Source organism: Camarhynchus parvulus, chromosome 12 (genome assembly GCF_901933205.1).
Source record: "Camarhynchus parvulus chromosome 12, STF_HiC, whole genome shotgun sequence".
Lineage (NCBI taxonomy): Eukaryota > Metazoa > Chordata > Aves > Passeriformes > Thraupidae > Camarhynchus > Camarhynchus parvulus.
In genome coordinates this window covers 9,459,292-9,747,649 of record NC_044582.1, presented here as the reverse complement: position 1 = coordinate 9,747,649, position 288,358 = coordinate 9,459,292, and the positions used below count along the sequence as shown (strand labels likewise).

The 288,358-nt window shown below is 49.9% G+C and overlaps 1 protein-coding gene and 1 non-coding gene across 2 annotated transcripts; both read right to left on the bottom strand.

Annotated features, from left to right (window-relative positions):
* Nucleotides 1-87,760: 87,760 nt before the first annotated feature.
* Nucleotides 87,761-87,843, bottom strand: TRNAL-UAA. Its single transcript has one exon. It is a non-coding gene; the product is annotated as a tRNA-Leu (tRNA).
* Nucleotides 87,844-151,228: 63,385 nt separating this feature from the next.
* On the bottom strand, nucleotides 151,229-265,388 carry PLXNA1 (plexin A1). Its single transcript, XM_030957063.1, is given in 33 exon segments — nucleotides 151,229-155,466; nucleotides 158,876-159,026; nucleotides 162,002-162,214; nucleotides 163,881-163,974; nucleotides 163,977-164,049; nucleotides 164,725-164,915; nucleotides 165,523-165,619; nucleotides 166,053-166,156; nucleotides 166,686-166,845; nucleotides 167,645-167,791; nucleotides 172,365-172,431; nucleotides 176,221-176,477; nucleotides 178,955-179,097; nucleotides 180,458-180,692; nucleotides 181,368-181,511; nucleotides 181,669-181,908; nucleotides 182,395-182,488; nucleotides 183,358-183,525; nucleotides 184,056-184,192; nucleotides 184,531-184,651; nucleotides 184,940-185,091; nucleotides 188,827-189,017; nucleotides 189,315-189,411; nucleotides 197,436-197,636; nucleotides 202,128-202,242; nucleotides 210,976-211,075; nucleotides 211,764-211,917; nucleotides 214,001-214,124; nucleotides 215,017-215,117; nucleotides 217,119-217,259; nucleotides 246,102-246,284; nucleotides 252,407-253,753; nucleotides 264,769-265,388. Coding segments are annotated over 32 exon segments (5,694 nt in total). The 5' UTR covers nucleotides 253,610-253,753; nucleotides 264,769-265,388; the 3' UTR covers nucleotides 151,229-155,370.
* Between the last annotated feature and the right edge of the window lie 22,970 nt (nucleotides 265,389-288,358).

The following is a 288,358-nucleotide window of genomic DNA, read 5'->3' as shown; positions in this document are numbered from 1 at the left end:
TTTGGCTGCCTTCAAGGCCACGGGGAAAGAAAGGGGGGTGGTGCTGGGGCTGGGGCTGGAGCAAAGCCTGGTCCTTGGCGGTAGCAGGAGCTTTATCACCTGTGACCTCCAGAGCACTTAGTGCTGATGAGGAACACTCAGACAATCACATTAGGGTTGCTGTGGGGAACATTCAGACGGTAAGATTAGGGTTGTTGTGGGAGCTGGAAGGGCATGTATGTGCTGGAGTAAGGGTACAGCAATGTGGGGCGGGGCACAGCTGCCTGGCATGAGAAAGGGATCACAAAGGTGAAGGTGCAGTGCTTGGTACTCCCTTCACAGCATCTGTGACTCCCCCTGAGCACCCACAGGAAAATTGTCCTTTGGGCTTTTTGGGGATATGCCCATAGTGGGCACTGATCTGTCAACAAATTTTAGAGAAAAGAGGTGTTTGGGTAAGAAAGACTGACACAGAAGGCCCAGGCATCCTCCTGTGTCTCCTGTAGGTGTGTTACTTCTGACATAATGATGGACTGCTTCTTTTTTTACTCCCCCGTCTCTTGAAAATGCAAACATCGCTGGGAGGTGGGAGAAGTGGCTTCCCCTTCCCGTTTGCTAGAGGAGCAGATGGCCCCACAGATGATTTCTCCTTGCTTCCCTCTGTCAGTAAAAGATACATAGCCTAGCTCTGAGAATACCGTTTCTTGGCAAAGATGTCCCTGGAAAATAGCAGGGAAATTCCCAGATCTGTACTTTTAAGCTTCTCTAGCCTCTTTTTTTTAAATTTCTTTAATTCTGCTGATAATGGCAAGGTGCACAGCTGCAGCTGTGTTTAGTTACTCAGAAGACACCTGCAGTGCTCAGTTGATGCTGCCAGGAGCCTGACCTCAGGGAAAACCCGGGAGCTCTGCCCTCCCCGGGGGGACAGCATCCACCTCCCTTGGGGCTGGCCAAGCAAACCTTTCAGGTCAGATCGGCTCGCTGTGGGGCTGCTGTGTGTGCACAGAGGTGTGGTGGGGAGAGCAAAAAGCCTTGGCTGCCTTTCTGTCCCTGTGGCTCTGCCTCCCCTGCTCGCAGCTGCCCCCGCTCCTCCCCAGCAGACCAGCAGGGAGGAGGCCCATTAGCAGCAGCTCTGCTGCAATGTCTCTTTAAAGGAAGTGTCAGGAATAAAGATTTACCTGCAGGTTTAGGAAGACAATTATTATATGTTAATTAAATATGAAATGACACTTAAGAGCATATCCATTGCCTTAACAGCGACTGTCTGTAATAATAATAATACTTAGCACTTACATAGCTCTCTCCATCTATACAGAGCTTCACAAACATTAACTAATGAATCCTCACAACCTCCCTGTGAAGCTAAAGAGGCTGCTGGCATGATGGGGAGTGGGAAGAGGAGATGTATCAGGGGAATAATCTCCTCTTGGCCTGCTGCTAATGCTGCTGCTTTTCAGGCTGCTCTGGTCTTCACCCTCCCTCCTGTCTCTCAGCATTTCCCTGGTTGTGCTTCCCTCCAGCACCATGCAACAGGCAGGCCAGCAGTGCCTGTGGTCACCACTGGAGCTTCCCTGGCTCCCAGCACTGAGCCCAGAGTCCCTGGTTCATAGCAGCAAGTCCATATAGAACCCAAAACTGCCTCCTGTCCCATCTCATTTTCCACAGGGCTCAGCAAGAGAGTCACAGTGGAGGTTTGCCTGAAGCTGGAGTGTTTTGAATGTGGCTGTAAGAAACAAGGGTCTGGCTTGGACATAAACATCTGTAAAATGCAGAAGTCCACTGAAATAATCTGGATTTTTGCAAATCAGTTCTGGTGAAGCCATTCCTTTCCTCAAAGTCTTACTGGAGAAGCCAAGAAACTTCTCCTGAGTCTATTTCACTTCCCCAGAATGGGATTTTTGAGCTGAAAGCCCAGGTCTCCTAGACAGCTCTGTAGGAGTGACTTGTCTCCTGGCAGATGTGCTCGCTCATCCTCTTTGAGTTCACTACATGCTGACCCACCCTTTGAGACCATTGCTTCACCCAGAGGGGATCACAGTCTGTAGTCTGTTCTGTCTGTATTTCCTGACATATTTGCTTTTTCCTCACTGCAGGCACCAGTGATTGGAAAAGTCAGGAGAGTGATGAAAAAGATTCATTGTCTCTACAAGAAGAAATGGACCTAACTCTCCAGAAATCCCAGCACCACTCTCTGCCCTCTGTTGACAACCCTCTCCTTCCTCCATCTCCCATGGCAGCCCAGGCTCTGCCTCTGCTCTGGCTTTTAGGCTTTAGGCAGCAAAGTCCAGTTTTACCTGTTTTTCCAGGTTTGAGAAGGCACTAATTTCATGTCCATCCCCTCCTCCACAGCTGGGCTGCTTGACCCCAGCCAGGAGCCCATGGTGAGGGGGAGAGATGGGAGCAGCAGATCAGGTCTGTTGGGAAGGAAGAAAGTGATTATTCATCCCTTTTCAAGGAAAGGTTTTCTGCACAGACTTTTTTTTTTCCCAGCTCATTCCTCTTAAAAAGGTAATAAATATTCAAAAGATACTTGCTTAAATTACCAGCCATACCCTAACAGCTTCAACACCTACAAAGCTGATGCCTGTGTGTATCCACTAAGTAGTTGTCAAACTGTGTTGCTTGTAACATTTAGGGTTGGTTCGGAGGGAGGTCTCAAGGCTACAATCTACAAAAGAGTCTGTATTGGCCAAGAGGGGAAAAAAAAAGACAATGTGACCTAGAAAATCTTGTCATCTTCAAAGCTCACTGATTCTGCTGTTCTTTATTTAGCACTGTAAGCCCACCAGATCCATTTCTGAGCAATCAGAGAGTGTTTTTGTCTTCCAGAAAGGTCTCAAGCAAATCTCTGAGTTTGCACATGCTGATATTTTCATAGTCCTGTCAACACCAGTGATTTCAGCTTTATTCCCAGCTAACTCACTGGTGGGCTTCTTGGGGTTGCATATGGATGTGAAAATGCCACACAGAGATGGTACAATATCAAAGGTTGCCTCCAACATTCAGCAGAATCTGTGTCTTTCTGCACAGATCAGTCATCCTGGTTTTATCCATCGAAGAGCCCTCGATAAGGCAATGGAAAAAAAAATTGGTGTGTGAGAGCTCACCTGTCCAGCCCAAAATGTACAGTTTGATGGAAGCCAACCTCAAGTGTTCTATTTAAATATCAAGTAATTTATTCATGTCTTAACCTTGCCTGTCTCAAAAATTGTCTTTCCCCTGCTTTTGTTTTGCAAATGCAGCTCCTTACCCTGGGACTTTGGGGGCTCCAGGTGATGCCAGCAATTCTGGCAGCCTCCCTCAGCCACAGGCAGGTGACAGGTGAGCTGTGCTTGAGCTCAGAGCTCCAGCAGCAGGACCATCCAGTTGTTTCCACATGAGTGGCTTCCATGCATGGAATGGCCCCATGGGACTCCTGCCCTGAGCATGGAGGAGAGCTGCATGGTGCAGAGCTGCTTATTTGCACCTGCACAGCACAGGGAGCAAAGTGCACCAGACCCAATTCACCCAGGACTCATCTTCAGTCCCCAGGAGATTCCCCCAGGTGGAGCAGCAATTCTCCCACCCATGTGGTCTGTGACTTGGATCTTTCTCCTCCTTCACAAGTTAACAAATTGGCCATTCCCTGAGAGCAGATAATTTCTTCTTAATGGTGCCCATCTCTCAGCAGTACTTTGGCTGCCAGCTTTCCAAGGTAATTGCATTGTTATTTAGGAAAGTCAAAGGTGCATTCTTCCAGAGTGGCTCTGGCTGCAAGCAGGCGTGGGGAGGGCTGACCAGAGATGGCTTTGCTTGCTCCTGCTGGAGCCAGGTGTCACTGCAGGCAGCCAGGAGACAGGGATGGATGGATGGATATCCCCCACCCCAGTCCCCACTCTTTCTCTCCCCACAGACAATCTGTAAGAAGTCATTTGCTGAAAAATAAAGATGGACTGAAAATACAAAACACAAAATGTTCCTTTTTCTGATGAGAAAGTGATGTCACAAATGACCTTATTAAAAAAAGGTAAAATGCTTGTTTACCTAAAGCACTTGTTCAAAGAGAGCAAGTGAAATTGTAGCTTTTGGGTATTTTTCTTTCTCCTTTCTTTTTCCTCCTAAATGAGATTGAAATACAGTTTCACATTTGCAAGGCCCAGTGCCCTTTCTGCCAAGAAATCCATTGACAGTCCAATCAACAGACATGTTCTGGTTACAGGAATCAGGCATCAGTCAAACGCTTGAAAGCCAGATCCAGCAAATGCAGCAGATAATAGTATTGAAAACAGCCAGTGGGGGAGATGGGAAAGTAATTGGAGTGCAGGTAAGAGCTGGGGTAAGCAGGATGGATCAGCACACTGCTGACACGTGCAAGGGGGAGGCGCAGGGGGAGAGCTAATGAGAGGGGTAATTCTAATGATAGGAGTAGTTCAATGTGTCAGGCTTTTGTTTTTTGAAGGCTGAGAGAAGGATTTATCTGTGCAGAGGCAACTCAGCCCGTGGGATTTATAGACCACTTCCAACACGAGTCCTCGCCGGCTTCTAGAGCTGGCTCAGCCCTGGGATTCTGCAGACAGATCCGCAGAAAAAAGCTACGTGGCATCAGTGGGGAGCACTGTGGGGCTGAAGTGCTGGAGCAGGTGAAGTGAGGGTTTGCAGGGGGATCAAGGCAAAGGCCTTTGTGTCAGCCCAGGGCAGCTACGAGCACCCTGGGGGGCTCATTACCATGAGCACAGCAACACTGGTCTCTGCGTGAGCAGGGTCTGCATCACTAAACACAGTCATTTCAATCTCCACAAGCCCTAAAATCTGCTGATTTCATCCCAAATGTAAAAATCTAGAGAAGACAGGAGTGAAAATGAACAGAATAGAATTTGATTGTATGGACTATATATCCTAATTTATTCCTGAGCCCTTGCTAGTAAAATACCCAGGCTCTGATTAGAGTGGTGAGCGAAGAGAATTACTCACTTCCTATGGGTAACATGACGAGCAAATTACCTGAATTTCTTGTAAATCTGTGATCCACTTTTGGGACACAGCACTCTGGAAATGGCAGAGAGGGGCTGTTGATCTCATACACTGTGGTATGTACTCCCTCATACTCAGGGTGAGTTCACCCTACATATACATATACCCTACCCTGTCTGGGTTATCTCTGCATCTTTTTAGATTACTTTCTCCATCCCACTGGCCCAAGCACTTGGCTCTGTTTCATTTCCTGGCCCAGGAAGGGCTGTTTTCAGGAGCTGCTCCATTGTGTGTTGTGCAGTGTTGGAGGTGGTGTGGAGAAAGGGGCAGTGGGGTTGGCAGGAGAAGAATTGAACACTCTGTAGAGACAGCACAAAATATTCCAAAGTATTTGGATCCGACTTGAGCAAGTGATAAATGAGAGCAGCATGGCAGTGACAGGTCAATCAAATATTTATAGAACTCCATCCATTAGCATTGCAGCAGCAGAAAGGAAGCAATGAAGTCTGGGTGCTCCCAGACCTGCCAGGGGTGCACATGCTGATTGGCTTCCCCAAAATCTTGAGGTGTGTGTGGATCTTCTGGCTTGTCCTGGAGGGGCCAGGATAGCTGAGGTGGTAGTTGAGCTAAAAAGATGTTGGGATTCTGCAGCACTGTGTATTAGAATAAATTTCTGTGGTGTCCTTGGGTGCATTAATGTGTGTACATACTGGTGAGGAGATTCTTGTGCCAAAGTGATGGGAAAGCTGAGTGGTGTGTGAGGGATGAACATTGGTGTGTACACACTGGGAAAGGGCACGAGATTTTGCAATACTCTGGAAAAGCAGTTGCTACAATCAGTGAAATGCCAGAAAAGGTTAAACCACAACAGACAAGAAACCTTAAGGAGAGAACAGAGTGGAATTGGAAAGCCTATTTTTAGGATCACATGACATGATTTGATTAATATTTTAGGAGGCAGTTATCATATGCTAAGAAACAGAAGGACTGTTACCAGCATCCCAACATGCCTGCTTTCAGGGTTTTTACAAGGGAATCCTACACAAATTTCTCCCTCCTCACCTATGACCAATTCCACAAGCCAGGGACATTGAGGAAGGACACATGGATGCACTGGAAGGTGCAAGGGGCTGTGGAGAAGCTACTCACTTGATTTCAGCACTTACCTGGAAGTGCCAGAGTGCAGCCCGTGCTGAGGCAGGAGCCCTCTGCAGACACAGGCAGACAGAGAAGGGCTGAGCTGGGACCATCTCCACAGCGCTCCCAGACACTCCAAAGCCATCCAACAGCAGGCTGGGGAGGAGAAGGACTAGCCTGGTCTCCCAAGGGGTTAAATAAATGGTTGACTTCCAGCACAGGAAGGATTGCTCTGAAGTCCCCCTTTGACCTGCTGATGAGATCTGTGTGACCAGGAACTGTGCCATCCTGGCCACATAAATGTGCATCCTGCACCCCTGCTCAGGGTTCACAGGGCCATTCTCATTTCTCTTGTCAGTTTGGGCTTCATTACCTGTGGTCTCCACCTAAGTGCTTCACCAGGTGCTGGGTCTGGGACTTCTGTGATCACCCACCTGATGCTTTTCACGAAGACCTGAATTCCTGTGAATATAGGAGGAATGTGGCAAGAGAAACAAGTTCTTTCTTCTTCATTCACTGTTCTCCTGACAAAGTTTCATTCATCTGGCCTGGGAGCAGGAGGGACACCATGTGTCGGAAGCAACCAGTCAGCCAAGGGGGATGAGGCAGGGCCTGGCAGTTGCCAAGAGCCCATTTGCTGAAAATTGATGATCCAAAGTTGCATGGGGAATTTGTATGAATGGAAGAAAAGACAGCCAGTAATTGGGATCGGTGGGTGAAGTGTCAGCAAACAGAAGAAAGGGATACTTTGGTGACAGTGATAAATGCTAGCAGCTTTGGGTCTCATCTGGAGGAGAGAATTGGAGCGGAGACTTTGTAAGAGAAGGAAGGAATAAAAAGACAGTGGTCTGATGGATGCTACCGAGGAACTGGGCTCAGAAAACAAAAATTCAGCAGTGTGTTTTTAGGGGGATGGTCAGAGGCAAGTCACAAGGGTCATTAGCCAAGGCTGAGGGGTCATAATGTTTTACAGTCCCGGGAATAAACCAGCACCGGGCTTGGTGTGCATGGAGTCACCTGTCCCTGGAGAATGGGGCACCCACGTGCTGGGCACCATGTGTGGTGCTGCAAAGCCCTCAGGAGCAGCCATGGGGTTCTCCTGGGTGAGCAGCACAGGTGTGAAGGGTCTGTGCCTCTGGGGGGCTGCAGAAGCTCTGGAGTCACCTCTGGGTATCAGGGCTGGAGTTCCATGGCAGTCCTGCAAGCAGGGACTCCAGCAGGAACAGGCACACTCTGGGCTGCTTTATTCCCAGCCAGCACAGCAGGTTTGTCTCAGAGGAATTTACCTACAATCCAAGGATGTGCAATAACAAGTGGCCATTTCTAAAGTAATTTCTCTGACCCTCGCCAGCATTTCAAAACACATCTCAAATGCAATTGGCACCTCTACACTGCCAATTTTAGAACATTATGCTTTGGAGGAAGGTCTGGAGCACAGAGGTGATTATCCCACCCCTCCTGGCAGCTTCAGGGGTTGTGCAACTTGCAGGGAGTGTCAGAGATGTACAGCATGTAAAAGATCTCCAGCAAACACTCTTTCCCAGAGCATTGGGACATGCCTCTGTCTTCCTTTAGACTGGGGAGCATCTTTGCCTCTCACAAGAGAAAAATATCCTGGCTGAGGTAGCTCAGACATCCATCTAACATGCCCTGAGACAGTAACACCAGCCACAGAGAGAGGGACTGATCCGGCAGTGAGGACAGGGAGCCAGTGGAGTCAGTGGGAGTCGATGTTTACTTCTGTTGGGCTGCCTCACATGGACACTGATAAATGTTATGAATTTTAAAAATTGAGATTCGCATTCGTTTCCTTTAACTCATTTTAGATTGTATGCTGAGCTTTATTAAGTGGCTTTTAAAAGCAGTTTGGCCTCTACAGCTCTTGCTGCAACAGCTCTTACCTCAACAGCCCTGCCTCCCAGCCTGGCTCGAACCAGGAATAAAATGAATCTGTGGATGCTCAAAGAAGAGCAGGAGGGCACCAGGGGTGAGGCAGAGAGTCCATTGTGTGGGAGAGCCTTGGCAGAGCAGGGAGATGAGAAACAATGGTGCAAGGAGGTGCCAGCTGTGCCTCGAGGCCAGTTTGGACACAGGTGGCAGATCCTTCAGAGGATTGTGTCCTGGGGCATCATGCAAAGCTGAAGATCCAGAGACATTTCTGGTCCCTTGAAATACAGGTAGAGGAATATCAATGCAGGGTTGAGATTGGTAGGTCTAGGCATTTTTAGGCAGCAGATCTGAGCTGATCTTCTGCATATTAGTGCAAATCAGAATTGGCTCCAGTGGGTTGAACTCAGCATTCTCCTGATTTTTAAGGCCTGATCCAGCTTTCCCTGAAGTCAGTAAGAAGATGCCAGCTAACTGTTCTTGGATCAGTCTCTAAATGCCTTGTTTTAATATCCACAGGCTGCAGTAAAACAATCCACATCTCCCCTGTTCCATCCTAAACTCTGCCTGCCACCTGCCATTTAATTTTTCATGACATTATTACCATTTTTAATAATGCCACTGCATTTTCTTGACCAAAGAGCCTCTGGAGACCCTGTCTGAAACAAAAGCTTCCCCATCTCCTCTTCTCCATGCCTTCAGGTGTATCTGTATCATAGCAAGCCTTTCCTAGACATCTCTTCAAAGCCATCCATAGCTTTATCTCCTCTAATGTTAAATGCATATTTGACATATCTAAATATGCAGCTATACAGTAAACTGGTGTTGAAGATATGCAAGTGGCAAATGCCTGTTCTGGTGGCTGAAAATCAGCAATCCTGCCTCAGCTCTCACTGATTGGCTGGAAACTGAGGCAGGGGGAAAGCAGGCCTGGTATGGACAGAAGAGTAATACTGATTTATGGGAGGCAAACCTCTGAGATAGAGATTTAGTCCCTTGGGGTTTTTTTTTCTGAGAGATGACACCACACATCCGCAGGACTGGAAGCAGGAGAGATAACAGTCTGAGTTACTATAAGCAACCAAAGGGGACTGAGTGCTCTGGAGTGGGATGTGCCTCCAGGGACAGAACTCTCCTCCCCTGCTGGCAATTCACTTTTTTACTATCGATTATAACAGGAAGGGAGAGATGGAAAACTCATGTAATTCCCTGTCCTTGGGGTTGTGGCCTGGGGGGAAGCTGATGCTGTCTAATCTAATAAGAATGTGATACAGCCTGGATCATCTGGGCTCTCCTCTCATCCTCTGGGAGTTGTGTGCAAATGAACACCACAGAAAGGAATTAAAAGTCCCCTGAAATTAAAAAAATAAAACAAACAAAAACCCAGCTGATATTTCTGCTTTCTTTTCAATGTGACTGACTTTCCATCAATGCTCTCATGCTGCTTTGGAGGGAGATTGCCCAGCAGAAATGTGGGAGGATGAAGCTCTGCCTTTCCATCAGGGCAAGCTGTGCTCTGAGAAAGGGTACAGCAGGAAAGGGTGAGCAGGTACATGAATTTTAAAATTTGGGCAGACCAAATTTTAAAATTTGGAGCCCAAAATTTTAAAATTTTGAGATGTATCCCACAGGTACATCTGTGGGGATGAGCAGGGCAGCCTGAGAGCAGGTTTGCAGCAGGCAGATACCTCTCCATGCTGGAGCCATGTGATGGCCAGCAAAGCACATTAGAACATTAAAACCTTCCCAACCCATTGTGCACACATGCTGCTCCTGCTGCAATGTCACACAGAAATGAGGCAGTGCTGTGGCATTCACTTGCTTCAAGCTAAACCAGGCCTGACATACACTCGTCACTAATTCAGCAAGGAGCAAAATTAGCCAGGGCTGGAGGGTGTGCCAGGAGCTGGGCTGGGTGCAGCTGTGCCCAGCCCTCTCCCTGCTCTCCACCTTGCCCTGCGCAGCAGCATTCCTCAGAGCCCTTGTCTCTCGGGGTAGGAGAAGTGTGTTGACTGCAAGTGTGGGCTGACCTGGAGGCAGGTAGGACATGGATATATTGCATCCCAAGATGATACATCTTCCCATTCAAATCAGCTCAGCAGCACAGATAGCCTTATGTCTGCAGAGAGCACTATTTAGATGGAAGATTTTATTCAGATGGCATCTGAAAGTTATTTTTTAATTGAATTTAATTTTAATTAATCACGTTGCCAAGGGTGGACTGAAGTAGCCTCTGTTTTTAATTTTTTCTACCCCAGAGTGGATGTCCTTAAACTCTTTCCATAATGATATGGTTGTAGCTTGCAAAAAGGCAGTCTGGATTTGTTATTCTGCCTCTTGCCTTGTTCCTTCTGATCCTAGAGAGAACATTGCAGTGGCTGTTGGTTAGAAAATTAGTTAAGTGAACTGTATGCTGTGTTCTCTTTCTGTAGCACTTCTTATTAGGGAAAAAAGACAATATAGTTCTCTCTCTCCCCTCCACTCACCCTGCATTCCACCCAGAGCTCATGTAAGGGGCATTGCAATGAACTGCTGCAGCCTGCTTGCAAAAGGACTCATCCCATCTAAAAGCCCTCACATAACTCTGAATTTCTGATGCAAACTGCAGCAAGGGGTGTCGCAAGTGAGGATGAGGAAGGTGCTGAGATGCCAGTGCAGAGGTGCTGAAGCAAGGAGCCTGTCGGGGTCACCTCTGCACTGCACAGGCAGCAGCGCTCACCTGCCTCACGTTTGAGCTCTGCCTCTGCAGCACTCAGGATTTCAGATACTGGAAACACAGCACTGCCCTTTCCCTCTGGGTCCAAATGACCAAACTTCTCCAGCTCCACATGCTCAGTTTGGTGGCTCCCAAAGCAGAGTGGTGCTGCAGCAGTGAGCTCACCCCTATAGATAGCTCACATAGTAAAAAAAAAGGCAAGAAAAAACCACAAAGAAAATATACTTTCCACCAGCTGCAGCCTGGCAACAGGAGGCTGCCCACTCCAGGTGGTCTGTGCATGGTATTTGGAGATCAGAAACATGGGAGGATTGTAAATGGGGGCACGTACAAGGTACCTGACCTCTTTAGCAAAGGATGAACAAGACATCTTGCAGCCTGCTTAAAAATATTGTCAAAATTAAGCTGAATTTGTAGCAGGTAAAAAGCCAGGAATATCCTTGTAAAACTTTATTGCTATACAGTTAATAGTGGATTTTACTTGTCCATATGGACTAGCCAAAAGAAGGAATTTTCCCAAATTCCATCAATTTATTGCATTGGGGCCATTTTGAAAAAATATCTGACAAAGGAATAGATGAGCCTGTTGTGAGAATAAACTCCCAGACAACTGAAAGGACAGCCCCAAGGAAGGCCAACCTGATGAGAATGGAGAGCTATTAAGTGAAGCTACTCTTTGTACTCCAAATCCAAATATATCTCATGCAAGAGCAGAGCTTTCTAAAACAAATCCCTATGATAGATGAAGGATTTAGGCACAGCCAGGTTGTCTGTTTAATGAATTCCCTGCATTTACCCCACCGAGGGAGGAAAACCCAAACACTGCTGTTCAGAACCTTTTTCATGTGGATTAGAGCAGCCACAAATGACAGAAGACTAATTTTGCCTTGTTTCCCTCCTTCACAGCTCATCTGTCCTACTTTTTACTTTTAAAGGAATGAGTAATTTGGAAAAAAAAAAAACCCTTCCAATATTTATGGATGCTCTGGTTCTTTTACACTCACTGACTGTATGTGAGCCAAGAGCCTAATTACATATTTTAGGCGAATATGTAATTCTTTGAATGTGTCAGGAAAGCCTTGTCTCGGAGGGAAGAAAGATGGCTCAAAATGAAGTTATATGCCTTTTCCTGGCCTGGGCCATGTCCTGTTCTGAAGGGACATTTTTGTTAGGAGTTCTACCCCTTTTCTGGTTGACTCCTGCATTAAACCAGGCCTGTTGACAGGAGCTTTAGGAACTGCTGGGAAAAGAAGGCTCAGTGGATTATCTGATACAGCACAGAAAAGAATAAAGGTAGAGAGCATCCAAGAGGATGCCATTTTGACTGCATGGGGTGTCAGCCACCTTTCAGAGGGTAATAAGCTGAAATCCCAATTTTCAGTCATTCTTTCTTTGATTTTATTATGAAAGTGGATATTGAAGATCTGCACATGAAGAATTTCACAGCTGGCCTCTCCTCACGAGAAATACACAGCCTGATGGCTAACCCCAAGCAGTTTGTAAGGAACAAGAGCCATAGGCAATTTTGGGGGTTTTATTTAATGAACTGATCCACCTGGCAGTTGAAAGAGAAGCCCTTTCATCTTGAAGTGAAATTGAAGCCCTCTGTGGCTGTGTCTCTAGAAGCAGCCACAAGATGATGCTGGGTGCCTGTACCCAGCCCTGCTCCCTGAGCTGCCTGCCTGCCCAGGCTGTGCAAAAGACACTCCAAAGAGACTGGTGTGGCCTGAGAACTACAGCAAATGCTGAAGAATTCCCAAATGGAAAAGTGTCCATGAATAATCAGTATTGTGCAGCCCAGACTTCCACAGCATTTTCTGTTACAAACAAATGCCCTCCAGCTCATCACCCTGCAGCTGAGGGAGGCAGGACAGACATCCCACTAAGACATCCCATCCCAAGAGCTCCAGGAAGGAATGATGGCCCTACTGCTTGCTGACTATCAGATTCCTGCCCTCCAGGGACCACACTTCATGCAGTGACCTCTTGGAAGGAGATAAACTCTCCAGGAAGGTAAGGTTTCCCTTAGCTTCTCTGTTTTGAAAGCTGTCTCTGGATCCCTGTGAGAGATCCCTTTGTCTTAACTGGGTTTAAATGCCTACTTTTGGCATCTGAGTCTCACCCCAAGAATCAACCATGAAAAAATGAATAAATGAATCTCCCCGTAGGATTCACAGAGGCAAAATGCATTGGGGAACTTACTGGGCTAAGTCTAAATCCAGCTCAGATTTGCCTTAGGAGTAAATCTAAGCTGTCTGTCTTCATCCTTGACCTTGTTCCCTTTCCCTTGACACTTAAAAATCCTTTTTTCCAGACTAAATAGTGCAAGAGGTGCTGGGAATAGGTGTTAGCAACCATCCAAGTGAAGAGTTACTTTAAATCCAGGCTGAGTTTTTGACTTCTCCTCCTGTTCTCCTGAGCCACCAGCTATGGAGGTTTTTCATCTCTGATAAAGCAGATTAGCTGCTGGAAATGTCAGAGAGAGGCTGCAGCTGGCTGCACAGTGGGGAAATATTTCCCTGCTACCCCTGGAAGCCACTGAAACTGGACCCCAGGAGAGATGCTCCACAGTCTGTTGCAAAAAGTGGCTTGGCCTGTGATGCTGTTAATGCACCAACACCCCAATGTGCTCTGCTCACCAAGAGCAGCCAGTCAAACCCACAGACAGCTCAGTGCAGGGGAGGCGGGGCAGGATCTTTCCTTTCCCTACTTCCATTTCTTCTTTCTTTAATTTTGGTAATGGATCAGAGTCAAGTGAACAGCATCTGGCAATTAGCACATCCCTTGCCTGGCTCCGATCTGCCACCAAGTTCTGAGTGTTTGCCTTTATTTTTAAATGGGTGGCTGTCAGAGAGAATTAAATGGTGCCTAAAGAAGCACGCAGACATTATAATTAAAGGCACGCCAACCTTGACAGGTAGCTGTGAGTGGAAATTTCAACTTTTCATGGAAAAGGGGCTGTTGGCATGCGCATGTGCTCTTAAACTCCATGTGTTTCCCCCAGCTGATCTATCCCCAGGTGCTTTCTATACACCCATACTTGCAATTAATTGTCTCTTTGTCTGCTCCATTTCAACAGCCATCCAGCCTGGCATTGCGAGAAGAAATGTTCTTTAAATCCAGGAGTAAAACTGGAATCCATTAGCTGTGATTGCATGTGCTGCTGTGGGACTTTGCTGTTAACAAGGATAGAAATGATATAATGGAAAACAGAACAGGGAGCATAAACCTGCTGCTGCACAGAGCATCCTGAAACCATGTAATCCACATGCCTTCTAGCTGGGAATGAATGCCTGGTGCCCTGGGCACTTTCCTGCCAGGCCATGTTATTATAATCATGGTCTTCCCTCAGCTCCTTCTGCTCCTTCTAATTAAAACAGGGTCAAATCTTCCTCCTTACAGTATTGACCCACCTGAATCACAAGACCAGCTGACTCTTCTAGGGAATAATGGGAGCGTGGAAAATGGGTTCATCTGCTACCTGCCCAGCTTTGACCCCAGTGCTGCATGGAGGACAAACATCATGTCCTGCAAGGATTTCAGGCCTCTGAGGCTGCCTGTCCAGCATTTTTCCTGTCATTGGTGTAGGGCTGTAATTGAAGGTCACATGTGGTATCAGGCTGTGATCCACTCTCAGTCTTAGGGCTGGTGCTGGTCCTGCAGAGGTGGGCAGAGCTGCAGTGCTGATAGGAAGGGTTGTCCTGACATGAGGTCTCTGTGCTGTCACACAACTGCAAGTTTGGATATCACACCAGGCAGCCCAGGTTGGAGAATGCAGCCTCCCCACACCTTACCTTTTAAATCTGCATCTGTCACAACTTTAGGTCTCTTGGTGATTTTACCTGCTGTCTGCAGGTACATTAATAACATTAATATGTTAATAAATAATATTTATTATAATTAATAACATTAATTATGCATTAATAACAGCCACCAGATTTAACAGCCGCACCATGCTACCTGGAGTGGTTTCAATAAGGTGATGCAGGCAATCTGGTTCTTAAGTTAGTTTTCAAGCAAAATTTTAAACAAACTCCCTCCAATGATCCTTGCACTGCCTTCACAGGACTTGCTTGGCTTGCTCCACTCCCTATAACCTTATTAAACATCTATCCCATAGTGTTTAACAACTACCTCGTGAATGTGCTTCCAGCTGCCCATCCACCCTGGAAAACTAAGGTGAATTTTGTGCAGTTAACATCCAAGGAAAGGAAGCCAAGAAAAGGATTTAGGAGAGAAGGAAGGAGCAATAAAGGCACGGTAAAGCCAGGCTAATCAGTGGGGCTGTGTTATGGAATAAACTCTCTTCCCATCTTCTTACTCCAAAAGTGCTGCAGCTGGAAAATGACTGAAGGAAATGAAATTCAAGGTGAGAAACACCAGAGGGATGTAACTTCTCTCTCTCTGTCCTGCACCTTGTAGCTTATTCCTACCCTATTCCCTGCATCTCTCACTCAACCTACGATATCCATCTCCTTCTTTTCACCCCTCCTTCCTCTGCTCTCATCCCCAATCCCTCTCCCTGCCTCTGATGGATGGAACCATTAGTGGAATCACTGTAAATAATGTGTAAAGTTGGAAGTTACAACAAGGTATCTCATTAAAGCCGCTTCACTCATCTTACTTCCCAATTAATGTTTAAGGCTTCGCTGGAATGCGGTGACAATATGTCACAGCATATCATTGTGGCAGGCGACAGGAAGTTAATAACCCACTGGCCCTTAAAGAAGCCTTTAATGTCAGCTGCAGAGGAGTAAATAACATTGGTTTCTTTCCCCCCAGATATCCCCCCTTCTTTTTCCTCTTTTAATTTGCTGCAGGAATGAAAGAGTTTGGGCTGAAATAACATCATTATCTCATAAAGCCGTCTTCCCGCAGAGGCAGAGCACAAAAGGTGTTGCCCAAGGGACTCTGGGATTTTCAGCAGCTTGACAAAGTTGCTCCAACTTCCCACCCTGAAAATTCAGGAACTTGTGGAGTGTTTGCCTTCACCATCCTTTCTGCCTCCATTCAGGGCCTCTTTCCTTCTTTAATAATAGAAATTCCCTCACCCACCTTTTCTCAGTATTAATTTACATCCCCTTCCCACACTTTGAGCCCCTAAACACAACTTCACAGCAACAGTGTAGTCAAAAGTTTCTTTTCATGTGTAACAGCTTTATCTACTATTATTGAAACTTCCTTTGACATGGCTGCTTTCGGGGGATGAATCATCTTTGCCTTTCATTCCTCCAAGTGCCTGTTCACCTTGAGTGCAATCGCTGCTCTTCACCCTCCTGTTGCTGCATGGTGGGACTAAAGCCCTCCTGGACATCACCATCACAGGCTCCAGACCAGGACTGGTCCCAAGAGACCCCACTGGAGACAAGGAAACTGCTCTAGTTCATCCCACAGCTGCCAAAGCTGGAACTGAGCTCCTGACTCCAGAAGAGATGCTGTGGCAGCAGTGTCACTGGCCTGTTCCCCTCTGGGGATGTAAAGATCCATTAATCACAATGTGATAGAATATAAATGTTCCATTATTGGAAACCCATTTTGTAGATATATTTTTCCCAGTAGAAAAAAGAACAAAACCCATATACATGTAGCATTTATTTTTAAAAAACTACAGGAAAAGTGTCTAGGGCTTGGGGAATGAATCCCACAAACTCTCTGCTCAGCTCAGCCACAGACCCAATATATCACAGTACACAAATCATGCATGGATTTCTCATGGCCTCTATTTCCTCTAGTACAGTGTGTCTAAAAATGTTTGCTCTCCACATCTGGGTTATTGCCTTAATGTTTGGAAAGGTCTTTCAAATTTCAGGCTAAACAGTCAAGTGTTGTGACTATATAAATACTTATTTTACTTATTGTACCAGAGATATTTTAAATATGGCCCAAGTCTTCTGTTTCAATAATAGGAAAATGCAGGATGAATATCAAGAGCAGACTCTTAGCAAAGAGATTAACTGTTACTGCAAAAAGGTCCCAAATGAAAAGTGTATGTTGGCTCTTCCAGAGCATTTAAAACTTCACTAATTCCAAATTTTTGGGAGGCATTGTTCTTTTCCAAGAGAACAGGGATGGCCAACCAAGCTGTATGGATCTTCATGTCAGCCTGAATGGGCTATAGGACATGCTCTGCAGCTCAGACAATGGAGAGAGCTCTGGAGATTGCCACCAGTAAAAGAGCACCAGGATCCCCAAGGCAGTGCAGGCAGTAGCAGAGTAATTGTGGAGCTGAGTCTTCAAGCAGCCAAAGTTTGGTCTGTGCAGCCCCAGAGACAGACTTCAGCACTTCTGGGAAACCACAAACTGGAAGCAGATGGAATTCAGCATCCCAATGGGAGACCCCAGTAAGGGGTGAACTGAGGTCCCTGTCCTGTGGGAGGGGCAGGGAGGTCTGCCCCAGCCCAAGGGTCCAGCCCAGCATCTCAAGCCCTGCCCAGATCTAGACCTTTGTCCCTCCACCTCGTGTGTGACCCCTTCAACCACCTGGCTCTGCACCTGGTTCTGCTGGAAGTTTAACCAACTGAAAGTTCCACAGTGCTTTGAGATCCCCAGCAAAAGGCACTGCAGAAATGCAAATGTGCTCAGTTCCTAGCTCAAATACATTATTGATTTGCTCATTTGCCAGGGGCCACTTGTCAAAAGTATAACAGCATTAGTAGCACTTGACGTAATAGGGGAATGGAGAGGTCTGTGATTAAGTTTAGACAGCCTTGTTTGACTTAGTTAATTGGTTAAATATATTCAGTTACATGTGATGCTTCAAAATTTCAGCTCCAATAAAGTATTATATTAATTTTAATTAAAGCTCAACAGAGTTGGCCAAATATTTCTATTTTCTGAATGTTTTTCTTAATCATATAATTCATATTCTGATAAAACAGGGATTCTGGTAGCAACTAAGGCCTGGAGCACTTCATCTGACCATGAGAACTTGAAAGAAGAATAGATAGGCTAACACTGAGGAGAAGTAAATTTATTAAAATCTTTCTAACCTGAAAAAAAACGAGGTGGAACAAGGAAAAATTCCCCTCTGCCTCAAGACAGGATTAACTTATGTCTATTCTGACAGATGTATTTCTTAAAAATGACTGTCATGAAAACCATAACTGCAAGAAGTTGCACCTCCTCCTAAGTTTGCCCAGAAGCCTTCATGTTGGCAATCCCTGATCACCATTTGCTGTTCCCTTGCTTAAGACCTGCATCCATCACAGCAGGAAGGGCAAATAGCATCCCATCTTAACCTTGGCTAAGAGTCCCAAAAAGTGAAGACTCTCACCAGTGGAACCTGGGTGATTCCAGAGACAGAATTCCTTTAGTTTCCTGGTTAAGGACACTCCTGTAGGACTCATTCTTTATTTCAGTGTTTTTCCAAGGAGGGAACATCCATACCAGGCATGTGTTCACATCAAATTTGCAAAGAGATGCTCCACTTGAGCCAAGAAACTTTCCTTAGCTCTTGCCTGGAGAGGCTCAGTCTGGCTTGCTGAGCTGCTGCCATCCTTGGGCCATAAAGATCTCCACCCAAGCACAGCTGTAGTTAGGTGCAAGCCCCAGTAGCACTGTCAGACTGGCATGACTGGAACAGTCTCACCTGACCACCACAGCACAGCAAGACATCCAGCAGGTGCTGGGAAGGAGGCCTTGGCTGCCTCCAGTGAACCCCACAGGCACAGTAATTACCAGAGTGGGTATTGCTTTCCTAATGACAGCAATTGAAAGTGCAAATACAGCCGCAGCACATTAAAAATAGCCCACTGCTCTCATGGAGCAGCAGCTGCATCTGAGGACTTTTCCCAATGCAGAGCTCTCAGGACCGCCCCCCCAGCTTTCCTGCCAGCTCCCCACCCCTCTGCTTTGCATTTCAATTATTTTTCCTTCTCTCTCCTTGAATGCAGACTCAAAGATTTGAAAGAAGAAAGATAGAAGACAATTTCTGCACTGCCTACTGACCATAGTCTTCTTTTCTTTATATTACCTACACAGGCAGTCAATTTAAAAAATGGGAAATTTTTCTTTTGCAGTGTTGGGATCCAACTCTGCAGGCCTTTAATTATCTATCAGTGGAGCCAGGACTGGGAGAGGGTGGAAAGAGCACCTATTCTTTCAGCTGATCTGTCCCTGAGAGCATTTAGCTCAGGTGTTTTGAGCCTAGTGATAAAAAATAACCCCCTTTTGCATGTTTTTTCTTGTGCTTTCTGCTGGAAGATCATTAAGGCTCTGATCTCCTGAATTACACAGGGTCTAAATGGCCAGGCACATCCACAAGGACTTCATTGATCAAGGGCCCCAGCTTGGCCCAATGGTCACACCTTACATAAAAGATGGATTCATAAATCTTCTTTAGAGCATCTGTATGTGGTAAATGATGCTCTTGACAGGGCTGATAAACCTCAGCACCAACTTCTGCTGGTTCTACTCTGTGTTTAATGACGCACCCCACTCACACTTTTTGTCACCTGTTGTTTGTACACCCCCCCTTAGAACCAGCGCAGCAGGGAGGGCCTGGAACAGAAGGTGGGCTGTCCTGCTCCTTCCCAGAGCTCTGGTGGGAATGCTCCAACTCTGAATAAAATGGGTCATTAGCAGCTTTGGGGTGAGCTGCTCTCCCTGCTCACATCCTCCTCTAGCCCATACCAGACCCCACAAAGGTGGATGAAGGGGCACAAGGATGAGACACAAGGACAAACCCCTGTGCACGGTGTTAAGGATTCACAGCACTGATGCCTGGGCAGTGTGAGGCTTTGCTGAGTCGTGCTGTCAGTAGCATTTAGCAAATATGGCAGTGGGAAAACGCTGGTGTTTAACAAGTGCAGCAGTGGCATAATGCATAAAAGGCCACAAGCAGGTTGGGACCCAGTGTGCAGCAGCCTAACAGAAGAAGCCTGATATCTCACTCTTGTGTTAGAGAAACCAGAGTTATGTTCTCAGGGGAGCCAGTCATGGGGCTGGGATGGACTGAGATATAATTATGGAATAATGCATGTTCTTTTCCCACCACTCCCCCCTTTCTAAATTAGCTGTCATGTCACTAGAAACGTTTCTGTGTTCCACAATCAGTCCACTTAACTGTAACAAAGCAGTGCAGATCTATCAAACTCACAATGAGCTCCGCTAATGACCGCTGAAATTACCAAATCAGTCCTGTTTCCCCCACCCTGCCCTTCCCTCCGTGCCCCTCGTCAATCAGAGCTCTGCTTGCAGCCCTGCTCGAGGGGAAACGATGGTGTCAGGCTCCACACCCATGTCTCTGCCATGCAGAGGTGCTCTTCTGGGTGCAGGGTGTTGATGTTGTTGGGATTGTGCCTTTTTTCAGGGTGAGGGGGCTGCTGCATGCCAGGGTGGCTCCAGGCAGGCACTGGAGAGAGGCAGCAGAGGTACAGCCAGCAGTAAAATACCAGCAGAGTGCATTGTTCCTGGTCCCTGATTATGCATTTAACTGCATTGCTAAGCACTAAGCACATCCTTTTTTTTTTTTTTTTTTTTTTTTGTAAGCTCTCCTCGGAAGTGCAATCTCGCTACTATTCAGATACAATGTGGCTTCTATTCTCTCTCCCAGTTTTAATTATGTGTCCGCCACTGCTCCTTCTCCAAGCTGGCGGTCTCTGAGATTCATAATTTCAGCCTGACACCATAGTAACCACTTAGTTTGATTCAAGACTCTAATGTCATCACTGGCTGGTCTTGAATAGAGCAGGGAGAGAGGGTGTAATTTGAAGGCAGCATCACATAGAAACTGCAATTATTTCTCCCTTTCTGAGGGAAATGTAAACAAAAGGTCATCACTGGTCAGTGCTCTTCATTTCCATCCTCACACACTGACAAGCTGACTTTTTTGTATATTATTTCTTTCTTCACCCACTGACATGCCTCCACACCGACACCAGGAGCAGCAGCCAGTGCTGGTTATCACTCCTGTGTGGGGACATGACCACTCCATTGGGAGGACTCTTCTGGTGCTTGAAAATGGCCACAGACAGCTCTGGAAAGCAGTCTGGTTCTCAGGAAGTGTCTGGAAGGGACTGTCCCTGATGGGCACACAGCTGCTGCAGCCCTCCTGCCACAGGCAGTACACAGCAGTGACAGACATCCCTGGCTCCTGCTGTCCTCCTGTGGAAAGGACTTCATTCAGATCCTCTTATTCTTCCTGCCTTCTCCCATTTAGTTCCCACATAGAATTTCTTCCAGTGTTCCTCTTGAATTAAATATGTGAGTCTCTCCTCTGGGGATCAGGCTCCATGAGTCCAGGAATGACCTGAGAGCCCCTGAGAGCCCTCCTGTCCCCTCCTGTCCCCTCCTGTCCCCTCCTGTCCCCTCCTGTCCTCTGCCAGCTCAGGGGGATGTCACACAGGCTCACACTGAAAGAGCTGCTGGGCAGCAGTGCCACAGCACAAGAGACTTGCCCAAGGTCCATGGTTTGCCCCTTCTCTGGCCACAACCTTTCTCTGATCCTCCTGGGAATGGCAGAGACACATAAGATGAATATCAGAAAGACAGATGAATGTGCACACACAGAAAAATGCAATTCACTCGGCAGCATTCGCTGCAAATCCTGCTGCACTAAATGAAGCTTTCCTGCCTTCCCCCAATGGCTCAGTGATAGAAAGGAGTTAAGTGGAAATAAATGCTCATATCAAATCACAGGTATTGATTTTCTGAGCTAGTAAATGAAGGCACTTTATCTCCGATGGGAGATTGAATGTCTGTGTGCCATGCTTTGCTCCATTTTCATAAAAAGGAAGGCATGGTGGAATTATTTTACCTGGCTTCTCATAAAGTGTAGAGGGAGCAGATTCTCATGCCCATGACATGGGGTATCAATCAGGAGCAACGTCACCCCAGTGATGGAGCCACTGAGGATTGACAATGGAATAGCAAGCCTGGAAGGCTGGTCCTGGGCATTGGCTCGTCCTTCAGCAGGTGTGGCAGTGCCTTTCATGGGTCCCTGCAGTCCCCTTCCCTCTCCAGGTGATGGGGATGGGCAGTTCTCTGCAGGTTTTGCTTTGGTTTGCTAGAAGGTAATCTTACATCTAAATCATTTAATTCTACTGGCTGGTTTAAGATGAGAACAAGAGTTTCGCTGCTACTTATGCCCTTTTTGAGCTCTAATGAGTTCTGAGCAGGATGTGATATTAAAATTATAGGTACATTACATTTAATAATCTGCAGAAAGCCTTAAAGGGAGTTGTCCATGGCCTTGAGGAGCCATTTAGAAGATCAAAGCTGACTGTTGAAAAGTAATTCATGTAGACAGGGGGAGTCACACTCACAAGGGTCCTTGGAAACACAACCTTTTTTTGACCAGGTTCACCTACACAGGCATGACTAAAAGTGAAAGAGCTAAAATTCTGCATCTGAGATCTGCAGATCTATGTTCAAACCTTCTGTCTTATCTGGCAGTTACCCATTTTATCAGGCAGATCTCTGGCACCAGCAATCCATCTCTGCAGCCCTCCACCCATTTCACTATGCAGCCAGCCCTGATGTATTTTGCTGCTGATATTTTTCAAAGTGAAAGAGATCAAATATATAAAAATAGATACAAAGAAATAAGCCATTAAAAAGCAGACCCCATGCTTTTGCAGAACATGGATTCTTCTGTTATAAAACTGTGCTGCTAAAAAAAAACCTGCATTTTCACTCCCTGCCTTCTATGACCCTGCACACCAAGATAAATCAGAGAGGGTCCAGTTTAATCCACTGTCAGGGAGAAATGAAAGGGCAGGTGGATTTCAGCCAGGAGTGACTTTTGCATGGGTGAGGGATGATTAGAAGAGACACTCATGTTCCTTCTTGGAGCCTGGCTCCAAGTATTCAGTGGAGAGCCAACCTGGGATCGCTGCCTCCAGGGACAAAACCACTGACCTTAAACTCTGAGGCCTCGCTGTGTCTCAGCTTGAAGAGACCTGGAGTTTAAGGGAGGGTTGGCACAGCCCAAGGCTATTGCTCTGTCCAAGCTTAGCCTTGCAACTTCTGCCAAAGTCTGAGGGAACAGGACCAAAACCAAGTCCATCACTTTGGTGGAGAAAAGCTCATTTTCCCCATTGAGGATTCCCATAGGACAACAGGAGAGAAAATTTTCTCTTGATAACCAGTGGTTGAATCTGAAAGGTGAGAAGTGGCAGTATGTGTCTAAAGAAGCAACAATTTTCACTTTGCTTGGAAGGAAACCTAGAGAATAAGGGAAGCTGCTCAGACACTGTCCCTGCCAGCCCTTCTGCCAGCCATTGAGCATGGCCCTGTAGGGCAATGCTGTCTTCATGTCAGGCTCCCACAGTGCTGTTTGCTGAGCAGATGCAAAGCAGCACTGTGAAAATAAAATAAATAGTTTTGTGACAGTGTCCTTTGAAATTTACTTTATTATTTCGGAGTTATTGTACCTCCTCAAGGTGGTATATGAAATCTTCCAGGAGCTCAGATCTGCCCAGGGAGGTGGGCAGGACTCTTTTATAGATCTCAGTTGAAGCACTCGAGTCACTTTTGTCAGAGTCACAGGGCAAGTAGGTGAGAATTCATTTTTATTCCCAGTGGGAGAGTTGAACACAAAGCTTTATCAGTCTATTTTGGTAGGATTTCCATTTTCATGATGACAATCATACACCACTAATATTTTTTAGCCTCTCTTTGCAACCAATGGTGCGTTTGGGGTTTTTTGAAGGGGAGAAGGGGGATTCTTTGGGGGAGGGAGGATGTTGTTGGTTTATTTTTAGTGGAAGAAGAGGACATGCTACTTTTTATAAATATCCCTCCCACCCACTTGTCTGAGGCATCTTTTTCAATAGTCTTCTTACTGCAAAAAGCAGAAACACCACCCCATACAACCTTTCCACTGAGTGCAAACATCAATCCCGTCTTATTAAGCTGAAGCTAAAATGCTCATGGACAAACTGTTAACAAGAAGAAAGCATCCACGCTGTGGTAGGAAAGGTAAAATGCAGTAATTGTCCAAACCTTCAAGAAAGAATGTCTCTGTAGGGAGGGGGGGACCTTTTTCCTTCCTGTGGCAAATGGCCAGAAGACTCCAGGAAACCTCACTTCACCAATATATATTTATTTTTTATATTTAGGCACAAAATCACTTTTTTTCCCCTTGATTCCTGTGAATTTGTTCAAAGGACAGACAAGAGAAGCTAATATCTTTCTCTGCCCAGTTTCCTGCACATGCTAGCTCTATCCCACATTGCTGCTCTTTTTTGAGTGCTTTCTGAATCTGATTTATTTGTGTCCCACAAAGAAAAAGAAAAGGCTCTTGCTTTCATGTCTACACAGCAACAAGAGGGAGAACTGGAGCATGTGCAGACATATAGGGTGAATTAATCTGATTAAATTCAGGCTTCTAAGTTTAAGCTAGTCATCCAAAGCTCCTTTCAGTACAGTAGGCAGACATCTCATCAATATACAGTCAATGGAGCCAGAGGTGTAATTCATCTCATTCCGAAGTAGATGCCTAAAGTAGGTCACATGAATCACACCCTTGAGAGTTTTTCTTCTCCCCATTGACTGTAGAAGAATCCCACCGTGACTAAATCGCTTGTAGATACTGAAACCAGCTTTGACTGAGTGGCTTCCCTCCATTGCACAGTGCCACTCCGTGCATCCACGTGCTTGTGTGAGCCACTCTTCTCCCCTGACATCTCTGATGCTGAGGATTTGCTGTTGTCCATATTTACTCCAAGAAGGTAAGGCAGGTCCAGCTCTGGAGGCACAGGAATAAAGGCCCAGGTCTCACTGACCAGGCAGCCCAGAAGGGCACTGACAGCAGGGTGGAGCAACATGGAAAAGATTGATATTGTTATCCTGATCTTGGACACACCAGAGAGCCCTGTGCAGGGCAGCACAGCTGTACCGAGCAGTCCTCGGAAAGCATCTTTTGGCAATCCATGGAAGTCCTCACTTATCATCATCATCATCATCATCATCATCATCATCATCGTCATCATCACCATACTTGGAGTAACCAAGAGAGAGAAAGCAGATGACAACACAATAGAACCACCAGAATACTGGAGCTCAGTCCTTTTCCTCTGCTATGGAATGCAATTCACTGTCCCTGTGACTCCATTTCCCTCCTGTGGCACTAAAATAAATGTCTCTTCTGTCCCTCTCCTTGGATTTATTTTTTGGATTTTGAATTTCCTATCATCTTACTAGGTGACAGGGGATGAAGGTGTAAAACCATGGCCCAGTGAGCTGCTGATCTCTGGATTGATACACAACTTTAGGCCAAATAGCAATAGCATTACTATCTGAAGATGGAGGAAGAAACTGAAAGCTTAGTTGGGAATGTGAGATGGATTCACTTGGTCATTTTGTTGGAGAAAAGGCATTTTTCCTTTCTCTGCCAGGAGATTCTTTAACTGACCTTTAGATTTAAAAAAAAAAACCTCAGACAAACAAACAAAACCCCAGACAGAGAGAGGAAAAAAAAGAGAAGAGAAGAGAAGAGAAGAGAAGAGAAGAGAAGAGAAGAGAAGAGAAGAGAAGAGAAGAGAAGAGAAGAGAAGAGAAGAGAAGGGAAGGGAAGGGAAGGAAGGGAAGGAAGGGAAGGGAAGGAAGGAAGGGAAGGGAAAGGAAGGAAGGGAAGGAAGGGAAGGGAAGGAAGGGAAGGAAGGGAAGGGAAGGAAGGAAGGGAAGGAAGGGAAGGGAAGGGAAGGGAAGGAAAGGAAGGAAGGGAAGGGAAGGGAAGGGAAGGGAAGGAAGGAAGGGAAGGGAAGGAAGGAAGGGAAGGAAGGAAGGAAGGGAAGGGAAGGGAAGGGAAGGGAAGGAAGGAAGGGAAGGAGGAAGGGAAGGGAAGGGAAGGGAAGGGAAGGGAAGGGAAGGAAGGAAGGAAGGGAAGGGAAGGAAGGGAAGGGAAGGGAAGGGAAGGGAAGGGAAGGGAAGGGAAGGAAGGGAAGGAGGAGAGGGAAGGGAAGGGAAGGGAAGGGAGGAGGAGAGGAAGGAGAGAGGAGAGGAGAGGGAAGGGAAGGAGAGGAGAGGAGAGGAGGGAGAGGAAGGAAGGAAGGGAAGGGAAGGGAAGAGGAAGGAGAGGAGAGGAAAGGAGAGGAAAGGAAAGGAAAGGAAAGGAAAGGAAAGGAAAGGAAAGGAAAGGAAAGGAAAGGAAAGGAAAGGAAAGGAAAGGAAAGGAAAGGAAAGGAAAGGAAAGGACCCGAACTTAAGCTCAACAGCATGAAAATAGAGCTGTGAAATGCACACCAGTGTGCTCAAGTCTAACTAGAAGCCCTAGAAAGAAGAATCCAAAAGTTATTCGTGAGATTTTGATGCCTAGTGAAGAGAACTTTTTAAAGCAAAGAAACCTGTTGCAAGCTGAACAAGTCAGTGCTTCACACAGCTTTTTTCATGAATCCAGAAAGACAGTCCATACATTATTTAAACCATCCAATTTATTGAACAGCTCAAACAGGTTCTCTCTACACCAGTCAGAGCTGACAAGGGCTCACAGAAAACTTTGCAAAATGTTCTGCTTTCAGCTAGTTCTGCTCCAGCCATGGCAAGTTTTGCTCCCTTGCCTGGAACATTTACATGTATAAAGGCCTTGCTCCTGTCACCTCTTTCCTGCCTGAGAGCAGAACCTCTGGTGTTAGCAAGAGTCACCTGTGCTTCTTCAGAGAGAGGTTTTGTAGAGCTTCATGGCCCCAGGGCAGCACCTTCACATGCAGTGATGACTCTGCTGGCAACATCACAGCACAGATATAACAGCACAGGAAAAGATGAGCCTTTAATAACACCTATTCTCAGGTCTGTTGGATCTGGAATAGCAGACATTAGCTGCAAGGCAAGTGCTCCCATCCATGGATTTCAACAGAAAATTGTGTTTAAAATCCTTCCCAACACTCACACAGAGAACTGACGACCCTTGGGTATCAAAAAGATGCATAAGCCATAAAAGAAGTTAGAAGTCCACATGTTTCCAGATAAAACCCACACAGGTGGGTCTCTTACAAGCTGTGGAACTGGGAAGAAAACCAAACTTTTCCACTCTTCAAATAATCTCTGTTTTTCAGCCTGTGCTTGAATGAAAGTTTACATCTTTAGTTGAGGTATCCTAACAAGCTCTTTTTCTTTTCCTTAGTAACAATCCTTTGCCTCTCCAAGATTTTCTCACATCTGAGTCACAAAGTTTTGTGTTTATGTTGGAAATGTGTGTGAGCAGATCTTCCCTAACTAGCAGGGCATTGGCAAGGAGCAGCTGAACAAGAACATGCTCATACATGCACAGACACACTCAATGGACCCTGCACAGCTAGTTATAAATCTAATAAACTGGCAAGCACAGCGAGCCTTATGCTGCCCATAAATAATTCACTGCCAGGATGCTTGTAGGAACAGCACCTTCTGCATAGTCCACAGGAAATTCTAACAGGTACCAAGCCCTGCTGACTCCAGTTGTTAATCCTGTTTATTGCTGCAGTGCCAAAGGGCCAACTCAGAATGAGCTGCCTTTGGGCTAAGTGGTGTATAAACACAGACTCTTGAGTTTAAAAGGACTTTGGGAGGAGAAATCTCTGCTATAACTACATTAGCTCAGCCCCAGGACTGTCAAGACACAAAATTTCTTTCCTCTCCAAGAAACAGCAATAGCTTTTAGGCAAAATTCTCTGCTTTGTGTTAGAAATAGACCCAAGCTGCTGAGTCTGGAGTCTGATAAGGATGTGAATGTCTCAAGCTTTAAAAAATTTGTATGAGTTTGGCTTACTAGACTGCTCTCTGCAGCATGTTTCACCCCATGGGGAGGAAGTGCCTGAGCAGGGAGGAAGAATACGCACCCTCAGAGGGACCTGAGGGGTGATGAAGGTCATGGGAGGGGTCCTGAGTGGGCCAGCACTGAGGCAATGTGCAGAGTGGGGAAGAGGCTGTGGTGGTAAGACAGTATTCTCCATCATGGTTCACAACCAAAGTGAGACAAAAAACAAGAAGAGGGGAATCTTCATTGCTGAGAGCTTCCACATCCAGAAAAGGCAAACTCAGCCTAAGAAATTTCCTTTTCTTTGTCCCCTTTTCTGCATGAGGACTTGTGGTTGGCAGGAAGAAGAGCTGTGGTGGCAAAAAAAATGATCAGGTAGGATCAGGTTTGGAGTGCAGGGTGCTGATGTTTCATGAGCTGCTTAGGAGAGATTTCTAACCTGGAATATGTCTGCACCGCCTTCAGCAAGGACCTGCTTCCCTTTGGACCACAACAGGATCCCCTGCTGGATGGTGCCCAGGTTTGTGGAATCTGTGCATTTAAGCAAAATGAAACCAAGCTTGGTTTGGGGCAACAAGGTTCCTCCAGGACTGAGGGAGCATTGGAGGTAAATAGAATTCCTCTCACTGTGCTCAGCCACCCATCCCTGGGGCTCACCAGGTTTGTGCTGTCCTCTCTCCAGCCACAAACACAAAAAGCCTTTGGGATGCTGCCAGAACAATCCACAGGAGCCCTGCCTTAGCCTGCTCCTGTTACTTACAGAAGTTTCTGCCTCAGAATTACCTTCCCAAAACCTCCTGTCTGCCCATCAGACATTCACCTCAGATGATCTCAACCCAGGGCAAAGTGAGAAGCTCAGACTGGAAAGCAGCAGGTACAGTAGAGGATGCAGGTAGAAGGCAGAATCAATGACTTCAAGAGAAAAACTACAATTGCACCCCATGCTGTCACAAAAAAAAACAAGCCATATCCCAGCTAACAGAGGAGAGAATCACTCTTTTTTTCCACCAGCCAATGACTTAAATCGATCTAATGTAGGAAGTCATCCTGACTAATCCTAATTTTATAGAGTCTAATGGCCATCACTTAGCTGTGATCACACTTCACCCAGTGTGTGAAAGGGACAATGGTCGAGTTAGGGTTGGATGGGAAGGCAAGTGAGAGATTATCTGCTCTACAGCTGTTGAAAATGAGGCAGGAAAGGAGGGTGGAGGGGAATAAACCCACCCTGATGGAGCAAGGCAGTTCCTTAGCACATCACAAACTGCATGAACGGATCCTGAGCAACTGCGGAGAACTCCACTCTGTATTGGTTTTTAAAGATTTCTTTCCCTGTAATCTGCCTTTTAGGATCTAAATGGGCCATGACAAAAGACCTCTGATTAAGCACTTCTTTTGCTTTGTTACACTTCTGGGTGAAATTGGTGTTCCTGAAAATAAAATAACCTAGTAAAAATGAAAAGAGAGAGGACTGATTGCTTGCTCTCAGTGCTGGAGGCTCTTCACTGTCTGGTCCAAAGTTGTTGGAATTTTAGCCATAACTCATTCTGGGTCAAATCCAACATTTTACTCAATCAGAAATAAATAATTTAATTTTAGGTTTTGGGAAACTTATTGTGGCTCTATGAAACATCATATACAAAATACTTAAGTTACTTTTTTTCTACTTTGAGGAAAACTTTTTGAGCATTTTAAAACAGAACCTGTTCACCAAAAAAAGACAAAGCTGCAAAATTATTTGGCTAAGCCATGACTGCAATTCAATAAAATGATTATGAGCTAGCCCATCCAGCTTTACTATCAAAGGAAAGCAAGCTTCTCATTTAAGTTTCTTTTTCCAGTGGGATTTTACAGAGCTTAGAAGAGACATTTTTTCTAATTTTCTTTAAAAATTATCCAAGAATTATCTTCATAAGGACCATGGTGGCTGCAGGGGGAACAAGCAAATTAAACTAACTAAAACCAAAACCAACAAACACAGCAACATCTCCCCAATGCTTTCCCTGTGCTTGGGGAAAGGAAAGATAAAATTGAGCACCACAGAGCAGAGGGAGCCCACCTCCTGTCCCTTCAGGAATCCAAGAGCTCATTGTTCAGCAGGGAGGACATGCTTCAGCCATCACAGCCTGTGCCAATCCACAGCCATTTAGCAATCCAGGGCACACACACCCCTTCAGCTCAAAGCTCTGGGTTTTTGCTTTCCCCTAGGACAAGTGAAACGCTGCATTGCACAAATGTGGTACAAGCAAGTGGCATCTCCACTCAACAGGGCTGATGATGCTTGCAGGACACATGCATGGCTGGAAGGTTAAGTCCTGAAGTGATGAAGTGACAAAGTGAGGGAGGATGGGGAGAGGAGCTCCTCTTTCCCCTGTGATGGGCACTGCGCTCTGGTAGGGAGGAGAGGCATGTTATTACTCATGGAATCTAAACTGCATACAAAAGAGGGTGCTAAAGGGTGGAAGATAACACATGTGAACATCTCTCAGAATCCTGCTCTTAGGGGGGATTGCTGGCAGTGGAGGGGAAGCAGCAGAGGGAGTTCAGTCCCAGAAATTATTGTGTCTGCAGTGCCAGGCACGAGCACCTGAGCCAGTGAGGGGTAAATGTCCCCATGGCTTGCCAAAGTAAAACCCTCAGCTTGCTAAGCAAGGCACTGCCTGTCACTTCCAGCAGAATGAGTTAGTCTTTCCAGCTCTTTCCCTCTGAGAAAGAGATTCCATAACTCCCAGGTCACCAAGCAGAGGGAACCTGGATTGCAGAGCTTTGCTGGTACAACTGAGGTAAATCTTCTTTAGAGGTCTTTCACTGCCTGGGAGAGTTGGTTCTCCTTCATCTCAGAGGGAATTTTTCACAAAAGTTGGATCTCTTAGCAGTCCAAACACACATCTGGTTTTTATGGGTCCACCTAGTTCTCATCCAGGAAACTGAACAAAAATTTTGGTTAATGAAGATTTCAAAGTCTGCATTAGCTGTTTGTTCCAGCTGCTTCCTGAATTAAGCAGCCAGACTGGGGAGTCAGAAGCATCTCTGAGCCACTGGCCAAGCCCCTGTAAATCTGATGGGCTGAATTCTGCTCTTCTTTGCCCTCCAGCACACATACCTGAAAAGGTCAGGGCAATCACTTCATCCTGACAGCTCTGGAGTAGGAGGCAAAAGGAGAGGAATATCTGAACGACCCCTGTGTTTTTCAAGTTTACACACTGCTGTTCCAAGGGAGAAAAGAAGTGAATTTCCTCTCAGCCCCAGAGACCTGAAGATTCAACAATGTCCATACAGATGTCAGAACAACTCTCTCCTTCATCTCTCCTTGAGATCTCAAACACCTGCTTCAAACATTCCTTTAAGCAAAAGGGCAGTTGGTGTTCCAGATGTTTTACTTTGCAACCAAATGATTTTTTTCGTCCCTTCAGCATCCATCCCCATGCTTGTTTTTGCAATTCTGTTGCCTAATTTGCAACAGCAAATTGCATGAGAGCACAATCTTTTGCCTTTCACCTCTGCCCCATTACTCATTAAGTGTACAGCTTTCACAGTAAATGTTCCAGGGACAGAAGTAGGAGGTGGCTGAAGATTTTGCTTTTGGGGGCAGGCTCTGCAGATAATTCTTGAATGGGGGAGATTAACAAATCAGTAGGAAACCTGGAGTTTTAGTGCTCAGCTCCTTTCCTATCAGCCCTTGAAAAAACAGCGAAAGAGAGCCATGATTTGCCCAGAGAAGGTAATCAGATAAAGCAAGATGCATGTGTGTTTGATAAACTCTTCCCTCAAACTCTCAGTGGTTGTTCCAAAATGTGCACAGAAGCTTGGTGTTCCCACTAAAAAGAAGCATTTCCAAGGCTCCCTATTGGAACAGGGGGGAAGGAAGGTGGGAGGCAAGAACAAGGAGTTGAGTTGTCCAAATTGAGCCTGCAGAGCCACATGCCATGTGCTGCCCCCTCCAAGGTGCCCAAGCCCTGCTTGCCCTGGACCATGAGCCTCTGGATGTGGCTGTCACCAGGGCCCTGAGCTGCAGCATCACAGCCCCTGGTCCCAGCTCCACTGCAGCAAACCTTTGGCAAGGGCTGGCTCCTCACTCCTTCCAGTGCTCAAATATCCTCGACCTCACCTCTGGGGAGAGAGGAAATTGTCAGCCGAGCAAATTGCTTTTTGGATTGCTTTTTGCCCCCTTGTGAGAGCTTAACTTTAGGAGCTATCATGGGAAGGGGTGACATGATCAGGTGAAAACCCCACATCCCAGAGGTGGCTGCAGGGGCACAATATATATTAATAAATTAATTCCTTGCAGCTGAGGCAGAAGCACAGAGCAGTCACTGCTGTTTCAGAAGACTATAGATTTTTGATGAAGCAGTGTGGAGAAAAATACCTATTTTATACCTAAAAAATAAAAATAATAAAGGGAGACAAATAAATAAATAAGTAAATTCTGCTTGATAAATGCATTATTAGCTGTAGTAGGAGCAATTACAAGAAGAATGGGAAGTGACAGCTGCAGGTCCCAGATAGCCAAAGCACAAAAGGGGAATTTTAGACAAATGTCCTTCAGATAATGGATTTGTTTCTCATCTAGTTTGGGGAGGGAGGTGGGAAGTATGGGAAGCATTAACAGGCTGTGCCTCACATAGGGAGCAGAGATGCTGCAGGAATAATTTAGCTTTTTTTTCTTCCCTGGTGCACCTGAATTCATATTTGTGCAAAGCAATGTAGGTTTCTCTGTCCTCACCCTCCTTGCTCAGAGCTATTCCCATAAAGAGAAAGAAAAGAGGGTCCTGGGATTGCCTTCTCTATAAGCATGTCTGTTGCAGGACTGGAAGCTCAGATTAATAAGGGAGTGAGGTGACCTCTGGGAATGGGATCCTCAGCTCTGGGAGTGTCCATGCTGGGAGGGCAATGGAAACCTGATGGCAGCAGCCCAACAGAAACCATCCAGAGACTGCTCTTGGGAGGCCACTTCCTCCACATACCTCAGGGACTTGCACAAGTAAGGTCTGCCATGGGTATCTCATTCACCAGGCTCTTTGCTTTGCCTGATCAGCCTCCCCAGTACATGAAATCCTCTCTCACATCCACTGCCCAGAGCAATGCATTTCCACACAGCAGCCCTGCAGCCCTGCTGGGCCAAACCAGCATCTCTTCCCCTGTGACACCTCCTACACTTGTGAGCCCTGTGTTGTCCCACCTCAAGTCTGTGTATCCCCTCTGCTGAGTGATGCCTGGCTGGGACGTGGAGGAGAAGCAGCTTGGTGGAGCCATAGGGGATCATTCTGCTCCAGACCTTGTGCCAAATATCCCAGAGTTGCTGGGATCTTGCTGTAAATTCTTGCCTCAATGCTTTTCCCAACAAGGATCATCAGTGAAAAAAGTGAAGCAAATTCTTCCTTTTATTTTTTTCTACTGGCCAGTTCTGTCCATGCCCCTAAGACTGGTATTTGGAGCCACACCTGTTGCCCTTTTCATGAGGAGCACACACCTTTTACTGCTTTAACCCACAGCACTTTTTGAGCCACACAGTAATAAAAGCTTTCAGCCTTTTCAGGAGCATGGCAAGGCATAGGTGATGGAAGGTGGAGGGAGGGTGACTCCCCTGGATAGCAGTGCTTTCCATAATAACAGTGTGAGAACCAGTTGCAATTTTCTGGGGATGATGACACTGAGGTCAGACAAGCTGTGTTGTAATTTACATCCAGGAAAATGTAACCAGACATGACCAGACAATGAAGGATCACTCTTCCAGTTATTATGAACAAAGAACATGTAGCAGGAAATCATAGAGGCCTCTCTACAAGACCCCTTTGCCTTCAGCTTAGCTCCATCCCAGCATAATTGCACTCCCAGGTTTGCATTAGTATTTTCTCCTGCCTCTGCCATGTCCTCTTCTCCCTGTGTGTCATTCAGAGCCATTAGCAAAGATTGCACAACCCTACTAGGGATCCCCTGAAGGCATGTATAAACGTCCCTCACAAAATATGATCAGTCCAGCCTCAGGCAACACCCAGGAGGGAAGATTTCAGCCTGAGTGGTTACAGCTGGGGAAAGGTGCAACAGAAAGTGGCATATAATAATAGGAAATGTGAGGCAGCCCTAATAGAAAGCACATTACAGGCCTGTGCTCTGCATATAATGTCTTGTCTCCAAGTTAATTGCTCAGCAGTTCAGCACACAAACAGACTGATGCTGTGACTGTGCAAGTGGCAGGTCTCATTCTACCATGAGTTTCTTGCTGCTAAAAAAGGCTCTCCCTGTGTGCTGTCCCCTGCCTGCCCAGGATGGAAAAGTGTCTGGGAGAACAGCTCCCTGCAAAACCAAGTGGCCCTCCTGGACCTAAGGAGCTGAGGGTCTGCCACCCTGCAATGGCTGCACTCCCTCCTGTCAATGGATGTGTTGAGCTGGAGCAGGGCTCCTGCAGCCTCTGCTCATCCCCAGGGCAATCCATTCTCCAGCCCCAACAAGGCTCACAGGCACATATTTGGTAATTGCAGCTCATGGCTGGTGTTTTGAAACTGTGCCAGTTCTGCTTTTGTAAAAACAGGCACCTACAGGCACTGGGACAGCAGCTCTGGCTCTGCTGGTGCGGAGTTGTTAGAGCAAAGTCTGGGGAGCAGGGAGCATCCTGCAGTGAGGGTATGCCCAGAGGACTGCAGGCAAACCCAGCATGACTCTGCTGAGGTGCAAGAATATGCACAGGTCTGAAGGAATCTGAGGGAAGAGAATTTATCAAGTGGGATGGGTAAGGATTGGAGGATAATAAAACAGGATTGTGAGGGGGTTACAGAAATGACAGGTTAACCACACATAGACTGGGTTATTCTTTTCTTACAGGGATCCAGATCCATCCCACATGAAGACAGGTAGGACAAGATCATTCTACTCAATCACCTGGAAATACATTGGCACAGACAGCTGAAAACTCAGATCACATTTATTAAAGAGTAGAGGAATCCTGTACATCACCTCATGATTTGTTTTGCTGGGTTTTGCTTCTCCATCCCTTTTGCCATTCCTGTGTGCACAGGACTCTGCTTATTGCTCCTGAAATGTTACCACAGGTCCCGCTCTGGTTCCTCACTGCCATCATTCCCCTCTGAGCCTAGAAAGGGAAGGGGAGAGAAGGGGAAGCAGTATTATTGTTTGGTGAGATGGACAGTGGCTCTGTGGTCCTTCTCATCCAGGAGAGGTCAGTCCAGACCACCAAGTGAAGAATCCCTTCTTAAACATCCCTTACTCTCTCAGGTGTGGTTCTTCCTATGGTAGCAGGTGAAACTCCTGCATGGCTGTGACACAGATGGAAAAGAGATCACTTCTCTCCCAGGCAGTGCAAAGTTTAGCCTATTTCCACTCCTGTGCACAAACAACAGGTGAGGGCAACTCAGTCCCAGGGCTCAGTGCACACTTGCAGGGATAGGGGTATGAAGAATGGAGTGTTGCAGGGAGATGCCCAGTGACCAGAATTAATCCCTACACCACCCACAAAGCTATCAGTCTCTGGATCTGGATCCAGAGATCCAAACCATGGATCCATGGGTACCCTTGGGTATCCTGGCATCTCACAGGGGACTATTTCAAGAACTATTTTCTCCTTTACCCACAAAGACATACTTTTCCTGTGCTGAGTGTAAGGACAACAACCCAGGAGCCCAGAAAGGCTGGCTCCATCACATGGAAGATGGCACAGCCATCCTAGGCAGGACAAACATCCCTTCTGCAACAGTTTCTGCTTTGTCCCTGGGGCTGCCCAGAGTATCTCTGCTGGTCAGAAGGGTGTACTCACACATCTAAATAGGCGTGCATGGACTGAGGTGGGCACGAGCAGGAACTCACTACTCAGAAAGGTCAGCACCTCACAACTAATCTGACGGGTCTGCACCAAGCCTGTGGCTACCACATGGCACTGAAGACTGAATCTGCAGGACTTGCTAAGAATTGCATTAGCATCCCTATCTGTCCCTGCTGGGACACAGCTCCTTGGCACTTGGCTTGGCAAGACTTTCTAAGCAGACTTAAGGGCTATCTATGAGAAAAGCCAAAAATCTGGTGTTCCTGATTGCATGAACAACTGGTCTCACCTGGAATAATACAGCAGGGGGTGTAATGAAGTGTTGGTGTTTGGCAGCAAATAGGCCTAGACAGATTACCAAGCTGTTTCTAAATGGCAGAGAATGAATGGCCAGAGGTGAAAATTGTCTCTTCTCAGGAGTGCACTGTTTGCAGTAGTCTCACTGCCCAGGAGGATACTGTAAAGTTATCCCATGGCAAAAGATATTTTAATTTGTCTTCAGCTCAGCCTACAAGGCTGTAATCAGTCCTGCTAATCTTTAATAAAAGGGGTTCACAGGAGCCTTTGTTTTTAATGACATGGTGGGTGATAGCTCTTTCTTGTTATAATCCCCTCTCAGAAAGCATCTGATGGGGAAAATGTCTCCCTTGACAGTTTGCTTAAATTTTCATTTGCCAAAACACTGAATAAACTTCTTGTTTGTCTAATGGAACTAGAAGGAATTGTGACACATTTATTGTTTGTTTACTTCCTCACTGGGGCACCAGCTAAATTGAAGATGTCATCACACAGCAATGAGAATCAAGCTTCTTAATTTAAAAGACTGGTTTGCAAACAATGGTCTCCAAAGCACTGCTGAACCACACAGACTTTACAGTGACCACAGACTGAAACACATCAGTGAACTACAAACAGGAGAAGCAATGCAATGGGCACATAATTCCAGAAAAGCTGCTTCTTTTACAAGGTATCTCACAGAGGCACTGGTCAGATGGTATCTGTAAAACCAGCCACAGGAAGACAAAGAGAGCAAATTTTCCTACAAATCCTACATAATTAGCAGCTGCTGCTAGATTAATGCTAGCTCTAATTCTGAGTGGGTAGAGGGGGGTCTGCATTTCTTGCCTGAATTCCCTCTATTATTCCCTCATTTTATGCCCTTAAAACCAGGAGTAGAATTACTCTCATTCTACACCACACTAAGCAAGGAGAGCAGGCAGCAGTCGAGATGCAGACGGAGGAGCAGTCCCCCACGGATCGGTGAGATTTTCAGACAGATCAAATGTTGAGCTTCAGGTAATTGGCAGAGATCCTTTAATGTCTGAGTTTAACACTCACCTACTAGAAGAGAACGCAATTAAGCAATGAGATTTGGAAGAGTCTGAAGTGCCAGGTATAATAATTCAGCTGTAGTGAGCTGTTCAGAGGAAAGCTGAAGGCTGAGAGCTGTCAATTATACCAGAGGTGAATTAATACAACCAAATTCATGCACTGAAGCATCTTATTATTGCTATGATCACACTTTATTATGAAGCAGTTTGGGTGAGGTTATATTTTTAATTTATTTATCTATGTTAATTTTGTACAGAGGCAAATAAGTTATGAGCTGGGAATTGTATTAATTTCACTGCTTGGAAATATTTTAATAGCCGATTAGGTTGTTTGTTACTTGATGCTTTTTTCCTCTCTTCTTTCTGCTCATTAGAAAATTAGTCTTTTTTGCAAGAAACACCACAGGCTAGCAAACCATAACCCCTCCTTGTTTTCATCCCCCACAAAATTTACTGCCCCCTAAACTCAGCTGCCTTATCATACACTTCCTTGCCTTCCCTGTGTTCATTTTGAGGGTTTACCTCTCCAGTGCAAACAGAAGCAGATTTTACTGTCTGGAGGGAAGTCTCCCCAAGGAAAAATACTGCATTTCACTCGTACAGCAAGCACAAGGGGGCTCAGCAATCAGAATCCACAATCAAGGGAAATCATCATAGACTCACAGAATGGTTAGAGTTGGAAGGGACTTCAAACATGATTTAGCTTCAGCTCCCCCTTCATAGTCAGGATCACCTTCCACTAGACCAGGTGGCTCAGGGCCCCACCAGCCTGGCCTTGAGCACTCCTAGGGATGGGGAATCATAATTCAGCCACATCCAGCAAATAATGTCACATTTTGAGGGCAAGATTGCATTGCACCTTCCCATCAGCAGCACTGCTCCTTGCAGACCAGGCAGGCTGGAGGGGAACCACACAGTTCAGGGGAGATGCTGCAGTGCCTTCTGGTTCTAGCTCATGATATATCACCCTGGCAAAAGTCACTGGTGCACATTTGGGTTTGGTGTAAGCTCTCCTCACAGGACATGGCACATGGACCATGTACACAGATTGGACACAGCACAGGAGACTGCAGGCAGGAGGCTGATGCTGCATTCTTGAAGTGCACAGTGCTCCTGGGATCTCCAGCCAGCGCCCTGTAACTGCACAGAGCTGATCTGGGAAGAAGAAAGGAAAGAGCAGAGTTGGGGAAAGAATAAATAAATTCTGTGATCTCTCTTGTTTCCTTACAAAACTACGGGAGATAGAAACAACAATGTTTGAAAGCCCTGAGATGATACTGGGAGTTTTGCCCATCCCATTCAAAGAAACAGAGACGTCTGAGTACTTGCCGCTTTTACTCTCTAGACATCTCAAGCAGTTTAGAGAAGTTAATTCGTTTTTCACCTTGAGAGGACAGTGCTCCAGGATTTTCCACAGTTTTCACCTTGAGAGGACAGTGCTCCAGGATTTTCCACAATGCTCCAATATTTTCCACAGTGCTCCTGGACTTTCCTCCTCCACACAGGTGGCACAGGTGATGTGAGGTTTGTGGTTTGCTAGGCATTTGTCTGTGGTGGAGCAGGAGTGTCTGCCGGCACCAACCACAGCCCCTGGCAGGTCACTGTCCCTGGGCTGTCTCTGCCTTTCCATGACCTGCTCTGAATGGGAAGAGCCTTTAAGTGCCTCAAAGTGAGGGAAATGGCCACTCCATTGCCTTGGCTGCAGATATATCAGCACAACCTCAACAACTCTAGCTGCTGGAAGCTCAGAAAGTTAGAGGAATCCTACAGTAACATTTTTCTTTGCCTTAATTACCGAAATAGACAAATGGGAAATTGGCCCATCATGAAGATAAATAGCAATAAAAAAACGCAGTTGAGAAAAGTGTTACTGCTAAATTATAATTAACCACCCACCAGCAGGTACCTGACAGAGGTGAGAGGGGAGGCTGTGAGCAGCCCCTCTCATTGGCCATCAGCACTCCTGCAATGCTCCTCGTTACTGCACCTCTGGGGCACCTAATGCACCATTCTGCTTTCAGAGCAATTATAAAAGGCCACTTACATTTGCCACCCCCCCCTTTGTCTCCCCACCCCAAGATCTCTAATAGTCTAAATTATCAGCAAATTGCCTGTTTGATAAGGGCAAGCCATTTTGCATTGAGAGCTGAACTATTTCCCACTTCTGGGGGATAATATTAGGCAAATAACAAGCATCATTCTTTTGACATGTACAATTATTTGGCAAGTGTATGTTTGAATAGCCTGCTCCTTTGTGTGACAGGGTCCGTTCCCCATTAGCATACTTGACAGATGAATATGCTTGGTCCTTGTGGAAAAACCTGGCAGTAACCATGGTGATTGGGAGACAATGTTTTGAGTGAGGGATGTATTATCAATTTCAACTGGAAGTGGGAAAAAAAAAGAAGTGCACCACTAACGAGCTGATTTGCAATACAGGAGATATACATTGTTCCCAGGTAATTAAACCAATCTTGGTACTACTTTTAAACTCACATAAATTAGAGTCAGAGGTGTCTACCTGTTTTGCTGTTTTTCCTTGTTCCCAATTGAGGTTTTTCTCCTTGAGTTTTAATTAACTTTCCATTTGAAGGAACTGAAATATGGTTTTCTACATCCTCCAAAGTTTTGGGGGCCCCAGGGCAAAGTGTGTCACAAGGACACACCCTGTCCCTGGGTGTGCTGGGGAGGAGGCGAGTACCCAGCCTTAGCAGCCCCCACCACCCTTGGGTTGCTCTGGCTGCATTTGGAGCTGTCCCTTTAGAGTCGTGGAAAGAGACGTGGAGGGAGATGCCGCCCTCATGTCACCCGTCAGAGCAAGCAGCTCAGCAGGGGCTGTAGGGATCTTTCCTGGCCTTGCTGAACCAAAGCCAAAATGCAGAGACTGGTTCCCACCTCGTGGTTCTGATTTCATGTCAGGGTAGCTCTGATATTTGAACTGGGTCCCAGCTCCTCCTGTACACATAGGAAGTTTCTAGGGATGCAGGCAGACACTTGGGGTTACCTGGAGCATCTGAAGGGACAGCTCTGCATACAGCGCCAGACCCTCACAGGTAGGAGCGGTATCCTTATTTGAGCACATTTAACCCTACATTCTATCAGAGTGGCTATTCTTGTGCCTTTCCTCCTTGGGAAAGAGACCAAATAACCCACGAGTAGCAATGCTTTGCATCGAATCCTGTGCATTTAAATCTTTACAGAACACATAAAAAGCATCTCCATTTTGTCCTGGTAATTACCTTGCATCAGCTTTGCTGGGAATAGAGTGACAAAACATCCAGGCAAGGAGGATCAGGACCAGCTTTTCCTGCATGTTTTGTTAGTAATAAAACCAGCAAACTGAAAGCATTGCCTAGTTCCTGTCCAAAGTCCGTAAATCTCTGCCACACATAACCCCACTTTATGGAAAAAAAAGGTAGATTATAGAAAAAAGGTTATTATTAGCCATTTGATTAGAAACATATTCTCTACAGTCCCTCATTAGAAGGAATGTCCCTGCCTTTTTAGATATTAATTTGCCACCATTTCCAACACACCTGGTGCTCTCTCCCTTTTATTACTGTAAAATATCGACTTGGAAAATGCTGAGTCAGGTGTCTGAGGTCAGAGAAGGCAATTTTTACTGGAGTAATGAAGTCCTCTGCCTTTTAGGAATTCTTTTTTTTTTTCCCTTGCCTTTTCCTTGTTACTGAGTCTATTTTACACAAATATTTGATTGTTTTTTTTTCTTTCCCCTCCCCCACATCTTCTGTCCCCATTACTCTCCCTGTTGTGGACTTGGTTTCTTTTTTTTTTTTCATGGAAAAGAAGGGAAAGTAAGGTGGGAAACAGACTGAATACACCTTATTCACCTGAATACTCCTTATTCAGGAGCACAGAGTGCCTTAAATGCAAGGTCTAGGCCAGCAAGGGGACTGAGGTGTTTCCCTTTTGTCAGAGGGTCTTTTGGAGGGGGTTTGGCTCCCTGGAAGACCAGAGAGCCTGAGTACCACTGGTAGACAGCCACACAAACAGGCTCTCAGAGCATGAAGCGCCTCACTCTCCTGAATCAGGCAGATTTCTGCCCATTTTGTTGCAGCAGGGACCCTCTCCTTCCCACCCCAAAGATAACTAACAACATGATAAGAACCATGGTTTTATTGCTTGATCAGTAGTCTCAGCTGTGCCAGTGACAAAAACACGGCAAAAAAATAAAAATCCATTGCTGCAATCATGAATGCATTACACCCATGCCTAAAGAGCAGAGCTTTGTCCCAGATGGTGCAGATTATTGTTTTTAGTGGAGAAGGCTGTTTAAGTCACTTATTTTCTGCAGAAATAGTTCTGTAAAAAAGCAGCCTGAGCATCTTTTGCACCCAGCTGCTTTTCAGGAAACCTAGAGCCAAGCTGACCAGGCTGGGATTTCCTCGGGGTCTCTCGTGACATTAGCAGAAACGCTTCTAAAGATGTCACATTCATAAAAGAGCAAGGATGTGACCTGACTGAGGCAGGCATTTCCCAGGCTGTTTATCACCCTCCAATGAATGAATGAGAGCATTTGATGCTCACAGACTCTAACTAGACCAGAAGGGCACTCCCTGGGACTGTGCCAGCTGCCCTGCTCTTCTCAGAGACCATAAAACTGCATGTCCCAGGCACTAACACACAGGCCACTGAGCAGCTCTTCATCCTGAAGGAAGCTGGGGAGTTTTACATATCCCATAGTGTGGCCTGCCTCTGAAATGTCCACTGCTGCATTTCCAGCATGCTGCTGTTTAATAGTATGTGGCAACACCATGCAGCAATTCAACACAGGGGGGGAGGAAGGCTGCCACAAAAACCTCAAACTGCCTGAAGGAATTAGCCCAACACTAACCTTTCCACAGGATACAGCCTCCCAGCCCTCACCAGTCTGAATGTCATGGCTGGTTTAGGACCTAAGGCTCTAATACTCTCCTAAAAACCAGCATGGAAGATTTTGTCTGCCTGTGTTAAAGATTGCCATCCTGGCCCAAACTAAATCTATATGAGAAGGGATGGGAGAGGTTTCCCAGCTAAGCACTTAATTCCCAGTACTGTTATCTACACTAACATGTTCAGTCCTCATAAGGTGCCCACAAAAAGTAACAGAATGGAAAAGAAGATGGAAAACATAAAATTTCCCAGAACATGTACAAGTTTTATCAATAGATGCTCAGATTTCCAAAAGAGAAGAGCACGAAACTAGAATAGTTTAAGTATGTAATGGAAGTGTTAAGTGAGAGAACAAGAATGAAAATAACTTAACTTCCATTACCTTGTGACAGCCCAAAGCCCAGTCACACAGAACGGGGTGGCAGCAAAAGGGCAAGGCACCCGAGGTGATGGGGCAGAAGGTTTTTCTGGGATCAGACCATGCTCCCTCTCATACAGATAGAATGCTGAAAGCATGGACATCTTCCTGTGAGTCTTTCACACTGCCTAATTTAGGTTTTACACAATGCTATGCACAGGGCTGCAGAGAGCAATTGAAAACATCTTAATGAGGAGCTTGGTCTCCTCACATATCCCATGAAGAGAGCTGGTGACTGACAAACAGCTGAGGAAGCCTGGGAGGGATCAGAGCTGCTCTGCTCTGTAGAAAACACAAAGCACAGCACAGTATGAACTTTCTCCCTTCAGGCAGGAAATAATTGCCTGCCTTCCCAAACCAGGGCGCTTCTGTGCCTGCGTGTCACTGGATAAAGTTTTCAGCTGAGTAAGGCACAAAATAGGAACCAGCCACCTTCAGGGTTTATCAGTGTGGGATGGAGGGCTTCTGGGTTGCAATTTGGGATGCAAACACAAATACCCCCTCACACTTTGCTGAACCAGCTTCAACACACAAGGCTCGGAGGAACTGCTTGTTAGAGAGAAAATCCGAATCTGGTGGTAAACTCAAGGTTTGGCAGCCAGAGATGGTTGGGACCTTACCATGGCATGCAGACCTGTGCTCTGATGTGGACAAAGTGGGTGGTAAGGGTAAGAAATTAACAACCTAATGTTCTTCTGTGAGACCCACAGCTGGCTGGTGTGGCCTGGACTGTATCCAGAAGTGGAGGCACGTTTTGGGATTCCTGAAATTCCCCACAGCAGGGGCCAATGGTGTGGTGCCCAGCTAGAGCCATACCCCACATGCAGCCTTTTCTGGGCTGCAACAGCCTGCTAATACCAGGGAGATCCAGAATGAGCATTACTGTTAGACATAGGCCTAAAGACACATTAAAACATAATGAAGTGTCTTAATCACCCTTTACAAGCTAAATTTATCACAGGGAACCCTGTAAAATGAAAGTGAAAGAGTAATTCCACAATGACGCTTACCCAAGACGGATTGAGAGATATTATTTGTTGTTAATGAATGGCAAATTCATTGCTGTCTCATCTGCAGGAATGAAATTTGTGGGCACATGGAGCAAGGGCCCTGGGCTGCTTTGAGAACATTCTGTAATCAGCTCACGGCACCTGCTAAAATTGCCTGGGAGCTTGGTTACACTGATGCTCTGAGGCCCAGGCATGTCTGCCTCAAAATCCTCTCCTAACCTGAGGCTCAACAGCTCTGTGGCCCCTCCAGATTCAATTGACTCCATCAGCAGGATTTTCCTTCACAGAGCCCAGGGGGAGAGCACAATGATTTCTGCAGCTTCTTTAATGAAGCCAAGACATCTCTGCCTAAGTGGTATGTTTCCCTGCATAATTAAATATTTGGCAGAGGATAAATATTCCAGGCAAATACCCCAGGTCCCCAGTGTCTGCTGGGCACCTGCAAAGCTGCTGTCCCTATGCACGTGCATCCCCACCAGGTGATGGAGAGCACAGGGAAGTTCTGGTCTTTCCTTTCCCTGTCTCCCTGAGGGCCTCTCAGAGCTCCCAGCCCCCCAGGCATGCACAGCTCCCTGCAGCCAAAGGGCAGTGCAGGCAGACATCCCTCAGGATCTCTCTTTCCCACAGGCTGCCACTTGGGCAAAGCCCCAGCCAGCCTTCAGTGCTGCCCTGGAGAGCAAGGGTTTGATGAACATGCTGGGAGGCCAGATGGACCACATCCCACTGGGCTTCATTACAGACCTTTGCTCTGTTCAGCTCAAGTGGTCAACAATCTCTGTCCTCTAGATGTGCCCTGATGTGCTGTTTTCCTGTAGCCTTAATGACAGCCACGCTGTGTGTTGTGAATGCAGAAAAACACACAGACACGCCAGAAAGGCTCTTTGCTCACGGCTGCTTGAAGCCTCCAAGGACCTTGGGACGAGGAGAGCACCCAGCTGACCCTCCAGCTGAGCAGAAGCCCTTGCCTCTGACTGTCACCAAGGGCATATCCATTAGGCAAGCCAATGCAAACTCCTCTAAACACTGCAGGAGTGAATTTGAATAATTTCCATCACAGATCCACCAGACATCCCCTGCTCCCCTGTGCCCATTTCATGAATGCCCTTTCTGTGTGTCTTTTCTACCTTTTCAACCTTGAGTTTACATCTATGTGCTTTAAGACACCAGAACTCTGCTGTTTTCCTCCTCTAGCCCAGGCCACAGCAAAGCTGAACTTTTTTTCACAGGGCTAATTTCTGCACAAAGCAGCAGGGGCAAGATGCACTCTTGAAGGATAAATGCTTTAGGACTGTTCCAATGGACATTATAGGAAGCCTCAAAGCACAGCTGGAGAGGTCCAGCTCACTGCTTTACCACCAATTCACTGCATGAATGTGGATAAATAAATCATTTCACCTCTTTCTGCCCCCATATAAAAAGAACTGATGGTGCCTTTCCTTTGTCAAGCACTGAGAGATCTCGGGATAAAACACACTCAGAGTTTTATTAATTCTTCTTTTGGGCTCTTGTTATTAAAGTGATCTGTGTGGTCATGCACCTTTGAAGTAAATATCAGCAGGAAATAGAAAAAGAGAACTCCCAGCATCCAGGGATCAGACAGTCCCATCGATTGCAAACACACAGCCTCATTTAAACGAGTGGGTGCTGCACACACGCAGCAGCCAGGACTGTCTGCTCCCAGCCAGTTCCAGCTGGATGTCCTGAGCAACCTCCTGGATGCACATCCAATCAAACTGATGGTGCAGGGAAAAAATCCTTCTTTCTACATTTGCAGCTCTGCCATCATCAGAAGCCGGTGGCGTCGCGTGACCTTCCTGCCAGCAGCCGATGGCTGGGCTGTGTATTTTCCTTGAGGGTCTCATATATCGTCCTCCTGAAATGTGGCTGAGGCAGGTAACTGTTTGTTAGGCTGTGTGCTGGAGGATTGTACAAATACAGCTTCTTCTTGTCCTTGAAGAGCCTATAAATAAATGGGCTCTTACCTTGACTGCAGGCTGCAGCATTAGTCAACACTCAAGCAGTTCATTTGGAAATTTGTACACAATGGAATCCAAGACACTTGAAAAAGCAGCAGAATGTACCTTTTCTGTGTGGAACTGGATTTAGAGCTTGAGCAAACTGCTGGACTAATAGGCAGAGAGACCAAAGGTTTGTATCTGTCCACGGCAACGTGGCTCAGCCAGCCATGGTGCCTATGCTCCCTGCTGCGCCACCCCAGCAATGGCTCCAGAGCCTTCCAGGGGGAATGAAGAATCCCAACCAACACTCTGCCTTCAAAGGTGGTTATATTGCATAGTGACTCTCTGTCCTTGGGTCATGGTTTTTTATTTGGCCTTGCAACCTGAGAAATAACAGGACCAATTCTCTTCCCACCATCTATCCCCTTTGCACTAACCTGATCTGAGTTTAAATGAATATTACTGTCTGTATTGTCCAGGTCTGGATACACAGCATACCTGAAAAGCAGGTGCAAAACAGTGCACAGGAGCTGGATGTCAAAACAAAATATTTCTCTGCTGGTCATTTTTAAAAATACATAATGATTATAGTAATTTTTCCTAGCTCTTATTAGCCTTATAGTTGGATGATTTAAATTATTACTCATTACCACGCTACCACTTCCATAATTTATATTGTTTATGGTCTTGCCACTTTAATTATATAATTTTGCAAAGTATTTTGGAGGCTTGTTTGTCCAGTGCAACACATTGTGTCAGCCTGCCACATCTTGTACTGCTGTGATTTCTGGCAGTCCCAGCGCACAGGAAAGCAAAGGGCAAAACAAAAAGAGTCCTCAGCCTTGTCACCTGCACGAAACGAGCCCAGACTGATGGGTCTTGTTCCATGAGTTATCATCTCTCACCTCAGTAGCATTGGTGGGATCCTGTGTTATAACTGAGGACCAAGAGCAGGCTCTACACAAATGGCTCTGAAGGGGGAATTAAAAACCACCACACGCTTAGTGAGGCTAAATGAGTATTCAAATTGGCTGATAAAAAAGTAATGAGGAATGCCTGCAGCCCTGAGCCACCCAAAGAAAATCAACAAGTGCCAGCTACAATGCAAACACTTTCCATGGTCAGAAGTGGGGATTTCAAAAAAGGCACAGAGGGCTTGTGGGGATGACAGGGGAGAACAACACAGGAATTGCATCTGCTGGAGGATGTGCAAGGGAGAATTTCTCACTGAAGACAAAGACAGAGCCAATCCACAGAGCTCCCATCTGAAGCAGGGCACATAGGCAGACTCCTGCTCCACCCTCCCAAGGAGGAAAACCTCCCCTGGATATTGTGTGGTCTCCTTCAGAGCTGAGCAGTGGACTGACAGGCTGCCTTCTTCAGCTTTGAAGCTCAAGGAGTATCTCTCAAGGACATCTTCAGGTTTGGGTTCAGGTTCTTCCCAGCCATGCCCAGGTTGCTGGAGGGATGTTCTGCCACCACACATGGTTTCATAAAGCACAAGGCCATGCTCCCACTGCATCAGAGTGGTTCCATAGCATGGTCCAGCTTGGGATGCTTGTCCCTGGGCTCGCCCCCCATAAACACATGGGAATTTAGCCCACTTGAGGCTCCCCACCTTCAGATGAGCATAATTGACCTCTGGTGCTTTCTACCTCCGTCCATCAATGGTGGGATCCTAAATTCCATGCCTTAAGCTGGGACAAAGTTGGTGAGATGAGTGCTGTTCCAGGGCAAACACCACAGTGCACAGAACTGGAATGGGCTACCAACCACCACGTCCTTCAGTCATCCTGGGGGGATGAAGGAGAGGAGGAGGTGATGGTGGAGATGTGTCTCTCAGAAGCAAGTGAAGAGAACTATATTAGAGATTGTGAAACACTCACGTACCCTGGAGACCATATAAGTATCTATGACAAGACAGTGAGAATAATTAGCTCAACAGCTGTGGGTACTGATCAGGGGCATTTTTAACAATATCCTGTCATGTTTGGGTCTATTGCTACAGTCCAGTGAGGTGTGATGCCATTTTTCCTGGTGATGACTTTCTTTCCAGGAAGCATTGAGGTGAGCTTACATTTCAGTAGGTATCTTGAGGGTCCTTGGCATACTTTGTCCCTCATTTAAAACTCAAAGCACCTTTTAAAAATGACAAGCCAAAGAACTCGAGTCTAACAGACCTGTGGGAATAAAGGCTGGGTCTGCAGGCCCACGGTGTTAGAGTGTAAATGAGCTCAGAAGCAGGCCAAGCAAGATTTAGAAGGAATACTTAAATGGGTAACAGGATTTCCTGGCCTTCCAGGCACAAAATATTTCCCTCAGCAGGAGGGTTGTTATTATATCTCTTGTGTTATTTATCTCTTCTGCTCAAAAATAGTGGCTTAGCAGAGCAGTCAAATTTCAAAATGTGAATGAACAAGGATGGAGAAGTTGCACAAAGTGTCATCCTCAGAGTACCCTGAGTCCAAGCTGGGGTGACAGCCTGTCGTGTCCTCACAGGGGGTGTCTCTCACACCCTCCAGAATGACACCTTCACATGAAGGCCAGCAGAGGATGGACAAGGGACATTGACTTCCATACCACAGCTAGGAATGACAGGAGTGTGAAATAAGAAAATCCTGGAAGAGAGCCAGGGAATGTGTTTTCCAGAAGCATATAATCTGCAATTGGGCTAATTCTGATGTATTTGTGTCTCCAATTCTTTGTTTCCCTGTTGCTTGTATAACTCTTGATTGGAACATTTGACGTCGCTTTTGTGAGTTCCTAAATCCAATCCTCTCTGATGATGTACATGAATGTGCATCTGATGGATGTTTTCCAGCACCTTTTTGTTGCCTCAATTAAGGGATAATGAACAAGAATTGTTCCTATTTGTAAAACATCTCCTGCTATTTCCTGCTTCCCAATTGGTTGGACAATATATCTTAATTAAACACAAAGCCTTGCAACTTCTTTCAGGGGAGAGGGACCGGAACTGGGGAGAGAGGAAGAAAAGAAGGAGGAAGGGAGAGGTGGGAGCCATTTGTGCTTCCAGTGACTTGCTTGCAGAGGCATTTTTGATTTGTTGCACTAATGGTCGCACCTTGCAGTTTTCTCTGAGTCTGCTGCTGGGGGAATGGGTAAGGACATCAGCGCAATCTCCACTCAAATCCATAACTTTACAGAATACCAAAAATCAATTCCTCATGGAATAAGAAATGAGATGTAGAGACTTTCATTTTTAGTTATCAGACGAAATCCAGTTTGTCTCCCAAGGTGCAAAGAGAAATAGCCATCACCTGCTAGGTCCTATGTAATATAAGCTTATAGATTAAAATAAAATAAAATAAAATAAAATAAAATAAAATAAAATAAAATAAAATAAAATAAAACAGAAGACATTGCACTATATCTGCATCCACAGAGATCACAGGAAAGATGAGGTCATGAATTTTTAGCAAGCTCATCAGTGTGGGCTGATATCCAGGATGGAGGGTGAAGTTCCCTTTGCACTGCCTCTGCTGCTGTGTGAATGGAGAGCAGGCATGTCATGCCATCTTCCACCAACACATCGTGCATTTGATTATATGATTCTAAACCACATCCCTCCAGATGAGAGCACAAGCATGTAACATGCAATTTCTTGTTGTAGTCCAATTAAAGGTATTACAGAGTGTCGTCTATTCTGCCCATGAAAAAGCATCTTTAGCCTGATCTTTGGCCTCTAAGACTCCTGATTAAACACGTGTTTTGTCGCCTTTGGATGAAGCCCAGGATGGCTGATGGTGTCAGCTCTAGGTCTGTTGGATCAGCTGCTCCTCTGCCTCCGCTCCCCCTTCCAGCGCGCTCGGGGTGTGCCATTCACGGGGAGGATCACATTACAAGCCCCGATGCCGTGGCTGACTAATGGAATTCCATCCGCCCTTCCCACTCCAGCTCTGCCAAACCTCCCCATCTGCAGAGGACGAGGAGTGACCGCAGCAAACGCCGGCCCCACGCGGGGAGCCTGGCCCCTGGCTTAAGTGGAGCCATATGTTTAATGCATAACACACGACGCTGGCAGAGGAGGGAGGCGATAGGCGTCTTTGGAGCCTGTGTTACACATACAAATACCGCCTGTGAAAGGCAAGTCTGTCTCCTTTGACACTGCTTGTAATCCTGATGTCATCCTCTTCGCTCCCTCTCGCGCACACAGTGTTTATTTTGTCACGGCGCATCTGAGCACAAGACTAAAACCCTGTGGGGCAGCAGAATTTTGCACATTTTCCGAAGCCAAGTCTTCATCCCCACAGAATATGTATGTTTAAATATAGAAGAGGAGAGGCATGACAGAGGGATGAGGGAATTGCATCTGGTGTTTGTCATTGTAACGTAACTCTGCAGTGGCATCTGTGAGCCTAGAGCAGCTCCAGCTGAAATAACTGGACAACCTTTTCTCTCTGCTGGGATATCCTAAGCAAACCCATGCCCTGAGCTCTGCTTTTTCTTTATATTTGGTCCAAGAAATCTGGAGGCAAATATTGGATCTGTGCAGCAAAAATACTCCATTTGCTCTAGTGTATCTAACCCATCTGTAACTGAAAATGAGGGGACATTGATAGATGTTACACTCCATGGATTTGTGTGGACAAAAAAAGGGACTTTAACCTATCTGAATCCTGGCATCATCTCCTGGTTCACCAAATCAAGAGCAGCAGCATAAGCATCTCCCATTGCTCTGCCTCAAAGTCCCAATCTGAAAGCACCTTGCCAGATAAGCAAGGAGAGCTGAATCTCCACGGACCCCTCGAACCCCAGCTTCTCTGAAGCTGGCAGTGAAAGGACGAGCTACTTTGTTCTCTGTGTTGATACCATGTAAAATGTGCTTCAGCACTCCAGAGATGGCGGCTCCTGTAACAAAGAGATAAGCTGGAGGTGGTGGCGGCTCTGGTGATAGGGACAGGGATGCTGGAGAGCTGGACACAATGCTGAGGCTCTCAGGAAGACATCAAATGGTCTGATAAGAATATTCCCCATCCAGGCAGAGCAGAGACCCGGTGGCCAAACCTTTATCTTTCCCCCCACATGGGCTCCCTCCTCTCCTTTGTGATAAAAGCCTCGTGCTTAGAGCAAGGGAAATGAAAAGTGCCCAACATCCCTGGGCCTCTTCTCCCTCAGGAGGGGACTGTGCCAGCTTGGCACTCTTTTCTCTTATTCCCTCCTTTCCTTCTCAACCTCTCCTCTTTTCCTGGTTCCTCCAGACCCATCCCTGTCCCTCCTGCCTGTGCCTTGCCCCAAGAGCTGGCAAAGCCATGGACATCCCAGGGGGACAATTGCAGCTCTGTGCACAGGAGATACCATAAGGCTTAATCTTTTTTGCACTACAACTTAAAAAAAATAATTCTGCTAGCCACTCAATAATTAATGCTTATGAGCACTGATTCAGCATGTCAGGAAGATAATTTTGCACTCTTATTGTAGACTTTTGTAATTGAATCTTATGCTGTTATATTAGTGTGGCCCCAGGTGAGTATGCAATAGCTGAGGGGGAAAAAAGGTAAGATAAAGGAATTACAATAGAGCCAAGCTAATGTGAGAACAAGGCAATGTCTTCTGTGCCTCAAGGTGTTAAGTTAATCTCTGATAAGTTATTAACTTATTAATGGGCTGAGAAGGGATGAACTACTTTTCATCCAAAGTCCCAAGTGCTCCTTGTTTTCTTTCACATGCTTCTCCTTGTCAACTAATTCTCCTTTGGCGCTGCTCCCCCATTGTCCTGCCTCCCTTCCTCCACATATCCTGTTTCAGCCTAAATGAAATCCACTCAGAGAACTGCTCTGTGCAGTGATCACGTCGTGCTCAACACCAGGGATGTGGGGACTTCAGGAGACATTCGGGGACAGAAATCTGAAAGGATGAAAGATAAAGAAGTCATTACAGAAGTTTCTAATTAATCTCTCCTCATGGTGTTGACTAATCGCTGATGTGGAAAAACAAAAAAGAGGGAAAAGGGGTCTTCAGATTAAAAAAAGGACTTGGAGTTATGCACCTCCATCCCAGCTCTGAGTTCAGCACTGGTTTCACAAGTGAGGCATTCTCCACTCAGGACCCAGTGTATGATGCATCACCTGAAGTCAGCCTTTGATTCCAGTTCCTCCAAAACCAGAGCGGAAATTTCAAACTGATGAAATGGGGTGAAATTCTGAAAACCTTTTGTTGAGGGAAGAGGGTCAGGTCCAGTCTCATTCCTGTGGGATGTGATTTCTCCTCAGAGCTGGATTCCCTTTGCCACTGAACTGTCTCAGTAATCCTTCGTTTTGAAGCCACTTCTGTGCTCAAGAGAGGCTTTCCCTCACTGTTCCCATTGCAAGTCTGAGAGCACAGATTGGAAACCAAAGCTTGTACCCTCCTCCAGGTCTCTCCTGCCACGGAGGGGCATCTCCCAATGGTGCAGTGAGGATGCATTAAGCTGGTGATCACAAAGTTCAAAGCTCTCCTTTAAGTGTGGTTCAACAAGGGATGGGTCCAGAGTTTCTGCCCAGACCTGCTCCTTTCATCTGGCCAAAAATGAAAAGGAAAATGGTTTAAGCATGCTGGGTTGAGTGGCCATTCCCTTGGCCCAGAGAAGCAGAGTTAGAGAGGGTCAGCACATCAACACAACAGATTTCTGACTTCTGCCCCAAACCAGAGACCTCCCTGCAACACCCCACCAGAGCATGACACTGTTTCTCCAGTGGTAAAAACAAACTGTGCTTTCAAGCGTCCCTTCCAAGCTCAGACACCAGTGCTGAGATTGCAGGAAGCAGAAAAAGGATACTGTTCATTATAATCTGCAGAAGATGATGAACCTGATAATTCTTCCACATGAAAAATCAATGACCTTTTAGCTGGAGAAAGGCACAGGCCATCACATGCCTTAGCACAAAGCAGGGGGGGGGGATAAAAAATTCCCAGCAGCCAACTTTGGAAAAGCACACAAGGGTTCTTCTTAGAATTACCTGAGGCTTCAGCCCAAGTCTTTCTGTTTGCTCAGAGACAGGTTGGCATCTCTGTCTGTGCTGCTGCTGCTGCTCCTGCACAGAGTAAGAGAGCTCATCAGAGCATGAAAGAGATTGTGATAGAGATACACTGACTGCCAGCCTCCTTCCATTGGAAGCAGGCTCAACTTCATACCCGAGTGACATCTCAAACACCAGCACCAGACAGGGGGAGGGAGGGAGCTGCTCTTTCTTTGCCCTTTCTGGTCTTGATAATATGATTATTATTTGCAATTATTCATTGCTAGGGCAGCTTCTCAGGTATATAAATAGAGGCAAAAGAAGTCCCCTTTCCCCTCCCTGCTTCAGTGCACGCTGCTCTTTCATGCTGCACACAAGCTGATTGAATTGTTTGATAGATAAAAGCCTGAGTTGAAGATTCCCCTGCATCCCCACTTTGTGAGCTATTCCCATGCCAGTTCTGCTTTCCAGCAATATCAGCTGTGCATATAAATTTTCAGACTCATCTGGATGAATTCTCTTCTGCCAGCCAGCTGTTTGAAAGCAGTCCCTGACACCACAAGCCATTTGCTCTGTGGAGGTTGGCTGGCGCTGGGATGTTGCTGTTCTGCCAGGATGTGATGCACTTCTCACCATTACAGGGAAGGGGAAAAAACTCCTTCCATCTCTAGGGCTTGCCCACAGTGAGTGGGTTAGTGCCTATGAAGGTTTTTCTAAGCTTTGCCAGCTGAGAGCAGCTTAAAAATGGTCTTCTGTCAGCTGAAGTTCATAATTCATGCCAGGTCCATGGGAGGATACCACAGGCACCATCACCAAAACACTTTCTTGTGTCATAGAACCAGTTATGCTCAGGAAAGTAAGATGCCTTGCAGACATCCAGCCAGAAAAACACAATGACCTAGAGGTAACCAGGTTAAATCTACACTGTCCCAAGTGCCTCAGGAAACCATTGGTGTGTTGTTCTCCCTCTGAAGAAAGGGGGAAATAATAGCATTGTACCTCACAAAGGCACTGTCAGGATGAATACCCCAGTGACTAAGATTCTCACATCCTCCAGCATCAAAGGGCACTGAACACTTAAGAGAAACAGTTCTGCTTCAGCAAAGCAGTATAAAAATAGCTGGGGATGAAGGAAAAGGTTTTCATGTCTCAAAGAGTAACTTTGGGGAAGGACAAGAGATGCACTGCACATCCTTACCAACCCAAATAATCCAACTTGTCATTCCCAATTATGTTTATGAAGTGTCAAGATCTGTAAGCATTTTCACTAAGACCTAACACTTGGTCAAATATTGATGAATCAAAAAGAAATTGTGAAGAACCTCATGGTTATGACCATAGTGTAAATACAGGGAAGCAATCCCAGACCACAGCCAATACCTCATTGTCAGGAGATAATCATCCAAGCAGACTCTCAAGTGGTGAATTCGAGTGACAAATGGGAAGCAGACCTTCTCACAGACATGGGAATGCAGGCATTCTCTGTGTTTTTCTGCATGAAACCATAAATCATCCACAGCATTAAAATGGCTGGAGAATAGATAAAGGGTTTCTGTGTAGCTGAGCAGGAATCTGAGGCCTCCTTTAAATGCAGGAGTTGGCATCAAGAAGTTCATGCTCAGCTGATGCACATGATCACACTGACTCCTTGTGTGAAGAGTTATTATTTGAAGAACACCAACCACGGCACTGGTTTGCCATCCTCCTCAGCCCTAAGGGTGTTCACAGTCCCCAGCCAAAGAAAGCAATGGGACCCAAAGGACACCAAAAATGGATCCAGCAAAAACTTACCTGTACAAGCAAACCTGATCCACAGCTCTCAGTCTGAAGTTTGATCATGTCTGGCTGGCTCCTCTGAGCAGATCAGCTCCCAGAGGTTCTAAGCTGGTGCAATGAATGGAGCCCAGCACATGGGAGCAGTTCAAATACAGGTTTGATTTCCCTTGGTTATCAATAGCTGTTGCTAGGCAGGGGAAATATCACTTACCTCCTGCATGCCCCACCTGCCTCTGGCCATGTACAAAACAGAGAGGATGACTAATATGTAACTCCCCCAAGGGAGAAGTGAAGGTCACTGTACTTGCACTGTTTTCCATGTCCCTTAACCTGCACTTGCAACACCTTTTGTGTCCCCAGAATTATTGCCCTCTGATGCAGCATTATCCCATGTTGACTTGTTGTCATATTCATGGCAGCGGCTACATTCCCTGGGGAAAAAGGGCTCCTGGCAGTCCTGCTTTGAGAGACCCTTTATTATATTGATGCCAACAGAGATTGCCTCTTTGATAAATGAGCGTGTACCTATGAATAAATACAGGAGTACATTTTATATGTATTGTATATCTGCAGTGACAAGGGTAGAGGTTTGTGCAGGCGTGTGCTTTAAATATGCACGGAGGACACAAGGCAGCAAGAACTGGCAACTATGGGCTGCTGCCTGTGTATTCCAGTGCCAAACAGAGGATCCCTGCCTGTCATCTAGACGAGATGTTTCCATTGCATCCCTCACTTGAAGCAGTTGGAAGATACTCCGCACGCCGAGTGGGTAGGATACTCTCTGGGTGCAACAGGACCTCTCTGTGAACTGGCAAACTCAGCAATGCTGGCCTGCCTTTGATCTCTCCTGAGGCAAGGAAGTGAAGGGAGATGGAGCTACACATGTATTTCCCAGACTGACACAACACAGCAATCACACATGAAAATTATTGTCCTCCTGGGAGGTCTTCCTGGAGGTGCTGAGTGGGTGTGGGATTGACTGCAATGATTTGGTGCACAGCAACAACTGGGAGGAAACTGATCCAAAATGGTTCAAGGAGCAGTGCCAGACTTCAAAGGCCATTTTGGTTTCCCAAGTTTCCCAATGAATGGCACCACTTCTCCCACAATGCCCACCCCAGGAGAACTGTCTGTGTGCTGTCCTGGGTGCAGAGCAGCGTGGGGAGCGACCACCACACAGAAATGATCCCCAGCAAGAAGCCACTGCAGGGGTAGAGAACATTATTTCACTCAAAGGGTAAAGCTTCCCCAGAGTTCTCAAGTGAAAGGTGCCAGGGAGCTGACCCAAAGCTGATTTCATCCTCCCAGCCAGGTCTGTAAGAGGGGAATTGACAGGGAGGACAGAAATCACCTTAGCTGTTCTCATCACTCCCCAAAACCAGTTCACAGTCGCTGGAGGAGGGAATAGCAGCCCTCCCCTTACCAGTCACCTCCGTGCCTGACTCCTTGCCTCTTTCCAGGGAGCAAAGGAAACACATTTCCCAGTTCCCGCTGACCCTGCCTGAGCAGCTCCTTGTTATAATCTCTGGAAAGTTAAGAAGTTGCCTTTGAATACCACAACGTCAAGGTGATGGTTACCAAGGGAACTGAAAGGAACTGGCCAGGAGAAGGTCAGACTTTTCTGGGTGTTTTTTTGTGCTTTGTCTTGGCTGAATGCTTTTCCAGACAAATCAGATGGGTGTCTTTCTATCCTGGAGAAATAAAGCCATCATATACTTGAAAAAGGACTGATAAAAGCCAAAAGGGGTAGCTAAGATTTCCCACAACTGCACACTGTGTTCTGGGGGAGTTACCCTCAAAATCACCTATGATGGGAAAGCCCTGTAGCACCATGAGCAATTGTGATTTCAATCAAGGGATGTAACTAGGAGAGCCCTGCAGTGAGGAGTTTAAAACTGGATTTGCTTGGAGGCCACAGTAGAGATAGAGAGTAAAAATATCTCCAGAGCATAAAATAGAAAACTGAACCAGCAACTTGCCTCAAGTAAATCAGCACAGCCCTTGGAGCATTTGCATTTCCATGGAGCTATGGCACTTTCACCAAGAGGAAATTCAGCTCTCCAGGAAAAAACAGTGAAGCTGAGGTCTAAACATAAGATCCCACACACCAGATCATCATCCGACCACACAGTGACAGAGATGTGGAATGATTTCTGCTATAATAAGAATCCGCAGCTGTGAAATTAAAATTAGTTAGCTAAACAAAAACAGAGCCTGATGCTGGCCTTCATATGCCAGTTGCTCAGCATGGATCCCCTGGCCACAGAGGACTGGGCTTCTGATCCTTCAGGAGGTTGGTTTTCCAATGAGCAGGTTCATTTTTCATGCTGGACATGGCAACTATTGTGCTACAGCTGCCAGTCACACCTTTGATTTGCAGTGCTGCTGGTACCCCCAACAGCTGCCTGAATTAAATGAGATACAGGAACCAAGGAATGGCCATTTTAAGCTCTTGGTGTGTGTTGAATACCAGCTGCTGCCAGTTTTTCTCCTCTAAGAGCCCTGCCAAGCATCCTTACCTTCTGTACTTCAGTTTGGATTTCTACCAAAGTCCTTCACTAAGAAAAACTCTTGCTAATGAAAACCCATAACTTTGCTGGCTCCACTTGTGAGTACTGCTAATGGCAGGGGGGTCTCAGGAGACCCCATTTTTGTGCAGCAGAGACACTTGACATTAGTCAATATTAGTTGCCCTTCCAATCCCTGATAGGGTCAGACAAACAAGCTCTCTCTACTGTAAACAAAGAGCTGGCTCTACTAAACAACTAAATGTCAAGGCAGGTCAGCCAAGGTGTAATCAGCTCTCATGGCATAGCTGTGAGCTGCAAGGCTTTGTACAGGTGGCCAAGCAGACTCCTGCTGGGAAGGAAACTCTTCCCCAGCTCAAAAGGAAATCAAAACTCTTACCTCCAGCTTGGCCTCCACAACAGAAAGCCCAGCAAATCAGGCTGATCAGTCAATGACACATGCTTTTGAAAGGTTTTGATTTTGCAGACAAATACGTGTTCCCAGCACCAAGGTGCTTGTGGTTTGTGCTGAAACAGGTGTTTTAGTGCTGAATTTCCTGGACTGAGGGCTTTTCTCTACTCTTTCTCAAAGAAAATATCAGTGCAAATAGCCTTCACAATGCGTTCATGGGCAGCCTTCATGCTCTGTGTGTGTGTGGCAGGGGGACTGAGCAGTGGGAGCTGCCAGTGCAGGTGGCCCTGAGCACAGCCCTCACCAGCACACATTCATCAGGCCTGGCACGGGCACACTTCCAGCTGATTTATTGATATTTACTATTCAAATGCCAGCAGACCATTTAGTCCTGGTGAGTCGATGTTCAATAACAGCAGAGAGGGGCCATCTCCTGCCAGCCCACCCCGGCTCCTCCATCATTCAACGCCAAGCATGGAGCCCTCTCCTTGCTCCCTGGGCTTGCTGTGGGAGCTGTGTCACACACAGCTCAGCTCCCCCAGGCCTTGCTGCCCTCCCCACCCATGCACCATGCTTTGCTGATGTCAGAGGCCTCTTAGGATTCACAGCATCAGGACCCAGCAAGGAGATTTACTCAAGGTATCTCCTAAATGCAACAGACAAAGCTCTGTTCCCCTCCCATCACCCTGTGGGCATAACAATCTCTGGCACTGCTGGTGTCCATATCTGTTTTTTCAGTGTCAGCTTTTGCACAGCTCTTTAGCCTTGTCCATCTGACTTAAAACTGCCCTTTCTTAGCAAGCAAAGACCCTGCCCAGCACATAACAAAGTGCATCAGTGACCTTGCAATAATAATTTGCTGTCCTGACACAGGCAGCTGGAGCACAGGGGACCTTGTCCACTTAACAACCACCACCACGCTTCTGGGGCTCTGCATCCAGCAGTACCTGAGATGACTGAAACAGGAAGGGTTTTTGAAAACCAATTTGCTCTCCACTCAACCTCTTTGTTTGCATTTTCCATTTCTCTCAGCGTGGGGGATGAGGCTCAGTACTAGGCTCATGTTTATCAGTGCTTGGCTCTTCAATTGTCACTTTGCAGCCCTGTCTGCAGGCCCTGCAGGTGGCACGCACTTTCCCCTAAAGAAATAGCACCCCCACAATTTTTCTTCCAACTTCTGTCCAAAAAATAAGTAGTACAAGAATGTTTCTGATGGTGTCAGGCTTTATAATAGTTCATTCATTTCAACCCTAAATTTGGGACTGAATTTGAACTGGCAGTAGCTCTTTAATATACAGGACCTGTCTTATTACATCTCTGTCTAATGCATATTTGGGAGCTTTCCCTGAAAGCTCTTGTATAAAGGAGTATTATGACATCAGGAAGTCTAAAAGTACCTGAACTGCAGATGTGATAAATTCAGCAGGATGATACGTGCCTGGAATGTGTAGTTACCTTTTTCCATTGGCAAATGGCCGCCTGGGCTCCATCCCCTGGGATAGCTGTAGAGAACAGCCAGTTTGATGAGCCTAACCAGCCATTGGATGTCACTTTGGCTCCACACTAATTCAAGGGAAACAGCATTTATCTGGCAGCCAGGCAGCCAGCTCTTCGGCAGCTGAGAGTTTAATTATCAAAGGTTCAGGCGAATCTTGCTCTTGCTATCTCCAACCAGCTGCCGCAGAAAAAGAGACCTTCTGGCCCCATCCAGAAGTTTGTGAATCTCTTGCAAGTTCCCTTTTGCTGCTAAAATGAGTCCCAGCCCATTTGCCCTTTCCTGTGAAAGCTCTGGGCTTGATGCCACCAGAAAAGGGAGAGAGTGAAAATAATGCAGTGGGGAAGGGCTCTGGGTGGATGGGGCTGAGCAAGCAGCAGTCAGGAACGGGAGCATGGGTAGGCTCCAGCTGGTGCTTTGATCCAGCCCTGGGGTTGCACTGAGAGATGGATGTGGGCACAGCTTCCTCAAGCTGCAGGATGTTGTTCTTTCACAGCTTCTCTCTGCAGGGGTGGAGCAGAGCTGCTGTCCGGCCCCTGTTCAGGCCAGGCAAGCTGTGTTCCTGCTGGTGCACCTCAGCCTGAGCAGCCTCAGAGCAAAACACAAGGGCTACACCTGCCCCATCCCACTCTCCTGCAATCCAGGGGGAAGGGTGGGGATTGGAGGGGAAAGCAAGCAAGCTGAAGGCAAAACAAGAAGAGAATAGTGTCTGCAAAGGCAGGTACTGTTTGCTCAGTATTTCTGCAGCTGTAAAGGCCAGAACATGCACCAGGAAAATTAGTGGGGGAAAAGGTGACACCAAATGAAGCCACTTTTCCTTTCAAGAAAACAAAAGGCCTGTGAGTGAGGAATGTGGAGGAGGTGTTTGGCTCATAGGAGATGTCCTGCTGCACTGTCCACTCACTCTGCCCCAGTCCCTCAGACACTTGACATGATTCCCCCACATCTGCCTCCAGGGGTCCTCTCTCAGCCTTGCTATCAACCACAGCCAGTCTAAAACCAAAGGCTGTTGGTACTCTCCCAGGTTCTGCTCAATATCCAGCTCTAAGTGGGACACTCAAAACCTGACTGAGGTGCCATTTCCTATAGATCCCTTGCACTTCTGTGTCAGGGGTGTCCCTGCCCTTCCAGCCCTGCAGTGGCTGGTTAATAATGTGGCCACTTAAGTGCTTATCAGGGAAGTTGGTGACTAATGTGCAAGTGATGCACCTGCTTTTCCTTATTCTCAGGCTCTCTGCAGACACAATCAGACACAATTGGCCATTCTCAAGGCACATTTATCTTTTCAATATGAAGGCAAGAGACTCAATTATCTTGTTCAAAAGCTAAGATTCTGGTGAGCAAATTAGTTATCCTCCCCATTCTTCTTCAAAATGCCATCAGGAGCCATCATAAGCAAATACTATCAATCACCATCTGTTTTGCCCAGTCTGCTGAGCTATCAGTAGAGATCCACATAGGGAAATACATTGTCTCCACTCCTCTCCCAAGAAAAGTCTCTCCAAAGCTTGGGCATGACTTTTGTAGTTGAGACTCCAATAGAATACCTAGACACAATAGAACAAAAGAGCTCAGGTCGTGTGTGAACCTGAAGGGTTGGATGGAAGGAGCAGAAACCCATAAATACATATTTTACTCTTTGGAAACACAGCACCCTCCCTGCCTCTTTCCCACCAACTCAAATAAACTTGGAAGCCACCCAGCCAACTGCTTCAGATGAAAGAGAAACCTGCTCTGGTAGCAAGTTCCTGCTAGAAATTTAATCTTGGGCTCCTGCTTGCAGTCCAGGAGCACTGTCACTAAGGGTGGGTTGCCTTGGGTGTCTCATTTTTTCTATCCTGCATGAAAAAAAGTGTTTATTTAACACCACTTCTCCAGGGTTCCCTCAGCTCCCTGGTCTCCAGACCTGTCAGTTTACTTACAGCACTGCTAACTGCAAACTGATTAGTCCGGTCCCCCTACCCTTCTCCCCCATGGTTATCACTTTTATTAACAGCAAGGGAGTGATAATGGGGAAAGATGATCAAAGCTGCTGGTATTAACGCAGAGGATTAGCAGTATTTATATTCCTGATCAGTGCAGTCTCAGTGTGAACAGGGAGCAGCCACAAATCAGCCTTTTCTGACTGAGAGTTGCTACAATGGCACTGCCTAAACAGCTGCTGGCTGATGGGTCCTTTGCAGCTGGCTGGGGGAAGAGCCCTCTCACTTGGCTACTGCCCTTGTGGTATATCATGCGCCCAGGCTGGCACCCAGGGTGGGGTGAGGGTCCCTGACCTCAGCTTTCAAAGTGTTCCTCTTTCTTGGGGAAAAGGTGCCCCACAGTTGGGATCAAGCCAACAAAAGCTGAGCTAACAACTGAACTGCTGTGGCCAGTTCATGGTGGGATTGCCTCTTTATCGCAGGAAGGGAAAACACAACTTCCAGCCCAGTCTGGGAGCTGTGTGAAGTTCAGCGAGCACCATGCTGGGGGAGGGAGAGGAGCCAAAAAAAATCTGCGCCAGGTTCTACAGAGAGGGCAGGAGGCTGAAATCCTCTGCGACCATCCAAGGAAAAGAGATGTGGTGTTGCATATTGATTCCAGTGAGATTCCAGCAGCCACTCAGGGGCAGGCAGGGATGCAGGGACAGGCAGGGTGCCAGCCACCACCAGCACACCAAGGTGGAGAGGCTTCACCTGGCAAGGGCTGGAGACCAATGCAAGGAGCAAAGAGCAAACACAGGATCCTGAGATCAGGGACATGCAGAATTTCACTTCATATGGAAGAATGAGGACCCAAGGAAAATTTCCACTTCTCTTCTGCATCCCCTGAGGACACTTCCAGGGACTGCCTGACCCTCATCCTCAGAAAGCCCACAGAAAAGCCCTGTTGCAGCACCCCCTTCCAACCACAGAGCAATACATAAATGTTCAAAGATAAACTGAAGAACAAAGAGAACTCCTTTCCAAACCACTTGGTCTGTGTAAGGTGATCAAACTTCAATATTAAGCCAAAGACACTCATCCAAAGCCAGGACATTCTTATAAATAAATCTTCACAAAAGGCAGGAGAACAGATGTCTCATCCACGACCTTCAGGCAGATTTTGCTGTTAGCCCATCAAGATGTCCAAGTTTGTACACTGCTATTTGGGCCATAAAGTGCTTCCTCAGGAGAACTAACTGGAGACTGAATAGGAGCTCTTCTTAATTATTGCTAGTAAGAAAAAAGGATCTTGAAAATACCATTTGTTTGCATATAATTTAGGCTCATTAGTACCTTCATGACCAGCTACAGTTATCTTTGACTGTCTACACAACTATTTCTTGTCCCCCAGCCCCAGTGGTGAACCTGTTGTTCACCACTTTCCATCTCTCCTCTATGCAGTGCAATAATATCGTGGAGGGTTTATTTATATCATCATAATTGGTTGCTGTGGAGACAATCATTATGTCACAAGTGACATGGAGGTGAGCCCTGTGGTTTTAGTGCACACTCCCACCCTCCCACTAACACCATGGACCATCTGCATCCACACACCAGCCCAGCTCCACTTGCAGATGTTGGTCCCACATGTGGCCATGTGCAAACACAAGCTGACTCGCTCTGGCAACATCTCAAAGCAGATTTTATCCACAGGCAGTGACAGCTGAGGGGATGGGAGACACAGTGGTGAACTATAGGAGAAGGGTGGAGTAAGGGCAAGACAGAGGCCAAGAGTGAGGCTCCTAAGCCTCTTCCACTCCCACCCCACCCATTCTTGAGCCACTCTCCACACACATGCTCAGTAAAAATGACTCTGAAGGTGTTTCAAAGCCAAGTGTGACCCATGGGGACTAATGAACATTTCACACAACCCCATTATTGCCTCTCACTCATCAAAGCTGTTGTGGATTACCCCAGTGCCTCAGCCTCACAGCACAGTTCAACCAAGATAGAATTTTCTGGGCAAAACCTTTTTTCCCCACAGGCTGCTTCCGAGGTCGTGACACCAAGTCCAGTGTAACAGCAGACAGTCACATAGGATGATGTGAACTTCTCATATTCTCCATCACCAGGATGTGTTTGTCAGCAGGTCATGCTCTGCTTGGGTCATATGAATAATCAGGAGCAAGAGATGGAGGCAAGTGTTTTCTCCATAGCTGCATCCATCCAAGATCAGCAAAACCACTCACAGATTGCCCTCCTCGTCGGATCCAATTGAAGATGAATGTAGAAAAGCTGATTGGCAGTATTGGGCTCTGGATAAATGGAGCTGTTCACCTTGGGATCGTGAGTTCAGAGGAAGGTCAGCTCACTGTTGACCACCATTCATTAGCCTCTGGCAGCAACTCGGCCTCAGTGAAATAAGGAACCAGTCTTGGCCTGGGTCCCAGTGGAAAGTCTGTGTCACTGCAGTTGCTGTGCTCACTGGGCTCTTGGCTGGCCCCACGGGGAAATAACAGAGCAGTTCAGGGAGCCCATCCTCGTGGCTTAGCACCTACCTGGGGGATCAGCCTGGTAGCACAACAGAGTTTCTGTGGTGTCTCAGTGTTTGTAGGTGCAGAACATTTATATCAGCAAATAACACCACTGCTGAACTCCAGCTCTGGTTCATAGCTGAAGACCAGGTGCTGCCACCAAAGAATTACAGCAAGGAAAAGCTCAGACTCACATGGAGGAGGTAGGAGAAAAGTTGAAATTCCCTGTGGAAGTCAAGAGAAAGGCAAATAAAATGACTGCAGAGCAGCTCATGTGAGGACAGGAGGCAGAAGGTGAGGTTGGAGCCTCACCCTGCTCTCCCTCATCACTGTTGCACAGCTTTGGGGTTGGGGGAAAGGAGAAAAGCCTTTCCCCACCCTCCTATCCCCCTTTGCCCTATGCCCAAAGCAGATGTGGGTTCTACAGCCCTACAGCCCACTCCTGTGGGCTTCCCCATTGCAGGGCCACAGGAGACCCTGGGAGGGAGGGAAACACCAGCCAAATGAACTATCCAGGTGGCCTGCAAGCCTTAAATTGAGCATTCTGGTACATACTAAAATAAATGCAATAAACCAGGTCAGTATCACTTGTGTGAAATTCACTTATTGTTTTAAATCATCATTATCACCATCGTAATTAAAATCAAGCAGCAGCTTAAAGAAACTAATGAATATTTTTATACGTGAACTTATCACGGGAAGGGGAGAAAAAAAACATAAAGTGAAAATGTGCCTGTATTGCTAATAAATATTATTGGAGGGACTCCCAGCTTTTCACATTACCACAGTGTGATATGACAGCCTATAATGGATTACTCAACTGCCCGAAGCCATTGTAGGAATAAATCCCTTTTAATATTCATGTGCGGTCTTTGAGAAAATAGATGTAAGCAGTTAATACTTTTCTATAGACAAAACAATGCAGTTTATCAAAACAAAATGTGTGCTTGAAAACAAAAATCACAAAGCTCCTGGACGCATTCTATTTTTTTTTTTTTGCTAATCAGAAAAAATAGGACCCAAAGAAAAAGACAATTTGGGGAGCAAGAGTGAATAGAAAGCAAGGTGGGGAGAGACAGGATATTAGCAGATGGGGAGGGACAGGGTCAGTAGAAAGGAGGAAAAGGCATGAGAAAAATGAGTATTTTGTGAATCTGTGGTTGTAAAGAGAGCACCAAAGGATCTGTGTGAGGAAGGTGTTATTTGGCAGTGGGGCTGGTAGCTGCCCTATAAAGCTCTCAGTGGGACAGGAGGTAGTTTATGGGTGGCAGAGGAAGATCAGGTGCTTCCCAGGAAGGAGGCACAGAGCTCTGTGAGGTGTAAGGCTGCTGCTAGGTGATGCTAGGGCTTAGCCATGTTTCTAGGACAGCAAAGGATGTAGTAAAAGATGTGAAAAGCAAAGCCTATGTAGTGCCAGCTGAGGGCTGCTTGCTCCCAGCCCCTCTGCTCTATCTTTCTGCTTTTCCTTTTGTAGCTGATCTATAAACCCTACCTGGTTTTTAATCTCTGGTTTGTTTGGGTTGGGTTTTTTTTCTCCCTTTAGACTGCAGATCAAGAGCAGCAGCAGCAGCATAGAGGAGGATTTGTAACTTTTTGTGTGGTCAGGAGTGAGGGAATTGGAGGTTAACCCTTCCTGCCCCAACTGTTTGTGGGCAGTCAATCGTTGGAGGGAAAACCAGATAACAAAACTGCTTCAGGGACTGGAGGGAATGCCTGCAGCCTCTCAGAGGTGAGGGGGCAAAAATGAGAGATTTGATCTTACAGCACTGGATGCTGCTGTGATGTGAACCCAAGTTCTATTTGGCTGCTATGGTCTGTGGCTAAAAATGGCTGTAGATGTGTCTGAAACTGTGAGGGAGAGAGAGGCAGAAGCTCTTCAGTTCCTCTTCTGCTGTGAGATCTAGGCTTCAAATACAAGCTTAAAGTGAAGCATCAGGAATAAATAAGGCTCCCCTGGGACTCATGTGGCTTTGATATCTGAGGCTGCCTGATGGGTGGAAGAATTAAGTCACAGATTCCTTCTGCTTGCCCATGTTCTGAGACAGCCTCTGATGACACCCTTTGTTCCTGGCACAACCACAGCAAAGGCAGCTCAGAGTCTGCCTTGGGTTGGGGTAGGTGCCATCCAGGCTGAAGGAGACACCATGTTCTTGAACCAAATTCAGCTCAAAAAGTAGCCCAAGAGACTGACAGTGCTCTGAATGCTGCAGCCTTGGTGAAATTGTGATTCTGCAAAGACCCACATGGTGCTTAACTGGACCTTCTTCCAAGTGCCACTGGCTCCCAGGGACCTGCTTGGAGGAGTTCAGGATAACACATGCTGAGCTAACTGCAGCACCCTGAGATCCTCCCATGCTTCAAAATGCTTGGGGGAAGGACACTATTCTTTAAGATATCCAGTTTTATAGTAGTAATTCTGACCATTGGGACAGGAAAATATCCATGAATTACTGTATCAGTGTGTCAGACCAATCCACTCAACTTTCTCAGATTTTATTCATATGTAATTTCCATGGAACAGTGCAGTTCCCTGTCTGGACAAAGCTTCAGCTGTGTAACCATTTATGCAGCCAGCAGTGTTGGAAAGATTCTAAAATTAGAAATATTCCAGAAATGCTTGTAGAGGCAACATTTTTCCTACATATATTTATTAATATATTGTAACAGTAATCTTGTCACTGTAAACACCATGAGAGTCCCTTTGAATGCCAGATAGTTTTATAGACTGTATTGGGTGATATGGAAACGGGCCAGTTTATAGGTCATATATTTCTTTGAAATGGAATAGGTCCAGGAGACAACTGGGAACCAGAATGGGGAGAATTCCTCCCACCCACCTCCTTCCAGCGGAGCAGAGGTGTTTCTTGTCACGAAAGGGAAAGAAAAAGTTTCACCTTCTAATTGTTGTATTGAGTAGCTCATTGACTGCACTTTCTGTTCAATACCTTTTTTACCACTCAGATTGTCTAATCAAAGGCTTTTTCCTTCCTTGGTTTAGCTTTGCAGCCTCTAGCATTGATCCAAAATCAGAAACGAAAGAGAGAAACAGGCTCTGGGAAAAGAGAACACAATTAACACCCAAGCAGCTTCATTTTTTGGGGTGCCTTTAAACATCTTGCACTTCTCGGTCTATTCTCCCATTCTTTTATTTTCCCTTTTGTGTTCCGGAGGTTTCTTTAAGGAAAGCCTTTATCAGCTGCTCAGGGAGAAGATTAAAGCACCAGTCACCGAGAAACAGGTTACTTTTTGTGTCCAAGTTCTTAATTCACTTTATTAAAATGTTCCAAATCTTCCTTCAAGAGGAGAGATCAGAAGGACATTTCCCTGTCACCCCTGGCATGCCTTCCTTCCGGATACTTGTGCTTCATTAGAGGCTAAAAAAAACCAAAGGCGAGGCAAGGAAAAGAAGAGAGAACAAGACTGCAGTGCCTGGTTAATATGGGATGTGGAGCCTTCTACTTCATGGTCACTGGCACTGCTCTGGCCCCGGGCTGGAAGCAATTGAAAGCTTTTCCCATCTCAAAGACACTTGTGTGAATGGAGTCAGAGATCTCTGGCTATTTTTACCTTTGAGGTTCAAAGAAGAGAGCTTTGCAGTGAACAAAGCCAAGCATCCCTCCAGCCTGCTGCCCTGCTGCTGAAAGAAGCAAGGAAAGGGCACAGAAAGGGTGAGGATATTGAGTCTGCTTTTCTGGGTATGCTACCTGCTCCCCCAGACCTCAGGTCAGGTGTTGCCCACCTGAAATAATGGCTCTCTGTGGTTAATAAACTTTGATGGATTTTCTTCCATAGCATCATCTGATCTTTTTTTCTGCATATCCACAGTCTTTCTCTGCACTATCACAGCCCTGCCAGAGCAAGGCTGAAGGACACCAACACAAGCTGCTGCCTAGGCACTTCTGACCTCTAGGAGTGCCTAAAAAGCCACTTTTTGTGATATTTAGTTTGATGTTTTCCATATTAAGGCCCTTGGGAAAAGAAACAAAGCATGCGATTCTTCTGGGCAGCACTGGGAGATGTCTTGGGGGAAAAAAAGCCTAGATCAGGTCTAAATCCCACTTTGGACCTGGCACCAATTCCTCACACAAAGATGTTTCACCCCATCTCTCCTGTCCCTTCCCTTCCCCTTAGGATTCTCACATTGGATTTTCACAGTCTGTCTGCCCTGACCCAGGTTTATGGCCACAACACAGTGCAGGCAAGCACTGAGGCACACCACATCCCATAGTGGAAAACTAAAATAAGGATAAGACAGAAACTGCTCCAAGTAGCCATGATAGAGGTCTAATGAGGCATCTGCCATGACAGCTTTTCTATGTACCCTGTCTTGGTTTTAAAAGGCCACTTGCTTTGCATAAGTAGCTGCTGTTTTGTAAAGCAAGTGTATATGATGCAGACACTCCTCGTGCTTCCTCAGGGTACAATTACTTTCTTATCTGTCTTGTACTGCTGTTTCTCTGCAGCTGAAGTAAGTTCTACAGTGTGAGGCTGTAGGGTTAATCTTTTGAGTAGGGAAAGTTAAAAGGGCTGGAGAAAAGCATGGCAGCCTAAGAGAGCAAAGAGCAAGGAGGTGACATCTTGGCAGGCAGAGATGAGGAGTAAGGTGTTCCTGAAAGACAGCCTTCACATTTCCCATCAGTGCTGACTCATAAAATGTCAGGTACATTAAAGGTGAAATACACACAAACTAGAACCTGAGCAGTTTCATACTTGGCAAAGCATCCATGCAATTGGCTCTTCCCCTGCATCTTCACACTTCCAAGTCTTCTGAGTCAAGAGTATCAAAGTAATTTGATATTAAAATGTGTCATCCATTTAATAAAGGCGTAGTTGAAGGCTACATTATATTTATTATTCAAATTACTCAGTAGCAGTTTGAGGCCTTGGCTGCTTAGAACTCAAGAGGCAAGTCCCTTCTGCTCCTACCCCAGTGAGAGCCACCTCATGGGGGGGTTTCAGAGGGCACAGAGTTCTAGGTGTGGGATCTGTTGATTCCTCCCTGCCTTCCTGACTACCTTTGACATGCCTTTGCAGAGCCTCGTCTCAAAGACCAATGCAAACACTGCAAGAGAGGGAGCCCAGAGCTCAGATCGCTTGCAACAGTCTCCAGCCACTCAGTGTCACTGCTGTTCCTTAATCACAAATCATCCCTTTCCTGCTTTTATAGCAGGCACACTGCCGTGCTCCCTGCCCACCAACACTCCTGTTCCAGGTGTGGCACAGTACAGCACTCTGCCTGCGGCTATCCTGCTGTCTCCTGATGGCTTCCACAACATATTTGCTCTATTTTCAAAGCCCTTTTTTAAGCCGCTTTGAATTCCCTTTGTGTTTAAAGATCTGCTTTGCTCTTGGAGCTCCGTGCACCCTCAGCAGCCAGGTTTTAAAAGCAAGGCCGTCACTGGAAGTTGTCATTGATACGTGATGCAGAACAAAATCCAGCTCGCTCCAGTGCAGCTAGATTGGCTCAGCAGGGCTGACAATGGATGAACTGGCTCTTATCAGCGGCGGGAGCAGATAGAACACGGGAGCAGCGTGCAGGGAGCAGATAGCAGCTCTGCCAGAGCAGACAGACAGGCTGCTGATAGTGCAGGGTGGGGGCAAGGTATCACTCTTCTTTGCTGGCTGGGTTTGAGGCCGTTGTTTCAGAGCTGGCACCTTTCTGACCACAGCCACTGCATTAATGGGGACAAGAAGCACAAGTGACGGACAACCCAATGGAGCAGTGCTGTGATGAAAGGTCTCTGCGGGGCACGTTTGTCCAAATGAGCCGCTGCCTCCCCACACGATTTATTCCTTGCTCCAAATGCATTTGTTGGATTTAACGACAAGTTGGTGGCATTTCTGCAATTAATCCTATCAAAGGAAGGTAATTTTACACAGGGCTGGTCCCATATTTCCTAGGCTGTGGTTTTGTTTATGAGGAGAGGGGCTGCCAGCTCTCTCCCAAGTCTGGGCACTAGAGTTCATGGAAAGGAACTGTGGGTTATTAACCAAGAGTCTTCTCCTGACATCTGAAAGCAGCACAGCTAAAAAATACAACCTTAGATTGTCCTAACAAGCAATCTCCAAACTGTAAATATGCAACAGTGAGAGAAAGTATTTCTTTACCAGTGAAACACTTTAATGAGTGGATGGCTCAGCAAATCTTTTATGCAGCTGCTTTCCCTGCTGCAGATACTGAGATTTATGGTAGGAAGGGAGAGGAGTTAACAACCAACCAGGGAACTACAGTTCCTGTATACTGAGGTTCCACCTCATGTTCCAGTTTGACTGGTCTGATCCTTCTGCAGCTCTCCTTGGATGAACCATTAATGGTCCAATTTGCTGGGGTCTTTGGGACAGGAATGGAAGCAGCTCCCAGTGCCAGAAATAATGACTTGGCCAAGCAAGAAGGAACAATCCATCCTTCTGATAAGGGTACTGATGACACATACCCAAAGACTTCAGATATGGAGCGCTCTTTGAATAGTAATGAGCTCATTTGGAGAAAGAGAGAATCGATGGAGATTATGTCTTTTTGCAATTCTGAGCTTTTCCATATTCTCCTCCAATGGAGAGGTTCCTAAGCTCTTTATCCTTCTGTCCAATTAATGACATTTCTAATGAATCCTTAGAACCAAAACCAAAATCACAATAGCTGGTGGAATGAGATCCAAAAGAAACAATCTTCTTTCACGACAGTGGTGGACTAGGAGAGAAAAGAATAAACATTTTCAGAGAGTCCTTCCTAAAGATCACAGCCTCCAACAACAAAGCCTGTTTGCAGAGCAGGATCCTCAGACATGCAATTAAACAGCAATACAAGCAAACAAACAAACTACAAAAAACCCAACAAAATAAAAAAATAAACTTTACAAACCAGCACATTCTCAACTGATTCACAAACCCTCTGAGCAGGTCCTTGAGGCACTTTTGCTGTCATGATGAAATTTTCACTTCCCTTGGACCCGAGTTTCCAGCTGGAGGAGAAAGCTCATACCCTGACTTGGCCTTTGGCAGCAATGCATTCATCTGGAAAATCTGCTGTATCAGAGACAGTGTAGAGCAATTTTTGTTATGACACCACATTATATTTTGAGCAATTTAATAGTCATAAACCAAGCAACAGTTATCTTCTGATTTGAAAATAAAATGTCTCTAGAAACTGTGGCTGTTACCATACCTTGGTGTTGCAGACTGAGCCATTCAGTCTGTTAGTTGTTGGGAAAAGACTTATCTAAGATCATCTCCAAAAGCATTTTCTGATTGATACTTGTTTCCAAAGGCTCTGAAGACAGACCAGCCAGACACAGAGACTTGATGAAAGCTCCTGGAGGAATGTGAAGGTCTTGCTGCTGAGGACACACAGATGAACACATCAGCAGAATACATAACATGCTTTGCACTTTTCTTATTTATCCAAAAAGCTATTTTTGTTTATTAAAACCTAGTTACTAGCTGCATCTTGCCAATAACCTGGAGTGCTTGCTTGGTTAATTTAAGCAAGCAGAGCTTTGACAAAGTAATTTTACCATCCTCAGGGATCTGCCAGCTTATGCCGGTCTTCACTATTTCAGATGAAATTGAGTTAATTTTCACTGAAATTGCTTCTTAGCATACAAACACATTCCCCATCATTGCGAGCTTATGCCTCTGCAGCTCTATTATTCTTTAATTTACACAACCCAGCAGCGAGGGATTAATGCCTGAGACATACAAAAGGCTACAGTGTGGAGAGGAGAAGGCAAGGAGAGAGAGGGAGAGAGTGGAGCTCTGCAGGGAATAGGTAATGGGGTTTCACTTTTAGAGTCAAAACATTTAAAGTCCGGCATTAATACGGAGTCAACACTTGTTGTCCTTTGGCTCTGGAAACACGTCGTCCAAAGTCTCAAGGCAGAAAAGCTCTCAGATGCTCAGTCAAGCCAGAGGTGATGGCAGGTCCCTGCAGGATTGCCAGGCTGAGAGGGCACTCACTGGGCTGCTACAAATGGCTCCACATCAGGAGCTGACTGCAGGCAGACGAGGCAATGTGGAGCAGAACTGCAGGGTTTGCCTTTGCATCTTCCACAGCACTCTTCCCTCAAAGAGTTCTCCCTTCCACCCTCCCCACGCCCTGCCATGAAAATGCTGCTGCCAAGGCTCTGGGGATGCCTTCAAATACTCAGAAATTAAAATCACAGATTCTCATAAGCATCCAGACAAAAAATATAACTGGTGCCAAAGCACCTGCAAATGCGTGGAAAAGCGGGATTCCGCTATCTGGCTTTTCCAGAGAGAACTGGAAGGAGTGCCAAGTTCAGCAGTCCTTGTAAAGTCTCTGGTGAGATTTTAAAGTAGCTGCATTTTAAGCTAGTCCCAGCTGATGATTGATCAGAATAGCAATTATATTCCTTTTTTATGTTATCACTTCAATTTTGCTTCCTTAATTAAATAGCTAACCATTTCCTCTTTTAATACATACACCTCTGAGATATATGCAGGTTATTGGATACAGCATGGCACTCCTGTGTCATGTGTTGGTGTGCATGTAGCAATGTCATAATGGGACGTTTAAATTCCTTCTCTTCCTTTGAAGGGCTGCCTTTCTTTTCCCTTCCCCAACTACTACCAGTGCCCCACCAGCACTCAGTGCATTCCAAGGTCCCACTCCACTGCCCACACGTTGTACACCCATGACACACCAGTCTGCCTTTCAGTGCTCCTCAGGGAGCACTTTACCCTTCTGTCAATGCCACAGATGTTTGGCTCTGAGTCCAGTGGAAGAAATATTGTTCTTTTTCCCCAGTTTGCAGCCAGCACTGCACAGCACTGGCCAACACTTCCTACCACCAGCATGATGACACTTGACTCTGCCTAACACTAACTCCTTAAGCTTCCTTTATCTGATAACATTCCCTCCTGAAAATTGTCCTGGTTAACTGTGGATAGGATAGCAGTGGGGAAGGAAGTCCTCAATGTAACTCATGTTGAAGAAAATAAAAGGAAGTCTGGTTCCCTCCAGAAATAACCTCACCATTTTGCAGTGTTAGCACCAGCCCTGCTGCACTGCTGGGAAATCCCAGCCTCTGGAGCAAGTCCTGGTTGAATCCAGGTATAGGTCATGGTAAGAAAGGTTTTGCACTAAAGACAGACTCATGAGAAACTCCTGTGCATTAGAGCAAGATCAAATTTGAGAACAAGATAAGTGCCCTTCCCATTTGTAGAAAAGGGAAGAGAGGAAAAAGCAGAAAAACATTAGTGGACAAACAGTCCCATGGAGGTGAGTAGCAAATACTGGAAACTGGCACTTTCAGCCACATGCAGGTGGGGTGCAGAAATTATCAGCTGGTGGAAATTCCCTCTGTTGGATCTGCATGACTTTTTCTTGAAAAATAGCCCAAAAAGTTTTATTACACCAGTGGTCTAAGGCAGGGTAGCACCAGCAACACACCACCAGTAAGGATGACTGGGACCAGTGGCTCAGGCAGGTGTACTTTTTCCTCCCTCTGCCATCCAAGAGCAACTACTGCCATTTTCCCAGCAAAGTTATTTCAGAAATCAACTCCTTTCAGCTCAGCTGAGTTTTAGCTTCATGCATTTTTATACACTCTCTGCAAGAATGAGAAGGATATTTACATTTTTTAATAAGCCTGACAGTTTGAAAGTAATTGGGGATTTATAATGGGTTTGTTTAGGTCTTTTTTCCACTTGAATTCCAACTGCTAGTCTTGGGCCTAACAAGCAATATTATCTCTATGGTGATGAGGGAACCTCAACAGGAGGCCCTGAAGCCAAACAGGAAAGCACTGGCGTGTTTTGTTTTGTCATGGTTTTTTTTTTCCTTTGAACCTGCATTTTAAAGCAAAAAGAGCATAACAAAATCTGAAGCAAGATCAAAATTCCTCCAGCAATCCAGAGCTCATCACTCTGGCTTCTTCCCTGGGTTCTCCAAGGAGCACACAAGCCAGTGTCTGATCTCCATTATGGTGGGGTTTTTTATTCTTGCCAAAGATTTGCATTTATTTGTTCTATTATGGTTATAAATTATCTCAATCTGATTTTTTTTGGGGGGGGAGTCAGGTGTTTGGTGGTAAGGATGGAATTAACCTGCAAAGTTCAAGGTCTAGAATCAGATTCCTGCAGGTAAATCTCAAGGACTCAGTTCTGCATGTTCCTAAAATGAAAAGACAGCTGTTCCCAGTGGAAGAGATAGAGGAGTGGAAGCCAGGAAGGGGTCTGGTCCAGCTGTGATAATGGAGTTTGCTGTGGGTCTCTCTGGCCTCCCTGACATTGCTGAGACTGCAGTGCTGATGTGTCCAAGACCCCTCTAGACAAGGGCTGCTGACATTTCACAGGTGATAAGCCCTGAGACTAAATTTTAAATCAGGTCCTTGCTTCTCTGTGCCTCAGTTCCACTGCTTAATAGAAGAAAGAACACTCTCCGTCTTCTGCAAAAGTAAGGATATAAATGCAACAGGGAACAGCAGGGCTTAGTGTTTAAGTAAGAATTGCCCAACAAAACCCACAAGAAACAGTCATAATGAGGAAAAACCCAAGCAAGAGCAGCACTGTTGCCCTGCTCAGCACATGCCTTCATTTCAGGGAAAGTGAGCACCAAGGAATGGTGCCACGGGACATTCCTGACTTTGTTAAGGACCAGCCTCTGGATTCAAATCTCTGTGCCTCAGAGGCACACCAGATAATCCCTTCCTGCACCCCACTGTGCTGTTCTTCCCTCAGAGCAGCTAAAACTGTGCAAAGAATTACCTTCATGAGCAAAGCAGAGCAGAGATCTTGCCACTGCTCTTTCTTGCTCCTCCCTGAGTGCTTTGGGCTGACACCCAGGCAGGGCACAGAGCCAAGGGGCAGCTTTCCCCAGTGGGTCTCTGGCATGGGACTGTGCACTCTTATTTCCTTCAGAGACAAAAAGGACAATGCCTATTCCTAGTGCTTCCTAACTCCCACAACCCCAGGAGGAGCCTCTCCAGCAGCAGAGAGAGCTGTTGTGCCTCTCCTTGCCCTGGCATCTGTGGCAGCGCTGCCCAGTCCCTGCTGTACCTTCCCAGCACATCCATCCTGCATCTGCAGTGATGCTCAGGTCTCTTCTCCATCTGGGAGGGCAGCAGGCAGCAAGGGAGCTGCAGGCAGGCTGGTGGGACACATGGAGGGAGGAGTGGGCGAAGAGTCAAAGTCAGGGAGAGGAGATATAGAGAGGTGGGATGGGAATGGGAGAAAGGCAGCAGGGATGAGAGGGGAAAGTGGGAAATGAATTGAAATGAGTTAGAAAATTCCAGGCAGATGAGCTTGAGCATTCAGCAGCTGAGATGTGGGGCCTCATTAGTACAGACCGACTGAAGATAGAGACATTAAGGAAGGAAATGTGTGACTCACGGGGGAAAATGGGAAAAACAGCACACACCATAGCAGCTGCTCCGTTTACTTCAATTAAAGAACAGCTCAAAGGGTATGTTCAGGGGAAAGCTGAGGGGGAAGCAAACAAAGGCACAAACAGCAGAAAAAAAAGCCAACCAGATGAAGCAACTGTTACCCCCAAGCATCTAAATGAACTGAGTCAGGTATTTGAACAAGGAGCCAGCATTCTCCACCCTGTCCCTCCAAATTGGTCAAGCTGCCCAGGGAAGCTGGAGCCAGGGACAAGGCAGTGAGCAGCCACAAAAATAGTGTCCCAGCTATCAGATGGGGAAGGGGAAGGCAGTTTGCCTTAGCATAGCTCCATGGCACCTGGGGAATGGGCAGGCAGGGCCCTGGCTGTACCACCAGCCACAGCATCTGAGTGAGGGAGGGAGGACAGCAGCAGTGGATGCTCTAATCACAGCTACAACCCACAGCAGAGCTGTGGTGCCTTAAGGGAAGCAAATTGCTCTTGGCTCCAGAGTAGTGGGGAACACTGTGGCAGCCTCTCCATCATCTGGGGCCACCCCACAGCCATCCCAGCTCACCTGTCCCAGGCTTGCTGGCAGCACCAGCCAGAGCCAGGCAGCCTCTCACGAGTCACCATACCTGGCTGGGATGAAAACACTTCTCTGACCTCCTTCTGTGGTCTATGGGGATGCAAAGAGCTCACTGAGACTGGTTGTGCTGCTTTTTCAGGGGAAAAAAAAAAGATTGACGTAAATTCCAGCTGGAGACTGCAGTTATGTTATCCCAGCCACATTGGTGTGAACATCCTGGCACTGGGAAAAGAGAAGAATAAGCAAGGTGACACCCATCTCTTCCTTCCTCCAATAAATGTCAACCCTAATTTCTGAGACCTCTTGAGCACTGAGAAATGTTATACTAAAAAGGTTCTGGATTGCAGAGAATCCTGTTTTCAGCTTCCAGGTGGTAAATACTGAAACTGAAGGAAAAAGTGGACCCAGGATAAAAAGCAAGACTCAGGAGCAGGAAGGGACAGAAGAAACTTTCATGCCTCTAGATGTTTTCTCCTTGCACTTTCTGCCAGGAGAAAATGTGTTAATGATTTCTAGGGGAAGAAATTTTTCTCTTTGGAGCCCCCTGACTGCCATAGATCTCTGCTTTTTTTCCCAGTGCCCTCACGTAGGAGGTTTATCACTCTGCTCCAGCTGTGACACCAGCCTGCAAGGGTTAGTTGCTTTGCTTGGTTGACTGAAGCCTCAAATCTGGAGGCTACTGGGTCAATCCTAACTTATGGCCTTCCCAGATGATCAAGACAGACAACTCCACAATGTCAGAAAACATCTACTTTCATCTTTGGTTGGGGAAAATCTTTGCTCAGACTCTATCCTTCTCTCCTTATCTTCGTGGATGCTTCCCAATTCCCAGATACACCAAATCCATGACCCTTGGCTGACTCATTCCCTATATGAGCATGGCAGTGGATTTCATGACAAAGTCTCATGGTCTCAGGATAATTACCTGCCCAAAGTCTCAGATGGAGAGCCTAGATACAAGCAAACTCCCAAACTCCTGACATTTATCACTCTAAAAAGCAGCCAGTGGAAAAGCAGCCCCCATCAGATAAGAAATGCCAGTCAGGATTTCAATGTAGCTTGTAAAGGACACATCAGAGTATATCTACAGGACAAAGTGTGGTGAATGTTAAATCTCCACAGCGTGGGAAGCAGCACAATGGATCACATCTCCATACGTGATAATGGGAAACTCACAATTCTCTCACACAAACTTTCATGCCAAAAAGTTGCCACAGGAACCACCGAGGACACAAGGGCTTCTTCTTCAAAGCATCTGAGATTGGCAGCATTAAAGGCATTTGCTTTGAGCTGGCTCTGTGTTAAGCTTCCTCTCTGTCCCTTCATCTCTCCCCAATCAAGCTGTGCCTCAGTCAGCACCCAGTTGTTAAATTCTGGATGGATTAAAGAGCCTGAGAAAGTGCTTTTTTAGGAAAGTGATGTTTATCCATCACTCATCTACGTGAGTGTTAAATTTCAGATCTTCAGCTCCTCTAATGATTGTTACATGGTGGTGCGTTCAGAGCCTTTGCTTTGCACAGTAGTGGAGATGTTTGATCTAAAGGCTTCTCTTTGCCCAAGATTAAATCTGAATTTGAATCATCCTTTGGGGTCTAATTGCATAGGATTTTGGTGACAGTGCAGCAGGCCACAGAGTATATTGGCAGGAAGAAGAGGACAGGAATTCATCAAATGATGGAGCCCAGGAGATTTCAATAACATTTTGGGCGGAGAAGAAAATGAAATGAAAGACAGAAAAAAACAGATTTTCTTGTGCAGGAAAAAGGAAAAGGATAATCTCTTTAATTAAATTCCTAGAATTCCTGCAGGCTTCCAACTATTGCCAACTTAGAAGAAGTATTGACCATTTTCAGACCCTCTCTGATGGAACTGTGGGTGGACAGGGTTCAGACCGACAGTAAGTTCTTCAAAACTGCAAAGTTTTGACACTGCATTAGGCATAATTATACCTGTCAAAGATAACATACTCCTGGAGATTTTCTGTTGCAGAGCTAATGGCAGAGGGACTCTTGCAAAACCTTCCACAATAATTTCTGGATGCCTCAGGCCTTCAGGAACTATCTTGACAGGATGATGACATCTTGCTGTGCAACTGGAGGCTCTGCTTCAACTGCAGGTGGTGTGGGACTAAGCAATTTGAAGCTTCTTTGCTTTTCTTCGCCTGGAAAAGTCCACCCTTTGCACTTCAGCATTGCCACCACGTACAGAGGCACAAGAAATATGAAGTCATAAAATGGTCACTTGCCAGTCAGCTCCTCTGGTCTGTCACCTCCACTAAAGGGTAAACACCTCAAAAGAGCAAGGAAACACATGATAATAGTGAGCTTTGTGGTAAGACAAGCCCCTTCCTCTCCTCTTCTCAATCCTAAAAATTACTTTATAAAAAGAAAAGGGAGATGTTCCCCCCCACACCCCCCAAAAAAAAGCACTTACAGGGCCAAGCACAGCACTGATGGTAGCCAAGAAATGCATGCAATAACTGCAATATCCCTCTCTTGTTCAATTTATTGCAAAGCCAGCAGTGCAAGGATTGATGTGAAGTTTCCCCCAGAACAGCAGCTTTCCTCCCCACAAAGGAAAGCTCAACCAGAGGGAAAGGTCTGTGTTAGAGCAGGACTTGCTACAGCTTTTCCTCAGCTCCTACCCTATTCTATCCCAGTGCCTGCCTTGCCCAGGTGGATCTGGAAAATTGCCCTAGAGATCCCAGACAAAGACAGGCTATGCTGTGTACACCTGGGCATGAGCCAAGGACCACACAAAGGTGTGTCAGCACTGCCTCAGAGCCTGCTAAGCACACTCTCATGAGGCTTTTTCTTCCTTCCAGGGGCACTTCTTCCACTGCCACACCACCACACCCTTCCAGCTCCGAATTTGCATGCCCGGGGGAGCAGGAAAGTCGGGACTCAGTGCCAAAGGATGAAATGTTGAAATCCTCTTGCAGTTGAGATTGAATTAAGGGAGAAGGGATGGAGCATGCCAAAGGCAGTGAGGCTTAGATAAAGGCTCATTGTCTTCACCGGGAGCTGGGTTTGAATAAGAAGTTCAGGATTTGGCAGACCCTGTGTAAAGCATTGCAGAATGACTGCTATGTGCATGCAGCTAGTTTCATGCATAATATATATAGGAGCATACCATATGTTTAAAGCATCAGACAATCAGGCCAATCTCTGATGATATTATAAAGCTTTCCTTCAGTGTTGCATTTGTTCTAAACAGATGCATTTTTCCTTTTCTCCCTCCTCCCCCTAAGCTTCCCAGCCTGCCAACATTGATTTATAAGAAAACCAGGTGTCCGTCTTTAAAAAGCGAAATAAATCAGTGTACAAAGGAATCTGTCCAGGAAGAAAGCAAGTGCCCATCTCTTCTATTTTTGTTTCAAACAGGAAATATGTTGATCAACAAACTAACAAATGGACAAACAAGAATCAAAACAAGGAAAAGGAAGACATGAAAGATCACAGGAATTAGGTTCTGAATTCTACAAAGCCAAATGCTAATCATGCCAGCCCCCAAATGTACAGAACAGATGAATTCAAGAACAGAAAGTGCACCAGTGATAGCAGATATGCTCTGGATGAAACATGTCCTGCATCAGTTATGAGAAGGGCTGGATGCTCTTGTCTTTAAAGTGTATGGTTTGATTTTCTATTAATTTGTCATCAGCATCACCGGTCTCAGGGGCTCGTCTCTGCTCATTAAAGGTGCTTTGCATACGTGGTTGGAAAGGAAGCACCATCAGATTTGCCTCGTTGCTGCTCTCTGCTGTTGCTGTTACCCTGCTAGGGAGCTGCTGGCAGCCTGCACCAGGGGCTCTGCTGGGCTGGCTCAGCCCCAGCGGGTGTGGGAGTCCCGGCAGCAGAGCAGCTCTGACCCTGGGAGACAGCCCAGCATCCCCCCAGCACGCTGGGTGCTGGCAGCACAGGCAAGGGACATGAGAAAATCCAAGGCCAACCCACCTTGTGTGAATCATTGTTGGAGTAAGAGCAGCTCTGTCCTCCTGCAGCGCTTCGACAAACGTTGCCTCCATCAGTCCTCGGTGGAACAGCAAAACCACCTTGGAGGAAAAGCCACTGGGCTGAGCAGCAGAGCAGCTGGGAATCCCCTGCAGCTGGTTCCCTGTCCTTCACATGGAGTTCCCTCCACTCGTCCCAGCTCTTAAGGCCGTGTTTTATATCCTAATTAAACTGAAACAAAAGGAATTGGATAACAGTCTAAAAGATTTGCAAGCTACATCTATTTCACAAAATTACTCCTGTTCCCACTAGTGTAGCTCATCAGGTCCAGCACATGCTCTAATGTGTGGGACTAATAGATTTGTAACAGTGATAGTTAATATGAGTCTGTTCCGGTTACATACTTATCATGGGTCCTTGCAGGCTTTCCATCAAAGCTGCTGAATGAAAGCACTTTTTATTAAAGGAAGAGGAAAAAAAAAACCCCTCTTTGCCCATAAATCTCTCAGCACATTAGCCCTCGAAACAATTCACTGAGGCAAGGTCGTATTTCCCTTGCATTAATTTAGATCCTTGGAAAGTTCAGTGAGATGAGAAGACAAGACAAAACACAAAAGGCTTCGTCTTCAGCTGCCATGAATCAGTGTGGCTTCCCATCAGCTGAGAATCCAATCATACATCTAAAGAGAGCCATAGGAAATATGTAATTATTTCTTTAACATCTTGGGATCTGGTAGTGATAATCCATATGTTGTATTATTATTTCAAAAGGAAAGTAGATACTAAAAGGAGAGATTGTATTTGATAGGTGAGAGCAGCTTTAACAGCCCAATAGAGAAAGGGTTTTTTTTATTTCAGCAGGATGGGGTTTGTCCTGTGGTGTTGGGAGTCACCAGGTTTAAGAGGTGGGGAAAATATTCTGTTGCTTTGTTTTGTGTCCAGGCAGTATTTCTGTGGGATGAGCCCTGATGCCAGACACAGGGCTGGAGTAGAGCATGATAAATCAAGCCACAGAGGGGCAGGCTGAAGGGAAGTATGTGATGATGCTCTGCCTCTCAGTAATGTTCCATCCACTGCTCTGAACAGCAAGGAAAGCTGCCAGCTCTGAGTCCTGTACTCGGCGCTGTCCCTTTGATACCACAGCTCTCTCAGTCATGTTTACACCCTTCAGATATTTTTAGGCCTTTTTTTCCCACATGCAGAACTACACGTTGTCATCTCCTAGCCTAGTTTAGTGGTTTGAGCCTTCCCACATAAATCATTTTTCCCAGACATCTGATCATTTAGTGATCAGAAGGCAGAGGGTGGTCTGGCTGCTCTTCTTTTATCTTCCTCCCAGGTCTGTTATCGGGTCACGCCATGGTGGCCAGGTCCAAGAATGTGATTTGTTTCAAGGACAAATCAGAAACAAATAAGGAAGAGCTTTTTCTTTCCCATGGCCCAGCTTGCCTCTGTGGAAGTAGACTGTTTTATTTGCAATAATAAACTAGTTCAAATTGATCTCCAGTTTGTCATCCACTGGCACTTCAAGGACCCCCAAGCCTTACCTGGAACTGCTGGACAATAACTTGTCAAAACTGTTAATTGCTGATATAGTTGGGGGGGAAAGGGGCCCCTTGAAAGCAGCTTATGGTTTAGGATGAATTATTTCTAGCAGAAGAAACTTGACTTAAAAAATTATTTTAACAATAAATCCATTTTTGTCCTCAAGAGAATATGATTTTATTCTTCTTCACTTTGAAACCTTCCAAATCTTGTCTTTTTGTGAGTTGCTTCAACTCTTTTGGGTAGCGTTCTTGCACATAAACATATTTGGCTGGTTTACCAGAAAGCAAATATCACATTACAGTAACGGATTTGTGGGCATGATCTGGTCCAACTAGGCAGACAGCTAAACACTGTAAAGAGTTCTGTCGAATAATTACTCTCATCAAATTTCATTCTCCATCATGGTCATGTTATCCAGATCAAATCCTTGCTTCTTCTGTAAAAATATCTTAGAATATGCTACACAAGCACCATTAAAGCAAACTATGCCAGATCATGAAACAGAAATGCTTTCAACCCATTATTCTGTGAAGAAAAAGCTTTTACAGGCCAAATCCAATTACATGCCATGCTTGTAAATTCATTCCAGAAAACCTTTGTGGCCAAAAAGGTCCATGTTACCCATTATGGGGTGTTTCTTAGCAAAAAATCTCCTACTGCTGCAATCACTCCTCCCCATCCCACCCTTGCCAGCTAGTGCCAGACCCCAGCTGGTTCAGAAACAGTGGTATTCAGTAACCTCCAGTAACCTGCAGGAGCAGGTTCCCAGATCACCATCATAAAAATATCAGCTTCTGTTCTGTCAAACAGAAGTTGAATGACTGTGTTGCTCAGATTTGCCATACCAAGGAGGTTTCCATTTTAACACTGAGCTTCCTGGCTGTCTCTCAAGACATTCCCATGAATCTCAGTATTCTGTGGGGACTGTGGAAGGTACAACTGTAAGAGCCATGGTTTTAGGAGGAGAGAAAAAGCAGATGCTCTTCCTCCACCTTCATTATTCACCTGCACTGGGAACAGTCTCCACTTGGACCTGAGATTTCAGCCCAGCACTAATGCTTCTCTTACCATATCCCCACCTTCAGCTGTGGAAAACAGTGATGCAAGTGCAGCACAGTCTTAAACTGACACTGGTTTCTGTCTGTGAATTCTCCTACACACAGGACATGATAATAAATCATAGACAGAGCTTGCTGATCGATTCTGCCCAAGCAGTATGTTGGTCTCCAGGGCCAACAAACCAGCACTTAAATTAAGTTTCCTTGCTCAGTGTGCCATGCTGCAGCAAAAAAAAAAGTTGTTGTGCATCCCAGGCAGGTCATTTAGCTTCTTGTGCAAGGAGAATGGCAAAAAGATACACATGTAGGCATTAGAAAATGCTCCCACCTGATGTTCCTCAAGTGAGCTCTCCAACAGCTACACGTTTCCCCTGTAGTCTTCCTAACAATTAATGGAAAAATAGAGTCCTCTGGGAAAATTGTCACTGGGTAATTAATAAAAAATGAAAGTGAGAGAACAAGAACTACAGGGATGTTGCAGAAAGCCTGCAAATTGAAAGAGGCTGACTTAGAGTTGTGATGCCTTCCCAGTCTCAAAGGGAATTTAACACGTGCTCCATGTTCCTCAATGGCTCACCCCCGACTCTCCACCTCTTCCATTCACTCTTCTGAAACAGGAGACATGATGGAAATGTTCAGGCCCTGCCACACTTCTCAATGGCCCAGCATGAACAGACCTGCTCAAGCAGATGGGGAATGGCTGTCAAGGATGAATCTCCAGAGTCATTCAGTGATCTATTACCAGGTGATCACTTGCAAATAAAGGTCACTGTTTGTTTTCTACCTGGGGGTTTCAACCTGTTTATCATTTTGATGTGGAGGGTTCATTAAAACCCAGCAAAGAGATCCTTTCTCTATCAAAGCAGTGATGCAATGTCCTTTTTCTTTAGAATCTCTGAAATGGTTCCCCAAAGAGCAAACACTCAAGCACATTTGTCTCACAGTTCCTGAACCAAACAAGAGTTTTAAAAAACCCTAAGTTTTCAAGGTCAAAATTGATGCTCTGTTGGGATATGGGGTTGAGAAAGCATTGCTGGAAATGTCCATCTCACAGCTCTGTCTCCACCTGCAGTTTGCCAACACGAGTGCCTAAGCTGTCACAGATGCTGGGGAATCCTGAGGGGAAAGAGGATGAAGATGGATGGTCTTATGATTAAACCAGAGGACAGGGATTCAAGGGACCTGGTGTCACTCATAGACCTTCTGTGCTGACTTTGGGCAAGTCAATTAACCTCTCTGTGCTTCTGTTTGCCATGTGTAACATGGAGATAAGAGACCTCCCTACAGCACAGGAGACTTGTGTGGCTGACAGATGCTCTCATCCAATGCCAACAGGAGTCATGAGATTTCGTTGACAGGAGAGTGATGGAGTGGAGAAGACCCACTGCCATTTGGGGTTATGTGGCTTTGTGAAAACTCAATAGGTGTCTGTTCTGCTTCCCTTGCCACCTGCTTCACACCTGTCTGTCTTACAAGGCACAAACACTCTCCTGACCGAGCACTGGCTCCAACACCAGCTGTGGGACCCCTCGTGCCTCACAGGATGATCCCACGAGAGGAAACGCACAAGTGGGGATTTTTTGGCATTAAAAAAATTATGTGAGTCTCAGAAATAGCTATGGAGAGGCCAGCCCTGCCTTACTCCCATGAGTGTGGAAGTGCTTGAGATGAAATGTTCTGCTTCCCTGGCCTGCTGCCCTTGTGCCCGTGGGGCACTCAGGTAATTCCCAGTGTGGGGAGGGCTGTCCTGCCCATCACAGCAATGCAAGAGGCATCACAGCTGGCCCAACCTGTCCTTCTCTCCCACCAGGCTAGAGAAGCTCACTAGTATCTCCTTTTTAAGACTTTTACAGCTTTGTAAACAAGGGAACATAATTTGCGATTATGCTTTTTGATTTCTGGTTGGGTTTTTTTGTTGTTGTTGTTGTTGGGTTTCTTTTAAGACACCAGAAAAGAAAATCATTCCTGTGCTTTCACAGGAAACACTCTATTTCCCCTTTCAATTTCGGAAGACAAGTTAAAGCATCTAATCCTGACCCTGGCAAAGCCTGCCTGATCCTTTCCTGCAAGGCTCAGGGGAAGGATTTCTTTCCCTCTCCTGTTGGGTTTGTGGGTGGTTTCTTTTGGTTTTTTTCTTCTATTAAAAACCCATAGTATTATTAAAAAGGAATTGTTCAATTCCTTTAATTGGCTCAGAAGATAAATTCTTCCCTCAGCCCAGGGGGTCATGGCCATCAGCAGCTATTTATTAGCAGCATTGATTGAGAAGAACAGCCTTTAAATGGAAATAAATTCAATTCTATGGCAAAGAGTATTCCATACAGGCTATTAATATAAGACAAGCAGCTTAACAGTTTTATTTCATATTTCTTTGTTCCCTTCCTCAGCTCATAGCTATCTTCACTAGTCCCAGTTAGTTCCCATGTTTTCCTCCAACCATCCCCTCCCCATCAGGGGAATTTCCTTACCTGCATGGGTGAGAGCAGGCACAAGGGTGATAATGATGATAGAGACTTGAATGAGCTCAGGGAGGCTCCAAATCAGGTCCCTGGGAACCAGAGGAGGAAGGAGGGGTGATGGGGAGCAAGATGAGACTTCCACATGCATGCACAATAGAAATGAGAGGGGGACAAGAGCTCTCCTATGCTCTCTGAGGAATTTTTTGTTATATTTTTGCCTTCTCTACTGCTCAAAAACTGTCTTTGCCACCCTCTTGTCGACTCCAAAATACATTCATAGTGCACACCTTAATTCCAGTGTTTAATTGCTTGAGATTGTTACTTGTAGGCTGCTAATTTATTAAAACCATATCTCTTATGTTACTCTGGAGCCCACAAGAATCATTGCCTTCTATTAAAGGCAGTGGTGCATGCCTGCTTGTCTCTTTTCTCTGGCCACCTCTGTAATTGCAGCCCATTGCTAAGATGTGAAACTCTGCCCTACCAGCTCAGCATCCTCCACTGGGAGTGTTTGGATGAGGAACAAATGCAGGAGACAAATTCATTCAGGATATAATCAGAAATAACTGTTCTGATGTTCACAGAGATTGCACCAGGGGACACACAAAGCCTCTAAGCTGCTCAGGTCACACTTCAGAGATGGGCCAAAAAGTGAAGCCAGAGGCTCCTGACACAGATGGTCACTGGAAGCATCATGCAGACCAGACCTTGACAAAATATGATGATGGATCCCTACAGCATCCCATGGAGCCAGCACTGTCCTTGCCCAGAAAGCATAGAAAGATCTTCCCTGGTCATATGGGCCATCTTTTGAGTCACACACAGCCCTCAAAGCAGACACATGCTCCATACACTGGTGCCACAAGCACAGATGGGACGCCCATACCAGGCGATAGAGAGAGAGGGATACACGCAGCACACGTATCTCCATACACCAAGTGGCTGATACAGGCCAGAAGCTCCATGCTTCTCCTCAGCCATCACCTCTCCAACAGGTCTCTCCATCTCCAAAAGGCTGCCCAGCTGCCTTCATCATCTCCTGACTCTGCTCTGCCTTTGAAGATCTTCCTGGCAGCCCCATGCCCACACCTGATCCTACAGAGCTGCTCCGTAGCATCTAACGTGGAGAAGTAGCATCCCTTACAGCAGCGCCTGAGCCTGGTTTTCAAACTCCTAAAAAAAGAAATCAACAGACAATTCAGTGATGGAAAACCACTCTGTGCTTGAGATACTGCTGAGCAGCAGTGGGGAAGTTGTCCATTCCTCTCAGAATGTTTTCTGAGATCCTGTAATCACAAGAGGCAGACACCTCTCAACATATAAGAAAAGCATCACGTCCCTCTTGCGTCATGGCACAGCTCACATTTTAGACACACAGTGTTTCCCTCAAATTTGGGTTCCTATGATTCACCTCCTCATCTGGATTTGGCACTTGGCTCCACTGATGTACAGGTGCAAGTTCACACATAAGATTAAACCACCCGCTCATGTTGGGATGGGACACTGGATCCAGACCAGCTGGGAGATGCCTTGTGGAGTTTCCAGCCAGCTGTCAGATGGACTCAGGAATCTAAATCCTCCCATGGTCCAAAGGCCACCAATACTCCACAATGCACCCAGAGAGCCCATGACACTTTCCACAGTCAGTGAGCATCTGGGACAGAGCTAACAGCACCTGCAGGCAGGTGCAGGCAGAGGAGGCAGAGGCTCAGGAAGAGGCACAGGTACCAGCCCTCAATACTCAGCAGCCAGCAATTAGAACAGCAGCAATGCCAGACTAAAACAATAACATTTTGTTTATCCCCCAAACAGTTAGCTCATTTTAGCACTCTGCCTCCAAGTGCTAGGTAACAACAGGATGCAAGGCAGGTGGCAGCTTTCAGTATCCAAAACTGTGGGTGCATCTGTGCTTGTAAAGTGGAGGAGTGCTGCTCCAGACCCCCAGCCCTGGAAATGCTGGGGTTGCACGTGGTGGTATGAGCTCTAGGTTAGTCTGAATATGGGGATTTCTCAGGGATATGGAGTGGAGGTAAGCTAGACTAGCTGCTCTGGTTTCTGTGGACTGGCTTTGACCTACATCCTTTGAAGACCTGGCTCCCTGATGCTGAAACAGCCTGCCTTATTCTGACTGTTTTGCTTTTACCCAAGTATTTTATTTATTTGATGTCCAAATGTCCCCAGCTGTATCTGAGACCTGCAAGAAGGACCACACAGCAAAAGACAGACTCACAAAGATACAAAAAACCCATTTCATTTAGATTAAACAAGGCTATTATTGTGGTTTAATATAGGAATTGATTATTATAAGTATGCATATTGAGCTTAACAGCTTAGATTTGTATCTGTTTCATCACTGTTAATCTTTGATAAATATGTTTTTAATAATCTCTGGGTATTTATTGAACATAAAACTGTCATATGAAATTGAAAATAAGATTGCTAAAGATACTTATTATACACTACTTCAACACAAATTCATTATTAAAAACCTTTCACTGAGGCTTACTTTTAACCACAACATAACTGATGCAGATACTGCATAGTTAATCTATAATAAATATATTTGCAATAAACTATTGATATTTAACCTGCAGTAACTGTCCTAATAAATATTATACATGGAAATGGCTTTTGAACAAGCTGCTCTTTTTTTAGCTCTGTCAGACCCTTGGAGGATGTGGGGTGAGAAGGGGAAAGCTGTGGCCTCGTGTAAGGCAGTTCACTTATCAGTCCCCATAGCCTTCCCCTACCCTGGTCACTGGACTCATTGCTGTTCCAATCCCCAGATCTCCAGCCCCAGACTCTTACAGGGGTCTGTCATTTGCTCTCAGTCCTGACTCATATTAACATCTGGCCCCAGCCATCCCAACAACTCTGGTGGGCTGTGCCATACGAAGGCTCTTAGCTCCTGGTGCTCCCAGAAGATGCTCTGTCTGCCCAACAGTTTTGTAAAGTGGATAAGCACCCTCAAGAGATCCGAAACACACAGAACCCACACCCCTTGGGCAGTAAAAACACAAGCTTTGTGGGAATGTGGACCAACAGAGAAGCATAAATGAGGAGATTTCAGTTTTGAACTCAGCAGAGGCCACCAAATGCCCTTGACTCATGAACTAGACAGGAGTCTGACTCCAAGCCATCAGAGGCAAAGGACTTGACCCACACTGCTGCTGAGACCCCCTGGGATATCTCAGAGATGTGTTTGTCATTCTTTGCATCACTTAATGACTGAGGTTAGTTGCAACAAGTCAACTATAGCAGATATGCACAAAATTTCCCTCCAGCACTAATCAAATGGGAGAGGAGCAGAATAATTCCTCCCCTGTCCTCTCCTCTGGGTCTTGCCCCATTTGTTATATGGCTACTCATAAGGCCCTTTAAGACTTCCTGGAGGCCTCCCTCTGATTCTCACATAACAGAGAGAGCCAAAGATCTCAACGTGCAACTTTTAATTGAGCTGTATCATCTGCCACAAACATGAAATTAATGGTCCTACATCATAATCATAAATTCATACATAACCCCATGCACCAGCAAATAACTCTTTGCAGTGATACTACAATGGTAAGCTGATTTGCAAGAAGTGCACGCTTCCCAGGAATCCTAATTAACCAAATTAACACCATCACTTCAAATCATGTCCCAGCAGTAGGACATTTCCGATTGGCCTCGGGCTGGAGCAAAGCAGCCAAATGAAAACCTGACAGCCTCTCTGTGAGTCCAGCAGCCTCACCCTCTGCTGGGGGAAATATCTGCTGCCCATCCATGCACACGAGGAAGGGAGCAAAAGCCTCGTGAGCATTTGGAGGCGCTGACCCAAAACAGAGCATGGCACAGTGACCCCGTGGAACAGAGGAGCAGCTCTCAGCTCCTCATGCATTTCCCAAATCTAACCAGCAGCATGAGGAACACCATGCTGGCTTCTTCCAGGGGGTTGTGACACTGCCAAATCCTCTCAGAGAGTGCCAAATGTTGCTTTGGGTGAGTCTGCAATGGGTCTAGGGTCATGGGGCAGGGCTGATAAAAGGAACAGACTCCACAAACCCCAAACCTGTTTCCCTGAACCCACTTGTTCACACTGGTTTCCCCTTGTGACTTGCCCAAAATATTTAGTGCTCAACACCTTTTTTTCCCCCCGTTCTGGGTAGTCAGGTTTTTCTATTTCTGCCACAGGAAAAACAAGTCACTATTTTGGGAGCATGTGGGATTCAAGCCTATGACTGTCTCAGCACTCCCTGCATGGAAGAGGAGATCCACAGCCTGTGTGCCAGAGGGACTGCCTTGTGCCTCTGTGCATATTGAGCCTGGATGGCAGGGAGGAAAGCCCAGTCCCACCAGGGTCCTCATGCTGGAGCATGGAATGGCCTCATCTCCCCAGGCACAGGGACAGAGATCCCATCCCTGCTCTGAAGTGATGCTCCAAAAGGATCCATCCCTGCTCTGAAGTGATGCTCCAAAAGCTGGGCTGGGAACTTTGGACCCGGAGGAAAAGGAGGCTCCTACCAGAAGTGGGGTTCGAACCCACGCGGGCATGCACCCATTGGATCTTAAGTCCAACGCCTTCACCACTCGGCCATCCTGGTGGGCTCTGGCCTCTTCCCTGGCCCACCAGCTCCTCCCTGAGAGCTCACACCTCACCAAGCCCTCGGGGTCCCAACCCAGGACAGTTCCCAAGCCCAGTGACACCATTCCCTCCTCACTGCTTTCTTTAACATCTGCAGCAACTGCTGGAATATCTCATTAGGAGAGAGCAGGTCTCATGGGCCATGAAGAATGGCACAGCCCCTGTGTGCACCCTAGATCCTCATGAAACAACCACAGTCACTGCTGGTGATGCCAACAGGGACCCTGGAGCAGGAGGGACATCTCTGGGAGGTCCCTCCTGACCCCACTGGCTCCTCAGGGGAAGGGAGCAGCTCTGGCAGCTCTCAGCCAGACGCAGCACACAGGTAATGCACGGACTCTGCACCCCAGGTGCCACTCCTTACCCCCTGCTGTCTGCATAAGGTACCCTGCTAGTGCATTTAGCTGGGACAGACAGTGGTACAGGAAGGTCTTCATTTTTCCTTTGGGATGAGGTGCAGCTTTGTTCCTATAGTCTAGAGAGAAGAAAAAACTCAAACACCACTACTGAACCTCATGGGATTCAAACCCACAACCTCTAGGTGCCCATATGCAGGAAGTCTTTAGCCCTTAAGCCACAGAAGCCTGATAATTTCTGATTCTGAATTCAGCCATCCTCAACCTTCTCAGGCCAGCATCCTCTCACAGGGATGTTATCCCAGAGAAACCCTGCCAGGCCCTTCCACCAGAGCATTCTGTCTGCTGGAGATTCTCTCAGCCAGGCTGTCCTGGTCCTGTCCTGCTTCAGGGTGAGAGCAGTTTCCTCCTTTCTTCCACAGGGACAGCTCATTGCTGTTCCCTGGGGTTGCTGAGCCACTTGGAGGGCTGATGAAAAGGTGAGAGGCACCAAAAAGGGTTATTTCCTGGCCTCAAAAGAGGGTGACACAGAGCTCCTCAGTTCGGGGGGGTGGGTCACCCTGGCCTCCAGAGATAATTCACAGGTACTAGGAAAAAGGCAGCAGTATTCCAGACATCTCATGAGGGAGTGCCGCATGTCCTCAGCTCAGCGGAGGACTGGGTCAACCTATTCATATGCTGACAGCAGGAGGAAAACTCACAAGAGGGGACAGAAACTTTCCCTTTTTACCCTGTTCATTACAGCCACAGCAATCTGCCGTGCTGCTCTGTGTGTGCAGAATCACAGCACGGCATCCCTGGCTGCCTCCAGCTGCAGCACCCACATTAATATCAAATGAAGTCATGCTCACAAAGGGTGTTGTGCTCTCCAGCTCCTGAGGAATCTGCTCCTAATGAGCGACTTCAAAGCATTAATGAGCTTGCAAAGCTCTCCTCTTCGTTTACAGAGCTGGATCTCACACGCTTGGCATTAAGACAGGGGTCACCCGTCAGCAGAGGAGAATGCGTGTGCATGTCAGCGAATATAATATATTTGTCATCCTCCAAGAAGCAAAGATTAATCATGCCCTCCCAAAAAGGAAGTTTTTATGCCACATCTGCTCTTCACAGCATGGAGAGAAGGGACCTGCCTGCGAGGATGTCCATAACCCACACTGCTCAGATCCCCAAAGAACCCAGCTTTGAAGTTAACTACCCACCTTAACCCCTTGGGTCCAGGCTGGGAAATGCTACTTGAATTGGCAGCCCGAGGGATGAATAAAGTGGTGGAATTCTGCTCCAGTGAAGGTTTAATGCATGCATGGAGGGAGGGATTGGTATGGATGTGTGAGAGAGCAGGCTTGACTGATGCTTCCCGCTCCATGGCATCCATCCAGCACAGGCAGGGAAGGGAGATGCTGGCCCAGAACAGCAGGGCTGCACAATGTATCTGCTGCTCTCTCCAGGGGCCAGACACAACCCCCTCCAAGCCTCCCTGAGCTCACCATAAATCCTTGTGTTGGAACACCTCCAGTGCCTGGCCAACAGCCCATTTGCACCCATTTGAGGAGCGGAGCCCATCCATCGCTCTGAACTGGGAGACAGCCACACAGTCAAACTGTGGGAAGGGACCAGACTGACACAGACCTGCTGCTGGGCACTGATTGCCCTTCCTCCAAAGCCTTTGAGCCTTTTCAGCCTTTCCAGAGCCCTTTTTTTGGCTGGTGTTTCTGCTGGTGCAGGGAGGGTTGGACAAGGCACGGGACAATGAGATATGAGCCTGTTCTTGCCCAGCCTTCAGACAATCTCCACACACAGCCTACAGAGGAACTGGAATGGGGACAGCTCAGCTTCCCTGGCCTGGTTCAAACTTACCATGACACATATCCAAGGGGGTCACAGACACAACCTGTCTGTATTTAAAAATTCAGCTCCTTCCCAGGGTCTGCCCTGGCTGTGCATCATCCACAAGGTTGGTTGGCTTCACCTGCAAACCTGCACAGAGCGCTGGCTGGGTCTGGAGTCAGCCTTGCCTCTGGCAGGGTTGTAATATCAGCTGAATTACATGCACTGTGTTGGATGTCTCCTGTGCAATCCCAAGCCAGGCTGGCTGTACCTTGCTTGCAGTATCCCCACGAAATGTCAGCTGGAAGATGACACAGCAGCTATAGGCTTTCAGAACACATGTTCTGCCAGAGAGAGACAATAATGTCCTGAAGTCAGAAAGGTGTCATCCTTTGGTTCAGAAACACATTGGCAATGTTAACTGGAAAGCTGTTTCTCCCCTTTTCTCCCTCCAAAGGAGATCTTCTGGCACTTGGTGTCTATTCAGTAGGTCTGTGTTTAATTTAAATAGCCTCTGGAGGCAACTCTGTCCCACATGCTAATACTGCAGCTGAAGAGTGGTTGATTTGTAATTAATAAAAAAATCCAAAGCCTTAAAGTTAAGAGCAAAGTTAAGAGTAAAAAATGACACTTTGAGGGATTTCAGGCTGAAACTGCTCAATTTTATTAATGTGGAGGCAAAAATATTCTCAATATCATTGCTTTAGAAATTAGTTGGAAAAGGGGGAAAGTGGGACAGTGTTCCTCTTGTGCCCTTCCCCTGCTATGAAAGCAGCTCAGCACTGTGCTCCCTTTGGAGCTCTGTGATCTGAAGTTTTGGCAGCCCTTCCAGGGTCATCTTAGGTTAAGCATGAGATGACAGCTTGGCTCCACCTTGTGCCATAGGCTTGAGGGGAAACTTCATGCTGCTTATAGCTGTGTCCATGTAGAAATTAATGGGGAAGCTCTTAGGACTCTGTCAGATTTAAAACACACTACTGATGTCCCTCATGTCTGGAAACTACCACATTTTGAGAGTAGCTGAAGTTCATTGACAAAAAGAGGAGTTGAACAGCATTACTACCTAACTGGGCCTCAGTAGGTTTAAGAACAAACAGGCGAGCTAGCACAGAAGATCACTCTTGCTCCCTGTCTTTCCTCCCTCTTGAGAGGCAATTCAGGAAACCTAGCCAGCCTTTCTTTGTATTCACAGGGGTTTTTTATAAGATGGCTAGAAAATTCATGTTGTACTGCTATGGGTAAAGGCTTTTACTCTGCAGAATTTGACATGATGCCCTGATGCTGGTTGGCACAAATCAGCCCCTGTGGAACTACAAACCTTATGGTGCTGCGTGCCTCCAGAGGAAAGGTTTTCCATGTAGCTTGCAAACAGTGGTGTTTGGCCAGAAAACCAAAGACCACTTACTACAGGCACACAGACTTGATTAAAACCAGTGGAGTTGTGCAATTATGGGAGGTTATTTATCCCAGAGGGAAAATATATCTTCTTTTTTGAGTAAATTCTTTCAAAAACCAAAAAAAACCCCATCAAACCAAAAACAATGCAGCTACCAGAGCTAAAGTAGTAAGTCACAGACAATAACAGATTTGCCTACTTTCTCCTTCTCAGGAGTGGTGTCCCAGATGTTTACAATTTTCCACAAGGTATCTCTAGTCTAAATTATTCTCCCAGTTCTTTTCTGCAAATAGTTCTTGGACAACAGACAGTTTCTCAAAAAATTAATCTTGAAGGTTCAAAGTAGCCTGGCTTTGCATCCTTGTTTCTGCTTTGATTCTGAGCGGGCTCACAAGGAGGTGCCAGGAATGAATGGTGATGGTTCAGCCTTTCAAAGTCATCAACCACCCATATTCAATTATTCCTAAAGATATTCTGGACAGAATGCACAAGTAGTTCATGAAGAATTTATCTTTTTTCAGTCTGAATTAGATTTTGTAAAAGATACCATCATGGGCACATCTCTTCCTTCCATGTGTCTTCCAAACAGAGAAAATGAGTCACAGCTTTGCAGAAGGGAAAGCTCAAGAACACATCAAGAATCACAGTGCTGTGGTACTGATGCCTCAGATGCTGAGTGCCCAAACCATGAAGTCATAAAAGGACCTGATGTAAATAAGACATTTGCTGCATGCTCATCTGTTCTTGCCCAACGCAGTTGGTCAGTTTTTCTAGAGTAACTGCAGAGAGAGAAACTCAACCAGTTCTGACTTGAGGCACATGATCCCTCCCAGCCCCACTCTCCATGCAGGCATTTCAGCATATATTGATCATCAGATGTGTGTAAACCAGGCTCTGTAAGGGCATTCCAAAATCTCACGGTAAAAACCAATGTGTAACTTACTTTTGGCTGCCTTTTCACATGACAGAGGAGTTAGCTCTGGTAAACAACAGCTCAGTGGAGAACTCCATCCCTTCTGGGACCATAACTTAGGAAACACTGCAGTAGCTCTCCTCTGAATCAACCCAGAAGGGAAAATGATGTGACTGAGTTACTCGTGGACAAACACCAGTAGAAGAGGCTCACATTTGTCAAAAAAGTCTCCTGCAATTATTCACATACCTTGGACAAAAGTGCTGGAATGAATGAGAAGAACCTTTTGCTCTCCACCTGCAGCATCAGCAGTGCCCACTCCTTGTTAGCTCAGCAGGGAAGCGTGCAGGCGACAGATCACATCCCAGATGTCAAGGTGCATCTGCATGAATTCCTAAAATGACATGTGTTCTTTAGCCCAGAGCTTGGCTCCAGGCTAAGAGCTAAATTTGATGTTCTCTGCGGCTAAAACTTCTTCAAAAACCATTCTGGGTTAATTAGGGAAGGGAAATTTTGGCTGCAGTCTGTTCAAGAAGATTGACTTGGGAAATGGTATGAAAGTCATGGTTTTTGCAAGAGCAAAGAGAAATAACAGACTCATTTCTAAAGCTCTGCACCTAAGAACTTCAGAAAAGTGCAGAACTTCACTGAAATACAATAAAAGGGATTGCCTAAAAGCAGAACATCTCCTTTGGCTCCACGTACCATCTCCCAGAGGCACCACATCATTCCTGCTGCTCACAAAACAGCTTCTGCCTCCTTTTAATCGTTTTATTTTTAGGCTTCTCATATTTAATTCTCCCTTTTTCCTTATGTAAGGCACTTGGAAAGGCTGCAGTGTCAAACAATAATTACATCAGAGAAAATTTAGAATCCATAGTGTTAAAATGAGCCTGCTCCTGACAAGTGGATGAATGTGGGAAGTGAGGGATACCGTTTTGTGGCAGAGAGCACCCAGCTGGCAGTGTAGCAGCATCTCTGGTGGGCTGGGGCACCCGCCCTCAGCTGTGGGCAGGCTCAGCCTGGAGCACATCAGTTCATGCCTGCACTGGCGTGGGATGAGATGCAGGCACTCGTTCAGGCAGTGCTGGCAGTGCCTCTCCCCAGGAACAACCTTGAACTTGGCTTAAAATGCAGTTTTGCCATCCTTGCCACCCCTGGGTGGGCTAAAGTGTATGTGCCTATCTATAGCTGCAGCTTCACTTCAGCTCAGCTAAGTGTCATGCATTCCTGGGGCCAGGATTCACCCCCATGACCACCACTTATACTGGCACTGGAAGAAGGAAAAGATGTGTCTGCTTCACCCAGTCTGTGTTCCGGAGGATATGGGTACCTACCCCAGGCAGCATCCCAATACCTTTATAATTTATTCCCCACCATCTGTGCTGAAGTAACTGGACATAGATCTGCTCTGCTAAATTAAATTGTTTTAAAGTTAGAACTCAAACTGACACAACACTGAATCTTGGACTATGCCCAAGTATTGCCACTGCCAGGGTGTTAGAGGAACTCACTGGTGATAATCTCCAAGCACCTGCATTGTGTTTTCCAGCAAATAATCAGATTAGAGTGAATTTGATCTGCCACCCATGAAAGCAATGTGGAAATCACTGATGACTGAGACTGAGACTCCTGTGGGTAATCAAAAACTGATGGGAAGACCAGGAAAATATTTTCCTCTCTAAAAGAGAGCATCACTTGCCTTACAGTGGATTCCAAGTAGAAATATTAAAATGCTGACAGGTATCTGCTATCTGTCATGCAATGTCTAAAATCAGGTTGTGGAGAGGAGTAGGTGTAGAGAGTGAGCTCACACATAGTACATACAAGAAGTTTTCTAGGGATAACAAGTTTATTGAATATATATATTTTTCTCCATATGGGTTCCCAGCTGGACTTCTTTGCTGCCTTGGAAGAGGCCAACTTGCTAAAAACATCAATAAAGTCAAAATTCAGGATTGTCCTAATTAGATGTGACCTTTGAAGGGAGCAAATGAGGGCTGAGCACTCACCCGCTTCTGTGAGCTTACCCCTGCCTGCCAGGGGACACCACGACCACGGCATTTCTGATTCCATTTGCTGCCTCATGACTCATGTTCTGCTACCAAGGCAAAGGGAAAAGAGGCTTGTGAAAGAGAAGGAGGGCAAACCTGTGAAGTTCAACAGCTTCTGATCCACAGTCAGTCTTCTGCCTGGCATTTGACACCCTTAATTTTGCTTTTCCTGATCCATTTCATTCCCATCAGCTGGCTCCTGCCCTTCCCATCCTTTGCTCCTCCCATGGGACAGAGGCCTTTGAGGGACAAGGACATCTCCAAGAGGAACTGGCCACCAAGAGAGCATACAACACAAGCCAGCTATCTCAAATAATGTGGCTGGTGGCTTCCTGGGAAACTGGAAAAGAAACTTCTGGAGTAAAAAAATAGAAAAAAAGTAGTTCTTCAAATTTGTGCCAATTTGCTGCAACTATGATTTTTTTACACTAGGTTTTAGAAGAGCCACAGTGGAATGAATACTACAGCCCCTCTGAACATCAAGCACTTCTCTGCAACGGTTTCTTTCAGAACTTCTGATCATAAACAGTCAGACAAACTCTAGCATATTTCATTCTTCATTTGCTTCTTTTTGGTTGGATTTTCTTGTGTGTTTGGTTTCTTTAAAGTAAGATTTATTTTTTCTTCTGGGATTTACAGCCTGAATTTGTAACAATTAGGCAAAGTAAGCCATGTGGAGATTTTTTATGATCTGCTTTAAACATAAAGTTTTGGAAAGTAGACAATGGAATTATTATTATTTTGCTGAACAGCTGCGCTAAAGCGCAGGGGAAAGACTCTAAAGACACTACTATTTGTTTATTTGGCTTTCAATAGCTATGACAAAGCAAATAACAGCTTTGGTCTTGGTCCACAATTGACTTAATTGGTAACACCTCCAATTGTATGTCCTAAAAAGCTCCTAATTAGCAGCTGAGCACAGGATAAACTAGGTAGTGTGTGTTCATTTGTGTTCCAAGAGGACCAGCCCATACAGAACAGAGTTAACTGAAGATGCAAAGGCAACAGATTTAATGTGTACACATGCAAGCAGGGATGTGTGGATGTGTGTGCATGTTCTGTCCTGTCCTGCGTCCCTACAGCACCCAGCACGAGGGGCTGGGCTCCCTAAAGCATTCTCTACTCAGCTGGGACCCAGTCTGAAAACTACAGAGAGCCTTTTCTGGGACCTTTGCTGCCTCCAGCAGTCTCTGGGTCAAGGCCTGCTGGGAGATGTCTGCCACTGCCTTCCCTGGCTAATTTCAGAGAGCTCCCAAGGAGATCCCCTCTCTTTCATTCACTATTCAAGACCCTCACACTGCAGGAAAGTACTCAGAGCACCAGGGGAGGAAATGGTCCAGATATGAGCAGTGAAGGCACGGGGAGAGTAAACACAGGTGTGAAAACACCTGCTCAGTAAAAAGAATGTTTCTGGGGACAGTGCTAGAAATCACACACCGAGGCCAGCAATTCAGACATCCAAAGAACACACTGTGAAACGTGGGCAGCAGAGGCATGGGATGAGAGAACAGCTTACATCAGAGTGAGAAAGCACAGTCAGAGTCCTTTAACATATGCCTGCAATACAGGGCTCAATCTCTTGCCTGCCTGACGATCCCCTAAAACGAATTCATGCATCTCAGTCCATCTTTAGTTCACTAAAAGCCTGCAGGACCCATCCTTGGCGGGACAGCTGGTGATGCTGGGGAACACCTCACCAACTCCAGAGGGGAAGATTGGTGACTCAAGAAGGCAGCAGCTGTGTTTCAGTCCTTAGCAGCAGCTGGGACACTTAAGGTTGATGGATAAAAGCAGGAGGCTGTAAGGCTAGTGCTCAAAAACTCAGACAGAACTGCTGGGTGCAGAAACAGAGGACAAGCCAGTGGCAGAGCATTTTCCTGAAATGCAACATTAGCCCTCCTGTGGAGATGGATGAGGGAGAAGTTTTGTAGCAGCTGTCCATGCTGCCTTCTTTCTCCTTTCTTTCTCTAAAGCACTAACATGGACAGGAGGGTCTGGTCACTTCCTCCTTTCTGCCTCTTGAGGCAAAATTTTTGCAACTCCTGTACAACTACATTGAGCTGGATGTGAGAAGCAGGGAGATGGTGACACACTGCCCAGCCTCACACAAGTGCCTAAGCCCAGCACAGGGATGGGAACAGAGCAGTCTTGTACCCACACTCATGGAGAAAGACAGGACATGCTCCACCAGGGGGAAAAGCTCTGTTAGGTGCTGATATCTCCCTCCAGCTCTCTAGCCTGGCAGGTGAAACACAACTGGTGCCATAAGGCAAGCAAGTGTTGAACAAAAGTCCTTCTTTGAGCACTCTCTGCTCTGCTGTTTGCAGGGCTCCATGAGGCAGATTGCTATCTCTTATTAACTAAATAAACAAGCAGCAAAAGTTGAGCAAAATGGAAACACACACACAGCTTGTCTGCAAATAGAGACAAACGCCTCCAGCGCATGGCTGCACCCAGCTGTCTGCCTGTTACCTGCTTAAACTGCTCTAATTTCCCATTAAGGTCAATGCAATCAGAGCCTCTCCTCCCAGCTGGAAAACCTGGCTAATGAAACACTCAGGCTTGTGTGGAGGCCACTTCAGCGCATCAGCAGAGCGCTTTGAGGAGCTGAGGTGGCTGCCCTGGCCCATCTCCCACGAGGGTGAGTCTCCAGCCCAGACTGCAGGAGAAGGGCTGGGCAGGGGCTGCACTGCAATCTCCTGCTGAAATGATGGGGCACTTCCAGCTTTCAGCCAGGGCATTCTGCTGCCTGAATAATCCCACAGTGGAGAGAGAGTGCAGAGAGCAGAGCCCTGCCCAGCTCTGTGCTCCTTTCTCCTGGATACTCCATCTGGCTCCACTTCTAGCAAATGGTACCTATCCAGCTTATGCATCCCTTCCCTCTATCACTCACACAGTACCCTGAAAACATACATGGGCTGAGAAAACTGTCTTTATATATCATATGAAGGGTTTGACTTTGGAGTTTCATTTTTTTACTCCTCAGTTTCTTTTAGCTTCTCCTTTCCAAACACTGGAGCTCCTGACCAAGTTTTGATGAAGTCCATGAGGGTGACAAAGAGCTAGATGATGACCACTTGTATGTAGGGAGCTATTTGGCCTGATCTACATTCTCCATGTTGCTTAAGATGAAATTAAAGAAACACCCCTAGTCTTTCATGCCTTCAAAGTAACTGTTCTGAGGATAATTTCAAGTATTGAGACATTGATTCACTAAACATTGTTGGCCTGCTTATATGTGGGCAGGCAAAGTCACCCATTATTGGTGATTTATTAGCTGTAGCTGTTTCTTTGATCTTCTCCAACATCATGCATTCAATATCCTGCTCCCATGAGGCAGCAGGAACAGCAGCCCTTTCAAGGCTTTCACGATGTTGTGATTTACATTTCCTGTCCATGGAATCACCTCCACTTAAGACACTGCTTTTTACTGGATTCAGGGGAATCTTCCAGAGCCCTACAATATATGCAAAACCAGAAGTTACTCTTGGATTGAGAAATTATTATACCAGCACCTCTAAATTGCTTTTAGCGGCTTTCTGTGCTGCCTCGGGCTCAGAAGTGCTTAGTTTGCTGACAAAAATCGTAGACTTGTACACATTGGAGATGGAAAAGCCCTGCTAGCTTCAGCTAGTCCATTTCTCCTACCAGGGAGGGAATATTCCCAGCAATCTGCTTTCCCCGCGACTTTGTCTTGTCTATTTTTAAACATCCCATGTAGCAAAAATACATTTAGATTGTCAGGATTCCAGAGCCAAGTTAGCTGTGGAAGTACCAGCTGTAGCCTAACCTGCTTTGTCTAGTGGCAGCAGCTAAATTGCTCTCTGCTGCCTTTGAAGTCAATGGTAAAAGTCTTATTGGCTTCTGTGGGAGCATTCTCAGGCCTTTGGTACGGATGATTGGAGCAAATAGCTATGGAGCACTGATAAGCCATTCTTACACTATCACTTTCCAGGCCATAACTGCATTTTAATAGGCAAGAAATTGTCTCAGCAGCAGTCAGGGTGCAATAACAGCAAAGCCATGTGGAGCACACAACACACTGGGTCTGCACTGAAGTGATTCCTGCCATGACCACACAAAGTCATATCCACAGGCCCAAACAGGTCTGGTGAAATGTGTGATCCAGGGGGAGCAGTGAGGGCAGCCCCTTTTGTACCTCCTTGACTCTAGAATCTACCAGAGGTCAGCTCTGTTCCTAGATAGCTCCAATGTGTTTTCCTTTTCCCCTTTTGCTGTTTCATTTAACATCATGAATGAAGGGGGCTGGTCACATTAATGTCCCTCTTTACCCATCTGTCATGCCTTGACTAGAATATTGCACAGGTATGGCACTGCCCTATTGTTTTAGCCAAAGAACACAAAAAAATATCAGTTGTTGAATCACAGAAGTTAAGATGTTGCCATATAAAATTCAATTCACCTTCTCCAGGATAAAACTGCCAACAGCTACCCCATGAGATGGAGCACTCAGCAGTGGCAGTGACACAGCCCCAGTGCAGCTCAGCCCTTTTGCTTTCTCTTAATTTCAGTAACAATGGCAGGTAGTGAGAGCCAGGGTTGGATTTAATTTAACTGTTGTTGTGCTCTACTGGGACAACTTCCTCTGCCTCCACATTTCCTGTCTGGAAGTTCTCCCAAAAGGATGGATTAACCAATATATGACCTGTATGGGAAATGCACTTTATTGAAGCTATTTTTCTAGGGTGGAGCTGAACAGCTGTTTAACAGTACATAGCTGCACTGCATGAGAGATGGTAAAAACACAAAAAAATAACTGCACTCAGGTATAACCAGGATGTAAGGAAGCAGAGATCATTATGTGGTGCTGTAATTTTTGCCTGTATGCAGAGGGTACTGTCCTTGTGTGACAAAGCACAGAGTACCACAGCATAACAGTCAGCACAAGGGAAGGGATTTTCTTGTGCCATAATTACAGACTGATTAATACCATCATGGCAGGCCCCAGCATCCTGGCAAGGACAGCTCACATGCTAAATCTCTGTGGGCATAGACATCTATCCAAAAACAGCTTTTTTTCACGTGATGGATGCAGCAAGTGATGGACTGTGGGGACAGCTGTGATGGAGACCAAGCACAGTTCAGTCCTCTCATTCATATGAGGCTACACCAATCCATAGGGGCCATAAGTGTCCCAGAAACAGTCCCACACTAACTTCGTGGCAATCCCTATCTGTAGGCACCCCAGGTCAGACTCAGCTCTTTGCCTGTGCACAGGGAGCTGCTGACTGCTGTCAGCTGCCACTGCTACCCATGGAGCACAGTCCCACTGCTGATGGCTCCTGTACCAGCCATGAAGGACCATCTCGGGGTGGCAGCACGAGGCTGCACAGCCCAGGCAGCCTCAGCATGGGAGATGGAAGCATCCAGAATCCCTTCCAGAAGCCTCATAAAGTCCCTGCTTCCTGTTCACATCCCTTCCTCTCCACCGCAGCAGGTTAGCACTGCAATTCAGTTATTGCAAATTTACATCAGGGCTGGAGACATGAGAAACTGAGCAGAGGCTTTAAAAGCCACTTTTTTTTTTGTAAAGCCTGCCATAAACCACCAGCCAGATTTACCATGAGTTTCCTGTGTGTGCACATGAGTTATATGCACAGTAAGTGCCCCATCATCATGAATTCTGCCCGTGTTCCTCTTTAACAGCCCTGATCATAGGGAATTCATTTGGTCTCCATATAGCTGTCACCTGTATTACCAGAGTGATTTCATTCTAATTTAGCATTACTTAATGGTGAAGATAAAGTTAAGTGTTAGCCATGTGGGTCCTTTCTTGGCTTCTCTCTCTCTGACACAGCAAGAGTGTGGCTGCAGGGTGTTTTACGACCAATAATTCAAAAGAGCAGGGAAAAGAAGGAGCAGCAAATATCAACTGCTTGTCAATCATCCACAGTCTTTCAGCTCACATGGTTATACCTGGACCTCTGACCTTTTCTTCTGCCATCTCTGATCCCCATGTTTGTTTGGAGTTCTTTAGGTCCTGCAACCACCAAAATATATTTTTTAGAGGTTCAGGCTTAGGAAGCCTGCAGTGGTTACCCACAGAGAGAGGAAACTGTGGTATAGAAAGCCATACCTAATGGCTGCAGTATAGCAGCCAAATTACAACCAGCCCTACAAGCTGACTGAACACATGGAAATGCTGTGGGGAAATGGAGGGGGTTCATAACACCAGTTGTACAGCAACAAGTGATTTGTCTCCCAAGCCCCTGTGCCCCCCTCTTTTCCTCTGGCTCAAAAAGGTAATCATTCTGTATATATCATGAGCTTGTTTAAACTGGAGATGAAAAGCTACAAAAGTGCAACTTAATTGAACTCTGCATTGTGTTATTACAAATGCTGCCGACCTCACTTGCAGTCCATTATCAGAGGGTTCTGCTGAATGCTTTAATTAAAGACAATAAGGCTAATAAAAAGGCATCATTTTCTTGTCTTCAGCACTGCTGGAGAGTTGGGGCTGATGAGATTATTTCCTGTTAATGCTCTTCTGTTGTTGTTTTTAAATCTTTTTCTCCCCATGGTTTGCAAATACTGTCTGAGCCTGAGTTGTACTAGAATCATTACGAACAAGAAAAAAACAGCTTTGCCTCTAAAATGCTCACTAATATTTGACAAGCAGAGCTCCTCTTCCTGATGATTTCCAGTGCCTTACCCAAAGTATCCCTGCCTTTTGCTGTCAGATGCAGTCCCAGAGAAGGACAAAGCTTCCCCACACAGGCCCAGGTGCCCATATGGACCAGAAGGATGCGCTCTGCCCGCGGCACCCGTTTGCAGGGAGGACAGAGTGATGACAGTGCCACTTGCCAGAGGGCAGGTCTAGCCCACAGTGAGTAATGCAGCACCTCTCCATAATTAACATGCTTGCTAACAGCCCATATGTGCCATCTCTACTTTCATACTGGTGATGGTAATAATGATACCAAGCCAGCAGTGTTTCCAAAGCCAATCAAGGCAGTCTGCCTGGGCTGCCTTGTCTCCAGCTTTGGACCAACAAAGCAGAAGGAGGACAGCATAGGAAGGCATCAGTGAGGATTATCACAAAGAAGGGCAAGTTTGTAGCCTCTGTGGAGGAGCCAAAATGCTGTGGGGGAGGGCTTTACACAAGGGCAATGGAAAAGTTTGCAGTAGGAGAGCTCTGCTCATCTGGCCACAGGGGAATGTGCAGAGGGATGAGTGAGGCAGGATGCTCTCTGCCTCTGGATTCACAGGGGACACACCAATCCCTGGCTGCATCCCTCAGACTTCAAGGACATCTACAAGGGCTTGACCTTGTCCACTCCATGCATTCCTTGGTCTTTGGCAAATGGCACAAACTAAGAGTGGGGAGGTACAAAAAGAGCAATGGGAAATGCCCGGGTGCTCCTTGTGTGGATGTGTTCACTGAACAGGCACATCCACCCATCAACACACAGCCTGAACCCAGCAACTCCTCAGCACTGGCCACAAAACAGTTAAAACTTTGCTAGCAATCCAGGCTATATTTGAACAAGAGACCTAATGGCAATTGGCATTGTAGCCCTACTGTGAATAAGCCAAACCATCCAGTCTTACTGTGATTAAAAACTCCTTCTTGGATTAAGGAACAAGCAGCCAGATGCTAAGTAACTGAACTTTGCCCCTGCAAGAAGGAGAGCAAAGAACTAACCACTGAGCCAGCCCAGTTTGCCAAGACTTTTATAGGGAAGGAACTTTTACAATTAAATACAGCAAAAGGTTTCTTCCACTGTGAGCCTCTGAACACAGGTTGAAAGAAGCAAAGTCGAACGTGAAAGCCAAGTTAAGGAAGGAAAAAAAATAAAAAAAAGAAAAAGTCTTGATCTGAAGGTTGGAGGCTCAAAGTAGCTGGAAACCCCATCAAGTGACTGAATGGGAACAGTGAGGGGCGGGCAAAGACCACAACTCCTCCCTGGGTAAAGGATGAAGCTGTAATGTGAAGCAGACTGACCTAGTTACATATTTCTTCTTCGCTCTCCATTTCTCTCACTACAGTTGCCAGGCTGGCATGTTGCAAAGCAAATTGTACATGAAGTTTCTGCCACCTAACCCAAGACAAGGAGAAAGCAGGAGCTCTGTAGATGGGGGCATATTGAGCAGCACCATCTCAGGTCTCCTTGGAGGAAAGGTGCTTGACTCTGCCACATCACCCCATACAAGGTGACTCTCTCCATCACGTCCTTCCCACCCATCTTTTCTTCAAGTGTCAACAGCTGTATGTCATTTTTGGCACGGTGGGGAAATGATCCACAACCTGGTGATATTTGCAGCTTCATCCTGAGCAAATGAGGCACATGCTCATTAAACAAACTCTCTCCATCCTTCTGGTCTGCAGAACCTTTGGGCTAGGAAGGTCCTGCAGCCCCTGCTGCTGGACTGGTGCTGCACTAAACAGATCTGCCCTGGACTCCTAAAAAGCCAGCAAGGGTGACATGGTGCTGCCATGTACAAGTGCTGCTGATCCCCACAACTTCTGATAGAGTTGGGAATCAGAAGGAGAGAGGGTGGTATCTCTCACTCTCTGTGTCTATTGACAGAGTCAGGAGCCCTCTGACAGCTTTAACTCATTCCCAGATACACCCATGTGCTACTGGAGAGGGGCATCAATCACAACTTTATGGCCATAATGGCCATGTTCCTTTAAGGCCCGGTTCCTCTCTGCATTTGGGTACAGCATCCTTGCAAAGCCAGCCCCCAAACTGCAGCTGGGTTTTCCCAGCACATGGCAGAGCTGCTCTGGCTGTGGCACACGGTGGCACACAGGGCACACGCCAGGCTGGGCTGGCACAGCCCACACCACGCTCCTGCAGCAGGCACTGGAGATCAGCAGGCTGCCATGGATCCCAGGTGAGATCATGGTGTTTGGCACTTCTGCACCCAGGGATGGCCAAGGATACCCGAGCACGCTGAACTAGTGAGTGTCTGGAGGTCAGGAAGTTTGGAGCAGCACACAAGATCTGATCCATTGACTGCAGATCTCCAAAGTATCCACTATTACTGCAGACTCACAAGCCTGACAATCTTAAACCATAACCCACCAGGATGAGACGGGGTGCAGGGAGAGCTCTGCTCTTGCTGAGCAATTAGATAAAGGAGCAGCTTCCAGGAGAGGCAAGAGAAACTACCAAGGGAAGCATTTCCAAAAGATGAACAAACCCTTTGGGGAAGACAGTATTTTGGAAGAATCGATGCTAAATGTAGAAGCTTTAATGACTTGTGGGGAGTCTCCAGTCTATAACTTCTAACTGGAAATGAGGGGGAAAGAACACTGAAACCTTCTGAACTTTCCACCATTCAAAACTACCAATGGTGCTTTTTATGGCTCAGGGCTATTTTTGATACAAGCATGTCTCATTTTCAATGAAAAAAATGCCTTGACAGGGAGAACTGGCAGTGATATGAGGAGATTCATGCCCTCAGTCACAGCTACCCCCTCCAGCTGAAGCAAGGGCTCTCCAGAAAAGGAGCGGTACAGATGCTGAAGCAGATGCTGAACAAATATGAAGTCAGACAATGTTCATTTGGTAAACAGTTGCTGTGACCCCACTTTCAGCATCACTCATTTAATTAAAATCTTGCTCCTGCCTCATCATCACTTTCAGACTAGGGGAAAAGAATGGGTTTGCCTGGATGCGTTGGTTTATCTCTCCCAACTAGCTGAGGTGATCCAAGGCCCTGTGGACACCTGGGTAGAGCAATTTTTCCAGTACACCAAGTAAACATTGCTGTTGTGGATGTATTTTTCTGTCCCTCAGCAGTTCTGAGGATTTGACACTACGAGAAGGTTTACCTAAAACAAAGCCACATCCCACCCCCTCTCCCTCCCCTTGCACATCTCAGATGTGTTTCAAAACCCAAAACACGTCACAGGTACAGTGTCACACCTAACCTACAGCAAGCACCAGACTCACCATTGCCCCAGACAAAAGCTTTGGAGCCAGCAATCATTGCAGACAGGTCAGTGGTTGGTCACCATTTTCCAGCCTTCCCCATCCACAATTTGCTGTATGAGCATCCTGAAGAGAGAGAAAAGGGTAGGTCATTATAGATGTGTTCTCAAGAAGAGATAAAACCCATTCCATGTATTAGTAAGCTCCACAATCATCACTGCTGGAAACTGAGTGTTTATGAGAACTGGCTCCTTTGTAAGAGCTGCACAAACACAATGTGGGGTGAATACCAACTTCAGTAGGGGAAACCAAAAAATTTGGACCAAAGAAAACAGACTGATGTGCAAACTGAGTATGATTTGCCTCAAATCTCAGCTTTGGGGGGAAGTAAAACAAAACAACATTTAATGTGGGACAACTACAAATGACTCATTCAATCCTGACAAGAATTTTGTTTAAACTGAGTTATTATTTGACCTATTTATTTTTCTAGAAAAGAGGCCTGCCCTCATTTTAAGTGAAAAAGACTATATCAAAATGTAAGTTTAACATGTAAAGATCTTGCCTCAGAAAGTTTCACCTGGTAAAGAAAAGACATGGCTTATTCTGAAACCTGCAAACCAACACTTCCAGCCTGTGTGATTCCCCTCGCTCCATCCCTCACCAAAGATATGCACTGACTTCAATTCATGAGCAGTTTTGACCCTCCTGGAATTTTTCACTAATTGGCAATTTTATTGTGCACTGCACATATTTTACCCGTGTCTGCAAGAACCAGATTTTCTGTTCCCCCCATTTCCTTCTCCCCTCCCCCTCTGGTCTCCAGTCCCCACCTCTGCCTTTCTGCTTAGAGCTCACACACACACACACAAATATAGCCTCTACTTCATCTGCAACATCTGTACAGCTTGACCAGCTTCCTCAGAATTTTTTAATACATACAAACTCAACAAATAATGCAAATGAGCCACCACTTAATTATTTCCTTAACTTGTCACACAAGCAGCAATTTGGAGTGAGGGCCAGAGGTGGTGAGAGAGGCAGCGCTGCTGCTCTCCCTGGTCCCACCGACCCACCCTCCAGCTTTCCAGCAAACACTCACTTCACAAAATTTAATTACTCTGCTAACATGTCCCATATGCTGTGTGGCAGGCAGAGAAGGCTTTAATTACATCTGCTCTAGACATGCTGGGGAGCCCTGATTCCCCATCTCCCAGGGACTCCACAAGCACCCGTGGGGTTGAGGGTGCTGCCAGAACCAAAAATGGAGGCTCAGTGTTAGGCCCTGGGCACCAAAACACCTTATTTTTCCTCCTTCTGCCCCTACACACACATCCACAGATAATGGCAGGGCTGCAGCAAGAGAGGGCTTTGCTCTCTGGAGGAAAACAATTCGTCCCTCTTAAAAAGTGCCGACCATCACTGTTAATGAACTGATTTTCAATCACTAATTATTAGAAAGCCCTTCCACACCACTGCTCATTTGTATGGCACTTGAGAGACATCATCTCTCATTTGGAAAGAGGAGGACAAAACCCATTCCCAGCTGGCCTTCCTCTTCCCTCCATTGTCCCAACATTTCAGCACACCATGGAGCTGGCTTTTCCCCTCCTTCCTCCACCCCATTTTACTTTTCATTTTCACAGCTGCCTCTGCAATTGCCACTTTCATAGCCAGCGGGTGTTGCTGAGGTGGCAGGTAGTCAAAACCATTTTGGGGCACAATACATCAGGTGGTAGACAAGGAGCAGGCAGGAATTTCTTTGACGTGACATTGCTATGCAAAGATGCTCACGGTTCCCAAGGCTCTTCATGCAACTGGATGGCATTTTCTGGAGACAGAAATCCTGCTTTAGGGGAACAAGGGCTGGAGGCAGGGGAAATCCTTTCATTCAGCATCATGTTTAAGTGTGAGAGCAGAATATCTATTGTTGTCCCTACGCTTTTAATGTGGTTTGTGGCTTATATGATCCAGCCTGTAATCTGTTCCACATCTTATAGTGCCTTGAATTTGATCGAGCCACATCTGAATTATGATAGATGCTCTGCTGGCTGCCGTGTGGTGAGCCATCTCCCACCAGCTACAGCCAGGGTTTTGAACAAGGGCCAGTCATTATTGTTTGCAAACTCTTTAGGCAGAGGGGCAATTTCCAAGAATATTGTGGGTAGAAGAAATTCCACAGAAGATGCCTTTGATCTGAGCTTTCCGAGTGTGGGGTAGAAGTGTACATGTCCACACAATTTCTTTAGTGAACTCCCTGTGCATCCCCCATCAGAGCTGCAGCTGCAGGATCATGATTTGAAGCAGGAATAGCACTGCTTTCCCAGGGATCAAGGATTGTGCCATGGTCATTCACAGGCTGTGGATTTCCAAGCCCCATTGCAGCCATCTGCAGCATTTATGAGCTTTCCTGCTACATCAGGGCATCCCTGCCCCAGCCATGCTCCAGTCACATTTGGCAGCCACAGAGAGGTGCAGGCAATGATGTGCTGAGCAGTGGGAGAAGAGCAGGGTAGGAGGCCTTTCCTGAGCTGCATTCTTTTCCTTCTTGCATGAACTGCTCTGCTTGAAGAACAGTGCTTAGTCCATGTTTTCTGATTGTTTTTGTTCCTATGGAGACCTGGCACGGCAGCTTGCCTTTCCCCCTGCACTTATTGGAGCCTTGTCCCATGAGCAAGCTCTGGAGTTATGAGAGCAAGGCTCATGGCTTGTGGCATCAACTCCCATCCTCCCTGTCCCTCTCCACTCTGGAGCTGCTACATGGAGCATGAAATGAGCACATGCTCGAGCTCCACATCACTGATTTCTCCTGTGAAAGGGAGATAATCCACAAAGCACTTGGTGAAAGGGTGGCACAATGCATTCTCTTTCAGGGGATGTTCATCTCAATGCCCTTCTTTCTCCACCTGAAGTCCCAGTGAGGTCTCATATATGGAATATTCCTTCAGGAGAACACTTGTCTTCTCCCACCCTTTCCCAAGAGTACCTAAACTGTGTTAAGCTTATCCAGGTTCCATGCCAAGGAATGGTCATGTGGCTGGTCCAGCTCCATTCTAAGCTCTGTATAAAAGCCAGTTCCCTTTTCAGCACCATCATTGTTTCTTTTTAACCTAGAGCCCAAAATTACCGCCACTCAAGCTGAAGGAAGAGGAGGGGAGGAAAAGAAAAGGGAATAAAGGGAACAGACAGAAAGTGAAGCCAGCACTTGGGACATCGCAGCTAGAAAAGGTCAGGCTGCACTTTTGGATGGCTCATCCCCATATTTAGGTGCATGATAATGGGAGATCCTGCCCTCTTCTGTTTTATACATTTCAGTAGCATCACTGTCCTTAGGGTGAATCCAATTGATTTACTCCAGTCCCCCAGTTCAATTTCTAGGGCTGCTCAGCCAGGACTCCCTAATCTGTGAACAGGATTTCATTGTGGCTGGGTGCTCCTGATCCTTCAATTTATGGCTTAGCATTAAATTGGGCTCCAGTGATGCAGGTCCACTTAGATTATGAGTCTGAAAGATCAGGCAACTGTAGCTCAAGCTGTGGGAATATAGAGGAATTCTTGTGGAAGTGAGCCTCCCTCGCAGAGTAAAATAATCCTGTGACACCCTGTCTGTGTGATCCAAAGGGCTGTGGTTTTGAGGTCAGGATGAAATCTCATTCAGGAAGAAAAAGAAATAAATTATCATGGAAAGCTGGTTTGCAATTAAAAGAAGCATTTCTTTCTAAAGTGCCTGTTCCTCACTTGCAACAATTAAACGAGCTGAGCAGCTGGAGTTGTTTCAGCCCCCAAGTCTGTTTTTCCATTTTGGAGGGCAGGAACTTGTGCAAAAATATCTCACAGGTTTGTTGGGTTGGGTTTTTTTTTCCATTCTTGGGGGAGAAGCACACAATACAAAACCACCTAATTATAGAAGCAATGCTTGGAAATAGAAATTTCAAATCCACTATTGTGGCCTTAAACCAGAGCTTATCACTTCCAGTCATAAAGAGATGCTGCAGCCACTGCCTAGACATGCTGGACTTACCCAGATTGGTGCTGGGAGCTGGGCGGGCAGGTCTGAGCCATGATAAAGGAATTTGTCTCCTTCCTGTCTCAGAGCAGAACATGTCTCCCAAGTATATATTTTAAGAGCAACCAGGGCTGCACAAGCTCAGCTTTTGGCAGGAACCAACCTGCCTGTCCTTCAGTAGTGCATTTTATCCATGACCTCAAAGCACTGAGCAAGACACTCCAAAGTTTACCACTGGTTAACTTTTCAATCCCTAAATATCTGAGATGACTGGGGGGCTGCCCAGCAACTTGCCAGAGCAAGATCATCTGCTGCTGTGAGATGTGTGCCCAGAGATGCAGCAAGAAAGCAGCTGGAGATGCTCAGGAGTGTAGAGCCAGCCAGAGCATTCTGCTTGGGAATGTGCAGTCTGATTCCTGCTGCCATTTGGGCATGGCTCCTAGGCTGAGCCAACTCCCAGAAGGTGTCCAGGGACACCCTGGAGAAAACCCAAGACAAAGCCTGGAAGAAACTTCCCAAAGGATCTGCCTGGACAATGGAGCCCCTTCCTAGGGCAGCCCAGCAGAGCTGCCCACCCACACCAGCCTCCCTCGCCCTGCAGCTGACCCAGAGCACAGCTGTGCCCAGGCAACTTCCCCTCCTTGTGGGTAATTTCCTAGGCTCTGTATTGTTTCAGGAAAACACGTACTTGGCAGCTCATGTGTTCCAAACCATCAGCCAGCAAGGATGGAAACAGCATTTTTCCCAGAGTCTTTCTCCACTATGTCATGAGGTAAATATCCAGGGTGTGTTTCCTCATCCTTAATATGCACAGAAACGGGGTAGGAGGGTTTGGCAACAGCCCTCAAGGGGCCAGTGCATTGGGATAGCAGAGGAAAACCAGCCTCAGGGTCACTGCAAAGAGCACAGGGCTCCCCTGAGCACCAGGTCAGCTCAGGCAGAGCTGCACAAACCCAAGCAAGCACACATCCCCACCCCTGCACCTCGCTGTTCTGCCTATAAAATCAAGGGAGGGCTCTGGGAAGGAGGGCTCTGTGGAGCACAAAGTCCCTCACAGCCTGGAGATGAGCACCCCCAGGGCTCAGCCCAGCCCCCTTGGCAGTGGAGAGAGGGCAGGTTGTGCCCCCTGCTCGTGCCCTATCGACTGGACACCACTGCGCTGCCTTCTGGACACAATCAATAGTCGGAGACAGGAACTACTGCTAAATTATCCCACCAGCCTCCTGGTGATCTAATAGACTCTCCAGTAAGGTCTTATTAAATTCCAAGCCAAACTGCATCCAGTTACAGTAATTACTGAATATTTAAGAAACAGCAATTGGCTATTTAGAGCACACTAAAAAATATCTCATGGAAAATTTCATGCTCTTTAATTACTGTGCAACCTATCTTTTTGGTGACACCCTCAAACCTGAATTTGTGTGTTAATTTGCATCTGCTCTTCTATGTTTCAGCATTTTCAAAAAGAAAAGAAATTAAAAATTAAAATTAAAAAATATAAATTGAGATAATTTCTCCTGTTGAGGGTTGGGACCTGCAGGTAGACAAAAGCCTAATGAAAGCAGGTGCTGTGCCAGCTTTCCCTATCCCTATGTGGAAAGTCTGAATTCTCCAGTCCATCACTGCAGCTCTCCACAACATGCCAGCTCCAAACCCAGCCCTGTCCCTCTGCACGCTGAGCCATGACCTCCACCACCTCCATCACTCCCACCCTAAGGCTCAAATGCTAAAAAAAAAAGCTAAGTCGAGCAAGCCATGCCTTTGCTGACCGATGAGCATCCTCAGGAAGTAGGGCAGCACCTGCCTGGAGCTCATTTCCCCGCACGCAGCCGGAGCCGCGGCCAAACCCGAGCGCGGCTCCTCTGCGCTCTCCGAGAGCCGTAACCCCAGCTGTGCTCTCCACTCGCTCCCTGCCTTATTAGCACTGAACAGCATCCTTATTTAACACACTTCAATTTAGAGTGGAATGGATATTTCTTACTTCAGAAAGTCTCACCTGCCTCTCAAATGGCTCTTGGCATGCAGCCCGCTCTCACTCGCGCTCTGCCTTTAACAAGGCAAGCCTCATTCCTCTCGAACGGAAAAGAGCTGGCAGGGCTTGATTGAAAGTTTGGATTCCTTCCCCCTCCCCATCCACTCAGATGCCACAAGAGCCCCCAAATCTGTATAGCCTTCTTATTGCCAGGAAAGCAAATCTTTTGCCAAGACATCTCCCAGGTTCCTCATCACAGAAAGTGAAGTTAAAACATCTAATGGAGGCACCAACAAAGATTGGCACAAAAAAGAAAGAGGGGGAGGATGAGCACTGTTTGCAGAGCTTGCCTGGCCTCCTGCTACCCCTGCTCCCATCTTTTCTTTCTTCACTCTTGTATCCTCAGAACATCCAAGCCCAAGGTAGAAATATCTAACGAGTAATTTTTTTTCTTTCCCATCCCCAACCGCACTCCTTCTGCAGGCAGCTTGAAATGCAGAGATCCAAGGGAAAGGAGCATACCTCACTGCTCCCACTTTCCTAACAAGACCTCATTATGGAGCAGGAAAAGCTTGACCCCATCGGAAGTGTCAGGCAGAGGCACCGTGTTTATTTCTCACATATTCCCCTTCACCTGAAACTTGGCGGGTGCTGTGGGGAGGTTATTCTTTCTTCCTTTGATTACCATGGGGAGTAAGCTTTTCTTTTTTTAACGAAGCTATTTTAAAATATCTGTTTAACTCTGTGCTATTTTAAATGATGCATAGAAAAAAGCCCACAGCAGAGCTGCAGTTCAGCACAAAGACTGGACGAACAGAAGCCCATGTACCCCTAGCTGTGTACAGAGGTGAAAGGAATACACAAATTACTGTCTTGAAGAAAATGGCCCTGTTTGGGCCAGATGATGGCCATTCAGACAGGAACAGCTGCAAACCTGCCAGAGGCTTCCTCAGATTGCTTTTACAGGTCAGTGAATACCCATGGTCATCTCCAATCACTGTGAACTACATCTCTGCAAAGTGAGGAGCGGGCTGGAGGAAGGTTCCAGGCGGCTGGGTGCTGTGGACACCACGTTTCTGGCCATCCTTTGTGCTGGTGGTCATGCTGTATGTTGAGTGAAAGCCCATCCACAGCCACAGGAGAGAAGAATTAGAAAGACACAATACATGTCATGTCATCCAGGAAATAGACTTCCATCTACATCCCTAAAGCAAGCAAGGTAGTGGCCTCTAGGTATCAACAGTTTCAGGGACCCAGCTTGGATTTGCACTGTGAGACAGAGGCAAAAGGTTTCCTCGATGGGCATTTGTTGTTTTGGTACACTGCAGATTATAACCCTGTGAAGTTACAAAACAATAGTCAGTGTTTATCTCTGGTGTTCAATTATTACAAGTTGTTCATGCTCAGCAAATATGTTTTCTGATAATCAGCTGGCATTTACTTTATAGACATCTGTGCTTTAAATACACAGAGAGGGGGGATTTAGGGATTGTGACAGCAAATGGCCCTTGTTCTGTCTATAAAGCATCACGTGCATTTTCCTATCTGCTCCATCACGATGTGTTACTGTGGGTCTAACCTTCATCCAGCCCAGAGGGCCCTGCATCTCCCAAAACTCCCTCCCCTCAAGCAGGCAAGGCCATGTCTTCTGCATGGTAAAGGCATCCCATACCTCCAGCTGCATCGATGCTGCTGTCTGGCACTGAATTATTTAGTTTCCTCTCACTGTGAATGGAAATGATCTGCAGTTTAAATGGGATAAAGAGAAGTTTGAATCAAAGGCACCTTAACTCAGTCAAACACACATTGGAGACTTCCTTGCCTGTGACTGTCAGGGGTAATAACCACAGCTCTGATCAAACAAAAGGCCCTTCAGACCCACTTAGTCCCTGGAATCAGCAGGTTCACATCTCCTCTTCCAGCTCTCGGGGAAGTATTTAAAGAAGTTGAGTCAGAGGGAAATGAGGATGTTGGGCTGTGGAACATGAACAACTTTCCTGTAGATTGGAGGCTGATTTAAAGCTGGGCTTTCTCAATACCCAAACACTTTGTCATGCAGGCTGGCAACACTCTCCATTTCCTCCTGACCTGGCAGGAGAGGAGGGTCAGTGTTAGCAGCACTCATGCTGGCTAATTCACATGGAAGTGTAGAGCTATTACAGCTGTCACTGCCACATCAGATGCCAGCTCTCTCATTTCCTAAACCTCTTCTGCTCAAAACCCACCATGTCTGACCACTCCTCCCCTACGCACCTGAACCCAGCAGCAGCTCTGCACTTACCCATAGCCAAATCCTCCCACCCATCTCCCCATCCAGGACTTCTTTTCCCATCTCCTCTGTGTTGCCAACACCTGGACCTCTGCAGACATCAGACCTCCTCAGGTGGCAGTGTCCCTCTCCAGATCACAGGGTGATGCAGAGCACTCATTAAGTGTCCTCATGGTATGACAAGAAGGATGGCACAGAGCTGGAGGCAAATAAGGGATCTCTTAATGGTCATTGCAGAGATCTGGTCTGTGGAGATCCTGAGGTTAAACTGAAATCTGTCAGCATTTGGAGAATCAGGGGTTCTGCTGTCTTTCCTGCCCCTGCTTCATTGCCCCCCAACCCTGTTCTCCCCACAGGAACATTCTCCCCTCCTGTGCTGCCCTGTGAGCTGCCCCCAGCTTGGGATGCCATTGGAGGGAAGCAGAGAGATGCTCTGGCATCACAAAGCCAGGTTCTGACCAGCACCAGCGCCACACCACAGCTCAGGCTTTCCCCACTGCCCCTGCCACTCCCCACCCCCCAAGTTGCTAGCATTAAAAGGATTATGGAACAAAAAGATGAGAGAGAAGGGATTACAGGGAATTATCAGCATTGATCCTCTCCTAATTAATTAGTGGTCAGACATGTGAAAGGCTGGCTGCAGCATACCCCACAACAGTGAAGAAGGAATGACACGTGCCACTGGAAAGGCTTTGGTAAATGCCAACTCCTGTTTGCTGATGCAACTTTCTCCCCAGAAAAGGCTCATTTAGAGAGCAGTACCTAGACATGGCTGCTGCTCTCATCTCTACAGTTTGTGTTCCTCTTCATACTCACCTTTTTCTTCTTTCAAGTGCTTGCAATCTCTTGGGAGTCAAACCTGCTCTGCCCCAAACCCTGGGACTGCTCCACAGGGCATCCTCCTCCCTCAGCAGGCTGGGACAGCTGATGCTTACCTGGCTGGCTGGGGATGCCTGGTTTTCTTGTGTGAGGCTGGGCTGGCTAATCAAAAGGTATTTTTCTAAAAATTCTTATGGATTGAGGCAATCATCACAACAATCAGAGCAATCCTGCAATGAGGTGAAAGAGGAGGCATGTCATTTCAGCTCTGCTCTCTAGAGGAAGAGATAACAGAAGATCTATTTTTCTGTGTTTCCTGGTCTGAAAGGAAAGGATGTTCTCATCCCTCCCAAACCACTGCTTACTGGGAACTGGCCAACTTCTATGTTATTTTTTAATTCTCAGAGTTACACCCAGGTAAATAAGAACTAAACTAATGGCTAGCCTCTGCATATTGTGCTTTGCATGCTTTCCAGGGTCCAGCCCCTGGAGTGAGAAAGAGACACTCTATAATGATAGATGGGTTTCACCAGTCACAGTCATTTTTCCTGAGAACACTGGTCCATCTTGTCCTATAGGTTTGCTGGGACCATTCCCACCTCCTCTCCTGAGAGACCAGCACTTTGACAGGGTCATGGTGCCACCTGAGCAGAGTTAACTCCAATTGATTCACAATTCCTGACTAGGCTCACTTGCTTCCTACTGAACTCCACACCTTGAATAAGGGTGCCCATGGTTTTGGAGTGCCCAGCCTTCATCAGACAACCTCCATGTCCTGATATCCCACAAGTACACCTTAAATCTCACTGAAGCTCTCTGATGGAGCACCCAGAGTCCCAACCCAGGTCAGATGTTGCCAAGTTACCTGTAAATGAAGTGGTTGTTTCCAGCCCTTAGTCCCAGCTACACCATCAGCACCTGCCAGCACCCTGGTCCTGCTTCCTCACCCAGCTGAGCATTGCCAGCCTGATGGGTGATTTAGGTCTGGCTTGGGAAGTGCAAGTTCTCTGTTTGCAAGCACCACACAGCTCAGCAGCCCTGGACTGGCCCCTGCTCTGCCTTTAGGCTCAAAGAGGGTGTGCAATCACAGCAGGCTTCAAAATGAAGGGTACTTGCAGGATGTGGCTGCAGATCATCTCTTTTTCCCATTCACTTTCCCTAACTGCTGGATCATTCCCAAAAGAGTCACAGCCACAACACTACATCAAGTTTCCATTCATGACCTACAAAGCCTTTCAGTGGAGAAATCAGACAAGACTTTTGTGCCAGCTCCAGGATCCTGCAGGTCTGTCCCCGTTGCCTGCTTTTTTTCCTCTCTCTTTTAACCTGAACAATTCTGCAGCAACCTCAAATCAATAAAACAAAGAAAGGCAAGGCAAGCTGCCACTAAACACCACCTGCTTAAAAAAGATCAGCTAGAATTATTTGCTGCTACACCACAAATTTCTGCCTGCTCAGTCCCCTGGTTGCTGTGCTGGAGATGCCCAAGATGGAACAGGATACAGAGGTGGAGGGACCAGCCAGCATCCCCTTCCTCCCTGCCCAGAGCAGCTGGCTCTGCTGCAGCTGCAATTTGCACCATATGTTCATGTAAGGGATGAAGGGGGGATGGCCACAGCCCTCCCCTTGCTCCAGGAGCTGAGAATCCCCAGTGGGGGAGGCCAGAGACCAACCTTCTGCATCCAGCTGGGAGCTTATCAAAGGGCATCCCCCAGCTGTGGGACAGGCAGGAGGCTTCTACATGAGAGCTCTGCTTCTGCCCGGGAGACAGAGGCTCTTCTCTGCTCTGCACAGAAAAGGTTAAGGGAAAGCAGAATTTCTGAGGAACACCAGCATGCTGGTTTTGACAAACGCACAAATTGGAGCCGATATGGAATGCAGATGTATGTAAACACTCATGAAATTATCCCATCCCTCCGGCACAATGTCACCTCGCAGCCACAGAGGCTCTGAGCACTCTGCCAGGCTGAGCCAGTTCGCATCCATGGGAATCAGGGAAAGGATGCTGTAAAGGTACCAGGCAAGAGTGGGAAAAGAATGAGGGAAGAACACACCCTGTCATTAGGTTAAAGATGGTCCTGCTTGGCAGCAGGACACCCTGGCTTTGGGATTGGAGTCAGGGGGGGCTTCAAGAGCTGCTTCCCTGCTCTGCCTGCAAACACCTTTAACCCTCAATCTCTGAACACCTTACAGGGGCTGGCATGGAAAATGCCAGGTTACAGATATTGAACCAATTGTCCCAAGTTCACACCATGAACCCTGAAAACAGAAACCAGGAGTCCTGACTCCCCCATCCCTATCCTACCCACTTAATCTGTGCCCTCCATAGCTGTTGCCATGGAGACAACTTCAATGCCACCCATTCCTTACCAGGACATCACTGAAATGGTCCAGCAAAAGCAGCACATAAGCCCTCAAGAAAAAACATGTTCTGTGCTCCTGCTTCCATGGTGAGCTGCAGCAGGGCTGGGGCAGAGGTGAACAGCTTTCAAGGCTTTCTCCACATAAGAGCCCCTTTTTAATATCAAGCTCACATATTTTCTATTTACCTACTGCCAGCTGCACCTGCCCTGATCCCAGCCATAAGCCCCAGCAGAAGTTAATCTCCCCATCCCCACATCGCACCTGCAAAGCCTCAACTCCATTTTTCATAATGGTCTGTATGAACAGATCTCTTTCATTAATCCCCCACCTTGCCCTGGCCCCCAGAGAGCTTCTCAACACCAGCCATCTCCCCTGTTCCAGCACTTCAAGCTGGATTTTGAGATGAGAGAAGCTTCTTGAGCACAGGATTTTCTGATTAAAATAGAGAGGGTGAGGGACACATAAAAAATGAACAGCAGAGCAGACGTCCCGTATTCTTCCAGGTAACTTTAAAAAATTCAGTTCTTGGAAATAAAGGAATAGAAGTGAAAGCAGTAAGTCCTGAACTGCCAAAGATATCTCACTCCTCTACCCCTCAGTGGCAGCATTGGGACTCACCAACCATCCTACTGAGGATCCAAAAACGCTTTTCCAAGAACAACTAAATCTGTAGGCTTCAGGGAAAGGTAAACAAGCACCCACACACATAAATAAAGCATGGTAATAAATGTCTTAATAATTAGCAGTGATACCGATGCAGCTGAGCAAACTTCCCTGGATGCAAAATAACAAACAAGCCTTCTGCTTTCTGTCCTAGCTCCAGTGATAATTGTTTGCACGCCTTCGTCACAGGGGATCCCAAAGCTCCTAGTAAATAGAGACAGGGATGTCTGTGGAATGGAAGCTGGGAGAGGCAATGGAGTGGTGCAAATCTGCTGCACGGGCTCCCAAAGCTGCCTTTGGGTCCAGCACAGTCACTGCCACACAGAGCACCTCCAGCAAATCCCTCTGCTCCCCAGGAACCCCAATTTCAGATGGCTGAGGGGGAAAAAAAGAGACTGAGGAAAAGTGGGCGTCTCCCTGCCTTGCAGAGCAGCCCCAGCCCCAACATCTGTGCTCATAGGGTTGCTCCAAAGCTGCCATTGGGCTCAGTGGGACAGCACAGAGCAGCACTCAGCATCTGTGCTGGTCTGGGGCCACCCAGGACAAGACAAACACTCAGCCCGGAGCAAATCTATAAGACTTTACTCTCAGTTATTTTTTGCTCAATTATACCGGAGGGGAATCATATTACGAGAGGGATCAATAAGGAAAACAGAGCTGGAGGAAGGAAGAGAGCAGTACAGAAACACACACGCTCACACAAACTCCTCTCTTCTGAGCTCCAGCTGCAAAAAATCCCAACCCTTTGAACTTTCCCTTTGAGTCCTGAGCTCTTCTAGCTTTTTTCCTTCTTTTTTTTTTTTAATTTCCCCCTGCAGACTCAAGGATGCATTTCTAACCTCAGAAAGAAAATCCTCCTTCTGTAACAGTCATTAATTGGCTTTGGGGAATCTGGGCCACCAGATATGCCCCTAATCCTATACACACTTCCAGTCCCAAGTTCAGAGTTGGGTTGGCTGGCACTTCTCTCTGCAAGAGACTTGTTAGGGGAATTAGCTGCTTTCTTCAGCCCCTGCAGCTGTCTGGATTGATGTATTTTTTAAATATGATTGGGGGGAAGGAAAAGGCAGTCAGCAGATCATGTTGGGGAGACACTGATGTGAATTTTTCTCTCTCTAAATAGCACATTTCTCCATTATCAAGACACACAAAGCATTGTCAATCACCTTGTCCTAATACAAAAGCAAAGATCTTGCCAAAAGGTTGGCAGCAATCAGCACATCCTTGTGGGTGGCAGGGTGTTATGAGAGTGAGTGCCAGTTTGATAGGAGCTGTTTCGACTGGGACGGTGTTTGTCATCATTTAAAATGTTAAACTGTGGAAGCGGTACATAAAGGCTGACACAAAAATGTCTGAAGAACACATCCATGTGGCTTCTTCTCAAAGGTCCTAGGAGCCAAACCACAGCTCAGGGACCTGATTTCCAGCTGCCCTTAGGAAAATTTCAATTCAAACCTCTTCCAGTGTGGGGGGCATTACAAAGCAGTCCCCAAATGCTATGCACCATTTCCCCAGGTGGTCCTACCTCCAGACACTGCTCACACATGCGGGGCATCTCCAGGCAGCAGGTGGGGGATCTTCCTCCACAACAGGGGAAGTGATTCCTGCAGAAGATAGTTCAGGCAGAGGACAAAATTAGGTGCCCTAAGCCTCTTCCCAGAGATCCCACTCTCATATCTTTTCCAGTACACACCAATAAAAACCAAAATGAAATCAAAATTGAGTTGAATTACTGTCTTGAACAAAAATAAGCCTATTCACCAATCCAACCATATATGAGAATCCTCACTAGAAGGAAAAAGGCCCAACACATATTGCTTATTAAATTATTCTTTTTTCTTATTACTGTCTCTCCTGGTTCAGTCTGAGGCATTGAAGAGCTACGAGACACATTGATCTTGTGCCATTTCCCATTTAATACCAAAGCACTTGAAGCTCATGGGAAAGGTCATTCTGTTCACGTCTCTACCTGAGGAGATTTGGATTGCACAAACAAACACCCAGACGCTCAAATCTCCCACCTATCACACATGGCTATCCTTTTTGGGTCAAATCCTGCCAGGCTATCTTTAGCATCCTGTTGGTGCTTTTTGAAAGATGCAAAGTGTCCTTTGGAAGGAGAAAAGCCAGCACAAGATGGAGTCGAGAGGCTCTGCAGCTGGAACATTATCCTGGAAACCGCCATAAACTGCAGAGGTGAACTCCAAATGAAAGATCACACAGCAGGGACCTGGAGGTAAGCAGATGGCTTTGAGAACTGGGAGTCTCACACCAGCTACAAGCAAGTAATTACCAGCAAGTCACAGCTGGGCTGGACGACATGAGCAGGTGAAAATGTGACTATGCCAGGGTGACATGCTAGTGTGATCACACTGCCAGCATCCTCTGACACTTCTCCTCTTCCCTTGCTGGCCCTAATGCCACTGAATGTAGGTATTATTTCCTTTAGAGAAATCAGAGACGTTTCTCCTTAGGAGGCCTCTAAAAACAGGGGTGGGAAGGAAGTTGCTCTGAAGTGGTGGATGAGTGTAGCTATCACTGCAAGGGGTAAGGAGCACATGCAGACAACTGCAGAGTTTGCCAAAGTGGCTTTTGAGACCTGGTGAGGCACAAGCTGAGGTTGGGAGGGAGATTTCTTCAGCCAGAGCTCGGGAGGGCAGCCTGGGGCCACAATGCGGGAGTGACAATTTCGCTAGGCTTGGCCATGAGGACAGGGAAATGTGGCTTCCTCAGTGCCTGCTGGCCAAGTGGGTCTGCACTTGAGCAAATACAGACAGGCTGTTCTGAAATCTTGGAATATGTCCCCCTCCTGAGCTCCTGGCTGTAAGCTCCAGTTGGGAGGGAGCAGCTAACACCAAATTTCTGATCCAAAATGGTGGGCTGGGCTGTAAAAGCCAAACCAACTTCAGCAGCCAGTCTGCTCCCTGTGTCTGGCTTTTTTTTTTTTTTCCTCCAGCTTCTTTGTCCAATATTTCTAGAGTGTAGATATATTGACAAAGTCTCAGGAAGGACCATGCATTTGTTTCTGTGCCTCTCTAGAAATGAGAGCAAGGAGAGGGATGATCACAAAATGTCTTCTCCAGTCCCTGCAAGTGACTGTCAAGTAACTTTACAGCTCCTCATATCCATCACTGTGAAACTCTTGGACAACAAGCTGATTTCTGCCTTTGCTGAAACCTGGAATCTCCTGGCCATTTCCTCATTGCTGGCCCTGGCAGCAGGAAGAGGTGCTGAGCCCCCCAGTGCTGAGCCTCCCAGTGCTGAACCAGCTGCAAACTACCCAAAAGTTCTGGCCTGGCCTGCTAGAAATTACTACAGACATAATTCAAGCAAGGTAAATCAGAGCCCACACCTCCCTCAGATACCCTCCCCTTCTGCATTAGCTTTCTAGCAGTGCTGTAGAGGTCTCCTGCAAAGGACCACCTGATGCTTTCGGACAAAGGAGAGAAAAAGCATCTCATCAATGAAGGCAAACATGCTCTTCCTCCCCCCTGCCTCACCTCTTCCCCCTCCTCGTGCCCATCATGCTGTCTCTTTTTCCTTTTTCTGGCATGCCAGCAATTTGTGACAGATTTGGGCAAAGGCAGGCAGCTCTATCACAGCCAGTGTGCTGGGGGTGTCAGTGTCAGATCCTCTGCCTTTCCTGTTTCTCTCAGGGGCGCAGGGACCCAGCCTCCTGGCTCTGCTGCTGGGTGACATGCCTGGCTGGGCTGAGGCACTCGGATCGACGCCTCCCCAGGGTGCTGCTCCTGATGGAGTTTGCAGCAGGAGCTAAAAGCTGCATACAGATAACTCCTCCTTCCCCTTGCTCCCTCTCCTTCCTCCCTTTCAGCAATTCAGAGAGAAGAGGGTGAAGAAAATGGCACTTGGATTAAATAAACTACCAACCAGCACGCCGGGCTTTTAGCTGTAAGTGAGCCAAGTGTCCTGTAACATTAAATAAATGCAAGATTAACCTTCAAGGCTTCCACACTAAATTATTTATCTTGAGAGGCAAAGAGGTCGAGATTGAAACAAAGGGTAAATATTTGAGGAGCGCTCTGCGTGTGCTGGCTCTGTGGCTGTTTGCCCACGGTGCTGCCAGCATTCCCTGCCGTGGGGACAGCCCTGGGCTGGCTCTGTCCCCAGCCCGGCTGGGATTCAGCTGTGAGGGAGCACAGGGGACAGCCCTTGTGCCACCAGCCGTGGAATCCTGCCTGGCAGAAGTTGTGAGGCTGGGGCAGAGCCCAAGTGACCTGACAGAGGCTGATAAGTTGTTGTGATTTCACTGAGCATCCCAGGCTCTGCAATTAGCAGTTGCATCTGCCTTCTGTACTGAAGTATTATTAACTGCATGATTTACATCCAACCATTTCTGCAGCCACTGTAGGCAGGGAATTACCTGATAACAAAATATCCTGCTGTTCATGCTAAGTGACAGACTCAGAAATATTAGTCTGTTTAATCAAAGCACTAACAACACCAAATAGATGAAAATATTTTGCCATTCCCTAGCTGATCTCCCCTGTTAAGATCTTCAAGCATTATTCCATCAAAGATATGCCAATTATTTTCCTTTCAGTAAAAAAAAATTAAAATGTATCCACTACTGGGAAAGCATACAGCATCTGTTTAACAGTGAATTGCAACTTTACAGTGTATTTTAAAGTGAGAAGCATAAAAGGCAGCTATGGCCAGGACTGATGTAATTAGTCAGCATGCACAACACCTTAAATTACCATCTCTGTACTTTCTAGAACTGCCAGGCTTCAGAAAGAGAAGTGTTCTCAGTGTTAACTCACCTGAAAAATCCTCCCCTAGCACACTTTTTCTCTAGAAAGAGCACCACCATATCACTAATCAATAACTGCTTGCAGTGCCCATTTCCTCACCCAGGCTCCTGTCCCAGCCTGGTACAGGGGCAGAGCACTGCAGATGCCATGGACCTCACAAGATCACCCCACACTGTGGCACTGCCCAGCACCTGCCATAGATTTTGTGTCAGATGCAAAAAAAAACGGAAAGGGGGGGAGAAATTATAATGCTGCAACCTATCAAATAAAAACATTTCAGCTACTTGTCAATGCACCAAATTCACAACATCATATTGAAGGTGTGTGCAGGAGGGAGCAAGACCAGGCTGCCCTCTGCCCCAGGTTGGTACTCAGCAGGATAGATGGAACTTTTCGGACAGCTTCTCAGTCTGTCCCATCCCTGTGCAGTGCATTAAACCCCTCGAAGAGTGTAAGGTCAGGGATGGATTTTCTCTGAGTGAAGGGAATCACTGGAGTAGGATTTTACCATCCCTCACAGCAGGGTGTGTGCTTTGGACTGCAGGATCATCTGCTTATGTCCGTGTAGCAGAGCCCTGCAGTTTCAGAAATCAAAGGCACTGGCACTGCTCTTGATCCCTCAGTGTCTTTGAGGAGTGCTTTAGATGGTGGGGTTCAGTCTCCAGCACAGGGTGTGGGTGTGCCACAGGCTCCCCCCAGAAATGCTGCATGCTCTCCCTCCTGCTCCTCTGCCCCCTGCCCTCCCCCTGCACCAAAGCCTCACCCACCACACACAGCCCCAAGAGCTGCTTGCCAAAATAACCCTTCGCCCCCAGCACCCCTGTGAGATCCCAAGACACAACCAGGAGTGGTGTAGATCACAGAATCATAAACTAGATTGGGTTGGAAGAAACCTTAAAGACCATTCAGCTCCAACCCCCCTGCCATAGGCAAGGACACCTTCCACTCAACCAAATTGTTGAAAGCATTGCTCAACCTGGCCTTGAACACTTTCAGGGATGGGACATCCATAGCCTGTCTGGGCAACTTGTGCCAGGGCTTCACCAACCTCAAAGCCATGAATTTATTCCTAATATCAAATATAAGCCTACCATCTTTCACTTTGAAGCCATCACCCCCTGTCCTATCACTTCCAGGTGACAGCAGGAAGCTGGAGATGAGCTGCACAAAGGGACCTGCCCCTCCTGCCATGGTGATGTGCAATGCCTTCACTCATCAGCAGTTGAAGGCTTTCCCTCTGCTGCCAAAGGACATAAGTTTTAGGGTAGGGTAAGTGAGGGGACAAGCTGTGAAACCCAAGTGGCACTGAGATTCATTGCTTTCTACCAATTATGAGCATGGCAATAGGTAAAGAAGCCATAGCAACAGAAACTTGACCTGTTCCACTCCAGAGGTACAGCTGAAGCCTATTCTAGCTGTAATATAGTCTCTTAACACCTACTGCTATTAATGGTTCCTGCATAATAAGGGGGATTACAGATCTATTACGGATCTGTCACCTCCTAAAGAATATGCCATTAATCATGATCATTTATTTGCAAATTGGTTTATAATTTTGCAAATCTTTTGCAAATTACTTTAAATAGCAGAGTGGGGGGCAAGGGACTTTCAAAGGAGACTTACATGCTATTTCCCTCCTTGGCTAATGACCCATTTTGAGCCATATCACTGCCTGTGCACGTCTGCATATGTACATAGGTATTTATGTGTGGGAGCAAACTGGATGAGCCCAACCAAGCACGTGGGTGACAGCAGTTGGCAGAGAACACATAGGAGAGTGTATCGGTTTCTGCACAGATACCTTTTTACAGGCTGATTTTCACCTGGGCAGCTTTTACTGGTGATGAGCAGCTGAGTATTTGTGTGTGCCTGCCCATTGGTGACGCCACTGCCTGGGACACAGTGAATATCCCTGCGTGCATTTCCTTGGCCTTTCACCAAGCTGGTGTGCATGAGATTTGGAGGTCAGGCCCAAGATTCACACCCTCCTCATCTCAGTTGTGCAAAACCTTGCTGTTACACCTCGCTCCAGAGCCAGCAGCTGATTCACTCTCACCATCTAACAGCCCCTTCAGCTGCTTGGATCGTCCTGCAGGGCAGAGCACAGGACAAGAACACATCGAACCCTTCCCACATCCCACAGTTCAGTCCAGGGTTGGGTGAGCACAGATTTACCCCCTACCCTCCCACCTTCACCCCCAGCTTCTGTGAGGCTCTGCCCTCTTTTCCTGCTTTCCTTTAAACTCACCCCAAAATCCCCTTGCCTTCCAGAGCCTCCCCTCCACTCTCCTCATCTCCAGCCTTTTGCATCCATCCCTGCTTCCCACCCCCGTGGATTAAGTAGACTTTGCCTGGATTACAGCTGCCAATCAAGTTCAAGTGCATTTTTAATAGTTTAATTTGTGGCACAAGGTTTCAAATAAAATCATCAAGTGCAGTCGATTAAACTCATTAAGTCCTTACGGACTCGTCTGTGTACTGTGCTGTTATCAGATTCAGAGACATGAGAATTAATTAGGCTGCTGTTATCCTTTGTCTGGATTACTGTGCCAGGCCCAGCAGCTGGGTGTTTTCCTGTGAAAGCATGAGGTCCATAATCTCCTTACCAGCACAACCAGGGAGACAGTGGCCTAAGAGATTTCTTCTGCATTCCTCAAAGATAAAACAACGTGAAACACACTGTTCTTTGACTTGTTTTTTCCCTTCCCCTAGTTTTCTTTCTCTATTTTTTCCCCCTACCTGCTCAGCACAGCCCATGACAAAAGGCAGTTGAGTGGTAAAAGGGCAGGTGAGTAGCAATGGGCTGCTGGTAGCAGGGCTCCACACACAATCACCCCTTCCAGAGTACACCAGGGATGTCCTGCACGGGTGCTTCTGCTTCAAAGGGATGCCCAACAGCCCTAACACTCACCTGCTGGGGCTATTTCTCCACTGCCACATCTGCTGGGTCACTGCCCACGCTTGGGGAGAGAGACTGAGGGTACCCAGAGGGACTAAGGGTACCCCTACAGATCAGAGTAATGTGAGATCACAGCTGATGCACTGCACAACACACCAGGAGGCCCCAGATGCTGTGATTTCTGCAGTGAGTGCAGGGCTGACACCTCCAGCACATGCTTTACTTGCTTCTGGGAACCAGTGCAGATGGTGACCTGCTTGGAGAGGCAGATGTGCAGGTGGAAGGACAGTGCAAGCCTCTGGCTGCCAGGTCTGTACAGACCCAAAGGTGAGGATGTTCTGAGATGAGCACCCATGTGGGTGCTGCAGTCTGTTCTGTGGGGTGTGGTGGGCAGGTGGGCTAAGGTGAAGACAAGCAGGATAAATGTCAACATTCTGCCCCTGGCTGTACTTCCACTTGCAGTATTCTGGCCCCTACCCACAGAGCAGGATCCCACTGCACAAACACCAACACTACACAAACTATATATTCTCTATATATAATATAATATAATAGAATATAATGTATATATCTATAATATAATATAATATAATATAATATAATATACTATAATGTATATCTCTCTATATATATATATATATATATATATATATATATATATAAAATATATAATTTGCCCTCTACTCTGCTCTGTGGAGCAGAAATATATATTATGTATGTATCTCAACAGGGCTTTTAACAAGGAAATTCCCACATTTGTTACACCAACACAGGAAACCAGCACCTGTACCATGCAAATGCCATTCTAGGGAGCTGAACAACTGGACCTTTGCAGCACAGGGGAGGTTTATGGAGTTCCTTCCCACCCCAGCAAGATCCACCCACAGGCCTGAGTAAGTGAAGATGATACCAGAGAATAATTTCAGTACCACAGGCAGATAAGCATCTCTGACTTTCTAATGCCATGAGGAACTTACACTGAGATCGGGGATCTGAAAATCTCTCCCCTCATAGTAAGGCTGCATCTCATTTACTGAAGTAGCTATCAGAGAGGAGGGCAGGAGGTGTGAGATCCACAGCAAGTGATGACAAGTGGGTGCCCATGTGTGACAGCTGAGGACTGCTGCCTCAGTCAGACCTTTGATAGGGAAGTTAACTGGTCCTTAACAAAGCAGTTATTTCCTAGAGCAACCTGTGTGCAGGAGGGCCTTAAAAAGGCACATTGCCAAAGAGGGGCTTATCCAAAAGGCTTTTCTGGTGGACACAAATCCTTTCCAATGGGTCAGCTGCTGGCAAACATGCTGCAACAAATTTATGAGAACAAAACCATACTGTAAAAACACGAACTTAAGGGACAAAGAAAGGTAATCCATATTTAGGCTGGCTGTGGGTTTTGTGCTTGCTAACAGTCCTGCTGAATTGCATTTGAGGGGAGCTGAACTATAGCAATTTCTAAACTAAATCACTTGGGCCTGCCAGTGCTTTTACCAGTTTATTACAGAAATTTACTCACAAGGGTCAGTGACCCCTCAGTCAGTGACTCCCGCAGGTGACTTCCTGAGCCACATTAAGCTACGAGCATTTGCTCTTGTTCCCTCTGATGTTCTCTTTCTCTGCTCCTCCTCTCCCACTTCCCATTTCATTCGTGGCCACTGAATCCCTTCTTCTTTCCTCTCTATTGTCAAATCAAGGGAGTAGGGTACAATGTGACAAGACAGTGTCAGAGGAACAATAAGGGATGTGGACGTGATGGAGCAACAGAGAGGCAAAAGGGCTGGGAAGGGATGCTGGGAAGGGATGCCAAGAAACCTGAATGTGATGGAGGGGAAAGGGAACTGTGAGGAGCTGCAGGAATGGCAATAAGGCAGCTGCACTTTTGGGAAAGAAAAGAATTTTCACACCTGCTTCTCTGTGCAGATAATATCAAGACAAGGATGAGGAAGAGAGCTCTGTAGACCTTTTGCATCTGCTGCCTCCAGATGCGAAAGGTCTACAGAGCCATTTCAGCTGCTAAGGTGCAGAGAAAACAATGGCAGCTGCAGGGCATAAGGGGACAAAGAGGCATTAGGATTTGGTACAGAGGAGGAGGACTAAAGGGCAGAGCAGTGATATGGGCAAGAGGGAAAAATTAGAAAGTCTGATGGCACTGAAGGAGATGAAAAAGAGGGCTGTCTTTTCAATGGAGAGGAGTGCACTCCCTCCAATAGTGGGGAGACAAGTGTCAGGTGAATTCTGCTCCCCTTTCCTAAACTGAGTGTAGACAATTGTGTATTCCCTGAGCCCAGAACATTTGCACTTGGACAGGATGAATCCTGCTGAAACCTTGTGTCACCTTACCCAAACTTATGCAGGTTCAGAGCACTTTTCTGTAACTGGGCAAGGTCTCCAGGCCTGGCATAAATCTAACCCTCAGCATTTCCCCAGCACAAATGTAAGCTAAAGAAATTCTTCAAGAAATACTTAACACACATCCCTGGAATATAAATTACTGCAAGTATAAAGGCAACCTGTCTACAACAGGATTTCTGCCACTGCCCCAGCCCAGCCAGCCTCCTCCAGCTTCTACAGTTCTCCATGGATTATTAATCACCAGTGAAAACATGCAGAGGGAGCAGGCTTCCTTTTTCCTTTCCAAGTCTAAAAAAGTCTCCTTGCAGTGTCTCCTTCTCACTGGTTTGTTTTTTCTTTCTTCTCCCCTCATCCACGCTTAAGGAATTGATAAATGTCTCTTTAAGGACGTGTCTGCCGCCTTGCCGCACACCCTTATAAATCAGATAAATATCTCGAGGATCCTTATCCTGGGAAAATTGAGATAATTGCACTAAATTGAAGAGCCTCTTTTTTTTTTCCCCTCACCCCCTCCCATCCTTCTTCTCTTTTCAGCTGGAGTCTCTTGTAGTAACAGGTGTGCTGACTGCTAATTCCTGCACAGGAATTACCCCCTCCGTCTGAAGGGATGGCCCTCAATAGCTCCAGGCTACCTCCTGATGTGAATTTTAACCAAGATACCACATCAGTAGGGAACATTTTCACAGCTCCATCTGGGTCTCTCCTGGAACAGCTCACCCTTGCTGGTGCATTTCTGACACCGACCTGCCCAGGAAGCATCTCTGCAGGATGATTGGAGGGCTGTGTCTGTGAGGGGTAAAGCAAGTTCGGCTCCAACACTCCTCTTCTGCCAGGGACTGGTGCTGTAGCTGGAAAATGGGAAAACAGAAAAAAAAATTAAATAAAATGGAAGGCTGGAGATGAATAGGATTCAGATGAAAGAAGATGAGGCATTTAGAAACAGCGGAAAAACTAGCATGGTAGTCAAGTCAAATTAAGTCAAGTCAAATCAAGTCAAGAAGGCCCTCAGTGATTGTGTGCTCCAAGCAAGTCCTGAGATCTCTTCCAACCCACACCTCTTGGTCCCATGGCAGGACAGAGGAACACTATTGCTATGTGTGGGGAGACAAAGACCCCAAAATCAGTTCCCATTTTTCATTGTAATCACCATGTGCTTCTTCCCCACCTACAGAAATGAGAACACCTCCCATCAGCAGCACCAGTTACACTGAGGTGTTATCCCTGCTCTCCTCCAAGGAAGGTATCAAAGCCAGCAGAAGAGCAGGGGACAGGGTAGCAGGTGAAGAGATCAAGGAACAAACTGTCACCTGCTGGTTTTCTCCCAGGTGAAGAAAACTCTACAAACCAGAAGCCTACAGTTGTGTTTGACTTTTGGTTCTCCACAGTCAAACACACAAGAAGATTTGGACTGTCAGAGGGACTGAGGGTGACTGATGCTGCAATCCAAATGGGATGATTACTTCTCCAAGAGATTTCCAAGGAGGACCTGGAGTCACCAGGGGCACCAGCAAAAAGGATTTTTAGGTGACTTTGCATAAGACAGGGAGATGAACTCAGAAGGCTCCCAGTGAGCAGAGATGACCCTACATGCAGAAAATTCAGGAGGTGGCAGGCAGTGGATGGTGACATGATGGTGCTAAAGATGGCCCTCAAAACCACAGGCCTCCTCCAAGTACAAATTAGACCTTCCAGTCCAGCCAGCTCCTCCAAAGCCTGCATTGGCTGGGGGTAAGCAGAGCAGGCTGGCTCTAAGCCCCAGGAGATAATTGCTGAGCTTGGGCAAGTGGCCTTGAGCCTGCAGGTGGGTTGAGAGAGAGGAGGACAGCAGCTGTTTCTACTTCACCCAGGTCCTCCGTGCCAGGACAACCTTCCTTCATTCCCAGCAAAGCACCACTCTCTGCAAATTCATCAAGGCCCATTCTGTGGAAAATGCTCTCATGTACACCAAAAATAGCCCAAGAGCCCCTGCAGGGCTGAAACAAGATGAGTGCAGTGGCAGAACAAAGTGGTTCAGAGTTGTGAGTCCACCCAGAGCTCTGCCAGCACATCTCTTGAGGAAACAGTTCTAAACTGAAGGACAGTCCATTCAGATTTGATATAAAGATTAAGTTTTGTACAATAAGGGTGGTAAAACACTGGCAAAAGCTGCCCAGAGAGGTGGAGGATGCCCCATCCCTGGAAACACTCGAGGTCAGATTGGACAGGGCTCTGAGTAATCTGATCCAGTTGAAGATGTCCCTACTCACTTCAGGGGCTTGGACTAGTGGAAATAGATGGCCTTTAAAGGTTCTGTCCAACACAAACTATTCTACGTTTCCATGATCGCATTCCGTGTTTGGGGTGGAAAGAAACAAATTTTGGGAAGGTGGGAAACAGCATCTCTGAAGTCCTCTGATGAAGAGGAGATGGAAGGAAGACTCATGAATCAACTCCCTCTTTTCAGTTGCAGCCCAAATTTTCCCACCTTACCTTGCCAAAATACCAGGAACAGCCACCACAGGGTACCATGCCCTGTACCCAGAGCAGGTGCAGTAGAAGGTGACACATCTGCTTGCTCCATGTCATCCACATAGACCCATGGTGAGGTTAAAAGTATCATCACCAATCCAGAAAAGGGGGGTTGGTTCTCCATAGCTCCTCCCAACCCTTGCTCTGGCTCTGCAAAGGGACTGAGCGCAGATTTCAGTGTCTGTGGGACAGGATGGCTCCTACCCAGCCTTCAGAGCCTCTCCTGGCATCAGCAGGCTCCACACAACACCTCCATTCCTCTCAGGAAGAATAGGCTTGACGGTGTTTTGACTCCTTTCTCAGAGACTCCCACATGGCACTTTACAATACAACTTTGCTCTTAAATACACATCCTGGGCTGCATCCCAGAGATGTGTGTCAGGCAAGAAGTGCTGTCAGTCAGCCCCAGTCACAACACATCAGGGCTTAGGAGAAGTCTGACTGATCAGGACGAGGGGGGAAGGAGCACGGGAACAAGAAGAAAAGGCTGAACAGCAAAAAAAAAATGAGCAGAGAAAGACAAATCAAGTGAGAAAATGGCAGGGACTATTCCATACAGCAAAGGATGTTTTTCATCTGCAATACAACAGCACTGTCAGGCACTGAAAAGGACAAAGATGTTCAGACACAGGGTCACAGGGAGGAGGGTGGAAGAAGCTCCTGGGAGGGCTCCTGGACTCAAGTCCTGTGTCTCCTGTCCATGTGGCTTCAGGCAGCAGGGGCTGAAACACACTGCCACATCAGCAGCATGGCATTCAGTGTAAAGTGGGCTGCAGGGACAAAGCTACCAGATAAATGTGTGCCTGGCTAAATGCTGCTCCAGAGCTGGCTCTGATATCAGCACCCTCAGCCAAGCACGACCAAATGGCCATGGCACTGCGGCTGCCTCTCCTGTGCCATGGAGGAGTTCATGGAGCACAGGGAATGTTCACTGCAGGAATGGCCATATCCATCACTGAGGCCCAGACTCCCTTGCAGAAGCACTGCCTGCACTTCTGGCTTCATGGGCTGAGCTCAGCCAGCTCACATAGCACTGTGTTGGATTTTTCTTTCATGAAAAGACAAAGGGAATGAAGTGGGTGGTGTACACTCTGACTTCATGAGGCATTTGCTAATCTCTGAGGAGGAATCTCATTAGAGAAATTGAAGAGGTCATTAGGGGTAGGGATGGGAAGCTCTAGAAATTACACATCACCTAGAAAAATGACCAGGAGAAATGGGATTCTCTGTGCAAGCTGGCTCATGGGGAAAAGTGAGTCCATCACTCTTGCTTCCTTACATTCACCATATTCAAAATCACTGATGTGGTGAACTGACCCTGACTGAATGTCAGGTAACCACCAAAGCTGCTCTACCACTCCCCTCCTCAGCTGGAGAGGGGAGAGAAAATATAATGAAGACTCAAGGGTCAAGATAAGGACAGGGAGAGATCACTCACAACTCCTGTCATGGGCAAAACAGACTCATCTTGGGGAAATTAATTTAATTTAATCATTTAAACCTTGGGATCCTGTGCTCAATCATTTACTCTCACCTTGAAAGAGTTTGTGAGTCAGACCCGTAGGCCCTATAGCTGAGGAACCAACACTCTTGCAAGTCACTTTTTTAATCCAACAAAGGAAGAAGAAATGGCTATAGAACAGAGGATATGGAGAGCCTTATGTTGGGGAAGGTGAAACGGGAAAGCCTTATAAATATAATTGCCTGGCAAAAGATTTTGAGAATATGGAAACTATAAGTGAGATTGAAATGAAAGCAAGCTTTGAGATACCTCAGTTACTGAACAACTGGAAAACAATGGTGTGGCCAGCTGAAGGTAATTCCCTTTTGATGAAAAAACACCCTCTGCTTTCAGACAGGTCCAAGGGTCCGAGCAGACCCTGCCAGCTTGGCAGAAGGGGTCCAAAGAGGAGATTTTAGGGTTTAAAATGTAGCACAGTATGGTCATGTAATGATTCTTTTAGGCTGTATGTAAATGCTATAGGATTTGTATCTTGGACTAGACTGGTTAGTGAGAATTAGAATATTCAACACAGAAGAAGATTTATTGTATTGTAACGGGAACCTCGCTCTCATCCTCTTTACCACGCTCTTACCTTCTTTCTCTTTACCACTCTCTTTACTGCTCTGAGCTGTGCCTGGCAGCTCCAAGCAGGGCCCCTGCACCCAGACCCTTTGCAATAAACCCCAAGTTCCAGACCTGGCTGCAGAGATATCTCATCTCCATCCATCCCCACCGTCCTACCCCCGTCACTCCTCCAGCCTTGCCTTTCCCTGGCTCGTCTGAATCACGATTGGGCAGTGCTGTTAAACATCTCTGCAAACCCAAGAGGAAGGCAGCCCGCCCTCAGCCTGCAGGGAGATCAGTCCAACAGCACGGGCCTGCGAGCCGCAGCCCGGCTGTGGCTGGGTTAATGTGACAATCCATTTCTGACAGCGTGTCAATACAAAGCAATTTAGGAGTGCATGACAAATGGACCCGAGGTAAGAGGCAATTTCTGCGCTCTGTTGGGCACACGGAACAGGGACCAGCAAGGCCACATTCCCAGAGCATGCCCAGCTCAGCCTGCCCTGCTGTGCTGGCACCTCAGCAGCCTCACCAGAGAGAAGGGTGGCACAGGGCAGAGGCAGGACACCTGCTGTGGGACACGGCCTTGAGACAGCGACAAAGAGCTGAGGGTAGCATCCCATAAAGGTTTTGTTAACTGGGGAGTATTTGAGTATGTAAAGTAACAAACTGGCTGAAACAGAGTAGATAGACTTAAATATACAGGTAATTATAAGGCAGAACCTCAGCCTTAGTCCATGCCACCCTGCATGGGTGGAAACCGTGGACAGGGAACACCTGAACCTCGCCAAGCTGGAGAGGGGCAAGCAAGTGGTGCAGACAACCAAAAAACCTGATTCCAAAAAGTCATTTCTTCTTTTAAGCCAGACTCAGAGCATGCCTGGATGGGAACCCAAGCACTAACACCATGCTGCTGCCCTTCCACCATGTACTCAAGGAGCCCATTTCACACTGGTGCATCTCCCCATGCAGGGAATAAGAGAGGCCATGGGAATTATCAGGGAGGTGCAGAGGGTGCTCTGGGACAGGAATTTGAAGGTATTGGCATCTCTAAAGGCTGACCTGCCCTCCTTCCCTCTGTGTCACAGCACAGCTTGCAGGGAGGACACTCGTGCCTCTTGCCCACATGGTAGCCACCAGCAGCCATCTCAGAGTGCTGCTCCATGCTGTGAAAGCACACTGGCACAAACACCAGGGCTGGCTTGGAAAAGCAGAGGGTGAGCCCAATCCAAGCAAATCTGTTTGCAAATGCAGAGTGCAGCAGCAACGTGCTGGCAGTGCTTATCCAGCATGATGGGCTGAGGGACACTCCCACCACACTAAAAGCATCTCAGTCTGTCATTATTAAAGCAGAAAACACAGCAGATGCAGCCTGTGCCTCCAAGTCCAAGCTTTTGCTCCCTTAAAACCCAGGATGTTGCACTCTGAAGAGTTGAATCGGATCACTCACTCACCTAGAGAGGCCAGAAGTGGCGCCTCCTCTGAAGGAGTCAGGAGAAATCACACTTGCTGCCTATTTTTTGGATGGAACAACTTTAAACCAGGCTGAGCTTCCCACCCATGCCACACACAAACTCTGGAGGGTGCCAAGAATGGTAATGCAGAAGTCAAAAAAAGGAAGAATGGATAGAGAGAGGAAATATAACATTGTTGTAACTCTGCCAGAACGACATGCTGGCTTAAGCCTATCCTTGGACATATTTTTATCTGGGGCATCATGGGATACAACCAGGGAGGCAGGGTTTGAGGTTGGATCCTTTTTGTGTGGTTGCATTAAGATTAAGATTCCCACTTTATTCTGATTTAATAAGCTAGTTAAAGCGTGTTAACAAAATTAAAAACCATTATTAAAGGCAGATGTACTGGTGTACAAATAGCTAAGCATCAGCTCTGACTTTAGATGATCAACAGCTTCAGTGTATGCTTCTAATAACCAGCTGTCACTTACCAGAGATGTGGTAACTCATATTAAATCCTAAATGGGCATGTGGATGTTACATTTAAAGTAGTATTTTCCCTCCTCACTTCTTTCTTTTCCCACAGGCAACTGAGCCAACTCACAAATTTCCTGCATCATTTTTTCCCTTCGTTAATGGGATGCATGTTGAGATCAGAAGGGCCAAATGATGACCTGTCTTTTTGTTTTTTACATCCATTTGGAAAATCCATATGACATTCTGTGTGTCAAAAGAGTCCTAACACATCCCAGATGCCTCAGCACTAATTGCACTTTTTCTGCTTGAAGCCACCAAGGTCCCCTGAGAAGCCGTTCGACCACAAGCCCAGTCTGTCCAGCACTGCCATTTTCCTGAACAGCTTTGCAGTAACAGGCTGGTGTGCCCAGCTCTTGGAGGAGCCACCACCACCAGCCCAGCACAAACACCTCCTTCAACACAAACTGCATGTTCAGGGGATCTGCAAACTGGGGCACAGCTGGGCTTGTGAGAAGCAAAATCTGTTTCTAGGGTGGGAGTAAGGGAGAAGGGTTAAAACAGAAAAACAATCTCACTTGCAAGGTTCCAATAGGACTACAGTAGAAGTGCCAACAAATTGGAACAGGGCTTGAAATCAGGACAACACTTCTACCATCCACTGTTTTTTGCATCTTTTGCTTTTTAACTGAGGTAAATGCACTCAAGAGTGCAGGAGTCAGTGGTCTCTAGAGGATGCCATCAGGGAGCTGCCCATGCCACATGTCCCAGGCAGGAGGTGATGCCAGCGGGCCCCACCACACCACTGCCTTGGTCCTTTTGCCATGAGAAGGAGCTGGCACCCTCCTCTGAGTCTGTTTTTCCTGACATCAGCAGAGGAAGACACGGCTTTGGACACACCACAAAGAGCATCCATGAATATGTTTCTGTAACAGAAACCGACTTTCCTTGCCCCCCACAGACTGCCAGCCCCTGGCAATGGTCACTGCTGCCCTGGGAAGCAGAGAGAGCATCAGGGCACTCTCTCTCCTCTAGGTGCTGCTATCAGCCATAAACACAGGATATTTGTGGTCTAAACCTTTCCATCCTTATATCTGAAGGTCCTGTACATTGTGCTATCAATCATTCAGAGAAATATTAAACTGCTGGAGAGCTGACGATATCATTTGCTATGCTCATTCCCCTGAGGATCAAGTGTCTCAGCCAGAGCAGGAGCAGAGTCCAAATGTGGAGCCTCCCCTATCCCTGATCTCATTACAGCCCTGCTGCTTCCACAAACCCCTTTTCCCTTCAGGTCTCTCTTCCCACAGCATTGACCACAGCTCATAAATTAATAAGTGCATGCATTTTTTAAAATCAGGTTTGTGGCGTACAGATGTTGAAGATGAAGTGGAAGGGAGAAGGGGGAAGAAAACAAAAACAACACATACAAACGATTCAAACACTGTGAAATGTTTAACAACATGTAAGTCCTTCAAAGCCACAAACCCCTTGGTCCCTATCCCTATTGGATTCACCAATAGATTTCCTATAGTGTCAGTGTGGAAGGCAGGGGTGCACAAGGACCCAGAACCCTGTCCTGCCTCCAATTATGTGCCAAGTTAAAACTCAGGGAAAAAAATAAAAACAACCAACCTAACCCACATTCATTCTTTAATCCTGAGCAGCTTATTAAAAGCAAGAAGACAAGATAATCCACCCAGACTGGTAAATTGGAGGCTGCTCATTCCCTCTCCAGTAGAAATCAGCTCATTTTTTTCTGAGGATCCCAAGAGACTCAAGTCCAGAAGACACTGACAATATCCTACAGAAAGGAAAAAAAAATTAAAGAGGAAGGTAATTATGGAAAAGTTTCAGAGGAAAATATTTCTGTAGTGCTGCTGAGGCTGAGCAGGAGCTGTCCATGCAGGGACATGACCCCGGTGCTGGAGAGGTGGCAAAAGCCAGGGGGAGCAACAAACCTGGTGGAGCAAAAGTACGAATGTGGCTGATTCCCTCAGGAAAGGGGGGAAAGAGGAGGTGTAAAGTCAGCAATGCCTTCACAAATGTGATGGATGAAGACATATGTCAGGATGGAAGAAGATCATTTTGGGTCACCACCACTTGGACAAAAAATAGAAGTACCTCCATTAGGAGAAAGTTTGAATGGACACTGAGATTTTTGTTAACATTATTAATAAAAAGAAACTATGAAAAATGCCCCTTCTAGGAGACTAACTACCAAAATCAACCTAAAAAGGCAACAGCAAAAGCGTGCACATCCCAGCTGCAGCAGTTGAAGATGCATCTACCAACTGTAGATGCATCACCAAGACATGAATGTGATTTAGACTCAATATTGGTGGATGATAAAAACAGAGTGGAAGAGATGGAACTGGAAAATAGCCTTGGACAGACTGATTTATTTAAAACTCATGCCTCATTTTGATTTCTCCTAAACAGAACAGACAGAAAACAGCAGAGTGCTGCCTAAAGGTTCCTGGTTTCAAAAGGGCAAACCTAGCCTTGCCTATAAAAGGTAGGCTGAAATGTCTTTGAAGCAAAGGCAAAATTCCCTGGGGACTTCACCCCAAACACAGAACAATAGTGAAGGAGTAAATCCTGGGTGCCTCCTAACTTGCTGGAATGAGTAAAGCAATGCAGATAAAAGGAATAAGAAGAGAGCAAAGAAAGGGAAATGATTCATCAGCGAAGAGCAAAATTTTAGGGGCTGAAAATAGAAGAGATGGAGTGGGAAATGCCAAATGTCAAAGGAGTTAGACCTGAGGAAGGATATTAAATAGTGAAAGGTTCTCTGGTCATACAAACACAAAGGTAATAAAGACAGAACAAGCAGTGCTGTGATTCAGTCTGTGGGAAGAGAGTTCACAGGAAATCCAGGTGAGGTCCCAGGACTAAGTGAATTCTGCTCGGTATCTCTGGACAGTGACAATAATTACAAGCATATGAACTTAGCTGGGTGACTGATTCAGAAAATATACTTACCACAGCTGAGAGAGAAGTGAATATCTAAGATCTTCCTGTGATCTAGCCACAAGGCCAGGTGTCTCACAACCCAAATTCCTGGAGGAACTATTCCATGAAACAGACAGACTGGGAGCAAGGGCTTCAATAAATTCACCAGTAAGGAGGTGAGGAACATAAAATGAAATACCTGTAAGTAAAAAGGATGAAAAAGCAATCTGAGCATTGCTTGGCCATGTGCAAGGGAGGGAGCAAAAGCTGGGCAGGGCAAAAACGTGGGGGATGCCAGACTATTCCATTTGGGATTGTTTTATTTTTATCTCACTCTTTTTTTGTTACTGACCTTCTAGATGAAGGAAAATACACATTTTAGTGAATCATTTAATGCAGGGCCATGGTGGGAAGTGATTTGTTGTGATAAAGAGGAAGAGGCTTATCCCAGGCAGAACAGAATTTGATGAAGGCGTAGCTGTGGCCAAGGAGGGAAGGGTACAGCTTGCATGGAGTTTGACAGTGGAGGTCCTTGCAGAGTGGCCTCAGGACTTGGTCAACAATTTCCCTAATGAGTCCTTCTTAATTAAACTAGCCTATGAGAAGCAGGAGAAACAAGGGAAGACAATATGGATATCACACTGGAAGCACAGCTTGACCATAGCTCAATCCCTGAAGCAAACCATGTAGTTTTCAGGAATTTCTGGTGCAAATGGGGAATTCATAAGTTGAAAATGACAGAAGAGGAAAGACTTTGATTGAAGGAGTCAATTACAGGCTGATCAGTGAGATAAAGCCACCAAGCAGGTAAATTTGATCCTAACATGTATGCAAGGGAGGGTTTCCAGCAGAGGAGGGCATCTCCCAGTTCACAAATTAAACTGGTCAGTCACACTCAAGAGCAGCATAGTCTCAAAGAAGGGCTGTCAGGATAACCAGTGGATGGAAAAATGGCCCAAGAAGACTGGGAAAATTATTTTTTTATTTATCAGGCTGAAGGAGATGTGATTTCTGTCTCCATTCCAACTGTAGTCAGTAAACATGGGAAAAAGCAATGGTGGTAGAAGGATGACATGAGTACTAAAACATGTCAGCTAGAAACATGTCTAAGCTCAAAATTATGACTCACCAGAGTAGGGAGGCAGCTGGGGCAAACAATGAAAACACAAGGAGGAAGTATTTTTCAGATGGCTCCTGCTAGGAGTATGAAAGGGATTTTATGAGGTGGTTCCCAGCTGGGAATTTAGCCAAGGTACTGGGGTTAACACACCCACTACTCTGAAAAGTACCAAGGGATTTTCAGCAACCCGAAATTGCCAAGACCTTGGTTTTAAATCTCCACTGCTGAAAAGCAACTATTTATTCAGCACAGTTCCACTTGAGCAACTATGTGAAATGCTGCTCTAAGACTCTCAAAAGTCTCCCGGGGAGCAGGCAAAAAAATATATATATTCTGTCTGGAGCTGATTCTGTTTCCACACTTCTGTCCCTCTCATCGTGCTTCACCACTAACAGGATTTGCATCAGAGCAGCCCAGCTCTCAGAGGCAGGCAGCTCCCAGCCCCTCTCCCTGAGCCTGTCACACTGTGGAGACATCACCTTTGGACACCTGAGCACGAGAAGCAGGGTCCAGGGCAGCCAGGGGGCACATTGGGCACACAACAAACACCTCTGTGCCCCTCCTGGCAAGCACAGAATGAGTTCAGGCATCACAGGCTATTGTACAGTTTAGACATGTCCAAGCAATTCCAGCTAGGAGCAGATGCTTTCAGAGCCACTCAAGACTTTCTTAATAACACAGGTTTACCTGGGCTGAAAGAAAACTGAGCCATCTCCAGCCTGAGCCAAATGAGAAGATACCAGCAGTCTCCATGGCTCCCAGGCAGCAAAGAGCTCATTTTAACAGGCCCCATGTCTTCATGCACAGAGGAACAGCCACTGTTTGGGACATCCAGGTGTTCCAATGCCTGCATATAATTTTTTATTAGCTCAGTGCACTGTGTTTTCTTGCAACAACCACCAGACTCTGCAAAAACAGACTGTTCAGTCAGGGCTCCCTGTTTTGGGAGGAGTAATTTTGGGTTTTAAAACCTTGTCCCTTCTTTTACTCCCTATTATTTGTGCTGAATGATACAGGTGACAGACTCCACATCAAAGCCCAGACATGACCCACGGAACTCTACAAGTCCTGCCCTGCCAGCAGTGACCAGCATGCACAGCACAGTGTGGAAATGCCAAAGCATCACAAAAGAGCAAACCTGAGCACACTAAATCCTCCTGCAGCTGCTTGCTGTTCATCCCTCGCTGCTCAGTTTGGCAGCAGGGCTGAGCCAAGAGGGAAGCCCCGATGCTGGAATGGGGCAGCAGGCAGAAGGGTGCTCTGCACTGGGCTCTTCTTCCCACAGCTGCCCCTGAGCAGGGAGGTGGATGGAAGCAGATGGGGTGGTTGACACACAGAGGTTTAGCAGTGAGACCTCCCACTCCCCTGAGCCTGTAGCTTGGCACAAGAGTGGCAGGGCAGCCCCCAGCACTATGACTTCTAACGTTACCAACAAGATGAGGTGCAGTTGACACCTGTCCTGCTCCTTGTCCCAAGGAAGGGATAGATAAGTATCAACTTTCACCTTCCTCATCATCAGGAGGCTGTCTGGAGCCTAAATCACAACAGAGAAGGGCCAAGCAAACTGCATGGGATGCCGGGAGAGACATGGCCAGTGCTGATCTGTGCCAGCCCACAGCCAGCCCTGCCTTTGCACTTCACACCCACTGGTAAAACCACTGCCACACCACCCTCACACACTGCCTGGCGCCCGTCACCCCCTCGGAGAAGGGCCAGTCCCCAGTGGTCCCTCTCTTGCTGCCCCCTGCACAGGCACGCTCCCCTCTCCTCCCTTCCCCTGCTCTTCCCCGCTTGTTGCACGAAGGGCGCGTTTGACCTCAATCTGTCTGCTCGGATTAGAGTCCAGAGCTGTTCCCCTCTGCTGAGCACAGAGCCCCAGCAGGGCTGGGAGGCCACATCTGCCACGGTGGGTTATTCCAGGGGGCTCAGCCACTGTCACAGGGCGTGGGGACCCAGGGGTGAGAAGGGGCAGTGTTGGCTGCACCCTGCCACAGCCACAGCTCCCAGCTGCTCTGGGGACAGGCACCACCCCACTGAGCTCAGCTCGCCCTGAGAAGTGGAGGAGAAGCAGAAAGGGTTAAGTGGTGAAGGAGAAGTGGGGAATTATTGTTATCGTGGAGAGGAGATGGTTGCATAAGCTGAGCTCCAGCTGTAGGGATATGGATCCTTTGGGTTTGCAGCAGTGTTTCCTCAGAGTACTCCAGAGATGCTCACAAATAAAAGTAAATAAAGGTGAGTATAGAAAATGCAACAGGGCTCAGTCTTTGGCCCAAGGCAAGTGACTCAGCAGGGCTCAAAACAGCTGCACTCTACAGCCTGCTCCCAAAAGCAGACTGACCTCACTCAAACTGCTCTCTGGGAGGCATTGCTGCCCATGACATCCCAAAAAAGTGCCTGGTCAGGAGACAGGCTGCCACAGGAACCTCCTTTAACTTCACTGCATCCTGCCCCATGCCACAAGCACCTTCTGCTCTGGCTGAAGTCCAGCACCACACCAAAGATGGATCCAAAGGAAGGACTGGAGAGAGGCAGCAAAGTGCAGGGAGGACCAGAGGGAGGAAGGAAGGTGCTTTCCACCAAATGGACAAAGAGGACAGAGACTTTTGCACAAGAAGCTGACTGGTCAGTCTGGGAAGAAGCAGGAGGGTGACAGCTACTGTAACAGTCCTCATGTGCACACAGCCCAGTAAACTGGTCAGGAGGGAAGGGCAGCAAGCCCTGGAGGCTCCCACTGTGTTGGTTGCGGATGACAGGCCAAGTCTGACAGCTCTCTGTGCTGTCACCATCTATTGTGTTGCGTTCCCTGAAGGACAGCAGGGCCAGCAGAGTGCCCAGATCCCTAGCAAGTGCTCTCCCAGACAGCCTGGCACAGCCAAGAACTGTCCCCAGCTGCACACACCTCTCCACATCAAGCCTCTCTCCTCTCTTTCTCTTGGGAACACCAACAGAAATATTTCCCTCTGTTCAGAGGACAGGTCTGTGGCAGCTCCCAACCCATCACAGCCATTTCTGACTGCAACAAGCTCAGTCCTTCAGGAGGGACCATCATGTCCAGTGCCAGGGTGGTCAATGCCCTGGGGACACAAAATTTCACCTCAGGGTGAAGGTTGCAGCCCATTGTAGTGCACCAGTGTCCTGCATCACAGCAGCTGGTTAACACAGTGCTGGGGCTGGACAGCAGCCTCACACCCCTGACCAAGCCCAGAACTGCTGGCTGTGGGGTTCATTCCACTTATTCTGCAGAGCAGGGTCCACTAAGAAATGTAGATTTAGCTTGTGAAATGTCTCAAAACCTCAGGTACTCGAGTTAGACGCTTCCAGCCCAGTTCTCCCCAGAGACCAGAAGAAGTATCAGTGCTGAAGGAGAAGCTCTGCTAAGTCTTAATTGTTCTGTCCATGCCCAGAACTTCCAAAACTGTCCCATCCAGTGACAAGGACAAATCACAAACACACAAGCTGTGGCTAAGGTGCACATATCTCACAGAGGATGCCTTTCAGCATTCCTCCTTCATTTTATCTTGCTCTGTCATCACCCAGTTTGGAGTCACGGCCTGTCAGACACATTGCTGATAGTCCCTAGGGGGAAATCCAAGGGAAAGCCCAGCTGAAGAAATAATGGGTCCAAAAGGGTTAGGACAATTCACACTCCACCTGTTCTCTGCTCACCTCCAAGGGCAGAAGCCACAATGCTCTGGATTTACAGCTCTGCAGGCACAAAGTGCCACTGTGGGAGTGCACAGCTCTGCTGCTGCCCGGCCTGTCTGCTCTGTCCCTGCAGCACTGAAGCTCAGCCAGCAGCTGGGGTGGTGGTGACACGATGGGGACATGACAGAGGCTTGGCTGCAGCTTTGTGCTGGGGGCCAGCCTGGCTGCCGTGTCCTGGGGCATCAGCAGCGAGGAGACTGGCACGTCCCTGCAGCTGCCCTGATGGCCGGCCTGGCTGTGCTTTCCATCCTCTGCTCCCTTGACCCTGCCTAGCCCACAACCCACAAGCCAAAATGTTCCCCTTATTTCAGCCCAGTGACACAGAAAAACAGCCATCAGGATGGGGGGAAGGAGGCAGATGCCAGCGTGGAGAAAACCTCCAAGTCAGACACACAAACAAACCCAAATCACCGCTTCTCATGGATGTCACAATAAGTAGCACAAACTGTAGCTGCAGGAAAAAAATCCAATAGACACCAATTAAATGCATGACTTGACTGCCTCTGCAGTGGCAGCCAGTGGTGGCTTGCTGGTGGCAGCAAAGTATCACTGGTCACTGCTGACACTGCTGAGCTGCTGCCTCTCCCAGGGGATGCCAAGGACGGTCAGTCTCACCGGTGTGACACATCCCTGTGCACCAGCTGGCTTATTGCCAACTAACCCATAAAATCACTTATGTCCTGCCTTAAAAACAGGGGACTGTCACTCTGCCATGACCCCAAAGCTCCCTGGAGTTTTAGCAGTGGATGAACCCAATGGTAAAAAAAAAAAATTCTCTTTTAGATTGTCCAAAATCTGGGGTAGAACATATGAGGGCATGTCTGCTGTTACTCAGCAGGATGCTACAGACAGGACCAGCCCTGCAAAGGCCCTGCCACACCCCTTGGCTTGACAGAGCAGGGGATCACCCCATGACAGAGCTACCCCGAGCAGCTGCAGGGTAGCAATGTGGGACAGCCAAGAGAAAACCCAGAGCCCATCCCTGAGTCACAGCTTTTCCCTGCCTACCCACAGTGATGCTGCCATCTGCTTTAGACATCCCAAAGACAACTCTGGTGTGATAGCCACAACAGCACAGTGCTGTGCCAGGCAGCCTGGCCACAGCATTCCCAGCCACGGGCACTTCCAAAAACCAGCCCTCCTGGTGCTGGCAATCAGGCATCGGGTATCCCACTGCAGCTACCCTGGGCATCTGCATCACTCTGCAACTGCTGCTCTTCCTGGGGGGCTCTGCATCCCAGTATTCCCCATGGCACTGGTGTAGATTCCCCTGCAAGCTCCTCTTGCCCTCCACACTGCACCCCTGGACGGGAGCATTCAGTAAATCAGAGCCACGTCTGCAAGAAGCACACATCCCTCCTTTATTTAATCTGCAGCCACTAGAGGGTAATCCAGTCCTCCAAGTTAGATCAGCTCTCGCTTTGATACACTGGGCAGCAGGTAAGTGCCTGAACCCCAGCAGCTAATTACCAGGTGCCTTTCAACAGCTCCTGCCTCAATCAGCATCCGTGCCTCCATGGCTACTCAGAGAGGCCCTCCAGCTACCCTGAGCCCCACAGTCTGGAGAAGGCACCTGAGCCAGTGCCACACGCCCAGGTGCAGTTGAGGCTCTTTCTTCCAGCTGGCTGCTGCCCCTTCTGCAAGCTGATTAGGAAGAGTACAAGATAATAACACAAATAAAGAAATAACATTTTAAAAACCCACCATAACCCTGAAATCTTCATTAATTATGAATTTTGCATGGCAACAGTTACTAAGAGAGTCTCCTCTGAAACTGATGTTCAAAGAACTTCATATCAAATCTTCAAACAGTTGAGAAGGTTCAAGCTACAAAGTCGAAACATCTGTTGCTTTCCATGCATTTTTCAATGTGGAGATCAGAGAGGAGGAAAAAAGTGTACAAAATAATCCTGGTTCTGCTCTATTATTTAAATACAATGACGGTCTATGATATACACTCTGTGCAGAGAGAGAGAAATAAAAAATGAAGTCAGAGTGTTATATAGTTCTACCTACTGGAGCCAAAAATATAATATACTTCAATTTGCTTTACATTTAGCCCTTCTGGGAAATGCTGTATTAACAGCCCTTGGGGATGAAGACTAAAATAAGAAAAGAAGGGCAACTTCTCCAGCAGAAACAATGAACTGACAGTCCCATCCCTCCTCCAGTGCCATGCAAAGCCTGGCTGTAATGAGAAAGTTTGGAGTCAAGACTATGGGATGCACCTCCCAATGACATATACACCACCTCACTTCATCCCTGCAGCCAGCAGGGAACAAGCAGAAAGGATTGTCCTCCCTGCCTGTGGGAAGCACCAAGCAGGCAGGACCATCTCCTGGATCAGCCTGCAAAACATACTCTCTGCACTCAGCTTTTTGCCCTGAGGGCAGGCAGAAACCAGAAACTGCTGCCTCTTCACACCTGATCAGTTCCATCTAGTGAGGTCTTCACTAGACCCAGCTGTGGCATTTTTCAAACTTTTCAGCTGAGAAAAAAAAAAGCATCATTTTAGCCCAAACCAAACCTTTCAAGCAACAAAAAAATAACCAACTTTCCCAATTTTTTCCAAGACTTTGCAAAATAATTGGTGTCACACAGGACTGATGTTGCTTTCAGTACAACATTGACATTTTTTTGTTGAACAGTGAGAGGAAATTTCTAACAACATTTGGATTGAAGACCTCAATCCAACACTCAGCACAGCAGCCTCTCACCACAGTACCCTCGGGAACCTGACCCAGAGGTCTCTGCACTTGTGGTGTTTCCACAGCTTTCCCTGGAGCCCCCAGCATTGCTGCATCACAGGACTGATCCCTGAGGAGAGAGCTTTTCTTTAAATGGGAAAACTGATGCCAGCTTTCAGACCATGTGCTTCTGGGGAATGCTGCTCCTCGGAGAGTTAATGCTGGAAGAAACCTGGTCTGCCACAGGTAGGTTCATCCAATGCCAGGAACCAAGATCAATTAACAAACTTCAAGTGAAGAGATGGACATCAAGGACATCTGTAACATGAGGCTGGGAACAGCTCAGGGACCTGGCTCCCTGCACCAGGTCCCCCTTGTCACAGACACCATGATATATTATCCTGTAATAAACATAAAGCTCAAAGCTTTGGTTCAAATCCCCCCAAAATGAAGGTGGAATGGGGTGTGAGAGAGAAACTGAGTGGCTCCCAGAAGCCTTGTGAACCAGAAATTCATGTCCAAAGCCTCCTCCTGCCTCAGACCCACTAAAACTTTCCTCAAGACAGTCTCCTACTACCATAGCAAAGGTGAGAGTTTCCCACACTCATCCCTTCCAGTAGAAAGGTGTCAAACCCCTTCAAAGAGTTTTTTACTGCCCCCAGAACCTTCTTTCAGCCTCTGATCATTTGGAGGCAGCTGAGAAATTTATCTGCTGTGTGTTCCATGCGGGCAGGGGTGAATTATCAAATGCTGCTCCTGCAGGCATGTGAAACGTCCTAGTGGCAGCCACACTGAGCTCCTGGCCATCCTTTGCTTTCTGTGTAATTTGTCATTTCAATTTGGGCCCCAACAGTTCAACAGCCCTTGAGGCTTGGATGGGTCAGAAAGATCAGAACAAAAGGAGGAACATGGAATTAACATTTTCAGAGAGCTCTGTTCCAGCAGCTTTCCCAGCTCCATCTCACCCAGACCCACCTGGGCCCCCAGGCAGCTCCTGCCCTGGGAATCCCATCAGGTTTTGCTGGGTCCTGCCCGTGCAGCCAGCCAGGAGCAGTCAGAAGCGAAGGCTGAAGCCAATGCAGAAATTCCCTCCTCCCCAGGCAGTGCATTTCAATTACCACAGCATGGGCTTCCAATGGATTTATCAAACTGGGCCTATAAAGAAAATTGAATAATCTCATGCTTCAGACCTATAAAATTTAAGTATTATACTTGAAAGTACAGTGGCAAAGTAATAAAGATGGAGAGTGAAGGGAAGGAGTGAGGAGATCAGCCAGCTCCTTGTTCATGTGTTGTAAGCAAACCCCTGGCTCTAAGGTTCTCCTCCATCCTGGGAGGCCTCGGGGCACATCCAGCTGTGAGACTGCATGATCAGGATGGAAGGTTGATAAACTCTAAGGTATAAAGGTGCTTGACCTCCCATCTTGTCCAAGACTATTTCCCTCACTGCTGAAACTTCAGACATCTCCAAAAACTAAAGAGTGCAGGGGGAAGTTGGAGATAAGGGTGACCTGGAGTTAGATGTCCTTCCAAAAACAGCATTTGTGAGCAATCTGGTCTCCACCTCTCTGCTGAGCAGGACCAGTAGAAAGGAGATTGATTATACTGCAACAAGGAAGAAAAACCTACTGAGTGAAGGAAGTGCTGTTGCACATTGCCATTGATGAGTGCAAACATGCAGTTGTTCCTGGAAAAGGAGTTAGGGGAATACCACAGCACAGCTTAGGATGAGGAGAGCACTGACGCATTGGGCAGGTCCAACATGAGGTCTTTCATGATACAAAACCACATGAAGTGATTTGGGATGCCAGGCAACATGAAACACAGCCACACCAACAGCCCTGGCTCTTTGGGGGTTCTTCTGCTCTACCCAGTTCTCCACACCAAAGAGCTTTCTTTTTAACTCCATCCCTGACTGTAACACTAACTCCCAACCAGTACCGTCTTCCCATACATCCTGATATTAAAAAATGAACACAAGTTCCTTCCCACAATGGTGTTCTGTCCTTCTCCCTTTCATTCAAAGGGACCTCACAAATCTTGGCCACTGTAGTACTGGGATTAACTACAAACACCTCCTCCCTCTAGCAGAAAAAACATCCTTACCTTGACTGTGCTATTTTCATTGTTTGGTAGGAACAATGGTAGGAACAGTGCTCCAAGTTTTGCTTTCTCAGTTCAGTCCCTGCCCTTCATCAATCCCTTACAAACTACACCACCTCTGGAAACAGACAGCCTGCAGTGATCACCCAGACAGGATCCGTAACCCCAAATGAGCAGCAAACTACAGAAAGGGCTGAACTTCTTGGCTCTGCCTCCATCCTACCTCTCCAACACTTACGTGATCCAGGAACATTAATCCAAGAAATGTATCCATAAATCCTTCTCTCTGTCTCCTCCCTAACATAAACACACCACCTCTCTACATCATGTATTTCTAGCTGGCAATTCTGGAGTAGCATGCTCAGATACCCAAACTGATAACACATGTTGAGCCAGCCCACAGCACGTGCAGTCCTTCCACTGCAGCAAGCCCCATTTTGGCCTGAAGCCCAGTCCCTTGACAGGACACCAGCTGAGGGCCACCTTTCCACCCAGGTGGGACACATGCCCAACCTTCCACTTCACAGCGGGGGGAGTTTCCCCTGCTAAATCAGCACCCAGATCTGGGAGCTGGTGCAGGGTGGTAAAAATCATATAACCAGCCCTTCAGAAAATTAAAAATAATTATCCAGCCTATTAATTTACCTCTGTGATTTCCCATCACAGTTAAACCCCTCTGGCCATCATCTGGAGCTCAAGAAGACATCAGACCCCTCTTCCTTGCTTATTATTTACTCTCCACTCTCTGCTTTTCTTCTGCCCCAGTGACTCCACTGTTCACACATCCCTGTTCTGCCTTTAACCCCGTTTTCATTTAGGGTCTGATTAACTCTTGATGCTGAAGGTTTTCACCATCAAAAGGCTTTGTTTCCATGGTAACTCCTGGGGGGGATTATTCAAACCAATGGGTCCAGCCAGCACAGGGTCAGCAGGATGGAGGAACCCCCAGGGATGCTCAAGTCCAGCTCCCCAGTGGTGACAGTGCCTCCTCCCACCACCAATTACTGCAGATGAGAGCAGAAATCCCGCTGTCCCCTTTAACTCTCTCTGTGTTAGCACTGGCTCACGGACATTTTTTCTTCTTCCTTTTTTTTTTGCGCCATGTGTCACTAATTTTACTCATTTTCTGAATTTGTCTAGAATAGTAAAAGATTTGATTAGAGTGTTCCCGGTTTTAATTGTAATTAGGACAGTCATTGTACGAGCTATAAAAGGAAATTGGGCTACTGCTGAGTGGAAGAGCCCCTGAGAGAATAGGAGCTGGGAAGGGAGAATTTCGTTCATAAAAAAAGGAAAGAAAACCAGTTTGAGGAAGAAATAAAACTCCAGCTCAGGATAGTGTGACAGCCAAAGCAACCCAGGCATCTGGGACCATAATCAAAGCATATATCCTGGGGATTTCAGTGTTGGTTGTGAGTGATTCCCTCCCCACTGCAGCCTTCTGTACGACCTTGGGCCAAGGAGCTCTGCCCTCATGCCTCGGTTTCCCCACAGGGACTCATCTGGGTGGTCTGTGAGCTATTGGCTTATTTTACAGTGTGCATTGTGATCCCCTGTGGAATGGGAGAGGTGACCATTGAAATAACCCAGCCAGCTCCCATCCCTCACCAGCAGACACCTTGCTAGAGGCACCACAGCTGCTGAGGGACAGCGCCTGGAGCAAGGGGACAGGAGATGCCCCTGGCTGCCATCCAGGTCCCAAGGATGGACACTGGACATAGCTGCTTTTTTCCAGCAGAGGGAGGGAAAGGCCCGTTGAAGCCCACTGCAGTGGGGTCACTGCTGGGAAGAGCACCCGGAGTAGCACATGCAGTGTCACAGCAGTCACCGCTGAAAAGCACCCAGAGAAGTGCAACTCCCCCACACACAGATAGCATCACCCCAGGGTTTGCCAGCCCAGCGTGACCTTGCAGGCCACTTCTGCCAGAAATGAGGTGGTGAACCACCAAACCATTGAGGAGCACAGAAACAGGCAAGATCCCTGCAGCGATGCTTCTCAGCTGACTTCACTCTATGGAAAAATTGGTCCTGACAGTCATGGCCAAGATTCCCAGTGGTCATGGTCTCCAGACTGGTCACTGCACCCCACTGCCACCCCCTCTAAAGGGGGACCCTCTGGAAAGGGGCAGCTGGCAGTGCCCAGAGCCGTGTCACCTGCCCTCTGCCCCGAGGCTCTGCAGGGGGGCAGATTGCTGAGCCTGAGCTGTCAATCTGGTGCAATAAAACTTGAGACAAATCAATTTTCCCCCTTCCCCCCGCTCTAATTCCACCAGGGGAGACAGTCTTTTTCCTGAAGCAATAATTTGCCTCAGTTAAAAAAAACCCCACACAGTGGTGCTCTGCTCATGGCGCATTAATGTGTATCAGCCATCGCCCGCCACCTCCTAATGATCCCACCTCCCATCCGTGCCCAAAACTGTGGGCTTTTTACCACTACATTTAAAGCAAAGAACAAACACAAACCAGTTGCCTCCCAGCATGGCTGTGATTTTCATTAGTCCAGGCAGGGAGAGAAAGGGGTTGCTGCTCTGCTCAGCCTTACTGCCTTCAAAATTTATGGATTTTCTTTTTTTTTTCCCCTCTTCCTAGCAGCTCAGAAGAAACTTAATCATCACCTCTGAGGGGGAAGAAACCCCCCGTTGTATCCTTCAACTTGCAGGGTCACATGATGCTGCTCTGGCCTTTCCTATGCAATGTCTGAAGACGGCACATGGCCTGGCACATGCAGCCCATGTTAATGCTCCAGCTGGGTTTTAATTTATATTCTATTCTGTTCTATTAATGTACATTGTTATCAATTTTATCTATACAGTTAGATTATAGACTATGGGTTATATTTATATACATATATCTCATGTGTGAGAAATAAAGCTTCTCTCCCATGGAAAGTGGCTGCTTGAGGACCTGCCCATATTCCCCTGAAGATGTGGCACATCCCTTTCCTGCAGGATTACAGAGCTCAGGGGGCAATGAGGGACAGCCCAATTAGCCCAGCTAATTCCTCCCTTCATTTGTGGGTCTCTGGGCCATGGGGCAGCAGCATAAGGACCAGGACTGCCCGGGATGATGCTGCAGAAGAGGAAGGGAAGGTGCAGGCGGCCACTGCTGGAATTTGGGGATGGCGGGCAAGGGAGATATTTGTGCTGACATTTAGGTTAAACCTGAAGAAGAGGATGAATCTATAGTCATTTTTAATGACTCTGGGCTTCTGAGCACACCAGTGGTGACACCAGAAGCAAACACACACTGGGGAACATCAGTGACCGGTCAAAGAGGCATTGAACCCCCCAGCCAAGCACTCATTTCTTTCTGGAGCAAAGCTCATGAAAGGCAGGAGGGGCTTTACTGATGACTGACACTGGCACCAGCAGCATGTGGCTGTCCCTGACTGCCTAGGGAGATGAGTGTGTCCCTGTGCTGCAGGCTGTGGGTCCCCATGTCCCCCACCCACCACAGCTGAGGCGACACGTGGCCCTGAGCACGCAGTTCTGCAGGAGCAGAGCCACCATCTGCATGTCCTGGTCCTCACTGCACGTGTAAGACAAGCAAAGGATTATACAGAGACCCAAAGGCAGCACAGCATCATCTCCCAGGGCAGGAGGGCAAAGAGGTGCCCAGGGAAAGTACAAAACTACGGTGCTGGTGAGGGGATAGAGGTTTTTGTACAAAGAGCCCAGGATGAGACCTTCAGACCCCACACAGGTGCCCTGGGATGTGCCACTCACCTGGAGCCCTGGTTTGGGTGAGATGATGGCAGGGGGGTTTCCAAGAGCCCCAGGTCAGTCAGGGGGGCCACAGGAAGGGCTGCCTCCACCTCCAAAGCCAGCCAGCTCCAGCCACAGGAGCAGATTTGCTGGATTAGCACTGTCCCAGGTGGCAGCGGTGTATGTTATTGCTGGAAGGTTCACATCTTATCATTTAATCAAATAAAGTGCATTTGTGGATTACACAATCACTTGCAGGCCATGATAATCTTTTCCTGGTTAGCTCTGCTCCAGGACTGAGGAGGCAAACAAAGACATTTGTAGCTGTCGTTGGGGGCCCTGGCTTCCTGCCAGAAGCTCTTACTCCTTGGGAAAACTGGTGCCATTTGTGTTGAAGAACACACTGGTGATGGTGAAATACCAGATATTTATTTATTTATTTATTTACTTATTTATTAGGTCAACCAGGAGGTTTTAAAGTTTTTGTTCCCTGGTAAAATAATAAAAACAATTTTAAAAATAAAAATCCTGCTTGCAAAGGGCTCAGAGTAAAGCACCAAGGTGCAGCAAGGGCTCTTTAGGAAGACACCCTCATCTCCATGACTTGAAAAAAGCAATGAAAGCTACTTTATGTGTAGAACTGACAATTTATTTAAATACACTTTCTGTACCTATCATAGTGCTCACCTGTTTGATGCTCAGCTGTGACTTGCTCTCACATGGCCATGAGGATGGTGTTTGGCGCAGCACAAAATTGGGGAAGATGAGGGTCTTTTTCCCTCAATTAAATCTTCCCAGAAACCTGATCAAAATTTGGTTAAAATTTGACTTTCTTAAGGATTTGAAAGGCTGGTAAAAGAAAACTTTATTTTTTTAAGATAGGAAAACAAGATCAAAACAATCTTTGTTTTATTGACACTATGGCAAAAATAGTGGATGTTTAATACCTGCCGATGATGTTCTTGCTGGAGAATAGGAAAACTGCAAGAGAAAACATGAAAAACATGCAGTTTATACACACACTAAATGCAGAGAAAATATGTTTTCAGCATCCACAGTACATCAGCCCTGCCAGCCCAATCTCTCAGAAGACTGGCCTCAGGGTAGGAAAAGGCTAAGGAAACAATAAAAAACAAAAAAGCAGCCTAATTTGTGTGACTTTGGTGTGTGTGCTGGGCTCCTGCTGACCCCATACCCCAGGGATTCATGCCCTCCTCTCTAGGAATGTCTCCCCACACCTGCCACAGCCACCGACCCTGCTGGGGAAGGTCCCCCTGTGAAGAGGGTGCTGAGGTGACCGGCTGCTGCCCTGGGCTTCCTCTGCTGGTGCTTCACTGTGGGACCCTGCAGAGACTACAATGCAGTTTGGAGGTACCCAGATTTACAGGATGACATAGCTTTAAAGACAAGGATCAGGAGCTAGAAAAGATCAGGAGCTGGAAAAGAAGATGTCCCTGCAGCATGCAGAGCCTGCAGAGACACTCCTGCAGCATCACCGCAGCACTGTGCACTGCCTCCCAGGCATTTGTGCCGTCCCACGGGAGGAAGGGCCAGGATGTCCGAGGGGTAGAAGTGAAGCTGCCCCAGCCCTGGTTGGTTCCTGTGGACCCCAGTGAGTGGCAGAAGAGTCAGGAAGGTATCTACCTCTCTGTGCTTGCAGCGTGGCAGGTTCAGCTCCTCTGCGTCTGACCAGCAGCTCTGAGCAGTTTGAAAGGTGGTGGGTAAAATCAAACTGTTTAAAGCAAGTTAACATGAGCCACCCAGGAAAGGGGCTGATGGGAAAGCCACCTAAACCCTCCTGTGAGCGTCTGGAGCTCCTTTGGTGGGTGTTAACAATCACACCTCAGGACCCCCACACCAACACATGCACTGCATTGCTGGCACATCATGATGCTATTCTGCACCACATTCCCCAGGCACAGCCACTGATTTGCCCACTGCTCCCAAAGCTGCCTGCTCCATGCACCCACATCACCCCCAAAAACACAGGCAAAACACCAGCTTTAGCAAAAATGTTTAATCTCTCCTTGATGCATGTGTTTATTTACAAGTACTAAATCTGAAGAACATTAAAATAGGAAATAGCAGGATATTTACACGATCAAAGGGCGCTTGACCAGCCACGCTGGCCTGTTGCTTCAAGTCTGAAACAATCACAGAAAGGGAATCAGGACTCCGGAGTGTGATTCTTTTTTTTCCCCATTTAATTTTCTAAAACTATCAGAATTCTCTGCCTCTTTCCGGGCCCACCTTGGGTTTCCCCTTGCTTCCTTAAAGGACAGCTTGTTGTGCGCTTTGGGAGCGGGTGAGCCTGCGGGGTCCCCACCTGTCCCCCTGCTCCCTGTCCCCAGGCTGGGCCAGCTCTGGATGTGACATGGGGCTCCTGCTAGGGGGGACACTGCCAGGCTGGACTGCACATCTTTTAACCCCAAACTGAAGGGAAAGGCAATAACAGCAGGGAGGGACCCCCTTGCTTGCAGTGCTGGGTGATCAGCCCCGCACAGTCCAGCTGCCTCTGGAAATGCAGGCTCACAACAATGCTCACATTCTGGGGCATGGGCTACACCAGCAGTAAGAGGGGTCTTGTGGATGCTTCCCAGCTTCTCCACACCTATTCCCCTTCCGAGGCAGGGTCTGACAAGGCCAGTTCTGACCCCACCAGGCTGGTCAAGGAGGGGTGGGCAGCTGCCTGGCACAATTAAGGACGCTGGGCATCATGCGAAAGGCAAAGGTAGCACCAAGAAGTGCCAGAGGCTGTGGGCAGCGCTGCAGTGCCCACCCCACTGGCCAGCACCCTCCCTGTTAGGGGCAGCAAGGGGACACCCAAGCAGTGGGGAGCTGCTGGGGTACCCTTCAGTGGAGCAAACCACAGACACCCCAAAGCTCTCCAGGAGCAAGCCAATGGGAACTCATCCCAAGGATCACACTACAGGCAGTCAGCATCACCGGGGGGCTGGAGGAGTCAAGTCACAGCACAAGGGGAGCCCAGAAAGCAGAGCCACACCATGGCACTGCCAGCCTGCCCAGTATGACCTCTCCAGGAGCCTCTCTGCTGCCCAAATCCATCTCAGACCCACCATGGCCAAAAAACTCATCTGTCCCTCCAGGCTGGCTGAGGGAGCACCCACAGCACTGGTGCTGGGAAACTTCCAGGGAGGTGTTCTTAGAAACACATCTCCATCCCCTCTCAACCACCACAAAACCCACATGCTTGACTGTCCCAAGAGCAACCAAAGCTCCCCAGGACACTCTTACCAGTGCAACAGGCAGAACCCTCTCCAGTCCTGGACAGAGACCCCAAAGGCATCGCTCCCCTTCCAGCACGCCGCAGCGATCACCGATGCATTGCCGCCATCCTCCGCGCCATTTCCAGGGCCTCCACCAGCACCACGCAGCCAGCAATGCCACAAGGAAGAAGTTTTGCACCAAAGGGAGCTGCAGGCACCCCTCCACCCCATCACAGCAGCAGTGAATCCTACAAAGGGACCCCCAGAGGGTTCTGTCCCACCAGAGCACCCAGAGAGATGCTGGCAGCCAGCAGTGGCCCCAGCACAGGGCACACAGCTGTCCTTTAAGGCTCTCCAAGTACCACATTTCAGATGTGAACCTCTAAAGTCTTTCTTTTTGCTGTTTCTTTTTTTTTTTTTCTCTCTTTTGGACAAGAAAGTGGCAAAATAATTTCAAATTAAAAAAAAATAGGTAACAGGTCTAAACAAACCTCTAATATTCAATACTCGCAGTTTCTTTGTTTTATGGATTTTTTTCTTCTGTTTCATAAAAAGATCAACTCAGACTAAAATCTAGCACAGTCATGCAACAGCCCACAGCTCTCAGAAATCCAGCGACAGCTCAGGGTTCGTAGGTTTGGGAAACAATTATAAATTCTTTTTCAAACAGTTTTGCTGTTGTGGTTGGATTCTTTTGTTGTCTTTTTTTTTTTTTCTTTTCTTTTTTTTAATCAGCATCTTCTCTCCTTTCCCTCCTTATTAAAACAAAACAAAACCAAACAAAATTACAACATAATGAGAGATGTGCAGGCTTCAAACGGTTGTTCTGCATGGTGAGAAAGGCTTGGAAGCTCCTTCCACACCATTTGGTATCCTTTTTTAATTTTTTTTTTTGCAGTGGTCGTTTGTTTTGTTTTAACTGGCTGTGTAAATTCATCTCATTTTTATATTGGTTCAATTCTCCTTCAGTTAACTATACAGCACCCCACTGGGGCACGAGAATTAGATTGTAACCACATATATATATATACACACTTTTATTATTTTTTTTTAATTAAAAACTTCATTATTTCTCCCTCTCCCCCCCTTAACTTGCAATTTAAGGGAATGGACAGAAATCAGCTGGGCTTCTCTCCACTTGGATTTCGACAGCCATCCGCTCCTGGCAGAGTGTGGCCCCATGTGCTGTGGCCTGGGCAGTGACAGGAGCTCTCAGTACAGAAAAGGAAAGGGTTTTGCTCTTTTTTTTGGACGTTTTTGGTCACCTGCTGCCATTCAGGGCAGCATTCAGCACCTTTTCATCTCTGGAAAGGACAAACCCATGAGGAACTGACATTTCCAAGGGGGAAGCTGAGGAAGAGACCTCAGGTCCCCAGTGAAGCCCCATCAGGGCAGAGGCAGCGGAGGGGAGACGGGGTGACAGCAAGGAGAGAAAGGGGGAGAAAGAAGGAAAAGACAGAGAAAGAAAGGTCAGTCTTGGGTGGAAGGTCCTGCACATATTTGGGCTCCCCAGGTGGAAGAGCAGGTGACAGCCCCATGGCAGCCAGAATCCCAGTCCCTGCATGGGCTGGGAACCCAGTGGGGTTTGCCTGGGGGATCCCAGTCAGGAGTGCAGAGGAGCTGCCTCCCCTCTCACTGGGGATCTGGTCTCTTCCCCTGCATCAGCACAAAAAGATGATGGGCAAAAATAAACGTAAAGGGGCTTTGTTAAGGCGGCTCCAGTGCCAAAGAAAGTGACACAAAAAGCCAGGCTGGCTCTCCATGAACCCTCCTGACAGTCCCCAAGGCCCCACAGCCATCCTCCACCCCACATCATCCCAGAACAGGCAGGAGCAGGCAGCACTGCCCAGACCACCCCACGGCCATTGAACCAGGAAAACAAGGACAAGCTCAACAAAACACCAACCATCCTTCAGCAATGACCCAGGAAAAGAAAAACCAGCCTTGGGATCTCCCTTCCTCTCTGATTTTGACCTCCAGAACCACTCAGCAGCATTAAAATAACAGCATCTATCCAGCTAACAAAACTCCCAACTTTTTTTTCTTCAATTTTTTTTCGCACTAAACAACATTCAAATAAAACATGGCACAGGACATATTTTAGAAATATCAAAGCTCCCTTTCCTGCCCACCCCTAAAGCCCCAACCCCAAATCTCCCCAGCATCAGTCCTTTAGCTTATCTCTTAAAATCGTTTTTGTTAGTTTGTTGCAAAAAATTCAGAATATGTTTTCCCCTTCCATTTTTTGTTTTAATTTTTTTCCCTTTAAATTAAAAATTTTGTTTGTCTCGTGTAAATTGTGCAAATATAGCAGTTAACACTAGTGGCAGAAGGCCAGAGAGAGAGAGAGAAGGGGGCAGAGACAGAAAAAGAGAGAGGAGGAGGAGGAGAGGGGGTGGACAGCTGGGGGGAAGGAAGGGAGAGCAAGTCAAGTACAGTAAAAATAGGAGCCCACCCACCCTCCCTTCACCAAAGTAACAACAACATCCAAACGCCTTCCTAGGAAGCCCCGCGGTCCCGACCCTCCTGTGCAGGCTCAGGGGCTCTACCCAGGCCAGAAGCGCCCGGCAGGTCCGTGGGGCAGGCCAGCCCCTGCTCCTCCGCCCGCATGGCCTCTCTGCAAGGTCCCTGCTGCCTGCCGTGGGGCTGGGGCTTTGTCTGTGCCTCAGGGAGTTCCATGGCCGCTGCTGACGCCGCCGCTGCCCTCAGGGTTCGTGGTTTGTTCCGCTCAGCGCGAGGTTTCTCTGGGTGTCCGTGGGGAGCTCCCGCGGGCCCGGCCGGTCCCAGCCCCAAAGTCTTGTGCCCGCGGCTGCCGCTGGCCGGTCCTTCCTCCCTCCCTCCCTCTGTCCATCCGTCCATCTGTCCGTCCGTCCGTCCTGCCGCCCTGCTGCCGGACGCTGGCGCCGCCGCCGCCTTCTCAGCTGCTTAAGGCCATTGTGTCGATCGCCTGCTCCAGCTTACTCCGCAGTCGCTGCCTCCGCGCCTGCTCATCCTTCTCCAACGCAGCTAAAATCTGGGGAGAGAGGGGAGGAGAGACAGTGAGGAGGTGCCCTCCTACCCAAAGGGGCTCCTTGTGGCCTGCTGGCTCTTTGACGGCATCAGGAGACGAGGATGTGGCTCCATGGGAAGTGTTCTTGTGCCCCAACACGGCCAAAGGAAGTGCAAGGTGAAAGATGCCACTGTGAGTGGTGCCATCCACAAATCGAGCCCACTGGGACCCCCAAAGGGTCTGCAGTGACACCAGGGACCTGCCCAACACTAATGAGGAGCCAACTTGCACGAGAAATGAAGAAAACACAGTCAAACAGAGGGTGAATCTCAAATCCAAGCCAACAACACCTTCCCACCATGTCTGTGACTCCAACAATCCTGTAATGCCTTAAGGAAGCAGGGGTTGTGTTTCAGAGACCACAATCAAACCATGAACTGGTTCCACATGCACAAAACCACCAAATCCACAAGGCTTCATCTGCCACCGGTGTTAAAACCTGTCTCACTTCATCCCAGATGGGGCGCAATGGCGTGCTGGAAGGGGACATCAGACAGATGCACCAGCAAAGCCTGGGGGCCCCCACTCCTGTTCAAGGGGTGCACCCACTGACACCTGAGAATTACTTTCCTCCCTTGAAATCCTTTCTCTAAACAAGCTGCTGATAAGGATGACAGACTGCAGGCTGGAGGGACAGTCCCCTGCCCTGGGCTAGATGTGACCGTGCCCCCAGGGCTGGGGAAGGACTAGTGTAGAGGATGAGACTCAGAGCAGGGAAAAGGAGTAACAAAGTGTAAAACAAAGGGGCAATTGCCCTCCCGGCAGCCAGGAGTCTCGTCTCAGTAACATCATGCCAGCAGAGCAGGAAAGCTGATTTAAAAAAACAAACCTGACAGAAATCTCATCTCTTCGGGTGAGCTAGTTGAGAGAGCAAATTTTTTGCAATTATATATCAAGGCATCCGTCAAAGGGGACTTGATTAACCATTTCATTGGCTGCATAATTGGAAACCAACTGTTGTATAATTAATAGACTTACTAGGAGGCAGGCAAAGTCCATCAGGAGCCCTACAGGTAACTTCTTAATGGGGAATCAGCTCCCTTTGATTAAGAGCTGCTGCAGCACTGGTGAGTTGTTGAGAGGCAGGCAGAGCATGCTGAGGAGCATCCACCACACTGCCACAACCAGCCTCTGGCCACCAAGAGACTGGGTCTCCCCCAGGCTGTTTTGGGGCAGGACCAGGCTGGCCCCTGTCTCCTGGGGCAGTAAGAGATTCCTGATGGGGAGTCTCCTTCCAAAAGAGAATGGAAAGCTACATCTGGGCACTGGTGTCAGCTCCCAAGAAGGGGAAAAATCACCAGCATCAGCTGAACACATCTGATTTACCTCCTCTGGCAGCAACATCCCAGGACAGCAGATGGACTGGGAAGAACTCATAGATTCTGCCACAAACCTGCTACTGGGAACACTCCCCCCCATCCATCTCCACAGATGCTCTCAGCCCTCATTATACACACAGAGTGAAATACCTGTAGTGACACACAGAAATCAAAACCCCACATGCCTGAAAGGTGCCTGAGCTGGAACCAAATGAGATTGGTCAGAGAAGTGAAGGGAAGCCTATTCTCCCTACCTGCCTCCTCTGCCTCTCCCAACCAGACAGAGGTATATCCTGGAATGCTGAGGTGCCAAATGATTCCCAAACTGCCCATGCATTTATTTACTCTTATCTCAGCATTATGGAAACAATGCAGTCAAAGAAAACCTGTGTTGAATGTAGAGACACCCAGGTTTGTCACCTGCTGTAAGGAGCCAGGACCACTGATTACCAAGATGCAAGTACCCAAATGAAAATTAATTATGATTTTCATTCACAGCCAATGACAGCATATTATTGCACTGAACAACAGGAAAAATTATTCTCTCCCATTTTGCATCAAAGAGGGTGCAATCGGGCTGCATATAATTGTGCTTAACGATGAAAACAAACAAAGGGAACAGCTGCGATTTATTAATCCCATTACAAATAATAAAAGAAGTTCCTGAGAGCTGTGAACACACTTGTGATGCTCAGAGAGCAGGCAACAGCAAGACACTCAACAGATGTCAGGCTGCTGTTGGCAGGCAAGAAGAGGACCTGTGCCCCTAAAGAGCAGCTCACTAGTGCTATGGGTTCATTTCACACGGTCCCCTCCATGCTCTTGTCCAGGACTTGGAGGATTTATTTAAGGATTGTGGGACTTTTAGCCGGGAGGAAGTGAGCACTGGATGATGGCTCAGGGATGATAGCTGGATCACAGCAAATCTAGATCTTCCAGACTGCTCCACTTTCACTCTCATGGTACTCACAGACCTGTGTACAAACTGTAAAACTCCAGAAGCCCTTCATGGCCAGCCCATTAGCCAGAGCAACAGGGGCCTGTGGGATGTGCCATCCAAAATCATCTAAGGACTGGCATAGAGGTCCCACCAGCATGGTCATCAGTACGTGGCCACCAGCTGCATGGTGACCACCACACAGCAACTTCCCAAGAACCAGGAAAGCCAGGATCTCCTCTTCCCTCCTGCAAAGCACTGAGTTCCATAGGATATCGGCCACCATGATCCCAGAGCTGACCTTAAACCCAGGAGCCAGGTCTGCTACAACTTGCCCATGGACCCCTTAAATTCACACCTCAAAGAGGCAGTGGGAGAAGCCTCTTTGGATTGCTGCATGGTACAACAGGCACCCCATTTCCTCTCCTGGCTCTGAGTGGGAAGGTGTTCTGGCACTCTGTCACTTAAATTAGCCACCATTCAAATATAGTCATCAACCCCTTTATTGGGACAATAAAATCTGTACTATCATGCTATGTGTATAGACCTATATTTTACTGTTGTTACATATTTTATTGCTTTAATAAGATGTAGGCTGTGGATTTGAGCAGAGTTTTGAGAAATTAACTTGTATAAATTACAACAGAGGAGTTCTTAACCATCCTTAGTGACAACCATAAAACAAGCACTGAAGAGACCACCACATCCTCTAAGACCCCTGGTGAGAGGAGCCAAACACGACCTGTACAGCTCCACAGCACTGGTACCACCATGGTGCAGTATTGGTGGCATAGGGGATAGGGGAAGCATGCTGAGATAACGCTGGGAACTCTGCAGCCTCATGGAGCTCATGTGCCATATCTGTAGAAAAATAGGTGTTTCCCACATTACTCACTACAGAAAATATGAGAAATGAGCACTGCCCACTCCAGCTCCTGGCTTCATGCCTCCCAAACCTTTCCTTCTCCACCAGCCCAAGCACAGACATGGAATATGTTACTATTCCACATTTCACGGTGTGTTTTTCTATAGGAAAAAGCAGGGGACTGCAGAAACAAGGACAAAAGGACTCAAGTGGCAGCTCAGGCCTGACTGTGCCTCACCATATCTTACTTACCTCATCCTTGTACTTGGTGATGTAGGAGTAGATCTCGTGCAGGGCACTCATGCTGTTGAACTGGCTGAGGTGTAACCGTGACTGCTCCGCCAGGTACGCGCTCATGTCCTGGTCACTGATTGCTGGCATTTTAGCTATATCTGCATAATATCTGCAGGGAGGAACAGAGGGGTGGGTCAGAAACAGGGACAGGCAGGAAGGGATGGGTCCCCACCATGATGGTCACAGAGAACAGCCACTGGAAAGGCAGTGAAGAGCATCTTTCCTCCAAGCAGTGACATACAATCACCCATTTTAACACTGCTCACTACAAGGTCTCTGAGCACCCCACAGAGCAGTCAACACAGTTAAGAATGTGCTCCTGATGGAGCAGCACCCAGCTCAGTCGAATTCTGCTCACCATGCTGGGAAGCCAAGCAATCTTGCTCTAAGGGATTTTCCACCCTCTCCTAAACTACACACTTTTTGTCCTTCCCATCCCATTGGCATGTTTTTCCACCAAACTACATGCACCAGGACCCTCCACACCTGCAGTAACACACAAGGTTTTGCTACTATTCTCCTAAGGTCACCATGTCCCTAAAGCCAACAATGCCCCTTTGCATTCAATTAAATACTTGGGTTGTGAACATATGACAAGGTGACATCGTGCCCCTGCAGCAATACACGTGCTGTAGTAGTGGAAAAGCAGAATATCCAACAGGATGTTGATCACAACCTTGAGAGGACAAAGCTGCAGCATCCCATTACAGCAGGAGACTTACACCAAGCAGACATACCAGTGGACTGGCTGCTGAGGACTTTTTGGAAGCCAGGGTTGTGTCCACAGGCCTCGTTTTAAAAGAAACCCTACCCACAGCAAACAAGCTCTGGCTGCTCCCAGGGAGGAGTATTACCAGCATTTCCACCTGGAAATACAGAGTGCCAGCCTCTCTCAGGTTTGCTCTGCTCCTCATGACTCCCCACTTGGTAAAGTTTCTGGTACAGTGATTAGCACCACTTAGCTGAACGCTGAGATGGAACATTGCTGAAGCACTTGGATAGGAGCAGATGGCAGCAAGACCACTTGAGAAGATGAATATGAGGATCCGCTCCATCCCATTGCACTGAACTCAACTAGTGATAAACCACTTGGGCAGTTTTTACAAAGAGGCTCATTCATACCCAGAAAAAGATGCAAGAGAATTTCTGGATGCTGCCAGGAGAGCAGTGGTCTGAGGTGAGGACCTCTGACTAAACCAGGCATCTCCTACACCCCTAGAGAGATCTCACACCCCAGAGTGACATCCCCTAAAGCAGCAGTTTCACACTCCAGCTGTTATCATGACATACAAGATGGGAAGAAACTATCATTTTTCAATACAAGCGTGCATGGCCCACATGGACCAAGATTCCAGCCACACCATCCATTTCCAGAGGACACCTGTGACCCCAGCAGTAGTCCCCTTGGGTTTCTCCAGGTTTCCCTCTTCCTAAGCCCTTCCCTGTGCTATTCTTGCCTCAGAATGGCAGGATGCCCTTTTTTCAGCTGGTGCCTGAGCCACAGCAGCAGCCAGACCTGCTGTTGGGACTGGCAGTCCCACTCAGCCACCCCCACATCGCTCCCATCCCTCCTCTGCAAAGCTTTGTGACTATAACTGTGCCAAAAGCCAGAAATGCTGATTATGCCATAAATCCCTGCAGCAGAGGAACAGTAGTAGACACAGTCACCCCCTGCACAGGACATCTCTGCCCCCTGCTCATCTGCCTCCGGGACCATACTGGAGGTAAGTAATGGCAGGAGCATCTGTCACCACTGAGATCTCCCACCTCCTCCCCAGGGATGCAGAATGTCTAGACCAATGTTTAACTCTGAAAAGGTTTGATACCTTTTTTCTTCCAGGCACATACACAGAGCTGAATATTTTTGTCATAGAGATGGCAAGGTCAGAGAGATTCACCTTATGAAGCTTGTGATGTTCCTATGGGACCCCACTCCAAAGCCCCATCCAGCCCCATGCAAAGAACTTCCTCCTTTTACAATGCAGCTCATCTCTCAGCTCAGGCATCATATTTCAGGGGCACCTTTCCTTCTGATCCAAGCCCTTCCTTCCTCGAGGGAAGACACTTGTCTTTGTACTTGCCTGTGAAACAGCAATCATGCCAACTGTACAACAAAAATATCTGTGTACAGACAGTACCCAAGGATGATTTAGGCTACACAGTTCCACTCTTACAAACAAGAGAATATGACATTTACTGTTGTCTGGACATCCTTCATTTAGTTCATTCTGTATTTGGTCAAGATGCTGAAAAAGGGCCCTCAGTTAAGAAAAAAGAATCATCTTTAGCCCAGCACATCATCACCAAGGAAAAGTTGCAACAGCAACCTCAAATCTGCCATTTTTTAAGTTTCAAGAAGTTCCACTCCACAAGTGGAACATGTGCAACATTTTAACCGTAGCTCTATTTGGAGGGCTTTGGAGGACATCTCCTAGGTTTCTCTCCCAAAAGGATACAGCTAAACACAGCATTATGCCTGAGTGCATCAATTTGCAATCAGTCTCATTCAAACCCTGAACCTTTAACACTACATTAATTCAGCAGGACAGAGGGACATCTCTCCTCAGCTAACAGGGAAGGTGGAAGCTGTTGGAAGGTGTCAGGGGACCTGCTCCTCTCCCTGCTCCTCGGCACAGAGACCAGCCTGAGCACTGGGAAATGATAATTTTCAAGCATTTCAGCAAAACCTGCATGTATTGTTGTGATACAAAAAAAGCACTTCACTAGTCCAAGGCTGAGTTCTCACCGCTCTTCAAAAGCAATCAAGCAAGGTGTTAGTAATTCCCTAGTACAGACCAAGTTTTTACAACAGAAAACATCAGACAACCTAATAGTGGAGGTTGCTTTTAGCACCCCTTAAGCAAGTCATAAACGGCTCTTTAAAACAGTCATTGCAAACTCATTCCGGGAGACAATCATGAGAGAGCATCATCCCCCAAACAAGAGGACCACCTTGTGTGAGCATTAGGACAGTCCTGCTTCAGTCAGCTACCAAGAGGAGTCCTCCCAACAACCCACATCCCCACATCCATGAGCAGCCACTGCCAAGTCCCCCAGGAGAAGCAAGAAGCCAAGTCTACTCACCTTTCTACCCAGCTCTTGTAGTTGGGGATGTCCTTGGCATACAGTAGTTTGTTGGAGGGAGAGTCCTTTCCTAGCTTGTGCTCAGAAGTTGAGCAGGAGTCCATGAATGTCTGAGCCACCACGGATAGGCAGGCATCAGTAATACTGTTCTTGTGAATGTCGAACACAAACTGGGGGTTCTTAATCACATTCACCCAAAAACGTAGAGGTAGACTGAGGGATGAAGGAAATAGGAGTCAGCACCTGAATCACACCCTGCAGGGCAGCTGGCACATACATACACCTCCAGTTGTGGAGAAGGAGCTTCCCATGACCCAGAATTGGGCAGGTTGCCTTTCCCAGCATTCCAGGGATGCAAACACCCTGGGTAAATGGGCATTCCCCCCCTGCCCACCCCAACAAGGCTGCACTTCTCCATGAAGAAATTCCTCAGCACTGCCAACATCCCCAAAGGCAAACCAGGGCAGTGCAGATCTGTGGTTTCTCCAAGGATGCACACTCACTGGAGAGACCTTGCTGAGCCCACGGGCCAAACCAGACATGGTCCCTTTCTCCTACATTAATAATCTTTTTGAAGGCACTGTGTGGCATTTTACACATCTCCCATGGCAGAGGAGGGAGTTAGCTGGACTCCTCAAGGGACTCATTAGCACATTTAACACCAGAGGAAAATTTAGGTGGCCTCAGATGCTGGAAATAAAGCTCTCAGCTGCAGAGACAGCAGGTCTCCTGGCGAGCCATCGACTGGCTGTTTGCTGCGTACTGACACACACATGCCACCCTCCATGGCTCCACTTCCCAATCCTGCTGGCCCTCTGCTCTCCTAGGAGCACCTCAGAGCCTCCCCCACCAGAAATCCTCCTCACTCTGTCATCCCCCAGCACCTACACTCAGTGAGTGCTTTTATCTTAAAGAAAACACACTTTGTTCCCCAGGACTTTCCTAATGAGGGTACTGGGTGCATGTACATATTTCATTTGTGAAGGGAATGGCCTGGAGAAATTAGCTCCACATGTCGAATTAGCGCCCAGAGATAAGCACAGGCATTAGTATGCAAGAGCCCGCGTGCCCAGCCCCTGAAGAGTGGGGCTTTTTTCCTCCCTTGCCTTTCACTCCTTCTTTTAATATAGGAAGCTGAGTTATAAATCAGTTCCAAGCACTTCCACGCTCTCACATCTCCATTTAAAAATGTTTCTTTTCCTGGCCTGCTAATTGCAAACAGTTACTGAACTACACAAAAGCGATTTGGCTGCCATTTAATAAATGCCAGACACGGGGAACATACATACCCGTCTCCAGTCACAGTAAAATTAGAGAGATGAAATCAGTGAGGCAGCAGAAATGAGAAATGCCAAAGGGGGCAGAGGAGCCAGCACCTGCCTCAGCACAGCACCCAGGAGTGCCACAGGCTGCCCCGCCCCAGCGTTCAGTGATCAGCAGAGCAGGGGCTGGCTCTGCGGGCAAGGGCAGGGAGGATGTGCACACAGAGCTCTGCTGGCTTTGTTTGGGCACGGCTGAGTGACAGCAAGGAGTGTGGAAACACCTTCAGGACAGCAGAGATGAGAATTGGGGCTGGCATCCCTGGAGGAGCCCGGAGGATGGAGAGGCCAAGGTGAGATGGGAACAGAGCCCTGAGCACTGCAGCCATCAGGGGGAGCGTGGTGCTTGGGATCTGGGGAAGGGCTGAGGGAGAACGGCATTCCTGGGATTTTTTCTGCGAAGGAAGGCATGCAAGGGATTTACCCACACTCGAAATACAGAGATATGGGCCTCTTTTGTCCTGGATCATTTCCAGGTTCATATTTCTGCTCCCTGCAGGAGGGTTTGGAAGCTGGGATGTTGTTAGCCCACCCCCCAGCCCACTGTCCTTCTCCATTACCAGTTACTCTTCCAGGTGTGCCTGACATCATAATCATTGATCTGATGCTTATCAGCTTGTTCATCCAGGAAATCAAACATGTATTTGATGGCGAGGGCAGTGCACTCCCACGGTGAGCTGTGCTAAAGATGGTCTCAAACAGGTCATCCACAAATTTCTGCAGGGTGCCCTGGGGAGGAAAAAGAGAAAAGGGCTGCTCAGCAACACCCTGGGCCAGCAGAGAGGTGGGTCTTTAACTAATGCTCAGCCTCTAAACCAATTTCACTTCTATTCCTACACCCGAAAGTGCAGCACGGTACAGTCAGTGTAATCCTGCTGGTTTTCAGTGGTTTATACTGGGAAACAGACACTGCAGTGATGAGGTATCTCCTCCACTGTATGATCTGGCATGCTAAAAGTATACAGAGAAAAACACCATGCAAAACAAAAGAGTGATGTATGTGCTGAGGTTAGTGGAACATGCTGCAGTGCCAAATGCCTGGGGTAATCACCCTTCCCACATCACCAGTTCTGCAGTTTTATCCCAAACACCAAAGAGGCACCTATGCCAGGGCATCTCTGCTTTGCAGGCCAGCAGCTGTTCAAGGATACAGGGAATAGTAAAAACACCATAAGGTGCAAAGAGCAAACAGGAAAATCCACTCAAGGGGATATTCACTGATGATTTCAACACACAAACCTTTCACCTCCAGCTCAGAAAAGAGACCAGGTGAGGACTCTTCCTGTGCTAGAGCAGGAGGTTAACAAAAGAGCAGTGCTTACCACTTGTGGACAACCCAAATCACTACCCTTCCCCCCCCAGATTTCCAAAGCCAGGCACCAGCTCTGGGTCTCTGGGCCATACCTTGGTGGCCAGCAGACGGGTCAGGTAGATCTCAGAGACCATCTTGCTGCCGCGGTCGCCCTCCCTCTGGTCCATGTGGTCGTGGTTTTTCACCAGGTGCCAGAGCTTTGTGCCGCTCTCCAGGTCGGGGGTGATCATGGGTGTCCTCGAGCGCAGGCTGTCAGGGCTGCTGGCTGTCCTCAGCATGCTCTCTGCAAGCACAGGGGATGCTCCCACCTGCCACCTCTGCCTCACCACCAGCCCCACCATGGCCCGATTCAGCCTCTGCAGCCAGCACAAGCTGGGAGCTCTGCTGTGACCATCCTCACAGCCTGCTGGGCCACACGCTAGCCTGGCTGATGTACAGGGGCCAGGACAACCATGGAAGGAGTTCTGCAGAGCCTGTCCTGCTCCCAGCACGCAAGTGCCAGGATCACAGATGCTTCCTGATCACACTATTCCCTTCCAAACCAAGGCTGAAGTACACCTGCCAGTACATTCGTGGGAGTCTTCAACTCTGCTCTTTTAAGTGCTAAGTGCCTCTGTGCTTATTTTAATTAGATTTCAGGGGAATAAAAGGGAAAGGATCCCTTAACAGCAGCCATCTAACATTTGCCTTTTTCCCCTGAGCCCAACACACTGCAAAGAAAGATGGCTCTGAGGGCACCTGCTCCCTCTCCAACACTAGAATAAGTAGCATTGTGCAGGAGGGCTGGGAGTTTGGAGGACTTTGTTCACATGAGTTACAGTTCTAGTCACATGCCCAGCCCCGTGCCACCTCCCCAGCCAGCCCAGAGGAGGATGCCCATGTGCACTCACCATATCTGCTGAGGGACTTGGTGAAGGTGGAGGAGTTGGAGATGTTGTATGCTGAGTTCTGCTTGGGCACCAGGGCTACCGAGGAGCCATCTGTCACCTGCAGGTAGAAATGGGCTGAGCAGGCTGCCACACCAGAGAGGCACAGGGGGAACAGCCCCAGCACAGGGAGAAACCAGCCCCAGAGGGATGCAGGGGCACTGCCACCACGCCAGGGACATCATCTCCAGCAAAGGAGCCTGACATATCTCTGTGACAGCTGGGGGAAGGGGAAGAACAGGAACACACCAGAAAGCTCAGCATGAAAATGGCAGAGTAAGGTCAGAGTGGGAAACAGCCTCTATGAACCCTGGAAATACCCCATTTAAAAGGACCACAAACATGAGGTGCAGGCAGGAAAGTGACTGCAGACCTCCTGGCCATGGCCCTGGAGAGCTGAGCCCAGGCCCTGACCAAGCTGAGGAGGGAGAAAAGATGCTTAAGCTCAAAGCACCTGGTGACTGCTCCATGTTCTCCATCATGGACAACCTTACCTGGTAGTGGGCCAGGGTGTTCAGCCTCTTCCAGTCATTGTCAATCTTTGTGGTGACATCTTCATCCTGCAGTATGATGCGGGCCATCCTGCCCTGCCGCCACTCTGTCCCCATGAGGGAGAAGGATTCAAGGATTCGTGGTTAGTGAATAATAGGAGCATAAAGATAAGGCAACACAGTCCCAAGGCATCAACTCTCTGATCCCCAGGGCTGATGGCTATCAATGTGTTGGACAAATCCAAGTACTCAGGGAAAGAGAGCATCAGTTTGACCCTGGTGACTGTTACCTTTGCTACTCTCCACTTCCCTGTCCCACCTTTAAGAACAGGACTAATAACACTGCTCTCAACTATTGCTGGCCTCCTTGGATCTCAAGACACCTCAAGCCTGCAATTCAGACCCCAGAAGACCCAAGGGGCTCTCCTCCCCACCCCGTCTACTGGCAGGATCCACACTCTCATGTCAGACTCCCCACACACAGTCAGTGCCACCAGCGTGGCAAAAGTGAACTGAGCAAGCACAAATGTGCTTCTGTAGGATCTGTTGATTTCCTGCCCTGCACAGATTTATTGGCACTTCTGCTCTTAGCCACATCCCTGTTCCCCACAGGGAAGTGCTTGGCCTCTCTCTTACCCAGGTCCATGTCTCCAGCTTTGGGTCTCTGGGAATAGGGCACACCCTTGTAGACAGCATCCAGCAGCTTCTCCTTCACCTGAGTGATGGTGTCGCAGTTCAGCACCTTGACAGGGATCTCTGGGGCATTCTCATTCTCAGGGTTCACACAGTTGAGGGTCTGCACAGGATCAGAAAGGGTCGAGTGAGAGGCTGTGACACACTGGCTGCAAAGGCAGGTCCAAGGACACAAGGCTACAGCTGTCTACAGGCCGTGTCTGCTCACCTCCTGAGCTGCTGTGGAGTTGTAGCCTCATGGCACATTCCTGCTCCCCTTTCCCCACCTCTCCCTGCCACTCAAACCTCCAACTCCCAGAAGGGAAGCACAGTGTCAGTGAAGGAGTCCTGGGCCAGCAAACATGCCCAGTGCACCAAAGCCTGTTGAGAACAAGCAACGCCCAGGCACACTCCACTCCCCTCCCAAACCATCCCTGTGGAGACTGAGCTGCAGGTGAAGAACCAGCTGCAGGCTCAGCCAGGGGCAGGGTCATGGCTCTTCTGAGCCATGTCAGAGGACATGGCTCAGAAGAAAGAGGAGAAGTCGCTCTCCATCTCCTGCAGTAACCTCAAAGCTCTAACTTTGATCCCCACCAAATATGAGCTCCATATAGCACAAGCTCAACAGCATCTCCCACCCAAACCTGCCATTGCCAGAGGTTTGCTTGGAAAGATATGGAGCAGGATTCAGTTCATGTTTGGCGTCCTTGGGCCCATGGCAAGAGCAAACCTTACAAAGGAAAGGCCCTGCTTCTGACCTTGTCTGAGATGGGCCCCACTCAGACAGGGTAAGAGGCACCCTGGAGAGAACAACAGACAAAATTCTCTCTAAAAGTATTTTGTGTGCCTCCAAAATCTTGTATATAGCTGGACTTGGCAGTCCTGGCAAGCACCAGTACCACTGAGCTTCTGCTTGCACTAACCAGCATTTTGTAGTCAATCTGCTGCCGGATGAGCTTGTCCTCACTGAGGGAGTAGCGAGCCTCTCCTGTGATGGCATCAATGGGTCCCTTCTCCATCTGCTGCTTGATGGCACAGTAGAGCATGAAGAGTGGTTCCCCAGCACATTCCTATGGGACAGGGGTATGGAGGAGAGAGAGGAGTTAGAAGGTGCCAGGCACCAGCTTTGCCTTTCAAGAACCACCACCATGTCAGAAGTCTCCTGTGGCCCTGTACCATCAGTCCCCACACATGGCATTATAAAAAGTCTTCATCCCTTGCTCAAGACTGCAAGGAGTGAAGTCCATGGTAAAATTCATCCTGTGAAGGAACTCACTGTCTCCTTCCAAACCCACTGGAAGTTGTTTGTCTATCAACCTCAGATACCCAGGGCTTCCAGACACTTCTGGGTGAATTCTGCTCATTCTGCAAGCCAAAGATGAGCTAAAAATGGTAAATTCGGGTCTACTAAAGAGTAGATTGAATCTGGGTACCTTGAGTATGGGATACAGCCTGTCTTTTGAGCTGCTCCAGACAAGAGAAGCACCTGAGGACTGGAAAAGGCACACTGCAGTGGGACAGTCTGGGGGCTCTTGCCCAGATATTACAATGCAGTTCTGACACCTGCCAGGAGCCCAGTCTCACATGAGAGAAGGTCAAAGGAGGGTTCTCCAAATGACAGCTGGGCACAGCCAGCCAGACCCACTGGAAAGGAAAAGCAAGGGAGTAACCAACAGACAACCCTACCCTGAGTCTCCAGGTGATGGAGGGGACCAGGCAATGAGGTTTCCTGCAGTTAAACCTTTTGCCACCTACGCCTCTCCACTGCCAAGGCCTTGCAGTCAGAGCCAGCTTTAGCTACCACACAGAGCCACATCAGCATCTATCTCATATATGTGAGGAGGGAAAGGGAAACTGGACCAGACACTTCCCCCCAAAACATGCTGGATGCTGGATTCAGAAACACTAAAAGACCTGCCAAGGCTGGAATCACCAACCAGCCTGGGGCCAGGATTTGGCATAGCAGGACTGGGAGTGGACACCCGTTCATAACCCAGGGCCCAAACATGTCCCCTGAGCTGCATGCAATGAGCCCTTGCAGATAAAGGCATTAGCCCTAAGGGAGAAAAAAGGGAGCAGAGAGGATGGAGAGAAGTCCCAGCAGATTTTACCCCACTAGCCCTCATCCCTCCCTCCCGGCCGCCTCACAAATAAATTGTACTTTGGTGCAAAGTGCGGCTGCTCTCCCTGTCACCATATGCTGTTAGCATCTCGTTAGCATCTGCGGTAATTAAAGAGACAGCTGCTAACGAGCAGGAACAGGCATACATCATCCCCAGACCTTCCGACAACATGCCTGTCTTTGAAATTATGTTTCATTTGCAAACTTGGCTTCATTAAGTCAGCTTGGAAAAGTGAGAGACCCAAGTGGGTGCTAGGCTGCACATCACCGGCTGCCTGCAAGGCGAGGTTGGCTGCAGAGTGGTGAGAGCCCAGGGGTCCCAGGGCACCCCAAGCCTACCCCTCTGGTTCTGGTGGAAGGACTTAAATTCCCCTTTTTGGTTGCTTGCAAAAACTCCTTGTGAAAATTTCAAGTCTGTGGAAGTGGTATGGATGGAGGATGGCTTGGAGCGGGACTTCTTCTTCCATCTGCCATGGCTGCTACAGTCTCAGCCCACAGATTTCACCTCTCCAGTAAGGCATGGCTGCTGCCCCCACATCTGCAGTTCTGCACCCACCTCTAGGGATTCACACCAAGAGAGGTGGGCTCAGTCTTTCCTACACTGGCTTCTGTTCCTAGTGTGGATCCTACCCTTAAAATGCAACACTTCACTCCCAGCCTCACTGTCCCCACTGGCTCTTGAACACCGGGGCCAAGGTGCTGCTGTGGGTCACAGCTCACTGGGACAATGCAGATGAGGATGGTTTAGGGATCATCTTTGACAGAGACTGACAAAATGAACAGGAATCAAAGAAGCCAATGATGGGCAGTTCACCTGGAATGAACCCCATCCAGTGAAATACAGAAGGAGACCACTGAGATGTGGCCAGGTGGTCCCTCAGGTTGATGAAGGCAGCCTGTTCCCCAAATGTGACGGTGCCCACCCTGCCAGCCCTTATGCAGTTTGCTCACTGCTGGGGACCTGACTGAGGGGAGCTCTGGGGGCTCTCCATGTGAGCCGAGCTGGAGCAGGGCAGCTGCAGACACCCTGTGCATGCCCATGTTGATATGTTGGGAGCAGGCTGAGACAAGCCAGCTAATTCCCAAACTGTCTTACTGACTAGATCTAGCTCATCAGGCACCTAATATTGTGCATTTTTCAGCACTTGTCTTGATTTATCCATCTCCCTTTCCCTGAGGTGTCTCATTAAGAGTCTGATAAATGCTACTACAGGGTCCTCCTGAAAGCGCCAGCCCTCGCTGGCTCCCCACGCTGCTGGGCCTGGGCATGAGGGGCTGTCCTGCGCCTGTCCCCATCTCTCACCCACTGTATCTTGCTCTGCTCAGGGCAGGTTTGCTGAGAGCTGACCCAGTAGCTGGGCACGTGGCTGTCTGCCTCATTTACATGCACAATTACTGCAGTTTGGGGCACTTTCCCTGCTGGCAAGCTGTCCGTTGTGATACTCTTCATCTACTGCACAGCCCTCTCCTGCTGTTGCTGCCACCTGCGATCCTCTGTGTCCAGAGACAGGTGAGAACAGCCTCGTGGGTCTCCTCTGGTGGGACCAACCCAGAAGAGGGCATGAGCACACCCTCAAGTCTCTTCCACTTTAACTCAAGTGACTCAAGGAGTGGAGTTTCAACCACTTCCCAAGGAGATGAATCCCAGTGTAACAAATTTCACAGCCAGCAAGTCCATCCAGGGCTCTATGTATGTTTCTCTTGTAATGGTGCACCTAGATTAGACCTTTCTCCTGCTGCTACCACCCAGACACTGGAGGTGTTTTCCCATGTCTAAGTCATGGTGTAGCCAAGGACTTTTCTATAAAGAGGCATTGCCCTGGTTCCACCATCCCCACACCTCTCACCTGCTACTCCTCATCCTCAGACCTGCTCCACAACTGGTAATGTTCCCACAAACCTTTCTGAAGGGGGTCAAGGACAGATGCAGGACACTGATGGTGCATGAGCTAATCCAAAGTAGCTTCTGAGCATGGCCCAGTCCAGCCAGGGACAGGTCAAGGATGTCAGGTCACACACACAAATACAATGTCCCCAAACTCTGCTGTGGGTGTTCATAGGCTGTGCACTGCACTTTGCTCAGCCAAAGCATAACCCTGTCCACTTCAAAGAGCCTTGGAGGAGTTTATCCATATGAAGAGCTACTCCTGCCTGTCCCACCAAGTTCACAGAGCCAAAGAGCCTTCTGCCAGTGTTCTACTCAATCCCACTGGGTACTGCTGATGCAAAAGGGCCCTGCTGGACAAAGCCCTGGCACAAAGGGGTGGTGGGAGGTTTGACATCTCCCTATGACCAGCACAGCTCTTCTCCTCTCCCACCCCTGGCAAGCAATCTCCAGCATCTAGATAGATTTTTATAGATACAGGCTATTCCTCGACAGAGGCAAACAGCCAAGTGCATGTAAGTGATATTATAAATCACCTCTCGTTGACGATCACTTGAGTTCTGCTGAGACTCCTGCTCGCTCTCATCTCTTGGCTGGAAATAGTTCAAACCCTCTTTGTCTTAATGAGGGATGAAATCCCACAAAAACAGCAGTGTGCCACCCAGTCTCACTGCACCAACACCAGGCAGCATCCCAAGAAACAGCCCTGCTGCCTGACAAACCAGCGGCAGGATCACAGGCATCCTTCACCCATTGGAGTCATCCCAAAGCTGCAGCAGGACTGAGCCTGGGGTCCATGCACTGGAGCTGCTGCTGTGTAATCTGCATGGAAACTGGTGCAGCTGTGGCAGGTGGAAGCACTGGTGCTGATGGAATAAATGTTCTCAATATGGGTAGATGCACCAGTGCTAAAAACAGAGTTTACACTGTGGTGTCCTCTTCTCCTGCCCCAATGAAATTGGAAACAGGTGAATAAAAGCTAAAAGGCTCTGCAGCCTCATGCAGGTGCAGTTCAGAGCTCTGTCCCTGGCTGTCAACAAGCCCCTCAAGGCATCCATCCCACCAGGGCACCTTTGTCAAGGGAAGCAGCAGCAGAAGTGGAGATGCCTGAAGGAAACAATTCCCCTACCACAGAGCCTCAGTGCTGAAGAGATGAAGGAAAAGCAGCAGCATTACATGAAGAGTGCAACTCATCAAACTACAACCCAAAGAGGCAGAAACAGCCCCGATCACAGCCATGTCTGCAGAAAGATCAGTTCTCAGGGCTTTTTCCTCCTGAGTTACACAAGCAAAGGCAAGAAGAGAGGAATGGGGACCACTCCAAAACTCAGCTGAGTTGCTTCAGATTTATCTTTCCTCAGGGCACCATTATTAAAATCTCAAACCCAATATGTATTAAGCAATCCCAATCTGGATTTCATTTCCCAATCTCAGCTATTTCCCAAAAAGGAGACCAGAATCACATCTCAGAAAACCAGGATGAAAACAGAGATCTGGGAAGCAATCTCTGCTCTGGGAGGGAGAAGCAATGCTCAGAAGCATGTCAGCCTGGGCTTTGGGTAGCATGCTACCTGGCCCAGTGAAGCAGGAACCACCTCCCTGTCCACACAGGGTTGCCATCCCTTCCCCAGCTCACCTTCAGAAACTTGTACAGCAGAAAGGTGAACCAATTTGTCAGCATCTTCTCTGCCACCGACTCCGTCCTGTAGGGAAGGTAGAGAGCAAAGCCATCAGCACAGAATATTAAAGGTCTCTGATCTCACCCATTGCCAGCTCACCCTCAGACTGTAGCTAAATTATTTTTGGCTTTAAAAGGCTTCATCTGGAAAGGAGGCTCAAAGCAAGGGGCACGAGCAGGCAGCACAAGCTCTGCTGGAAAGCCTGCCCATCAGCACTCCCCAGGAGAGTGAAAAGCAAATTGGTCTCCAGCGTATTTGGAGAACTGCAACAAGCTCAACCTTGTCCCACTGGGAGTCTCACCAGGGGATGGATGAGAAGCTTTCTGCTTCTCCCTGGTACCTTCTACTTCAATGAACTTTGTTTCTTCTGTGTCGTCCCATTGGAAGCAGGCAGCTCTCTCCACAGGAGGATTGTATGAGGCACCTAAGCCAAGTACAATATCCCCAAATGTACCTCAAGCTCCCCAGATAAAGCACAACCTGAAAGAAGGGCTGAGGTTGCAAGGCAAAGACACATGTAGCTGGAAGCCCCTTTCCCCACCTGGGAGCTGCTGTTGCCTTCTGCTCCTGCAGTGCACTCAGTACTGCCACTGCCCTATGCAGGCCACCAGTACTGATGACATGGGACTCCCCTGCAACCCCTGAAGCAGCCCTTGATCTCTAAAGCATCAAAGTCCAGGGCCCATAGCAGAGCAAGAGGACAATGACCACCACCAGTCCACTGGTACATGGCCTTGGTTAAAGCCACAACCAGATTTAGGTCTGGAAACTTTGACCCAAATACATTTTTGATCAAACTTATCCTCATCAGCTTAAAACAAGGGGATTAAAGAAGGAGGGAGTAAGAGCAGTGGTTGGAAACTTAACCTGTTTTCCTTGTACTTTTGGAACACAGACACTGTGCCAGGCTTGGAATTTAACCCTTCCATGCCTGCATGGTGAAGTTTAGGGTTGCTGTCTGTCTCCTTGGAGTGGGGTGGTGATGTAGGAGTTTGCAAGTGTACACTGCTGCACTCACTTGCTCCAAAAGAAATTTAAAAATGGAGCTGTGCCTTTCAGCTTTTGGATATACACTCCAAAGCTGCCTTGAGAAAATCTATATATTACCCCTAGTTTCCTAAAGCACAATTCAAATCCAGATGCAAAAGCAGCATAGCAGGGAAGGCCCAGGGAGTTGCCTGTGTCTGCTGGGGACCATGCACAAAAGGGAGAGCAGGATCCCTCAGGATGGGTGTGAAATGTGTGAATAGAATGAGGGACCTCGTGGTGCTGGTATTGCAGCCGGGATGTGCCACACCAGCAGAGAGAGAGGGACAAGGACCTGAGGGTGACACCAGACCCTGGTGAACCCTGCAGCCCTACAGGTGCAGCTTAACATGCCTGGCTCTGCAACACACCTTATCTCTCTGCCATAAGATTAAAACTCCCTTAACATGTTCATTATTTTTAACATGGCCTTCACTCCTAAAATCTCCAGCTTATCCACCCATTAATTATCAGATCAGCCACTTGCAAATGCAGATGGCCCTGAAAGCACAGGCAATACTAATAACCTCAGGGACATGGCTGCATTCCTCTTGCCCCAGGGAAACAAACACAAATGGTTGACTCAAGAAACAAAATCCGAAGGAACCAAAATGTTAGAGCCACCAGAAGGAGTCCCACTGCCCAATTCCAAGCACTGCCTAACCAAAATGTCATGCCCAGCAGATGGGCCAGGAGCAGTTCCCAAAGACCAGATGGCTGGGGCAGAAAATCCACTTTCCCAGAGTTTATTCAAGCTGACTCAGTGTCATATGGTCCCTTCCAAGGTTTTCTCTTGTGCTAATGGGGCTTAGCCCTTTTTGCCCTCCCTGGAACAGCACAGCCCTACTTAAAACATTTGAGGACAGCATTTCTTGAGCCTTCAGGGAAGGGAAGGCTTCATGCCCCCACCAGGAAAGAATAATCCACGACAGGGAACAAAAAAGGGAGAAGGGACATGGAGAAAAAGCCAAGGGAGAAGTGGACTGCAGCTATTCAGCAGACATCCTCCCTGGCCCTAGAAAGGACCTGACAAGACCATAATGCTTATCTGAAGTGCCACTACTCAGGCTCTGGAGGATGTTTGTCTTTATCCATGATAGAGCCAGATGCCACAGCAATGGGGGGATTATCCAACAACCAAATAAATAAGTAACAGTTCTCCCCACTTAGATCAATGCTAATCCAGTTGCCCTGGGCAGTAAGCACACTCTCACACCCAACAGCAAGGCTAATCAAACAGATAGAGAAGCACAGCTCTCTGCACCGTGGCTTCAAGAACAGTCTCTTTGTTAAATATCACTCAGGGAGGAACAAGCAAGGTGCAGGCCAGGGGACTTATCCCTGTCCTAACTGCAGTGGCCCTCGAGCACTGTGGCTGGGGACTGGCAGTCTTTGGGCACTGTGCTGCTGCCATGGCTCAGTCACTGCTGCTGCCAGCCTCCTCGTGATGCCTTTTATTTATATTTTATTGATTTACTTCAGAAGCTGGAAATGCATTCTAAATATTTCAGTGAAACCTGGTGTTCTGGAGGAACGATTGGAAGAGAAGAGCCTAAGAATGCAGTCAGGGGACAGGGATGGGGAACAGCGGTTGGCACATCCAAGACACACCCCACTCCCAGACAGCCATCATCAGCACAACACACCCCCTCTGACACATGCTAATGAGACATTAAGGGCATCCTTGTAATGTGATAAATGAAGCAGAGAGAGTAAGAAAGCAACGTGCCTAACGAGATGGGCAACCTGGATGTAACTGGGACCAGCCACATTTGGGTCTTCTCCAGGTGTTTCCCCAGGGCCAAGCATACAAAACCTGACAGGCTTTGTCCAGTCTGGCCATGCCATGAACATCAGTTTATGTTTGAAAGATGCCCTGGGTATCTAGAGCCTTTCTGGTGACGTGCCAGCCCTGTGCCTCTCAGCCATCCTTGCAGCTCTTCCAAAGGCTGGTGGCACCAGGCTGCTGGATGTCAGCATGGGGAGGCACCACATGGCGTGCAAAGGGAGAAGATGGCACCAAGGGCCTCGAGCTGAACCAGTGGAGCTTATTAATAGTTTTTGTTCAGGACTTGGTGTATCTTTCAATATTCATCAGCCCGTGATGAAGGAGAGCTCAGAGCTATCGTTAAATATTGATGGGGCAGGCAGACTCACGCAGGGCTTGGCAGGCTGCCTCCTGCTTGCACTTCCCCTGGCCCGGAGAGACTCCCAGCTCGCAGAGATCTGAGTGACTTTCCCAGGAAAACCCCCATGTGACTGGCAAGGCAGGTAAGCCCTGAGGAGACAGCAGGGAAGGGAGGACTGCCTGCTGCCAGCCACAGAGGCACCAGGCAAGGTAAGAGCTGCCCCACATGCCAAGTGATGTGGGGAACCACCTGGTCACCTCCCCTTCTCCAGGTGACCTACAGCAACACACCACAGTGCCTGGCACCAGCATGTACCCTACCTGCACCAGCCTGGCCAGCACCTTGCTGTCTCCTTCCCAGGCAGCACGAGCCCACACAGGCCAAACTGGAGTGAGAACATCCCACGGGTGCTCAAACTGGAGTGAGAACATCCCACAGGTGCTCCTGAGCTGGCTGGGGCCAGGTAGTCCCACATCCCTCTCATACTTTGAAACAGACAAGCAAGGAAATGCTTGACCACAGACTCAGTGCTCTCACTGCCACAGCCAACACCAAAGCCATCACTGGTGGCATCCCCAAAGGACACCAGCTCATGGCACTGTGCTCAGAAGTGTCTGGGCACTGCCCCACAGCTCCAGCCTCTCAGGGGGACACTCACCTCCGCAAAAGCAGCTTGGGGTGGTTCTTGCTCTCCAAGTTCTTCTCAATGAGGTCGGAGAGGAGCTGTTTCAGCACCCCTGTGGCATACTCCATCTCTCCCTGCAGCGCTGTCATGATGAGCGAGGCCACGTTGCCGCGGTCCCGCATGGAGAAGCTCCGCTGGGCCTCCAGAGTACGGATGAAGGTCAGCAAGAAGTGCTTCTTGTTCAGGAGCTGACCAAAGAGGGTCAAGGACTTCTCCACATTAGCCTGGACCTGCAAGGATAGAGCAAAGCTGAGAGACAGGAATGATAGGGATGATAGTGATGAGAAGGTGGCTGGACAGAACCACACCCTGAATTCACTCTCAATCCCACAAAATGAAATTATGAAAAAGGGTCAAAAAGCAGCTGGACTAGGTCTATCCCTACTACCAAGCTTCCCCTCTGGCAATCAGTCTCAGTTCCTCCACAAGAGTTATCTAGTTTGTAAAATCCCATCATGAGGTTAACACAGTCTCAGGGCATCAGTGTATATGTATGTCTGTATAGACACACCCTTCCACACAAAGACTCTCTCCCACTTGTGTGCAGACACATAAACACACTTCCCTCCCATAAACAAACATTCCTTTTCTCCCAAGCACACACACAAATTATCATTTTCAATTTCAGCTAACAAGCAGCTCAATTCCCACCCAAGTCACTGCAACATGTGCTTTGGGTATTACATAGAAAGCAAATAAAGCCACAACCCCGAGCTCCACGAGCAGCAAACCCGCCTGGTTTGGAGGGATGGATTTCAGATAGGGAAATAATAGCAGAAATCTGTCTCTGTCCCACTGCAGACACACCCTATAAAAGTCCCTGTACTCATGAGACATTTGAAGTTGTATTTCTGGCCATGTTTGGCCATGTAGGACCCAGCAGGGATTGGTCTTGGATGCTTTCACACCTGCATTGCCATCAGCAGCCCAGGTCTGGCTAGCCGTGACCACATTTGTTATCAGAAATGAGTATTTTTACAACACTCCATTTTCCCTTTAGAAAAGATGGTTTCCTCTGAATAAAAGCCTTCCTGTGATAAAACATCCATTTTTTCAGTTTTTTTCTTTAATTCCCCCCCTTGTCTTCCTGATTGGGAGAATAAGCATTAAATTTCGCTTCATGTCGGTATTTGGAGACAAAACAACACTTTTCATTTCAAAACACCAACTCAAAATGAAGAACAGAGTTTTGACACATCAAATCATTTCACTTCAATCAAAACTTTGGATTGGTGCTCTTCAGTTCAGTGAAATTCCTCACAGTTGTAACTTCCCTCTCCAAAATACTATTTCCTGCTTCCCACCAAGTCCCTGTCAATTCCAAGGCCCCATGTTCAACTTGCTGATCATTAGCAGAAATAAATGAACAATACTGAGTTAAATATTTAATCAGGCTTAAATTCTCATAAAGCAGCCAGCCTGCCCCTAAAGCCTGCAGAGGAAGGGAGCTGGTACCGGTGCTCACTGTGGATTAGCATGTGCGTGAGCAAGCTTCCTTCCGTCACTTGCAATAGCTAATGTTACACTCTGAGTAAAGAGACAAATAAAAGCAAACCTGATTAAATTATATGAAGCTTACACAACTCTAGTTGCTTTATTTAATCTCTTTTGGGGATTTTTTTTCCCCTTCGCAAATTGAACCCCTTGCTTCCCAGGCCAGGCTGAGCTGGTGTGCTCTCTCAGGCAGGATGTTTTGGGTTAGGAGCTGGAAATGGACAAAGTCTATCCAGTCTGCCACACCAAATGCAAAATTCCTCCTCTGATACCCTTTTTGATACCCTTTCCACTTTCCCTCTTTAGGGAAATTCTTTAAGAGCAAGAGCAGAGGTGAGAGGAGAGCCAGGCATCTGCACAGACAGGAAGGGCTGTGCCCCAGGGAGACCTACATGCCTGCTTTGGCTCTGAGCATCCGGAAACCTGAGCTGCAAGGGGAAATCCATGGAAACAGGGTCCCCACCACCCTCCAGAGCTGGGATTAGGGGCTGGGGAAACAGAGCAGGCAGAGGGCCAGGGCCCACGCCGTAGCCATGCTGGTGTACAACACCAGCACGTGCACTTGCAGTTGGTAAGAGCTTGTTGTGTTGTAATTAGTGACCGTGCATCTTGCACCAGGGCCAATTACTTCTCCTAAATACATTGTGAAGCCCACGTCGACATTAATTACTGTGCTGGGTCAGCAGTAAGGGGAAGCGAAGGTCACCCCCCTCCTTCCTCTTGTAATCAAGAGTGGCCTCAGCAGCCCAGCACACAAGAGGCAATTGCTATGCAATTGCATGCACTAAATTATACAGAGGTGGGGAGGACAGGAGAAGAGAAGGAGCTGGTTTGGGGAGCAGAGGAAGGATGCCAAGGATGGGTTCTGCATGGGGAAATGGAGCCAAGCAAGCAGGCGATGTCAGACAACCCTGCTAAAAACAAGCGACCAGTCAGGCATCAAACAAACCCAATTGAATAAAGCAAGTGCTGTAGAAAATGACAGCAGCAATGATATTAATATAAATATTGATATTAATGTCAGAGAATGCAGTAACCATTTGGCAGCCAGTCCACATCCGCGCCGGCTGCCACGTGGAGAGATGCACCACGCCGGGCCAGCATCCAACCAAAGCATCTCTCCAGCCCTGGGGCACAGGGGCTCGTGCAGGGGACTGTGCAGGAGCACATCCCCAGTGTGAAACACTACAGAGACAGACAGACAGACCCACACCTCCATCTCTTTCAACACAGGGTGGTCTTCTATCCCCGGGAAGAGAACCCGCATGGCGTAGGTGCGGTAATCCAGAAAGGGGATGCCAGCCCCATCCAGGTCATTGGTCAGCTCGTTGATGTCTGTCTGCAGCTCAGCAAAGGCTAGGGAGGGAAAAGCAGAATTAAACAACACATCCTGGAGTCTCGGCACACAGCGTTGGCACTCAGCCCCTCATCACACCCCCAGCACCCCACGGGTGGACCCTCCCCAAGGCATGAATATTCTCAGCATTCCTCTTCCTGGCAGGCTGTGATTGCTGTCCCCATGTCACAGATGGAGAAATTGAGCTGCAGAGTGTCGGGATGACATCTCCGGAATAAATGAAGTGGCAGATTTGGGAACAGAACTGCCAGGTCTCAGGGGGGTCAAATCCCCCCTGCCCAGCACTTGCAGCCTCCCAGGGATGCTGGGGGCAGGGAGGAAAAGCAAGGTTTGAACAAAAACAGAGCTTCTTGGGGAAAATGTTAGCCTAAATCACAAGATTGCCCTCATTTCTTTTTGACCTAAATACTACTTGAGAGAAGACCATGAACACATACACCCTGGAACCTCCTGATCCCAGCAGAGGCAGCTGTAACTCCCAGGGGAACATGATCCAGGGGGCTCCTGAACCTTTAATTGCACCTACAGGGAAAAGCTGATGGGAGAAGAGTCCTGGAAAGGCACCAGGGAAAGGGGTTGGGGTGGGGGGAGAAAACCCTCAGAAAAATCAAATTAACAGCACTTTAAAGGGAGCTGAAAGCCAGGCAGAGGACTGCAGGCTCGTCAGCCTGATGAGAAAAAACAAACCGTCAGCTTGAAAGGCGTGCTATCTTATCTGTAACTAGTGGGACTAGAAAAGAGAAAAGGCAGGGAAGAGATTGTGCCTTTTAATTAAAAGCAGATCCTTTTATCTGCCAGCTGTGGAAGACAAGACACCATCCCCTCCACCAGCTCCCTCCCCTCTCCCTGTCACCAGTGCCATCCACAGGCATGTGGAGGGATGGGGACTTAGGGGAGCAAAGGTTTGTCTTTCTTTCCCCTTTTTATTATCTTGTTTTCAGTGCCTGCTTCATTCACAGTGTCCGGGCTGCTTGTGGCTGTGGCTGGCAGGGTCGGGGCCTCTGGAGCCAGCTCAGGGGGATAATGGGCAATTAGGTTTTATCAGCAGTATCATACAAGGAATTCTGTCCAATTTCACAGCTTCTGTCTGTCACATAATGAGAGATCTACTGCCCACTCACAGGAAACCTTCGCTACCCTACTTGCTCTCTTTTGTCCCACTTGGAGAAACGGAGGAGAACTTCTTAACTGGAAAAATCCCCAAATCCCTAAAATGAGTTCACTTCCACTGACAAAGCAGCTCTGCCCATTCCCATTCCCTTTCTGAAAGGCAGTAAGGAAAGGGTAGGAGCACGCTGAGCCTTGGAGCAGTAAGAAACACCCAAAGACCCCCATGCTGATGGCAAAGGGATCCCTCACCCTCCTTGCACTCCAGGGCCACCCGGGACTCCAGGTTGTCCATCTGCAGCTGGAGACGTTTCAGGGTGCGGTCAGCATCCCGGGACTTGCGCTTGTAGGCGATGAGGACGATGATGATGATGAGGAGGAGCAGGCCGCCGCCGCCGCCGATGCCGATGATGGCGGGCAGGGTGAGCAAGCTGTCCGAGTAGATCTGCAGCGTCCCTGGTGAGAACTCGAACCCTCCAGCCTTGATCTGCACCACAGCAGGGGAAAAATGGAGCTGCTGTCAGGGAATGTGTGCCACAGGGAGCCCTCCTTGCTGCGCCCACCGTGCTGGGAACTGGGGTGTGACTCCCAGCCCAGGGCAAACGCAGGCATGGCACGAGCAGCGCGAGGCGCTTCGATGGCACGCAGCACACACCCTGCCAGTGCACGTGGAGCAGGCACAGAGTTTGATGTCTCATTCAGACAACATTACAGTAACAGATGGGATGTAAAGCAAGTTTCCCCACGGATGGGGAGCCTGGGGAGGACTGTGCTGGGTCCCTTTTAACATGGCAGAGTCCTGGAGCGTGAGCATTGCTGCACTACAACCACACAAACAAAGGAGCCTGCCTTGCAGCATGTGCCAGCACTGAGGGGGAGAGGTGGGAATACCCCCTGCCTTGCATCCAGCGCCAGCCAGGGCACAGTAACACCAAGCTGAGTGTGGGGGAGGGTGACAAAGTATTTGGCCTTACCAAACATGTAATTAGGAAGAGGGATGCCTAGGGAGCAGGAAGATGACTCCTGTGGAACGCTCTTGCACATACACCTATTATCTGGTCCTCATTCAAGGACGAGCACACAGCAGGGCTGGTGCTGGGATAAAGACTGACATTCTGAGACAAGAGGCACAAGGAGCAAAGGCACCAATGTCAGCACTTACTGTGACTTTGTGCTGGCCAGTGAGGTTGGGGGACTCGCAGAGGAGCTGTGTCTCAGAGACCGTGAGGGTGCAGGGAGTGTCTCCGATCAGCACCGTGTAGTTGAGGCGGGAGTTACCAGCAGCTGGTGGGAGCAGGTTCCTGCCCTTTGAGGGGACAAGGAATGAGACTGTCAGTTCTCATGCAATGGGGAATGTTTAAAAAAACCCAGCACAGGGCAAAATCTTTGCTCCAGGAGAGACAAAATGCCACCTCCACAGAGGGACATGTCCCTACTTCTGCCCCCAGGCACAGACTCTTTACCTTGAGGATGAGGGGAGAGCTGGGCTTCAGCTCCAGCATCCCTGTGGGGCTGAGTGGCTCAAAGACAGGGTCTGGGTAGTAGACAAAATTGGTGGTGTTGATGATCAGCAGGGCCTGGACGTTATCCATGACAAAGCCGATCTCATCCGGGCGGTCGCCAAGCTCGGGAGGGCTCCGCACAGGGTTGTCAATGGAGGGAGCGTAGCACACCATGGTGGTGTCATTGTAGACAGTGCAGTTCTGCAGGAGACACAGAACGAGGTCAGACCCACTCCCAACAAGGTGGGCAGGATCAGACCCCACAAGGATCTCCTGAAAGCAGTGGCTCTGGACATAGGATTCAGATTTGGGATCTCCTGTTCTGTTCTATCAACAGGCATCACATCCCACCCCAGGGCAGAGACAGACTCCTGTCTGCAATGGATGTGCAAGGGGTGGCAGGCAAGATGTCACTGGGGATGGGCTCTTTCTTTGTCAATATCCAATAGATATCCCACAAACCTCCCACTATTTTGAATGCTGAGATTTCAACCCTCTCCTGAAAGCACCTGGCTGGAGGCTCTGCAGAGAGATTGGTGCCTCTCATTGGGGCAGCAGCCCCTGGACCTCAGCCTCTCCAGACCATCACACCTGAAGGGCAAAGGGTGCACTTTCTGCCCTGTGTTGCACACAGACAGCATCCCTCCTCTTTGTGCTCTGCCCTCAGCCCCAGCCAGCACCACTTACATTCTCCCTTTCAGAGCTGCAGTACTTGGCCCGGATCCTGGGCTCTTTGATGGTGGCCAGGTTGGTGCCAGTCACAGTCAGCAATGTCCCACCACTAGAGACATGGAGACAGTGGGTTAGGAAAGGCAGCTTGGCACTGGATGCCCAGTTCTAGGAAGGAAGCAGCCATCATCTCCAGCCAGATGCCCATCTGCCCCAGCCTGGGTGAGACACCATGCCCCAGGTATCTCTTATCCCACCCATATGTTGCATGCCTGGCAGGACCTGGCCTGCATCAATGTAAAATCATTTCAGCTGACCCAAGGGCCAACTAGGGATATAAAACCTGGTGATTAACACTGACATCCCACCCTGTGTGCAGGTTTAGGGTCTAAAGATGGCTCCCAAGCTAAAGCCAACTAAGCATTCACAACAGGAAAGCATCCCAAGTACAAGCTCCTCTGCCACCCTTTCTTCATCACAGAGGCAGTGGGTGACAGGAGAGGCTGAACTCTGCCAGGTTTTCTCCATGATTTGGTGTTAAAAGCCCCGTGCTCCCAGAGACCTTGGCCATGCCTCTGGGGAGCTTGCTCCTCATCAACAGCCTGGGGAAGGTTTCCCTTGGCACTAGCTCTTAATGGATTCCTTCGCCTCCTCTCCAGCCAATTCAAGCCTTTTAGGAAAATATGTAAACATTTCAAAAAATCCCCCGATGGGAAATATTTTAATTTTATTTGCCGCCACCAAATGTCAAGCTGAAATTAAGCAGATCCAAAGCACTCTCTGCTTTGCCCCCTGCCAGGCTGAGCACTGTAGGCCAGGAGTTAGCAGGGCCCTGGTGCCAAGCCATTGCTCACACTCCTCTTGCCACATCTCTGGAGTGCAGCCTGGCAGTTATCACAGCACTGAGATGTGCCCATCAGGAGCAGGAAATCCATGTGGGAAACAGTCTCCCATTCATCCCACAAGCTCCTTGCAATTCACCTGTTGATGCTCCATTCAGGATCAATCTTCTGGATGGTGGGGTCCTCTGTGTAGTTGTACTTGACCTCTGGGTTGCTCAGCTCTGCCCGGTTGATGTTGATGAGGATGGGGGAGCCGCCGGGGGTGTGCCCTGGGGGGGTCCTGCAGCGAATCTCACGGGCGCTTCTCCTGGGGCAGAAACACACAACCTGTCAGTGCCCAGGCAGCCAGGCAGCCCCCTGCCCCAGCCCCTCTCCCTTTCTGAAACAGCTGCGGGGTGAAGAGAGAAAGGAGGAAAAAAAGAAAAAACCAAAAACCCAAGAAATGAAACAAAAGGCAGGCGGGAAAGACTGAGCAGCTCCTGAGCGTTCCCATCGTGCAGCGGCTGCAAACAGCAGCGATTAGGGCTGATAACCAGTAATTACCGCAGGAAAATATTTAAAGAGCCGCTCCATTATCATCCCTAATCTAAAAATTATCCACTTCATGCCTCAGGGCTTTGTGCTTTTAGAGAAAAATCTCTGTTCTTAGGGCTCTTCCTGCAGCCTCTGACACACAGAGGTTTCAAGAGGAGACACCTTTGGCCACCCAGGGGGTTTGGCCTCCCATGGTCTCTCCTGGCTTCCTAGCCCAGGCCTCTGGCTGCTGCTCTGTCTGGGGGTCCCACTGCCTTGGAAGGTGCCTGTTGCCCACCCTCCACCACCCTGTGTGCCCCTCACCATGAAAAAGCACAGGGCCGTCCCCCGATGGTCACAGAGACGTTGCTGCCAGCGTTGAGGTGGGTGCCTTCGATGGCAATCCAGGTGCCACCAGAGAGAGGGCCCCGGGCTGGGACAACACGGGAGAAAGTGGGCATCTGTCAAAGGAAAAGGGCATCCCTGGAGTCAGACAGGCTGGGAACTGAAATCCTTACCCCCAGGCAGCTTCAACCAGGTGACAGGGCCACAGAGGAGAGGGACCTGTGAGACAGCAGCAGTACTGAAGCCTGGCAGTGCCAGCAGGACAGTGGGGAGGCAGAGCAGTGGCAGCCTTGGAAAAATTCAATCATCATGACTCAATGCCTGACCAGAGAACCCCCACCTCCCCCTCAGGAAAATGATGGCAAATTTTCCAACTCAGCCAGAAAACCACCCAAAACCACCCAGCACCACCTCCCTTTCGAGGTGACAGACCTGTCCCCAGCATCGGGCTTACCACAAAGGTGAAGGTCTTGGGGGATATGGCCCGGTAGCTGGGCATGCAGTCACGGATGCACACTTCTACCCGTGCCTCATGCACCTTGCTCTGGCTGGCATCTCCGATTTCACACACAATCCTAAGAGAGAACAGTAAGAAACTCTCAGTGTCCCGGCACCAAGACACTCCCTGTGCAAAGCAAAGGTCTCAGGCGCCAGCAGATCCACAAGAAACCAAGGCGGTGGCCCTCAGAGAAGCTTCCCTAAAGCCTTTGAGCCCTTCCCAGAGCAACCATAACCAGCACATACTTCCCTCCCAGTTCAGCTCTATGCCTTTTGCAGCCACAGGCAGCATTTGAACACCATCAGTGCTGTCCTAAGCCTCCTGAGGTGACCTGGAGCACACCCACCCCTCAGCAGGCACTTACTGCTCGGCGCTGATGTACTCGCTCTCGATGGGGATGCAGGCCACCTTGCCCACTCGCACACCCCAGCGAACATCCTCAAACTTCAGGCCCAGGTTCTCGCCAGTGATGGTCAGACGGGTCCCTCCTTGTCTGGGGCCTGTCTCAGGGAACAGCTAGGAGAGAGCATGGTCTGTCACCAGGATGCAGAGCCACAGGGATACCTTACTGAGGCAGGCTGCAGCCCAGGCAGCTGCAGGATGTGTGTCACAAGCAGCAAGGAGCAGACAGGTGATGAGAAATGCCAGCACATCTGTAAGCTGCCCACAGGGCAGGAAAGACCTCCCCAGTGACAGCTGTATCCACAAAATCCCCCCAGGAACTAGCCAGGAGACATCAGCTGTGTCCAAGCAGAGGGCGGGGATAGGGACACCCTCCTGCAGGCACAGCCATCTCCTAGGTGACAAGAACACAAGAGTTGGAGGAGACAGGGTAGCATCAGCTGAACCAGCAAGGAAGCGCCTGGATGTGCCTGGCTTTTGGCCAGGTCCCAGGTGCCCAGGGATGTGATTCCCATGTCCGAGATGTCCTCAAAGGAGAAAGTATCTCCAACAGGTTCCTGCAGAGGTGAAATGGCAGGTGGGGGGAAATGTGTTTCTCTTCCCCAGCAAACCCCTTGCTGAGGCCAGTTGGGAAGGGAGGGGACCTCAGCCCAGCACCATGCCTCATTTACCAGGATGATGCCCAATAAAGCAGACAGGTGTGGCCTGACAGACAGTGGCAGAATGAGGGATGAACAGAGGTGTGGGCCCTGTTCCAAGGTACATGGGGACACTGCCTCCAACCAGGCAATTACAGGCAGTTTTACATCAGTGATTGCTGGTCCCGAGGTCAGCGCCCACCTGCAGCACTGACTGGGATGAATGGCAGAGCTGCATGCCCTGAGTGGGCCTGGGGACACAGCTGGGTACCCAGTGACACAAAGACACAGCAGAGGAGAAGACAGCTGCAGGCAGCAGCAGAGGGAGAGGGCAATGCAGGCTGGGTCAGTCCAGGAAGAAATCCCAGCCTGACCCAGGGGAAGGGATGGTTCTATTGCAGGTGATGGCTGAGAGCAGCCTCTCCTCCCCTCTAGCACTGCCAGGCACCTCTGCCTGCACTAAACCCAGCTCCTGGACAGATTCAAGCCATGACCAAGCATGTGTAAGCTCTTTCCATTCTTGGCAAAGCTGGGCAGCTGTAGCCCTGGGGCCTGAGATGGATCCTCCTCCTCCTTGTGAAGGGCTCATTCCTGAACATCATCTCCACAGCAAGGAAAAGCAGATGAGCTGAGGGTGGGAAATATGCAGCAGTGGACACTGTCCATATCATCAACCCTGATGGACTGCATGGAGCCAGGGGCTGTTTCCACACAGTCCCACTACAGCCATTGCCTCTGGGGTTAACTTCTGTCCCTGGGCTGGTGACCTTCAGCACACACGAACTCAGAGAGGAGCACCCAGTCCCCTTCCACACAGGCATCCTGCAGGACACGTCCCAGGCCAGCATCAGAGGTAGGACTGGTGCCTGAACCCTGGGTCATGCCAAGGCAGTCACAGCTCACTATTTACACAGCAACGAAACCCTCTGGGGCTGTGGGGAACCACTGTTTGCCTAAAACTTGTTCAGCCCCTGCCCAAGTCTGGGATTGGAGCTCGTTCTAGCAGCTGCAGCCAGCAGCAGGTTGGGTCTTCCCCTTCAGAAAGCTCTGGTGGGAAGGCTGGCAGAAGAGGCTGTTTGTTTGGTGTTTCTAAATGAGTGTTAAAAGCTGCTCCTGCGTGTTCCAGCCTCCTCCTCCGCAGCAAAGCTGACAAGGGCCACGTGTTTGGGGAGGAAGGAGCCCAAGAACGAAATGACATCGTTGGCCACCCAGCACAGGGAGGTCACAGCTAAGCAAGGTGTGTGGGAGCGGGGGAGCTGCCAAGGAGAGCAATAGCTGCTCAACCCCCCTTTTCCCCTCTCCACCTCTGGACCCCTGGCCCCAACAAACAATGCTGCTTTTCTCCTAATTGGTTTCATAGGGTCCTTTTACATCAACAAGCAACCAGCTCCAGTGGGTACAAGCAGTTGGCTTGCTCTCAGCTCTGGTGGCCACAGCACAGCCAGGAGGTGCAGAGGCCAAGGGGTACCCCCTTCCCAAGGGAAAGGATGTCACTCTGAGGGTCACAGTGAGCACTAGGCAAGACACCATAGAGGTTTGGAAGGGGCTTGTCCCCACCACTGAACAATGGGCAAATGATTCAAGGGTGAAGAATCATGGTCATCTCCCAGCCCAGCCCCACCACCATGAGGACACCTGCACTCTAGTGAGCTGGCCAGGAAGGAGCCTCCACCTCCTCATGAAACCACTGTAGGACACTCTTCTCCCCCATTGCCCTGTGCTGCCCTCTCTGCACTAAGCTTTCCTCTGGACCACTTGCAAGCATGCCCACAGCCCAGATGTGAGACTGGGGTAGTGGGAGGCAGCAGGCAGGCTACAGGAGCAGCATCACACCAACAACCACTGCACATCCACACTGCCTGCCACCTCCCAGGGCACTGACACAGAGCAGTGCCAAGGTCAAGCCTACCTGCTAACAGATGTGTTCCTGCTACACCTGCAATTACTGTAAAATCTCATAATGATTCAGGGTGGGAGAGCTGTTACCATCAGCTCTGGACCAACTGCTGTGACCAATGCTGGCCACCATCAGCTGCTGGGAAGCTGCTGTGAGTGGTGTGTGTGTGTAAATGCCTGCAGCCCTGGTCATCTGAACAAAAGAGGACCAGGGCACAGCCTACAGCAAGGCCATGACCTGCCCCACAGCATTCTCCATTCCCATCATCCCTAGGGGTCTGGATTTGGGGAGTTCAGCCTGAGCACTGTGGGAAGATGACAGGGAGCCCTGCAGCTCTGCACACAACTTCCATGTAGGGATGCAGGCCCTGAGGCTCAATCTCACTTTTTCAGGAATGGATCCTTTCTCCTGCCAGCACTCCACCAGCGCCAGGCAACTCTGCAGGCAGTACTTCTTGCAGGCAGGGATGTGCCCAGCAGGGCTGTTCCCCTCTCTCTCCCCATGGCTGCCACCCAGCACACTGCAGGGCCCATCCATGTGCACTGGGAAAAGCCAACACTCTCATTTCCAGCCTCCATCAGATAAGGCACTGAAACCCAAACAGATCAGATCCTGTGCTAAGACTCCAGTAATTAACACCTTCGAGGCCGGCCAGCCGTGGGTTAGCAGAAGGTATCCAGCTGAAATATCCACCAGTACCTCCTTGTGAACCTGGATCCCAGCCCAACAGGCATGTGAATATTAATATACACAATCATAAAAGCAAAGGTCATAAAAGCTGTCAGGGAACTGGGATGATGATGATGAACTGATGGCCCCAGTGCACATGGCAACATAGGAAGCAACCTAGAGCTTCCCTGGATCCCTCAGTCGTGTGCAGGACGGGTTGGAATTTTGCAAATGAGCCAGAAAGCCCAGTGCACAGGGGTGGTGGAGAGAGGATTTTAGCCTTGGAAATGAAACTGGTGACAAAAAACACTCAATTACTAAACACTGAGTAGATCTGACTGCTGTGAGCTGCCCAGAGAGCCCCATCTCCATATCCTATCAGGGTCCCTCGGCACAGGGTGTCCCACAAACCTTGGTGATTTTGGGGTCTGCACAGGATGTGGCACGTACCTTGGTGATTTTGGGGTTGGCACAGGGTGCAGCACGTACCTTGGTGATTTTGGGGTTGGCACAGGGTGCAGCACGTACCTTGGTGATTTTGGGGTGGGCACAGGGTGTGGCACGTACCTTGGTGATTTTGGGGTTGGCACAGGGTGTAGCACGTACCTTGGTGATTTTGGGGTGGGCACAGGGTGTGGCACGTACCTTGGTGATTTTGGGGTCGGTGCAGCGGCTGCTGCCGCTGCTGGCGTGCATCCAGCTGCTCTCGTAGGCCAGGCAGTGCTGGCGCAGCGAGCAGCGCCGCTCCGACACGCACCAGCCGCACTCGACGCGCGGGTCGGCCTTGAGGCACAGCCCGCAGCTCTCCCGCAGCGCCGAGCACTTGTACAGGTGGGCTGCAAGGGAGGGAGGAGGGCAGGGTCAGCACGGCTCCCCACACCATGGGAAAAGGTTTTGGGGGAAAAGGCACCTGCTCTTGGCCGTTCCCACCAGCTCCCAGTGGGACAAATCCCCGCAGGAAGCAGCTAGCAGCACCCTGGACTCAACACCAAAGTGGAGTTCCTCCCAAAGCTCCTTGGGAAAAGCCTTTTGTTTAAAAACCCACCAAAGCATGGTGCAAACTATGGTCAGGGCCAGGGTGGGCTGGAGGCTGAGGGGGCACTGGGCCAGGTCCCATCCCATCCCTCACTCACCCTGGATGTTCTGGGGGTTGTCAATGACAAAGTTCCCATTCCAGACCACAGACAAGTTGACGGGCAGGTCACTGATGTCATTCCCTTCGTAGAAATACTGCAGGAGGAAACACAAGGAGGCAGAGCCTGTTAATTATTGAGACAAATGTCCTAGTGGTGAGGGGCATAGAGAAACATATAATCTCTTTACATGCATGTCTCCCATCAGCCAGAGGAGAGGGATGGGGTCCTGGCTGGGACTTGCTGGCTAGGGACAAACAGGTCTGACAGCCACTCATCAAAGCACCAGTCACAGCACATGAAACCAGTGGGCTGGACTGACAAAAAAAGATAAAGCAGCAAAACAGAGGGTTTGTAAATAGACCCAAAGCCCATCAACTCAAAGGTCTGAAGCTGCTGCTGCTGGAAGATGAAGAAACAGATGGTGCCTCTGCAGCACATATGTACTTCTCCCCACAAGGTTCCCGAGCCCTTCCGCATGTCCTCCCCACTCCAGGGATGCTCAGTTGGATATCTGGGATATGGTCATCACTAGTGAAGCTTGGGGAGGACAGGCTGGGCACATCACAGGAGTGGATTCAGTAGAGTCACCCTCAACAGCTGGTGGGAGGATGTCCCTCACAGTCCCCTCCAGCCCCATCACCCATAACAAAATGACAAAGCTGTGGCCACATGGCTGTGGGTGGGACAGAGCTGAGGACCACTCCAGTACCACATCAGCCCTCAGAAAGAGCTCAGGAGAGATGCCCCAGTCCCAGCTCCACACTGTGCTTGGACATTGGCTGCTCTCCATTTCAGGACTGGAACTACCACCCTGAGTTTCCATTCAGGAAGGTGACACCAGGGAATCCTACCCTCCCCAGCTTTAGGAGACCCAAAACTCAGGCCCTTGGACCTGCTGCTGTCCAGACAAATCCACCTCCATTTCTCCTTCTGTCCCTGCCAGCACCTTCTCCCCACCCAGACCCCTCTCCCCTGCCTCAACATCTGAGTCCCAGCCCAGCAGCACCATCAGTATTCCCTGCAAAGCCCCTGCATGCAGCCAGAGAGGTTTAATCGATACAGAGGCAGGAAGGCATTTGGAACCATCCCTGACAGCTAATGACCTCCTTCGGCAAGAGATTCCCCGCTCCTCGCCTGAGAAAATGACAGGCGTGTCAGGAGAGATTAAATGAATGATTCATGGCTTGCTGGAGTTTGTTAGAGAGCGGTAGATGCACCAGCAGTGGTTCACGCACAGCCCTGCCACCACCTCCAGGCAGTCCCAGTGTCACCTTTCACAGCCCCAGGCTGTACCAAGAGGTGGTGGCCTCAGCATCTCCTCCAGCCCTGCCTCAGCTGCTGCCCCACACAGGACCCTCTGCAGGGGCTCTGTTCTACTCGACCCCTCCCCAAGGGGTGGCCCATGAAGGAGGCCAGCTGGAAAACAACACTTCAGTCTTCTCACCTGACCATCAAAGCTGTGCTGAGTCTCTCCCAGACAGGCAGCATCACCAGCCCAGCATCAGACACGGCACCAAAATGGGGCACATGCCCAGAGTGAGACCTGGCTACAGCAACACACCCCTCCCTCAGCACTACAGCGTGCCAATGAGAGCCAAGCCTGGTCCTCCATCACAGCTTTTTCTTGGTGATCCTTTGTCCATGAGCCACCCCACCCAAATGAAGGGTGGAGGACCCCAAAATGCAGCCTTCCCCAGGGAGGAAGGCTGCTGCTGGTCAGCTGCACACAGCAGTTGTCAGACATAACACAGCCAGCAGCAAATCCAAGAGCTCCTCCACCACCTCCTGTCTACAGGCAGAGCCCCATCACCCCCAACAGAACCATCTGGGCATGGCACCTCTCACTGTGTTTGCTCAGATAACTTTCACCACATCCCCACCAGGCACCATCCACCACCAGAGCCTCCCAGCAACATTCCTGTTAGCAGGCCTGGGAAAATGAAGCCAGAACTTGGCTAGGAGTCCAGATCTGTTCACCTTGCCCTACCCTACTCCCACCCAAGGATATCCTCAACAGAACCACAACAGGGAGCTGGCCAGACCCATAGCAGTGAGCAGAGCCCATTTCCTGGCAGCAGGAGGGAGCACATGCTGGGGAGGGTGGTGGCAGTGCTGGAGCAGAATTTAGCTGTGACGAGCCACGTGGCAGCATAAGTGAAATTGGCATTTTCAATTTGTACTCTGACATGTCTCATTTGGGGCCCTGGCATCTCGGGAAGGCATCCAGCCTGCAGCTGTCCAAAACATTTATTTGCATCTCTCTGCCCCGGCTGCTTTTGGAAATTAGTTCTTCTGGGAGGTGGGTTGGAGGAAGAAGAATAAGGGGAGAGGGAGGGAGAATATTAACTCTTTGTGCACCAGTCCTGAGACAGCAAGAGGCCAACTGCATGAGAGACAGTCTCCCTCTGGGAAAGGACACAGTACTGAGGATGTTGACTTTGCTGTGGCAGGGAGCTGGAGCAGACAGCGGGGAGCAGCGGGAGCACAGGACTGTGTGAAGGGAAGTGGCAGACCAGGAGTCATTGCCTCAGCTGGTGTTCAAAGTGTGGGATCACTAAGGGAACAAGGACTTAAATGAAAATGTGTCCTCTGCATCTGCATGTCTGTCAGCAGCCTCTAACCTGCCCTGCAGAGACAGCAATGGGTCTGTGGCTTGGATGCTGTTCCTGGTCCCTGTGGAACCTTGGAGCTGGAGTCAGGACTTGGCTGTGCACAGGCAGGAGCTGCAGCTGCAGGGGCTCCAGGCTTGGCCTCCTGGGACTTGGAGATCCATCAGATCTAATTTCCAAAACGTCTCGTATTTTGAAAGGTGTTTCCAAAAGGCCTCCTCACAACAGCCCTTGCCATACTGCAAGCACAAAAGTGGCCTCTCCACCCACAGCCAGGGAGGCAGCAGCATCCAAGTAAAGCAGCAGCCACCTTCCAGCCCCGAAGGCCCCACAGCTGGTGGGGATCAGGCAGGGGGTGCTTACCAATCTGTCCATCCTATGGGAACCAAAAAAGAGCCCACAGACAGCCAACAGGTTCCAGCACACTGGTTCCTCCCTGTTCTGAGCTAACATGGTGTTAAACACCCATTAAACATTTAATTGTTATTAACCTCCCAGTGAATCAATCCCAGTGGCTGGCAGCAGACTGGGATGAGCAGCAGGAGAGTAGGCCAGGATGGGTGTGAGTGAGGGGATGCACCTACCCAGGCAATCCTGCTGTCAGACCGTCTTTCACTCTACAAAGGTGCCCAGGACCCCCAGCAGTGCCAAAGGATGATTTGGCTTGGAAGACAAGCTATGGGAAAGGGATGTTTGCTCTGGGAGCAACACGCAACAGGCACAGCCTGAGAGCAAACCAACAGTGCCCAAAAGTGATGTGCTCTGATGCAGCACAGCCCACAGAAGGGGATAGGAGAAAAGATGCCATCAAGTGAGTCAGCAACTGAGATGAGAACTGCCTGGCCCCTTACCTAACCCAGCCAGTGTCCCTGTCCCTCCCTGAAGAGCTTACAAAGCAAATGTGGAAGAGAGGACAGAGGATGTTTCAGCCACACCCACCTGGATACCGATCTTCCCAGAGAACTGCATCTTCTGCAGAGATGAAGTTCAGGCAAGAGAACTCCTCACTAAGCCTTTCTCAAGACTCTTTACCCAAAACTCATCTCAGGCATCTTCCCAAATAACAACCACCAACCTCACATTCTTTTCACATCTCTGATTCTCACATCCACCCGGCTCCCATGCAGGGAATGCCACCAGCCCTGCACACAACAAGGGCTGTGGCTGTCACCTGCTGTGGAAGTCACACTTTTGATTCTAGGAAGCTCACTGCTCACACACCCACCAGCTAGCAGCAACAGACACTGACAGCTACCCAGCTTCCCTTGGGATGAGAGGTTCAGCACCCTGAGAGGTGCCTCCAGGGAGCCACACAGGAGACACAGCTGCAGCTAGCAGGAAAAACCCCAAATCTGTGGGCAGATTGCACTGAGATGCACTTTGGGATGTTCCTGCAAATGCCATGCCCACTGGACGAGGCACCAGCCCTTCCCATGCCAGAGGAGGCAGGGCAGCCCCACAGCCATCACACCCTTTCCACAGGGCATCCATCCCACTGCAGCCACGACCTGCCCAACCCATCCCCGGGGAACGCAGCAGAGGGGCTGCTCCTCTGCAGGCAAACCCACACATCCAAATTTCCTGTGCAGCCCCCCTCACTCCCACATGCACCATCCCCCTGGGCTGCATTTCTGGAGGAGAGCTCGGGCTGCAGCTGTGTCCTAGTTTTTCTGTAGTTGATGACCTCAACTCCTTCCCCGCACTACAGGGACGGCAGTAATGTACATCGCGTCTCGCCAGGGCTCAACTGCAATTCATCATTATTTTATCTGCTGGAATTTAATTGGATCCTATCAAACTCTCCTGATACTCCCTTTTCACTTTAAACACTGCTGCAGGAAAGATAAATGTAGGCACCGCTAGGATGGAGAGCACGGCTTTGTTGGCGAACGGAGCTGGGGCTGTGGGCTCCAATGCTGCTTCCCTCTCCATGGCTGGTTAATTAGAGATACATATAGTGGAGGTGTGCAGTGCTCAGAACAGGGCATGTGTGTATGATTTATGTTCCTCTATAAATATACCCTGGGCCGAGTAAAACACCGTCATCCGCACAACGGCACAACTTGACAGTAACGCTCAGCCTCTGCTTCTGCATCTCCTTTTTCTCTTTTCACATGGATCCCCTCCTTTCTTCTCCAATCACACACAAGCTTCTTCACCTGGATTCCTCTTGCCTCAAACTCAGCATGGTATGATAATCTGAGACCCTGGGAATACGCCAGAGCAACACCCAGGTTCTACAGCAACCAAAAAATACCCAGAAAACATAAACCTGAGAGGTCTTACCTCACTCCCCAGCATCCACACTGGGCACCACACATGTGCCCACCCTGCCAGCCCAGCTTGCTCTGCACCCACACCACTGTGTCCCAGCAATAATGCTCACTCCAGGGTGAACATCCCAACCTGAGCTGAGCCAGAGGGCAGGAACCCCCACAGCCACAGCAGAAACAGTGGGCAAGGTGGGCTCTCCATGCCAGGGGCACTGGTGAGAAAGGAACCAAAAGGGAGCCAGGGAGGTGGCACAGCTGCTCCTCACCACGTGGGGCTTTGGTTAAACAGAAAGGGAAATAACTGAGGCATGATGCTTAATTTAAAGTGCTGAGACAACAAGCTCAAGAAGAGGAGATCAGGGGTTCTTCCTATTTATACATTTAAAGGGAAACAGCAGCTCTGGGGCTATTTCACCCTTAAAAGGAACATTTTAGAGAGAAAAAGCCAAAGCCTTGACAGCGAGAAACACCTGTAGCCATTTTGCAAAGGCCAAGGCTAAATCAGATCAAGTCCAATGTTACAGGCATTAGTGCAGATTTGGGACTGTGGCACTTTTCAACTGCAAAACTGTTCCACTTCTGCAGCAATCAGGAGGATGACCTCTGTGGAGGAATGTCAGATGGGTAAGAATAGGCAGAGGTAAGGATATTTGGAGAATGAATCTCAGTGGCATCAACTTTATGCATTAAGACAGCTGACTGTTTCTCCATCCTCTACTGCAAAAAGCAAGCCTGGAAAAGTCTGCCTCCAGAAGATTAAAAGCAATCAATTGGCAAAAATTAGTTTATTGGCAAAGATCTTCATTTTCTTAGTTAGGCTTGTCTTTCCTTTTTGCATCTTTACAATATATGTGGAAAACCATTAGGGTTGCTTTCCTCTTGAAGAGCAGAAAGAGACCAAAGTGAGGAGGCAGAAAATGTTCTTTCAGCTTGTTTATGGCTTGGGATGTTGGGGAATACCAGAGCTGGTCTCCCTTGAGTTTGCCAAAGATCTATTGGGTGTTTCCAACGATGTTTATAGTCAACACTCAGACCTTAATGAATGGACTGCGGAATATTTAACCAAGATGCCTTTTCTTCAGAGTGCTAACAAGTCATTGGAGTTTGACAAGCACTGAAACAAAAGACAAAGAGTTTTAAGGGGCTTGACTTATTATGCCTTTCATTCACCAGTGATTCAGGAATTCATCCCTTATTCCACAGAGTATTTAACCTCTTGTTTAGATCTCACTGAACTCCTGGAAACACTGTGTACTGAAATGCCTTTTGGCATCCATCCTTCACTAGTTGGCTGGGAAGATGTCATCTTTTTCCTATTTCTCCACTTGCCAGTGCTCTCCACACCAAAATCCTAACCCAAAGGATGAAGTGCAACGGAAGAAGCCGTTGGGCCACGGCTGGGAGAGCCTGAAGCACTATCAAGCAGCCAGATGGACTGCCAAAAGGCATGAAGGAGACAAACACCACACAAGTGTGAATCTGAATCCCCCACACCATAATGCAGCCTGGCTCATTGCCCTCAAACATTAAAGCAGGCGAGCAGACCCTGAAAGCAAAGCAGCTTCTTTCAAGTCAAAACTCTCTTTTTCTCTTTGTGAAGCCACCTTGCACCCAAAAGCCACATCTCCTGCCCCAGAGTGCAGCCCATGGAGCTGCTGCTACCTGCTCCCCATGCACCTCACAACACCACACACATGCCCTTCTGACAATTTGTGCTGTTTTCACAGCATCCCTGACAACTTCCAGGTCAAACATCCACCACTGTCAGCCCAGGAAAAGGTGCTGGTTACAGCTGTCCTATCCCTCTGGAGTAGAGCTGCAGAGGCCATGCAATCCTGGCAGCCACAGCATCCCTTGGGAAACACAGGGAATGCACTGTGCTTCAGACTCTCCCCCCTGCTTGACAAGTTGAAACACTGTGCGGAGAAATGAGTCCACACCGTTCAGAGCCTCCCTGCAAGCTCCACCTCTGTTATGTAAAGGCTCCCCCGTGGCTCAGGCACCTCTCCCCAGCACCCCCAGGAGCCATCAGGCTGCTGCTGTCAGCGCTGTGCAGCCACAGCACTTCCCCACAGGGAGCATCCTGCGGCACACGTGTCCCAGACTGCTTTGGAACAAACTCAGCCAAACCCCACACTACAGAACTGGGCAGGAGGCAGCTCCAGGCAGGGGAGAGCCGGCAGGAGGCTGCACTGGCTGCACAGCATCCCCCAGGGCTGCTGCCCAGGGCAGGAGGCAACGGCTCAGGATGCTCCTCCTGTCCTCTGCAGCCCTGGGATTGCTGGAGGAGGGAGGGAGCCAGTGCTCATCTTCAGTGGTTTCTAAATGTCACTTGTGCCACCAAAGAGAGCAGGGATCAGCACTGGTGTTAGGCTGCAAATGAGCTTTCACAGTAGGAGAGATGAAAAACAAATTTTAAAAGGATTAAATGGGCAAGCAAAGGGAGGGGCTGGCTGCATCTGGATGAGGGCAGGTCGGTGTAGAGCACAGCAGGCAGCTGAGGAGCTGAGCAATGGCAGCTCCCAGTGGGGCTATTAGCACCCAGAGTGGCTTTGTGCATGGGCTAGTGCCCAGCGAGAGGCACACACACAGCTCACCCAGGGCTGCTAAACCCCCTCCCACTTAGGGATAAGGTGCCTGCAGAGGGCAGAGATGCCTGTAGGAGAGAGCTGAAGTGACAGGGCGCAAGGACACAGAGGCAGGGAGTGATGCAGGGAGCATGGGAGGCAGGCAGGGGAAGGAAGCAGCTGCTGGTCAGATCAGGGATGGAGTCAGGGATGGACAGAGGCTGCAGGGGAGGAGGGGAAGTGCTTGCAGGGCTGGCAGGCACAGCTGCATGTGGAGGGCTCCACGTGTGCAATGGGACACAGAGGTGTTCCCTCTGTCCCGCCTGTAAAATGGGACAGCTTGGTGTCAGGGGGCTCCAGCACATCCGGGCCCAGCTGGCTGCAGTCCAGGCAACTTTCTTCAGCTTTGCAAACCCAATTTCCTTGGAAGTGCTCCCTAAATCCTGGTGGCTTCAGCACTGATCCTATCTGGAACGACCCCAAGCAGCCTCCCAGTGCACCTGGGAGTAGTGGCAGGAAGCCCCCCTCACACCCCACAACAACACAAACCCTGTACCTGCCACGAGAGAGCAAAACTGCCCATGCAACGAGCTGGGCTGGGCCTGGGGCAGCAGGATGGAGCAGCCCACAGACAGGGCCCAGGGCAAGGGGAGCTGCTGCCCCACTCACCGAGGTGTTCTGGCACTGGATGCTGGTGCTGTTGAAGCGCAGGGCGGTGACGCGCGTGGTGCTGCCCGGGATGTGGAAGATGCACTCGTAGTTGCGCTGCCCCGACTGCGGCTGCGGCAGGTTCTTGGCCGTCAGCGTGATGGGCTTCACCACACCCACGGGGATGTAGATCTGGGTGGAAGGCAGGATCTGAGGGCAGTCCTGCAAGGGGGACAAGAAGTAGATGATGAGACAGGAACATTCCCCCAGGACCCCTGTGACCCTCTCCTGGCTGGCAGGCTTGGCAATGCACTGCAAAAACACCACCCTGAGCACATGCTTGAGAAAATCCTCATGTGCAGCAACCCCAAACCAGCATCCTATGCCTGCTCTGCCCAAAGCTTTGAAGACAGGAAAGAAGAGCACAAAGGAACCTGGTGGCAGGGCAGGAGAGTGTTTTCTACAGCTCGGGTTGATTTAGGTGGGAGGTGGGGAGAAGATCCATCTCTGGAATCTGTAACCTGCCGCTGCAACAGCAACACGTGTTTGGGCCGAGTGGCAACAATATGGACTTCAATGCCATCATTGCAGCCAGTAGGTTTCAGAGTCAGTGCCCACTGGACTGTGCACTGTCAAGCTACCTGTTCAGCCCTCCTGCTTCCCTTACAGCCTCCATCCCCCTTCCCTCATAAGCAGACAGAAAAGCCTTTTCCCTCTTTGACACAGCAATGTGCTCCTGCAGTGTGCCAGAGAACCTGCTCTGCAGCAAATTTTGCTGCTGCTGCTTCTATTTGCACCAGCTCAAAGCAGTGTCACCCCACCCAGCCTGGCTGCAGGCTGCCCAGCACACAGTGACTCCAGCCAGGGGATGCTGCTGAGGAAAGCACCTCCCTGCCAGCCCCTGGGGAAGGAGACATTGGGAGGGCAAAGCACTCCACTTTTAATAGCCACGGGCTCCCAGCTGCTCCAGGGGAGCTGGTGACTCTGGTGTGCAAAGCACAGAGGAGCAGGAGGGAGCAAAAATAAATGAGCTCAGGCAGCAAAACAGCTCTGCAGCCCTGGCGGGTAACACTTCTGCAACAACAGCCTGATGCAATCCCACACCGACTTTGCTGAGGCGGGCACAGGTCTCACACCTACAGCAGCTACTCCTGGGAGTGCTGGCTTGAAATAACATCAAGAGGGAATAACGTGTGAGCTGCTTTAGAAACAGAAATGCAGTGGACACAGCGCTCCACTGCTCTCACAAAGCTTCCCATGGTCACAGTGCAGCTGCAGGGGCAGCTCTGGCCCCAAGGCCACCAGCAGCCATGTGTGACCAAGGCTGCCCAGCTGCCTCCTGCCATCCTGCAGCAAGCCAGGCTGAGCCTTGCAAAGTGCCAGGCTTTATCTCTGCCAGTATGATTAATTAACTTTCAAACAATGCAGAGAAAAAAAAAAGAAACTGTTTCATTTAGTGAATCTTGACAGAAAAACCCAACCACTTTTACTCTTTGGGTTTTCTGTTCTTCATAAGTCTGTACTCCCCAAAAGCACAGTTTTCAAGGGGAGAAACTATTTATCTCCAAAACACACTAAATAAAATAAAAGCTGAGAGGATCAGTAGTGTTAGCCCCAAACCAGAGATGGCAACAGGGCTGGGGCAGTCTGGGGACACCGGGCACTGCTCTGCCACCTCCCTGCTCTGTATCACGGCTGCCACTCTGCAAAGTGGGGCTTCAGTTCCCCCCCACTTCCAGAATCAGCTCAACTCACAGTGGGGACACAGCTCATGCCTGTTGCCATTTCTATGGGTGTCCCCATGACTGCATGGTGGCTTTCCCTCACCAGTTCCCAGCTTGGAAGTGCTGTCAGAGGAAGCAGCCCCCACCTGCTTGATCTCCTCCACACTGCAGGGGGACCCCATGGGTGCCATGAGCCTTCCTCACAGGGCACACTCACACTTGGCAAATATTAACTCCTGGCTCACTCTCCAGCACTCCTATCGCCTCTTCTTTCAGTAATTATTGCTGCAGCCCAGCCGGGGTGGTGGGTAAGTCCATGCCCCCAGGCTGGGCTCACCACGGCTGTGTGCAGGCATGCCCAGGGAGCACAGCAGGCACGGGTCTCCCTCTCCCCACACAGGTAGGGGGGGCTCATTCTGCTCATTCCCAGTTTGAGCCCAATCCCCCCATGATGTCACAGGCTCCACATCTGCCAGCAGAAGTGTCTCATCCAGCAAAAATGTCAGGCTGTGCCCAAACAGGAAGCACCTGGTGCTGGTGGGCGCCCAGGGTGCCCAGAGGGGTGGGGGTGCAAGGACAACTCATTTCCCCTATGAGCAAGTCCAACCTCTGACACAACTCGGTCTGGCACTGCCCAGGGCTTCCATCCCTTGGGAACACTCTGCACAGCCCACAGAGCTCTGTGTCCTGCCAAAAACAGCCCTCCCAGCAGAGCCCCAGGCCCCAGCAGGAGGCAGCTATGAAGGCATGGGATAAGCAGAAAGGCAAGGCCCCAGCTCACACAAACTCCCAAACATCACACATCAGATTTTCTCTATTAAAACCATTTTTCTCGCTGGATGAGAACATGACTTGGATGTCCAGGTTTGCCTGGAGAGGTGAGAGCTTTAGAATCACACTGCAAATGCTGCCATTTGGGTTTCTCTGGCAGCTCCCAGCTGCAGCTGCAAGGCTGTGCATCAGCAGAGAGAGGATGAAGGCAGTCTGGGACTGGGCCTGACCCCAGCTTTGAGGTTCCTTCACAAAGTCCTCAGCCATTCCCAGTGAAGGGGAATGAAGAACAAATGCAAGCTGAACCTACCTAATCTGAACCAACACACCTGTTCCCCATAGCCCAGGAGCCTCTCACCCTCCACAGCAGCTCTGCATCAGCAGGGGCTGTCTCACAAGAGCAGCCTTCTGGGATGAAAATTGAACAGCAGCCTGTGCTGCTTCATCACCTCTTCCCCAGCCCTGCAGCCCCCAGCAAAGCCACAGAGGAGGGCAATCTCCAGAGCCCAGGCTTTAAAGCTACCACAGCCAGGGGACAGGGACATCCTGACTGCTGTCACCATTTCCAGGCACATTTATGTGAGTGGTGGCTTCTACCCATGCCCATTCCAGCCCTGCCACCCCCAGAACTCCAGAAAAGCATTCCTGGCATGCCATGGACAGAGTGCCATGGATCACTCTGTTTTCCTACAAAACAACCACTTTCCCACCCAGGAAATTGTGGTGAACTACCCATGGGAAGGAGCAGACACAGTTACCCTCTGTCCCCGCATTTCCTGACCAGTGCCCACCACACTCCAGCCAACACAGACAGACCAAATCCTGCTTAAAATAACCTTCCTGCAGAGAGGATGGGGCTGCATGTCTACCATTAAATTGCCTGGTGGTGCCACAGGACTGGCAGTGAGCCCCCCCACCCACCACACCACCCTGCTGGGCACCAGGATGGCCAGGGATGGGGACAGGATGTCTCACCCCAGCCTGGGTCACAGAGCCACAGCTGCAGCTGCACTGAGGGTGCCTCACCATCCCTGCTGGGAACTGCTGAGGCCACACCAATGTGCAAACAGGCTGAGCCAGGCCATCCAAACCTCAAAGCAGGCACTGGTCCATTTCCCAGAGTGGCCAGAAGGTCTGCTGGGGGACACGCTGCTCCCACTGGGCAGTGACACAAGCTCCTGAGCAGCCAGCCCGTGGGAGAGCTGCACACATCCCAAGGGCACCACCCCTGTGGGGTACAGCCAGAGGCTCTGGGCTTCACCTGGCAGGAGGGGGGCAGATCCTATGTGGGGAATGGGCAGATGAGAACTGCTGCGCTCCAGAGGTCTGGACACCGCGTGTTGCATTTGCAGAAGCAATGCCAGGGCTGGCTGGCTGGCTGTGTGACCTCAGGAGCAGGTTTCTGAGATGCCTGAGATAAGCAGATTGCTCACTGCATTTCTCCACAGCACAAGCTAGGAGAAAACAGCTTTTTCCAGCTTTCTCAGGTTAGTAAATTCCCCTGGAGACATCAGGACCCTTCCCACTGGGGCCATGTACAGTCAGTGGGAAACTGGAGTTAAATGGAGCCCCCTTCCAGAACAGGGACAGAGTTTCCTTCCCATAACTCTCCCTTCAGGATCCAAATCAGCATTTACTGTAGAGCCAGCAGTGCTTGCCAGAACTCCATACCCAAGCCAAGCAGGCACCACAGGCTGGGGACAGCAGGATGTCCTGCAAACACCCTGCTGATGGCAGCTATCCCCAGTGAGTGGCACGGATGCTGCACAGGATGAGCCCCCACAAAAGAACATGTTCCTTAGCAAAGCAGTTGAGATGAAGAAGGCGTGAGGTGCAGCAAAACAGTTTGTTTTACAGATTTCAACCTTCCCCTCTCCAAAAACAAGTTGTTCTGCAATGACAGTTCGAGCTTGCTCCCTTCACAAACATCAAAGGAAAATGCTTTAGCATCTCTGCCTTTGTTTTTCCTTTCATTCAGCCTAAAGTGCTCCGGGCTTCAGCCGACTTCCCAAGCTGCCTCTCCCCACCAGCAAGCACATACTTCCATCAGCATCTCCCTTTCCTCCCTCCCTCACTGCTCCTCAGGTAGTCCCAGCACCCCAGGAGAGGCAGTGTGAATGGTTTCTGAAGGATTTTGCCTTCTTCTAACCCCTTCCCCAGAGGGCAGGGGACCCTGACATGACCAGAACAGGCAAAGGGAGCAGTTTCACACTCTTACCTCAGAGAGCTTGACACGGCCCTCCAGGAAGGAGCAGTCAGCAGCGTTGTGGGTGCAGATGTGGCGGTACTTGCACCAGTGGCAGGGGAAGGAGCCGTTCACACAGGACAGGCAGCTGCAGAGGGACAGAAGTGGGCACTGTTAGGGCAGCATCAAGGCAGAGTGCACAGGGACATTTCTTGGGATGCTTCAGCAGGACAGCATCCCCTGGTGATCCTGTACCTCGGGTGGAAAGGATCCCTTATCCATGGGCACTGGGCAAGCACTGGGAGGGAGATGCCTGCACAGCCTGAGCCCCCAGGCTTTGCCCACGGCAGGGTGGGGGGATATGGTCCTTCAGGCACTGCAGGATTTGTGTCCCAGCTGAAGAGGCCACATTCCCTCTTCTTCTTGGCAGGCTGACCCTGACCACCCCACTGCAGCAGGGGCTGAGCTCCAGACTTTGGGAGCTTTATTTGCGTTCACTGAAAGGCGATTTTAGCAAGAGGCAGCAGAACAAGGGCTCTGCACCACGGGGGAACAGGGGAGAAAGGGCCAGATTAATGTATGCTCATTGAGAGGAAAATTATAACCGGCGAAAGGTTGGGTCAGATGAACATTTCAGGACTGTAGGGCCTTTCAGGCACTCACAATAGGTTGTGTGTGACCCCCTCCCTCAGCTCCCTCAGCCACGCCTGCACGGTGCCTGTGGCTTCCACCCCTCCTCAGCCCCAGACACTTCCATCTCCCCCCCTGCAGCCTCCTCTCAGGGCTCTTTGTGCACAGGGATCACTCCTGCTCCCCTCTCCCCATCTTTTCTGGGCGTGTGTTCAGGACCTAAGGATGCCAGGAGCCCCCATGCCCTGCTTTCCATTCCTCTTAGCAATGAAACCAGCCCCAGGGACCTGATGGCTCTCCCCAGAGCAGGAGGGGACACACAGAGTCCCACAGCCATTCACAGGAGTGGCACCTCAACCCCCTCCCAGGCATCCCTGTTTGCATCCCACAGCTGGAGGGAGGCTTATGGGAGGAGGGAAAGGGCTGAGCCCTCCCTGCCATCGCTGTTTTTGGGGGCAGAGCAGACAGGTCCCACATTTAGTACACGAGCCTTCACAGGGTGGGTCTGCACCAGGCATGTCTGTGCAGCCCAAGCCATTCTCCCAAGGAGGAGATGGGAGAGCTGCTGAGGCATAGGCTAAAAGGCAGTAAAAATAATCAGCCTGGCTTAAAAAAAAAAAAAGAAAAAAAGAAGAAAAGGAAAAAGCAGCAGCACTAGTTTTCACCCTAGAAGGCTCATACCTGCTCCTCACTGATCCGAGCATCAAAAGGATCAGGCCCAAAGCAATTATATTTAAACAAAGACAGGCTCTTTCCCTGAACACAGCTCTGGCAGGAGGCAGGCAGCCCTGCCCAGCCCAATCCTCCTCCTAATCACAGCTACCTCTCTGCCTCAACCCCTGGGAAACGACAGGAGAACACAGCATCACCCTGTGAGGCAGCAGAAAGACAATCTTGCTGGAGAAGATATCCTTGGTGGCAGAGCCTGGCGTGCCAAATCCCTCACCCTCCAGCAGAATTGTCACTTTGGAGGTGTGGGGACCCGAGGGGGCCACAGGGTGAGGGCAGCCCGGGTTGCAGAGACACACCCAAGGCTTTGCAGGAGCAGGTCCCCCTGCGTGCCCTGGGGTTTCACACACCATTACATATACAGCAAGAGCTTCCCAAACCCATGCACACACACTAAGGAAATATTTAATTAAGCTGCTTGCAAAGGGGGCTGGAAGTCATTTCCATGTTTCGCTCACATTTTCACTTCCAAATGAACAGCCCTTTTAGCTTTACCCACAAATATGCTAATTGAGATGCTCCTTATGCAAATATATGCAATTTTATTTCAGCTGCAGAGATTCAACTTAAAAGCAGAGCCCCAGCCTCCTATCTCTGGCTGCTTTGATGGAGGGAGGTGCAGAGGGTGGGGGAAATAGGGAACACAAACAAAGGCAAAGGACAGGCCTGCCCTCCTGCTGAGGGCTCAGGCAAGACCAGTGGACAGATAAATCCAGGATATGGAGGGGCAAGACAGGGAATCCTCATGGGAGTAGCTCAGCCCCAGAGAGGTCACATAAGAGAGAAGCACAAGTAGCCAAAAGCCAACTACCAAGCTGCAGCACAACCTCCCATCAATCGCCCCCACCATCCTCCAAAGAAGAGATTTTCCAGTCACCAGGTCCTGCAAAAAGACTCTACAGTCTTTCTACCACCTCACAAGGCATCTCAAAGCAGCTGGGTGAAGTTCCTGATGCAGTCCTGCCCTGGGCACCCCAGCCCCAACAGCTGCAGCTCCACTTGCAGTTCTTCAGGGTCAAAGCCAAATCTTGGCTATTTCAAGACCCTCCTCATCTTAGGTCTCCTTTGCCATTTAATTCTTGCAGGTCCCAGCTGGTCTCCACTTGTCAAAGGATCTCAGGTTATCCTCCACATACACACTGAGGTGTATGGTTCCCCCTTCCTAATTTGGTCCTCCCGGTCGCTTCTAACCTAACTGAGCCATTCCTAAAGCCCCATCCTCACTGATGATTTCCACACTTCCCGTTCTGCCATAAGGACATCAAATGCCACTGTGAGAACACTCCCCACACGTACCTTGCTCTGCAGCACTGCTGCTGCACCTAGAGCAGGTCCAGGGCAAAGTGGTGAGCAAGTCAGCGCTGGGTGCCAGTAACATGGTGAAACCCTGCTCACAGCCTGCCTCGCTCCTGCTGGCCTCAGCATGGCTGTCTGACCACCACAGCACCCTGAAAGGCTAGGAGAGGAGCTGAGGCAGGGGTGCCTGGCTGTGGGTCAGGCTGGGCAGCAGGGCTGGGGCTGTCCCAGGTGTCCCTGTGCCATGCTGTGCTCCTGGCACGGGCACAGGCTGCTGGCAGCACGGTGCCATCTGCGCCGTCTCTCTCCTTCCCACGGTCAGGCACTCTTCCCTCATCACTTCTTGCCTAAGAGGCTTTCATCACTCCTGGTAATTAGAGGGAGGCTCTCCTTCATGTGTTGAAGTGTTCCGCCTCCCCAGAGCGTGCCAGCAGAGCGAGGAGCCCAGTGAGGAACCGAGGGTGGGGGTGCTGCACTGATACGGACCCAGAGCTTGTTCCCCATCTGCCTCCTCCCCAGCCCTGCCAGGGGCCAGGGAGATGAAGCCCAGGCAAGGCAGGGAAAGGGGGCCAGACCCACTGGCAGTGCCCTCCTTGCCTCCTGATGACCTCGTGAGAGAGCATGGACCAGCCTCAGAGCAGCATTTCAGGGTCACTCTGTGCCAAGGGCCCCATCCCAAAACAAGTCCAGGCTCATGGCTGGCCTGAAACCTCCCCCAGCCAGGGCAGGCATCCTTGCAGGCAACAAAGCAGCTCTGCTCAACTTTGAGTGTCCCAGGATCAAAGCCAGAGCCTCTCCACAGCCCTCACACTTGCCCACATCTCACCCCACAGCTGGGCCAAAAACTCCCCTCTACTTCCACAATGATCCCAAACTTGGTAATGCCATGCTAGGGAAAGGGCTGCAGAGAAGCAGAGGTGCAGACAGGGCAGAAGGACAGCAAAGACCAGGGTGGGTACAGAGCCAAGGCCATCACTGCAGGATGAGCCCAGACCCAGGGGTAGCTTCAGGGACTGACTCCTCCCTGAGTGTGCAGGCACCTTCAGTGACCATGGAGAGGTTCCAGCTGCCTCCACACATGACCCAAAGCAAAGCTGTAGCTGATGGGAAGTGTGGAGAGCCAGCAGTGCTGGATCCAGACTCCTCACTCCCTCTCCTTCCTGCACTGCCAGCCCCAGGCATGCCACGGTGCCACGTGCCCAAAGGAGCCCAGAGCTCCTCATCACACTGAACAGCGGGGGCAGAAAACAAAAGCAGCATCCAGAGGAGTGAGATAAGCCTGAGCAGCAAACAGGAGCAGGACAGGAGGTGTGAGCTCTGCAGGCACACACACACACACACACCAAGGCTATTTCCATGGCACAGCATGTCCCTGAAGGAAGGAAGGACATGGAGTGAAGGGCAGGGAGGAGGAACAGGGGGAAGTTGAATGGCACCAAGAGCAGAGCAGGGGAGGTCCATTAAGAAGGGAAATGATAAACACAGTGTTGATGAAAACAGCATCTGTACAGGCACAGCACAGCCGCCTGCGAGCCCCCTGACTGTTCCTCAGATCTCCTCTTGGCAGGAGGATGCATCCTTAGTGAATACTCAGCTCCAGCACAGCCTGCATCTGGAGCAGCAGCTGTCAGGGCTGAGGGGCTGAACTGCAGTGCTTTGGGCTTTATATCCATCTCTCCACCCTAGGGAGAAGGGGAAATCCTGAAGAGCAGTGGAACCAGGCTCTCAGTGTCCCCCCAGCCCTACGCAGACCCACAGGCAGCTTCCTCCCTGGTGCCCAGAAAAGGCATGGGGGGGAGTCAGCTCTGGCCTCCCTCCATCCCTGCCCATCTCAATCCATTTCTACCCTTTCTTTCACACCAACCCAATTCTTTTCCATCCCTGCCAGCTTTTGCCAAGGTCCTTACTCACAGGGTGGTCCAGGGCATCCACCATCACACTGGAGGATGCAGAATCATGCCCTGGGTCTTAAGAGAATTCTCTTGAAAGACACTCAGCTGCCTCTCCTTACTGAAGCCTAAGACCAGGCTGTACCAGCCCTCCTCATTCACAACACACATGATGTAAACCAGGTTATCCTGAGCTGTCTCTGGGGCCATCCTACAGGATTTTCCACCTGCCCCAGCTCAGGAACACACAGGGATCTGTTACCAGCACACCAGTCAGCCACAAAAACTCAGATACACTCACTCAACTGCTTGCAGCCATCTGTCCATGCCTTTGAAAAGAAAGCATCTGTAAGCATCTGGGAGCAAGCAGCAGTGGGCCAACAGAGAAGCAGCCACTCCATGTGTGGGCAGAAAGAAAGGCTGCAGAGAGGAGCCCAGCGAGGAGCCCAGAGAGGAGCCCAAGGATGCCTTGGCCACCAGAACAGCCCAGCCCTGCCTTACCAGCACAACCCTGCTGCTCCCAGCCCTTGGGACATGCATTAAAATCCATTTACTTAATGGAGGCTTACAGAGAAAGCCTGACCTGTGGGACAGAGACACAGCAGAGTCACATCTCTCCAGTCTGGAGGAGTTGGAGCCATTTGGCAGGTCTGCCCTTGCCCTAGCACCAGAGAAATTCAGCACCCTGCAGCTAATGGGGCATGGGTGTCACAGCTGTCACTACACTGAGGCACAATCACAAGGCTAGGTAGCATCATGGCCACCTCCTGGACTGGAGACAAGTTTCCAGGATGCTTGGATTCCCTCTTGGAATCAGACTTGCTGATATCATTTTCCCCCTTTCCCTGTGCCACACCTGGATTTTTGCTTCCACATTGCAGTGGCAGGACATGCTGGTGATGAGCTGAGCACGTTGGTGCTTGAAAATCCAGCAGCTCTGCAAAACCTGCCCACAGAATTGAAGGAAGCACCAAAGGCTCTCATCTTCTTCCCCATCCCACTCCACTTGCCAGCTCCCTTCCCACAGCCACACACTCCAAAAAGCCAAACCACAACAGGATTTATGAAACAGAGTTTCCAGAGGAGAAATCCAGCAAGGAAACATGGAAACAGTGGGAAGAAATAAATATATCTTGCTAGTCCCTGGAATTGCTCACTAGCTCTCTGTGAGGATTCCCTACTCCCCACCTCACCAGCAAGCTCTGACAGAGGCAGGCAGGGAGCCTGGTGTTACATCTTTATCTTAAAAGGGGACTCATTTCCCCACAAATGCTTTGAAGAAGGCGTTTAACTCTGACAAAGACAGCCTCAACACCTGCCTGTGCACGCACTGGACTCGGAGATTCATTGCAGGATCAAAGGTGCCGAGCGCCTTCAAATGCTGCACTTGATCAGTGTCCCATGGGAAACCCCCACAGGAACCCACCCTGTCCCTGCCATGGGGGGCTTCCAGCTCATCCTCCAGTGCAGGAACCAGAGCCTGTCCCCAGGAGCTGCAGACAAGCCTGTGGGCAGCCCTGCTCCCCTAGTCCCCACATCCCCCTTTGCAAGGGCCCCGTTTCCCTGCATGAAACCCTTGGTTTCCACTCCCCTGTTCAATCCCACAGCTCAGGCAGAAGCATCCCTGCCCAATGCCCAAGCCTCTAGGAGCAGGATGCCCAAAAGACACCACTGCCTGAAAACACATGCCACATGTCCTCAGGAGCCCTGAGTACATAAAGCTGGGACTTCCAGAAGCTTCCCAGGTAACTCCTGGAAAGGAATGAAGCCCCAGAGAGGATGCAAATTCCAAACCAGGACTCCCAGAGACCCTGCACAAAGTATCCCAGGAGCCACTGATGCTGGTCTGTGATGGGAACAGTTCCATCATACAGGCACAAAGCCAGATGGCTTTATTATTAAAGATGGGACAGGTTTGGAGCGCTACCTGGAAGGCAGCCCCTCTGCTCAGAACATCACAGCCAAACACACAGGCAGCACAACCCCCTCTGTACCCTCCTCTCCTGTAGAAGTGATCAGATGCATCTTCCCTTCTGCAACCCCTCCCTTGACCAGGCAGGCTCCAGCAGCCCTTGAAAATGCATGGGAAGAAGACCTGCCAAGGTGCTGGGAAATAAGAGAGCCAGGATGGGCACGCAGCAGCAGGACCAGCCCCACAGCCCACGTTTTGCTGATGCCTTTCCAGATGTCTGCTGAAAATAAGAAGGGTCAGACTGTCCCTGGTGCACATGGTGGAGCTGCACTGGCTTCCCCTGGAGCTACCCCAGCTGACATCAGCAAAGAGCTGCCTCACTAGCCTCCCATCTCTCCACAACCATCTGAAAAATCTCTCTCAAACACTTTGTCCTCAGCTGAGAAATGATTCGACATGCAGAACTCTGCCTTCCAACCTAAGCAAAGCCATCCAAATACAAAAAGAAAACAACACACAGTGATCAGAGATCTCCACAGGAAAAACATTAGCCTCGTGGAAAAGCACATTGTTCCTAATACAGAATTTATCAGGCTGACGTATAGATTTTCCTGCACAAAATATGAAACCTGGATCTGAAAGGCTATTAACTCCAGAGAGATCCATTAAAGAAGCCTGTCTGCAAATGGTATTTAAAAGTATTGCATCATCCCAGGAGGTATTGTCATGCTCTTTGGCTACGATTTGATTGCAGGTCACATAGTTAAAACTACCTCCAAACCCTAAAACTCTTGATGTCAAAAAAATAATAATGTTCAGCAGCTTAGAACATGGACTTTTCTATCAGCTTCAACTGGAGCCATAAATATTAATGCATCCATAATTAGCCTTTTTAAATAATGCATCCAAAATTAAACATCAACGCAGTAATAAATCAGTCAGGCTCTTTGTTGTAGGTTTGTTTCAGGGGGGGGTAGGGGTTTTTTCCCCTCCTGTGTCAGGCACATAAAATAAAATGCCAATTCCCTCATCACCTCTTCCCACCGGACCACTGATTGGACCAAATCTGATGCCATTTGTACTTAAAAGTCATCTTTCTTTCATTTACAAAAATAAAAGTCATATCTGCTTTTTGATTTGCAAAATACTGACATGCAGCCAGCCCGAGCCAAAGCTGAGCTAATGTTATTGAAACCACAGGATGTGAAGGGAGACAAAGCTCATCTCAGAGTCAAGGTGAGGGAGAAAGTCAAGTTTGCAAAGTCTCTCCTCCCTCACTGCACAGCACTCACAGGAGGAGCCCTGTTCCCTGTGCAAAGAGCAGGAGGGAAGGAATCCCCGTGATGCAGAAACTTTGCAGGGGCTCTCCTCTGACACATCCCTCCTGGAGCTCACTGTGGGTGGGTTCCCAGCCAGGGCACCTGCAGCTCACCTGCTCTTCCCTGATCAAAGTGGAAACTCTGAACAAGTTTTGGAGGTGTGAACTTCAGCACAGCCCCCAAGCCAGGCTCAACACTTTGCAAAAAGACATCCAAAAGAGATCACTTGGCATTTGCTTGTCTATAATTACTGATCAGCCAGAGCTCCACCATCAATGGCAGGTTTCTGGCAGAGAAATGAAACCTTTTGCATTCTTGAGCTCCAAATTCTTTGCCCAAACACACCCCAGCATGAGCTCTGACGGTCCTACAGCACAGCACAGCCATCCCCCACTGCTCAAGAGCACTGTCTGCAGCTCCTCAGCAGGAGCTGTGGTTTGAGACTTTAGACACCTTGCTTAGACAGCACATCAATAATCCGCACCTCCTCTGTTTTATCAAACGCATATCTCAAGCTGTCTAAAAACCCTTACAGGAGTAGATTTCACAGCAGCCTGACAAGAAAGCAAATTCACAATTACTTCCAGTTAGGAAATTCTTGGGTAAATGCCCCAGGACATGTGGCATGTTCCATCCCATGTTGCTGTAACTTTCCAGCTCCCTCTCCAGCAAGCCTGGGAAGCAGGTACCGTGGCAGGAAAGCACAGGCTTCTCCTCTTGCATTGCCAAGTCACTCCTATTAACTGTTTCCAGGAATAACAAGACACTTGGCGTTTTCAGTCACATGGATTGATTTGTACAGTCTGCAGTGCAGTAAACTCGTTTTTTCTTCCAAAGTTTTGCCAAAACCAAAGCCCTGTTTTTACATGAGGTTCTGTCCTGACGCTACATGTTCCCACATACCCAAACCAACCGTGGGTGCTCTGGTCACTGTCCCAGTCTACACAGGCAAAAGGAGGAGGTTTCCCACTGTAAACACCACTGTACTCAACTGCCCTTTCCTCTTGCAACATCAGCACCCACAAAGCTGAGAACTCTCTCTCCCAGTCTCACACCATCCCACCAATCTGTTCCTGGAGCCCTCCCACATAGTCCAGGCCACTTACGACTGATGGACGCTGCAGTTGTAGAAAACAAAATCCACAGAGGCAAATTTCTTCCCCGTCTCCTTGGATTTCAGGTAGAGCTTCACCACTCGCTTGTCCCCTGCAAGAGACCCAGGCAAAAAAAGACATCAGAAGGGACACAGTGCATGGCCCAGCATTCAGTGCAAGGCTTGTGATGGGCTGGAGGGAGCTGGGTATCACCATTCACCCCAGTTAATTAACAAAATCCTCCAAACGGGGCAATAAAAAGAGAGTGTTCATCCACCCCCCACTCAGACACCTAAGGGGCCAGCAGAGCCCAAGTACAGCTCTGAGCCCCTAGAGCTAAACACAACCTGCTGGCATGGAGACTGGGGCCTTAGGTTATCCTGGGTGTGCTGAAGGAGGGTTTAATAGTTTTGGGGTCAGGAGAATGTCCTAGACCCCATGGCCACATCTACCCAGGAATGGTTCACAGATGGAAATAGGGCCAGGGTGACCAGGAGGGGTCAGCAAGTAAAATCACAAAGTGGTTTGTGCTGGAAGGGACGTTAAGGATTATCTAGTTCCAAGCCCAGTGCCTTAGGCTACATCCAAGCAGCTGTGCCCATGGCTTGGAGGAGACTAAGGAACCAGCCTCCCATGAGCAGCAATTCCTTCTCCTCCTATATCCCAAGAACCCAAGTGGGGTTCAGATCCTGAGACTGGGATCACTGTCATGGGAAGACTGTCCTCCTCCACCCCTGCCTGTGGGGTAACACATGGTACATTTGTCTCAGGCTTTTTGCCACGCTGGGGCACAAGCTCACCGCGGCCCCTGGTGATGGGGATGACATCCTTGGCAGAGGGAGAGCTGCAGTAGATCTTCCCATCCTCAATGCGGCTCTCGGACTCGGTGAAGTCTTCAAAGGAGCAGTTCACTCCTGCTGACAGGTCTGGGACATTCCAGGCCTGCAGGACCAGCTAGGGAGGAGAGGCAAGAGCATCAACACAGAGAACTGGGACAATAGGCTCCTCTGTGTCTGCTGTGTGTAAGTCTAGCCAACAGAAAAGACCAGGGGGTGCAATCCCTCCTCTGCCACCCACACATAGTGAGGAGACCTGCTCTGGGCTTTTGCAAGGGAGCCCCATCCATGCCCCTCCCTGCTCAAGGAAGGAGCACAGGTTTAAATGGGTTAAGAGCTGGAATGACTCACAGCCTCTGTCCTCTGCCCTTGACACACCACAAGCCACCATGCCTCAGCTTTCTACAGAGAACAAGAACAGCATTGGGGCTGAAGTATATTGCACAGAAAGGCAGAAAGGCACCCACTCCAGCAGAGGCGAGGAGGGGAAGAATCCACCTCTTCCTTCACAAAGTCATCCCCAGGGTCAGCAGTTCTCACTTTACAAAACGCTTGCCTTATTTCTAATTTGAATTTTTCACAGCTTCCAGCCATTAGTTCTTGTTATGCTTTTCCTTGATAGATTAAAAAGCCCTTTAGTCCCTGATATTTGCTCCTTGTAAAGGCACTTATACTCTGTAATCAAGTCACCTCTTAATCTTCTTTTTGATAAGCTAAGCAGATTGAGCTCTGGAAGTCTCTCACTGCAAGGCATTTTCTCCAGCCTTCAACTCATTTACATGATGTTTACGGGAGTTTTTCAGTCCCTCCCTTTAAAAGCTGCACTCCAGCCCAAGCAGAGCATCCCTGTGTCATCCACCCCAGACCTCTGTGCAGCACCCTGCCATCAGTATGGAGATAATTACCCCAGGAGTGAGAACACTGCCCAGCTCCTGGCTCCATCCCAGGAGCATCAAGAGTCCACAGTGAGGGCTCAGGCCCAGCACCACTTTCCAGGACACCAGGTGAACCTCCATCCATGGGCAATACCAAGCCCCAATTTCTCTGCTAAACAGCCCCACTCAAACCCAACTGCTCTGAAGGAACTTCACCCACACCACCCCCCAGTTCCAGCACCCCAGCAGGTCCCATCTGCAGCCATATCACATTTATCTCCACATTACCAAAGAACATTTACCCCTGCACAAGTGCTTTCCAAACTGTTTCCATCCAGTGACAATTCCCCTCTGATGAGAACTTTTTGAGATCTGTCACAGAGCCAGTTCTTAATCCACTTAACACGTGCTTTATCAATATTGTATAATGCTAATTTTTAATAAGAATGTTGTGTTGTACCAAGTCAAAAGCCTTGTAGGAGCCTAAAGACATCACATCCCCACAGTCCCTCTTCTAATTCAAGTCATAAATTCACCAAAGAGCAAAATGGGGTTTGTCAGACACAAACCCACGTTGACTGGCATAAATTATATTCCCATCCTTAAATCATTATCAGGTGTATTCTGAACCTGTTCTTTTTCTTTTCTTCTTCTAATTCTGAAGTAAAACAAAGCAGTCTCTGGCTATTTGGTCCTTTATGCATCTGAGAGAAAAAATGAGCACCTTTTCTGTTTCTGGGGCTTTTCTCAACATTCAGTTATTTATTACAAAGTCATACTATTACATACATCCCCAGGCCACAGAACTCCTTGGCCAACTTCTGTAGGATTCCTGAGTGCCAGATATCTAGACCTTGCAATTTATTACTAGTATATGATGTTTCTTTTTCTCTTCATGGTGCTAATGGCCTGAAAAATACTTCAGGGAAGTGCCTCATCCTTTCTGCCTGCACAGAGAGAGAGCAGCAAGTTGAGCATCAAAGTCTCATCCCAAAATATCTACTGCAGGCTGGAGTCAGAGACAGGCTATTGAACTGGAGCTAGATCACTGGCCTATGAACGGCATTTCTGATGGTCATGCTTTATAATGGAGAAATATTTATTGCTCAGTTATGTCATTTCTGAATAATCATCACCCGCTTTACTATCTCCATCAATATGGAGCCAACAGCCCAACCTCATCAATGTCTTGCACTTTGCTCTGCTTTGTCTCAGGCCTCTCTTCCCCTTTTTCCCTATTCACCATACAGTCATCAGTTATTTTTAATTGCCTCCAGAGGGTCAGGAGGTGGCTGGGAGGAGGCTGAGGGAGCAGAGGTGCCTTACCGGGACCTCGGACATGGTGACGGAGATGTTCCTGGGCTGCACGGTGAGCTGCACGCACTGCTGCAGCTCCGAGGCGTAGCGCTGCGGCTCGTCCGCCCGCTCGCACCGGTCCTTGCGGGAGCAGCTGCGGGGGAGGAAAGCACCGTGGTGAGGAGGAGAATCCCCTGGGCTCCTGCAGGGCCTTGGGCTGGCACCACGGCAAGCTCCCAGCACTAAAGTGTGATTTCAACTTTTATTATAAGAAAAAGAAAGGCCTAAAGCAAGGGGACCCGTGGGCCGAGCAGGAGCGTTCCCAACGAGGATGCTGCAGCACCAGCGCTGGGGCTTCTTTTCAGTCCCCGATGTCCCAGATGGAGAGGCACAGCTTCAGTGGGTCAGAAGCCCCTTTTTATCCTGTTTTTTGTCCCTTTGGATTGGTTTTTTTTTGGATCCTTCCTTTGCATGAAGGTTTAAGGCTCTTGATCGGCCCATTTCAGTTCTGTCCAGGCTGGCTTGTCTCGCCTGGGGGGTGCTGCACTTTACTGAGGTGTGTTATGGTACATTGAGTACCCTATTTCTTATAACTATCCTTTTAACCCCTTTTACCATATAATAACCAAACTAACAGTACATGCTTAACGATCTCTCAACTATTTTACAACAGTTTCTAACCTATTTTTAACACTTTGGCATGGAAATGATGGCCAAGTAGGGACCTCGGATGACTGAGGCCCATACCAGAGCTCTGCTCTCCCCTGAGACTTCAGGAGTATTTTATGTTCAGTTTTTGTATTGGCACAAGAATGCTAAACCCGGGAGCCCACGGGCAGGATGAGCAGGCCCTGGCAGCAGCTTCACCATGCACAGCCTGGGCACCACGGGAGGGGATGACTGACCCCTTGGACCATTCCATCTCTCAGCATTTTGGGGCCAAAGTCCAGGAGGGATGCTCCCAAGGAGACCAGCAGTGGGGATGGACACATTTTGTCAGCTGTAGGTCAGTGGCAGAGCTGCAGGGACAATCCTGCTGTACTCACATGTTGTGCAGGACACACCAGCCGCAGTGGGGGTCCCGGGAGCCCAGGCACAGCTCACAGCTCTCGTACTGCTCACAGCTCTCCACCGGCACACGCGTCACCTGTGGGGAGCAGGCACCGAGTGAAGGGGCTCAGGCTGCCCTGCCCACACCTTGACATGGCAGAGACAGAGCTAGCACAGGCTCACCCTGGCCTGTTGGTGGGAAAGCATCACCCACCACCCTCACCATCACCCACTCCTCTCCCATGCCCAGACAGCACATTTGCAGGCAACACTCCCACCCCAGAGAGACTTTTACTCCAAAAAAGTTCCTTTCATTGTCGCACCTTAGCAGTATTTGAGAGGGGGCTGGGCCAACTCAGCTCCACATGGGCTCCCAGTGCCAGCCAGGCACCCCATGGCTGCTGCAGCCCTGCTCTGAAAGGGTTACCAGTCCTTTATTAATTGCTCCTCCAGATTTGATTAAAATCCCCTCATTCTCCAAGCCCTTCGAGCTCTGTTACAACTGTTCATTTAATTACTTTCCACCAGCACTCTGATAACACCCAGCGTACTAGGGAAGAGAGTGGGCTTTATTAAGGAGAGGGGAGGAGAAGAGGGAGGACAGGGAGGGGGTGCAGGAAGGGGGTTCCTGCTTGCCTGCCACAAGGAATCTGCAGCACCAAGCAGCTGCCCATACCTGCCGTGCTTGTGCCTCAGTTTCCCCACTGCTCCCATGGGGCAGCACTCACTCATTAATTAAAATTTGCAAACTTCTCTACTGAAGGCTAAACCTGGGGTGTTCTCCCTCCAAACAGCACAGCAGAGCACAGGCTCAGCATGATGTCTACAGGCCTGGGATTCACTGGCCAACCAGTCCCCTCAGGGTGGTGAGGACACCTGTACTGTCCCCATTTGTTTGTCCCTGACATTGCTTTAGGCAGGTGGTGACAGAGGGTACCCCCCTACACAGACAAGTGTCAGATTCCAGGAATTGTGGTGGTCTCTGGAGGAGATCCCCAGTTCAGGTCAGTGCAACTGCCCCCTTGGCATCCACTTCTCCAACATCTGCCCCACAGAGGGGAAGCTCAGCTGAGCAAGCTCTGGGACAGAAACAGCCAGGGATGGAAACACAGCCCAGGACAGCTGCATGGAGGAGCCCAAATGCAGGTTCTGCCCCACCTGGAAAGCTGCAAGTTTCCTGCAGCAGAGCAGAAACCAGAAACAGCCACTGGGAGGAGGGAGAAAAGAACTCTGCTGTCCCCTCAGGACTGTCTAGACAAACCTACATTCCTGCTCCATCGTCCTTTCCCCTCCCAAGCCCTCGGGCTGGTGGCCAGGAGACTGTGAGACTCCCAGCTCTGCTTCAGTCCCACTCACACACACACACTCCTGGCTGGGCAGAGCTGCTGGGAGACACAGGCACAGCACACCCCAGCACAGCCACCCTGTGTCACCCACCAGATCCAGGGAGTGTCACCACCATGACAGGAACCCGCTTCACTCCCTCCAATTCAGCCCATGGGGGGATGAACTCACACCAGCAGCCCTCCCACAGGTCATGGGGACACTGAGACAACCAAAGCTTCCTATCATGTACCCATCTGGTGCCAGAATGACAAATCCAGATTGGGTCTGTACCTCCAGTTAGCTTGGCACAAGCAGAGCCAGGGACCAAGGGGTGCACACCAGCAATCTGGGGGTGAACCAGTCCTATGTCCCCTCTGCTCTGTCATGCAGAAGCAGCTGCTCCAGAGGACAAAAAGTTGTTTGGAGCAAGGAGCTCCCGCTGACCTGCAAAACCCTTGCTCAGGAGGGGACGGCCAAAACAGGGAGGAGGTTTATGGCCAGCCACTCACAGTAAGGAAGGGTCAGGAAGCCCTTGGTCCCCAGGGACCATGGGAATTTCAAGCAGCTGCTGCTAACAATTAAAGCCTCAGGACAGTGTTTCTGCAGGGAGGAGCTGCCCCAGGGTCCCTAGGCAGCTCCAATCCCAGGAAGCAAAGGGCAGCCCCCGCTAGAGATCTGCCCAAAGGCTTCCCAGCACTCAGGACTGCAGATTAGGGCTGCAGTGTGGGCTGCCAAGTCAGGAGAGCAGAGGACTGCTGGTCCCTCCCCTTACCTGTTTCTCAGTCATGGCATAGATGTGCTGGCGGTCAGGGCTCAGCACCAGGTCTCGCAGGATGGAGCTGCCTTCGTGGGCCACCACGTTCTCATACTGCAGAGCTTGGTGCCTCCTGTCGGCTGGCAAATCCACCAGGATCTGTGGGGAGAGCAAGGGGGGGATGAGCATGATTCCTCACACACCTCAGCCCCCCCCAGGATGTGGGATACAGAATGTGCCCCATTAGGGACGCCACCCCTCCATCCCACACCAACGGGGTGACTCCACAGCCCCTGCAGCACAGCTCTGCAAGCATCCCAACCCTTTCCAGAAGACCAAACTGCAATGCCTCCCTTGTTTTACTACATTTGTCTGGTGCATCTGCACCACATTCATGCTGATGGCATTCATCTCTCTCCAGGGAGGGAGGACACATCCCTGGCTCTCACATTTCACACACTATGTGCTGCTGCTCAGCTCCAAAGCCCCTCCACGTTGTAGCATGGAGCAGATGAGTCCCCAGCTTGCAGCAAAGCATCAAACCCTGCCTTGCCCCAGTGGTGCTGAGAGCAGCTGAGCTCACACAGCCCACAGCCCAAGCCCTGCCAGGCAGGGACACCGCACACAGGCTCCGCTCCTGTCCATCCATCCATCACAGGAAACACTTGGACTCCTCACTGGGGAAGTCAAGAGGGTCTCAAGGAAGTTGGAGGTCAACAGAGGTTCAGAGAGAGCCTTTGTTCCCTGAGCAGGAACATGGTGAAGGCTTTAATCTCCTTGTGGCTCACAAGTACGTTAGAGCTCTTCCTAAGCACGCCGGTTCCTGCTGTCCTGCTGATCAGCTGCAGGCACACACCACACAGGGCTAAACTCAGCTCTGCTGCTGGCACACCCTGAGTGGCACCTCCACCAGCCAGAAGCACTTTGTGCTCATGCCATTACTTGTGATACCCCCAGATTTGGGCATAGGACAGCCTGAAGGGGGACAGTGGCAGAGAAATGCTCAGGGGGTGGGATGGGATGGGATGGGATGGGATGGGATGGGATGGGATGGGATGGGATGGGATGGGATGGGATGGGATGGGATGGGATGGGATGGGATGGGATGGGATGGGATGGGATGGGATGGGATGGGATGGGATGGGATGGGATGGGATGGGATGGGATGGGATGGGAACCACATCAGCCATACATTCTGCAAGAATCCCAGTGGTAGACAGTGAAGCACCATGCCCAGCAAGATGGAGCAAACTCTACCTGTGATTATCTCTGTGCTGCTGCTGGCACACACAGAGACCTAGTCCAGCATCCCCACCTGCAGGACTCAGGATCCCCCCACAGAAGAGGGGCAAATTGGCTGCTTGGAAGCACCCCTCCCTAAATGCATCCCACAACCCCGCCCTGATTATCACACCCACTCCCACAGCCCAGCACATCCATGACCACCCCTTGTGCCCCCACCTCAGCAGCCTGGCCACCTCGCCTGCTCCTGCAGTAAATTGCTGCCAGCATTTGCACAGCTCCCAGTCAGGAGGAGAGGGGCTGGGAAAGCAGGATCCCGGTGTGCAGCTGATTAGCATGGAAATGTATGCGGCTCACAAACAAACTGGGGCCCGTTTAATTAGAGCGGCGCCTTTGATTCACTGCCAGCCTCCTGCATGCACCAGCCCCGGATTATTTTTAGGCAGTTTTACAAAACAAATGTATTTAATTAAGAAAGAGACCCCTGAGCAACCAGAGAGAGATGAGTCCTGCATAGCAGTGAGCAAAGGGGCTGCCCTCTCCCCAGGGATGTGACAACTGGGCTTGCAGGGCCAGGCTAACTCTTGGGAGCTCATGGCACAGCCAAAAACCCCCTGTACCTCCTTCCACAGGACTGAAGAGCATTCACCAAAACCTAAAATTGTCCTGGTATTCCCCCCACCTTCTCAGCATCCTTTGCTAGACCCCTGCAGAGACTCTGCTCCCCATCAGCCTCACACTTGGTACCACTGTATGCTGGGGAACCCAGGGGTGCTAAAGCCTCTGCCTGCCTTTCTGGCAGGGGTATCTTTCTGCCCAGGTCCAGGATCATGTTTGTTCCTACCCCAACCAGATCAGAGGAGGCCAAGCCCCAGACATCCATAGCACAGGGCCATGTGGCACCCCTGCCCAGCAGTGTCCCTTGCTCTGTGGTACCCAGTATCAGCCCCAGAGCACAACCCTGCCTCCCCACATCTCTTCACAAGTTGCTCCCCTTCCAGCACTCAGTTTCTCCCCTACAAAGTCCTTCCCAAGCCAGCCCTCTGGAGGAGAGTAACAGGGAGCAGCACCCCTTCCACTCCCCAGCAAGGCACCATGTCCCCACCCCCCCATGGCAAAGTGACAAACACACCTTTCCAATCCTTTTATGGGCTGCAGTTGTGGCACAGAATAATCGATACAGTTTCACCCAGGTTCTAAAATAGATCTATGGCTGCGTGTGGCGCTGGCAGTAATTTTTAACTAGCGGGGTAATTTCCCCATTACATTATTGCACTGTGCAGTGCTGGGAAAGAGAAAGAGATGCATTAAAAAAACAACAGACATGAAGTACTTCCAGTTAATTTGGGGCTCCAGGAAGAACCTAAAAATACTCTCAGTAGTCAAACAGGGCTGGAACCCAGCCTGACACATGTCAGGATGTTCTGGTGGGGCCATGCACACACAAGAACCCTTCTCTCTAGCACCTCTCCTCCTGTTAAGGATAACCTGTAGGTGTGTCAGGGAATCAGGAAAATGAAATTTGGAAGAGTTGGTAATCAAGATGTTTTCTGGTTGGCCAAAGTGCAGGGCAGAGAGGGAGACTGTGAGCTAGCTCATGGTAGGAAAATGCACCCTAACAGTCCTCTCTAGCATGAGGAGATCATGGAATCACAGAAAGGTTTGGGTGGAAGGAAGCTCATAGTTCATCTAGTTCTAACACCTCTGTTCCAACTCTCTGGTTCCATTATACCGTGTTGCTCAAAGTCCCACCCAACCTGGCTGAAACACTCCTGGGGATGGGGCATCCACAGCTTCCATGAGCAGACAGACCTCAGACTCCCCCACGCCAAGCAGGACCCAACTGCCCAAAAACCCCCTGCTGTGCAGACAGAGGTGGAAATCCAGCATCAGGGCCTTTCCAGCAGGGTTAGCCCAACATGAACCTACCCATCCTGGCCAGCAGGATAAGGATGGGCTCTTCGGACTATAGCATGGTAGAGCAGCACAATGAATGCACAATGAATGCACAAGGAATGCACAAAGAGTCTCCCATCTCTTACAGACACTGGAAGGGGCCCCTTTCCTCCCCCTCCCTGCACCCGGGGTAGCTGGGAGCAGGGAAAGGGGGAGAGGATGCAGTTTAATCAGAGCGGACCCCCTCAGAAACACTCTCCTTCCTGCCCACCCTGGCTGCCTTCCCACCCAGGGGAAAAGACATTTACCATAAATAAATAAATAAATAAACATATTAACCTTTCTCCTCATCCTGACGCTGATATAATTACCCAATACTAATAATTACTCACACTAATTTCTTGCTCAGGATTCCTGCCCTCACTCCTGCCTGCCTCAGGCTGGCTTCAGGCAGCAGCTCAGTGGTGATGCCTCCTCCCAGGAGCTGCAGGAGCCCCAAGGGGCAGCCAGCTCCTGGGGCTGTACTGAGGCACAGCAGCAGGAGTGAGGGTCTTGAGGGGCTGCTGCCTTTTTTAGCACATGGGGAGGGCCAGAGGCATGAAATTATTAACTCCCTGCTTGGGTGAATCGTCTCAAAGCAAGCCCAGGGGCTGCTCTGCCAGAAACCCATGTGCACACCCTCCCCACTCAAACAATGAGCCCATTCCCATGGGGCCAGCACCCAGAATAAATTCACTCTAAGAGGGGTTTAAGACCTCAGAAGCTGAGAACCCTGTCTCAGCTTCTGCACCCCCAGAAACTGAGAACTCTGTCACAGAAAGGATGAGGGAAAGGATGGGGGGCAGTGCCCCAACCCCTGGCAACCCTGGTGTAATGACTGCACACTGCACACCCCAGCTGGGCAAATCCTCTCCCAAGAGACCCAGAGATGGTTCCTGCGGATGGCTTTGTCCTGGCTGGAGAAAGGAGCTGCCATCCCACATAAGGCTTTGGGGGAGACAAGCACATCACCTTGCTAAGAAACAGCTCCTTCCATGGCAGCACGCCTCTCCCCCAGGCAAGGTGCCCTTCAGGCTTGTGCAGGTGAGGAGGCACTTCCCCAGTGCCACAACCACTGCTGATCAGCCAACTGCCAGGAGAAACATCTCCCAACATCCTCACAGCACCAGCAACGGGCACGAGGCAGAGGAGCCAGCTTTTGGGGAGACAGGCAAGGAGAGGAACGTGGGGCAGCAGCCATGACCTGGCACCCACCCAGCCCTGGCAGCAGGTCCAGAGGAGGACAGGGCTTTACAGCTCAGTCTGGGCCAGGGACACCAGGTGGAGAGGGAGGAAGCACAGCTGGAGAGGGAAGGCAGCTGCAGACATGCCAAGGCTGCTTTTGGATTTAACACATGCCAGCAGAGCTCTGTGCAGGCTCTGGGTGGTGTTTGGGTGGGCCACTGGCTCCTTACAGCACCAAACCCACATTTTTGGGGGCCTACAGAGAAGGCCCCCAAGAGACCCAATCTCACAGGGGACACCCCTAAGCCCAGCAGCAGGAAGAGGGGGCTCTGCACTGCTCCACAGCCAGTCTTCCTGCAGGCTCCCAGCCCAGTCTTCCATCTCCCCACCTCCAGGCTCTCCAGGCTCCATCCTGGGTCCCCAGTGTTCCCCCAGCCCCCTCCTCCGGGCAGGAGAAGTGCTCAGTCAGGCTTTGTACTCTTATCAGCGCGGGGCTGTGATTAATTCGCAGCGGCTGGCAGCAGCTACAAGAGGAGGGCGCTTCTGCCCGCCTGCCACACTTCAAAGGCAGGGACTTATCAGCCTGAAACACACTCGGCAGCCTTTTCACGGGGACCCTTTCCAGTTCCACGGGGCTCGCACGGCACTGACAGGCAAGGCAAAGAAAGGCTTATTTATGGGAGTGCATTTCAAAGCCTCCCCTCTTCCCTCTCAACACACGCTGAGGGATGCACAGAGTTCCCCAGCCCCAACCATCTCCACCGGGGACAGAGATTAAACGAGACATGGCTGTGAGGAGAGGATGCTGGAAAGAGGACCCTGCCCTGCCTGTGCCCATGTTCTGGTCCCCTCCTGGCCCGTCATCTCACCAGTGAGCAGCTCTGTGGCACATGGCTGAGCTGTGCTATTGAGCTGCTCACTCACGGCTGAGATGGGAGGAGGAAGATGCTTTGTCGTGGGTGGAGGGCAGAGTGCAGCCCCAGGAGTGAAACCTTCCCCTCCCAAGGCCATTGGTGCTCACAGCTCAGGCACCATGGAAGCCCCAGGCTCCCACACCCAAATCAGCAGGTGCCAATGTCCCCTCCCTGAGAGCAGGGCCATCAGAACACCCCCAGCATTCTGCTTTGATTTTGGCACCATCCACCCCAAAGGCACAGGATAGGCCAAATATAACCAGAAGAGGAGTGGGTCCTGGCAGAGCTGCCCCTGCAAGCCATGGGGCCACCTCCCAGACGCAACAGAGGGCCTATGCAGCCTGGCCACACCAGGCAGAGGTGACAGCTGCTGCACAGTGTCACACAACACCACGCTGAAAAGCCTACAGCAGGAAAAGGCACATCCCGTGTCCAGCCAGGGGGGCTGGTGGGGAAAGGGATGGCCTTAGGGGGTCAGCCTGCAAAGCCCCTCTTAGCACATGGCCTGGGTTCACCCCAAGGCAGCAAGAATGTGGGGACAGGGACACCAGCTGCCCCTCCACATGCAGGACAAGCAGCTGCCACACACACACCCTTCTCCACTTTCCAAAGGAAGGGAAAGGGTTTAAATGAAATTTCTGGATCAGCTGCTCCAAGGAGACACACTCTCTTTTTCCCTTCACCCACAAAGGTGCAGCAAAAGGCAGGGACAGGAGCAGCTGCAGGGCCATGGCATCATCTATCCCACGGACACAGCCTTGGGAGCTGGGTATGGCTGGAGAGGGGGACACTGGAATGCTGGGGGCCAAGAGCAGGGAGGTCAGGGCAGTGGCTCCTGCTCCCCTCCACTGCATTTCAGGTCACCAAACTTTGGTGTCCAGGCTGGTGAGGATTTGCCTCTGGCTTTGCTCAGAGAAATAGGAAATGGCCATTAGGAGCTCCCCAACCTCGCTTTACCAAGGTTAACCCTTACAGTGTCCTCACCCTTCACCAGGGTTAACCCTTACAACAATGCCCTAACCCTTCACGAGCACTAACCCTTCACCAGGGCTAACCCTTACAGTGCCCTAACCCTTCACGAGCATTAACCCTTACAGTGCCCTAACCCTTCACCAGGGTTAACCCTTACAGTGCCCTAACCCTTCACCAGCATTAACCCTTACAGTGCTCTAACCCTTCACCAGGGTTAACCCTTACAGTGCCCTAACCCTTCACCAGCATTAACCCTTACAGTGCTCTAACCCTTCACCAGGGTTAACCCTTACAGTGCCCTAACCCTTCACCAGCATTAACCCTTACAGTGCTCTAACCCTTCACCAGGGCTAACCCTTACAGTGCCCTAACCCTTCACCAGGGCTAACCCTTACAGTGTCCTAACCCTTCACCAGGGCTCACCCTTACAGTGCCCTCAGCCTTCACCAGGGCTAACCCTACAGGTGCCCTGTGCCATGGGGCAGGAGCCAGACACCAGAGGAAGGGTAAGGACAGCCAGCAGCAGGGTCACAGGCAGGGCTGTGGGGATGCATCTCCCAGGGGCTTGTCCCAGGGCTGATGACAGGATGGGCCCCACAGAAACATCCCAGCTATGCAGGGCAGGCTGGCAGCCGACACCCCGGCTCCCCCTGCCCCCCCAGCCCCTTCCCTGCCATCCCAGCAGCTGCCTGCACAGGAATGCACCAGGATCAGACACACGCCTCCTGCCAGACAGGCAGGCAGCTGCTCGGATCCGGCAGAGCTGGGTTCTGTGCTCTCCACCTCCCCTGCAGGAGAAGGTTTCAGTGATGGCTCACACAGGGCTGGAATGCTCCTGCCTCATCACTAACCTGCCTGATTCCATTCAGTGAAACCCATTCACTTGATGAGTACAGGCCAGGCTTTTGTCCTGGGCCCAACATCACCCTGAGTTGGAGAATATTGGGACTTCAATCATATTGGTACAATAAAGCAAAAACCAAGGAGATACTTAATCTAAATCCATGCTCAAATGCTCAGCAACAAATCCAGCACCTCAGTGATACTGGCAGATGTGACACAGGTTCACCAGCTGGTTTCAAAGCTTGTGTTACAGCCAATGTGTCATTCCCAGGCAGGGCCCTGAGCTCAGCCATGTGGGCTGAGGACAGACACACTCACTGCACCTCTCTGGGAGGTGGGGTGGGAGCTGGTGAAGCTCTGGGGAAGCTCTGCCATAGGAAAGAAAAGAGAAGGAGGCAGAGCAGCAACCCTGCCCAGCAGGCCCCCAAAACACAGCAACACCTTCCCCAGAACTTCTCAACCGCCTTTTCCTTTCATTTAAACTCATTTCCATCCTTCCCTCTTGTTCAGCCACCCACACAAGTGTCGCTCCACCATGCTAAGTGAGCTCAGCAGAGCCAGTTACACCAGCACCAGCCCACACAGCACAGCACAGGACTGACCAGCCCCATGCTCACCATCTGCAGACCCTCCCAAAATCTCTCCTGACCAGGTCTGCCAGCTTTGCTCCATCAGCAGGATGGGAAGTGCAGCCCAACACACTGTCCCAGCAATTTTGACAGAATGAAGACAATGTCAGAAAAATCCTTCCCACCTCTCTGTACCAAAACTGAACTGCTGGAAAGAAGGAGCAAGTGCCAGGATGCAATGCACAGGAGAAGCACCTTTGGCAGAGCCAAACCCAGGTGGGGGAGGGACTAATGAATGGTGAAGTCACAATGAAGTGGCAGGAGGAATTACACAATGTGTGATGGCTTAAGGCAGTTGCCCCACTTGCATCCCCAATAAAGCCCTAGCTCCCATCCCCATCCCTGCCACCCCCAGCCCCACAGCAGCTCCAGCAGTCTTGAGCCATTGATTCCTCAGCTTTGCCCTTCAGAGCCCTCTTGGCTCAGAGCCCAGTGCATATTGTCTAGTCACTCAGGAGCAAAATATCTCTATTATTATTGCAATTATTTCCCAATCAGCATGGCTCAGGGCTGAGGCAGTCAGAGGGGCCCTCCAGCAAGCAAATCAATGGGCAGGCACTGCCCTGGGGCTTCCAGGGACCTGGCAGGAGGCACTGGCAGCTGCTGAGTGGCACAGGGAAGGGGGATGGGGGACCCCAGGGACCCCTCCGTGTGATGCTATGACCGGGCAGGGTGGCAATCTTCGCTGACCCTCGGCCAAGCAACAGTGATGCAACTTCACCTCTGCACAGAGCTGCAGCAGCCACCAGCCCTGCATGATCTGCGTGCTGGGCTCTGCCCCGAGGCTAAAGAGAACTGACAGCAATTCCAGGGTGTCCCTGGGGCAGCAGGGCAGCTGCCAGGGCATCAGATCCCTGGGGAGGGAGCCTCAGAGGGGTCCCAAAACTGTGCCTCCAGCAACACAGTGCCTGTGCCCATTCCAGTAAAAATATCCCGTGAAGCCCCAGCACCACATCTCACCAAAGAAATGTCCCTTGCAAGGGAGAGGAGCACAGGCAGGTAAGACAATCCTGCTTTTTCTCCAGCCTTGGGAAGAAAGGAGGGAGCTCTGGAGGTAGGAGAGCCCAGTAACAGATGGAGAAGGAATTTTAGCCTTGCAAAATGGGAGGTAAGGGCAGGAAGAGCACAAAGCAAAATGCAACAGGGATCTCCTCTCTGCATCCCACTGCTCTCCATGCAAAAATAAAGCCCTGGGTGACAGCAGTGAAGGGCAGAGCACATCACAGAAATACTGGATTATTTTTCCTCCTGTTCATTAATTACTGTAGGCATCCCAGGAGTCCCAGCAGGCCCCAGGCATGAAAGGCACGAATGAAGCCATGGCAATGTGTCACCCTCCCAGCTCCCACAGGACTCAGGCTGCACGTGACCAGCCTGGGGCGAGTTAACACCTAAACCTCCCAGAGAGGGCCCTGGGGAGAAAGCTCCCACCTGAAGGACTCAATACTGAGTTTTCAAGACAAAAGCCATCTCTTCCACTGCGAAGGCACTGGCTCCTCCAGAGATCACAGGGCACCAGCCCAAACCCTGGGCTACTGGCTCCCCTTGACACACAGCCCATCACAGCGAGCAGAGCAGACCCAGAGCCACCAGCACCAGCCTCTCCATAGCTTAGAATTTGCTATTTATTCTGTAAATCCAGATTATTTACCTCTTAATGATGCTGCTCAGCTCAACAGGGCAGCATAAACCTTCTTTCCTGAGCTTCCCTCAGCTTCTGCCCACATATGCAACCAGCCCAAGACAACCCCAACATGAACGCCAAAGTCTTGTCCCACCACCCTCACCGTCCTGCCCACTTGGGACATGGAGCAATGATCAGGCAAAGTCTTTGCCAGTGGCCAGGGGCTCAAAGCCTTGCTGCCTGACAACAGGAAAGGGGAACCACCCCATTTCCAGGGAAAAAAGGCAGGGAGGGGGTAACAGGCCTTCACCAGGGACATGTCAGGGAGGAAATATCAGCTCCCAGGGCTGCAGCACAGCTGGAGATCAGCTGGATCCCTCCTCCCCTCTCAGCTCCAGGAAAAATAGCTGTTTCCTTCCTGGTCCCTAAACAGCACAGCAGCAAGAGAGGAGCTGCCTGAGGACTAGGCAGGGGCTTTGGCCTTGCAAACAGAGGGGCCAGTGGCAGGAAAAGCCCACAGAGTGGGGGCTGTAGAGGGGCATACCCTAAGGGGGGATCTGTTTCAGGGTACTCCCCCTGCTCAGCTCCCCTCCCAGCAGCCCCACACACAGATCCAGCACCAGTCAAGCCCTGTTTCAGCAGGGCTGCCTGCAAAGGCACAATGGCTCATGTCTGGATTTACCTTTCCATCAGACTCCAGGACAGTCTGCACCCCCATCTCAGCCTCCCACTCATTCAGCTCCAACCACGTAAGTGCACCAGCCACTATTTCCATGGCATGAGAGCCAAAAGCCATTTCCTGCAGCAAGGGGACTATAACAGGAACAAAATCCACTGCACATTCACCTCCACACAGGGAGAAGGACAACAGCGATGGCAGGCGGGTTCAGCTTCACCCATTTAACATCAGCTTTGATCTCTTCCTACCCATCAGTCCTCTTTTTACTGCAGCTCTGGGCTGTCCTGGTGTTTTATCTCCATGGACAAATCACACCAGGCTGCCCAGGAGGAGCTGATAAGCAATAAACAATCAGGGTCTAAATATCGCAGGGCACAGTGACATTAAATATTAAGAGCCAGCACAGGCAGTAGGACTGGGCATGCAGAGTCTCTTACAGATTCAATGACAAAATCTTGCATTACCTGATGGACTCCATGAGAATGAAACCCATGTCATCAGGAGAAGACAGAAAGTTACAGTCACACTTTTTTTAAACCTTTTCTGATCAACAGCTCCACTATCAACATGCTATGATCAAAACTCCAGGTGCTGCCTTTCCTCATAGAACAGTCCCTGCTCCAAATACAAACACTTTCAAGATTAGAGAAAAAATCCTCCAACATTCCATGGCCAGTGATCCTGGTGATAACGGCCAGCTAAGCCTGGCTTCACACTGAGCACACCAGAGTGCCTGCAAATATTTTGCTTGAAATAGATTTAGACCCTCTCAATCATCCAGCTTGAACTCTTGATGCTAAATTCCCTGATCTTCCTTTTTGGTTCACGTTTTAAAATTTCATTCCCATGCTCTAAACTTCTGGTCCTCCTACACCATTTCCAATGCACATCCCTGGCTGCACTAGACCCTTCTATACATTTCCAAAAAGCCAAGGGAAAGCTATGGAGCCATGGCTCCCCACCATGCAGAACCCAGAGCAAAGAAAACCACTTGTCTGCTGTGGGCTCCCTGTTCAAAACCAGGATGGAAATTAGACCCTTCAGTCTGTGCATCAGAGCAGTTTCGAAGGAGAGATTGAGAAGATTTAAATATAGAGATTGCTTTCCCCAAGGATGCTGCTGAAGATATTTAAGAGCTCAGGTTTTACACAGCGTGGATTTCCTTTGGAACCACTGCAGAACTCCCTGCCCTGCTTCTGCAGGCAGCAATTCCTTCTGCAGGCTCCCAGGGAGCACAGGGTCCTGCTGGCCAACACAGAGCCCATCACTGACCACGGCGTGGTGTGGCCACATTTTACCCAGGGGGGCAAAATGGGGTGCAGAGGGGCTGGAGCCCACCCTGAGCTTTCCAGGTGTGATAGTACTCAGCCATAAATCATTGTGACCTCAGCTCTTGCAGGTCCATGCAATGGGAAATGAAGAGCCTGGCTGTCTCCTTAACAGATTCCTCCTGGGAATGCAGGGCTGCCCCCTGAAAGCTCGGATTTTGCTAAGACCAGACCAAGCCACATGCCACATTCAAAACTAAGTTCTCAGAAGATCTTCAAGGAACACCTACCACCCTCTCCACCGTTCCCAGTGCTTACAAAGGATGTCAAGTGGAGCTGCTACCCACCAGGACTTGCCAGCACCTTGGCCATGGAGCATTCCCACCCAGGAATGCAGCTGACACTTGGCAGCCTGAAGAGAGCTGGGCCAGGGTCAAGAATAGCTGGATCTTACCAGCCTGGTGCTGGAGGGAACAGAGATGGGGACAGGCAGAAGCATAAACAGCTTTATCCCAAGATGCAACCCTGGCAGACACCCATCACATGCCTGTGTATCTGTAAAGGGAGGCCAAGGGGTGGGAAATGATGTTAATTAAAGTTTTAATTACTGTAACCAAACGAGTAGTATAATTACTTTATTCTCACAGAGACTTCAAACTGATTAAGGACCACGTGCACAATCTTTGGGTTGATGCGGTTTTTAATTAAATGTGCCGTTGAAGATGGTGAGGGGTGTGCAGGACCATGGCTCAGCCCTTCCTGCACCTCCAGGGACCTCATGTGAGCAGGGAGCCCAGGCTGGCAGAGGCACATGGGTCAGCAGCAGCCAGTGCCAAAGGCAGCTGCTCTGGGAAAGACTGAAGCTGCGGGGTGCACACTGGTGTCTTGCAGGAATAGCTCCTCTCCTATACATCAGCCCTCAGCTTCACATTCCCCCAAAACATCTACCTTTACAAACACTTCCAAAACAGCCCCACATGGGCACTGAAAATATTAATAAAGTGGTGCTGCCAACTGGAGGGAATGATTAAAAAACAATTTTGCGAAGGTATCCTTTTCAAATAATAATAATAATACTAAAAGACAAAGCAGTAGAAATTAAATTCCCAGTCCCCTACCTCAAATAAATAGTATCAGAATTTGAAATGAGACATAATTACCCCGGCAAGGTTAAAGCCGCTAATGCACACGGAATACAGAATCACCATCCATCATAATCATATCTCATATCGCAGCCATTATTTATAATTAGGAGGCACAGTTTAAAAAACACATAAAGACGCCCATGCAATGCAGTAATTCTTCTGTTATTGCTCCTGGAGGGCCAATCCTGCTCCGATTTGTGGAGTCCAGGATCAAGCAAAAGTAATTCCCTAAAAGTCATTCCCAAAAATCTCCTCTCATGGAAGGGGAACCCACTTTAGCCCTCCCACAAGCCATGCTGGCAGCAGCAGGGCACAGTCAGGCTGCACTGGGTTCCTCCCAGCCATTTCAAACCCAAGTGAGCTCACAAAGCATCCAGACATGAATTTACAATGTTTTTCCGAAATGTCAGTGCAGGAAGAGTGGAGCTGAGCAGACAGTAGAGCCACAGCCTGGCTCAGCAAGGCAGGGACAGGCATGCCTGCTGGGCTCTGCCTGGGCTTTCTCCTCAGCTGAGTGGTTGGGGCTTTTTTACCTATTTTCAAAACCACAGAACGAGTTATAGCAAGAGCTGGGAAAACCAAAAGCCAACCCCAGAGCTGCTGAAAGCTGCCCTCCTTTGAAGCGTGGGCTTTGCAGTCTGCCCCCATGCCCCAGTGAAATATTAACAAGCTTCCGGTGAAGCAGGAGGAAATTACGCTTAATATATTCTGGGGAAGTCCGCAGACAGCAGTGCCTGAGCAGCAGAGCCTGGCTCTAGAGGGACCTGCCTCCAAATCCCCTCTCCTGCCAGCAAGGAGGAGCAGGCAGCCTGCAGCCCTGCAGGGACGTGCAGCAGCTCCTTCGCACACACAGGCACTGAGCAAAGCCTGACACAGAAAAGCACAAAGCCCTGGCTCAGAAAAGCACAAACCCCATGGCCATGGTGGGGTATGAGCTGGTTCTGAGCCCCAGGAGTCTGGGAGAAGTGGATTTACACCCTTTAATGACAAAATAGAAAGCAACAGTGCTTGGAGATGGTGTCCTGGGGACATAAAGCCGTGATGGCAGAGGTGACAGCAAAAGCCCAGGTATAAGACCACAGGAATGAAAGATGTGTAACATATGTGTGTAAATCTAAGGTACAGTGTGATTGTGGATGGAAAAGCAAGCTGGGATAAGGACAGGGAAGAGCTGAGGCACAAATCTCAGGCTCAAGCAGCCCCAAGAAGGAGCTCAACCCTCAGCAAGCCAAAGCCAGCTCGCCCCACCAGTCTCATGACTCTTACTCACAGCAGAGCTGCACTTTCTCAGAAGCTTCATTAAGCTGTAAAATAAGAAAAAAATAAAAAGGAAGGGAAAAAAAAAAAAAGAGCCAGCTTGCAGATGCACATACAAACACATATTCCCCCCCAGAATCCAGGAAACACTTTTCAAATTAAAGTTGCCATAAAGAGAGCAAAACCTCAGCAAAGTTTTCAGCCCAGGTCCCATTACTGGGAGTCCTGTGCTCCTGCAGCACAAGAGGATAACAGGCACAGGGAGTAGTTGGAAGGAGGGCACCACCAGAAAGAGTGGCTCTGTGCAGAGCAGCATTGCCCCACTGCCACCATGAAATGGGGGGAATAAGCCTTTTTGGGGTTCAGACATTGTGCCCTCCTGGCCATCAGCTCTCTGGGGCAGGTTGTGTTCTTGCATGGTGAGTACCAGCCTATGCACCTCACCATGAGTAAGGATTGACCTTTAAGGCTGCACACGGGGGACATAGGGCACCTCTTGGGCCTGCCCTGAGCATTTTCCAGCTCCTCCTCTATTTCAGACAGTCAGTGTATCACTCAGCACACCAGGACCTGCAGGCTTACAGGAATCCATAAGTTTGGGGAAGGCCTGAGAGGGGATACTCCCCACAAGACTATGGAGGAGGAATACTGCAAAGTCAAAGGGGAGTGGGTCATCCCCCTACAGCCAGTGCTTCCCCAAGCCCTGAAATGGTCACCAGCAGGTCACCAGGCTCTGTCTGGCATCCTGCAGCCATTTCAGCCCTGAGAGCACACACCAGAAGGACTTTTAACATCAGCAGAGGCTGAGTTTACCGTAAGCAAAAGAAACAGAGAGAGGAGGAGGTGCTTTGCAGGCTTGGGCAGAGGATCACTATTTGCCCGTCCAAGTGCTGAAAACTAATCCCCCTTTCCCCCTTTTTATCCCATTGAAAACTTGACAGAACCTCCTAGCGCTTTGCAGTTGAAATTGGCAGGTCTTAAATTAATTGACTGCAATTTTACACAACAACATGTTTAGCTGTGAGCTGGCCCGCAGCCCGCTTGGCTCGCCACCGCTCCCCAGACACTTTTCAAGCAACCTCCAAAACTTCATAACACATCGAAGGCAAGGCGAGCAGGCTGCCAACGTGACCCTCTCCCTGCCAAAAGCCAGCCCTGCCTCCCCTCGCCCCCACCCCGACCCTGCTCAGCTCCTCCGGTGTTTTCCCCCACTCTCGTTAATGGCTCGTTAAATTATTCTTGTCATCTCCGAGGATTTCTGCTCCTCCAAATGCTGAGGAGCACGGGGCGGGCTGGGTTACAGGCCCGCTGCTTTGCCATGGAAACGGCAGCCATGGGACCGATGCACGCAACAGGAGTGAGAAAAGTCAGGGTGGTTTTTTTTCATTTCAATCCACCCTGACGCATTCCTGTTCTCTTTCTGCTTAACACCCCGAAGGACAAAACCCAAAGCAAAAGATGGTGATGCAGTGGCAGGTTTGTGATGTCCCCATCCAGGACTGAGCACTTGGGGTAATGCAATAAATACACAACCCCAGCGCACAGGAACAAGAAGAGCCTGCAACCCACCCAAAAAAGCACCATGCTCCTCTCAGGAGAGTCTGGGTGGGCACCATGTTCCATGTGCAGCCTGCCTGCAACCAAGCCCCCAGAACTGAGGGCTGGTCCTGGCTCTCCAAGCCTTTCTGCCTGCTCCCACGAGACTCTGCTGCCGCTGCTGCCTCGGCCATGCAGCCAGTGATGAGTCAGCCCCAGCTCCCAGCCCCAGCGTGATCCCATCCCCAGTGCCGGGCGTCTTTCCAGGGCATGGCCACAGCAGGAAAGACGCGCTCTGACCGCGCTGCTGGGCCCAGAGCTGCAGGAGGAGAGGGGAGGATTGCTCCGGCTCTGCCTTGGGTCGAGCAGCTGATGCTCTGCGAAAGCCAAACTGGGGGTGGGTTGTTTGTGTGATTTCATTGCTTGAACAAACAGAAACATCCTGTATGTGATTAAGAGCCTTTATGAAAAACACACCAGCACGGAGCCCCACAGCTGGGACCAAAGGTATGGCTGTGGCTGGAAGGCAGCACGCAGCAGGGTTCGGCTTCTCCGGGGCGAGCGGAGCTCCCTGGCAGGTTCACACAGCCACAGCACCCCTGGGATGCTTCAGAGCATGCACAGAAACAGACATCCCCACTAGGAAATCACCTCCCCCATAACATGTCAGTTTTGCCAGGCCAACTCCCCAAGCTCTAGGGAGCAAGAGGCACAGCAGGGTTACTGACAGCCCACAAGCCGCAGGCGATGGCTGCTCCGGGAGAGGCAGCCAAGGCTCTAACATCACTCTGAAGCTTTCATTCTTTCCTTTATCACCTTCTGCCCCAGGATATCAAAGTACTCCACACATTGCTCCTCCTTTTGGCTGCAGGCATCACCACCCACGGCTGGCACAGAGCAGAACTGGGAAATGTAGGCAGGAGGAGGGAACTGACCACAATCCACCAGCACCTCCCTTCCCCCCGCCCCGCCCCAAAAAAGGGAGAACTCCAGCTCCTGCCAAAAACCAGGACTTGCCTGGACTTGTGCAGCCATCACCTCCACAGCCCCTGCCCTCCACTCCAACAGAGCTGCCTCGAGGGAGCCACGCCAGGAAAACACATGCTTTTGTTTAAGGAGCACAGGCTGAGCAGGAAAAAAAAGCACTTAAACGTTACACACTCACACACCAAAAAAAAAAAAAAAGAAGAAAAGAAAATTGAAGTTTTGTAGTTGTTTCTCTTTGGCAAGGTTCAAAATAGGGTAAGGCTTTTGTTTTGCTGGGAGGCTTTAAAAAAAAGTGTATTTTATGCAAACCATTCTTGAAACATTCTTGACATTTATTACCAGAAACTTTTCCTCCAATTAATTGCCTCTGTACAACTATCATTTTCCTGATGAAAAACAACACCAGAAACTCGCAAGCTATTTAAAAAACGTTCACTCTCTGTTTCTCCCTGGTCTTGAGCATAAACAGAATTTGGGAGGTTAGAGGGGTCAAAAACAACAATTTTGACTCAACAGTCTTGACCCGTGCAAGCTGCCATCCATGGCAGGGACACTGAGGGCAAGACTTGGAGCTCAGTAGATACTGCAAAAATACCTCTGGTCCTCAGGTATGAGGTGTCACCTCTGGCTCAACTCAGAAATGCACCGTGGGCCAAGTCTCAGCTGAAAAATCATGTACTTGAAGATCTGGGCTGGGTTTCTAGCCAAGGCTTTCACAGCACAGTGGTGAGGGTGCTCACACAAGTGTGACAGTGCATGGAAGGGGGAACCAAAGCCAAGCAGAGGTGAGTGGGATTCTTCCATCCCAGGAGGGAGGCAACAACAGCCACCCAGGCAGATAAGGTCTGGGGGAGTACCAGAGCTGTTTGGATGCTCTTTACCACTTTCATTTACAAATAAAGCCCAGTCTCCTTTCAGTATCCCAGGTGGGCAGGCCATGGGGAAGGAGAACCTCAACTGCATGAGGTCTGGAAGGATGAGGCTGCAGAAGGGAAGGCAAGTTGTGATGCTGGACTCCATGAAGGGCAGGACACAGATGGGCTCCATCTCTGGGGTAAGTGGCCAAAGAGCAGGGGGACATGCTCAAGGCACACCAAGCAGCACATCCAGGAGGGAACACAGGTGGTGGGTGCCAACCCAGGCTGTGCCAGCCCTGCCACAGCCTCCAGCCAGAAATGCTGATGCTGCCATACAACTGAGTTACCACAATTTAAGGAGCATACCTGCAGATGGGCAGCAGCTTCACATGGCATGCCTGTAGCCACCATGGTGAACCACACTCTGAAGCTTGAGCAAGCACATTTACCCCTCCCCATTCCCTGCTCCTCCATCTCCTTGCCAAAGGCAGAAACTTTTTGCCCTCTTTTAAAATAAGAAGCCACTGGAGGAAGAAGCCACAGCTCACACATCCTGCATTGAAGCTGACTCATCCCCCTGGGAGAGCCCAGGAATCTCATTCCCAGGTTAAGTGCTCCAGCCACAGGTTCACACTTTCCCACCAGCAGATTCGAGGAGGGAAGGAGAGGCAGGAAGAAAACCCCCAGCTGAGACAGGGAGTGTTTATCTCACCTACTGGAAACACATCTTTAATTTTGAGCGTTGAGTGTAAAAACAAGATCCCTTGAGGCTCATAAACATACCAGAAAGAGAAGGAGACCAACACAGTAATCCTGGAGAATTGAGTTTGGGAAGTTCCCATCCCTCACACAGGGTGGGGATCAGCTGGCAGGAGCCATGCATGCAAGGTGCAGTTTTCAGAGGTTTGGGTCTTTTTAAAGGGCTTTACTTAGTTTTTAAATAAACCATCACAAGCATCACCCTCCCCCAGGAAAGCAGGGCTGGTGGCAGTAAGCCCAACCTGACCCAGTGTTTCCATCCAGGGGGCAGAGGCTGCTCCCCTCCCTCTGCCAAGGAAGCTGCCAGTACTAGATGCCTCCAAGGTCCCACATCCCAGCATCCTCACCAGGGATGCTGAGCATTTCTGTGTGGCTGTCACCAAGACACCCACTTTCCTTAGCTAATTACAGATGCAGTCACCCTGGCCAAGACACAAACCTATTTCTGGAAACTTTCAAAGAAAAATAAATACATATGTAGAAACAGAGAGACACACATGCGTGGACACATCAAACTGCATCATATTTTCCTCCATTAATTTTTTTCAGTTGCATTCTGCTCAACAACTACCAATTAATTTTTGACCACTGTCAACGGAAAGCAAAAAGTCAGGGGAACCAGAGAACAGCCAGGCACTGACCCAGCCTCCAAGATCAGCAGGACTGCAAACTGCCCTACAGACCTCAAGCTTGCCCACAAGCAGCTCTGCTGAGTCCAAAATCCATCCTCCGAAGGATTTGGCTGTGTTTCAGTAAAAATTTAGTTTTAAGTCCTGCTTGGGAGGAGCATCAGCAGTGACATGAGTTTGGTGGAGCTCGGGTTTCGATTGGGGTTGCTGCTGGGAGGATGCAAAAGGAACTGGGAGGACTGAAGGTGGGAAAAGCCCTGCTGGATACATATGTATACTGTGTCCTTCAAGGTGAGAAACTTAACATGGGCTTCTCCAAGGAAGTGACATTGGCGCGTCTCCAGCTCCCTCCTCCCTGAGCTCCACTGAAGAATGCCACACCAAAATCTCATGTACATTTCACATTGTCCCTTCACACCACACCAAAACTCATTAAATTTCACATGTCTTACACCACACCAAATCTCACACATTTCACATTGTCCCTTCACACCACACCAAAATCTCACGTACATTTCACATTGTCCCTTCACACCACACCAAAATCTCATGTACATTTCACATTGTCCCTTCACATCACACCAAAATCTCACGTACATTTCACATTGTCCCTTCACCTATCACTAGTCCAGCTCCCATTCCCACAGCTCCAGAGGTCCATCATGTCCAGCCAGGACTACAAGTTGTCCCTAAAAAGGCAAGGAAACCCCTTACCTTGGGAACTGCCTGCCCATGGAGCAGCATTACCCACGTTAAGCCTCCAGCTACAGCAGCACCAGGTTTGCTCTGCGGATGCTGGCACATAATTAAGATCTACAGGGCTCTGTCAATCAAGAGGAGAAAGAAACAGCAGGGAACCCTCTCCTGGGACACAGTAGAAGCCCACACATTGCTGGTGCCAGGATGCCCAAGGGATGCTGGTGGGATGGCACAAATCCAATCCACCCCTGGAGCAAGCAGCCAGTCTCTCCACCCTCCAAACTGCCTCTTCTCACTTGCTTTTATGAACTGTAAACCCTCTAAAGCCAAGCCTGTGCTCTCCCAGTGCAGCATAATTCCTTATTCTTGTTCTAAAGAGAACAGCCTCTTAACAGCCCATGGGATACCCAGGGTGGCCCTGGAGGGAAGAGCCAGCACTGCATGCACAGGAGATGGGGTGCTACAGGGTTTGAGGCTTCAATCTGGCCCTCTAAGGAGGCGGGGAGGGCTGGGGGGACAAAAAAACCTTTCCAGGGCTCCAGACACAGAAAGGAGAAGTCCAAGGAAAGCAGAGGCTACAGAGGACAAGTCCCCTCCTGCTCCAAAACATTCTCATCAACCCTTCCCTCCAGGCCAAACCACAGAGCTTGAACCCACCAGCTCCCAGCCCAGACTGCAGCAGCATCAGGCAGCAGCATGGGAAAGCTGCGCCACAAGAGCACACACAGCCTGGAGAGCAGCGGGACAACCCCCCTCTTTTACCCTGGAGCACCAACCTTTCCCAGCCTATTCCCAAGGAGGGAGTGCCCAGCAGGGTGGAGCAGCATCCCCACTACTCCAGAGCCACGCACAGCCACGCTAGCGCACAAATTGCTTCATTAAATGTCATCGCATTAAGCCAGTTTCATGAATTTAACATTGTCCCCGGACTATTGTTTGCCTGAAAATTAAATTATGGCAACATTTGTTGTTTCAACGAGTCTGTCTGTCAGGGATAGGGCTGGAGGAGGAGATGCAGGCAGAGGCAGGGGATTCAGCTTCAGCAGCCGGGCTCCTGTGGACATGTGTCTTCAGTGAAGATGGACAACACAGCCACAGCTTCCTTCATGGGGGTGGGAGAAGGGAAGAATCAAGCCCACATGTTGTTCCAACAAAAGCCAACCATGCCAGATGTGGAGACACGAGCCAAGCTGCCTGGAAAGGGAAACTATCTCTGTTTTGTGCAAATAAAGGCTCTGATCAGCTCCAGCAGCCACTGGCCAGCACAGAAAAGCATCACCCCATATCTCTCAAGGCACCATGGACCCCGGCTACCTCCACACAAGGAGCTCAGGTTGGCAGTCCAGGGCTTTTTGATCTTTCCAGATTACAAAGCTTTGCCGCATACAGGAACACTCCGAGAAATTTCTCATTTATTCTTCCTTTTCCCTAGAGCAGCTCCTCTCTGCAGTATCAGAAACAAAGGTGACAACCTTTCGCTTTGTAAAGAAAACCACCAAATGAAGCGGACTATAAATAGCACCCAAAACTGACCTGCATCCCCAGCCAAGGGGAATGAAATGAAGACAAGTGAACGAACAGCTTCAAGGTCAGAGAGACTTTTTTATTTCCCCTTCATTCAAGGACTGGTAATTTTTATCCATGCAGGAGAGCAATCCAAAATACATCATTAGGGTTGTAGCTAATAAAAACCACGCCGGCTTTTTTCAGCCTGGTGTTGTTTCCTTTGCCCATACAGGGATTATGGTGGGAGGGAGCTGCTTCCCCCAGCACCTGCCCTACCAGCAGAACCCCTCCTTGCATCCCAGGGCTGAGCACCCCGGTCATGCCAGATCTGTCCCAGCACAAAGCTACAAACGATGCTGCCCTCAAGAGCACAAAGCGTGGACAAATTAAAGCACTATCACATTATCCTGCCTTTCTCTGCCAGACTGTAGGGATGCTCCCCACTACTTCAGCCCATTCTCCGTCTGCAGAGAGCTGGCTTGTCACACAGCACTGCCTCTCTTCCCTCTCTCCAGCTGCTAAATGGCATTAAAAGAACTAAGCATCCATTAAATAAAACTTTCCCACTTGCTTCCCATGTAGACAATTGCTCTCACTGCCACGGGGAGGTTTCGTGCTGGCAGCTGGTCCATGGGTACACAAAGAGCAGGGAGGTGCCAGGATCAGCTCTGGTAGCACAGGTCACCCAGAGAAAGAACCAGAGAGAAATGGGGACACTGTCCCAGAGGTCTGCACCCTCACCACCACACAGCATCCACCTCAGCTCCTCTATTCCTATTTCACCTCACAATGCCAACCCCATGGGGCACCTTTCTGCTGCCTTCCCCATCATCACCAGCCTGCCATTAGCACCCTTTCTCCTGTTCCACTTCAGGAAAGCCTGTAATTAATTAACCAGGGCAGGGGACAAGAGACCAAACAGCAGCTCTTCCAAGCAGCCTGGGACTGACACCATCCCCACCTGGGCTTGGAGACAAATGACCACCCATGTATCAAAGTCTCAGAGATGGATTACAGGATCCAGCAGCCACTAAGGGGCAGCTGGAGTCCACATCCTGCATCCCCAAGTGCCATACCACACCTCCACCTTGCTCTCTATCTGTGATGGATTTTCCTCCCAGCCCAGAAGGAAAAAGCAGGGAGGTCAGCTCATGGGGATGTCTGACCTTCCCCACGGTCATGTCTCTACCTGAGGCAGGGCTGAACATGCAGAGACCCAGACAACACTGGAGCTGCCCGAGTTCCTGCTAAGCACACATCCTCCCTCCTGCAGCAGGCCAGGGGCTGAGGGCAAATTCCTCAGGCACCATTAAATCTGGGTTAATGGGCCTGCACAAAGGGGAAGCAGGACACCAGCACTGCCCCTTCTCACCAGGCATACCGACAGTCCCTGCCTCCCACACCGCTGCCTTCCCGAGGAGCCAAGCCATCCTCCCTTGCTGCCTTTGGTGGGAGGTAGGGGCCATTCTCCCACCTGAAAAGCCAAAATTAGCCAGTGTTTGTGAAAGTTAGCCAGTGAATAGGCACAATGGCTCCAACAGGAGGGATCCAACAGAGCTGGGCCCTCCCAGCTCATTTCCATTTTAATGGAGTGGCTTTTCCCCCTGCCCCTCCCTTTGGGGCCACCACAGTGGTCCCCAGCAGGAGGCACAGTCCAAAGCAAGAGTCGTGCTCCCGCTCTTCCCAGCAGAATAGAGGTCACAGACAGGGGCCACAGCCCTGCGTTCAGCAGCAGAGAGGTGCACAAGAAAATGCTCAGCAGCTTCACGCTTCAGCAACCACACCAACCAGCTAGGAGGGAAAACCCACTGGTCACTGCTGGCACGGCATGTCCCCAGCCAGCCAACACACCCCTTTTCCTAATAACAGCGCCCAGTGAGTGTGACCCAAACATTTATGGGGCTCAGCACCCCCATCAATGACCCCAAATATCGCTCATGTGCCTTGTTCTCCCAGCACTGCAAAGCCATGGCCACCAATGCCTTACACAGCCCTGCAACAACAGGGGCAGGAGCAGCAAGGCACACAGTCACAAACCCTCAGGCTCTTGCTTTTCCCTTTCCCAGCCTTATTTCCACAATACTCCCAGGGTGGCAGCCCCTGCCAGGGCACAGGATGGTCTGCAGGGACCAGCTGTGAAGGCAATGCTGCCATGTTTGGCTGGCACCTGCCAGCTCCTGAGCATACCCTGCAGGGCAGCACTGACTTGTCCCAAGGGGCTGCCAAGCAGCATTTTGCCCCCAAACCCCTTCACAAAGCAATTACAGAAGCCAGGTTTCACCTAGTAGCCCTTTGGAAGACACAGGGTCTTTGGGATCCACCTCCATCCCCCAGCCTCCTGCAGCTTTCACCAAGCGCTGCTGCCCAAAAGTCACCTTGCCTGACAGGGGTGAAGTGCAGCAGCCACTGTGCTGCCGTGGGGGCTGATGGATGGGGGCGAGGCACAGGAGTGGGGGTGAGGCACAGGAGTGTGCTGATGGATGGGGGTGAGGCACAGGAGTGTGCTGAAGGACAGGGGTGAGGCACAGGAGGCACACGGCTGCCTGCGGGCGCCCGGCGCCAGGCACAGGCGAGGAGACGTGCACCGTCAGCACTTTCGGCAGCAAAGGTTGGAGCAGGGCTGGCTGCTGCTGCTGCTGCCTCCCGGCTGGCCAGGAGCCAGAATCCCAGGCCTCACTCACCTGCTGGCTTTGCACTGAGAGCGGAGCAGATGGGGAGAAAGAAGAGAGAGTTGTGGCTTGTGAGTCAAAGAGCCTGGGGGCACGGAGGGTGGGGGGAGCAGGCTTCGAGGGCAGCGAGTCCCCTGACATCTCCTCTCCTTTCCCAAGGCTGTATGAGGATGCTGGAGCATCCCTTGGAGTGCCAGGAGCCTGGCAATGTTCATCCCCATCCATCCTGCACGAGGCAGGAGCAGGAACCCCAGCGGCATTCCCCTCCAGGAGTCACCCCAGGACGAAGCTGGCAGCTGCCTGGAGCCACGGCCCCGCAGCCCCGGCAGATCCCAGAGGCCAGCGGTTCACGATGAATTTCTAATTGTTTCCTCCAACAATGAGACATCCTGTTCAGAGCCGGGCGGCGCAACAAAGCCCAACGCCGGCGAGCGGGGCCCCTTCCTGCAGAGCAGCAACGGGGCGATGCCGAGCGCTCCCTGCCGCGAGCAAGGGGACAACGGGAAGGCTCCGCCGCCCCCTCCCCACCACCCCATCCACTTAACACGCCTGCTCTCCAGCCTCCACCTTGATTAAAACAGCTTAACGACTCCAGCGAGAGCTCTCGAGGGGGCGGGGAGCCGCCAAGAGGTATTTGATGGATTCACTTTGGCAACCGTCGGCTACCTTGTCATGCGAATAAAATTATTGCCATTGATTGGGGAGAGGCGTGGGCGCATGCTCCGAGGCGCGCAGCTCCCTCACGGGGCCCAGCGCCGGCGCCCACGGGGGCTGTAAGCGTGTGGGGAGGGGGCTGTGGGTCTCCAGAGCATGGCATGGGGATGGAGCAGGAGATGGGGTGGGGATGGAGCAGGAGAGGGCATAGGGAAGAGGCAGGGGGAACAAAAGGCCCTTGTGCCGGGCAGCCAGCTGGGAAGAGGCAGCAGCGCGGGCAGGAGAGCATTTCCAGGGGCTGCACAGGGGTCGATGCCTGGGGGAATCCCCAAGGGTCACCGGCTGACACTGCCGGGGCCAGGGCAGGGTTCATGCCCCAAATGCGTCCTGTGTCCCCCCACACACAGCCCAAGAGCACAGCCAGGCAAGGCACAGGCAGTAAGCAGGGTAGCCAGCAGCAGGGTCACGAGGCGGGCCAAGCCCTGCCGCGCACGCCGGGAGCCGGATTTCACGCGCGAGACACAAAGGGCCCCTTTTCAGCCAGAGCTGCTTCCCCTGAGCACCAAGCAGAGGGTGATGCCAAAGGATCTGTGGGGACAGGGATGGGCAGGGAGCCTGATGGCTTCTTCTCTCAGCTCATATGGACCATGATCAGGTCATGCATCACACCCAGGAGGCCAACACATGGGGGCTTTGGTGATAGAAGGGAGCCAGCAGGCAACAGGGAAATCCCAAAAAGGCCCTGGTCAGCAAGTCCCTCTCCCACAGCACCTATTTTCTGTCCAGACACACCAAGGGTTGTGAACACACTGAGGTATCCTTAATGCAAAGCTTTTAGAGAATTCAAGGGGGGTGTATCCATAGGCTGCCAAATCTGCTCCCCCAAAGCACCATCATCTGCCTGCCCACAGGACAGGGAGCTACAGGGGAGCCCCTCAACCCTCTCCAGGCCACAAGAGGAGCACCATGTCCTGCTGTTAGGGATAGGGATAACCCACTTAGTGTGAAGAGTTTCTTGTTAGTAGTATTATTAGTATTATTATTATCAAAGAAGTGAAATCAAAGCAGCCAGACACAGGCCCAGTTCAGCTGCGCTTTCTGTGGGAGAGAATAAACAAGCCGTGGCAAGCGCAAGCCCCAAGGGGGGAGCAGATTCCCAAGGGAGACACGATGCACTCGTGCCCAAGGCCAGCCAGTTCCAGGACAGAACAGGGAGCTACAGGGATTGCAGTGGTGACAGGGGAGAGAGATAATCCTCGAAAATGAGAGCTCAGCTGGCTGGAAGGGATGTGCAGTCCGAGGCTACCCTGGCTGGGATGCACTGGCTGCACTGTCCTGTAACCACACCTGCCTTAGGGATCTCCAGTGCCTGGATCCCCCCAGGTGCTGGGTATCTCCTGTAGGGCTGTGGCAGGAGGCAGAGCTCACAGCCTCCTTGTTCTGCAGCAGCCAGGGACAGCTGTGGGAAGGGAGCCGTAGCTGCTTTGAGAGAGGAATTCAGCTCATCCCCCCAAAAATAACCAGACAGCACCCAAAACTGGGTCAACCCACAAGGGCTACACTGAGCTCAGCAGAGCCCCAAGGCAGTGCCGTGTTTGCATAACAAGGAGCAGATGGCAGTGAAGGAGGGCAGCCGGGTCTGTGCTGCGCCTCCCCGAATGTCCCACTGCTCCAGCTCCCAGCCCAGCACAGGGCAGTCACTGGGAGGGGGTTGCACCACCTTCAGCACACCCCCTTCAGTATCACCCTTCTTCCCTCTCTCCACACAACACTTCAAGCACACCCAACATCAAGTCTTTGGCATACCCAGCTCAAGAGCTGACATGGGTGCAGTGTCAAACGTGCCTTTCCAGCACATTACTGAGCACTCCCATTGCAATCATACACACAGCTTCCCATCCACCCAAAAAATACAAAAGACAGCCTGGGAAAATTATAACTGCCCAATAAAAACATTGCCAATTGAGGACAGGTGGTTTCCAGGAAAAACCCAAGCATTAGGACACAGGCTTCATTTCTCTTTCAAAAACATCCCCTGATATTCCTGCTGCTGCATGCTCATAGTTCACATCCCCATGCCACTTCCCCATCCACAGCACTCTCAGACTGTAGGGTGCAAGGCCAGGTCCCTGCCAGGTCAGGAGTGCCAAGGAAGTGGTTCAGTGCCAGCTCCAGCAGCGTTGGAACCCATCCCTGCATTGTTCACCTGGGCATGGCTGGAATTCCCCGAGTGCCCCAGTCCCATGACTGCTGGCACGGAGGACAGAGAGCACGTGGGACCAAGGGCTTTCCAAGCCTGGCCTCTCCACATAACTTGGGATCAGCCAAAGATAATTGCCTGCCCAGTAATGCTGCAGGACAAGCTGAGACTGGGCTGCCATGGGTCCTGCTGCTGCAACTCACTCAGTATCCCAGGGATTGTGACCTCCATCCCCCCTGGTGCCTCCACATCCCAGCCCACAGACAGTTTTGCAAATCTGACATTGCCTGCAAGATCCTTCCACACCCCCCCCAAAGTTGGGTCTCCCTGCAGCTGTGGTGGCAGCAGGTGCTGCCCAGCACACCGCCCTCCCGACAGCAACTGTTGGTGGCAGGGCTGGGGACAGGCTGCAGGGCAGCCACAGGCTCGCGTGGCTTTTTGGGGGGACAAAGGGAGGCTCTGTCTGCACGCAACAGTCTGGACAAATGCTGGGCATGGGAGCTGCCATCCAAGGAAAAGCCAGACGCAGCAGTGACTCTGGCCTGACCTTACCCCGGCCCAGATGGCGGGATCGGTGCCCCTCAGCAGAGCAGCATCCATTACAGGGCTCCTGGGGGTGGGGAGGGAGGCCCCCAGCTGTCAGTGCAGCCCTTCCTCTCCCAGAGGAGATGCCAGGGCTTCTGCAAAGGGTGGGGGGGACAGCAGGCTGCACCAAGCCTAGGGTGGGTGTTTGCCAAGGGGACGGTGGGAAGCACCAACAGTTTAAAAGCAGAGGGATTGCAACCACTGCTGAAGGTTGCACCCTCCCACACACATCCTCCTCTCTGCCTGGAGGAGCCACCTTGGCTACACTCCGCTGAATCCCTGCCAGGTATCACATCCGCTGGCCGGGGACACGCTGGTTCCACTCAAAGCCAGGTCAGCAGCCCCTCCTCAGCCCCACTCCAGCCCCGGCAGCCAGGCAGCAGGATCAGGTAGCTGCTGAGGCAGCGCTTTGCCAGGCAGCCCCTGCCGCAGGAAGGAGGGCTGGGCTGCCCACCTCAAGGTCACTGCAGGGACAAGGAGAGCACCTCGTGGTGCAGGACTTGGAGCCTGCAAAGTGCTCCCAGGCTACCATTAGAGAGCTCTGCAACACCAGGGGATCTGGGGGCTGCAGGCAGGATAAGCCTATAAACCTACCCAGCATTCCAGCACTGAGAGCCACCTCTGGAGTCTCATCAGCTCCATATCCTCATGCCCTGCAGGGCCAGAGAGCCACACCAGCTCTTTGGGGCACCAAGTTCAAAACTAGGAAAAACAAAGCTTGAGAAGCCCTGCAGGGAGGGAGGACACTCAAACCACACCTGGGCAACAAGTTCTAGTTTGCAGTCGTGGCTGCAGCATGCAGCCCACACACCAACCAGGCACCCACATAGTTGACCCCTTCCAAATGGCTCTGAAGGTGCAAAGACCAGGGGAAAAATTAAAAAAGAAAAGAAAGAAGAGAAAGAAGAGAAAGAAGAGAAAGAAGAGAAAGAAGAGAAAGAAGAGAAAGAAGAGAAAGAAGAGAAAGAAGAGAAAGAAGAGAAAGAAGAGAAATCCAATTTGCCATCTAAAAACCAACCACCAGCCCTTCTAGGTAACTGTGGAACTAGAGGTGTAACACTGTCCCTGTGGCTTTTTGAACCCTCCTCCTACATGCTCCTCCCTTCCCATCTCCATCTAAAAGCTCCCATCTGGAGCCCAGAGCAGGAGAAGCCTGCAGCAACCCGACACCAGTCCCTCTGGATCCCTCATTGATCCGGAAGGGAGGACGAGCTGCCTCCATCCCGACAGCCCTGCTGCTGCCCTGCACCCTCCAAGGACTGCAGAAAGACAAGCAGAAGGTGTGGGGCTAGAGAGGACCTCTCCATCATGCCCCCCACCCCAACATGTGCTGCCTATGCCCCAAAAACGCTGCTAATAGTCAGAGGCACAGGCGGGTCTGTCAGGGGTCATGGGGGAACAGGGGCAAGTAGGACATATGGGGACTACACAACAGCATCCTGCTCCAGATTCCTGCCAGGGAAACCACCCTGACTCCTGCAGGGCAGCCCGGCCACCACAGATCAGGAGATGTAGCAAAAATGCAGAATGCTGTGCCCAAAACAGAGTGCTGAAGCACCTTACAAGTTACATAGAGATGGGCCAAACCCCCCAGCCATGCTCTGGTCCATAGCAGGGACCCTACCAGGACCTCCACATGGCCTCTCCCTGGCTGAGGATGTGTTAATGGAAGCTATGTTTACACAGGGCATGTACAGCTGTAATTACAGGCATGATGTTATGATAACAGGAAATCCGTGCCCTGTGGAGATGCAGGCAGAGAAAGGCACGCATGGAGCTATTTGCTAATTGCCACAAGCAGCCTTTTGTGCCCAGGCAGGGTGCAGGAAGTGAAGGCTCCCCCTCGCCAGGCTGGAGCCATCAGCACCCACCCTGCCCAGGTCAATGACAAGGCCAGATGGACAGAGGGTCCAGATGGACAGAGTATGACCCGTGGCAGCTCCAGGGCAAGCTCACCTGCCCCTGAGACATGACAGGATGGGCTCTGAACAACCATCAGCAAGGACTCACCTTCCTTATGTCATAACCCTTCCAAAAAGGGCAGAGTTTTGTAAATTCAGTTGGCAGAGAGAAGCAAGAGGAAATTTCCCCTCATGGGCCCTTTGCACATTACCCCAAATATATCAGGTCATTCTATTATGGAGGCCCAGCCCAACCAGCACCCCACAAAGGGCCAGTCAGGCAAGAGCCCATCCCTCCCCATCAGCACCACTGAAGGCTTTCCTACCTTTTTGATCTTCCCGCTCCTTGTGCCCGCAAAGACGACAGTTTGTCCTCTGTAGTCATAGGCAGCCACCGAGGTCATGCCATCCTCCTTATCCACAAACAGAGGGGTCCCCTCGATGGTGACAGTCCCTCCCAGGGGCTGGTTAAAATCCTGGCCACAGAAGTTGTCGTCGATCTGCAGCGGCTGTTGGAAGAAAGCAGAGGAGAGATGAGCTTTTTGCCAATGCCTCGACACGTTGGACCTCACAGATGGCAATCAACCATCTCCTACCTTCACCCCACAGCTACAGCACCTTTGGCAGCCTCCTACTGCAGCCATCTCACCTCACCAACCAAGGAAAGGCATGGGTTGTCATTTCCCTAACACCCCCTACACACTGATGTAAGGCATTGGGACAGATGCACTGCATGCAGGCCCTCTCTACATTTGAACAGGCTCTGCAGACCAAGACCAAGGCTCTCTGTCCTCTGCATCCTACAGAGCAGCACTTACAAACACAGCAGGAGCCAGTGGAGCATCCCTGCTCCCCCCTCCATCCCTGCCAGTGCCATCTCAGACACGTGGGATGCCAGCACAAGCTCCCCAGCACACACACATTCCTCTCCTCCTCATCCCAGCACTAGCTTCAAAAAAAAAATCAGCTTGGCAGCAATGCAGGAGGGGCTGAATCCTGCACCCCAGCCTTCCCCCAAAGAAAAAACACTTCCCAGACAAGGCCATGCCAAGGCAAACAAGTCAGCGCTCCTGGACGAGCTTCACTTCACATAGCAAAGCCTCCAGCAAACACACTACCCACCTGCCAGCCCTGTTCCCCCTCCCGCAGGAACGTCTTTGGGAAATCCCCACATTTTTTCCATGCTGCCTTGCCCCAGACAAGGGCCTGGCTCAGCCAGCTGCCTCCTCAGTTCAGATCAAACCCACAGATCTGGGAGAAGCTTTTGCAAGTTTCCCCTCTGCCTGGGGAAAGGCAGAAGCAGGGCTGCACTGGCCTCTGTCCATTCTCATGGCCATGACAGCAGGGACTTCCTTCAAGGACAGTGTGATGATGAGCAAGGCAAAGACAAAGGGATGCCCTCTGTGAAAGCTGCGATGCAGGCAGGGGAGTGGGACCAGGACCAGATCCACAGCATTCACCCCTACCTTGAGCATCCTCACCTGACCTGCTGAGCAGAACAACAGACCCTGGCCACAGCTGTCTGGCCTGCGGGGCACATGGGCCTCCCAGTGTTCCCACACAAGGCAACAGCCTCACGTGGTCACACAGCACCAGCAAAATCCCCGCTCTGTCCAGGCAGTGAAGGGCTTTGCCAAATCCCCAGGGGTGGCAGCGGGCCTGGATGCAGGAGGGTAAAGTGGCAAGGCAGGCACGGCTGACAGGGAGACAGCCTGCTCCGGTCACGGGATTCTTCCGCTTCACAAGGCTCCTTATATAATTTTGAATTTAAAGGGGAGAGAGGTTTTTTGGCAAGCAGCAGGCTCCAAATGCATGCCAGTCCCCAAGGGGTTTTAAATCCATACCGCATGTGCACAGAGCATATGGGAAAATGCCGAGCTCCCAAGCTCCACGTACGCAAGGGCAGCGCAGAGCTCTGTAATTCCCACTCATCTCTGCCTGGGAAGCAAGGATCAGCCCAGACTGGCTCCCACCAACAGGCACCCATGTAGAGGGGAGAAAACACAGCACTTTTCCGTGCCCCAGCACAATACACTTGCAGCTTCAATGGCATCGCCCTCCCACAGCCATGGCAAGGCTGCTCACCCTCCTCACCATGCCACCATTCCAGCTCCAGGGCCAGTGGTCCCAATCCCTGCTGTTCCTACAGCAGGAACTCAGTGCTGTGCCAGCCTTCCCAAAAGGGAAGGAGCAGTCACACTCAGTCCACCAGACACTCTGGGGATGTCCCCTCAGTTGCTCGAACTTCTGGTTTTGGGTGTTGAGTTAATGTACAAAGATCAACTCCTTCCCTGCCTGACTGTTGCTCATGCTTCCCTGAACTAGGGGAACTCTTACAGCCAATCATGACAGACATGGGGATCCCCAAAACAGGAACATGGGCACTGCATGTCTCTGCAACCAGAAGAAAAAGAGGGAAGGGAAATCACAAGCTCTCCACTAATCCTCTGAATGCCAGCCTTGCCCTCTCCTATCCACTGGCCAACACACATACTAAGCATCCTCCTCTGCATTATGAGAATAGGAATTTTAAAACAGCAAATCCTAGAAAATTATCTTCCTAATCACAGAGTGAGAGGTGAGCAATGCTCCAGCCGATACACAGCTCCCATCCAAATACCTGGGATTTCTTAGCTGCTTTACTGGGGGAAAGATTCTGTCCCCCACAGCCAAATAAACCCCAGCACCTCCCACCCAGCCATCTGCAGCAGCAGAAGGGTTCAGGGCAATGCCACAAAGATATTCAAGCCCTGGCACCCCTGGGTGCAGGTTCTGCTCTCTCTGAGCTCAATCTGCAGCTTCCCCAACCCCACGGCTGCTGAATATGCAAGAGGAGAGATGTTTATGGTGTTTACTGCTCTCTGCTTTGTCTCAACATACTCTCTGGGAAATGACAAATACAGCTGCGCTCTGGGACCGAGGAACTCCCGCCGCCGCCATGCCGACACCACCTCGATAAATAATTACGCCGGCAATTAGCTCATTAACAGCAAACTGCCTCGTTAGGGAAGCGCAGGCGGCGCAGAGGTCGGGCCAAGGGCAGCAGTGCCGGGGTTGTGGAACCCACCGACAGAACCCATCCCTGGCACATGTGGGGAGAGGCAAGGCAGAGGGGCAGAGGGCAGGATGGACAGAGGGACAGCTGTGCCCCAGCCGGTGCTGGCAGGGACAGACACACACCACGGCACGTGCGGGACAGTGACCTTGCAGCGTTTGAGCCTGCGGATGCTGGGATCTGCAGGAGACACTGGGATCGGCAGGAGGCATCGGGATCTGCCCACTCTCGCATTTGCACGGGGTTTTGCAGGGACCACAGCCTTCAGCCTATTGCAAGGGGGTTGCAGTGTTTCTTTTGGGGATTTGGGTTGTTTTTTTAATTATTGTTATCGTTTGTTTTTCTTTCCATGCTTTCCTTCGGCACCCCTCTCAGTTGCCCCTGGCTCAGACACCCCAGGGCAGCTATCTGCACAGCACAGCAGTCTTCTCTCTCCCAGCACTATTTTTTCCTCCCCAAAACAGGGTCAGGAAATTCGGATTTCCTGGGGAAAGGGACCTGAAGGAGGGGGAAGGCAGGCCCACAGCGAGCAGGAGCGGGTGTCTCCTGATATGCCTTGTCTCATTGCCTCTCTTCAAGCCCACTTACGAAAGCAATGAGGGAGCAGACAGCACGACAAGGCTCGCATCACTCAGCATTATTAATTAGCCAGTAATTCGCCAGTTAACACCATTATAGGCTCAGCCCCTTCCCCCTGTGCACCTCCAGGGGCTGTGATGGAGGATGTGGAGGGATGCAAAGAGCCAGGGAGGAGGTTACAGGAGGCTGGTACAAAGTGCCAGGCTGGGATGCCAGGCTTTCCGTGCATTAATCGCTGCTCAGGAATAATCCGAGTGTGGTACGGTTTGTTACCACCTGCATTTCTCTGGCTGCCCCGGAAAGGATTTGGCTTATCCTGGCCCACTTTCAGCCAGTTTGTCACCAGCCATTGTCCTGTGCCAGCAAGCTGGGCAGCAAGCCTTACTGAGGAGTCAAAACTCATTTTCTCCCTGGGGTAGCCCAGGGAAAGCTGATGCCACATCCCGCTGGCTCCAGGCACTGCCTCTGCCCACACTGCCAGCCCAGAAGTCAAGGGCTCCAGGAACTCTAAATAACTCCTTGCTGCAACATCTGCACTCCAGCCCCAGCCCTAGTCCTTTCCCAGCCCTGCTACACCGGTCCTTGCTCCCCCCAGTTTGGGGACAGGAGCACTGGGCAGATGTGCTGAGCACATCTGGCCCCAGGCACAAAGACCTCCCAGCCCTGTGCTGCACAGGGGAAGGAAAGAGCCTGGCTACACAACACCAAACCCTTCTGAGTGAAGCCTGGGAGCAGTAAAACCTCTGGAGAGGGTCAGGGGCAATTTAAGCAGAGGAGCTGGCACAGGGAAATGGCCTGGGTGCTTCCACAAGGTGCCTCTGCTGCATTTGGAAGCCCATGCTCAGGTCTGAGTGCACCAGTGTGGGGAGTCTCCCTACAGAGCCAGCTCCCTTCCCACTTCCACTTCTGGATCCCAGAAGGAGAGAGAGAGAAATGGGAAGCAGGAATTCACTCCACTCACCAGCACTGGAGAGGAATCACTAACATCTCCTGAGCTATCTGCCAAGCCTGGTAGCCTCTCCTCCCAGCTCCAGCACCAGCTCTGGAGAATCACAGCTACCCTGCAGCACTGAGGATGAGTATCCATTGGTCCTGCACTGCCTGGGGTCTGGGAGCGCAGTGCTGACCAAACCTCCTCCAGCAGGGCCAGCCTCAGCCCCTTACTGCCATGAAGGAGCAGAGCAAGAGAGCTCCTTGCACATTTCCATATGGATGGGGTGTAAATCCCAAGCAACTACTGACTTGAGCAATTACATTTTGTCTCCTTATAAATTAAAAAACCAGCATGTCCTTTATTTTCTGGCCAGTCCTCACCACCAAGAGATGGTGACCCACCATGACTGCCATGACCCACCCTAGAGGTGGCTTTATTTTATTAGGGGTGCAGAAATTCCTGCGAGAGAGAGGCTACGTGCTTCCAGTGGTCTGGTTTGGCCTGTGCACAACACAGCAAGGAGCTGAGGGCTTGACTTATCATCCACTCATGTCCTGCCCCACTCTGCCTGGCATCTGGAGGACTGGGACAGAAAACACCACCTGGTTCCCCTGGAGGAGGGTGTCACTCCCCAGCCCAGCTCATACAAAAGCAGGAGCCTCCCCATCATGGCACACATCCTTCCACCCCACAAGAGCCATATCTGCAGGACCCAGAGAGTACCCTGAGATCCACTTACTCCCAGGCAGCAATCCTAGGACCAGAGTTTAAATTTCTCCCTGGAGTGCAGGGGGGCAGAGCAGCCTCCCCAAACCTGGGGATGTGGGGCACTGGAGAGGCGAGCCGGGAGCACGAGAGGCAGCACTGAGCAGTGAGCACAGAGCAGCTCCACGGCAGAGCCAGCAGCTGCACGGCCCAACAGGCAGCCGTGTAACAATTTCATCATTTTCCAGCAAAATTGAATTAGTTCAAAGCCAAAATCTGATTTGTGAGCCCAGCGCTCTTGACAGCAAACCCTTTACTTTGTCAGGCAGCTGTTAGCTGTCTCCTTCAGAGTGCAGTGAGGACAGTGGGAGAGAGGGCAGGGCTGCTCCACAGGGACCCCCCTGCCCACCTGCCTGCACCCAAAGCGCTGCTTGAGCACGCCTGGGGCTTGCTGATGGGTGCTGAACACCAACAAGCTGGACCTGGGGGAGGTGGGTGATAGCAGGTGGGTCAGGACCTCCACCAGACCCTCCCAAACACACACGCCAGCAGCCCAAGCCTGCCTCAGCCCCATATCAGACCCTGCTAGGGGACTATCCAGCCTGTGACAGCTCCATCACCTGGAGTTGTAGCCTCCAGCAACTACTGGTGGTTTGTAACACTGCCCAGAAAAGAATGCAGTAACAGTAACAGTTCAATGAGAAAACAAACCCAAGAGCCAAGCTGGGAGGTCCCCTGCCCACCAGGACTCAGAGGTCCCACACTGAGCTGCTGAGATACCAGAGGGAGCAGAGGCACCGAGGTGGGAACTAGGCAGGAAAACACCTCTCTGGGAACAGAGGGGAGTGCTCCCTCAGTTGGGAATCACCGTTCCAGGATAGCAGCCCTCACCTCCTGCACCTCTGGATGACAGTTTGCACTGGTCACTCCCAAAAGCCACCTGACTTGACAGTGTCTTGTGCCCCCCCAGCACTCCATGGAGAGGATGTGGTCCCTCCATGCTGAACATGTGACCAACTTCTGCTGAGACCACCAGCCCCCCCCAGCTCCCTCCATCAGGTCTGTGCTCCCTGTCCTGCACATCCTGCTGCTTCCAACACCTTCTGCTTGGCCACTGCCAACCCCCAGGTGACACAACACCCGCAAACCCACATGCCATCTGCAAGGGACTCCACAGCAGAGCTGCAGCAGACGCCCTGAGGCCTGAGCCTGCCACCCTTCCAGCCCCAACTCACTGACACTGCCCATATCCACAGGGAAAACACAGCTCAGGTCAAATCACTGGGGAAGGTCCAGCTAGAGAACACCACCAGAAACCAGAAATAGTCTGGCTTGAGTAAAGACAGGTGGGAACTCACCGAGTTGATGCAGCCCAGCTCCTTATTCAAGAGCCAGGGCAGGGAGAGTTTCCCTTCCCCTCTGTAGCATGACTGGATACGCTCCTTGATCTTATCCTTGATCTTCTTCAACGTGAAGAGGCAGAGCACAGACTCCTTGGGAGGCTTAACCCTATTTTTCTGGCCCTGGGAGAAGATGGTGAAGAGGATATCCTCGTGCTCTGAGATGCCCAGGTACTTGGCCAAAGCCTTGCCAGGCTTGGTCAGGTAGGCGTCCTGGATCAGCCGGTACTCGATGCCGTCCTGCACGCAGCCAATGGGGAATTCCACATAGGAGTAGAACTTGGGGTCATCCACACAGAGGCGGACGATCTTGGAGGTGAAAAACTGCTCCCCAGTGGAGTCAGGAGAGGTCAGCTGGGTGTCCAGCTGCAGGGTCAGGTAGTAAACAAACTGCTCGCTGCTGAAGCTGTAGATGTAGTAGATGTCAAAGGTGGGGAACTTTGAGAGCGTATCCGAGGGGATTTTGAGCTGCGAGGAGACAAACTCATCCTGGTAGACGAAGCCAAACATCTCCGCGTTCTCCTCGTTGGCCATCAGTTTGCGGCTGGACAGAGTGGGGAAGTACTCCGACTTCCCATCAATGGGCGTCCCAATGAAGAGCTTGTTCTGCCCGTTCAGCACCTCGATGATGACGCCGGACATGGTGCCCGACTCGTTGACACTGGAGAGGTAGTGCTCCTTGCGGTGGTGGGGCTCACCCAGCTTGAAGAGGTCGTCCAGCCGCAGGAACTGGCAAATCCCCTGGGAGGCACTGCCGCAGGCAATCAGCCGATTCCCCGAGTAGTCCACCAGCAGCAGTTTGTTGACGTTGTTGGTTGTGACCAGCCCGTGTGGGCAGGACTGGACGCTGGGCGGAGGGTAACACTTCTCATTGTCCTCCACGGGCCCCGTCACGTGGGTCCTCAGGAGTGTGAGGTTATTGGAGAGCTTGTAGATCCGATTGACAGCCCCCACGTAGACCTCCCCAGTTTTGTTATGGACCACCAAGTGTGTCAAGCTCCAGTCTGTAACCGGGAAAGTCCTAAAGGGAGATTTGGGGCTGCCTTCCGCCAGCGGTAGCCAGGTGCTCCCCAAGAGCAGCAAGGTCCAAATGTGGATGGACAAGTGGTGCTTGAGCCAAAGGAGCCACATTGCAGCAGCCTCACATCCAGCCAAGGCCATGCCCAAACCCAGCCACAAAATAAATAGAAACAAACCCAAACTAAAGGGATGGGGGAGGGACGAGGAGCTAATGGGAAACACTCTCCTCTGCTTCCTCTGCGCTCAGCATTCAGGGCATCGTGGGCGTGGCCAGTCCAGTCAACCCTAGAGGGAGAAAGATAAGAAAAGTGGGGTTAGGAGGCTTTCCTGCAGTCTCAAGCATATTCCACCCCACCCAGAAGACTCTGCTGCTTCTCATTTTTCTAGCAGGCAGAAGAGACCCTGACCTGCTGTCCAGTCCCACTCCACAGCAGTGCTGGGAATGGATGCAAAATCCCAGTTAGCAGCAAGCACAGCCCAAGCCCCTGCACAGAGGAGGATCTCAAAGCACCTTTTAAAGGAGTTGAGAGAGCCAAGAGTGGGCTTGTTGCCCACTATCCTGCCACATGCCTGCCAGGAGGGGCATGGGCAGGAGGGGTTGGAGGGAGCACACAGGCATGGCAAGGACAAGCCTGTCCTTCTGGCATTTCTATGCATTAAAAACACAGGTCCAGACATGAGACAGTTGGTTTGAGAGGCTCCAGAGGGACAAGGGGGCACACACTGTGGGGATGGAATGCTCTGCCTGCTGCTGTGCCACAGCTGGGGCTCACCAACAGGGAGCAGCAAAGCAGTGGAGAGCCAGCCAAATACCCCACACCGGGGTGACCTTTGCATCCCCCAGCAGGGAGGAGATGGGCACAGGAAACCAATGCACAGCTCTGCTCTCTGCGTCAGCTCAGCAGCCCCTCCATTATACCCCATCCCTGTCTTCTCCATCCACCCTCCCCACACAGGCACAAGCACCCCTAGACTAACCAGGGGTTGTGTAAACCCCCCTACAGCACACAGCCCATCCCACCATCACAATCCATCCACCCCAGCTGGGACCAAGGTCCATGGCTGGGGCACCAGCTCAGTTTCCCAGCCCATGCAGATAAGCCACTCCAGAAAGGAGTGGAGGAGAAGGAGAGCCTCTCCCTCTCTCCTTATCATCCATCTCTGACTCAGCCCAGGATAACCTCCAAGAGGATCCCCAGCAGGGAGTGGCACAGGTAGGAAATATGACCTGCGGTGACTGGCAGCTCTGCCAGATCCCAGCCCTGCCCAGGCAGGGTGTCAGAGGGCAGCCAGCTGCCATATCAGCAGGGCTGAACACTGCCCCACCCTCAGCATCCTGCCCTTGGCAGGGCTGTGGGACCCACCAGCTAGGCCACATGCAAACCTTGGGGGGCTGCATCATCACTGAGCCAGCACTGAGCCATACAGCTACCCCAACATTCCACAGAGCATCCTTCACTTCTGCTGCTCCCCTCCCCAAGCCACAGAGCCAGAGAAACGTTTTTCTCCTTCTCCAACTCTCAGCACACGCAAGATTCCCATCTCCCTTTTTCCGGGCAAGTCCAGCCCTGGCCCCTGCAGCCCTGCCAGCTCCCCTGAGCCCCAGATACATTGGGTGAAGTTTCTGCACCACTTCCAAACCCTCTCTGCACATCTGCCTCTGCCCACAATGCTCCTCATCCTGCTGTCTTCAACTTCCCAACACATCCACCTCCAAGGCAACAGTCTCAAGGGACATTGGGACAACAGCACATGAGCAGCACTGAGACCGAATCCAGATGCCACAAAGCTCCATGGGTGTGGAGGCAACCAAAGCACAACCCTGGAAATCATCCCCAAGGTCCTAATCACCCATTCTTACCACCTTTTCCAACACTGTAAAGAATAGGTAGTGACAACACTGTCAGGGCAAGGGCACTCCCAGAAGACACTCACACTACTCAGAATCTTCATTTTTCTGAGCTTGTTGGTAAGAGAACAAAGACAAGCACCCCATATCAGAGCTTATTAGCCCCAAACCACGTTGATGTGGGACTGAGTGGCACTGTGAGCACAAACCCACTGGTTAGCCCAGAAAGCCACAGCCCAGCAGCTGCAGGCATTGGGGTTTCCTGAAGGAAACCAGAGAGTGGTTTCTGCACCCCAAGGAACTTGCACAGCTGTCATCAAGACACTGCTCCCATGAGGCTGAGCCCCTCAGGAACAGCACAGTGGCTGCCTGGCAAGGAGGCCAACACCAAATTCAAGTGTCAGTGACGTGCCAAGGAGAGAAGGAACGGGGAAGATGGGGAAGGTGACAGTGGGAGATTGGTGCAATGTGGGGATGCCAACCAGAGCATCTCCTGCCAGGATGAGAGAGCACGACAGGGAACTTGCTTTCTTGGTGCATTTCTATGATTCACTGCTTCTATTTCAGGAAGTGGGTGAGAGAACTAGAGGTCGAGCTGCTGCCACAAACCAGGGCTAGAAAGCCCAACAGGAGATTCCCAAATTAACGTAGGGAACTGCAAATCAGAAGTTGGAACGAGAGCAAAGTGAGGCAGAGCTGGGGCAAGCTGAGAGATGACACTCTGCAGAGGTCCTCAGAGATTTCTGCTCCTAAATATACTGCAGCAGCAACATCTCGTCCTAGTGACCTGACACCAGTGGTGGTTTTGTCCAGTAAAAACCATCAGCAACGATTAGTGAAAATAAAACAGCACAAATGGTTGGTTTGTCTACTTTTTTTTGGGATTCAGTGGTATGGGTTCCTGAACTTTGAACTAAAGCAGGGCTCAAGCCCACCACAGTGCAGGCAGCCCTGCACTGCTCCCTGCCCGTGGGAGCAGCAGCCAAAGGGCATTTCCCTGCTGTCACACAGCTCCGAGGGCCATGGAGAGGTCACAGTGCAGCTAAGGCAGGGCAGCTCCTCCACTGGCACCCAAACCCCTGGGGCTACATTCAAGCAGCACCTCGCCCTGGGGTCACCCAGCCCAGGGCCACCATATGACTGCCACCACCAGGAAGCGAGACCTGCACCACAAACACATCCAGTGCAGTCCAAAGGCATGGAAAACCCTGGGCAGATACCCTGGAGCCGAGCCCTGCCCTGAAACAGGCAGCAATAAAATAATTCACCCCGGCCTGGCTGCATGAATGCCAGCTGGGAGAGTAGGACCACAAATGCAGCTGGCAGTGCTGCTGGGCAGCAAGTGATGCAGCACAGAGAGTCTGCAGCGCTGAGCATCCCCAGGGCTCACCCCACAGGCCAGACAGCACCACAGGCTTGTGTTTTGATTTCCATGTGCACACACAAACACACAATAGATGTATATACACACACATGTATTTATAGAAGGAAACCAGCCATCAGAAACAAAGCCAGCACAAGAGCCAAATCCTCCCCAGTCCCCTTCATCCCCCACTGGAAAGGACATTTGCTCACAGTTTCACCTCCAAGTGGCCACACTGAGATGGGTTGCAGCCACTGCAAAACCTGGATGGGGGTCACCCACCTCAGCAGGGCCAACACCCACAGATCCCAGCCTCCTCCAATGAGCCTTTCAGCAGCAAGCAATGGCCATGCCCCAGGGATACCAGTGCCCCCTTCCTGGCTGCTGGAGAGGTGGCAAGGGGCAGCAGCCCTCATCCTCCCCAGGCTGACAGCTCCCTGGTCCTGCAATATGCCCAAAGACCTGTGCTTGGGACGGGAGATCACACTTAGAGAAAACAATCATCACTTTTGATAGCACAAAGCGAGAGTACTGGGATGGAAAAACTAACCTTAAAAGGCAAAGACTGGACAGAGAGTTAAGGACCACCTCTCCACTCATCCAGGCAGCAAGTCTAAGAGTCAGCACCAGCCTACAGAGCAGCAGCCCTCAGGGGAGCACCCACAGACAGGGTTTAAACATGCAGACAAACACAGAGGTGCAGATTTGGCACTCACAGACCTGCTTGCCATCCCTGCTTTTCCATCAACATGACCCCAGCAGATTCTCTCCCAGCAAAACACCCCAAGAGCTTTATAGCCTTGCACTTCAGCAAGGGAGGTTGGAGGACAGAAGGTGTGGGATTGAAAACCCCCACATAACCCACCCACAAAAGGGGAAATGGCATCTAAAGGGCCTTTACCTGTAATCCCTCCAAGTCACTTGCTGCTCTCAGCAATAAGAAACAGCCAAGAAGGGACCAGCTACAAGCTGCCAGTAATTAGCAAAGGGGAGAGGGGAGATTATCCAGGGGAAAGAAAAGCCTTCAGGCCACAGGAGAGGCAGCCTCACCCTAGAGCTGCTGTATTTTTAGGTTCATCTGCCTGGGAAAAGCCTTGCAATGAGGAAAGCCTGGTGGTGGTACAAATTTGAGCTGCACTACATATGCAATTGCTGCAGCAGGGCTAAACTTTAACTCCTTCTTTCACTGCACACAGTCATTGAAAACTATTTGGTTAGGGTCCCTCCCTAGCCAGTGAGTTAAATCATTAAAAACCTTATCCCTGGCTCAAACCACACCCTGATTAAATCAATGGCAGGCTCTGAAGCTGCCCCCATCTCCCTTACTATCACCCAATCAAGAATATCTCCAGTTTCTTCCCAGGTTCCTGCCATCCCTCCCAGGCAGGGGCTGAGGACTCCATCCTACCATCCACCCCAGCTTCCACTCCTGCCCTGCAAGGATCTTCTGGGCAAAGAATTCAGCCTCTTTTGTTCTGAGAAACATGACAAGGAGAAGCAGCCATCTACTGCCCAAGGGCTCACGAAGCTTGACCCTCAGCAAAAAAGAGCATAAAAGAACAAGCAGTGAGGAAATTAAATAGCATTTCTCAAGTGCACAATTCCCCTTCTCTGGTCCTCTGCAAGAAGTCATGTCACGCCAAGAACAGCTTGAACTCCAGAGCAGCTCTGGAGCCACTACGTGCACTCACCACCAAGAGGCTGCAGGCTGCTCTGCAGAGAGCCCTTCCAAAAAGGGCTCACAAGCATTTCCGAGCTGGAAACCCAGGCTCCCACTGCCACAGCATCCCAAGGCAAGGAGGCACATGAGGACAGCCTCAGCAGCCCTTCCAGGAAAGCAGGCATGGACAGAGACCTTACACATTCCCCAAATCCATACACCAGGAGTGAGAGTTGGTGGCTGTCCTTTGCCTTATTCCCACAACTCACCTGGGTATCACAGTCCATACAGGGACCCTGCAAGGGCTGCTGAGGGGTTTTCTGTTTGTAGCCCACGTGCTGGATCTGCACTTCCCAGGAGGAAAGTGCCCCCCACCTTCCCTTGTGCTCCCTGCAGCTGAGAGAGGAGCACACAGACCTGGAGCAGTGCATAGCCCGTGGGTAATCATCCACACAGGACACAGCCTGCTGCTTCCCATCCTGCTTCAGGAAGTTTGTCCATCAGCACACACAGAGCACAACATCTCCAGCCCCTCTGTGCCTCTCATCATCCACAGACCCCAACCCAAGGCACCAGCACACCAGCCATGGGACTGTGGCTTCCTACTATCAAGGCTTCAAACACCAGACTGATGTAAATCCCCAGATCAATGCCCCTCTTCCAGCCCAGCTCTCCAAGCTGCATTTTCACCTCTCTGTCACAAGCACTTCCCCCATATCCCAGAGGGAATCTGGAGAGATCCCTCTTTGCAATGGAGCACTGCCACAGGATGATTCCTGGTTGCTGGATCCCCTCTACTCCAGCAAAGTGAGGTCATTCTGAGGCTGGTTTAATCCCAGCTAAACTGAAATTCCCATGGTTCTGCCTGGCCCCTTGCTGACACCAGCACTTGTGCTGTCCTGTGGTGAGCCAAGCACGACTGCCATCACATTAGTTCTGATTAAAACAACCACAAAATTTCTCCAAATGAGTTTTCCCAAACCATGTGTTCTTCTTCTTCCCCTATCATCCTTCCATCCTTCCCCCTCTGCTGTTTCAGTTATGCTGCCCCAAGAACCACAGCTGGAAATGGTTCAGGTCCTGGCTCTGCTTCCCCTGTGGAGTTTCCAATTCAGCACAGCCCCATGTTTTATTTTCCCAAGGTGAAGCTGACCCAGGAAAAGTGAGACATCCAGAGAGAGAGCAGAGCCTCACCTAGCAATGGGACAGGCAGAGAAAGGAAGAGGAAAAGCCCAAAAGTCTCCCCACAGCAACACCACCACAGGGAAATTGTTCTGAGAGTCCAAAAGCAGCTTCATTCACAGCACCACGGGCAAGGAGCATCTGATATTAACAGGGAGGTGCCACAGCAGCGACTGTACCTGCACTCTGCTTTCCTACGGGCAGTGCCAACACAGCACACCCCACCCCAATTTCTCACAGCAAGGGGGTCTCACCCACCAGACCTGGGCAGAGCACACTTCAGAGCGTGGGTGCAGCCATGAGCTGCTGGCTGGAAGGGAGAGCAGAGCAAGGCTTCTCCTCTTCCTGCAGATCCCAGCTGCAGCCCCAAGCCATGTTAGACACGGGCATCACCTTGCTACTATGGCCTGATGCCATGCATGAGGAGCTGACATTCCAACAGGCATCAGCATCACAGACCGGCTCCTTCAGTGCAGAGCCGAGAGGAGGCGGCTGCTCGCCTGGGCTGGGAGGGCTGCCCAAGCACCTCTGCCAAAAACCCACTTTGTGCTAATGAAAGTGGCTGGATGGCAGCTCCAGCAAGTGCCACCACCCCCACGGAAGGCCAGGGAGCCATACAAGGCACGGCCAGCGGGCCAAGATGTCCTGCCGTGCTGGGAGCTGACACGCTCCCCGGCACTGTGGCATCCCTCCCTCCCAGCCCTCGGGGTGCAGAGCGGGACCTCTCCCGCATGTGCCAGCGCCCCAGGGGCACCTCGGCCGTGCTGATCAGGAATAACAGCGGGAGCCCTGGAGGCCGGGGCCGCTGGCAGCGTCATGGGGCTCGGCAGCGGCTCTCCTTCGGAAACGGCGCTGCTTCCCTGCCTTCCTCCTCCCCCATTTCTTCCCGATGACATCAGCCTGAAAAACAGGTTCTTGACTTCAGCAGGGCTCATCGGGCCGATTCTGGTGCCGGCAGAGAGGGAGAGCCCCCCCTTGACTCCAGAAAGGAAGCAGCCATCCAGGAGCCGGACACGGAGATAAGCAGCAGCGGGCAGGCAGGGACCCTGCCAGCATGCCAACACTTGTAGGAATAAAACCATGGAGAAGCAGACTGGGGTGGAGGGAATGCGACGCTGGGGAACAGATATAAATGTTTTACAGAGGCCGTGGCAGCTGGAAGCTGGGGCTCACGCCCCGGCTCTGACACTGCTGTGCTACAGGGCAACCAGATCTACCCAGTGCAAAAGTCAAATCCCAGGGCAGGGCAGACTCCCATCGCACTCCAGCTCCCAGAGCCCAACAGCAAGCCCTCGGGCCGGCCAAAATGACAACGCAGGACTTAACACTACCCAGAAAGCCTTCCGAGGGCCACAAAGCTGGACACGGACCAGCAAGGGAACACGATCCTGCGAAACATCCTGCCCACCAGCCAAGCTCCAAGATTATTTTTAAACTCCTCCTAAAATATTTTTGGGTTTTCCTCTTCCCCTGTTGAAACTAACAGCCTGCACAGGAAGAGCGAAGCAACCGCCCGTACACAAAGCCCGGCCGCATGCACAAAGCAAACAACTTAGTGCCATTATAATCACCTGCGATGTTATCGGCAGCTCTGACGGGGTCGGCATTGGCAGGAGGAAATGTAGTTTTTACATCGTGCCACTTGAAACAAGTGTGACCATCCTTCCTCCCCCCTGCCCCCCAGCAGCCATGCCAACACCCTGGTACAGTGGGGGAACAGCCCGTTGATGTGGGGCTGCACACACAGGAAATTTCTCCCCCTAGTACAGGAATCTGCGTCTTCTCTTGCCGGGAATTTACTTCTGTGAGAGAGCCTGAATATCTTGACAGACAAACAGTTGTTTAACTAAATGCGTAAAGCAAAGGGACTCACAGGGCTCCTACAATGACACCAGGACTTGCCTGGATGGGGAGGTGAATCTGCAAAGGATCAGGCCCCCAACACTGACACTACCCCAGAGGTGCTCAGAGCATCCAAGCTTCCCAATAATTTTGGGAAACCATCCCTGCTCCCAACCCCTCACATGCCAGACTGCATCTCTGCTCCTCCAAACTCCCAAGAAAACATGAAGAGTCACTCAACATTTATCAGTTCAAAACACATGTGCAATTAGCAGGATTTTTTTTTCCTCCCTCCAGTATAATTATACATGTTTTAATGCAATTACCACCCCTGTATTTTGTACATTAAACAGTAGGCAACCCAAGGAAGAGAGACGCTTTTCTTTTTCTTGGCTTTGCCTTCCTGAAAATAATACTATGTTGCAAAATAACTCCGGAAGAAGGGCTTATCTTCACCAGAAAAAGAGGGAGAGGAAAAAAAAAACGGGAAGAGGGAAGGAGAAATCTCACAAAGAGAAAGCAGGGATTGCAGTGTCCCTCCACGCTGCCCTCGCCCTCCAGTCCCTACACAAACCTGTACCTGGAAACCGCCCCTGATTCCACGGACAGGACTCAGAAGCAGCCTCAGCCCTTCGCCATCGCCGACAGAAAGGAAAACTGAACCAAGAGAAGGACAGAAAGGAAAACTGAACCAAGAGAACGGTCCTGGTTACTCAAGCTGGGGTCATTAGCCGGATTAAAGCTCCAAGCTCCGGCCAGCAGCACAGAGAGCAAAGTGCAGCTAAACTGCCCAAATTGGATTAGCAGCGCTCCCGGGCCTCTGTGCCAATTTGGCTGGCAGATTGAGGGATGCTCAGGATGAGGAGGTGGGCAGCCAGCCCCAGGGCTGATCTGCAGGCTGCCGGTGGGGAGAGGAGGGATGAGGCAGAGATGGTCCCTGCACAGCATGTCCCCCAAAGCCACACAGCCTGTCTCTGGCACCCCTGGCATGTTCTCACCTCGGGCACTTTCTCCAGCAAAATCCCTCACAATCTCAGCTCAAGGAGCAAAGAGGATATCGCACCCTGGCTCGCACCAGGCCCTGAGCTGACCCCAGCAACAAAAAATCTCCTCTGTGCTTCAGGCAGCTCACAAGGGTCTCTGGCCCCAGGCACAGACCAGCACAGCTGGGCACAGGCCAGGGGTGGATTTGGCTCTCATTACACCAAGACACCATGGGGACAGAGGAATCACCCAAAATAGTCATCTTGCACCATGGAAGGCAAATACGGAGAAGAAAGGAGCAAAAGTGTTTATGGGATGGGAGCCTGATGACCTGGATGTGGAGTTTTCTTCCAGACTCGAACATCTTGACACACCAGCAACAAAGAGGAGGCGTTCCAAGCCTTGGCTAAAGGGAAAATAAACTTTGAGATGTTTTTCATTCAGGATTTTAAATGGTGGCTTCCACCTGGAACAAGGGCTGGAGGCAGCCACAGAGGGCTCAGGGAAGCAAGGCAAACAAGGACACCTTCCTGTGTCTGGCCACGCTCTGACAAACCCATGGGAAGGTGTGGGCTTGGATACACCACATGGCAAGTGCAGAACAGAAGAGCCAGGACTGCCCATGCCTGGAACTGAAACCACAAAAATTTTATTGTCTGCAGCTTTTCTCCTCCATGAGGCACAAGATGTTTGCTCAAATGTGACCTCCAAGTGTAGCAGGCAGACCATTTTGGGGTATCCACACCCCAGGCTGCACCCTGGGGAAGACTAAGAGGGGCATGGATGAGGCTGTGGGTCAGGGATGGTGTCAGAGCACACATGTTCTCACCGAGTACCATTTATCTGCAGTGGGATGTTCCCCAGAGCACGGCATGGAACACTTCCCAGGTACAGCCAGAGAAGAAGCTGGTTGTCTCTAGTCTAAAGCCAAACCAGCCACCTCACCAGTGGATGGTGGCAAACGCTCACTCCTCCTCATTTTGCACAAAGCCACGGCACTCAGCACCTTGCTGGGAAAAGGGGCCCCAGTCCAAACTCAGGAAAGTTAAAGAGTCATGGTACATGCTGAGCCAAGTTCCACATCACTCATAATTCCCAGCCTTCAGGCCTTCCTCTACACACATGGTACATCACCAAGCCATTCACTGGTCAAACCCTGGCCAGGAACCCTCTAATCACTAGTTTTTTCCACATAGCACACAAACTTGAAGGAGACATTAATGGATCAGAGACGACAACAATCTAAGTTCTCAATACGTGCATTCCACCAGTTCAGATCAATGAAGAATTCAAGCTTGCAGGCAGTGAGGATGGCATTATGGGCATTGGGGTGACCCATGCCCACCCTCCTGTCGCTGCACAGAGACATGGCACCACCCCTGCTGTCCTGGCTCTTCCAAGGCTCCCCTTCCATTGAGCCAGAGGTGCCAAAAACCATGACTGACTCCTCACTGAGGACACAAATGACCAAGGCACCAGAACACCCTGCACAGAAAGGCAATTACAACGCCCAGCGGGACTCAGCAGCAGCCCGGCACGGGCAATGCTCCCCCGGTTCGAGGAGCCGATGTCTCCAGCACCGGTCTCTGCAGCTCGGGAATTGCCGGCTCAGGGCTGGCTGCGGCTCCCGCGGCGCTGAGCGCTGCAGCCAGCAGCAAGGCAGCCAGCAACAAAGGCCCTGACCCACACTCAGCCGAGAGAATAAACACATCCGAGCTTCCCTCATTAACTCCGATCTCAGGGCCAGATCCTTCGCTTTGTTCGGCAGAAGTCAAACGCAGCGAAGGCGCGGCAATCACCGGCCGGCGTGACACGGGCAGGCCGGGAGCAGGGCAGGGGCAGCCCCGGCCCCGCCGCCGTGGAGGAGGGGAGGCAGCCCTGCCGGCACGCAGCAGCAGCGCCGCTTTATTGCCCTTTCCATCTCGGCTGCGCAAACCCCGCTGAAGCACACTCACTGCCCGGGAGCCGCCGGCACGGCCTCGGCCCCGTCTGCAGCGGAGTTCCGAGGAGTTTGTTTATCTCTGCCTCGCTCGGGGAAAGGGCTTTGTGTGACGGAGCACAAGAGCTCTGCTCCGCCGCTCTGTGCACGGAGGCAGATGCCTGCGCTCTGCTCCAAATCTGATGCTTCTATTAAAAAAAAATAAGCCAAGCGGGGAAAACTCTCCCCAACGCCGCTATCACCGTGCTAACAAAAGCAACGTCGCCAAAACTTTAATCTTCAGGGTAGCAGCTGCAGAAAGCCCAGGCACCCAGGGGAGCAGGAGCCAGGCAGCCCCCGGCGCTGCCTCCCCGCAGCCCCTCGAGAGCAGCGAGCGCATCCAGGCTTGTCTCTCTCGGAGGAGCGGCAGCCAAAGCCACAGGCGGATGGGGAGCACCAGATCACACGCATGATCGGGTATTTTGAATCCAAACTTCCTTACCAGCCTTCCTTACAGCCCCGTGTCGCCACACCGCTGCCGGCACCGGCATCCACTGGCACCAGCAGATCGCTCGGCGGCGAGCGGGAAGAAGAAAAAAACCTTCCCTCCTTGCAGCCACTTAAGAAATCATCCATGCATCCTCCCAGAGGCATCTGCCCCACTGCTTTTCCTTGGCTTCTCCACCTTTCCGCCCTGTTCGGTCACCAGTGTCTTAAGAGAGAGACATCGAGTCACTCATTTTACCCACTGAGTATATACAAAAGACCCTGGGATTGTTCAGGAAGCAATTAGCCGCTGTTCAGAGGAAAATGGTGTTTTCAAATGGATAACCTTTGATGTAGTCAATAGCCTCAGCTCCTCTTTTTTTTTTTCCTTTCTTTTTAATTCTTGCAGCCGCACACGAAAGAAAATAAAAAATAAAAAATTTAAAAAAGAAATCCAGCAAAAGGCTGATAATTCCCCCCGACACAGCTCTCGCTCAGCAAAAAGGGATTTTCTCGCAAGCTGGAGGAAAAGCAGCTTCGGGAGGAGGTTCATCTGCCCAACTTTTCTCCCCTCCGTGTCCCGGAGCATACGAGAAGGATCATGAATATTCATCCCCCCCGTTAGCAGGTTCTGCTTTTGTTTTGTCCTCCCCAAGCAGAAGCCAGGGGGGAGCTAACAAGTGAGGTTAATGCCTGTCTTTTCTCTCCCATCCGTCTCCTCTTTAACCAGTGACCTTCATGTTAAGCCCTGTTTACACACCAGCCCCCCTCCCCTGGCTCCCCCTACCCCGGCGCTCGGCCAGAGGCAGAAGGAAGAATTTTCCCCCAAGGAAGACGAGGGAGGAGAAGGCGATTGCGGGATTCCAGGATTTATTTCAGCATGCCACAGAGATTTTGCAAGTCCCTCCCCGATCGCATGCCGGAGCTGCCGCGTGTGTTCGCTGGGCTAAGGAAAGGGGCTAAGGGACCCCGAGCGCGCAGCCGGCTTTATCCGCCACCTCCCACGTTCACACCGGCGGCGGGGGGCGCGCACCGGCGCAGCCCCGCACAGGTACCGCAGCCTCCCACGCCTCGCTCGGAGCTGCCCGGCGCTGCGCTGCCAAACTACAGATCACAATAGTAACGATCACAACGAGGGCACGGCAGCCATCTCACCCTATCCCATCCCATCCTACCCCATCCCATCCCGCAGGGCGCCTACGGCACCTCCCCGCCGACGGCTGGGGAGCGCGGAGGGAACGGCGGCGCTGTGGGCTCCAGGACGAGCCCAGCCCGGATGCCGCTCACCGCGCCCCGGCGGGATGCGGGGATGTAAAGCGGCGAGAATACGTGAATGGATACGGGATAGCACAATGCGGGGATGGCAGCGGGGACACGGGGCGGTGCGGACACAGCGGTGACAGCGAGGATGTGGGGCAGCGCGATGCGGGGATGGCAGCGGGGACGCAGGGCAGGGCAGATCCGTGATCCAAGGCGGCCAGCACGGAAGGGCTGAGCCCGGCTCACGTCCCCAGCAGTGCCGGACCCGGCGGGGCTGGGGCAGCGAACGCCGCCGAGAGCCGGGGCGGGAGGGTGCAGCGGGGAGGGAGGGAAGGAGGGAGGCGGCCGAGCCCCGCCGCTACACCGGGTAGGGAGGCACCGCTGGCACCGGCTCCCCGCGGGAGCGCCCCGGCCCGAGCCGCTCCGCGATGGGAGGCGGCCCTCAGCCCGTCCAGCCCGTACCTGCCCGGTCGCCGGCACACACCGCTACGAGACACGCGCGGGGCGTGCGGCGGATAAAGAAAGAGGCTCGGTCCCGGCGCGGTTTTGTCCCCCCGCGGGAGGCGGCTCCCGGAGCCCCGGGGCGCAATGCGGGCTGGTCCCGGCGGCAGCAGCGCGGCGCCGGCCCTGCCCGGCCCAGCCCAGCCCTGCCCGGCCGCCGCGGCCCCTCCGCGCCCCCGACGGGGCCGCCGTGCCCTGCCCGGGCCAGCCCCGCGCCGTCGCCGCGGTAGCAATAAAGCCAAATATTTTAGAGGAGCGATAAAGCCAAATCCGCGTTATTTTTAGCGAACCGACCGATCGCGCTCATCGCGCCGCGCCCGAAAGTTGCAGCCGGGTTACTCACGGCTCCGGTCCCCGCTCGCCTCCGCCGTGCCAGCCATAATTGCATTCCACACCAAGCCGCCCGCCGGGCCGCCGCCGCCTTCTCCGCCGCCGCTGCCTCCTTCTCCTCCGTCCCCTCCTCCTCCTCCTCCTCCTCCTCCTCCGCGCCCGCCTCCTCCCGCCGCCGTCGCCGCCGCCCGGGGCTCCGCGCCCGCCTCGCTCTCGCCGCCGCCGCTGCCCCGCATGAATGGGACGGGGCGCGGGGCCCCGACGGAACGCCGCCCGCCGCGCGCGCCCCCGCCGCGCGCACGCGCACGCCCCGCACCGGCGGCGCGAGGGAAGAGCCCGGGGAGGCGGGGGCGCGCCCGCGGGGCCGCCTGCAGGGGGCGCCATAGGCGGGGGGAGGGGGCGGGGAAAGCTGGGCGGGGTGGCCCCACCCACATCGCCCCTCCCCTCCCGCCCTTAAAGGGGCGATGCCGCGGGAGGGGCCTCGCTAAGAGCGGGCGCGGAGCGCGGGGCTGCGGGGCAAGGATCGGACCGCACCCGCCCGAGTGTCCGCCCCCGCCGCTCTCCTGCTCCCCCACGGCAGGACTTCGGTCCCCAGGGCTGTCCATTCAGCATCGTCCCACTGGCATCACATCCAGCCTGCCTAAAATTAAAATTACCAAAGGGGAGAAAAATAATAAAAAATATTAAAATGTATTAATTGCAGGTTTGAAGTGGCTGTTTGTCTTCTTTTAAGCACACTCGGTATTATCCACTCTTGTAACCTTGCCCTGCTTTTTCCTCTCACCATGCCAGCCACAGAGTGCCTTCCCAGGGACAGCAGTGCCACCATGGCAGCCTGCTCTGCCCTCTGCCCTGCCGTGCCCTCTGTTTGGTGAGGCCCTAATGAAATGCTCCATCATCTCTCCAAAGAAGGGACCTTTATAAAAATCAGCAGGAATAAATAGAGTGTTTGTCATCGGGACCTCCATAGATGTCAGAATAGACCTTTGAGATGGAAATGACAGGAGTGGATCTTTCCAGACCTCCCCATTAGGAGATGGAGCTGTAAATGGTTCTGGTTCCCTGGGACCCCACCCTTTGCTGCAGGACAGGGGCAGTCGGTGCAAGCTGGCTTGTTCAGCCGGGTTTTCCTGGCTGAACCTTTAGCCCCACCAGATCTCAGCACAGGGACACTTTGTCCTTTTGACACTTTGTCCTTTACAGGCCGTGGGAGTCTGGGAGCTGCCCCATCTGAAGGAAGGTGTGTGCTCACCTTGTGCAGGATGTCCTCTGCAAGGTTCCAGCTTGTTCCACACTTGTGTCTGTGTGTCTACAAACCCACAGGAGCTCCTTGCCCTCTCTGACAGGAGGAACTGAATTCCAAAGCTGTGGAGAGCAGCACAGGGCACTTTGGGAGAGGACATGAGAGCACAAGGCACAGGTGAGTCTCAAGTACCAGAACAGAGAAGAAAATGTACCTTCAGAGGTTCAAGTGAAAGTAGGGAGGAAAATAGAGGAGAAAAAGGGTGACAATGAATTCAACAGCAGAGCTGCACTCCCTCAGCACCCTCAGCGCCTCAATGCTCACACCTCACTCAGAGCCCACCTGAGAGCCGAGATGATGTCTCTGCAACTTGGACAAGGTTTTCTTCTCATTTATCTCCCCATCCCGCCCTCACCAGCATCCAGGAGGCCAGAGGAGCTGAGAACAGCCCTGTTCCCCCAGGGCACAGCATCGGGGGCTGTCATTCTCCCACCTCTTGTTTGTGCAGGGACACACATGGGGCCCAGGCTTAAAAGCTTTCCAGACAGAGGAGACATCATCAAGCTCTGCCGGCAGGGAAGTGGCTGGGATTTGGATCACTTCCCCCAGACTGAAAGAAACACTTCTCCTTTTTTTTTCCCCCTCTTCCTCCATGAGGCTAAATTTAGTGAATACCTTTCACATTAAAAACTTGTCAGGTATTCACATCCAAAGAGGCTGCTGCTCCTGTCTCTCAGGGGAGTTACTGAGACAGCAAAACCTCTTAAACGAATAAAAAAGAAGGGAGAGATATTCAGGCAATCTCCCACTACTGCTTTTAAATCCACTCTCTCCCAGGGCTGCTGCCGGGGCACCTTGGTCCCACGGCTGCCATCTCCTGCCACAGAGGCAAAAAGAGAGGGGTGAGCTCTCCCTGCCCGGAGCAGGATGCAGCAGCCCTGCCCCGGGCCGGTGCTGCCATTTCCCCTGGCACGGGAAACTGGAGTGATTTATTTCTGCTGCAAGATGTGTTTGTCCACTTACACCCAGTGACAAGGGGAACCAAGGTGGCGGAGAAAAGAGAGAGAAAAGAGTGGTGAGAAAAGAACAGGCACCTGGCTGAGAATGCTCCTTCCTGATGCACCGAGGGCCCAGCCCTGAGAGAAAGGAAGAAAACAGAAAGGAAATCCCAGAACCAGCCATGCCCGTGCCCAGCAGGGTCAGGAGGGAGCTGGCAGGGGACACTGGGCTTTGTGGCGGGTGGGAAACAGCCTCGGGCTGCAGTGACCCGCGGAGCTGCTCGGTGGCTCAAAGGACACCGCGCCCGGGGCACCGGGACACGCTTGTCACTCACACGGCTCCCCCCGCGTCTGGGCACCTCGCCCCGCAGACAGACCTTGTTATCTCAGGAGCTCGGCCTTTATCCTGCCTCCCGGGGGGCTGCTGTGCTCATCCACAGCCCCCCTGCTCATCCTCATCCTCACCCCGCGGGCTGACAGGAACCGGCGGCAGCGGCACCGAAAAGCGCTCCCGGCTGCCAGGGACGGCTGCGGCTGAGGGGGCTCAGAGGGGTGGATGGAGCTGAGGATGGGTCAGAGGGAGGGCTGGGGGCTGAGGATGGGTCAGAGGGAGGGCTGGGGGCTGAGGATGGGTCAGAGGGAGGGCTGGGGGCTGAGGATGGCTTGGAGGCAGCTGGACTCAAACCCAGCAGTGAGGGATGAGGGCTGAGGGGCTCCCCCTGCTCCTGCTCTTTGTCCTAAACTCGGTGCTTCTCACCCAGCTTCAACCATAATTACATCAAGACAAACTGCTCCTGGGGTGTCTGGGGCACTTTGTGTGTGTTAGCAGAGAGACTGAAAGGCATCTTGTTCTCTAAAAGCAGCCTGAGAACTGCTTTGTCAAAACCAGAAACTAACTGGGAGAGGATTAAGGCACTGGAGAGAGCCCAAAGAGATGGGGAAGCTTTTCTGCTCTGCTCTCCCAGTCTGAGTGGTGAGGGACCAAAAATAATCAGAAAAATTCACAGTTTTTCTTCTGTTTGCAGTTTTTGATTGCTAAAAAGTTCTGCTAGAAGGCAGAGTTCTGCACAGTGCAGGAGTCAAGACCATGTCACTTCCCTTGGTTATCACCCACAGGTGGAAAAATTTTCAGGAAATGAACCCCCATGAACCTGCAACCCCAGTTTAAACCCCCTACACTGAACACAGAGGGATGAAAGAAACTCAGTGGCCTCAGCCCAAAGGTTTTTAGGCTGTGAAATCTGACTGGCCCAGAGAACAGTCTGGAATCCTAATGTGGGCTTTGGGGACCTTCCCAGCCAGACTCTGCAGCTCTGCTCTGCCCAAATGGTCCCAGGCTATGCCCAGATGGGCATGGGCACCAGGAGGGATCCACTCTGCCCAGATGGCAGCAATGGGGTTTTTTCCCTCCTCCCACCCTCACAGAGCCTTTGCTAATCCCGCCTCAGGAGCAGAAAGGCTGAGCAGCCAGGCTGGGGAGCAGCACTGGCTCTGACCAGAGGGTTTGTCAAAGTTTTCCAGGAGGCATCAGCAGCTCTTTAAGCTCCTTGACAGCCAGGATAACAAACTGTGTCTGTGGACCTCTGGGGATCCAGAGTGGAATGAAGATGGGTAATGAATAGAGCCATTTTTCAGGGGATTGCAGCCGCATGAAGGGCAGTGGGCAGAAGATGCTGGAGAGGCACACGGGGCAGGGACACAGGTGGCACAGGGACTGTCACCAGGGTGGCAGCATTCCTTCACTCACTATTCTGCCTGGAAAGGAGGCACTTTGCTGTCTGCCAGAACAGCTTTCATCCTCTGCCTGCTGCTACAGCCCCCTCTGGATCTGTGTCCACAAAGGGGCAAGCAGCCCCTCTGTCCCACCCACAACGCTCATGATCCTGGGGATTTGCTGGGCTGGCAGCACCACTGTTCATTTCAGCGAGGGGATCTTCTTGGAGGGCATCAGGAGAAAGACAAGCCTGGGAATATCCTCATTTTCTCAGCCTGTCCCTGGCAGTGATGCACGCCTTGATTTGGGAAGAGCTTTGGTGGGACGGGTGCTGGGAGCTGTGGGTGTGGGAGAGGCTCTGGGCGCCCCTGCCAGGTCTGTGACAGGAGATTGGTCTGGACACGGGAGCCAGGGAAGGACACACAGCCACAATGGGGGGAGACAGACACCCAGTGGGATGGCTCTGCTCTTCCCAAAGCTGATCCCCCGGCTCCCAGCCCGTCCCGATGACTGTGCATCCACCAGCCACAAATCATGCATGCACCAGCCCATCCCCGGGGGCCAGGGAGGTCCTGCAGAGATCCCCTCTGGCCATACCTGCTCCAGCTGAGCTCCTTCATCCCTCAGCCCTGTGACTCATGACGGTGCTTAATTAGCAGGATGCCTGATGCAGACACCTGTCAACTCCTCGGAGACAACCAGCCTTTCACGTTGGCTGCCCCGGGGCTGTTCGGCAGGAACAGCTCGCTCTCCTATTGATATTCCTTCATCTCAGCCTATTTTCCAAGCCGTCAAGCTGCCATCCCAACCCTCCCAGGCCTGGCAGTGCTGGGGAAAGCAGCCTGATGTCCGTCAGTTCCTAGGCTTTGATCTCACCTCAGCAGCCCCTCAGGAGTGCTGGAACCACTTTGTGCTTCCCCTGGCAGCCCAACATCCCTGCACCAAGCACAGACTTTGAGTCAGGGCAATGTTGAATACAGGGAAAAAGTCACTGCCCCATTCCCCAGGTCCACAAAGTCTCCAAGATGCGCAGCCATGGACTCCTTCCCTGCTCTGGCACAGCCTGCTGTGCTGCTGTTCATTCCCACCGGCTCCACACCCTCCCTGCCAGGGTCAGCTGAGGACCTTATCCATGGAGCACAGTCACCTCCTCCCTCACTCTTGGGGATCATGTGTCACTTCCACTTCCCAAAGGCTTTCTGGTCCTCCACCAGTGCAGGGAGCAGAGATTCTGAGCTGAGCGTGTGTGGGCACAAGGGAAGGCTGCAGAACATCCCCCCTGCATTTCACCCACGGGGAGAAGGCAGAAAAGGGCACTGTGAAAACTGGATGATGCATCAGTCAGACAAAACTTCAGGCTGGAGCTCCCTCCACTCCTGGGTGCCAGGCTCCATTTCTAGGATGGCTGTTTTGCCCATGACTCAAGTTCATGGAAAGATCAACACCAAATCCTCTGGTGGCTCAAAAATTCACCTCTGTCACATGGAACAAGTGGGTGGCCATGAGACATCAAGGAGTCCCTTCCCTTTCTCGAGTACCCATGTAAAATTAAAATGGACAAGGAAGAAGCTGCTGTAAATAATGCATTCATGGTGCACTACACAGCTTCGGGAGCACATATTCATTGTCTAGTCTTATTTAAAGAAACCCAGCCCTTCCTGAGTCATTAAAAATGTATCCTGGTTTCAGCTTCATGCCATATACACTCACCACTGTGAAGCAGGTGGTTCAGTGGCTATTTTGATGCCTTCCCTCTCTCAGCTGGGCCTGGGCAGCCCCATGCTGTCACAAGTGAGGCCTCAGGGTCACATGAAAAATTCACACACTTGGCATCAGGCGTTTTCCATCCCCGTGCTCTTGCTCCTCCCTCACACCTGGGCCCACAGACCCACTCTGTGTCACTGCCTCCCAGACCCCAGCAGCACCCTCTGAGCTGGTAAAGGATAAAACAAGAACTGCTGAGCCCTGGTCTGGCCACTGCATCCATCCCACTGCCTTCTCCCACCTCTCTCTTGCTATCTTTGTTCTCCATCACATATTCCCCTTGCTCATGCCCTGCAGCTCCTCCTCACAAGTACCTGCCCCTACCCCTGGCAGGACAGACAGACACCCTGGGGTGCTCTCACTGGCCCAAAGGCAGAGCCACCAAGCCACACTCAGCCCATCTCCTGTGGGAGGGAGCCTGGGGACATGGCCACAGCACAGCCTGGGGCAGAGGCTTTATCACAGCTTGTAGCATCCTCCTTGTCTGGGAGGCGCTGAAAGCAATGCCCAGGGTGGGATAAGCTGGCAGCAGGGCTCGGGCACCCCCCTGTGCACACAGCCAGAGCCTGCCCGGGCACCAGCCCGGATCCTCTGCATCTCCCCCGCCCTGGGAGAGCTCCTCCAGAGACTCTGCAGGAAAACCTGGGAGATAGCATGTGCCTGCGACATCAGCAATTAAGGAACATTAATTATAATAATAATAATTATCACAAAATAGCATTTTTATGGCACAATATTATGTCGAAAGATTTACAACATACCGAATCGTGAAATTCGTAATTAAAGTTATTTTAGTTTCTAATTCTGCTTTAATTCTATTCCAATAAAAGATAGGATAAATATACCTTAAAAAGATCTGCAGAAACCATTACTTAAGAAAATTTCTCTATACAGGGATGTTATATTGTAGCACAGAGATCCCTTGAGGAGCATCATGAACCTTGGTGAGGAAGAAATGCTCAGACCTGCGAAATACCAAGCACCACAAGCCTCCAGGGCAGCAGGACACTGAGGCCTGAGGGCACCTGTGGTCTCTTGGCTTGAGCTTCCTGGCTATGAACCCTCCTGAGGTGGGTCTGTGTCCATTGTGCTCCTTCTGTTTCTGGGGTGGGAGGAGCTGGAGAGGCTGGTACCCCCAAGGCAGCCAGAGGAAGAGCTGAGCTGGCTTTGTTCCTGGCATCAGTGCCAGAGGAATCCTGGCATCACTGCTGTGAGCATAATGGTGCTGGGATGGAGCAGGGATGTTTCACCCTGGCTCTGACTTCAGTCTGTGCACCTGTAACAGTGCTAGGAGAGAGGGCACAAAGACAGGACCCAAATCCCAGAATTCCAGGGAAAAATTATTATTGACTGAAGTGGTTTTTACTGAATTGAAACCCAGCCTGCAATTGTTCTGATGAAAGTTCATCACCACAGTAAGAAAAGGGCCAGGGGAGGGAAGAGGAAGAGGGAAATTCTTTTAGACATGGTCAAAGGTCTACATATTGGAAGGAAGATTACCACTGTAAAAGGATTTTTCAGTTCCCATTTGTGAACAAACCCCATAACATTAATCAAGTAAAAATCAGGATACAAAACCTGATATTCACCACAGCAGCCCACTCTGACTGCCCCCTACCTTGCAGCACAGGAATCCTGAGCAACAATTGTGCCACCCCACTCCAAGATGCATCTTAGAATCACAGGTTCTCCACCCAAACAAACAAGTTCAGACTCTGCTTTGCTGAACCCACATTGTTGTAAGCCTGCTGGACCTGCACCACCAGCTGCACTCATGTGGGTCCAGCCATCCCCACCTTGTGCCTCTCTGCATTAGGAGACCTGGGGTGACCATCAGCTGGTCCCAGACTCACTCCCCTGGGAGCTGTGCCCACTTTCCCTGCCAACACCAAATGGCACAACAGGAGGGGAGGGAAATGGATGAGCTCATGGGCTTGGGAGACCATTTACCTCCAACACCATGCCCACATACCAGGCAGCCCTGGCTGTGCCCCAGAAAAAGCCATCATGGGGTACACACATCACATCCAGCCCTCAAGAGCCAGCACAGAGCAGCTGGCACATCACTGTCCCACGGTGGTTATACTCATTTGCCTGAAAGCCAGAGGGTGTGCTACCCCCACTTGCTGCCTTTAAGGAGCCCCCTCCTGAGCCCAGCTGTGTGTGATGCTGGGGCAGCTCCTCACAGGGATGGAGCAGCCACAGGGCAGGTGAGGGCAGCCCCTGCCCAACGCATCAGCACGGCCGACTGCCTCCGAGCCCAGCCTGGGCCCCGCTCCCCCAGGAGCCCCCCTGGGAATTAACTCCTCCATAATTAATTTGAGTGCCTCTGTGCTGCCCACTGGGCCTCCCAGCACAGATTACTCACCTCAGTGTGCATGCAGGAACATTAAGAGTGAGTCCGGAAGATGAGAGGTCTTGGCTCCCTGACAGCCCCTGACTGATGGCTGCTTTGGGAGGCAGCTGAGGCAACACCAGCTCTCAGAAGAGCAGCAGCTCTGCCAGAGGGTGATCCCAGCACCCACATTTCCACATGGCTGGGAGGGAGACAGGAACTCCCCAAAAGCTGAGCAGGAACGGTGGGGTGTGCATTTGAGGGAAGGGTGAAGGCTTTAACTAGAAGAGATGCCTGCGTTGCCAGTAAGGTCTTTAATTGATTCTGGGAGAGTGATTTCTAAATTACATCCTGACGTGTACACTGCAATCGATAAACGCATTAAGGAAGGAGCCCGCCTGCCCTGGGTTGGGCTGCTCCACGCCATTCCCACATTCCCTGCTCCCTGCCCTGGGAGCAGCAGGGCTGGGTGCTGCAGCACCTGGGGACGTGCCCCACAGAGCATCCCTCTCCAAGCAGGTTCCCCCACATCTGGGAAGGATGCAGGCATCCCAAAACACTGACTTTTCCAAGGATTAGTGCCATTCTGTCTCTGCCATAGAGACAGAATGCTGTACCAGGATGGGGCTTCCACTGCAGCCTTGAGCTCCTGCCCTTACCCTGCTCTCCATCTCCTGGGTACTTCTCACAAACTAATTCAGTCTGGAAAACCAAGAGTGAGGCAGAGTGGTCCTTTCCATAAGGATGTGTCAAAAATCCTGAAGAGCTTGGCTGCCTGCCTATTTTAAGATGACAGGTTTAGGAAAGGGTTTACCATCTTTAGGAAGGGTTTAGTGATTTGAAGAAGCTGCCTGGAAATTCCTGCTCTGCCTGCACAAACCCCTGGCACATCCCTGCTGCCTGAAGAGAGAGATGGAAGCTAGGAAAACAAAAGCAAATACAAACACTTCAGCCTATTTATTAAAAAAGTTTACAAAATGATGAGTGAAAGACAGCTAATGATGCATTGTAGAGTTAGTGCCAGGGAAAACATTCCAAATTAAAGTCCTCAAATATGAAAAGAATCAACATTTAATAAGACAGTTAATGTATGTTATTTAAATGTCACTTCATTATTAAAAGTGTATATTTTTTAGGTTTAATAACCATGTAATTGAGGCATCCTTTCTATAGTTAAGCCTTGGCAAATATGTTTTTCATAATTAGCCAGTATTTATTTAACATGCAATAACCATCCCATTAAATTTAATGACTTCAATTAATAGGTACAAAGGGGCCTTTTTTAATGTCAATGTGTATTCCTAAAGCCACTTCCCGATGCAGTGCCATGAGGAAGCTCAGCCACCTGGGGATGACCAGGGAGGGCAGACCCCTGAGCCCAGCCCGGGGCTCTGCTGGTGCCTCATGGCAGGAATGGGACACGCAGGTGGGGAGGGGGAGCTGCCTGTCCCAGCCAGGGCTTGGGGGTCACAAAGAGGGGGATGCCAGCAGAAACTCTGCAGGGACCCAGCCCATCCTCGCTGGCACTTCCCATCCCACGAGGAGTGAGGCTGAAGGGCAATATCCTGGGGCAGGGAGGCAGCAGAGGCTCAGCCTGACACGGTCACAGCTGAGCCTTGTAGCCCACATTAGAGAACAATCCAGGGTAAATTAACTCCTTTAACGAACCATCCAGTACAGAGTTATTAACTGGCTCCTAATAAACCCCAGCATGACACTGTGCCTGCTGCAATCCCACTGGGCTGTACAGCCCCACTCCATTGGAAAGGAAACCCCATCCTGCAGACACAAACCACCTCTAGAGCCCATGCACCTCCCTGGCCCTTGGCTGGGGCTTTGCTGTCACTTCCCAAGATCCCTGCACCCCCATGAGCTCTCCCACCTCCCTCAACCCTGGCAGGACCCCCAAATGCCTCTCCCCATCCCCTGCTCTCCCCATGAACCTCAGCCCACATGCCAGGGACTTGGATTTGTCTGAGGGCAGAAGCACCTGAGGAATAGAGGAGGGGGAGCAAACTCAGGAACACAGAGGGAACCCCTTGGAAAGCAAAATCTCTGCTTGTGGGAAGCAGCACACCAGAAACACATCACCTCTGTGCTCTGTCAAAGGTGCTGGAGTACAGAGCCACAGCAGCCAGTCCCAGGGCAGCCAGCAAGTGAGGTGCTCCCCCAGGGGCCCCAAAACACCAATGGCCAAGGCCAGCAGCCAGCATGGCCCCAGGCTTGCCCTGGGTGCAGCTGAGGGGCCCCTTGTGTTCTCCTGCACCCCAGTGGCCACCTCACCTGGAGAAGTGATGCCAGCTGCAGGCACCAGCTCAGGTCACATCCTCCTGACTTGCAAACCAGTGAGATGATGTTGGAAAAGTGCCCATAGCAGAGAGGGGACTCTGAGGAGGTGGTTGCAAGCTCCACTTTTCTGGTTATTTTGGGCCAGAACAAGGCTTAAGAGACACTAAATCCTTGAAGGCAAAGGATTATAGATTGGGCTAAACCTCTAGCTGTGCTGACCTAGGCTCAGGGTGACTTGGATCACCCTAGGACAGAGATCCAGCTCTAGAAGAACCAACATCTCCAAAAATGCCCAGCACATGGCCCTGGAGCTTTTCTTGTAGCCCCAAATTATTCCTCCCTCTTCCATCCTTTTCCATCAGGACATGCCAGGGGCTGTGGGGCAGCTGCCATCTCACTGCCTCAGTGTCCCTGGCACCTCCTTCCCCAGCTAAAACCCTCTGAGGCCATTTGCAAGGAATGGTCGAAGCACAGCAAGGCTGGAGCAGATTGGGGAAGCATATGTCTCCACACATCTCCCAGGGCATGGAGAGAGATGCCAGCAGCACTTCCAGCCTCCGCTGGGCATCGCTCCGGCTGCCGGTGCCGCCTGCCCCACGTGCAGCGAGGCACAAGATTAACAGTGATCAGTGAATCCCAATTAATCGTGCTATCGGTATTTAAGGGACCCCATCGTGACAGTGCTGCCGTGAGCCGGCTGCAGCCATCTGCTCCCCTGGCCTGGGGACCCTGATGCCCGTGAGGGGCGGACCAGCGATGTCTGACTGCCACCCTCTCCTCCCTGCAGCTCGGCTGGGATGGTTCGCAGAGCCGATGGGGTTATTTAGAGCCTCAAACCAGGCACAGGCTCCCATCGGCGCTGCTGCCAACCTGCGAACAGCTGCCTGCACCGATGCGGCCATAAATTACCCGCGGAGCCATTGGGGACCCGCACGGAGGGCAGGCGGCAGCGGCTGCAGCCCCGCGCCGGAGCCCGGAGCAGGCGATTAATCCTCGTTAGCAGCTGATGGGCTTGCTGGGCTTGCTGGGCGTGCGGGGCGTGCTGCTCCTGCAGCGGGGCTCTCTCCCCCTTTGTATCCCTCCTTCCCCAGTGTCCTCCTCTCTGCGCAACTCCTCCGCCGCCTGCCCCACCTCCTCCCCTCTTCTATCCCAAGTTATCCTTGTTTCCTCCGGAGCTGCTCCGTGGCACCGCTCCCATCCCCAAAGCCGGGGCGGGGCTGGTCCCTGCCCGCCGCACCTGGCACCCTGCAATGGCCACTGGGGCTTGTGCACCCTGCGCCACAGCCTCAGGGACCAACCTTTTCTGGCTTTCCAGGGAGCAAGGTAAAGCCGAGACAAACCACAAGGGCACCCCCAGGGCCCAGCCCCACGCTGCTGCAGCTCGCTGGGCATGGGCAGAGTGCAGCCCAGCCAGGACAGCCCGGCAATGCTGAGAAGGGACGTGTCATCCCCAGTGTGACATCCCTGAAGCAAGCAAATGCCGCTTCTCACACAGCAGATGGCAAATCCTACAGCAGGGAGGGGAAGAGGGGTGCCCATTAGCACCCCCAGCTATCGCCTTAACTCTACATCTCCCTTCTCAGGGCTGGGAGCCAGCACCAGGCTCCCAGGCTCTCCCCTCCACCACTCTCTTCCCGCCAGCTCCAGACATCCCCAAGGACACCCCACTCAACCAGGGACCGACTTCTGACTCGTGCCCCCAGCCCTCTGCACCCAGGTTCATCGGTTATTGCTCCAAGAGGAACCACGAAACTGCAGCAAAAAAGGACCCTGATTTTAAAGAAAATAACAATTCTAGAATAAATAAATAAATAAATAACAAGCCCAAGCACAAGTCTGCTTTTAAATTCAAATGTGCAATATGGCCCAGAGCCTCAGAGCCAGAAGGAAACTACAGATTTGGGCAAGGAAACAGAGAATATTTCACTTCAGCTCAGTCCAAGCCGTCATGATTTACCCAGCAGTGAGAGAGGTGGGGAGAATGCTGCTCCCTGAGGGCTCTGCAGCTTCAGCATTCACCCCCATGCTCTCCACCCCCAGGCTGCTGACCCTGGACTTAAAAGGTTTCTCCAGACTCTCATATCCCGTCTCAAGCTCCCCATCATGTCCCATCTATTCCACTTCAGGGTCACGCTATGCCAGGATGGAGAGTTCTCCCTGGGGCTCCTGTTGGAACATCCAAGTCCATGGACATCATGGTCCTGCCCTGCTGGGACCCAGGACCCTCCACCCCCAGCAGGACCCCAAACAGGACCCAACACCCAGCCCTGTGCAGGGCTTCTCTGGAGTCACAGACACACCAGTGACCACAGTGGTGGCTGTCCAGCTCAGGTTGGGCACTTCTGGGGCAGCAACACCAGGACCTTTTCTGTCTCTATCCCTACCTGATAGGAGGATGTAGCCAGGTGGGGATCAGTCTCCTCTCCCAGGTAACAAGCAACAGAACAGAGCAAACAGCACCAGAGGAGGTTTAGATTGGATATGAGGGAAAATTTTTTCACTGAAAGGGCTGTCAAGAAGTGGAATAAGCTGCCCAGGGAGTCTCTCTCTCGGGCAAGGAAACAGGGAATATTTCACTTCAGCTCAGTCCAAGCCGTCATGGGCATCACCCAGACAATGTCGGGAGTCCGTTCCATCCCTTCGGCACACTCGGGAGCCGCTGCTTGTCCCTCACCAGGCCGGGACCCTCCCCGAGATGCGCCCAGGGCAGCGGGACCCGCCCGGCCCCGGCCCCAGCCCCGCCGGTGGCCCCGGCCCGCTGGAGCGGCGGCGGCAGCGCGGGCCGACAGTGCCACCTGCTGCTGCTGCTGCCGGCACCGGGGCACCGAGCGCGAGGCACGGAACCAGGCACCGAGCGGGGCACGGAACCAGGCACCGAGCGGGGCAGCGGCCCGAGCGGGGCCGAACCAGGCACAGGTGCGCCCCGCAGGAAGGCGACAGGAGGTGACAGCGAGCCCGGAGCAGGGGGAATAGGTCACCATAAATCCCCAGACCTGTTTTCCCAGCGTCAGCAGGTGCCCGAAGCTCAGCACCATGAACCCCACAAGGTGGGGAAGGGCACAAGGGGCACGGTTGTGCCCAGGGCCGTGTTTGGGACGGAGGAGCTGCAGGACCGCGGGTCCAAAGCCCCGACACCCCGGTGTGGAAGCGTTACCCAGGCCAGAGCATTCCTACAGCCACAGCCCGAGGATGACCCTTCGTACTCAGCACAGGGGGGCTCAGGGCAGCTGCTCCCACTCCTGCTGGCACCAGGATACTCCTGGAGCTGGGAACAGGAGATCCCCTGAAAACAGCACAAGTTCCCCTGAAACCACGGGGACAATACGATGGGGCATCACCCCTGAGCAAAAAGAGCAAAGTGGGGGCGCAGGGTGGGCTCCTGAGGGGTATGAGGGTGCACGGGAGGTGTCACACAGCCTGTCACCGTGTCACCCATCCCACTCGCGGCCGCCAGGGCATTCTGACGCAGAAATCCAGGGATATAAAGGCTGCAAACCGCTGTGACATCCCCACGCCCCGGTGGCACACGCACATCATCCGCAGCAAACACGGGGAGAAAGGTGGGGACCAAGCACGGGGTGTGAGGAAATCTGCTTCACAAATTACCGTTAGTACCAAATGTCCCTTCTTATCAAGACTGGACGGATATTCAATTTTCTCTTCAAACGCCTGCCTTCTGAAATGGTAATAGAATTTCAAATCTAGGGGAAAAGGGAGGAGAAAAACTGAATATGCAAGGATTAACAATGAGAGAGACAAAGAAAGAAATAATACCAAAAAAATATAGTCAGAGCCTTTGCAGGAATTAATTAAATACAAATATAAAGAGAAAATTAAGTCTCATGCTTAGGAGGGGGGAGAAAAGGGATATTTTCCGAGTTTAATTAACCTTTTTTTGCCAAGAACAATGAAGAGGAAGGGGGAAGGGAGGGAGAGGAGAGCAGAAACTTCTAATTGTTTTGCCTTGCAGGAGATAATTACAGGAGCCAGCCAGGTCAGGGTCTGCCCACATGGGTTTGGGGTGCATGGGTCTGGCTCGTGCACATCCTGGGATTGTGTGCACATAATAGCTCATTTGTTGGCTCTGACTGGGACATCGACTGGGAGGAGCAAAGGCAGAGCTGGGGAGAGCCGTGGTCCCCCAGATGCCAGGCAGCTCAGGGAGGGGTCATCTCCTCCCAGCAGGGCCATGGGGAAGGGGAGAGGGCTGAGCATCACTGCTGGTGGCCATGGTGGCTGCCGGGGCTGTGAGACAACCTCCATCCCCACACTCCTAAATATTTTGTTTGCAGGTTTGATATCTGTGGTGCTCAGAGGTATCAGTCACAGGGTGACAGCTGGGGGGTCTGATGGGGTTTAGAAGCAGCTGTTGCGAAATTAATGGTCTTTGTCACCACTGGCCCCTCCTGGGGAAAGTGGGGGATCCAGGCAGGGGCAGCAGGATGAAAAGTGACAGGACAAGGAAAGGAAAAGTGATGCTGATGTTTGCATGAGCACCTGCCTCCAGGTCCTCGCTCCAGTGCCTCTCTTCTCTATTGCTGGCCACGTGGGAACTGTTTGACCACAGCCTGGACTCCAAAAGATCGGAAGTGACAGATTTGGAGAGCAGGACCTCTGCAAACATTACCAGCAGGTCAACACTGCACCCAGCTGTAGGAGCAGCCTTGCCTCTGGACGCTGCCAGACACCCAGGCTTACACCTGCCAGCAGCACAATAACACTCATGGCCACTCACACAACCCCGGGGGCCAGGAGCCATGGAAATGGGCCACAGGCCTCTCCAACAAGGGGTGAAGGACACCACCATCCTCCTCCTCTGGGTCCCCATGCTGGGGCTGCTCCAGGAGGAAAGCACAGAGCTTTGGGGCCAGGGGGGCACTATCATGAACAGGTTACATGATGCTTTCCACTGCTTCCTTTTGATGCCTTGGTGCCACAGGGTCAGGAGCAGGACCTGTCTCGCTCTAACACCAGCTGGGTGAGGCAGAAACTTCCAAGGATTGTCACATGTAACATCTTTGTGCCACTGCCCATGGAGGTGTCCTCTACCCCTGCACCACAAGTTCTCCCAGAGCAGTGCAAAGCCCCCTCCTCACCCCCAGCCCCACCTCACCAGGGTCACTCCACCACCATCAGACAGGTGCTTGGGTGGGCGATGGACAAGCCAGGGTTCTGCACTCCTGGGGGAGGCTGCAGGCAGCTGGGCTGGTTCTCCAGCAAGCACCAGCTGCACTGAAGTTTCAGGTGGATGACAGAGGGAAAAATTCATCGCTCCCAGGCAAGCAGCTCCTGAAAGGCAGAAGCTGAAGACATGGACCCCTGCAGAGGTCTGGCCTTGCCAGCACAGCATCACCCAGGACAGGCCACAGATTATCTGGGAAGGAGGACAGGGTGATTAGCAAGTTAAAATCAACACCAGCAAGTGTTTATTTAACAAACACAACTCCTTATCTGTCCAGGAATAGATTGCAAAATTATTCAAGAGTCTTCAGTGCAAATTATTCTCAGTATAAAAATTGTTTAAATTGCAAGCTGGGAATATTACTGTGAAGTGTACAAGGTATGTGGTAAATTATGTAACCTATTTATGTAATTTATAAATTGAGTTTCATAAATTAGCTACACCAGGTACAGCATGAATGTCAAATTGTATTGTGACTCAATTGTCACAATAATGGCTCAGCATCAGATTGGCTCGAGGATTAATCCAGACAGTACAAAGTCTGGATGTTACAAATAAATAAATATAAATATCAAACTGTACACTAACAGCTCAAACTAGAAAGTCATTAGCATTAATAAAGTGCAACCACTCAATTACTTGTCAGGGGAAGCAAAATGAGGCAGAGTCAGCAGGATCAGTTTGCTTTTCAGATTGCACAGCTGTGCCCACAGTCAGTGCCCTGCAAAGTGCTTCAGGGAAGGCAGAAAGTACCTAAGGCTTCTCCATGTCCCTGTCTCACTCCTGGGGTAGGGAGTATCTCTGTTAACAGTAAGGGGCTACAAAAATCACTGATGACTTTGCATTAGGAAGTTTGGACTAAGGGCACCATTACACTACTTGATACACTGTACACAGGTCCATGGAAAAGTCCATTAATTTATTGTACAGCTCTGAGACTCACCTGCCATACTCACCCACTCACTCACCCAAATTTTCAGGGCTTGGAGAATCCATAGAAAACCTGAACCAAGGCCATTAGTTAAGTTCCCACATTAAGAGTTAAAACACATTTTCAACCACTCCTTTTCCCTGAACACTTCCTCTTCACTCCCATAAACGACTCAATCCCCAGGGCTCAACACAGGAGGGAAAACCCTGGGCCAGGCACAGCCTCCTTGGACATGCAGACACCAGGAGAGGGAAGGTGCTTCTCCTGCAGTCAGCAGGTAGAGATTTGATATAACTTTAAAAACCTGAAAAGGACTTTTGGGAGAATATGTAGGGATATACAGTAACAAGAAGAAATATTGCAGACTGGCTTATAAATTACTTAACCCTAAAATGTAAGGCTGCATGGAAGGGATCCAATTCCTGTGGAGCAGATGGAGCAAGGAGAGCACAGAGAGCCAGGAGCTCTCCCTAGGGTAGCTCTGTGGGCAGGAGCAGGGCTGAGTCACATTTGATGCTTTTTGCTCCATGGTCCACATTCTCAAAGGCTGGTGAAAGGCTTCCAAGTTTCAGAAGTTTTCACCTTGTACTCCACATTAAAATCCAATTTTCTTTCAAGTTGAGAATGGCAGAATTCTGCCCTCCTGAGAACAGCTGTGACTCTGTTGTTATCTGCATGCTCAGGAGTGCTGCAAGGTCTGTAGCAGTGTTAGGGCTCCCAGCCTCAGGGGTGGCTGCAAAGAGATCTGGAGCACAATTCACCTGAGTACAATAAATAAATCTTCCCTGTAATGGGTGTGCCTGGTTTTTCCAGAGAGCTGAGTTTGGACCTCCAATCCCACAAGGTAAACACCTCCAATCTCATGAGGTAAACACTGGTTGGCAGTGACCAAGTTCACAGCCAGAATAATTATATAGATCACCTTAAATTTATGGTGTGCACGTGGGTCTCATTTTTCTGTGCAGTTCCTTGCAGTGTTGAACGAAGTTTTTTTACCCAGCACAAGAACCAGACTTTGAAACATCAGCCCATCAGTCACAAAGAAGCAAATGTGTCTCTTTCTCCTGCTGCTACACTTGGATACTGTCACCTCAACATTGGATTCCTATAACCTACTGAGACCTAATCACATTCATTGCCTCATAGTAGCCTCAAATAAAGCTCCTTGAGCTTTGGATCAGCAGTGAGCAATACAGGACCACCTGCAGCCTCTGAAGAGCACATCTGCTTTGTTTTCTGAGAAGCTGAAGAGCCAGACCCTGCTGGCTGAGGGTACTTTCACAGAGATAATCAGCTTTAGACTCTGAAGCATGAACCCTCCTCTTTATCTGTTTGGTCACAGACTGAATGGCAGCCCTTTCCTTCAGACAGCAAAGTTCCTTTTTCCTAGCATGGGCACGTGTGGCCAATGACTGGCTGGGTGGAACCAACAGCTGGCACTGAGGTTTCACAGCTGAATATTAAATACATTACTGTTTTGTAATCCACCCTCCAGTTTGGGAATGTAAACTTCAGGATACCAGAAGGCACTGTATAAGAATAACTAGAATGGAGTGTTCAAACAAATGGATGAGTATTTTCTCTTTTTGTAACTAACCTCTTTAAGACCCCACAGCACTGCACAAGCACCTGATTTAAGTCTGGAAGAAGCCCAGCACACAAATAATTCCACTGCTTTCAGCTTACACTCTGTTTGGACACCCCTGTGTGCTTTGTCACTGTACACTTGCCACTGAGATGCAGTGATAGAACAGGACTTGGGAGCAGGCACCCAGTCTATGTGGCCACCACAGATCCCCAGTGTGATCCATTTAATCCAGTAAATTCCAATCCAAGCAAGTTGCCAATAGCTGCCAAGAGCACTCTGGAAGATAAAGAGCAGAGGGGGAAAAGTCCCAACACAGAATTTACTTATTTTCCTTTGCAAAAGAAAAATAAGTAAGGATTAAAGGGACTACAAAGGCTGCTTCAGTGAGACAGTCCACAAAGAACAATTTCCCAGCCTTTTGTAATCTTTTATTTTGGCTGGTATGATTTAAGCTAAGTCCTGAACTGCCATTTCCCCTCTGTCTCATTAAGAGCTGCAAAGCTCCACTGCAGTCACTGGCCAGGCTTCCTCAGCAGTTCAAATGCTACTACAGGAAAAGTAAAGATTTAATTTTTAAAAAGCCATGTTCACACATGGCTTTATCAAATGGCAAGAGTTCAAATCTCTCCCTTGGTTCAGCCACTTGGAGGAGGACTGCAGGCAGCGCTGGCAGAGTTCCTGTTTACTTGTTTTATGATGGTTGTAACGAGGAAGCCATTAAATTAATAGCCGTGCTCTATTTTTAATGTTATGTTTAGCTAATCCTGACTTACAGTGGCACTCCCCACTCACAGAAAATAAAAATCAAACTCACTATGATGGTGGACTCCACCACCAAGAAAATGGGTACGGTGGGATGTTCAAGAGGTCACGGAAGGGGAAAAATAACATCCTTTTCATTCCTCCTGAGGGAGTGGCACTCATATCCTCCACTGGTGGCCATTAGAGAGATTAACTCAGACTGTTGAAGGACTAAATACCACAAAAACTCTGCCCCACTGGCAAGGAGGAGATGCCCACCCAGAGACTCCAGCAGAGCTGCTCATGTATGGATGCACATGCAGAAGGCACAGCTGGAGTTTTTGGGTGACTCCAAATTGTTTTCTGGTCTTAAACACTGAAGGTAACTTGTTTTTTTAATTCTGTAGAGCAGGCAGTAGGAAGTCTACAGGACTGAACTGCATGCACCAGTTTGCCAAAAATGTTAGCACTAGATGGAAATGAAGACAATTTACCCTGCAGCTGTCACCCCAATATCAACTCAGCATTCAAAAAGGATTTTGAATCTAAGCTTTCAGGGATCCATAAGGAGGTGAATAGATTGTAACTCCTCAAAAAGATCCAAGTAAGCCCAAGGGCTTTGTTTCAATTCATGTCAATTAGCAAACCTGCTCCAAAGATACCAGAAATTATTTTTAAACAGACTTCCTTAAAACAAAGGAAGATGCAAAGTAGGAATCAAAATGAGATTCCAAGTCCCTGCTGCCTCTTCTCCTCCACTCCCTGGGACAGCAGGCCTGCCATGCAATAGCTCCCATACAGAACAACACCGGGCAGCAGGAACCAGACAAGTGCTATCAACATCTTGTAGCAAATGGCACAAACGAAATGGCTGGATAAAGCACAAGCTATTCCAATGAGGGCAACCAGGGAGAGCATCTAATTTAGGCCATTCACAAGGGGAAATCAGCTACAGGAGCAGTTTGTTACATAGCCCTGAGGGAACAATTGATTTCAACTTGGAAAGAAAAGTTTGTGTGCTGCTCTCCCTAGGAAGATGACAGAGGAAAGTTCCCTGCCATGCTCTGACCTCTATAAAAAGTCTGAAAGAGCACACGTGTCATTAAACCCAAGACACACTTTTGATTGGGAGCTCTCCTGAGACCAGTGGCTGCTCCATTTGCTTCCTCTGGCTTTGCCCCAGGCTGCAAAACCACCATTCTGCCAGCACAATTACACAATAGAGTGGGAGATGGAGGGGCAGCACGACTGGCCTGAACAGCCTCAGCTCAAAGGTGATACAGCCCAATCACTCCAGTCCACACCAACCTTTACTCCCCCAAGGAATCAAGAACAGGGAAAGTGAGAAGAATCCAACACATGCCAAGAGCAGAGTGATAGGGCTGGCTAGGCAGGTGAGTCAGTTCAGGAATATCACATCCAGTTTGGACAAGGATAAAACCCATATGAATGGGAGCAGGTGCGGGGTTACATGTCACAGGACACTGAACAGCCCTTCAGGCTCCCATGGGTTCCAAAAAAGGGATAATAACAGCCCACTGAGGGGGAACAAGACAAGAGAAGAAAAAGGTGCTCTGGAGACACATACAAGACTGGCAATGAAGCACCTGAGGGAGTCAGACACAAACAATTTATCAACAAGTTACAGACAAACACTTTTAACCAGTTTGGAAATAAAAAATAACAAGAACTTGAAAGACAAATTGAAAAATTCTGCTTGGAAAAGGAGCACACAGCATGAGATCACAGGACTCAGCAGACTATAAAATAGGAAATGAGACTTACTCTTCTCCCCCTACAGCTACACAAAACCCTCCTACATAGATTACAGACAGACTTGGCAATTGCCTTCCTCCTCCCGCCTCCCCTGTTATGGACAAGGCAGAGAAGGTAGCTGCCTAAATGCAGAGAGGATATTAGATAAAGCATCTTGCAAAGCCAAGTGTGAAATATTAACAGCAGGAGGCAACGGGTTGAGTTTTTATGCAAGATCACAAATTTGGTGCTTGGAGTGCCAGTGATGTTCTTGCACACTGGAATCTCAAAGTGCTGCTTGTTGAATGTTTCATTTACAGAGCTACTGTGGCCCACTGGAAATTTTTTATCAGTTCTGTTATTTCCTGTATCTTCTCTAACTTCTCTGGTTTTGTTCTTTTCCCTTCCTGCAATGCTAAGAAATTATGCATGAATAAAAAGGTTGTTCTTTCCATTCATCTGGCAAGTTTTAAAACAATTCATACTCTTAAAGCAGGCACTCTGCAAGCTGTATTTTCACATGAAATTACCCCAATTGTGCGCATTGCATCCAAATCACCGGATGCATTTGTACACAAAATTACCCAGCTTGCAGAGAGCTGCAATAAGCAGGCAAGCAAAATGGACATGCACTGCTCAGCTGAAGGGAGCACTGTGCTGCACCTGGCCACAGAAGGTTTGGTTTTAGTTGGTGAAACAGGTATTCCTGGCCACAAAAGAGCTGCTTTTTATCCAGCACATGCAGCACAGACAGCAGTATGTTGGCTGCCTCTACCCCACCTCGAAGTTGCCTTTGGAGGAAACCGCCTCTAATTCAGCTTCCACAATGGATTCAGCCCTTGTTTATCCTGCTGTCCTAGTTGTCCATTAGTGCCAGCTGCGGTGGTAGTGCTGTGGAAAGGACATCCATTCAACACTGGACACCAGGCTCCAGGAATAATGATCTCTGCCACTCTGGAGCATAACTGACACCTG